This window comes from Peromyscus californicus, unplaced genomic scaffold, assembly GCF_007827085.1.
Source record: "Peromyscus californicus insignis strain IS unplaced genomic scaffold, ASM782708v3 Scaffold_10__1_contigs__length_136768540, whole genome shotgun sequence".
Classification (NCBI taxonomy): Eukaryota; Metazoa; Chordata; class Mammalia; order Rodentia; family Cricetidae; genus Peromyscus; species Peromyscus californicus.
Genome location: NW_026294391.1, coordinates 121,329,793 through 121,618,150, shown reverse-complemented (window position 1 = coordinate 121,618,150; position 288,358 = coordinate 121,329,793). Strand labels below are relative to the sequence as shown.

At 37.1% G+C, this 288,358-nt stretch overlaps 1 protein-coding gene and 1 pseudogene across 1 annotated transcript; both read right to left on the bottom strand.

The window, feature by feature from the left end:
- Positions 1-14,057: 14,057 nt before the first annotated feature.
- LOC128117754 (melanoma-associated antigen 10-like) lies at positions 14,058-15,170 on the bottom strand. The gene is made up of 2 exons (XM_052750013.1): positions 15,111-15,170; positions 14,058-14,996 (listed from the first exon to the last, which is right to left on the bottom strand). Exons 1-2 carry the CDS (start codon positions 15,168-15,170, stop codon positions 14,058-14,060), a joined length of 999 nt encoding a protein of 332 aa, XP_052605973.1.
- A 123,402-nt stretch (positions 15,171-138,572) lies between these two features.
- LOC128117749 (TGF-beta receptor type-1-like) lies at positions 138,573-250,402 on the bottom strand (annotated as a pseudogene).
- Positions 250,403-288,358: the final 37,956 nt, after the last annotated feature.

Sequence of the window (288,358 nt, the reverse complement as noted above, 5' to 3'; positions counted from 1 at the left end):
CTTGGGGCATTGTATCCCCCATTAGTACATAAAATGTTATTTATTTGTACATGATCTCAGGGTTGAACACTTAATATTGGTTAACTATTTTTTTTTGGTGGGGGGAGGGCTAGTTCTTGAGGAAGACCATTTCTCCCATTCTCAGCATTACCTAGTCTCGCATAGTTCTTTGTCTAAAGTTCATGCCCTTCCATGTGCATGAGTGTCATCCTTGCTCAGGTCTTGTTTAGCATCCATGTTGATGATACTTTGTAAGTATAGCCTCTATGTCATTTGTAGGTGACACAATCTCACAGGAAACCTCCTCTTCCTCTGCCTATGGCAATCTTTCTACCCCATTCTGCAATGATCCTTGAGCCGTAGGTACAGGAACTAAGTTGTAGGTATATCAGTTGGGACTGGGAAACACATTCTCTTGTTCTCGCATTTTCATAGATTGAGGTTTTCTGCAATTGTCTCTGTCTGTTACAAAGAGAAGTTTCTTTGATGTGGGAAGAAAAATATACTTATTTCTGAGTAGAAAGTTAAATATTTAGAATGCAGCTGGAAATTATGTTGGTTTAGTAAATTGGTAGTTGTAAATTCTTCTCCAAGAGCCATGACTACACTAGCCCCAGGTAATTGGTGGGGTTTCTAGAACTAGGCCCAGTTTAACACCAGTTGAGTGTGCCTGAAGTCCTTTTAGAGAGCTGATGGTTTCTGCAAAAGTGTATGGGTCACTATTGTACATTTAGGCTTATTGTGCCATGCTGGTTGCCATTGTGGTTCATGGGCATCATAGCTGGGTTGGACTATTGTTTGGTTCTTTCCCTTGGAAGCTTTCATGGTGCCTTTTGGTACATGAAAGCTAGTCTTCAAGGAGGAGGCTTTCAGGTCAGATACAGATCAGGAACCTGACATTCCTGCATCTGAAGTTCATGGTGTCTTCAGCAATAAGGACTTACTTCTTAACCTCTGTGAGATAAACAAGGGCACCAGAAATTATCTATAATGTTTTAGGAATCTTTGAGCAACCCTTATCAATAACTCAAAAGTGGGCATCTCATGCCTGGTATTAGGGTTTTCATTATATAGTTTGTTGATGTTTAGGGAAGCATTGTCAGACCAAATGGGAAAATTTCATTTAAACTATGCATATGTATATGAATGTGTATTTGTATGTATATGTGTATGCGTATACACAGACTTATATGTGTTATATGTACATGTAATTTTATGTAGTTAGATAATTTGATGCATCATACTTTTTCATGTATCATTACTGTAATTTTACCCTCATCTCTCCTTCTTCTTTTATACTTATCTCAGTGTCCCTTCCTAATTAATGTGCTCCCTGTTTCTCCCATTTCCCTGTCAAATCATTTATATCCTGTTATTCCATGTTTTATGGCACCTCCACATGGTTCCCTTTTATTCTCCTGGTTTCTGCAGTCACTCTAGGTTACATAGTTACATCTGAAGACATGTAGCTAAGAACCACAGACAGGAGATAGCATGTGATATTTATCTTTCTGGGTCGTGATTATCTCACTCAATATGATTTTTACAGATTTCACCCATGTACCTGAATTTTTCATGATTTTATTTTTCTTTATAGTTTGAATAGTATTCCATACTGTGTATTTTCATTAACCATCCATCAGTTGTGGAACTTTGTTTTGTTTTTATTTATATCTGTTTTGAAAATAGTGGCCATGAACATTGCTTAACAAGTATCTGTGGAGCAAGTTGAGTCCTTTGTGTATATGAGGAGAAATAGGGTCATATTATAAATCTGCATAGGCACTGAAGGTTCCTCTAAATCTATCTTTGTTGTACTTCTTTTGTACTCTAACCAGACATGGGTCAGCTTTGTGAATTGAGCCTGGAACCCTGAAAATAAGATCATTGACAGAGCCCAGGGGGAAGTTACAAACAATTATATTTTTCATATGGAGCTCAGTCTGCCTAAGCTTCCCAAGCTCAAAACAAGGTAGGCAGAATTCTGTAGCTGTCCATCTCTTTCATGATATTTATTTGCTACTGCTACCCCCTCAAGGACTAAGTTCCTTTTCTTCTTGTGAACTGTGAATTCCTTAAGCTAGGGATTCCATCTCCATGACATACATAATGAGTGAACAAATTAGTCTATTTTTGGTATACTTGACCAAAAACTCTGTGGTGATAGTTTTGTTTTGTTTTGTTTAAACATCACTTTTAATCCTGGCTTTATGTGGACCACCTCAGTTTAGTTACTTCTGGCTTTTCATCCTGACATAAATGTATACTTTTCTAGTGTACTACAAAAGGAGAAGCAATACATGCAGTCACCCTTGCCTTGGGTGTACCAAGGCTGAGGAAATGGCAAGGGAGAACTAAGGTTTTCTCTGTCTGGTCTAGTGTAGCCTCTCATAATTTCTTTAATGCCTTCAACTTGATGATTAATGCATCTTGGTATTCCACTCACTGTTGACCAGAGGATATATCCCTTGTCACCTTATGACTTACAAAACGGAAGTCACAAAACAAAATTCCCTAGTCTTTGCTTACTGACAAGAGTAATTTGGGTTCAATCATGTGCAACACTTTTATTTTGAATTACTAGCCCCATTGAAATCCTGGCAACTGTTATTCATCTTCTGCATCTCTCTTTTGAGGTTTTACAAAACATGAGATGAACAAGATAACATACTATTCTGTAAAGTGGCTATATGTTTTTATTAAATCATCAATGAAAAAGAGTACTTTTTATCATGCATGGGCTATTACATTAAAATTTTTTAGTCTTATCCTTTCCAATTAATGTGCCATAGAATTCAATCAAGGGTTTTTTGTTTGTTTGTTTGTTTGCATTTAGCTACTGCCAGGTGATTTTGAGCATCTTTTACTGTGTTTTTGAGTCTTCTATGGTAATGTGAATTTTTTAAAGGAACTTTAATATTTTAATTAATAGTTTACCCTTTATAGCATTGTCATGTTAATCTAAAAAACTGATCAGAAAATAGAGTTCCCACCAGTGGGCCAAGTGACATATGCCTATAATCTAAGTACCTGGGAGGCTGATACAGAAGGATAATGATATTGACGTCAGCCTGTGCTACATACTGTACTCTAAATGAGCTTGGATATATAATGAAAACTTTTTTCAGAAAATTTATAAAGAAAATATAGTTTCCATATATCACTTCCACTCCTCACAGTATCCTTGATTATTTTATCTGGAAATGTAGTACCTATGTTTAAACTAAAGAGAAAATATTAAAACTTTTCTTTGAATTTGACTTCTCAATGTAGTGAGAGTGTTCTCTTTGTATTACAGATTCTGTAGATATTAACAGCTGATGCCATATATTAGCTTTCCACATTATACAGTATAATTTATTAAATCCCCTTTGACTTGCCTTTATTCATCCTTACCTTTTTCTCTTTAACTCTCAGAAACTACTCATTTTTGTACTATAACCATATTTTCCATGGGTCAGAATATCACAGACTTGAAATAACAATGTATATAGAACTTTTATCATTTGAAACCCCTTCTTATAAGAGAAAGCATTAAACATTTGTCTTTTGGGATTTGAGTTAACTCAGGATGATTGTTTCTAGCTCCATCCATTTACCCACAAAGTTAATAATTCCATTTTTTTAGCAACTGAATAATATTCCTTTGTGTAAATGTACCACATTTTTGTTATCCATTCATCAGTTGATAGATATCTAGGCTGTTTCTTTTATGACTAGAGCAGCAATGAACATGGATGAACAAGTGTCCATTTAGTAGAATGAAGCATCTGTGAGTATGTGACCAATAGTGGTATAGCTGAATCTGGTAGATCTATCTTCATCTATTTGAGGAAACTCCAGACTGATTTCTATATGGACCATACCAGTTTGCACTCCCACCAGCAATGAATATATTTCCCATATCCTTATCAGCATCTATGGCTATTTGTTTTATTGATCTTGGTCATTTTGATTGGGTAAAATGAAATCTCAGTGTGGTTTTAATCTGCATTTTCCTCATGGCTAAGGATGTTAAACACTTTAAAAGTGTTTCTTGCCTATTGTGTTCCATCTTTTAAGAATTCTCTGTTTAATTCTGTGTTCCATTTTTGATTGGGTCACTTGTTCTTGTTTTTGTTTTGTTTTCTGTTGTTTTTAAAGATTTTAGTTCTCTACTAATTATATATATATAATATATATATTCATCATTTATTAAGTGTACAACCAGTAATGATGTCTAACCATTTGTAGATTGCTACATTGTTCAAATGATAGTGTCCTTGACTATAAAGAAACTATTTAGCTTCTTGAAGTCAGTCTTGGTTAATTTCCTATTGCTATGAAGAGATACCAAGACAAGTTATATTAGAAAGATTTTATTTGGGGTTCCAGGAGGTCAAAGTCCATGACCATCATGGTAGGGAGTATGGCAGCAATCAGGCAGGCATAGTGCTTGAGCAATAGTTGAGAGCTTACACCTTTATCCATGAGTAGGAGACAGAGACAGCTACGTGAGAATGGTGTGGATTTTGAAACCTCAAAGCCAATGCTCAGTGACACACCTACTCCAACAAAGCTACACCTCCTAATCCTTCCAAACTTCCACCAACTTGGAATGAAGTATTCAAATATAAGAGCCTTTGGTGACCATTCTCATTCAAACCACCACAATATTCTATTTATTAATTGTTGGCCTATGCTGTTAGCATCTTCTTAAGAAAGTCCTTTCCTGTGCAAATGAGTTCAAGCCTATTCCCAACTTCCTTTTCTGTCAAACTGAGAGTATTTGATCTTACATTGAGGCCCTTAATTAATTTGGAATTACGCTTTGTAAAGAGTGATACAGATTTATTTGCATTCTTCTACATGCTGATATCTGGTTTGATCAGCATTATTTATAAACTCTGGCTTTTCTCTCATGTGCATTTTGGCTTCTTTGGAAAAAACAAGGTGTCTGTAGGTGTGTGTGCCTGGATCTTCAATTCACTTCCATTGTCCAATGTGCCTTTTTTGGTTTGGTTTGGTTTGGTTTTGACCACAACTTGCAGTGAGTTTATTTCATTATTACTCCCATATAATTTTGTCACCCTTTTATTTCTTTGATGCACATTCTGGACACTGTAACATTTAACACATAAGTTATTTAAAATGAAAAATCCTAAATATATATGTATATTTATGTATATATTATATATACCCATATATATATGTATCAGTAGGTTCACACTTACAAATTAACAACAGCCAGGTTTGAAGATACACCCCTGGAGGTACAGTCTGAGACTGTTACAAGTATGAGGCCAGCTTGGGCTACAGAGACAGGAGGTTATCTTTAAGAAAGAACCCCCCCCCCAAGTCTGCTTCTATTCATACATCCATCAGTCCTTCAATATTTGTTTACTTGAGTTATTTGAATTGGGATCCAAAGAAGGTCCACACAATGTGACAGAACCCTTAGAATTTTTTTTTACTTCTAGGTTTCTTTTGTATCTCCATTTCTTTTCATGAGGCCTGTTCTTTCTAATTCTTTCAAATAAGCTTTTTTTTTTTTATATATATAACTCGGGATAGACAACGTGTCTGTTTTAATGTCAAGGGCATGCTGTTTTTGTTAGCATAGTTCTTTAATACAACATGAAATCTGGGATGGGGATAATTTCAGAAGTTTCTTTCTTATTATTCAGAATTATTTTTAGCAATCTTGATTTTTTTGTATTTCCATATGAAACTGAAGATTGTGTTTTCAATTTCTTTGAAGAATTGTGTTGCAATGTTGATGAGGATTGCACTGCATGTGTAAATTGCTTTTGTTACGATAGCTATTTTCACAATATCAATCCTACTGATTCATGAGCATGGACGATCTTTCCATCTTCTGGTATCTTCTTCAATTTCTTTCTTCAATGACTTAAAGTTGTTATTGTACAATTCTTTCACTTGCTTGGTTAGTGTTTTCCCAAAATATTTTTAAGGCTGTTGTGAAAGGTACTGTTTTATAATACCTAATGTGAAGGCAATATTTATTGCATGATTTCTTTTTCAGTCTATTTGTCATTTATATATAGGAAGGCTACTGATTTGGGGGTGTTAGTTTTGTACCCTGATGCTTTGCTGGAAGTGTTTATCAACTGTCAAAGATTTCTGGTAGAGCCTTTAGGAGATATATATATATATATATATATATATATATATATATATATATATGTGTGTGTGTGTGTGTGTGTGTGTGTGTGTGTGTGTGTGTGTGTGTGTGTGTGTATGTGAGTGCGTGTGTGCGTGTGTGTGTGTGTGTGTGTGTGTGTGTGTGTGTGTGTGTGTGTGTATGTATGTATGTAAGAAAAACAAACAGAAAAAAAACAGGGAAATCACTCATATTTTTTCTCACGTTCCAAAATCTCTGGCCAGTATACTTTTATCATTGCATCTTCTCTTCTAAAATTTCTTTAAAACAAGAAAGCACTTAGAACTGATAAAAGATAACCAGACTACAATCCTCAGCCCTAGAGAAGCTAGGAAACAAAGAGGACCCTAAGATGGACACATGGATCTCCTTAGGAAGAGGAAGTAAATTAGATGTCTTGGGTAAACTGGGGGCGGATTGAGGGGAGGGAATGGGGAAATGGAAACCTGGGGGGCCAGGATGGTCGAGTTGGGGGTTGGACAGAGGGGGAGAGTAATAAGAGATATCTTGAGAGAGGGGGCCATGAAGGGGTTGGAGATAAACCTGTTGCCAGCAAAACTCCCAGGAAACCACAAAGATGACTCCAGCTAAGAACCCTAGCAATAGTGGAAGGGGTGCCTGAACTGGGCAGCTATTGTAATCAGATTGGTGAACACCCTAATTGTCATCATAGAGCCTACATCCAGTAACTGATGGAAGCAGATACAGAGATCCATAGCCAAGCACTGAGCAAGCTCCAGGAGTCCAGTTGAAGAGAGGATAAAGAGAATATATAAGCAAGGGGGCATCAAGATCATGACAGGAAAACCCACAGAGACAGCTGACCTGAACTTGTGGGAGCTCATGGACTCTGGATGGACAGCTATAGAGCCGGCATGGGACCGACTTAGGCCCTCTGCATCTGGGTGACAGTTGTGTAGCTTGGTCTTTTGTGGAGCCTCTAGCAGTGGGACCAGGACCTGTCCCTGATGCATGAGCTGGCTCTTTGGAACCTGTCCCCTATGGTGGGATGCCTTGTTCAGCCTTGATGAAGGGGGAGGAGCTTGGTCCTGAGGCAACTTGATATGCCATGCTTTGTGGATTCCCAAGGGAGACCTTACCCCATCTGTATGGAGAGGGAGGAAGAGTGGATGGGGGGCATGGGTAGAAGGGAGGTGGGAGGAAGGAGCAGGAGGAGAGGGGGGAGGGGAAACTGTGGTTGGTATATAAAATACAATAAAGAAAAAAGGATTGATAAGTGCTTTCAAAAGAGGCAGGGTACAAAATTATGTGAAAATTAGTAGTCATTCTATATGTCAATAACAAACACACCTGGAAAGAAATTAGGGAAATCACCACATTAAAAATTACTTCCAAAATATATTAGAATAAATTTAAACAAGGAAGCAAAAGAACTCCACAATGAAAATATTAAAATACTGGAGAAATAAATTAAAGAAGATACTAAAGTATGAAAAGGCCTTCCATTTACATGGATTGGAAGAATTAGTATTGGGAAGATGACTGTCCTACCAGATGTGATCTGTAGATGCAATGCAATCCTCATCAAAACTCTAGTAACTTTCTTCACAGAGCTAGAAAAAAAAGAAACAATCTTAGAATTCATATGGAAGGCCAAATTAATTTAGAGCAAAAAGAACTATGCTGGTGGTCTCTGCCTGCCTGATATGCACAGCTATAAAAAATGTAGGGTGGGATAGAGAGTTGAATCAATAGTTAAGAGAACTTGTGGCTTATACAAAGATCTAAGGTTCAGTTTCCAGCACTGACATGTTGAAGGAGTTTTCTTCTGTTTACATATCCTGATCACAGTCTATCATGAAGGGAAATAGTGGCAGAAACATAAAACAGGAAGTGTAGCAGAAACCATGAAGGAACAATGCTTACTGATTTATTCTCCACGGTTTGTTCAGCCTGCTTCTTAATCTAGGACCACCTACCCATGGATGGCACCACACACAGTAGGTTGGACCCTTCTACATCAATCATTATTCAAGAAAATATCCAACAGGCTTGCCTACAGGCCAGTCTCATGGAGGCGTGCTTTTTCAGTTGAAGTTTCCTCTTCTCAGGTGACCCTAGTTTGTGGCAAGCTGACAAAAAAACTAACAAGGAAAACATGAGAATGAATTGAAATGTAAAACAATACATGTTTTCAAGGAGCTTGAGTGGCACACTTATGTGGATTTGTATTTCACAATGATCTTCACAAACAACACGTATGATAATGTAAGTTACTGGACAGGTAGTGACTGAATTGGGGAAATTAGAAACCAACTAACAACATAAGGAAGTGTGATAAGACTGAAAAGATGACAGTTGAATATGACCTCAGATAATGAAAATGCGTAAAGTACATTTTAAATTATTTTTAATAAACATTTATAAAATATAAGACAGATTATTGGGAATAAATGAGATTTTAGACACTGTCACCATATGATGAGGTCACCCACAGAAAATAGTTGTTTCATTTCTATTAGAAGTGAAACAAAATCTGCTTTCCCATGACTTTCATTTATAATTCTATTTGCACCACAGCAAACAATTGGTCTCTGAATTAGTATAAACTAAGGTTTTCAACCTGAGATAGTACTGAGCCTGTTTCTGCTGAACAAAATTGGGCAATTTTCAACAATAGTATTTATTGCCATTTTTACTGTTTTCACTTCTAATGAACCACGCAGGCTAATATTTTACCTCCAAGGCTGAAACAGCTAAAACTATCACTCAGCATATATAATTAATACACTGGTTAGAATTAATCAATTCATATTACTAGTGCTCTCATGATAGTAGCAATGTGCATGCCTTCATTAACCAATCATTTATTTTTGAAATGTGCATATTTAAAAACGATGTCTTTAGCAAAGACTGATGAAACCCCTAACTACCCTTTTAAGTTGTATATTAAAAAAAGAATGAGACATTTATCTAGTTACAAAAGTATTAAAATGAAAACCATAAAACTGGAAACAGTGGCAGAGTTGAGCTCTTCTGGGTTGTTGGCATTGTAAGAGGGACTTAAAGGACAGGAGAGCAAAGAGCATTGTAGGCTGGAGGAGGAGGGATAGAAGTAGAGATCAGCAAGCACAAAACCCTAAGAAAGAGAGAATCTGACATATCCAAAGAGATTGATATATTCAAAGAAGTGTTTGTGACCATAGCGGAAGAGAGAGGATCAGAGTCTAATATTCAGGACTTAAGTTGTAAAAGGCAAGCAGGGGCTGCTCTCAGAGTAGAAACAGTCCATATAGTACTCCATAGATGAAAGAAAGTTACCAAAACTCCAGAGAAGGAAAATGCACTAGAAAAATTTGTATTACAAAAGGTTATGTATGCCAAAGACAGGATTGATAAATTTGTTACAAATTTTTCCACATTAAATTATGTATCACATTCATAAATTCCTAAAAATATTTTTTGAAATGGTTTGAAGGTGGATAGCATTTTGTGGAAACATATGCTAAATCAAATGCCCAGGTTTTGGATATTTGTTTGTCTCTGTTTCTGGAAAAGGAATGAAGAAATCCAGAAATTAATTAAAATGACACTTTTCTATACTATGTAAATTTCAGAAGTAATTTACATTGTAAAGGCAAAACTATATTCAAATCACAACAAAACCTCTCCTACTGATCCCCAGTCTCAGCTCAGAGGAATGAAATTATACTGGTTAGTTTTTTTTTTAACTTGCCCCAAGCTAGGGTCATTTGGAAAGACAGAACCACAACTGAGAAAATACTCCCATGAGATCAGCCTGACGTAAGTCTATGCAGCATTTTCTTAATAAATAATTGATGTGGTGAGCCTAGGCTATTGAGTGCTGTACTACTCATTGGTAGGTGGTCTCGGGTACATAACAATGCAAATAGAGAAAGCCATGGAAGCAAACCAGTAAGCATTGCTCCTTCTTGGCCTGTGCTGCAATTCCTGCTTCCAGGTTCTGCCTTGAGTTCTTGACCTGACTTCCCAAAAAATGGACTAATATATGGAAGTGTAAGCAAAGGAAACCCTTTCATCCTCGAGTTGATTTTGGTCATGGCCTATATGACAGTGATATAAAGTGAACTAGGACAATATTCTGTCTCACAGCAACCTTCAGAACTCAGAATGTGTGTGCACTCCTCTATTATTTCATAAAACTTTCCTGAAGGTTCCAGGATCCTTTCTCCCCCTCTGTTCTCTCACATAGTACCCAAAATTAAATGCCTTGTGATTTAGTTCTGCTTTGCCTATTTACTATTCTTATTGTATTATATGTTCAGTAAATGTTTGATGGAGAAACAAGGAAACAAAAGTATGAATCACTAAATCAAAACAGTGGATAGTCATATTCAAGGATTTGAAATGTAGAACATGTCCTTTGCCTGTCCTATATATCTACATGGAAGAACACTAATGTATATAATTATTCATATAACTTCAGAATTCCCATGGGAAAATATCATGGCTAACATTAACATGGACATCTTGTCTTTAGGTACAAACACCATCTTCAAGGAAGTAGTGTTCTCAACCATGATATACCATGCTTCAATTTTGAATCCATCAGTCTCCATTAGTTTCACAGAGAAGTATGCCATCTTCATCTTCCTGCAAAAGTTTGCATACTGGAACTAACTCCTACCCCAAATAGAATCTAGTGTAAATGGAGGCCCACCATTACAGCATTATGTTATCCACTTCTTAGTGTGCTGATACCTTAAAATCCAAAAGAAACATCTGAGTTGAGTATACCCATATGAATCTGTTTATTTGTTTTAGAAATGACCATCACTTCCTTTATTTGCAATGTCATTTTGATACCGGGCCCCAAGAAATTCCCACTTCTGTTTAACACTACTTGACTTCTTCATACTGCCTTCATTGTTCCCTGTCTGCCTGCCTCAACTGAAGTCATCTGATATTCACCCTGGACACTAACATAATTCCAGTCTATGGAGGAATTCCACCAATGAAGGAAAACAAACACCCTTCAGTAGGCATCAAGGATGTTTCAGACCTGGAACACAGGGCAAGGTAAACTGGACCACTGGAGTGGTCAAAAGAAATGGATCAACCAAACAGATGCAGGAGACATTGTTGTTTCCTTGTGAATGAACACAGGGGTGGCTTACTGCTCCAATCCATTATTAGACCTGATTAGACCACACTGAATGTCTGACTGTGATGACTCAGTATTCCCAGAGCCTGTTTACAAAGGTCTGCTTTTCCAGCACTATCCTTCCCTGTATTCTCCGCTTTTTTTATTTACATTTGAATCCTTTCCTACCCTATATTGAATTTGGTGTTCAGGGTTGAGGAGCAGCTGCCATTCAGCTCTCTCAGTTGCATTCTCATTTAGTCTTTTCATCATTTCTGTAAACTTACTTTCCTTTGGTTCTACTCACTAGGAGATAATGTCCTGATTGGACATTCCCCCTAGCTCCTAAAAACCTTACCAAATCCTTAATTCTTCCAGTAGGGTGAAAATGTTTTATCAGTGTTTTAGTATCTTAAATCATGTCCACAGGAGTCTCATTATTCTGGGGATCATGGCCTCAATCCTGCTCTCTATAGAAGGGGTTATTGATCTTTTCCTTAAGAAAATACAAAAAATATTTTGAAGTTAGAGCAGTGCAAGACTACGAAACTGGCAGGATTGGTGTCATGTTTGAGCTGCTCTCTGCTTCTAAGCCCCAAAGCTGTAAAATCATTCTCTAGGGAGGATAAATGGTGTTTGCTTCCATTCCAGAAAGCACAAAAGAACAAAAATTTCCCTTGAGTGTCATGCCTTTTATAAAAGTGCTAATCTAGCTATGAGAGAGGGCCCTTCATAACAAACTCACCTTTCATTAAGCTTCCCTGTGAGTTTTTGAAGAAAAAACAATCGTCAAACCAAAGCAAAGGTAATACAAAATTAAAGACAGCATAGTTTGAGAACTTTTACAAGGAATTGGAATGCTCTATGTCAAGGGAAGAACAAAGAATGCTGTAACAAATAATATCACTAGAAGAGAGACAAAGCTTGCAGTATTGATTAGGTCACAACATTAGATTCCTGCTTTTGGAAGGAGTAAACAATGGAAAACAGCAATGGAAGGTTGCTTTGATTCAGAAAGAAGAGGTAATAGTAATGAACTTCCAGCATCTAGGGAAAGTGAGCAATGAAATTTCCTAAGAGGTGGAGCACGACAGTCCTCATACAATGAAGGCAAATCTCACATTGTGTTTTATTTTCATCTCTAATTCCTTCTGTTTCCAGTATGTGGACACGGTGTTCTTCTTTTTTTTTTTTTTTTTTTTTTAAGTTAAGACATTTTGGAATAGTAGGAAATGAACTAAGAAACTGAAGGTGCCTCAAGCTAAGCAGAGCTGGACCAATATGTACGTTAGATAAATTCTTGTTGAGTACTGGCATGTACCAGCTACATGACCTTGGAGGTAATTTTCAAGCACTAGGAACTTTAAATTGTTCTGCTGATAATCAGGTTTGAGAGATGTGGCATCACAGTGAAAATTCATTGACTGTGAATAAAACACCTGGTACACTGCCCAAAGATATTGATAGTTTAGTGAATGGTGGGGTGAATAATCATTAGACCCTGGACGTCGGCATCCTCTCCCATGGGTTTTGATACTGTTGTCTATAACATCTGAGAAAACAGGCAGTTCAACATGGTAAAGAATATCAAAACAACCAAAAATTCAGCATTCCAAATATAAGTCATGATATTTTCACTCTTAGTTGACATATTATTTTGGAGTTAAAGCATAATTTCTAGGGTAAAATAACTGTGTTCTCAGAACTCAGTCAAATACCAACTTTGTCCTCCCTTCTAGCTGCTCATTTTCTGTCTATACTTTTAAATTAAATCTACTACCACAAACTCCTTGGCCTGGATTAGATTTAGGTAAATAGCAATCAACATGCAATAACAATGGAATGGGTTCTGTCTATTCCAGACCAGAAGAAGGAATGGCAGCGTGATGGTTTCTGGGTCGCAACCCAAGAAGTTACCACATTACTCCTCAGAAAACTCTTTCAGCTCTTGTGAGTACAAAATTACTGCATGCACTGAGTCTATTACTGCATGCATTGAGTCTAGCTGGTTAAGAACAGAACAGCGAAGCACTCTACATACAGGGACCAGATGTAGAACCCTCTTTATTTACCCCGAATTCCAAGAGAACGGCTCAGAGCAATTTTCATTCAAGGGTTTTCTCTCTCCTACAAGACTCATTGTGCATAGGTTCCCTGAAACTTTCCATGACTTAATATAAAACTGGCCCAAAAAGAGTTAGAGTTTCCCAAGTCCCCAATCAAATTGCACTGACTCTAGGCTTTTGCTCCTGATGAGTAGCTCTTTTTTCTTGTTTTCAATTGTTCTTATGTTTTCCTTGTTTTCACATGTCTTATAAGACATTTCACCCTGTTCTTGATACACTAGCTCTCCCTAGATTCTATAATTCTCTGAGCAGGGGTGTGTCTAACTTATCCACGTGTCCTGTGTCAATAAAGTAGTATCTTCCAAAGATAAAATATTCAACTAATGTTCAGTAAATGAATGAGTCAGTGAGCAGAAACTTTGCTAAGATTTTCCTGTTTTCGTGTTTTATAAGCTACACAAATATAGAAGCACAGCATTTAATTTTACAGAATAGAACAGAATATCAATCTAAAAATAAAACATCACATAGCTTTTTCTCTGTATTTTTAAAAAACATAATAAACAGTAAGAAATGTATGATCAAGGTCATTCATAACTTAGATTGCAAAGCTAGTAAATCTGTTACTACAAGAAATAAGATTTGATAGTCTATCTCAAATGAAAAATAACAACCCCCCAAATAGCATATATAGCAATATTGTGCTCCACTATTTTCTACTCAAGCTAACTTTCACCTTCCATTACTTAGAATTTTGACTGCTTTTTTCAAACTCAGAGTGAATACATCCAAAAACAACTCTATCACTCTGGGTATTAGCTGGAAACGCATGCTCTGCAGTCAATGTGACTGGCCTTCTATTTGGGCAGATACTTCTGGCACAGGCCCTCTCTTCCTCATCTCTTAAAGCCTCTTCATACAAAAATAAAAAAGAAAGTGGGTCACATTCATTGATCTTTGCCAAAAATTCCAGAACTTTCATCTTGGTTGTTTCAGCATGGGCTCTTGGACCCCACAAGAACTCAAAGCATGGAGGATAACTGTTAGACACTTGCTGATAGGTCAAATAATTTTGTTGCACCAAATCTCTGGTCAGAAATGCCCTGGGCTCTCCATAGATGGGGTGTTCCTCCCCATCATATAATCCCATTGTATTCAGGAATTCCCAGACACTTTCTTCAGAAGCACAATTCCCTTCTATGAATATCAAGCCCAGAATAACTATCAGGAAGCCATTTCTAGGCATTCTTTGCTCTCCACTCAGCTTTTCTTCATAGGTAAGGTTCAGTGAATTGACAAGGGTATAGGAGTTTCTTATGGTATAGTCTTCCTTTATGTCAATGCCAAAAAGCATGTACAGGCACATAGAAGCATCCATAAAGATCATGTGGAATTGTTTCTTGTATTCTTTGCTGACAATCTCTAACATTTCTACTTTTGTGATAGATTCTTTCACTTGATACTTGAAGATCATAGCATAGACCAAATCAGTCATCTTTTCCTTTAGTTGTCTATTCAACAAAGATTGAGAATCTTTTGAAGACTGAATAACACCTAGACTCTCCTCTTCCTCCATGTAGTTGATTTCTTCACCTAAATTTCTTTGAAATGTGGCTGTAAAGGAGCTCTGAGCTTTCTGAGGAGTCATTTTTCCTGAAGCACATCTCTCTTCTTCAGTATCCTGAAACAGAAGAGAGATGGAGAATGGGGTGGAGAAAGTAGGACTCAAAGTAGGCCAAGAGACATTTAAAAAGGAAAAAGGTATGGAAGATGTGTAATAATATTCTCTTGTTACCTCTTCACTTTCCTCCTCCTCCTCTTCTTCTTCTTTTTCATACTCTTCCCACTCTTCCATTTCTTCCTCCTCCCTTTCATTCTCTTTCTCTTCCTCATTATCTTCTCCTGCCTCTTCATTTTCTTCCTCTTCTATCTCTTCTTCTCCTTCCTCTTCTCCTTCTTCTTCTTCTTCCTCTGCATCATTCTCCTCTCTCTCCTCCTCCTTTTCAGGTATGGGAACCAATACAAATGTGGAGTCCTCCATTTCATTTGGATCCTCAGAGTCACCCTCCAGATGGAGATATATATACTTTTGATAGCGACTCATGCTGATTCTTACAGGAGCCAGTGGGAAGAAGTATGAACTGTTGTGTGGGTGATGAGCTGCCACAGGCCTGAAAGGAAAAAAAATAGTGTGGTGATATTTTATTTGTGCTGAAATATGGTGATATTTTATTTGTATGTTTATAAATAAAGTTTTCCTGGAGATCAGAGGAAATAGCAAGCCATTTTAAGTAAACACACAAGTCAGGCAGTGGTAGCACATGCCCTTAATCAAATACTTGGCAGGCAGGATCTCTGTGTATTCAAGGCCATACTAGGGAACAGAACACATGCCTTTAATCCCAGTACAAACCATGGAGACCTGGAGGTCTGTAGAGACAGGCAGTGACAAGGAAGTGAGGTAGCTGAGCTAAGAGCCAATGAGAGGGCAGAACAGCAAGGCAATAAAGGCGTAGGTAGACAGGAAGTAACATACTTGGAAGCTGCAGCATGGTGAGGTAAGGTTAGCTGGTGGCTATTCCTATTTCCCTGATCTCTAAGGCTTTCACCCCTATATTTGGCTCCATGTTTTTAATTTAATAAGACCGTATAAAAATTCATCTACATTTGGTGCCCAACATGGGGCTCAAACCCACAACCCTGAGATTAAGAGTCTCATGCTCTACCGACTGAGTTGGGCGCCAGAGGTAATATGAATCTTAAAAGGCTTATTAATAAAAACAAACCCGGGAGCCAGGTATTGGGGTGAATGCTGAAAGATCAGAGAAATAGAATAAGCCACACCTCAGCTGATCTTGTTTCCTGAAACAGGAAGCCTCTGTGTCCTCATCCAAATGGATCTCAATTGAACTGCTGCTAAAAGCCTAAAAGCTTAACAAAACTAGTTCCTGGTCCTCACACCTTACATACCTTTCTTCTTCCTCCCATCATTTCCTGAGAGGAAAGGTGTGTGTCACCATGCCTGGCAGTTTCCAGTGTGGCCTTGAACTCAAAGAGATCTAGGAGGATCTCTGCCTCCCAGGTGATAGGATTAAAGGTGTGTATATGCCACCATTTTCTGACCTCTATGTCTGTCTAGTGGCTGTTCTGTTCTCTGACCTCAGATAAGTTTATTAGGGTATACAATATATTGGGGGACACAATATCATCACAAAATAGTAAATAGACTCAGCTAAAATTCTCAACCCTTGTGGCTCTGAAAAGAAAAGCCAACTTACAGATCTTCTTGTTAGGATATATCCCATAGCTTCACTTCTCAGCTTTCTTTCTAGTTGGACTTCCCTCTAGGAACTGGTAGAAACATGAGAGAGAGAGAGAGAGAGAGAGAGAGAGAGAGAGAGAGAGAGAGAGAGAAGTACACAAATCGCTGACAGTTGGCAAGGTCTTGGGTACCACGACCCTCAGTGGGGTATGTGGAATGGCGTGCATTAGGGTCCCTTCTACTGTAGTTGGTTTGTGACCTTGAGGCCTAGTCAGCATGTGTACCTCACCTTGACTCCTGACACTTCCATAGAATCTTCTGCACTGCTATCTGAGAGCTCATGACTGACATCAATATACTAACCACAGTTCCTGATGGCTCCGTTAAGAACAATTGAAAGGCAGCTTGTGCTGAGGGATTTTAGCACAGATTTGAGTTCCTCTGACCTGACAGGTAGAGCCAGGTTCTGGGATCACCATAGTCTGTGTGGGCAGTCCTTTTTTATGACCACCTTTCTATTAGCATGATCTGGATTCAATGCATCTGATGGGCTGAGGCCAAATTCTTTGCCGAATACCCCACATTCCTAAGATAAAAAACGATCAAGATGTGATGGAATACCATCTTTAAACACATCTGCTCTGCAACTCCTGGGTAATGGGAAATATTGGCATAACTTTGTAAGTAATGTAGCTCTCCTTGGTGAAAGGTACCCTCATTGTTCACACTAATGCCTAGCAGACCTGAGACTCAGTTCTTTTAGTGGGAAGACTGAAGGTAGAGGCTGAGAAATTAGGGATTCTCTCATTCTTTACTAGTAATACTAATCTTTACTGTATACAGAGTCTTAGTCATTCCCTGTTAACCAGATATTGTCTCATGAGAAAAGAAACTGAACTTCTTGAGTCAACCCCCTACCCTTAGAGGAAGTGAGCATGAGGATGTCAGGGTTCTCTAGAGCCACAGAGTTTATAGAATTGGTGTATATATATATTTATACACACACGTATGTGTGTGTGTGTGTGTGTGTTTGTGTGTGTGTGTGTGTGTGTGTGTGTGTGTGTGTGTGTGTGTGTGTGTGTGTTTTATTGGCATGGCTTACAAGCTGCAGTCCAACAATGGTTAGCTGTGAATGGAAAGAATCTAGTAGTTAGTTGCTCAGACCCATGAGGCCATGAGGCTGGGTGTCTCTGCTGGTCTTCTATATATGCTGGAATCCCAGAGAAGTAGGCTCCAATGCCAGTGAAGTGATGGATGTGCTGACAAGGTGAGGGCAAGCAGGCCAGAAAAAAAAATGATCTTCCTTCTTCCATGTCCTTATATAGGCTTCCAGCAAAAGGTATGGCCCATATTAAAGGTGTGCTTTCCAGCCTCAAGATCTGGATTATAGGCATGTGTTTTCCAGTGTCATGACCCAGATCACAACTGTGCCCTCCATTTCTAGATTGTAGTTCATTCCAGATATAGTCAACTTGACAACCAAAAATAGCCATTATAATCCACCTCTTGTCAACTTGATGCACAATCATATCTCCTTATGTCATGAGTAATTTCCAAATGAAAACAATACCAACTAATCATAATATAACTATTCCACATACAATCACAAATGCATTATATATATTTAACTAGGTCCTAGTTATGACTAACATGATCTAACTATCCCCCGTACAACCACAAGTGCATTATAAATTTAGAATACGTGACACTGTCCCTTGGGGGACATCCTTCTAGTATCTCAAACTTACATGTGATAACCATTGATATTCTCTTAATTGACATTACAGCATATGATAAGGAAATTGAAAGAAAACACAAATATCTGTACAAATACATTCTTAACAAAATACAATAGAAGCACTCATGTTACTTATAATCCTCATTTTTGCAGCTGGTCATGTGGCCATAGATGCTCTACTACCCATTCTGTATTTCCTCCACCCTTTGCAAGAACTTCAGAAGGCCCTGGCTCGTTTCCTGGAGGAGTGACCTATACCTTCATTCCTAATGAGTCTGTGCCCTTTGTCATCCTGTCTGGATTAGGCTGTTGTAGTTTCCCATTAACTTTAATCAGAGGGCACAGTAGCACCCTAAAGGATCTCCTGAAACACCTAAAGGATCTCCTGAACTCCAGACATAATCCTTCTTAACTCCATTGTAGAGAGACAATCTAATTCCCCATGGTAATCTGGAGCTATCTCCCCTCTTCAAACTGTTATTCCTTTCCTAGCCTGTTGGTTTAAGGGCATTAGAAGCCCAAAGTGACCAGAAGGATGTCTGGGTTTCCAGTTCAGTGGAATGTTTTTTGTGGCTGCTGGCAGGATCATTACCCACTCTGGAACCAAAACTTCTAGGAGAGTGGAACTTAGAGTTGTGGGAACAGGAAGCACTGTGGGTCACTAGGGGTGATAGTGAGTGAAACTATTCCCCTTTACACCCCTTGATTCCTGGACCCGTGGATTCTGGCTATGGGAAAAACAGTACTGTATTTTGGATGCTGATTCAGAACATATACTGCTTTCTGGAGAACCTTGTCCCAGCCCTGCATGCTGTTGCCACCTAATTGGCACTGTAACTGCATTTTAAAAAGGCCATTCCATCTTTCTATGAGGCAGCTGCCTCAGGATGGTGGTAACATAGTAAGACCAGTGCATTTCATGATTGTGGGTTCACTGTTACATTTTTCTGGCTGTGAAGTGAGTTCCTTGGTCAGAAGCAATATTGTGTGGAATACCATGTCAGTAGATAAGGCATTCTGTAAGTCCATGGATGGTGATTTTGACAAAAGCATTATGTGCATGAAAGGCAAATCCATAATCAGATTAAGTGTCTACTCCAGTAAGGACTAAGTGCTGCCCTTTCCACATAGGAAGTGGTCCAATGTAGTCAACCTACCACCAGGTGCTGGCTGGTCACCCCAGGTAATGGTTCATATATGGGGCTCAGTGTTGGTCTCCACTGTTGGAAGATCTGGCACTCAGCAGCATCTTTAGCTAGGTCAGCCTTGGTGAGTGGAAGCTCATGCTGTTAAGCCCACACATAACCCCCATCTCTGCCACCATGGGCATTTTGTTCATGGGTCCATTGGGCAATGACAGGAATGTCTGGGAAAGGAGGCTGACTGTACACAGAACAGGTCATCCTATCTACTTGATTATTGAAATCCTCATCTAGTCATCTTTATGGTAAACATTTACATGGGACATGAGTATCTTCATGTAGCTTGCTTGTGTCTTCAGGACCTGCTCAGGCCTGATCTCTAATATACCACTCCCATTTGACAGATTGCTGCTATGCATGTCCTACTTTATGACTCAGTGGGTCTGATAACACTCAGCTTTATAATGGTTAATTCAGATCTCATGGTAACTTGATGGCCTGTTGTCAAGCATTCAGTTTCTACTAAGGCCCAATAGCAGGCCATGAACTGTCTTTCAAAGGGAGAATAGTTGTCCGCAGATGATGGTAGAGCCTTGCTCCAAAATCCTAAAGGTCTCTTCTGTAATTCACCTATAGGAGCCTGCCAAAGGTTCCAAACAGCATCCCTATCTGCCACTGACACCTCAAGTACCACAGGTCTACTGGCTTATATGATCCAAGTGGTAGAGCAGCTTGCACAGCAGCCTGAAACTGTTGCAGAGCCCTCTCCTGTTCCAGGATCCACATAAAGCTAGTAGCTTTCCGAGTCAGTGTGTTAGCTGGAGTAACACACCCAAGCGAGGAATGTGCTGTCTCCAGAATCCAAATAGGCTCACTAAATGTTGTGCTTCTTTCTTGGAAATGGGAGAGAACAGGTACAATAGCATCCTTCATGTTTGAAGAAATGTCTCTCCATGTCCCACACCATTGGACTCCTAAGAATTTCACTGAAGTAGAAAGACCTTGAATTTTGGTTGTATTTATATCCTATCCTCTGATACAGATATGCGTTACCAATGAGTTGAAAGTGGTTGCTACCTCCTGCTCAATTGGTCCAATCAGCATAATGTCATCAATATAGTGCACCAGTGTGATATTTTGTGGAAGAGACAGACGATCAAGATCCACTCAAGTTATGACACAGGCCGGGAGAGTTAATATTTCCCTCAGGCAAAACAGTGAATGTATACTGCTAGCATTGCCAACTGAAAGTAAGTGGCTTCGGGTGGTCCTTATGGACACCAGAAGGTACTAAGAAAAAAACATTTGCTGTCAATAGCTGCATATCATGTACCTGGAGATGTGTTAATTTGCTCAAGTTAGGACACTATATCTGGTACAGTAGCTGCATTTGGAGTCCCTACCTGACTGAAATTTTCAATTGTCAACTATCATTCTCCATGATCCATCTGTCTTCTTCACTGGCTAATAGGAGAGTTAAAGGGAGATGTGGTGGAATCACCACCCTGCATCTTTCAAGTCCTTGATGGTGTCATGAATTTCTGCAATTCCTCCAGGGATGCAATACTGTTTTTGATTCACTATTTTCCTTGTCAGAGGCCACTCCAACGGCTTCCATTTAACCTTTCCAACCATAATAGCCCTCACTCCACAAGTCAGGGAACCAGTGTGAAAAGTCTGCCAACTTCTAAGTATATTTATCCCAATTATACATTCAGGAACTGGGGAAATGACCATAGGATGAGTATAGGGACCTACTAGACTTACTTTGAGTCAGACATCAGTCAAAACTCCATTAATCATCTGACTTCCATAAGCTGCTGCTTTAACTGGAGAGCCACAATATTTCTTGGGATCTCCCAGAATCAGTGTCAATTCAGAACCAGTATCCAACAGACCCTGGAAAGTCTGATTGTTTCCTTTCCCCCAGTGTATAGTTACCCTTGTAAAAGGCCTCAGGTCCCTCTGGGGAAGAACTGTAGAAAGTCTAGCTGTAAACTTTTAGATGTCTTATCAGGATCCTTCCTCAGGGGAAATTGGCCACCCCTTCATTCAAGTGGTTCTGGGTCTGCAAACTAGCTCAAGTCTGGAAATTGATTCATGTGCCTAGATTGCCTTTTGCCATGATCCAATGTAGCCATTCTTTCATTTGTTTGAGAATTTTTTCTGCTTATACAAATTAAACAGAAATGTAGTAGGCTTCTTATCTGTGTCATGCTTGGAAACACCATGATTGATAAGCCAGTACCAAAGGTCCATAGAAGTCATTCTACTATAAAATTCACATGCCTGTGCTGAACATTATGGGTTAGGCTATTATGAATATTATTTTGTCCACTATGACAGCTATGATCACCTTGTCTCTGGTAATTCAGTGCTGCCACCTGTCCCCTGCTACCTTGGGGCCCAATTGAACGCATTGCAATGAATCCATCCCATTGAGCAGCAGCATCTCCAACCCTAACCTAAGGTCTGGCACAACAAAACTCTTCAAATGTGCTGGTGTTCCCTCTCACCGTTTTGCATCTTATAGGATTTGTGAAGGGCCTGTGTTCTGGGCCTCCCCATTGTGGAGGGTTAGTTTTTCCCCAGCATATCCACTCTAGCATTGCAATTTCCTGAGCCTTAAAAATCCTCTTATCTACACTAAACCAAGGGATATCAGGCATCTCCAACTCCTTTTCTGTAGGCCATATTTAATAAACGCTTCAGCCAACCATTCAAACAAACTTTTCACAACTATTATAACTGTGTAAGCTTCCATATAAAACATAGGATCCCAGAGGGCCCACATCAATAAATTCAGCCTGATCTAGTTTTATGTTCCTCCCACCATTATCCAACACCCTTAAAATCCATTCCCACACACATTCCCCAGATTTCTGCTTGAATGACTTAGCAAATTCATTAAGCTCCTTAGTAGTGTAGTGCACTTCCTCATGGACTGCACTTTCTACCTCCCCTCTAGGACCTGCTTTGCCTTGAGTCTGGTTATAGGTCTAGAGGCAACTATTAGTGGGCCTTGAGGGACATCAGTATTGCCTTGCCTGACATTTCCTTCAGAGAAAGTCACTGCTGGTTTAGCAGACATTGAAGAATTAATTTCCTCAGTGAAAGGTAAAAAGAGCAATATTTCAAGGGATGGGGCCAAGTGTACTACTCCCTCAGGTGAGATAAACCCTTGGGAATCTGAAGGTTCAGATTTCTCAGCTTTAATATGGTCCTCCTACACATCTGCATTCCAGGTTATAGGATCCCATTGTTTACCAATTAAGGCCCTTACTTTAACTACTGAAACCTTCTGAGGCTGAGACCTGAATGTTTGTTATAATTCAGCCAACTGTATAATTAGGGCTTTGGTTTGATTTTCTGCAATTCAAGCTTTGTGACTTCTGAAGAGAAGACTCTCTTCCAGGCACACTTAGAAACCTTTAGACACTTTATTCAAATCTGGGATCTGGAGCCGTTCAACTTTATCACTAAATTCATTGTTGTAATTTATCTTATTCTGAAGTTGCTAATTTTATCATGGAGCTCATTCCTATCCTTTATCAATTTCTCCAGAAACATTAAGAACAGCCAACCAGCAGCATCATTTTCCTTATTTTTCCCAAATTGTCACAGGTTTCATATATAGAGTCACTAAATCCACTGCCATTCACTATTAGTGAACCAAGATATTCAAAGGCATGTATCTCTAAGTTTGAGGTATAGTTTACACCATGGACTTTCAGCACTTCCCAAGCTCTCAGGAGACAGAGTTACTGTCTGGATAATTAAAAAGCCTGTTCCAGATACTTAAAAGATTGATCCTTATGCCTCTGTTTTTCTAGAGTCACTCTGGTACCAAAATAGATGCTATTCAGGGTTCTCTAGAGTCACAGAACTTATGGAATATATATATGTGTGTGTGTGTGTGTGTGTGTGTGTGTGTGTGTGTGTGTGTGTGTGTGTAATTTATTAGAATGACTTACAGGCTGCAGTCCAACAATGGTTAGCTGTGAATGGAAAGTCCAAGAATCTAGTAGTTGCTCAGTCCTGTGAGGCTGGGTGTCTCAGCTGGTCTTCTGTATAGGCTGGAATCCTGAAGAAGGAGGCTCCAATGACAGTGAAGGAATGGATGTCTGACAAGGCAAGGGCAAGCAAGCAAAGAAAGAATGAACGACCCTTCCTTCATCCATTGACCTTATATAAGATTTCAGCAGAAGGTGTGGCCCAGATTAAAGGTGTGCTTCCAGCCACAAGATCTGGATTAAAGGTATGTGTCACTCCATATGGTGGTATTGTGTTCCCCAAAATATTGTTCACCCTAATAAACTTATCTGGGGTCAGAGACAGAACAGCCACTAGATACAAAGACTAGAAAATGGTGGCACTCACACCTTTAATCCTTGCACTCCAGAGGTAGAAATCCCTCTGGATCTCTGTGAGTTCAAGGCCATGTTGGAAACAGCCAGGCATGGTGACACATGCCTTTAATCCCAGAAAGCAAGCCTTTAATCCCAGGGAGTGTTGGTAGAAGGCAGAAAGATGTATAAGGCGTGAAGACCAGAAACTAGAAGCATTTGGCTGGTTAAGCTTTCAGGCTTTTGAGCAGCAGTTCAGCTGAGATTCATTCTGTACGAGGACTCAGAGGCATCCAGTCTGAAGAAACAGGATCACCTGAGGAATTGGTGAGGCGAGGAAGCTGTAGCCTGCTCTGTCTCTCTGATCTTCCAGTGTTCAACCCAATACTTGGCTCCGGGTTTCTTTTATTAATAAGACTCTTTAACATTCATGCTACAACCTCACTTCAAGATCTGGATCACAACTGTGCCCTCCATTTCTGGATTGCAGTTCATTCCAGACAACAAAGAACAGCCACCACAGACAATATCCATTTAGTCCTTGTGAGAGCTTATGGCTGTAGAGAGAGAGCTTGTCCCATTTGGATACCACAACCTGTAACCTCCCAGGTCTCTCTGGTGATCTTAGAACAAGATCCTCCATTCCTTGACCTCCTTCCAAATAATAGTTATACTTGACCAGCTGTGTTAGTCTCTCAGGATGTCCAATATGGCATCAATAGGTCTGGGACTTCTCTTCTCAAAACTGAGTCATGCTGAGGCTGGCTTTGGGATTCATATATCCAGCGTGGGGGAGTACGTTTAGTCGATGTAAGACTTGGTAATGCTTCCTCTGTCCACGTGGGATGGATATACATACCTCATAAAAGGTTCATTCCCCGTTGATTTACAAAGTAGAATTTAAACACTATATTTGCACATTTGATCCCCAATGGCTGGTAATAATGCAAAGAATTCCAAAAGCTCCTTGAAATATTCACAAATCTCCCTCAAATCTCTCTTGAGTATTTCATAGATTTAGGAATCATCTTTTGCCTGCCTACCCTGTAAATATCTCACCTTCCTTGGAGTCTTACTTGACTAAGGCTGCATATAATGGTTAATGCTATGAAATTTCATGGACCTTCCCAGAACAACTGACTATGGAATCAGGACTGGCACCCCACTGTTCTATGGGCAAGGGCAAGGATCAGTCTTTACTTTGGGTCCTGCCCTTCAAGGATGGACCTTAGCTTTGTTAAGCAAATAAGTCCACCTCCCTTTGAAATAGTCTTACCTCCCTCTGATTCCAAGATAGAGCCTTGAAGATGCCCGTCACTCAGCCTGACTACATTGTAACAAAGTAGCTGCTGCAGAACACAGTGCAGCCCTCTCCACTCAAACCTGAGTATCAGGGAGACAAAGAAAACTTGACTACTTTCCATCGTACTCTTCAGAGTTCATCAAGAAAATCTTCTGAATATGTTTTCCAGGCTGGTAAACATATACTACTCTTTGGAATGCAGTCAAATCCCCAAAAGATTCTCCTTACTCAGACTAAGGACACAGAGACCAATAGTTATAACTGGGATCTGAAAAGGGAGAGGGGAAAGTGATATAATTCTATTTCATTTAAAACCATGTTTTAGTGGTTTGAATGAGAATGCCCCCATGGGCTCATATATGTGCATACTTTGTCCATATTTCATAGAGTGGGTTTGGGGCTTCAAAAGCCCATGTCAGGTCCAGTCTTTTTATCTCTCTCTGCCTCCAACTGTGAATAAGGATATAAGTGCTCAGCTACTGACCCAGCACCATGCCTTCCTGTTCCCATGCTCTCCACCACGATGGTTGTGGACACACCCAGTAAAACTCCAAGCAATCTCCCAATACAGTGTTTTTTTCCATAAGTTGTCTTGGTCATGGTGTCTCCTCACAGCAATAGAGCAGTGACTAAGTCACATTAAAGATAAAAAATGTAAAAACTGTACCATATTCCAATTTTAAAGAAAGGAGCACAAAGAGATCAACAATTCTAAACCTGTCTTTTACTTTACCAAATATGATTTCTAATAATAGGCATAAAAGAGGAAAAGGCTCACAAACTCTCCCAAGTGTCTGCCTCATCCTTCCTTGTGGACCTCCTCTTAATAAATCTCCAGTTTATGAATCCTCTCTAGAAAAGACCAGTGCATCCCATTCCACAACGTCTCAAAAATCTAGAATTCCTGACATGCAACTCTAGGACACAAAGAAAGCCCTGACTATGAATGGTACCTGTTGAGGAACTTACATCTATGTGTCAATGATGCACCCTATTTCCATGTGTGAATGATTAGACCTATTCATCTCCATGAGAATCTAAATCTTTAAGACCAAGATTCCTTTCCTCATGTAAGAACTCTAGAACATTTCCCCAAAGCCACAACTCCCTCAGCTTCCCAAAATGGAGAACAGGAAACCACACACTGTTCAGACTGTATGCAGCCTCTCAAGGATGACTGCCAGGGAGGGCAGTATATGTGGCATATGTGTATGGTACAGGGGAAGTTCTCAAATCCTTTCAACTATCCTTCTTAGTCACTTCCTTCATGTCTCTCTATGATTTGAATTCTCCCCTGATGACCTGCATACAGCTTACTCCTGGAAAACTTAACTATCACTGAAAACAGGCAATTAATTTGCTTCATTAGAATAAATCTGCATTAATAATGTTCCCATAATGATGACTACTTAATGCATATTCCATCATTATTAATACATTTATTTTTGAATAGTTTTCAGATGTATTTATTTTATTTTATGTGTATGAGTATTTCACCTATTTATCTGTGTGTATAACAAGTGTGTACCTATTACCCACAGATGTTGAAAGAGGACATCTAATTCCCTGTAATTGGAGTTACGGACATTTTTGAGCAACCATGTGGTAGATAGGACATGAACTTGGGTCCTCTTCAAGAGCCATAAATTTTTCATAACTGCTGAACCTCTCACCTGTCCCCAAACACATTTATTTTTGAAGATGTATGTGCATAAAACCTGCTATGTACTCAGTATGCGTCAGTAAAAAGCACCTACTTATCCTTTTAAAGTAATATTATAATGAATAGTGACATGACACATCAGCTAGATGATTTTTAACGCTGTGATAAGATGAAAAGCAAGAAGTGGGAGATAGTGACAGAATTGGGCAAAGATGTCAAGGCAAGCTTTTCTGAGTTAGTGACATTGCAGCAGACACTTAAGATCAGTGGAGGAAAGACCATTGTGGAACTGGAGAAAGATGTTCCAGGCACAGAACAGCAACCACAATGCCTTGAGACAGGAAGAGCTTGACATATTCAAGGAACTGTAGGGTGTGTGTGTGTGTGTGTGTGTGTGTGTGTGTGTGTGTGTGTGTGTGTGTTCAGATTGTCTTCTGAGGAAGAGGAGAAATTACTCAGATTCCATGGAGGGGAAATGTACTTGGAGACATTTATATTACATAAGGTTGTAGGTGCCAACATGGAACTGAGAATTCCTTACAATGGATTCCATTTGGCTCTTACGTTATATACACTCAAGAGACAGTCTTTTCATAAACAAATTTGTCTCTGAGATTTGTTCAGAGACTTCCAAAAGAAATTATATTAGGTGCCTCATACTTAGGAAGTGCAAAATGTTGTTGCTATTCATTTTCTTCATTGATTGCACTAGAGAAGTCATGCCCAATTGTTCCAGGATATCTTCAAACTAACATGAGATGTGTACGTATGTTGCTGTTCATCTGCCATTGTCCTGAATTCTTAATCAGAATGTAGTTTGTTTTTTTTAAGTAATTGCTTAAATTTTTGGTGTAACAAGTCTAAAATCCCAGCTGCGCAAGAAATAGAACCAGGAGATTACAAAGCCAAAGCCTAGTTTAGAGAGTGAGTCCAAGGCCAGCATGAGCATTGTACTGAGATCCTGTTTCAACATAAATATAATAAAGAGTCTGGAAGTATATCCTAGCATTTGACTACCAAGGGCACTGGGTTTAATCTAGGGTAGCCAAAAAAATGATAAAAAATAATTGCTTTACTTTACTCCAATTTGTGATGTTGGATAAACATCCTCTTTTTTGATGTTCTCAGAAAACACTGCCTAATTACCACTTTAAATGTTACTATGGGCTCATTTTCCTTGTATGTAGAAATACTGTTGAGTTAGGCTCTTGAAATTCCAAGTGTTTTCTAGATTTCTAGCAAAAGGAGGCAGAGGTTGATTGATGAAAGGGGGAAATTTGTATGAAGAGTTTTAGCATACTAGGTACTCCATTGGATTATTCTAAAGGCAATCTATGTTTTAAAAGCAGATATATTTAGCTCATACACTATTACCTGTGGGCAGGCCCTTCAGTAATTGTCAAATTGTTTGTAGATGAACAGATCTACTTCTGGAGCCCAATTTCCTTATAAATTCCAAGTTTTCAAAGCCTGGACTCTTCATAGCCACCTGCATTCTAGTGAGTTAATTTTTTTTCAAGGGTTTTTAATCTGTGAGACTTGGGCTCACTTGAACATACATTAAGGTTCTTACATGTTTAATTTGTACCATCTTTTTATTATTTTAATTATTTCCAACACAATACAATACAATAATTCATCATAATATTTTATGTAGGAACTACCATTATGTCCATTTGAAATTTGCTTATAACCTTTGAAGTTGTAATCACTATTCACTGAATAAATTGTTTGACTAAAGCGTCAGGCATTCTGAGAGGAGAGTCTTCTGAAGCTTTCTAGTAGACTTCTGAGCCAAAATATTCAAGAATGCAAGTTATGTCTCCTGAAGATTTTTCATAGTCACTGTCTTTATATTTGTAGTCTGTTATCTTCACTCTGGTACAGAACTAACATAAATTGTAACATGATTTTATTTTAAAACTACTTCTATGTAGTCTGCTATCTTCACTCTGGCACAGAAATAACATAAATTGTAACACAGTTTTATTTTAAAACTACTTCTACATTGGTGATATTCATTTGATCCTGAATCAAAGTATGAAAAGGGCTCCATTCTTTCATCAAGTACACTAAAATTTCTCTCTGTTAAGAAAATATTTAATGCATTGGTGGGAACACAGAAATATTGTAGAAAGGGCTTATGAAATATGAGAGACTGCAGTCATGCTCAGGTTTCTTCAGGCAATTTACTTACCTTAAAATATGTTCCAATACCTAGTAGTATACTGAATATATTTTTAGGGATCACTTTGTTCCTTTTAATATCTTGAGAACAACTAATAAAAGTGGGCCCATCTTGCAAAAAGCTCACAAGGTACATCTCTCAGAAAAATCCGAACTAAAGACTTACTAGACTCCTTGAGCTTCTCTAAGGTGGCATGTTGAGTAATGTTCAGGACTGTTATTGATGCACAGTATCTCAGGAGTTTGAAAGCTATCAATTCATATTCCGGTAGCTGACATGGTGTTTTGTCTGTCTTTTCTAGTTATAAACAGGACACTTGAGAAAAGGATAAGGGTTAAGTTTTCTCTTCCCAACATGTGGTGTTCAGAGAATAAATTAGCCACTTGCAGTTTATTTACTGTTCCAGCACATGGTTCATAAAATTGATATTGGACTTAAAAGCAGCAGTTTCATGTTCATTGCATGACATTAAAAACTTAATCTCCTTGAAATTTTCAGTTGCAGAATATATGAGTAATCAGACATTTTATGACTTTTTTATGAAAGAGATTTTTCAAGCTTTCATTAAACAAAATCTGCTATTTATCTAATGTCACTTCACAAGTATTGGTGATATCTGCTCTAATCACAGTACCTTGCACATATGCTTAGTCTAACAAAACACTATTAAATGCCCAGTATGACTGTTCTGAATTAACCCATTAAACATAGATTTTAGTCAGATTCATTCCTCCTCCTGCAAAAAAAAAAAATCTTTCCTATCTCCCATCAGTGATGTTTGCTCATGTTTTAATGAAGATAGGTTAATTTGTCATTATAGTTAATACCCTATTTTCTTTGTAAGTCATATTATGATTACATTATAACTGTGAAAGCTAAGAAAATCCATAGATACTTCTAAGTATAGCCACACTTTTTAAGTAATTTTCACCAACTAAACATGTAATTGATATAAGAAATTAATTGTATATAGGAGGGCTACTGAGTTTTTTGAGTTAATCTTGTATCCTGCTATGTTGCTGAAGAGGTTTATAAGCTGTATGAGTTCCTTGGTCGAATTTTTGGGGTCACTCAAGTATACTATCATGTCATCTGCAGATAGCGAAAGCTTGACTTCTTCCTTTCCAATTTGTATCCCCTTGATCTCCTTATGTTGTCTTATTGCTCTAGCTAGAACTTCAAGTACTATATTGAATAAGTATGGGGGAGAGCAGACAGCCTTGCCTTGTTTCTGATTTTAGTGGAATCACTTTGAGTCTCTCTCCATTTAATTTGATATTAGCTGTTGGCTTGCTGTAAATTGCCTTTATTATGTTTAGGTATGTTCCCTGTATTCCTGATCTCTCTAAGAACTTTATCATGAAGGGGTGTTGGATTTTGTCAAATGCCTTTTCAGCATCTAGTGAGATGATCGTGGGTTTTTTTTTTTTCTTTCAGTTTGTTTATATGGTGTATTACATTGACGGACTTTCATATGTTGAACCACCCTTACATCCCTGGGATGAAGCCTACTTGATCATGGTGGATAATTGTTTTGATGTGTTCTTGGAGTCTGTTTGCCAGTATGTTATTGAGTATTTTTGCATCAATGTTCATGAGGGAGATCGGTCTGTAGTTCTCTTTCTTTGTTGCATCTTTGTTTGGCTTAGGAATCAGGGTAATTGTAGCCTCATAGAAGGAGTTTGGTAATGTTCCTTCTGTTTCTATTGTGTGGAATAATTTAAAGAGTATTGGTATTAACTCTTCTTTGAAGATCTGGTAGAATTCTGGGCTGAAACCATCTGGTCCTGGGCTTTTTTTGCTTGGGAAACTTTTAATGACTGATTCTATTTCCTTAGGGATTATTGGACTATTTAAATAGTTTATTTGGTCTTGATTTAACTTAGGTATGTGGTACCTATCCAGAAAATTATCCATTTCTTTTAGATTTTCCAGTTTTGTGGAGTAGAGGTTTTTGAAGTATGACCTGATAATTTTCTGGATTTCCTCAGTTTTAGTTGTTATGTCTCCCTTTTTATTTCTGATTTTGTTAATTTGGATGCTCTCTCTCTGCCTTTTGGTAAGTTTGGATAAGGGCTTGTCTATCTTGTTGATTTTCTCAAAGAACCAACTCTTTATTTCATTAATTTTTTGTATTGTTCTCTTTGTTTCTATTTTATTGATTTGGACATATTCCCAAGGAATGCTCAATCATACCACAAGGGCACATGCTCAGCTATGCTCATAGCAGCATTATTTGTAATAGCCAGAACCTGGAAACAACCTAGATGCCCTTCAACTGAAGAATGGATAAATAAAATGTGGTACATATACACAATGGAGTACTATTCAGCAGAGAAAAACAATGACATCATGAGGTTTGCAGGCAAATGGATGGATCTAGAAAAAATCATCCTGAGTGAGGTAACCCAGACTCAGAAAGACAAACATGGTATGTACTCACTCATAGGTGGATACTAAATGTAAAACAAAGGATGACTAGACTGCTACTCACAACTCCAGGGAGGCTACCTAGAAAAGAGGACCCTAAGAAAGACGCAGGTATCGCCCAACGACAGAGAAATGGATGAGATCTACATGAGCGAAATGGACATGGGGGGGGGTAATGAAGGGCAAGGGTCGAGGGAAGGAGAGCTTGGGGGAGCAGGAGATCCCAGCTGGATCAAGAACAGAGAGGGAGAATGAGGAAAAAGTCCATGATAAATGAAGACCCCATGGGAATAGAAAGAAGCAAAGTGCTAGAGAGGTCCCCAGAAATCCACAAAGATACCTTCACAATAGACCACTGGCAATGGTCGAGAGAAAGCCCAAACTGACCTACTCTGGTGATAGGATGGCCAAACACCCTAATGTCGTGGTAGAACTCTCATCCAATGACTAATGGAAGCAGATGCAGAGATCCACGGCCAGGCCCCAGGTGGAGCTCCAGGAGTCCAGTTGGCGAGAAAGAGGAGGGATTGTATGAGCGAGAGATGTTGAGACCATGATTGGAAAAAGCATAGGGACAAACAGCCAAACTAGTGGAAACATATGAAGTATGAACCAATAGCTGAGGAGCCCCCAACTGGATCAGGCCCTCTGGATAAGTGAGACAGTTGATTAGCTTGAACTGTTTGGGAGGCCCCCAGGGAGTGGGACCAGGACTGGTCCTTAGTGCATGAGCTGGCTGTTTGGAACCTGGGGCCAATGCTGGGACACTTTGATCAGCCTGGGTGAAGGGAGGAGGGGACTGGACCTGCCTGGTCTGAATCTACCAGGCTGAGCTGAATCCCCAGGGGAGTCCTTGCCCTGGAGGAGATGGGAATGGGAGTTGGGCTGGCGGGAGGGTGGGGGGGGCAGGAGGAGGGAGGACAGGGGAATCTGTGGCTGATATGTAAAATGAAAATAAATTATAAAATAAAATAAAAAAATTAATTGATCAATTTTGAATGAATATTTATATTTGATCATCAGGATATAATAAAGAGTCTCAACTGAAAAGCATTTGAATATCCCATAAGCATTACAAAATTATTTTGTTAATTGGGCTTGGGCACTCCATGCCTCAAATTCTTTGTCCCTTATTCTTTAATTATGGCAATATACATATATAGGTATACATATATATTTATAAATACAACCTGCTGAGGCATTTAGTATTGATCATATACACATATGCTTAGGGCTGACTACTTGAGATTGGATAACCTGTCTAGGGGGCTCATCTCTAGAGAAGACTGATTGTTTCTCTCTCAGCAGTCATTAATTGCTTGTAACTCTCCATGGGGGGGAATTTGTGATAGTTCCCCCATCCATGCTGGCATGTCAAATGATATTATTGTGAAAGGTAGCCACATAGCTATAAGATTTCATGGGAATAGCACTACTGTCATATCTATAAGGCACAACCTTGCAGTAGAAGTCCTAGTTCTCTGGCTTTTACACTATCCACCAATACTCCCAAGCCCCAGTGTAGGGGTTATGTTGTAGATATCAATTGGAGCTGATCATCTCACAGTCAATTGTTCCTTGTATTTTGACCAGTTGCAGATTTTTGTAATGGTCTCTGATACAAAGGTAAGGTTCTTTGATGAGGGGTGCAAACTACACTTGTCTGTGGGCATAAGGATACATATTTAGAAAGCAGTTAGAAACTACACTGGTCTAGGAAGATGGCAGCAGTAGGATCTCCTCTAGGGTCAATGAACATCAACTTTTGCATCTTGAAATGAAACAAAGAGTGTGTTTCTTGCCAAAGGACGAAAATGCACAGAACATAGAAACAGACAGTACTGACTAAGAAAAGGAAAATAAAAACTGTCTTAAGCCATAGATGTTTCACTCAATTGAGCTGGTGTCACTATTCATTTTACAGTGACACCTATCTTGTCACTTAGCAAAACTGTAGAAGAACTCTCAAAGTTAGATTTCCTTTCCACAAAATGTTTTTGTAATAGTGACATTGCTCTCAAATATATGAAAAGTCTAATTGGAAGGAGAGAAAATATGTTGATAAATATCCCTTATATGGACAAGAAGATATTTTCATAAGTTTTAACATAGTCTATTGCTTCATTTGCATACCATTCTCACTTGCCATGATCTGAATTTTGGTGTTACTGGAAAGAAATGAACTCTTTCCTGATTTAGACAATATAAGCTAAATGCATTTACCCCTCCACCTATGAACTCTCCAATCAACACATCACCAAAAAACAGCTACTAAAGCTGTATGTATGAACTTTTCCTCTTCTTTTTTTTCTACACTTATATTGTGTTTCTTAATCTTCTTATTTTTCAAAGCAAGGGCCTACAAATCTATATTTAAAAAGAAGACTCTTAGAGGGAATATAATAGATTTGAAAGGACAAAACAATTCTTTAGGAGCAGAAACCCACAGACTTCTCCTAACATAGAAAATCAGTAAATAAATGGTAAAATTAAAACATTACAAAACATGGCTTCCAGAATTACCCTGAGAACAAAATCAGTCATAATTATCATATGAAAACAATAATATAAACCAAAATTTTACATGAATATATAGATTCCTCAAATATACTAGAAAACAATATACTAACTAGAAACAGGTGTTAGTTATGCTAACAATTTAAAGCTTGCTCAGCATTCTGTGATGGTTAATGTGATTGTCAACTTGATTGAATCTCAGGTACACTAAAAGATACACAACTGGTTCACTTATGAGGGTATTTCTAGGGAGAATTAACTGACAGGCAGAAGACCCTACCATAGAGTGATGAACACCTTCCAGAAACCCAGACACAGATAAGCCTTGGGGGAGGGGATAGTGCTTCTTCATGCCTGCCTGCCATCTCTTCCTGCTTGTAAGTGCATCTATTTTGTTATTACAATAGCTACTGACAGCCTATGAGGCTTTCAGCACCAGACTGGCACTTCTAAAACATCCAGCATTGTGGACTATACAGGTACCAGGTTTTCATACTTCTTAGTGTACAGATAAGCATTGTTGGACAAACAAGCCCAAATCAAACAAGTCAATCAAATAAGTTCCCTTCTATGCATGTGCTGTTCCTGAAGCAAATACTAAAATACCTATCAAGACATTATTGTAACACAAAAAATATAGTAATTGATATATATTTTTCCTACAAATGGAGAATCCTTTCATGGTGACAAAAACTACTAAGAAAAAGTAACTTCCCGGGCAGTGGTGGTGCATGCCTTTAATCCCAGCACTCAGGAGGCAGAGCCAGGTGAATCTCTGTGAGTTCAAGGCTAGCCTGGTCTACAAAGTGAGTTTCAGGACAGGCTCCAAAGCTACACAGAGAAACCCTGTCTCGAAAAAAAAAAGTAACTTCCTTAACAAAGGAATTTCTACAGTTAACATCATGCTCTATGTTGAAAGATTGAAATCTGACTCCCTAAGTTCAAAGCAAGGCCATTTCTATTCAAACTAATGCTTAAAGTTCAACTCAGTGTGATTAGTGAAGAAAAACTCATGAAAATACAACTGTATTAGAAATATAGAAAACCATCACTATTTCTAGACTGCATTTTAACATCACATATAGAAAATTCTTAAGAATGAACACAAAAAGCAATTTATTACATAAGACAAAAGTTTTTACATGAAGTAAAATTCATGGCCATAATGAGTGTACCTGTACAAATTAAGACTGACAATGCTCCAGCATATGTCTCCAGTAAAATTAAAGTTTTTTTTGCTTATTACAATATAAAGCATATTACAGGCATACCACATAACCCTACAGGTCAAGCAGTTGTAGAAAGATCTAATCTCACTTAAAAGAAATGCTTAATAAACAGAAAGGGGAAACTAAAACCCCCAAAGATAGATTGCATAATGCCTTATTAACCTTGAACTTTCTTAATGCTAATGAAAAAGGAACAATAGCTGTGGAGAGACATTGAACTACAAAAAAAAATTACTGAGCTAAATCAGCCTGTATACTTCAAAGATGTGTTGACCTAAGAATGGAAACCATGATATGTGCTACATTGGGGAAGGGGCTTTGTTTTTATTATCACAGGAGAAGAAAAGCTATGAATACCATCAAAAAGAATAAAGATTTGATTCGAACAGGAGAAAGCTCTTGAAGGGGGGAAATGATGGCTTATCCACCAATGTGACACTTCTACAAGTTGTAAGAAAAACTCACCAAACAAGTATCAGGGTGGGGTTTTGTTTCTGTCTTTACAGGAAAATAGAAATACCCATCCTCAAGAAATCAAAAGACCTTGGACCTCTTGGCTTTCTTCTCTGAATCGGCTCTGTGTTTCTTATTTAATAAGACGGTTGGTTACATCTACAGTAGACATCTAAAGAAGACTGGAAAACTTTCAGAAAAAATTACCAAGAAAAGAAAAATCTGACCTAATGGTACCTATATTTTCTACAGAGTAAAATCTCACTACCTAAACATCTATATCTCTTTACTTCTAAGAAAAGTTGTAGTCCCGATTCAATTATAATCAAAGCTGGCTTTGGAGTTGGAGCATGATTCTCTTCTTCTCTAAATCCAAGCATGTTGTTAAAAAATTCAGAGTCTCTGTCTCATTTCAGAAGAGCCACCTGGTGTGGGACATAAGAAAACCAAAAATCTAGGGACTATTGTCAAAATTCTATTTCTCCCCATACTTATTCTTGAATCTTTAGAACCTTCCTTTAGATATGGTGTTATCCTAAAAAATTTAAACTTTCTGTTTTGATATTAATAATGTTTAAGTTTTCCACAGTGAACAATAAATTTTCTGAAGTCTCCAGATAAAAAGAGGAGGCCCCACAATGATTCTACCTGGTTCATAATGATGCCACTCAGTTGATAAACACCACTCAAAGATCAGCTCTGGACTACAAACTGTTCAGGACAATTCCAAGGTGGCTAACTAAGATAACTCATCTTCTTACACCTCTAGCCAGAACTTTAGATAAGCTTTACCCATTACTCTGAGACTGGCTACAGACGTTACAGCTATTCCTTATGAGAACTAAACACTGTTTTAGTTTTCTTACAGGATCCCACAGAGATACTGTCATCCTCTAGACAGCAGGAAGCAATTTTAAGAAAATGATGCTACCTCTCCCAAAAGGTTTTGTGTTCTCAGGGTTGTGGATAACTATCATCTGTTAGGGGTTGGTTATAATTTGCGATAGGGTTGGGGGTGGAACAATAAAGTTTAGACTCAGAATTCTCTTTTGAAAAGAAAAAAGGAGAAAAGATAGGATAGGATAATAAGGTAGATTATTGTATCTACTTGTAAACTAAATCAGTAACTATCAGCTTTAGATAATTTGCATTCGTATGGATTCTTGTATATTGATGTAAATGTAAAATTATTTTTCTATTTCTGTTTAAGATAATTTGTATATTGATACAAATATAAAACTATATTTGTCATATTGTACATACGTTCCTACTCCTGTGTGAAATACTTAGTATTTTGATACAAATGTAAAATTATATTTGTCACACTGTATTTATGTTCTAACTCTGTTTAGGATATTTTGTATATTGATACATATTAAGTATATTGTTCTTACATAGCACTAAACATTTCTACCTCTGATTAAGACATTTTTGTATATTGTCACAACTTCGAGGTCATTGTCCCTACACTATACATCTGCTTACAGATTTTATAATGTGAAGCTTTAGTCTTTAAGTTATCTAGGTTGATAAGAATTACAGGTTAATAGTCAATCACCCATGCTTGTAATACTTATAGTCATGTTAGTTAGGTTTTATAGATATACAGAAATACATGCCAGATGGATAGGTAATCTTCAAACATTTCATAGACCTAGATAATATGGCATTTAAATGTTTTAATAACTTAGAATTCTGTTGATGTGAGACATGATTGCTCCTGGCAGCACCGATCTACTCCCAAGAGGATGTTGGGCACCGAAGACACTCCATATGGAGTTTGTCTTCTTCTTGGCACAAAATGGCCTATTGGGCAAAAAACGGCCCTTGCCTTGGCTGCTAACAGTAAGTGTGCTGTCCATTCCAGACAAGCAGGACACAAGGAAAAGTGACTCCTGAACCTGGAAAAGACAGGATAAGATGTTCTTTCAAAATATCCTGCTTCTGAAGATGGTCTGTCAGATATTCTAGACTATAGCCAAAGTGGATGCCCCAGTGTTGCAGAGAAAAGTGTCTGGCTACATATAGCACCCAAACATTCAGCAGGAATTCCACATAAAACCTGAGAAAGCTTAAAAAAGGGTTCTAGAACACATGGTCGGAGTAAAAAACAGCTTCCTAGTTCTCATGCCAGCCATGGTAGAGACACCCTGGCATGTGGGCTTAAGGTACAGCATGGTGGGTTCCTGCTGCAGTACATAGAGGTGTCTCCAAGCTGCTCAGAATGCTGCATGGAGGATTTAGCTTTTGCTCATACAGGCAAAAAAGACTAAAAGATGCACACTAAAAAGAGGTCAAGACAGAAAAACCTCTAAACAGGTGCCAATGTGCTTTTTACAATGTGCGTAGGATTAAGAAAGAAATAAAAAGGGTATGGACAGTTCTAGGAAAATAGAAATAGTTTGAAAATAAAGTCTTGAAAGGGAGAAGTAAAGTAATATAAGAAAAATAATAAGCAATGTAGAGCTGGGAAATGCACAGTTAGTCTGGATCTTGTATAGTGTTGAAGAGATGAAATACACAAGTCTAGACATTTTAAGAATGCTTTAACTTGAAAACATAAGTAAACAAATATATTTGTAAAATGGAACTTAAAAGACGCATTGCTTTGGAAAAGCGGTTTTGCTTCTTTTTCCACAGGAAACAAGAGACTGTGCATTCGTCTCAGGTTAATATGGATCAGGTGTGATCAAGTGAGACCTCCTGAATCTTGACAGGTGATATCTGTCAACAAAGGTTATAGTTGGTCTTCCCCGGACATGATAATTATCTCAAAATTTTCATAGGGACCCCTGGGGATGCCTTCACCACAGACAGAAGGAAGCAGTATGGAAAAAGCTATGTCCATATTCCCAAGAGTTGAGGAATGTGGATGGTCTTTGGTTATTTGGTGGGTTATGGATGCTTGTAATAATTTAGGAGAATATAAGAATATAGGATAAAAAGACAACTATTCATCTCAGATACTTTCCATTGACATGGATTTTGGTATAGTGATAAAAATTTAAAGTTAATTTTGTTACTATATATATATATATATATATATATATATATATATATATATATATGTTTCTATTCTTGTATACTGATACAAAATTAAGGTTATTTTTGTTACAATATATTGTATATATGTTTCTATTCTTGTTTAAGGTATTGTACCTATGCAGTTCATTTAAAATATAAGGTAAAGTTTTAATTTTTGAAAGCTATTATTATAAACTATTTAGGATAATCAAAAACATAGGTTAGTAGTTACTCATCTATAACAATCAAATTTGTAGATATATTAGGTATATTTCCAGGATCATATAGAGATATATTTTAGATAGATGGTCTTCAAATACTTCGAAGACCTATAGAATATGATATTTAAACTATTTTGTTAAGATAGTTTTCCATGAAAATGAGACACATCTGCTCCTGGAAGCACCAATTTACTTCAGAGATGATGGGCATCAAGGAAACTCCTTATGGAGTTTGCTTTCACTGTGGCAAGGTTAGCCACTGTGCAAGAAACTGTTTTTGCCTGGACTGCTTGACAGTATGTTATATAAACTGGACATTCAGGACCCATGGGAAAATGACCACTGAACTTTGCCAAAACAGGGCCAGTTGGTCCTTCAGGTTCCTGCTTCACAGAAGAAACTGCCAGACATTTTGCAGGACACAGAGAAAAGCAATTGATGAACCTTGCCAAAATAGGTGAAATGGTCCTTCAAATTTCCTGCTTCAGTGAAAAGTATGCCAGAGACTCTAAGCCTGTAAGCTGAAGATGGATGCCCCAATGTTATAGAGGAACTTTGGGTAACTGTCCAGGCAGCCAGCTGTCTCTGTCATTTTTAAAATTTTGGAAGTTGCTTACAATGTGCTTCCTGTTTACTTAGGTAGTATTATATCCTTCTGGGGTCTTTGATGGAGTTGAAAACTAGATTATTATAATTATAGTTTTCCTTGGTTATGATAAAAAGTAAATTAGATATAAAACTTTAGACTCACAAAAATAGGATAGATGATAGAATATTTTTTAATTTTGCCAAATACAAATAGACTAGATATTGTAACTGTAATTCTTGCTTGATAACTGCTTTGTTATTTGTAATTTTACTATGTTAAAATTTTTGATTAGACAGAAAAGGGGAAGTCCTGTGGATGGTCTTTCTGTACTTGTGAATATGTGTTGCTACCATTGGTTAATAAAGAAACTGCTATGGCCTATGGCAAGGCAGAATAGAACCAGGCAGGAAATCCAAGCAAAGATACAGGGAGAAGGAAGTCAGAGTGAGGAGAGATGCTGAGCACTGCCCTGGAAGCAAGATGTAATGGAACACAGGTAATGCCACGGACATGTGGCAAAACATAGATTAATAGAAATGGGTTAATTTAAAGATGAAACCACTAGCTAACAAGAAGCCTGAGCCATAGACCAAACAGTTTATAATTAATATTAAGCCTCTGAGTGATTATTTTAGAAGCAGCTGGAGGACTATAGGACCAGGGCAGGATAGAGAAAAGTGTCTGTCTTCAGTAGACTGCATGATAAAATCACATATAGAAAATTCTGAAGAGTGCACAAAAAAGCAAGTCACTACATAAAACAAAAGATTTTACAAGTAATCAAGGATACAAACTCAACACACAAAAATCTGTTGTAGTTTCACATGCTAACAAAAATGCACAAACCAAAAATTACCTCCTAAATAAAATACAAAAGCAATTTAATTTACAACAACATCCAAATAATAACTTAAAATGCTGCCCTCACATAAAGTCAAAAGCAAATGTGTACCTCTGATCTTGAAATAGAACTTCCCAAAACGTGAAACAAAATAAGCCTTTAATCTTTATAACTGTCTCAGTTAGCTCTTTGTAGTGATGTGAAAATGGACAATGTAGGACTATCGAAGTGTTGAATGCCTTATGAGAATTTAGGCAGCCTAGCTGAATATTTATCAAGTATTTTCTTGTGAGGAACCCATAAAAAGGTATAAAAATTTGTGGTTCTTAAAGTAGAGGAAGAATAATTATAGAGTATCATATATCACCATGGAGATTTTCAGATAGTTAACAACTCACCTGTTGCTCAACCTAATGAGTCAGTTTTCCTCTTTTTGGCCACTGAGTGTAAATTCATAATGAAGCATGACAGATAGCCACTGTAAATCGCTGAATCAACGAATACTTTATCAGTTGGAAAAATATGGAAAGTGATTGGAATACATTCATTAAAACACTAACAAGAAAGCAGCAAAAATTTAAAAATACATGACAAATTTCTGTTGATTAAACAGTGTAAATTTAAATTTCAAATGGAATAACTGCCAAGAATCATCAAATAATAGATAAAAATGGCCTTTCCTATTGTGTGCTAGAGTAACTTGTTCTCTATGTCTCAGCATCAAATATATCCTGTGTAATGTCTGGAGCATAATATATTTTCAAAATATAATGTCAGACATTGTCATAGATGTGCTACAGTGATCAAATTTAATTTTTCCTAAATCCCTATTATTTACATATTATCATATATACTTTACTTACAAGAAAATTTAATTTTTAAAAAAAAGATTTTAGTCATGCCATTAGTTAATGGCAGAGACTTATTAGGTCATAATTACAGTTAGTAAAAAAGCTTTTTAATTAAATACTTTTGTAATCTAGAGCTTTCATTTCATTAAAAAACATACAATAACAAAACTCAGTAGCTTTGACATAGGAATATTGTGGAACATAATGTGACAATTATAGCACATCAAAGTTTTTTAAATTATTTTTATTTTCGGTATATGGGTGCTTACCTGCATGTATGCATGTGAACAACATTTGTATTTGATGCCCAAGATGGTTGGAAGAAGTGGGCATCAGATCTTGTGGAACTAGAGGTTACAGACAGGTGTGCATTGCAACCCTGAGTGCTTGGATCTGAATCAGGGTCTTCTGTGAGAGTAGCAAGTGCTCTTAACTACTGAGCTATCTCTCCAGCCCCATATAATTATCTTAACATGATTTATGAAATTTCAAAATTTTTTAACATCATAAGACTATTCTCATTTATCAACATAAACACAGTTCTATACAATAAAACTATGCATGCAAATTTTGTATTCCAAAGAAATAACCTTTTCAATTCCAGTCCAATTTAGTCTTTCATTAGTGTCTAAATCATATCATAAGTTCATTTGCAAAATGTCCTTGACATTCAGTGCAAAAGTTGAGATGACTGTTTTTTTTTTAAAGATTTTCTACCTAACACTACTTTCCATTATTCATAGTTTAATTGAAATAAGTATGAAAAGGTACCTCCAACTACTTCTGTGTGTTACTCATAATGCTATTGCAGCAGAACTTCCAGTGAAAATATATAACACCAGAAAATGCATATTATGACCTAGCATCCTTTAAAATGTTGCCACTTAAACAGATCACCAACTAATATTGATAAAGTAACATTTGGAAAATGAAAATAATCCATTATCCAGGAGTGGGGCATTTCCAAACTTTCCTGGAAGGTTAAATATTATGTTAGAAAATGCTGGTATTGATTTATGTTACTTCTAAATTGAAATTTTTAGTTCATTAAAATACCATACAGTTACGTAAAATAGAAAGAATGAAATATTATACTGAATGGTAACTAATAAAAAAGAAATTGAAAACATAATATGTTGGATAAGAAAACTGGTGATGCACGTAACTGAAATCACAATAGATGATAGGAGTCAAGAAAAAATTCAAAGAGATAGTGACATAAGTTTTTCACAGTTTTTGAAGACACCAAACATCAAATAACAAGACACCAAGTCTTGAATGGAATGAATTAAGAGAAGCATGCACCAAGACATATCACAGTGAAAAAGCAGAATCTGAAGCTTATACAAAGGACATTAAAGAGATACAGAGGAAATAATTCATGTGTAGAAATTAGATTGAAAGCTGGCTTTTCTACAAGTGAGCAAGAAAGTAGTAGAATTGCCAACCTAAAATCCTATGCCCTAATTAAATACTTTTCTTGAGATAAGCTGAAATAATGACCTATTCTGTCAATAAAAACAAGAAATGATTGTCAAACAATTTTTAAAAATACCCAACATAGAGATTTGATATATTCATAAAATTAGACATTATAGTGTAGTAAAAATAAATGTTTAAATTTCAAAAACACACTGTAATGAAATAAAATCAGAAAAGGCACATAGGTTATGATTCAATCCAACTATTTTCTAAATTTCTAAATACAAAATGGTGATGAGAAAGACATCTCAGGCCTATGATTCCAACCATTTAATAGTCTGAGGAAGGAACGTCTATAGAATTCATAAGTTGGAGAATAGTCTGAATCAAATATACAGATGACTTCTCAAAACACATAAAATGATTCAGATAAAACTAAGGAAGTTTTTTTTCCCAAATTAGCTGAGGATAGCTGATCATTGTGTACAGAGCTGAACAATTTTGTCTATAGATTCTACATTCCAGGTTGATAGCACATCTTCTACTGAGTATTAAATAGTCTGTAGCATTCCTGAATCCATATTTCTAATTAAGATCACCCTTTTGTGCATATTTGTTCTAATCATGAAACTTTTTATGACTGCTGTGTGTATAAAGCTGAGAAGTGGGTGATAGCTCTTATTCTAGTCAGCTTGTGAATTAAACTGAGACTCACCATCACCTATTTACACAATAAAGCCCATTCATGAACCAACTGCTATAAGACCAATAAATTTCAAGAACATAGATTTATTCTCAAAATTATAAATGAAACAAAATGAGCAATAGCATAATAAACTTCAGAACATGTATATTTTTCAAATATGACTCTTAAAGGTGAAATTAAAATGACTTGTTAACCTAGAACAAGAGCAATCAAAGAAAAATTGAAGCAGAAGAACTCCTTTATATAGGTATCATTTTAGGAGAGAAAAACCATTTTAGAAATGTTTATGAAGTCTAAGAGTATAAACTGAGGGTTTCCATTCCCAGATCACCCAATGATTCACTGTTTGAACTGGAAAAATGTCACTTTCATCTGTATAGCGTAAGTTTCTATTTATATTTACAAAATGTGATGCTTTGAAAGAGAAATCTAGATGCAAAATATATTTAAACACAAGGGGATTCTTAGAAGCCATGAATAAAAAAGAACACAGTTTTTCCTCAAAGAAAATGGCAATGCTGCCAACATATCTTCTAAAATTTCTATCATGACAGTATGAGTCAGTGGAACAGCACTTTTGAAGTGTATTTGGATTTTGTTGGAGCATATGTAGAGTATGTGTGCATATGCATGCTTCAGAGAGGTCTTGCAACAGGAAAACAAATGAGTGCCAGTAGTGAACAGTGACTTATTGGACAGTTAAATTACAAATGCTAGGTATAGTTTAGAAGGTGGATCCATAAGAAGAGCAAATGCTAGTCCCTTTACTCATAGTTTTCATATTCTAATGTGAACATATAGAAAATAAATCTAATGCCCTAAACCTGTAGTAATGGCCATCAAGAAAACATGGTAGTATGTGTGAGTCTATCTTAAAATATTGTTCAGATGGTCAGAAAAGTCTTTTCTAAGAAAATGTGACCTGTTTTGAGATCTGAAAGACCTCACAAAGGAGATATTGAATTTGATAATTAGATCATCCTTAGAAATCTTGCAAAATGTAGCTGCAGATGAGTAATGAAAACTGAAGTCGGAGAGCATTAGGTAAAGAATGATTAGTAATTCAGAAGAATCAAAAAGGAAACTGAATTCTAGATGTTTAACTAGAGTAAAAGGAAATAGAAAGGAAGAAGCTAGGAGGGAGACAGAAAAATGATCATCCTATTGTTTGCTAAAATTTAGCTTGTAAAAGGCTGCTACTATTTCTTTTGTTAAAATGTTATTTAATATTTAACATATTTAGAAGCCATGGTTAATTTGCCACTAGAAAGACAGATGTTAAAGAAAAATAAGAACTAAATAGCAAGGTTCATTCTCTAGTCCCTTAAATATAATCGTTTTTTAAATGTTTTGATCTATTCTGTGAGAAATAGATATATATAGAGAGAAGGTTTTTTGATCATATCCATTATCCCTCCAACTTTTCTCAGATACCCATCTTGTCCTCTCAATTTCAAGTACATGATTTTCTTCACTAAATATTCATTGACTATTTGTATCTGTTTTGCTTTTGTCCTTTTGGCTCTCATTAATGTGAAAAGTTAATTAAAGTGTTTTTACTCATTGATTCTCTTCACAGGCAGACTTCTGCTTACATATTTTACTGAAGGACAGCCAGGTCCAAATAGTTGAAGGAAAAAACATTTAATATGCCATTTCAACATGACGATATGTTACCAGAACATTGTGGCATATTCCAGTAATCCCAGTATTTGGGAGCTAGAGGCAAAAAGGGTAGAAGTTGAAGGCCAGCATTGATTGTATAAGCAGGTTGACATCTTCCTAGGCTACCTGACACTGTTTCAAATATTTCTCTGCATGATTTGTCGAGGGAATATAGTCTCTGCAATTTGGAAATATAAGAAAATATTACCTGTGTGAAAAAAACTGGGAGGGGAGGAGGGGGATCTTTGGTATGTAAAATGAATAAAATTTTTTCTTAAAAAAACTTCTTAAAATGAAGATGTTATCATGATGCCAAGTTTATTAAATGTTCTTAAAGATAACTGGAAATTATTCTATGTAGAACAAATGCCATGTAGCATGTAACTATATGTGTATATATTCTCATTTCACATTTTTTGGAAAGAAAAATTAAAAATCAAAATCCTATAACTGTAATTTTCTTCTGGAATCACTATTTATGGTGTTAGACTTACAACAAACCATTTTCTTGAAAACCTAAATGAGATCTTTTAACCTGAGTATTACTTTTTAATTTATCATTTGTTGAATCACAAACTAAAAGCTAATTAGGAAAGACTATTCTTTAGCTATTAGTTTCCTAACAGGTTAAAGATCATCTCCCTGTAGCAGTTTATGTTGCTAAAAATGAGTACTTTTGATACGGGGTATTTCTGTCTCTTAAACACCAAGGACATTTTTGGCAAATTCATCTCAAGGTTCCAAATTCCATACCAGTCATTTACTAGCTAGAGAATAGGTTTCTCAACACAAATGCCTCATATTGAACAGGTGAACACATACATGAAATTTTGAAAAACTAAAACTATTTTGAGTGTTACGACAGCTTAAAATTGAGGTTTTTCTATCTTTACATGATTCGTGTTTGTGGAAGGATAATTATTTGGTGTGCAACATTGTTCTTTATCCTTTGAATCATTCTGGATTCTACAGGAATGCCAAGAAAATCCACTGTTATCTGTCCTTATGACAATCAATGATTCAACCAAATGTTGTTAAATATTCCCTAGATAGCAAATTATCCCATAGTTAAGAACTATTAGGTTAAAAGCAGGTATTAATGTTGTAGGGGAGATAGTTATAAAGACATTGAGAAGCTAATATAGCCTTGATATATTAAACATATCACATAAAGCATTCATAGTTACAAAGTAAAATACACAGAAGATATAATGAAAAACCATTTGGTTTCCTTAGATAGTAGCCACGCTTAAATAGTCCCACAGACAAAAAAGAAACATGAATCCTACCTATAATTAGAGAAAAGATTCATTAAATTCTTCTCAAATTGGAAATGTTTTATAGAGCATGTATTTGTAAGGCCACTATATAAAGCATGTGAATATAAAATTCCCTATTCTCATTGTAAGCATCAAATGAATGTTCTAGCATATCAGCACCAATCAGGAGTAGAGTAAACAATCTAGGTATCATTAAACAATTCATAGGAGCTAGTCATCATGTTCTAGAAAGCTCAGAAAGGGGGTTATTAATATAGCTGCCAATACTCTCAAAATGATTAACCTATTACTAATTGTCAAAGGCCAGTGAGTATGCATGGTCTTGGAAGATGAATAATAAATTCCAGGTGCATAGCACCTAGTGCTTATTATGCATCCTACCCTGCAGAAATTTAATTAGCCTCACAACATAAGGGTTTACAGAGGGCTGCTTTAAAGAAGAAAACAGAGCTGTGATGATTCAGTGCAAACCATGCAGCCTACGAAAGGACTTATAATCACCTCATTTTCTGTCAGCTATTCCTGCCAGATAGTGACTGTGTCTAGCATCATCCCTTGTGACTATCAATATCCCCTCCGGATTTACCATCTGTATGAGAAAAGCTGAAATCTGGAGCTCTGAAGCTACCAAACTTCAGCCAACTCTTCTATGCATGCTGAGGACTTGTGTGGAGCTATTGAAATAAACGTTTCTAAAGTTGTGTTTTACCAGTTTCAAAAAACAAGGCCCCTATAAACCAGAGTCAGCATTTGAACTTTGTGCTAATGCACTTAAAATATTTGCACAGATACAATGGAATTCAAGTGTTAAGTCTGTGTAAATTACAACTCTAGGTCTCTAGTGCTTTTCAAATGCAATAACATTTGGCCTTTGAAGTTTGTTTAGCAAATAGTGGCTGCTTCAAAGCTTAGAGGCATGCTGAAGTCTATGTATATTGTATAATCTTCAACTTAGGAAACCAGAATACTCTTCTATTACTTTCATTGATGTTGCTCAAGTGTCCTTGTTCTGGGTTCCTACAACACTTTAAACATACTCTATAACAGAGCTTAATATCAAGAAGTATTGTCAATTATATGTACACTTGCCTGTGGACCCTGTAGAGGCAGAAGTTATGTCTTTTTTGGTGCCTTGCATAGGGCTTGCTACCTAGTAGGACCTACATAAGTCTTAGTTTAACTGACAAATCAAATTATGCTTTCATGTCTGGATCCTCTGGCACAACAATTACTTTCCATTTTACACATACCGATTGATATATCAGTTCACCTACTCAGGGGAACAAGAAATGTCACGTTCATTATTTTCTACAATTTTACTTTTAAGTACCATTTGCATAAGGTAGCAGAAGCCAATTCAGAAATATCTGCTACATCTCTGTGGCTTAAAGTCACAATTTCTGTGTTTGTTTGAGAAAGGGACTTATTAATAATTTTTCTGGCATTCTTTGTGCCTATCAACATAGTATCTCTCAACCACAATAAAGGTGATCCTTGTGCACATACTCATTCTCTCTCTCTCTCTCTCTCTCTCTCTCTCTCTCTCTCTCTCTCTCTCTCTCTCTCTCTCTCTCTCTCTCTCTCTTTCTCTCTCTCTCTCTCTCTCTCTCTCTCTCTCTCTCTCTCTCTCTCTCTCTCTCTCTCTCTCTCTCTCTCTCTCTCTCTCTCTCTCTCTCAGAGGAACTCTTCTTGCTTCTTCTGAGGCACACTGAAATCATACACCATTCCCCTTTACTTTAAAATACTGAAAACGATCTCAGGCATTTAAAGCATTTTTCCTAGAATCTGGCTGCTTCCAGAGTTCTACCAAGAAAATGAAGCATAGTGTTGGGCATTGCAACCCTCTTGTCCTACCTTTTTCCTAGGCTCAGAAGCTTCTTTCTAGTCTTGAGAACACAAGTTTTGCAGTTATCTGTAAGGGATCTTCTCAAAGTTTCTAAACAATTTCTGGGTGTTTCCCTTCCCTGATACGGAAAACACCTTCCTACTGACTCCTACTTTTGACTCTGATGACCCTTCAGTGAAACATAAGCATATTAGGCATAGAAAGGCCTGACTCAGTGAACAAAAGGCAGAACTGATACAGATTTCTTCGAAGCCTTAAGCAACACTTAGAGGTTTATGTCCCTATCTCATGTTACAAAGCAAAGTCCTTCTCATTTCCTTACTAAAGCAATGTTGCAAGGCAAGGGCTAGAGTAAGGGCACATTCTGCAATCCGGAGATATTTATGGTTGTCTATGGTGTGTGTAGCTACTGGCTTCTACTGAATGGAGTATGGGGATGTCCTTAAACATCCTAAATTGCACAGGACAGTCACTCCCTATAACACAAATTTTAAAAGGTCTTATTAATAAAAACAAATCTGAGGCCAGATATTGGGGTGAATGCTGAAAGATCAGAGAGACAGAACAAGCCACAGCTAATCTCACCTCATGAACTCCTCAGCCGATCCTGTTTCCTCAAACTGGAAGCCTCTGAATCCTCATCCAGAACGAATCTCAGCTGAACTGCTGCTAAAAGCCTAAAAGCTTAACCAGGCTCTAGTTCCTTGTCCTCACACCATATATACCTTTCTGTTTCCTGCTATCACTTTCTGGGATTAAAGGTGTGTGTCACCATGCCTGACTGTTTCCAGTGTGGCTTTGAACTCACCGAGATCCAGATGAATCTCTGCCTTTGGAATGCTAGGATTAAAGGTGTGTGTGTGTGTGTGTGCCACCATTTTCTGGCCTGTATATCTAGTGGCTGTTCTGTTCTCTGACCCCAGATAAGTTTATTAGGGTGCACAATATATTGGGGAACACAATATCACCACAACTCCCAAAACAAAGATTAGTCTGTATTCAAATGCATGAATCAAGAAAATTAAAATATTGTAGCTGATTCTTTAATAGGCATTCCAAATTATTTGGGATGTTTCCTGCTAGGAAAATTAAGTTGTTTTTACTATTTATGAATAATCAAGTGAGAGGACCAAATTAATTCACAAGTTATCTGTGCCATATTTTGTCATTTAACATTTTATATTAATTTATTGCATGTGTGCATGTACACGTGTGTACCCATGGGCACACACATGTGGAGTTCAGAAGACAATCTGCAAATATTGGTTCTCTCTTTCCACATATGGAAGCCGAGGGAGGATTGAACTCAGGTCATTAGACTTAGCTAGCAGTGAGCGCTTTTATTCACTGAGCCATCTTGTCAACCATTATCTTACTTTGTTTTAAAAATCATATCAATTAATTATCAAACTTAGCTCCATTTTGCAGAATTAAAAAAAGCATTCTCAGAAAAATTAGAAATTGGTCTAGATTGAAGCAACTTTAAATGTCACAGCAGAAAAAATTCCTCCTTAACTCTTTTACCAGGAGTGCTGCCATCTGAAACTCACAAAGAAAGTACTCTTATTTGTGCTTCTTTTACTTTCAAGGATTGTCTTTTATTTGTTTAGTAATTGATTAGTTGATTGATTGAGGTGTGGCCTCACTCTGTTGCCCAGGCTGACTGGACACTCACTGTGTTGTCCATACATGCCTTGAGCTAGTGAGCCTCCTTCTTCAGCCTTCCAGTCTAATCTGGGTTACAGGTAAGAGCCACCATGTTAAGCCTTCAAGCATTTTCTTTCACTGGATATTTTTCTTTATCTAACGGACTGTCAGGAATGAAAGTTTAGTATTCAAAAAGGAATACTATATGGTTTTGTTGTTAGTGTCATGTTCCCCCAAAAAATTCTTCAATATAATGAGTAGGTTGTGAAACATTCTAGGAAAACAAGCGAAACTAGTACAGGTTTCTGGAATAGCTCACACTATGACTTATCAAAATTAACTGGGATATTTTATCAATGCTTAAACTCCAAAATTTTATCCCACTCAACATAATTTTAGCAATATGAACCAGTCATCATGTAAGTTAGCAGTACTAGTTAGATACCACTCAAGTTTGGCTCAGAGAGAAAGCAGATTTGAAAATCAATGTGTGGTTTTTGTCATGGTCTCATTCTAGATCTCACAATATATAATAGCAAGATACTATGATTGAGAGACCTGAAATTATGCACACTGCACTGTGAAGCCCAGAAATGTTCTTTGATGCAATCCAACAGCCCTTCATGATAAAAATGCTGGAAATCTAGTCATATGGTAGATATATTTCTACATAAAAAGGGAAATTGACAAGCCCACAGTCAATATCATTCTAAATGGAGAGAAACTCAATGCACTAAAATCAAGAACAAGAGAAGTATGTTCACTCTTTCCATTCCTATTCAATGCAGTACTTAAAAGTTTCTGTATAGAAATGAACACTATTAGTCAAGTGAGATGGAAGCCTGCACAAGGTGAAAAAAATCTTTACTAGCTATTCTTTTGACTGTGAGTAAATTAAAAAACATGTGTTATTGGCCTTTTGTTTGTATATTATGGTTTCCAATTTTGTGTTTGGTGGGATTGTGTGTGTCTCTTGTGCTTTTTTGTTATGGTGATATTTTATTTGTATTAAAATGTTATTTGTATGTTAATAAATAAAGTTGCCCGGGGGTCAGAGCTATTAGCAAGCCATAGGAAAGCAGAGCAGTGGTGGCATATGCTTGTAATTCCAGCACTTGGTAGGCAGAGCTGGGTAAGTCTCTGTGTGTTCAGGGATACAGCCATTATTGGATACACATGCCTCTAATCTTAATACCAATCATGGAAAACCTGGAGGCCTATACAGACAGGCCGTGAGGAGGCAGTCGTGTGTGGTTGGGTTTACAACCAATGAGAAGGCAGGACAGGAACTCTATATAAAGACTTTAACACAGGGGTAGCTCTGGTTCAGAGAGGTAGGACCACCGAAGGAGGAAGGGTAAGGTTTTAGCTCTTAGCTCTGACCTCTTGGCTTTCTTCTTTGCATTGGTTCTGTGTTTCTTATTAATAAGAAGGTTGGATACATCTACAAATGGCGTCCAACGTGGTGGCAAGAGTTTCCACCTAAAACCTGAGAAAAGATTCTAAAACGGAGCTAAAAACAGCTTCCTAATTGTCTCTCTCAAATGAGCGGCAGCTGCCGGTTTGAGCTACTTGTGGGTTCCTAGCATGCTGGCTCAACCTGCAGTATGGCGGGAATGAGGCCTCTGCAAGTGGCACATTAAGCTGCGTGGTGGATTTAGCCTTTGCTAGTACAAAACAAAAAAAGAGGTTTCTGGGCTACACGCTGCTTGGATAAAAGCATAGACCCACGATAGCTCCCAGAGCTGGTGGTAAACTACCACCACCATGTTGGGATGATGAGGTGGGTGGAGCCAGCAGCCACAGCTGCTGCAGTTTAAGGCAATAGGTTCACAATAAGACAGATTCAGATGTAATAGTTTACAATGTGTGTAAAATATACATAGGCTTGAAAGAAACAACAAAGGTGATATATGATGATATATACAGTTATATAAACAAATACATAGTTTTAAAAAATAAAATCTTTAAAGAGACAGTAAAATTAATGTAAAAAATAAGCCACGTAAAGATGAGTATTACACAGAGAATCTGGATTGTGTTGTCTTTGGAATTTTTAACTGCAGAAAAACATTTGATTGTAAAAGCTGTTGAGTTATGCCAAAATGTATATTTTAAAGGTACCTTGACTTCAAAATTTGGATATAAGGATATGTTGCTTTGGAAAAGAGTCTCTGCTTTTGTTCCCACAGAAAGCCAGAGGCTATGGATTTGTTCCAGATTAAGATACATCAGGTTTGACCAGCCAAGACCCCTTGCAGGTCTCCGATGACACCATGGCCCAGATGATCCAACATCCAGAATGGTTTCAAGTCAACTGGCTCAGACGATACAGCCTCATGGACTACTCCATGATTCTAAAATTTTCTTTGTGTCCCCATAAGATACAGCGCCCCCCTCCAGCAGGAAGTAGTAAGAGAAGCTACGCCCAAATTCCCAAATTATATGTAATTTTACTTTGTTAAGGTTAAAACCTTCCTTTTTTAAAAAAAAAAAAAGGGGGGGAAGTGCTGTGGGATGTTCTGTATGGCAAATGTGTTGCTAATTAGTCAATAAATAAAACACTGATTGGCCATTGGCTAGGCAGGAAGTGTAGGCGGGACAAGGAGGAGAATAAAGCTGGGAAGTGGAAGGCTGAGTCAGAGAGACACTGCCAGCCGCCATGATGACAAACAGCATGTGAAGATGCCGGTAAGCCACGAGCCATGTGGCAAGGTATAGATTGATGGAAATGGATTAATTTAAGCTGTAAGAACAGTTAGCAAGAAGCCTGCCATGGCCATACAGTTTGTAAGCAATATAAGTCTCTGTGTTTACTTGGTCGGGTCTGAGCGGCTGTGGGACTGGCAGGTGAGAGAGATTTGCCCTGACTGTGGGCCAGGCAGGAAAACTTTAGCAACATTTTGTATTTTTAGGTTTCATTGTTTTTTGTTGCTTTTATTTGTCTACTTCTAAAGAGACATAAAGACAGAAATGGCATGGAGTTGAGTGGGTCTGGTGAGGTGGGGAGGATCTGGGAGATTTGGGGGGAGGGAAAACCATGATCTGGATATTTTGTATGAAAAGAAACTTATTTTCAATACACACACACACACACACACACACACACACACACACACACACACATAAACATTAAGGAAATAAAGAACCTAATTGAAAAATGGAGCATGAAACTAAACAGAGTCCTCAAAAGATAAAATAAATATGGCTGGGAAACTTTTTTAATATTTAACATTCTTAATTTAATATTTAACATCAGGGAAATGCAAATTAAAAGTACTTTAAGATTTCATGTTACTCTAGTCAGAAATAGTAGGGTGAAAACTACCACCACCAACAACAACAAAAACACACACACACACACACACACACACACACACACACACACACACACACACAAACACAAACAAAAAGCGACAAGAAATGCTGGGTTGGATGTATACAAAGGGGAAAATTTTTCCACTGCAAATCATCAGGCCTGTCAATATTATCACTGTACCAGGTACAAAGCAATATCAGCTCTGTGACTGACTGTTCACCTATCTACCTAACAGATTAGACTTGTTCTTTCTTTGAATAGGTACACTGTCAGAGAGAAAAGGAAGGAGAAAGTGCAGAAGATGGAAGATGACCACCAAGAAGATACTTGGAATCTCTAGAAAAAACACTGAGGACTTAGAAAGCAGCTAACCCTATGAGGTGAGTGAGGGCATGAAAACATTCATTTCAGTAGAAAAGAAAGAGAAACTTTGGGAAACAGAACAACAACAGTGTTCATTCCAAGGGGCTCTGCCACTTACTGGACTATGTTCTTCTCCCTGTGAATGAGTGTAGCAGAGGAGACCGGAATCATAGTTTCAGATTAATTTTCAGAAAATATGCACTATATATTCCAATGGATAATTTAGTTTTGTATATGTGTTCTGACAACCCTGGAGTCATTCCTCAGGATATACCATCTTGATTTTTGAGACAAGGTCTCTCACTGGCCTGCGGCTTGCCAAGTAGGCTAGTCTAGCTTCCTGGTACATGCCACCATGTCCTGCTTTTTTATATGTATTTTGGGGATCAAACTAGGATCCTGCACTTGCATGTCACAAGCTTTACAGACTAAGCTATCTCTCCAACCCCAACCCCAGTAATAGGTCACCCTCCTGTCTCACAGAAATAGTCACCTGCCTTACAGAAGGAGGGCACAGGGATCATATGTAACTTTCTAAACATTGTCATTCACCAGGGTGAGAACAAGGCTGATCTCCCGTCCCAGGACCAATTTACGACACTGAATTTGCCTACTTCTTGAAGTCATTCCTGAAAAGATGCAAAGAAGCATAAGGCTTTTTTTCTACATTCTGTTCCATCTTAGAGACACAGAAACTTATTATTAGGCTCTGCCTTAGAAGGAACAGGTATACACCCTGAGAAACCATGTCTGAGGGGCCCCCAACTGGATCAGGCCCTCTGAATAGGTGAGACAGATGATTGGCTTGATCTGTTTGGGAGGCAGTGGGACCGGGTCCTGTGCTCAGTGCATGAGTTGGCTGTTTGAAACCTGGGCCTTTATGCAGGGATGCTTGGCTCAGCCTGGGAGGAGGGGACTGGACCTGCCTCACTGAGTCTACCAGGTTGATCTCAATTCTCGGGGGAGTCTTTGCCCTGGAGGAGATAGAAATGAGGGGTGGGCTGGGGGGAAGGGGAGGGAGGCGGGAGGGGGGAGAACAAGGGAATCCATGGTTGATATGTAGAATTAAATTATATTGTAAAATTAAATTAAATTTTAAAAAAACAACAAAAATAAACCCCTAGATTTTCTCTATAAAAAAAGTGTATAAATCCTGATTTGAGTATTTAATCATTCATTAACACACTTATACATATTGACATAAAATGTAAACATATTTCATATTTTTTCACTGAAGTTACCCCTTTAATTTCCAAAAGAATATGTTTGTCATTGCTAAAACAAATTATGTACCCAGAATTGGATAATGACTGTTCAAATGGCACAATTGCTCTTTATGGGGCTGTAACCAAAAAGAACCTGAAAATGACTCTGAAGATCTGTGTAACAATAAGGAAATGGCAAGAAATATCTGACTCCCTGTCTTTCACAGATAGTAATAGACTTTGCCATTTATTTTCTTTAAATAAATTAGCTATTCTGAAAATTTATGGGTAATGAATACAGGTGTTTATCACTGTGCAAATTTATTCCAACTGACCAGAGCTCAAGGGTATCATACATTGGCATGTAGTGCTCTTATAGATAAAAGAAAAAGATATGTAACTTTCTAAACCAAAGAGTTTGGCCATATAATGGATACATGAAAAAATATGTAACTACTAGGATACATTTAAAAGAAAATACATAACTGAATTGCATCTGTAATACTAGGTCTCTGGACAGCTTGAGGCAGCAGGATCATGAGTTCAAGGTCAGTCTGCCAACAGAATGAGATCTTCCCTATTAAAAGGGCAAAGAGAAAGTCTTTGAATGAGTTCCATTTATCCTATTATTTTCATAGATTAAGTAGTTTTTTATTGTATTTAAACTACATACGGCATATTTAGAAAGGTCTACATTATAAATTAAGTTACACATATGCACATCTCTTTGACTTGAGGCTTTCCTTTCTGAATTAAAAAATAACTAGGACACATTGCCTGACAAATCATAATGTATTTGTAAAGCAGTAGGGAAAGAAATTCACTTGAGTCTTGGGGAATCTATGCTGTATATTCATCATGCTATTGTGACTGAGAAAACTATTAAGCAGAGTATGAGGATTTTGACAATTCATATAGATTTATGGCTTTCCCATAATAAGACTTTTGAAAAGGTTTCCATCACAGTGGTGATGAAGATGAAAAGCCAAGCAGAAGGAATACTGAGTTAAATTAGGTGGTTTAACTGGTTCTGAGGATGTGCTGTGCTAAAAGCCTACTTCCAGAAGTATGCTAATTTTTCTAAATTATGTTACTGAATATAGTCACAAGAGCTATTTTAAGGGAAAGGAGCTATGTTGTTAGGCACCATGTACTTTGTTTTACAGATTTACTTTCCCATTTCCCAGGTAAGACTCTCAGTATACGTAAAATCTTGCTGTATAACTACAGAGATTTGGGATGCTGTAAAAAAAAAGAATGAACCAGATGTCTCATCAAACATCCAGATATAAGCCGGGCAGTGGTGGCACATGCCTTTAATCCCAGCACTCGGGAGGTAGAGCCAGGCGGATCTCTGTGAGTTTGAGGCCAGCCTGGTTTACAGAGCGAGATCCAGGAAAGGCGCAAAGCTACACAGAGAAACCTTGTCTTGAAAAACAAAAACAAAAAACAACAACAACAAAATCCAGATATCCTTAGTAACTGTGAGTATTGCAACCATTTTCACATTAAATCACCTTTTTAAGTGCTTCATATGTCCATATTCTCTTCACTCTTATCAGAATCATAGTTAATTACATCTTGGTGTTCCTCTTCTCCATATACTTTAATCTATAAGCTCTGTACATACGAAAATCTCTATTGTCTTCTCTGTAAAGCTCTAGTATTTGGTATATAGTCTACCAAATTGTTGAAATCCAACAGTTCATCAATGGATGAATGAATGAATAAATAAATATAGTAGATCAATTGTCAAAATGATGTTCAAAGTGAAAGTAATTATGTAAACATTGAGCATTGTGTTTTGTTACAAAAAAATGATTCAGCAAATTCTTGCAGGGTCAGTGTACCATCATCACTACTAGATCCTAAATTCCTAAGTAATTAAATGACACCACTGCTTTCCCTGTCTCTCAGATTTGAATATTTGTACTCCTCTAGACTTTTCCCTTAAAGGCCAAATTGAGTAACTTGCCAAGACACATAAGTTCTATATACACTTCAATAAAAATTTCTATAGAATATTGCCCATTAGGCTTTCAATATGCAGAAAAAAAACAGAATAATTGAAATAATGTCTTTAGTTTTCAAGTTCACATTATAATATAACATCTTCTCAACATTATGCATTGTTATGTTTCTTATATGTCCAGTGTTAGATCTGACAGGAATTTCCAGTATTAGATTAAATGTTAGATTTGTAAGAAATTATCAAATAAATTTTTTGCTATTTATCTATCAAAGTGAAAGCATCTGTTGCAGAAAACTCATTTTTAGAGTCACAGAAAATATATAATATACTATTTAATCCCTCATTGCAACTAAAACAAAAAGTCATGCATAATTAATTGGTAAACATTTGTTGACTAACTTGCTTTGTATATTACTTAACAGTACTGTTAGCTTTGTACTTCTGCTTCATAGCTTAGCTCAATCAGGCCTTCAGAAGTTCCAGGCTTCGTATGTGACAAATTTTTCTTCATTATTCTGTTATTTTTGTTGCTTCAACATTTATCCTTAAATTTATGTTCTCAACTGTCAGCTAATTTTTTTTGTTATATCTTTTTCTTGGTGTTTTGGAGTATTTTTTTTTAAGTGCCAAAGGATTGGATTTTTATGAAAGCCTGCTGACTTGTGTTCTCCCAAAGATTGTATTGCTAGACCTCCTTTCCTAGCAGAAATTCCTTGCCAGTTCCTTTTGTAAATGTTCTGAATTTTAGTATGTAAAAGTCTATTCAGAATTTGGAGAGGAGGTTTATTTACATCACCTTTATTAGTTCAAAAAATATTTATTTATCACTTACCTTGCCATTTAGGAGTATTTGGATGGTTAAATAAACATTTAATTTAAATAACACAGAATAATCATTCACTACCTGGTGGCTTTTAACATCTTCATCACTGTCATCTTTACAGACATAGCCAGGAAACAGAAACCAGGGGTTAAGAAGATACCACAGTGGTAAAATGTGCATAGCATGTATAAGGACAAGGATTCTATTCCTAGCATCTCACTGAGAGAGGGAGGGAAAAAGAAGGACATAGAAGAAATACATACTTGTGTGTGTGTGTGTGTGTGTGTGTGTGTGTGTGTGTGTGTGTGTGTGTGTGTGTGTAGGAGGCAGGAAGTGCCTGAAAGGAAGCAGAGGAAGGGAAGAGAACAAGTTGAGGAGATTTCTGCTTAGAGAAGCATCTGTTTACATGGACAGTTATGGCTATATTGTCACTACAAACCACAACTAGATGGAATGGTTATCTTTAAAACCACATAAAGTATTCCTATGTATTTAAATGAAATATTATCAACTTAGTGGGATCCATACGTTAGTATTAGAAGCAATTGTTGACCTATATGTGTTATATGTTATATGTGATAACTAAGTTATATGTAATAACTATACCATAGTAAGTAATATCAAAAACTATCATTTGAATTACTCACAAAGTATCCATCAAAGCCCCAGGCACTATAAATTTACCCTCACTCTTGCTAGCTTTGTAATAACAGTAACTGTCCTGATAACATATTCATAGAATTATTCAAGTTCATTCACGTCCACGTGTTTCCATGTATTTTACAAAATTGTGGCACTATAAATGTATCATTGTAATTGTTTCTCCATGCCCTGGTGGCACATATTTGTCACTACAAATGTTACTCTTCAGGTGGTTAACAAAAACTAAGGATACATGAAAATGCCACATAGAAAGTTACTATGTTATATAAACTAAAAAGAAAATTATTTCACAACTGAATGAAAATAAAATAAAGCAAAGAGCACTTGAAACAGAGATACTCCCAATGTGCATATAGTACTGCTCCTCAGAAGTCATAGGCTTATAAACAAGAACCTTGGTACCAAGTACAGGACATCTACCCGTGAGTCATTGAACTGATTGTTCTCAGGAACCTCCAAAAGAATAGAGGCTGTTGCAGTTACCTTTAGTTTTTCCACCACGACTAGATAGTAAGATTCTATTGCTATAGACATTGTGGACTTGTGTTACAGGAAATGGAGAAGTCAAAACAGAACTGAGCCAGAAACTCCTGCCCTGCTCTCTAGGGTTCATAGCATTGGAAGGTGCTATGCAGGCAGTAGGGGATTAAACTCGTCCACAGTGTCACTAAGCTGTAGATCATGTGAGCTACAATATCAAAACAACAGGCAAGATAAACCCACTGGTTCAATAGTGACACAACTATTTTGGTGATGACCAGCAATTTTGTAATCATATTTGAGGCCCACTTCACAGTAGGGAATATGCACCTGCTACAATAAATCTGGTCCGAAGGCTATGGCTGGAGAAGGTATAAGCTCATGTGGGTAACATAACAACCGTTGCTTCCTTAAATGGACATGACAGACTATCTTCTAAATATTTGTGTTTATATACACAGGATAATATGGCTCACAGCCTGGGGTAGAAAAGCTCATCTACAGAAAGGGTGATAGTTAATGCAAATTATCATATCTAGTCAAAGGGCTAAGAATAAGTTACTTGATGAGTTCTCATCCTTCAACTATATCACTCTCCACCTTGTAAGGCATAGACAACAACACAAAGGAGCAGGCAGAAAGAATTTAAGAGCCCAAGAATGGGGAAGTGTAGCACGAAATGTTGTCGTCTAGATATGACATTACTTTTACAACCATGAACGCACAGCAGCTTTGGATACCTACGCAAGATTGGCCCTCTGACATTTCATCATGAATGGAGAAGGTGCTCATGAGGCCCCACCCCTTCCTGAGGAGCAAATTACTGTTAAGACTTGCTGGAGAAAAAGAAGTCACTTTCTCTAACAGAGAACTAGAGAGACGGAAGGAACACAAAGGGGAAGGAAGGGGATATCTGAAAGTAACAAGTGTGGATATAATCACAATAGATTATAAATATAAATGAAAATAAAAAATAAAGGAAAATATGCCATGAGACCTATTACTCTTTACAGTAAATATAAAAATTACTAAAAATAAAAAATAATATAAAATCAAAGAAACTTCTCTTGTCATAGTCTCTAAGGAGTTTGATTTTTCTTTTGTCTGTGTGCTTATGTTGTGTGTGTATGTGTGTATGTGTGTGTGAAAATGCTGATGCTTATGTCTGTGTTTGAGGAAGAGAACAAGAGAGTGTGCATGTGTTTTTGAGACAGAGAGAGAGGATGTGGAGAAAAGAAAAAGAAAAGAAAGAGAGGGCACTAGGGATAGTGTCTAAGATTCTGCAAATTCTGGGAAAAGTACACTATTACTGAGCTATGTTCAACAATGATTTTATATTTTATTTTGAGACAACACCTTGCCAAGTTGTCCAGATTTGCCGTGACCTCATCTTGATACCCATCCTTATCAAGCTATTAATTTATGGTTGTCTTGCGTCAGTTTTCCAAGTAGCTAGAATTACAACCTTGTACCACCAAGTAAAGTAGACTTTTACTTTTGATTATATTGTGTAGATGCTTAATAAGCAAACGAAACAATCTAAAAATATCTGGAGACTACACACACACACACACACACACACACACACACACACACACACACACACACACATATATATATGTAATAAAGATTTATTTCTGAATGTCCTTTCAGAATTATATGATAGCAACTGAATAATCACATACTTATCTCCCATTCAACAAAACACTTGAACAAAATCAGAGCATTAAAATAATAACATAATTTCTCATTCAGTGGGTTTTCAAGTTACTCCTTATAGATGTCTGGAAAAGAAAGAACAGCAATAGGAAAAATAAGTTTGGAAAAGTTTGAGGATGAAGATGAGAAGGCTGGGATGAGTGAGAAACTAATCAAAGAAAGAGAAGTTGACAAGGGAGGAGGTAAAGGTGAGTAGATTATTAAGTTAGTAAAATTCAATTCTCTATACTTACTAACTCATTAATACCTATTTCTATCTATATTCAATCTATCTATCCACCCAATACTAAATTTTCTGTTAATATGCAGGATAGCATACACATTTTAGTGATGACCCCTCCTTAAAAAGAAAATCAAATGCTTATAAATAGCATACAGTGAAGAACTTGAAAAACTTATGAGAGACTTAGGATGCATCTCTGAAGTTGTGATAATTCATATAAGCTGTAGGAATCAATAGTGGATTTTGAAACACAGCATTTGAGTTAAACCTTAAAGGATTAGATTTATACTGGGAGCTACTAAAGGGATACAGAGACTACTTCTAAGCAGCGAGTGTTATGGATCATTGGTACATAAACATACAAAGAGACTGTACTCAGCAAAGGGGATGATTAAAATTTTATAATGAGGGCTGGAAAGATTGCTAAATGATTGTTCTTGTAGACAACCTGTGTTCAGTTCTCAATAGCTGCACGTGGTCTCACAACCATGCACTACTCCAGTTTTAGGTGCTCTGATGCCATCTTCTGATCTCCACAGGTACCAGGTGCACGTATATACATGTGCATATGTACATGCACAAAATATTCATACACATGAAATAAATAAATCTAAAACTTAAAAAAACTGGACATGGGTGCTAACATTTTTAATTGCAATATGTAGAAGGCTGAGGCAAGAGGACTGCTATGACTCAGAAGCCAGTCTAGGCTACAAAATGATAGTCTATCTCAAATGAAGTTAAGGCGGGTAAATCACTTTGGGAGAATTGCAGTAGTTTCCAAACACTAAAACCTTTTCTTTTTCTTGAAAATTTGAGGGTGATTAAATTGCTGCTCATTGGAGAGGGTCTAGATTGTCAAATACAGATTAAAAAGACAAACTATGTCTGTTTGTTTTCTATTGTTACATAGCAAATTAACACAAAATTATTAGCTTAAAGCAGCACACATTTATCCCCTCACAGTTTCCAAAGATGCCTTGGCTGAATTCTATGATCAAGGTTTCACTAAGATTGAGATCAGTGTGTGCTCTGGTGCTGTGAGCCTTTCAAATTTATTCAGATTAAGGTAGAATTTAATGGTATCAGAAATGAGATCTGCCTTATCTTGCTGGTTGTCAAACAAGGCCACTCTCAGATCCTAGAAGACAACTAATATCTTTACCCCAGTACAGTATAAACTTTGTGTTTATTTCACTTGTTGATTCTCTGATTTCTTCTTTTATGACCGGTAGATACAGAATTAAATTCTCAACTAGTTGCTATAAACCTCACAGATATTTCCTATATCTCAAAGTTACCTAGCTTTCGTTTTTAATGCATTTATCACTCATATTTAAGGCACATCTATAAAGTTAAATGGTTACTACAATGAGACAAATTCACAAATGCATCATCTGAGAGGTATCCTTTCCACTTGTCACTTATACTTAGTAAGAAAGATCAGAGGCTTTAATTACATCTAAAAATATTTCCATAAAACTACCAAGTTCATGTATGTTTATACACTAAGGGCCAGAAATTTGGGAAGCATTTGAAAATTCTGCTTACTGTAGTACTCTTTGTATATTTATACACGAAGGGCTAGAAATCTAGGGAAGCATTTGAGAATTCTGCCTACTGTAGCACTCTTACATACATTTGATTTTGCCCAGTTAAATTGATCAATCCAGTTTGCACACACATATACATACACCCATCCACCCATGCACACTAAAATATTCATATATTGCAAGTATTTCAGATATAGTTGTAATAATAATAGAATGTAAGTAATTGTTAAAATTACAGTTTCTATTATGTTTAAAATAGGTATGAAGTACATTTTGAACATCTAAAATGAAGTTATTCACAATTTTCAGCCTTTTCAAATTAATCACACTGTGTTAAGCAACATCTTTGAAAGACTGAAAATAACAATATATGTAATGCAGACTAGAACAAGATTTGTCTTGACTTGAAAATCAAATATCGTATAATACAGGACAGCTAAATTGCATGAGGTCATTCTTGAGCTTGTCAGACTTGAAAAAATGTGATGGTCCTCAATAATAAGTATGGATGAGTATCATAAAAATGGGTGATTGCACAAAAGCAATAACTATAAGCACTTCCAATTTGTTCCTTCCAAAGCAATGCATAACCGTTTTCCATTCTATGTATTTATGGCATCATTTGTATTCATATTTATGTTCTAAATAATGTTCATTTCTTATAAAAATCAGTTGTTCTATATATTTATTTTCTTCTGAGTGGAAAACTAAGTCAGAAGCATATGTAAAGAGGTAAACCAAATCTCTGTGCCGAAAAGAAAAGAAAATGAGTGGCAGCATATGTCCCTCAGGAAATACACTCTTGTTTTGAAGACACTTTCTAGTCACCACTCATTCTTAATTTACTGATGAAAGGTTGATTTAAAACATTCATTTCATTTACAACACTGACTGTATATGTAATTACCACCTAAACCACTTACCTATGAGAAGCAAAAATAGCCACAATCATCAGTCTGTGTTTTTCTTTGCTATAGACCTTTGATTGTTGTGTCATCTCCTTTCTTAGTGTACTGAGAACAGATCGTGAACTCAATTTCTATTTAAGCTGACCTGACCCTTATCTTTCACAATAATTGGAAGAAGTCATTTTCTTTCATTTCAATGAGTTTGATGATCAGCAAGAGAGCCTCAGGGCATCTGCCCCCTCTAACCTGCTGTTCAGGGTTTAATACATCAGTAACTGCATGCACTCAGGCAAACTAATCAGTGACAAGAATGTCCTGAGGAAATACTGGTCTTTTTTTCTTGAGATTTGAAGATCTGAGAAACATCATGATCCCGAGTAGGTGATTTTGATCAGAGGTGCATTATTTCACCATAAAACCCTGCCTGTGAGAAGGTGCCCACTTGTCTAAGATCACTTGTCTTCTCCACAACCAGTCCCTGGGTCAGCCTCAAGGCAAGAAGGAACTTTAGAGACAGAATCTCCACCATTATTTGATCAAGTAGCTTATAATAAACTTATTTGTCTACCGCCACGCAAAAAAATAAATTGTTACAATGTCCTGACCCAGGCAAATTGACATCAGTAATAAAAAGTAACAATTAGGTATGTGGTAGTAAGTTATATATGTTTTACATGTATTTACATACCATCAAATAAATTTCAATATCAATTTGAAAATTGTAGGTACTTATGCTGATATATATCTTTACCTTAATAATAAAATACTAAAAATGTGAAGTGATTATTTAAACCCAACATAACAATGTAATGGTGCATTAAGCAGAAAGAAATATTTGTTCAGCTTAATATTTTTAAAAATGCCTATAATTGTTTCTGTGAATATTGATGCTGAGGTTCTGCATTCAGTGGTAAAAATACATCGTTTTGTATTCTTTTAACTTTTTGCCATTCTTATATTAACGGGACCATAAACATTGTATATAAATCAAAAGCACACACATACACACAAAAAATAAATAAAACACCAAATTTGGGTTTGAAAATAATTCTCTAGGTTTAAGTTATTGAGAATATTCATTATATAAAAACAAATAAGTCTTCGGATAAATCACTTAATCTGAGCTTCATATGAACATCTATCTTGTCTATTTGGCAGAAGGCAAGACTGAAAAACAACATGTACATAAAATTGCCTATAAGCATTTACAAGCTTCAAAGATGTATCATTGCCAAGAGACATACATCAAATCTGTTTTTCTTAATTCAAAAATGCAATTGGCTATGATTCAACAATTAATGGAAATGGATATGCTGTGTTTAGCTACATTTGAATTGAGGAGTATGAGCCAAATGGGAACCACAGGCACGCAAAAATACATAGAAAAAGTTAAAGGAGCATATTTGACACAGTTAATCATCATTTCCCAGAAGTTAGAGAAGATATATGACTAAAAAAGCTATATCTTATTTTTTTCTGATTTTAATGCTTTGTTATAACAATAGTTTTCTCATTCCCCTTCATTTACTTCATGAAAAAGTTCATATTCATAGTTCAAGATTAACTGTTGCCTCAGGAACTTTAATATGTCAATGATGAATGGTCCTGCAGGTCACTTCACCAGTTCTATAAGAATTTCTGAAAATATTCACTTCTGAAGTAGTTATAAAAATTCTACACACAATTCCACCTCTTGAATTCTTCAACATTAAATTTACATAGCAAAATACTAATTAAAGATAGAAAAGGAACATGATGTTGGGGGAGTAGGGAAATGGGGAGGATCTGGGAAGAATTGGAGGAGAGAAAGCATGATCAAAATGTATTATATGAAAAAGATTTAATTACAAAAAGAAATAAAACTGTAAAAATATACTGATTTATGAAAAACATTTATAAAAGCATCTATTTTATTTCTAAGTTAGTGAAATTTGGGCTTATATACTATTATATTTAATATAGATTTATCCATTGAATTTCTTAAATGTTTAGACACATTTTGAGGAAAAACAAATTTTATCTGTTATACAAAGTGCTGATTTGTTAGATATTTAATTCAATCTCAACAGCTTATTCTACATTTTACAAATTTATTTGTTACAGCCCACAAAACTGACATTGAAAATTGCAAGGCTTTTTCGTAAAATTCTAATGAGGGTAATGATGCTCCCCTCACTTCATATTATACCACACAAGTAGCAGACAAGATTACGTTAATCATCCTGAACCAAGTCTGGTATGAATAAGTTATCTGCAAGTGTTTATGAATTATGAATCTATATTTAAAGCACTTTGATTATATGTTGTAAATAGAAACATTTCAAGTGTATGCTTAATGATTTCTATAAAATGGAAAAACTATGTTAAATATTAATACTTCTTTATTTTTCATCATTTACATATTTTACTCATTATCATCCTATATTTTTAGAACACTGTAAAATTTATATTGTCCTGAATGTGCTGTGTCAGAGAAACATAGGCAAACACATTTGGGCTTTACACAGTTTCAAAATTTACTGAATAACAATCAGTTCACAAAGTACAGCAGTTTTAATGACAACAATTTGTCAGACACTCATACTTTCCTTAATAATCCTGACTGAGACAAATACAAATTATTTTATTTAAATTTTATTTACCAGTATTAACTCCTTGAGCACACATCGTGTGTGTGTGTGTGTGTGTGTGTGTGTGTGTGTGTGTGTGTGTGTGTGTGCCACAGAGGCCACAGAAGAGTTCTAGAGGTTGTGGGAGCCTGAGAAGCAAAGACACTGATAGAAATGCATATCTGTGAAGTGAGACAACCTACCACCTGGGGGCCTCTTAAGAGAAATAATTTTCTTCTTGCTGGTCCTCAACTTGCCCACTGAATAGTCAGATGACAGGTCTGTGGGACCATCACCATTGTAGCACTAGTTACATACATCTTTATGGGGTTCAGGTGAGAGAATTATACCTTTCCTTGGCTCAATGGGTCCAATTAGTTCTCAGATCTGGTTTATCTGACACGATTTTAATACACACATATGACCCAATATGTCATTTCATCCTAATAAATTTATACAGTGGCACTCTCTCCACTTCAAGGAATCAGTCATTTATTACCCTGTGCTTTGTTGATGGTGCCAGATAGTGTCATCCATATGTCCACCTATGTTCTGAGTCATTTTCCATCCACAAAATGAAATCAAAAGCTCCTTGTAATATGGAAGCTGTGGTGGCAAGGCCCAATCTGAAATACCACTGTTTTTTTTATGGAGTAACTTAGGGCAGAGTGATCTAAACATATATCATCGACTAGTTATTGTTTTCTTTTCTTTATTTATTTATCCCTACCCATGCCAAGAACATTTGTCTAAGGTGCACCAGAAAATCTCCACAGTATCATTGGTACTGTCTGAGAGATACACACAGTCATCCTAACTGCTAATATGATGCTGAAGCATATTTAGATTGAAGGTTAATGCAGCCTTAAGTATATTTCTACATTTCACATTTACTTTGGTGGTCTTGCAGTATTCTAAACTATAAAATATGAAATCTGACTTATATAACAAAAACAAGCCACATATTTTTCAAGGATCTAAGTACTGCTTCAAGAGGGAGCAAGTTCTTCATTGCTATAAATATTTCAATAGACTATACATAATATCACTTATGTAAATGATTAATTTGTTATGCTAGGTAAGATTAATTTACATAAATGAAAATAATCATAAATATTATGTAACTTATAAATGCATGTATTTATAGGCATATGCTTACATATATACTATCCTATGTTATACCCAGTTTTCCTCAGAACTTCTTACCTATAAATACAAATAATGAGAGGGTAGCCATTTATACATCAAAATATGGGTATAAAGTTTGATCCTGCCTAGGTAACCAAACCAAGACGAGGCCTTTGTGTGCAAATATGACTTGAAAGGTAAAGAACAAAGTTAGTCTCTCTTGAGGAAAGTCCTAGAAAATTCAAGAACTACAAACAGACATTTGGTCAATCATGTGGAGACAGAACAAAGCCTATAAACAAGGGAAAAGGAGAGATAAAAGTTAACAAATCCTGGCAGTATTTGTGTCTGTTTTTCCCTTAAGCCCAGTTGGATTCCTGTTTTTGAGTCTCATGAAATTCCTCACTATCATGTGTTTCCCTAATTTCTTATTACTGTTTTATTTCTATGCCTTTTACTTGAAATCCAGTGATTAAATAAATATCAGTGACAATACAGAAAGTGTTTAGATGTAGAAGAAAAGCAGAAGTTAAGTTCTATAAACTATGATTCTTTGGCTATAAATTTGCCATACAGTATCTTTTTTACAAGCAAGTATTTAAGTGCTTATTTTAATTTGTCACACAAGAGCATTATTTTTTATAAATGAGAATGAATAATGAATTTTTAAAACTATCTACGATTAACATTGATTGATCAGCAGATGTGGGATATGGTGAACTAATGGGTGTCAGAGAGGATAGGATGGTTGGGTGTACACCTACGTCTAGCACTATCAGTTATGTGAAGATGAATTGTAAGGTGACTTAGACGTAGCATCATGTAAGCTTAGATAACAAGACAAAACAATTTGTGGAGGCAAATTATTTTGAATTCAAAATCAACATATGAGTTAGGACTACAGATATTAAGTGAAACTTTTTTAAAGTAAGATCTAGAGAATAGTTGGAGGTTTCAAGACTCAGAAGAGAAAATCAGAGAATGTGTGGTTAAGGTGTATGGGCAATGGTTCAAAACAAGTAGATGCACTCCAAGGAGCAGAGTCTTTATTGTCAATATTGGGATGATAGAAAAACTTTAGGAATCAAACAGAAAAGGGATGATGAACCAGGAGTCTGGAGACAGCAGTCTTCAGACCAGAAGAGGCAGATAGTTTTCCACTCAAAAAGACAATGATTGAGCAGAGTCATTAGTTCAAAGTGTCGCCCATGTTGTCAGTTGTGCGTGTTTTACATACATATAATATATACTTTACTTGCCTGAAAGCAGTCTGCAATTTGCTGGGAAATTTAGTTTGATATGACCATATATATTTTTCTTTACCACTTTGGCCTCACATGGTGGCCCCCTGGAACTTATTGTACAGAATACATTTGGCTAAAAATATTGGACAGAAAAATAAGTGTGTGCCTTCAATATCTGTCTATTTAAAAAAGAAAAGCTAAAGATACATCATGGATTGTACAGGAACTACACAGCAATAAAGTGAACCAACTTGATGATTTTGCAGGTACTTTTTAAAGTTTTCAAGAGAGAGGCCTCTGAGGATTCATTTGTTCTACAGACTTTCTCTTTAGGCATGTACACTTCTGACATATCTGTGAGAGGGAGATTCAGAGGGAAATAGACGGAATTTGTTTTGGATTTCCAAACACTTTTTCAAATGCATGTGCCTTAGTTTTCATAAACACTTAAATATGAACAAACCCCTCTTCCTACTTAAGATACAATTAGCTTTAATTTACTCATATTCAGTGGATTTAAAATTGAAAAGCTTAATTAATATCCTTTCATCTCTAAAACTAGTCAAGAACCAAATGTTCTGCTGTTGTTTTATAGGTAACTAAATAAGATGAGATTTCTTTTCTCCATTTTTGGCTTCTAAATGAAAACAGGGCAAAAATATCAAACTACAGTAACAACAATAGTTCAAACGAAACCAAAAGTAGTTAGTTCTATGAGTATGTATGTACAGAAACACTTTGGGGAGACAAGAACTAAGGATCCATGTTCAGTGATTTTCCATATTGTTATGTTTATTTCGATGAAAATTACTGCTTCTTGAGGAGATCGTGCCTTTTTTTTTCAATTGGGGGATTTTAAGACTACATGCAGAAAGAGAGTACTATGTAGGTTATTGGTTAAAAGCATTGATTCAAAAACTAGATCCCAGCGGTGAGTCTGTTTCACCTCTATAAAGTGAGGAATGACAGATGGTGTATATTACAGATGGGATTGGATTGAAGAAGAAATCAGCCCAAGATGCGAAAGTCTGTTATGAAAATAGAAAAAGGATATAAAAGATGACGGGGCACAATAGGTTTAAAGCACTATGTCACAGAGCAGACTTTAGGGTTTGGTTAACTACCAGTGTGACTTTAAGAATGCCCAAATGGAATCAAAACCAGTAAGACAACTCTCTCCCACACTCCCTCCCTTCCTTCTCACCTTTTCTAATCTTTCTTCTTCCAAACAGAGTAAGCAACAAAGATTTCTAGCTCAAGGGAAAAAAACAACAGTAAATGGTTTCTTTTACTTATGATGTATGTAAATTGGGCTGAGGAGGTATCTCAGTGGGAAAGACATTACCTTGCAAGCATGAGAACCTGAGTTCAGATTTCTGACACCAAATAAAAGGATAACAGAGGCCACATACTAGTGCAATCATAGAGATGGGGAAGCAAAGACAGGATGATATCTGGGACTCTGGCCATATAGTCTAGCCAATGCCAATCTGTGAGTTCCAGGTTCAGGAAGAGTGCCCATCTGAAAGAATAAAGTGTGGACAAATGATTGAGAAGACTCTCAATCTCAACCTACAAACTATTGCCTCCCAACCATCATACAAAGGAATACACACCTGAACACACACATAAACCACATGTGCACACAGTCAGTTTGCATTAATTTGCATGTGTAGGGAGGGGTTTACTTCTCTAATTGCACATGTAGAAGTCAGAGAACAAGTTGAATAAGTCTGTTCTCACAATCTAGCATGGAGGATCCAAGAACTAAATTCAGGTACTCAAGTTTGGTGGCATTGCTTTTGACTGCTGAGCTGTGTTGCTGACATCACAATAAAAATAAACATAAATGAACAGTAATATGAAGGACAAGGCATACTGCCAAATCCAACATACTCATGTGTTCAGCATCCCCTTATACAATAATCACTTAGTAATGGTGACTGTGGCAAACATGTAAAGACAAGCTTCCAGGGATTCTGAAACACAAAGATTAAGTGTTAATATAAGAATCATCAAAAGTAGGGAAGTAAACTACCCAGGTGCTTGTGATAATGGGAAGAGGAACATATTAACTAAATCTGGGCAATAGGAAAACATGTTTAGATATATTTATTAAAATATTAGGTGAATATTTGAAGAATATAAATGCAGTTATTTCTAAGTCACAGGAGTAAAGAGAATCTTCAAGAAAAAAAATAAGAAACTAAGTAAAGGCTTTTAAGGGAAAAAACTAAATACAAATTAAATGTTTAATGTGTTACTTATTTGTTAATTTTCATAGTTTTGAGTCTGTTTTGTATTTTTCCAACATACTGATCACTCTGAAAAATGTAATTATCTTTTTTATATTCATTATACTTATAATAACCGAGTCCTGTTTGTTTATTTCTCAAACTGAAAAATCTGTGATCAGCTGCCATCCAAGGTTTTTACTCTCAGGAGCACTGTGTCTTCACAAAATACACAGGCACATCATAAAAGTGAGAAATTGCAAATAAAATCCCTAAATGTACAGAAATTGGTAGATGACTGATATAGATTACAAAATTTGTAGACCTTAAAGTTAAGGTTATGAACACAGCAATATGCATATTACAAATCCATTATGAATCAATAAAACCTGGGGTTAATATTTTAAAATAAATTAATATGCTGATGATCTTTGAAATAAGACTAGTGAAATGTATTCTTTATTGTTTCATGCTTTCAACTAACAACAAAGTACATATATTATTTTATTCTGAAAACTAATTGTGGCATAGGGACAACATGGATACTTTAAAAAACAATTATATTAAATGAAAAATACTCAGCACAAAATCTACAGGTTTAAAGAGGCCAAACTCATAAAAACAAGGTGGACTAAATATAGCCCATTTGCTGGTTGCCAATAACTTGGTGTGGGAAGAGAGAATTATCTACAAAGGGACATGAAGGAACTTTTTGATATGATGAAAATGTTCTAAAAGTGTACTGTACATGTCTTATAATTCATGAAATGTAACAGTCCAAGTGGGGGAAATTGGCTGGATATGAATTAGTCCTCAGCGAAGCCAACTTTAGCTGAACATTATTTTGCTTTGCATTAGTTGCCCCACTGCAGCTTCCTTAGATGCCAAAGTATAACAGTACCATAGCTTCAAAAATTCTGGTCATTTAATTCTTTCTTCAAGTCTATGAAATCATTTTAGAACCTTCCAAGCAACCAACCAAACATAGAGACAAGAGAACAAACACTGGCTTAGAGGAAAAGCATTGCTCCAGTTCAAAGACTTCACATTTTTACATCAGCTTTAGTTTCTTTCTCATCTTGGCTTTTGATCATACCTAGCCAATGTCTCCTTAACACATCATCCATTCCATTTTCTTTTCTTGTTTGGGGAGTGACAGGTTTCCATTTTTTTAACTTTTTTCTCTTTTATTAGAAATAGATTTTTTTTCTCACATAATATATCCTGATTACTGTTTCCCCTCCCTCTAATCCTCCCAGGTCTTCCTCACCTCTCTTCCCATTTGGATCTACTATCTTTCTGTCTCTCATTAGAAAACAAACAGGCTTCTAGGGGATAATAATAAAATAAGACAAAATAAAATATGAGAAGATAGAAAAAAACCACATTGGAATTGGACAAGATAAACCAACAGAAGGAAAAGAACCCAAGAGAAGGAACAATAATTCAAGATTTACTCATTAAAACATTAAACTGGAAGCCATAATATATACCCAGAGTACCTGGTGCAGACCTGTGTAGGCCTGGACCATGTTGAAAAGCTGAATTGGGCAGAGCCAGCAGCCAAAGCTTCTGCTTCAGTACCAGTCATTCTACAGTTTAAAGCATTCACAATAAGTCAGATTCAGATTAAATAAACCTCTAAAGGGTTACAATGTGTATAAAAATATGTGTACGCTTAAAAGAGAAGAAAATAAATATAGACAGTTATATAAAGAAATAGTTTTAAAAAATAAAATCTTTAAAGAGACAGTAAAGGTAATATAAAAAATAAGCCACGTAAAGATGGATATCACACAGAGAATCTGGATTGTGTTGTCTTTGGGATTTTTAACTACAGAGAGACATTTGATTGTAAAGGCTGCTCAGTTAAACCAATATGTATATTTTAAAGGTACCTTGGATTCAAAATTTGGATCTAAGGATATGTTGCTTTGGAAAGGAGGCTCTGCTTTTGTTTCCACAGGAAGCAAGAGGCTACGGATTTGTTCCAGGTTAAGATACATCAGGTTCGACCAGCCAAGACCACCTGAAAGGTCTCTGATGACACCATGCCCAGATGATCCAACATCCAGAACAGTTTCAAGGCAACTGGCTCAGAAAATGCAGCCTCACAGGACTTGACCGTAATTCTTAATTTTCTCAGGATCTCCATAAGAATACAGTGTCCTGGGAAGCTTTTAAAGAAATTCATAGAAAATGTAATTGTCATCAAATTATCTATACAACAGTACATAATTACACATAAGAGATAACCTGTTTACATGTGACTTTTTAATTTATAAAAAGGTAGGGGAAGAGAATGAGATGATTCTCATATTAGGAAGCAAATTAAAATCTCAAATTTGATTATCAAGTTTGCATTTTACAATTCATTTTCAACATATAAGCCAATATATTTCTGATTTCCTACATTTATCTTAATGATAAATTTCATGTTAGGCATTTAGGTTGAAAGTCTATATATAGATCTTGTTGGTTTTTTTCAATCATTTAACTCAATTTAAATGCTTGACTGAGAATATAATTAAGGAGTTTAACAAAGCCAGGACCTATAAAAAAAGCTCATGATGAATGCATCCATTTGTATTTCTCTACGCACAATTCACTGAACTTCAAGGGAAAACGTTGGTGATCAATATTCTTCAAATGCTTCTGTTAAATAGATGATAACCATAGCAACACTGTATTGTTTGATTTTATCTATATTTCTAGACTTGTTTATTAAAACAAACTGATACTAAAACTATGGTTACAAATCAGAAATAATTACATGCTTTTTAGTTCCTACTTATATAGGAATAAAAAAAGATGTTATGTGCTTCCCAGTACATTATATTTAGTGATACCTATTGCAACAAAAGTTTTTACCATCGCATTTTTATTGTAACATATTCTAATTTGGTACACCTATCTTCTCATGTGAGAACTTAGGAGCAGAAATCTCTTCTAAAAAGGCAAAATATCATGTGTCTCTCAGTTAAAAATCTATATCAAAAAAGATAGATAAAATAAATTAGCATCTTTCCATATTCTAATTGCATGTCATTGAATTAGGGCAAGAAAAGGGTCAATATTACAACATTCAAACTGTGAATTTATTTCTGACATGAAAGTGACAGAAAACTGTAGCAGTAACATTATGAGCACTTGGCAATTACCTCACCTTTTAGATTAATGATATGGAGTAGACAAGCAGGAAAGAGGCAAAAAATAATAAGGGAGAGGGATTCAAGAAAGATGGAGCAGAATATGATGTTTATGGGATGTACTCTTTTCAAAATAGGTATTGCTGAGCAATACCTTTATAAAACAGCTGGTCTCCTTAATTATAACGTGTAAAAGCTATTAAAGCCCCTTATCAACTTCCAGATGAGATAATTAACATATGTGGGGAAGATTTTAAGTAAGGTGAAATATTTTTCCTCTTTATCTCTCATCCTGTTATGTACCTAAATCGTTGTCAGGAGTAAAACCTGAGAATTCAAAAGGCAAGCATTTAATTTGCAGAAATATCAAATGAAGCTTCAAAATCCTCAAAGAATTGGCTCTGTAAGAGCATTTTATAAGGTAAGATAAGATGTAGAACACATGGGAAGGACTACAAGAACTGGCAGTTCTAACAGAGAAAGGCACACAGTTCCCAGTTGCAAAATTATTCTCATTTAAGAGAATGGAAACAAAGCCACCTGATAGAGAATCATTGTTCTGAGGAGACAACCAATTACCTATAAACTATTTTTTCTGAAAAAAATGCACCACATGTTGGCATTCAAAAAGCTTTAATTTTTCAGTGCTTGAAGTTCTCATTTGTTCATAGGCAAAATCATTTAAAGAGTTTTCAATAAGGAGGCCTTGTTTCTCCTAGAGATTGGCTGGAGAATACAGAAAGTCTTTATTGAGGGTTGCAAAATGATGTATCTCTTCAAATGACAAGCGTTACTTGAGTTATGGCATAATGGAAAGAAAAAATAATCATTTGGATTTTCAAGGCAATTTAACACTTACTTCTGGAGCTGTTCCTGTGAGCAGTGTCTAGAATGTTCTCATTTTCATTAAACCTGTGCCAACTGAGAAGAATACATATAACAGATGCCATAACATTTAGGGTGAGGGCATACAAAATGAGCAAGAGTTTTTATCTACTAGTGAACTCAAGATGTTTGGTTTCTCAGAATTTTCTATAAAACAATTTCAATTGCACAGATTTTTACATAAATTTAGAACCTGAATTGAGACCACATTACATACTTAGGGTTTTTGTTTTTCTTAATGTTTTCTGTGTATACACATTCTACATTGAGGCTACATTCCCACTTACATAGATCTCTGAAATTAGACACTATTGTTACAAGCATACAATAAACAAACACATTAATAAGTCACAAGAATTTGTGCCTTGAGAGAATATTTCTAAATTTCTTCCTCCTGAAAACTTTATGATACATATATACAGGTTTGGGGATATATAACTATTGGTGAAATTATTAAGGCTACTCCACGTAGTTAAAAGGAGATTTATTTAATGGCGTAGCTTACAAATTAAGGGATAGGTAGGTCGCGGGGTCTGGGGAAGGTGTACCGCAGTCCAGCAGTGTTTTCTGGAGCTCTGCTCGGTCCACCTCCACCATCCAGGGTCCCGGAACAGAGAGAGAACGCTGGCCCATCCAGATCTCTGGTCTCCACGTGCCTCCCTTGGCCCCGCCTTGTAGGCGTGACAGTTGCTGAAGTCTCAATGGGGGTTGGAACTTCCAGATCAAAGCTGGAATGGTTACCCACTACAATAACCATTACTATACTACCAAAAACAAACAAACAATCAAAAATCCCGGTCTGATATCTCAGAAGCTTGAGAAGTCAATAGTCCTTTATAATTGTGGAAGAAAATCTGCTTCCCATGTTTGAACTGCAAATTATTTGTTTAAGAAATGATGGGGTAAGACTGTTGTCAAAACTAGCTATTGTCAAATATTGAGATATATGAAAACACTTGTTAGAAAAATAAGTATCTGTATTCCATCCTTCCACACAGATCCAGTCAGAATGGACTACGCTGCCAGGACATCTGAGATAGGTGTTCTCAGACAACCCTCTGATAAACATTATACATAAAAAAATAATTCCTTGCTCAGAAATTCCACAATTATAAGAGGGACCGTCAAGAAATAAGGACACCCTAAGAAGAGGAATAAAATTATGTGAATTTACTAAGCTCTGTCAAAATAGCAGGGGAGAAGCAAGTTTATAATGTGCATTAATAACATTTATCAGAAAAATTAAATTTCAATGGCATGAATTGCATAACAGTGTCTTGATTAATTAAATGAGTTTTTACAACTGCAAAAAGCCAAAAATAAACTAATTGACTTAGATTGTCACAGAATTGACCTATGTCATGACATATCCTTAAATATAATGTCCTTATTTAAGTATGGAAGTACACTGCACATGTACAGCTCACACATTCAAGGTACTCGATTTGATTGAGTAGAAGGAATTGTTTGCTTCTTCTCTTCGCAAGATCCTCTGCAATTAGGGGGATAAGTTCAAAAAGTTTTTGGATAGTGTTCATGTTATGTAGCATGACCAAAAGGAAAATAAAACCAAGTAAATCCATCTGAGATTTTAGAGTCAATACCATTAAACATCTGGGTGACAATAATGACTTGGCCAATGACAATCTCTGTGGAAAATATTCCACTAATCTATTAAAATGATCAAGGTAATTTTTTATTGTCTACATATCTAAATGAAGGAGGACTTACATCATGTTTCACACTATGAACTTGAATGGGATCAAAACAAATTGCATCTTTTTACAGTTAAGCATTTGTTATCTTCTTTACTGAGACTATCACTTTTCTATATTTTTATTTATTCTTCTCTCATATATTTCATCCTGACCACAGTTTCCCTTCCCCTCCCTCTTCTCCTCTCAGTTCCCCACAACTTCCTTCTCCCCCTAATCCACACTTCTCCTTCTTTCCCTTCAGAAAATGTCAGGTCTCCCAGGGATATCATCCAAACATAGCTTATGAAGTTATAATAAAACTAGGCACATCCCCTCATATTAAGACTGGACGAGCCAACCTAGTAGGAGGAATGGGGACCCAAAAGCAGGCAAAAACGTCAGAGAAAGCCCCCTCCCACTGTTAGTAGTCCCACAAGAACACCAAGCTACACAACCAGTAACATACATGCAGGGGACCTACGTCAGACCCATACAGGCTCCCTGGTTGTGACTTCAGTCTCTGTGAGATCCTATGAGCCCTGCTCAGTTGATTCTGTGGTCAATTGCCTTATGGACCCCTCTGGCTCCTACAATTCTGCCTCCCCCCTCTTCAGCAGGATTCTCCAAGCTCTACCTAATGTTTAGCTGTGGGTTTCTGCGTCTGCTCTCATCAGTTGCTGGATAAAACCTCTCTGATGATGATTATGTTAGGCTCTGGTCTAAAAGTATAGCAGAGTATCATTAGGAATTATTTCATTGTTTTTGTTTGCTTGTTCTGTCTGCCATGTTTGGTTCTATCTTAGGTCTCTGGACTATACAGTCTCTGGTTCCTGGCCCTCCAGACAGTGTCATGTGTGAGATCCCTCTAATAGCATGGGTCTCAAGTTGGACCAGTCATGGATTGGCCACCCCCATATGTTTTGCACCAACTTTATTCCAGTATATGTTGTAGGCAGGACAAATTGTAGATCAAAGGTTTTGTAGCTGGGTTGGTTCCCAATCCCTCCACTGAAAATTTTTCCTGGTTACAGAAGATGGTGGGTTCAGACTCCCTAACCCCCATTACTAGGATTCTTCTCTAGAGTCACCCTCATGGATTCTTGGGAGTTTCCATTGCACCAGGTTTCTACCTTGACCCTGAAATGTGCCCCTTTCCAGACTCTTTCCCAGTAATCTCTCCCCTGTGCCCCTACCTGATCTTGTCCCCACCCACCCCGAGTCCATCTGAAAAAATCTATTCTATTTCACCTTTCCAGGGAGATCCATGTATCCCCCCACCTTGAGTCCTTCTTGTTACGTAGGCTTTCTGGGTATGTTGATTTTAGCATGATTATACTTTATTTAACAGCTAATGTCCACTTATAAGTGAGTACACACATACCATGTTTGTCTTTCTGGGCCTGAGTTACCTCACTCAGGATGATTTTTTTTCTAGGATGATTTTTTTTCTAGTTCTATCCATCTGCCTACAAATATCATGATGACATTGTTTTTAAGAGCTAATAGTCCATTGTGTAAATGCACCACGTTTTCTTTATCTGTTGTTCAGTTGAGAAACATCTGAATTGTTTCCAGTTTCTGGCTATTATGAATAAAGTTGTTGTGAGCATAGTCGAGCAAGTGTTCTTGTGATAGGATGGAGCATCCTTTGGGTATATGCACAAGAGTGGTATAGCTGGGTCTTAAGGTAGATTGATTCCTAATTTTCTTAAAAACTACCATATTGATTTCCAAGGTGGCTGTACAAGTTCACACTCCAACCAGAAATGGAGGAGTGTTCTTGCTCCACATCCTCACTAGCATGAGTTGTCAGTTGTGTTTTTTATCTTAACCATTCTGACTGGTGTAAAATGGAATCTGGGTCATTTTTATTTGCATTTCCCTGATGGCTAAAGATGTTGAACATTTATTTAAAATGTTTCTGGGCCATTTGAGATTGCTTTGTTGAGAATTATCTGTTCAGATCTGTACCCCATTTTTAATTGCATTATTTGGTTTGTTGAAGTCTAGTCTCTTGAGCTCTTTATATATTTTGGATATTAACCCTGTGCCAGATGTGAGGTTAGTGAAAATGTTTCCCCATTCTGTAGGCTGTCATTTTTGTCCTACTGACAATGTCCTTTGCCTTATAGAAAATTTTCAGTTTCATGAGGTCCCATTTATTAATTATCAATCTTAGTGTCTGCACTACTGGTGTTCTATTCAGGAAATGGTCTCTCGTGCCAATGTGTTCAAGGCTATTTCCCTACTTTCTCTTTAACAGTTCCAATGTATCTGATTTTATGTTGAGATCTTTGAACCACTTGGACTTGAGCTTTGTGTGGAGATATATATATATATATATATATATATATATATATATATATTAATTATTCTACATGCTTACATACTCTTCTATCAAAATCTTTTCCCTCATGGAATCATCACATCTTTGAACAAGGAAGGTAGGACCTATCTAACTAGTCTTCAGACTTCCATTGCCCAAAGTTTACTCTTAAAAGAAGCAACACAAACCTTTACAGGTCTCAGCTTATTTGTCTGTGAGAAGGAGATCCACTTTGAGTAGCTGTTGTTATAAGTGAGAATTCTTAAATGACACTATAGCCGTTTTCTCCTCTAGATTCTGGGCTCATTAAGGACAGCATTCACTCTGCATTCTTTGTCATGTTTCCCATGTATCTCTTGCAATCTGGATGGTTGTAGGTTATTCTGTTTACTTAACTGATGGTAATTTTTGAAGGAAATCAAGGAAGTAAAATAAATGAATGATGGTTGAAGACATTCCAAGCAACCAAAGTAAAATTTTCCCCGGGATTTGTTGTTGTGGTGGTGGTTGTTAAAAGCTATTATATTGAAATGTGGTTTCATATTTCATATTCAGCCACCTTGTGATGAAAATTCTGTTCAGAGTTGGAACTATCATGATGAAGTCAGCATGCCCTCAGCAAGAAAAAAAAAAAAGATGAGGGTGAATGACTTTCCCTCAGGACTGAATGCTGAGGATGAGCTACAATGCCAAGCAAAAATATGAGAATATTCTCAAGAGTTAACTGAACAAGTCTAGAGTAAAGTGATTTAACTTTCCTTTGAATGCTCTTCAATCTCACTGTAGAGTGACAGCTAGGCTATACTGAGGTATTGTGGCGCATATTGTGAGACCTGCCGAGAAAATTTCTACAATTGCTCTGCTTCTGGAGAGGGTAAAAGTTAATTCAGCTGAGACCTATTTAAATGCCACACAGGTAAACATTTAGCAGCATGGCTCTGGCAAAGCTCTTTAACTATACTACTCATTTTTCCCAAACTGAGAAAAGAACTACTTTGATGCCCAGGGGTGTTCTTATGGTTGCTAAATAATGAATTATTCAAGTAATATTTTTATATATTAAAGTGTAATCTCACCCAGGAGTGATGCATTTAGTTGTCTTTGCCAAGTAATAGATAAAAATATTATGAAGAAACAAAGCCATAAAAGAAAATAATCCAACCCCTAACTCATAATTTTCCATGTATAGGATTTTCAGTTAGTAGAATAAAACATTGGCTAGTGTACCCTCTCCCTCCCTCCCTCCCTTCCTCTTTTTTGCTTTCCTTCTCTCCCTTTCTTGCCTTCTGTCCATCTGCCTTCCCTTCTTCTAAGTACAAACACACACACACACACACACACACACACACACACACACACACACACACACACACACAGAGAAAGAGAGAGAGAGAAACAGAGAGAGAGAGAGAGAGAGAGAGAGAGAGAGAGAGAGAGAGAGAGAGAGAGAGAGAGAGAGAGAGAAACAGAGAGACAGAGAGAGGAGTTTAAGAAAAATGAAACAAAAAAGAAGTTTAGGGATGTTGGCTTATAATTTACCATTGAAACTGTCAGATTTAGAAAGATTAAAAAAGAAATGTCAATCATCTAACATTTAAAATAAATTCATGAGCATATATTTTGGAAGTTATGTAAAAGTATTCCCTGTAGGTGTTCAGGATTTGATGTTTTTCATGTGTATGTGGCAACATTTTCCATAATTGTGCTATTTTGCAAAAAGAGTTAAAGCAGAGATCAACTACAATTTATTGGTTCTCTAATTTAGAAGGTGTAAATGCAAACACATATTTATTAAGCAAACTAAACTAGGTCCATTTATTTTATGCTATTTTACTCCAAGTACTGAATTCATTTTCCTCTTTTAACACTAAATAGAACAAATAAATATATTTTAACTCAATTGTGGACCTAGCACATTGGTAGAGACTAGGAAAATCATTCCCTGAAGTTAGTCATTAGTAGAAAATAGTTTTGGAATAAATTCAACACAACTTCAATTTCATGAGTTTTTCGTTCAATATTTAAGACTATTTCGGTCTAAGAGACTGGGATAAAAATTAGAAAAAATTATCAGAAGATCCAGTGATAAGAACCAGCCTGATGATATAGAGTATAATCTTTAAGGAATTCAAATAAGCATCCATCTCTGGCTAGAATATTACATCAAAATGTTAATTGTTGCTTTCATATTCAACTCTTGATTGGTGACTTTAGTGGATGAAGAAATAAATTTACATGCATATACTTAAACATTATTGATGACAATATTCTTTTTATACAATGTACTATATATAAATGTGCAATAAGTAAAAGCATTTGAGGTTATTATAAATCAATTCTGACTTCCCATTGAAGAAACACAAAGCCATATTATGAAGAAAAAAAGCCATAAAAGAAAATAATCCTACCCCTAACTGAAAAAACACAAAGAACTTACAGTTTATAATGAACCTAACAATTATCTGCAAGTGTATTAGGAAATAGAAGCAAGATGATGGGGATTACTGAGTCCATAAGTATAAAGTTAATATATATCATCTATATGTATAAAAATATGGTATGTATATAGTTATGATAATAATTGGCTACTTGGTGTTTCTCAAAGATTATACTAGAATGTATAAAGTCAGTAGTGAGCAAAATGGACATATTTTGCCCTCATAGAATTTGCAATAGATCAGAGAAAATAGATATTAAGTCTTACAGAAGAGAATGTCAAAAAACATAGATGCTTTCAAGAAGGAAGATTTATGAATATCACCTATACTTTTAATTTTGTAGCTATCAATACAACATGCTGTTCTTTATAGAAAATCCTACTCAGTTCTCAAGCATGTATAGAGTATGCAGGATTGCATTCCTGCAGCTGAGATAGATCCTCATTGAACAATAATTAGAATTAATCTCTTTTATAGATGCACATATTTACATTGTCAGTGCTGATTAGGCTATCACACACTGTCAACACAATTATGGTAGCCCAAACATAGATAAGAAGTATGTTCACCTTTTGTTTAACCAAAGTTTTATTGAGCCAATTACAAATTAGCTGAGCATGTGACCAAACTGGACACCTGTGATTCTCTATAAATTATCCTTCAAATCTATAAACAAATCTTAAATATAATAATAATAATAATACAAACAACCCATATTCTATTGGTATAATTTTATGGATGAAATAGTTATATTGTATAGTCAATCCAAGGCAACAGAAAAACCATGATTTAAGAAGCTTCCTCAGTATTAAGTTTCTATATGACCACTCAAATGGCCCTTAGTGTTAGTTGTCCTTCCCTGTATTCCTTCCCTTCCCCTCCACTTCCTTTCCCCTCCTCTTCCATTCCCCTCCCCATTTGATTCTCCTGCTCCAGCTTTCCTCCTGTCTCTCTGTAACTATATATTCTATTACTTCTACTGGCCCAGTATCCTCCTGTCTATAATTATATATTCTGTCTCCCCTTCCTTGGGATATCCTCCTCTCTCCCCTAGTTCTTCGTTCTATACATAACCTATGTGGTTATATGGATTGTATAATGTCTATCAAAGACTTAAAAGCTAATATTCACATATAAGAGAATACATACAATATGTGTCTGTATGAAATAAATCTAAATGGAATCACCAAATAGCATAAGACAATGCACCAACTAGACATATTTTACCACCAAGTTAAAACTCCAGTGCCAGAAATGGGTTAGATCTAATTGAGTCATTGGCCATAAGGACATGACAGAAACCTCCAAATATCTCAGGCTATTTTCAAGGCTATTAGTTGTTTTCCACAAACTGATTGCAAAGCTCTATTGCTGATGACAACACTTACATACCTGACTGACACAAGGAAGTTGAACTAGTACCTAACTAGAGCTTTCATCCCTACTGACTAGTGTTCCTGAGACTGGAAAGTGCTCTGCACACTATCACAGGAGAAAGGCAGCTACAATTCCAGCTACAAATCTTGCAATGTACAATGTAGACTTCTCTGGATGATACATTGCTGCAATCATAGCACATATACTGTGAGAGTAATCAGCCAATATCTGATTGGATATAAGGTCCACTCCATACCTAACACTGTTCAGGTAGCCAAGAACCTGAGACTAGAAAGGCTAAATGCCTAGGGCCAAACCAAATACTACTGTTCTGCTAAATCACCGTAGCAATAAAATGACTCCTAATGATGTACTTTATACCCATAGATCAGTGTCTTGCTTAATTTTATCAGACAACTTTCTTCTTGAGTAGATGGGAATTAATAAAGAGACCCACTACTGGACAATGTACAGAGTGTGAAACTTCAAAGGGTAATGTCGTCCTAAATGGTATGTCTTCATAAAACTCCTCCCCTCAGGGTTCAGTGAAGAGGAGGCAGAAAGCTTGTAAGAGCCAGAGGGGATGGATGACACCAAGGAAGCAGTGTCTTCTGGACACAACAGAATTGATGCACATATGTACACAGAGACTGTGGCAGTATGCACAGGGCTACATAACTTCAAGCCAGACGGGGTCCCAGCACTGAGCAGGTGAAGTAGACATGGGCTTCCAACCAAGAAGCTATCTCCAAAAGATGTTTATTTGCAAAGAAAAAAAATAGTTTTCTCCAGTGGAGTCTCACTGGGTATATTAACCACACTTAAGAGTAGGCCCTTTGCCCATCAGTAGATGATCAACATAAAATGAATTAAATGGTATTTATTTTTCAAGATTTTTTTTCTGACTCATATTGCTTTGTGTGGGTACTTTTTTGTCCTAATGTTCTTGTGCTTATATGTTATGGTTTCTAATTTCATGATTGTATGGGTTTTGTGTGTGCATGTGTGTGTTTCTTGTGCTTTCTCTTTGTTTTTTTAATTTTTTTATTCTTTTTGTTGTTGTTGCCTGTTTGTTTTCTAAAGAGAGAAAAAAAAGAGTGTGGAGGTAGAAAGGTGAGGAGGATCTCAGAGAAGTTTGGGGAGGGGAAAGCATGATCAGAACATATGGTATAAAATTTTTTATTTTCTTTTGGGGGGGCGTTAATATAGATTTGTAGGTTTTATTTTATTTTTTATTGAAAATAGATTCTTCTCTCATACAATACATCTCCACCACGGTTTCCCCTCCCTCCACTCTTCCCAGCTCCTTCTCCCACTTCCCCTCTCCCCAGATATATATACTCCACTTTGTTTCCTCTTCAGAAAAGAGCAGGCCTCCGAGAGACGTCAGCCAGACAGGACAAAACAAGATACATTAAGACAAGGCAAAAGCCCTCATATGGAGGCTGGACAAGGCAACCCAATAGGAGGAATAGAGGTCCAAGAGCAGGCAAAAGAATCAGAGATACACCTACTCCCACTGTTCGGAGTCCCACAAAAGCACCAAGCTAACAACTATAACATATACATGTATGCAAAGGACCTGGTGCAGACCCATGCAGATCTGGTGCTTACTGCTTTGTCTCGGTGAGCCCTTTAAGCCCTGCTTAGCTGATTCAGTGGGGCACATTCTTCTGGTGTCCTCCATCCCCTGGGACTCCTACAATCTTCCTCCCCCTCTTTTGCGGGGTTCCAAGAGCTCTAAGAGGAGGGATCAGATGGAGACCTCCAATTTAGACAATTTCTCTGCATATCTATCTGGCTATGGGTTCCTGCACAAGTTCCCATCTCCTGCTGGAGGAAGCCTCTCTGATGACAGGTCAAGGCACCAATCTATGAGTATTGCAGAATAATTTCGCTGATTTTTTTCCAGTCATATTTGGTTCTACCCTAGGTCCCTGAGCTATCCAGTCTCCGGTTCTTGGACATCCAGACATTATAGGGCATGGGCTCCCTCTTGTGGCATGGGCTTCAAGTTAAGCCAGAGATTGCTTGGCCACACCCACAAGTTTTGCACCATCATTGTCCCAGCACATCTTGAAGGCAAGACAGATTGTAGGTGAAGGGTTTTGTGGCTGGGTTGGTGTCCAGGTTCTTCCTTTGGCAGTCGACATAGTACCTTCCTACGCCAAAGAAACGAGACCATAAGGGTGAAGGCTCCATGCAGGAACTAGCTCAACCTCTCTATGTTCAATGAGCTGCCTGGATGTTGTCCTTAGCAATGGGGCCTGCTGTGAGTTTTCAGAGAGCCCCTTCTGTCTTAGCATCAGCCTGTGTTGTTTAGCTATCTCCAAGGTACTCTCTCAGCCAAAAATTCAACTCAATGTAACCTAACCCGTCCACTGGAAACCTTTCCTGGCTACAAAAGATGGCCAGTTTAGACTCCATATCATTTATTACTAGGAGTCCTCACTAGGATCACTTCATAGATTCCACTATACTGGATTTCCACAGCACTGCCCAAATGCTCCCCCAATTCCAACTATCTCTTCACAGCCTCTCCCTCCATCCCTCACCCCTATTACTGCTCCCATCCCCATCTGACCCCAGTTCACCCGGCAAAGTCTATTCTATTTCCCCTTCCCAAGGAGATTCATGTGCACCCCCGCCCCCTGAGAGCCCTCTTCTTTACCTAGCCTCTCTGGGTCTGTGGACTGTAGCTTGATTATCATTTACTTAACAGCAAATATGCACTTATAAGTGAGTACATACAATGTTTGTCTTTATTGGTTTGGGTTACCTCACTCAGGATGATATTTTCTAGTTGCATCCATTTGCCTGCAGATTTCACAATGTCATTGTTTTTAACAACTGGGTAATACTCCATTGTGTAAATGTACCACATTTTTTTATCCATTCTTCAATTGAAGGACATCTATGTTGTCTCCAGGTTCTGGCTATGATTATTTAAGCCACAATGAACATAGTTGAAAAAGTGTCTCTGTGGTAGGATGGATATATATATATATATTTATTTATTTATTTATATATATATAATGATTTGTTTCTAAGTCTTGTACATATGTTTTATCAAATTCATGAGACTGCATTTAAATATATAATCTAGAGACTTTCCCTTACAAGTAGTTATGACTCACCAAATGTTCATGGCTACATGTTTGTTAGAGATAGTATTCAAATGAAAATAAAATAATGGTTTCCTAGTTCTACTTTTGGGTCTATAGAGCAAATACTAGTTTAAATGTACTTTCTTTCTTACTATTATAGAACGAAAAGTAGTCTGGTACATCTCAACAACATTATCACCTTCTTATTAAGAAAGTTTATGTCTCAAGCCGGGCGGTGGTGGCGCACGCCTTTAATCCCAGCACTCGGGAGGCAGAGCCAGGCGGATCTCTGTGAGTTCGAGGCCAGCCTGGGCTACCAAGTGAGTCCCAGGAAAAGGCGCAAAGCTACACAGAGAAACCCTGTCTCGAAAAACCAAAAAAAAAAAAAGAAAGTTTGTCTCAAATGATACTGCAGTTAGACAAACTAAAAAAATTCTCCAATATTGATATTGATAATATCTACTACCCATAAAACAAAAGATAAAACAAACAAGAGATTCATATAGCAAAAGATAAGCAAACTACAAGCATAGTTCCAACTCAATAGAGAATGCTGCTTTCATTTGGGGTAGATTAAGCTTTTAACATAATAGTAATAAGTAGTTTGAGATGATTCTTATGCACACATGAATAAATAGATACATGCATATTCTTTTTTATTTTTATCTTTTCTGAGAACAATGATAATTACTGGTGTAAGATTAATCTTAAATGGTCTTATTAATAGAAAAAAACTTGGAGCCAGATATTGGGGTGAAATCTGAAAGCTCAGAGAAGCAGAACAAGCCACAGTCAACCTTACCTCACCAACTCCTCAGCTGATTCTGTTTCCTCGCACTGAATGCCTCTGAGTCCTCACCCGGAAGGGATCTCACCTGAACTATTTAAAAGCCTAAAAGCTTAAAAGCCTCTAGTTCCTGGTCCTCATGCCTTATATACCTTTCTGCTTCCTGCCATCACTTCCTGGGATTAAAGGCATGTGTCACCATGCCTGACTTTGTTCCCCAGTGTGGCCTTGAACTCACAGAGATCTACCTCCCGAATGCTAGGATTAAAGGCCTGTGCTACCATTGCCTGACTTCTATGTTTAATATAGTAGCTGTTCAGTTCTCTGACCCCAGATAAGTTTTATTAGGGTAGATATATATTGGGGGACACAATATATCACCACACACTGCAGGAAATTTAGAAACTAAAATTTAAAAATAAAAAATCATCTGGGCATGATGGTCCACAACTTTAATTCTAGAATTTAGAAGGCAGAGGTAAGTAGATCGCTATAAGTTCTAAGTCATCCTGGTCTACATAGCAAATTCCAGGGTTATATAGAGAGACATTTTCAAAAAAGTAAAAGAAAAGAAACATATCAAAAAATTTTAAATCATGTAAGCATGGGACTGGAGAGATGGCTCATTAAGAATACTTGCTGATCTTCCACCAGCATCCACATCAAGTAGAACACAATTTCCTGTAACTTCAGCTGCACTCCAGGGAAACTGTTAGGGAACTAACAACTTCTGGTCTCCATAGGAACCCACACACATGTGGCACACACACACACACACACACACACACACAGACATATAAATAGAAACTACAAATATGGCTTCAAAAATATGCATCATTCAAATGTATTTGTTGTGGCTGAGTTTTCAAACTATGTATTTATCATTTCTCATGTGTTTTACATTGTCTTTATCAACTATTCCATCGTTATAGTATAATTTAGTTAATAATTTTAATAGTAAGAAGTATTATGATTTTGCAATGTTAGCCTTTTATATATTTTTCAATTTGATAAGTTAAAACTATAGATCAATGATCTAAGGTTTATTTCATTATTAGTGAGAATGAACATTTTAAACAAATTTTGAACACTTTCCAATTGTAAATTGGTAATTTAAGCCTGCTTTTTTATTATTAAAGGCAATATAATCTCTATTCAAAAACAACATTGTAACAAAATCAATGGAAGTATGCTAAGGAAAAATATTCATAATGTATTTGATGAATAAAATATATGATGGTATTACTATAGTCTGCTGACTTTGATTAGTTAGAAATGTTCACTTCTGCAGGGGTCTTGAGGAACAAATGTGACTTTAACTAACTCTGCCTCAGAGAAATGATAATATAAATGCAAGGAAGGCTGTCATATTCAGATCCCATAAACAGGAAAAAAATCAGCCACTGAAATTGTATTGATGCCAAAATTTCAAAAAATCATAAAATAAAAAAACTAGATATTTTTTCAGACCAGTGATGATTCAACCTGTTGCCCTTTCATGTTCTTATTAACAGCTGAACATCTCTAAACCTCCTATGAAGGATTTATGAATTAGAATGTGATCTTTATATTAGTGACTCATAAGATTATTTCTAACAGCACAAGATTGACATTTCAGAAAGGAACAAAACAAATTCCTCATTGGGAAAAAGAAACCAAGGAAACTACTACCCTTATAAATAAAGAAAATAAAATCTCAAGCTATTGAATAAGAGCCCACCATCATACACAATTAATTAGTAGCAAAGAGGAGGATGAACTCCTGCTCCCATCTTTCTCAAAATTTTATTCACTTTTCCTCAACATTTTTGTTCAACATTTTGCATTATTCTGGCATAGCTAAGGCTCTTTGGTAGTATCCTGTTTGGTTTAAAAGTAATGTTCAGATATGTGTTCCTATTATCACCAATCTATGAAGACCACAACTTGTTCTTAATACACATTAATACTTAAAGAAGAAAGGTGTTTTCATTTGAATACTTCTTAGAGGATCTGAGAAGATAGTAATATCTTTTCAAACACAGTAATCCAAAGGGAAGTGTGCTACATGTGGTGGTGGTTTGAATGAGAATGGTTCCCATAGGCTCACTTATTTAAAAGTCTAGTTCCCAGTTGGTGGACTATTTAAGAGGGATTAGGAGAGGTGTGGCCTTGTTCTAGGAGGAATGGCCTTATTATAGGAGGTATGCAACTTGGGGTAGACATGGAGGTTTCGAAAGTCCACACTAGGCCCACTATCACTCTCTCTGCTATGTGCTTGTGTATGGAATGTAAGCTCTAAACTACTGTTCCAGTGTCCTGCCTACCTGCTATCCTGCTTTCACTATCATGGCCCTGGACCAACTCTATGAAACTGTAAGCAAGCCCCCAATTAAATGCTTTCTTTCATAAGTTGCCTTAGTCATGGTGTCTCATCACAGCAATAGAAGAGGAAGAAAGACACATGTCACATTCTAATGTAGCCATATCATTATTTAAATAGGTTCCTGTGCCTGGATTGAATGTGAACGTTCATTCTTTTCTTGTCCTTGCACTACCTTCTACAACTCATTCTCCAAGGCCTACCCTATATCTACACTATATGCTATCCTTTTTTCTCCAATATCAACTAAAAATTGAAAGTGATAGTTCTTTCCTTTCAACAAATATAGCATTTTGTGATTTATATTATATTTCAAACTTATACAAGTTGTTTTACTTTCTTAACTGACTATAAAATGCTGTACCTAATATTAAAGGAAATAATGTGCAGATTTAAATCTAAGAAGGTACTGGCAGAGACACTGATGTAGTTATAAGCCCCTAAAATATATTAATATTATAGTCCCCAAAATGACCATAAATATTAAGCAAAGCAAAACATCTAGTCTTAAAACTAGTAGTTACTGAAAGCAATCTCTCATGACACAAATGGGACCGCTGATTTGGCTCAAAGGTAAAGCTTTACCTTAGGCATGCTTGGCAACCTGAGTATGATCCACAGACTTACTGTAAAGGTGAAAGGTAAAAAGCAACTTCTCAAAGTTGTTCTCTGAATATAAATAAATGTGTGTGTGTGTGTGTGTGTGTGTGTGTGTGTGTGTGTGTGTGTGTGTGTTGTGTGTGTGTATGTATATATCATATCATACAATCAATATGAATATATTAAATAGAGAGAGAGTTTGTAGCACAGCATTCCAGAAACTGACTTTGGCTTAAAGACCTTTGAATTCTATAAATGCACTGAAAGCAATGTATTCTACTCTTCTAATCAGAACTTTCTGCTTGTTTGAATATATACAGCAGAATAAGTTATGTAGGCGACAGCAATAGACTCATAGACTACTACACACTTGTACTGAAATGGCATTTGGGACATACCACATTATTTTCAAGAATTTAATATGTTGAGCCTTTCTGGAATTATCTCAGAATCTTCCATATACCTAGACTTGAAAAGTGTATCCAATATATATATATATAGATAGATAGATAAATAGATAGATAGATAGATATAGATATAGATATACACATATATGTATATGTAGAGAGAGAGAGAGATAAGTAGATAGGTAGATAGATAGATATTTGGTGATATGTATGACAAGACTGAATCTGAGACAACTTATAACATTCTATATGCTAAAATGAATATTGAACACAATTAAATGTGTCTCTGGTAACAAAGAATGTTGAAGTGTATTTATGCACTATGCCATTAAATTCCAGCAGCCACATATAGCAATTCAAAAGCAATAGTTGTCAAGAATGAATATAATTCAAAGAGAGAACTCAATTTGAAGTTAAGTAAAATTTGAATATAAAAGTTAATTAGAGAGAGCCCTCACTGCCTAAAAATGGCATAATTTGAGTGATGTTGATTTTGATGGATCAAAATGGAAAAATGCATAAATTCTTGATGATTAAACCTCATTAGGTAACATCAAAAGTTACTAACACATTAAAACATTGATCTGAAAGCATAACAAATGAGAGGAAAAATTTAAGCATTTACCGTCTAATCCCTTATAAACTATATTCTAAGGTAATCAGATAAAATTCTTTATAAATGTCTCAAAGTTTAATAATTTAGTAAGAGCTATACAAGACATCTACTATCTTTAATGGCATAATATAAAATGGTAAAATAATCAATAGGAAAACATTTGGAGAAACATTGATTATAAGCATAATAGTAGAAGAATCAGATAGCTAGCACTTGAGTCCACAATAATGGTTTACATTATTGAAAGTAAGATGATCTATAATTAGACATTATGTGCCTCTAGATGGGATGCAATAAGGAGTGTACCCTATCACTCACAAATTATTTTTGCTAAGACTTGAACAAAAATACAAGTAAGCCTCTAACACCACCTACAAGCATATTATAAACACAAATAATAGAGATACAAGGGATTTGGTATGTTAAATAACGTCATAAGAATGACATCTGTCAAATCTATAATGTGGGATGGACTCTTGGACAAATGAACTGGTTGTTCTCTCAATGAATTGCATAATTTGAGTTATGATCAGTGAAAAACACAGTAAAAGAAAGAGGAAATATGATAGTCAAGTGTAATGACTAGATCTTGTTTGGGTTTTAACTAATATAAATGAAGGTTTTGTTTGTGTTTTAAGTATATTTGAGAGAATCCATAAAATTTAAGCATATACGGTATCAGTCTTAAAGTATTTAGTTTTACAAGGTTAATTAGGTATAGTTGTTAGGTGTAATGATGGTATGGCAATTAAACAAAACTATTACAATGTTTTGTTTTTGTTTTATTTTTTACTTTTATTTTTCTCTCATACATTACATCCTAATTACAGTTTCCCCTCCTCCCACTTCTTTCAGTCCCTCCCCCCACCTTCCCTCTCCCCAAGATCAACTCCTCCGTTTCCCTTTAGAAAAAAAGAGCTGACTTCCCAGGGATATCAACTGAACACTGCCTAAAAAGTTACAGTAAGAGTAGGCACAAATTCTCCTATCAAGGCTGAGCAAGCCCAAAAAGCAGGTAAAAGAGTCAGAGATACCTTCCCCCACTTCCACGGTTGGAAGTCTCACAAGAACACCAGAGGACCTAGCTCATCCTCCTACAGGATGTGTGTTTGTCGCTTCCGTCTCTGTGATCCCCTATGATGCATAGGTTAGTTGATTCTGTGGGCTGTTTTCTCTCGGTGTTCCCTACCCCTCTGGCTCCTATGGTCTTCCCCTCACCTTCTGCAGGGCTTCTCTGGCTCCACCTAGTGTTTGGCTGTGAGTCTGCATCTGCTCCCATCAGTTGCAGGATGATGCCCCTCTGATGACTTTTGGTCTAGGCACTGATCTATGAGTATAGCAGAATATCATTAGGAATCCTTTCATTGAGTTTTTTTGCCAGTCGTATTTTGTTCAGAATTGCTAAGATGAAAAACACAAGAGACAGCTCATGCTGGCAAGGATATGGAGCAAAGGGAACACTTCTCCATTGCTGGTGAGAGTGCAAACTTGTACAGCCACTTTGGCAATCAATATGGGAATCGATCGACCTCAAGTTCCAGTTGTACCACTCCTGGGCATACACCCAAAGGCAGCTCTGTCCTATCACAAGGGCACTTGCTCAACCATGTTCATTGCGGCTTTATTCATAATAGCCAGAAGCTGGAAACAACTGGATGTCCCTTAACTGAAGAATGGATAAAGAAAATGTGATACATTTACACAATGCAGTATTACTCAGCTGTTAAAAAAATGGTGAAATTTGCAGATAAATAGAATTAGAAAATAGCGACCTGAGTGAGGTAACCCAGATCCAGAAAGATAAACATGATATGTATTCACTTATGAGTGGATATTAGCTGTAAAGTAAAAGATAATTATGCCCCAATCCACAGACCCAGAGAAGCTAAGTAACAAGGAGGGCTCAGGGGAAGAATGCATGGATCTCCCTGGGAAGTGGAAATAGCATTTTTTGGGGGGTGGACTGCAGGTAGGTGGAGATGGGAACAGAAGGGATAAGGCAGGGGTTGGAGGGACAGATGAAGTGGGTACTGGGAGATATGACTGGAATTTGGGGTATTTTGGGGTGATGTAAAAACCTAGTGCAGTAGAAGCTCCCTGGAATCTTTGAGGGTGACCCTAGCAAAATCTACTAGTAATGGGGTAATATGGAGCCTGAACCGGCTATGTTCTATAACCAGGCAGTTGTACTGAGACATAAACCTAGCCACAAAACCTTCCACCCATAATCTGTCCTGCCTGCAAGAGATGCTGGAGTAATGGTGGAGCAGAACTTGTGAGAGTGGCCAACGAATGACTGGTCCATATTGAGGCCCAAACCAGGAAAAGGAGATCATGCCTGGCACAGCCTAGATGGCCAGGAACTAGAATCAGAATATCCCAGAGACACTGGACAAACATTTTTATCAGATATACTTATGCACTTAAGTATTTTCTAGAAAAATAACATTAAGAGTCTGTTCTGAGCTACACTTTAAAAATAATAGGTATAACTAGAAGTGTCCAGATTCTTAAGTAGTAGTAGATAGTCAAAATAAATGATGTTTACATAGTAACTATAATATATTATTTATTTATTTATTTATTTTTGTTTTGCTTTCCCTTTTATTGAAAATAATTTTTTTTCTCATACAATATCCTGATTAGTTCCCCCTTCCTCTACTCCTCCTAGTTCCTCCCCATACCCCCTCTCATACAGATCCACTCCCTTTCTGTCTCTCATTAGAAAATAATGGGCTTCTATGAGAAAAAAACAAAACATATCAAAATAAAATATAACAAGATAAAACAAAATCCATCACCTTGAATTTGGACAAGGCCAACCTACAGAAAGAAAAGAACCCACAAGAAGTCCTAAGAGTCAGAGAATATTGGAATATTGCTATAGTGAAGTTATTAGATATGAATAGTGGTGTGGATATCAGTGTGCCTAAAATAGTTTGGTAATAGAGTCCTAGAGATGCTAATGAGCAGTAAACAAAATAGTTCCTTTTTAATTTTCTCTTCCATGACACACAGCATTCTCTAGCATAGTATTAATCACTCTAGATAATACTCAACCAGTATTATGCCAGTTCACAATTACTGAATGCTAGTTGTGCTCCATTTGTCTCTATAAATGGAATCTTTGTCTTTTTATTTCTTGTTTTATTTTCTCAGAAATCTGTATTGCTTGATCTTCCTTTACCAAAAGAAGATATTGACGAGATATGTGAAAACACAGAGAGACTGAAGTTTCAGTTATTTTGCATACCTGATTTATTTGTTGCAAATTGACCTAGAACGTTTCTCAGTATACAGCTTCCCTATTTAAAACTTTACTACAGATAGATTTTCCCCAAACACTGCCTTCCCTTGTCTCAGCAGGCATAGGACTAGCAACACTGTTTCCAATCTTGCAAGCCCAAAGATATTTTCACATCTTTTACTGGATTTTATTTCTCACCACATGATCTACTTGATGAACACTTTAAATGAAGATATAAGATCCAGAATTTGGTCCTGCATGACACCCTGCTTAAAGTCTATGATCTTAGCCACATTTTTGTAAATAAGCTGGTCATCAAAGTATCTTCAATTATTCCTTTTCAATATGCCATCTGTTTCTTGCTACGATGCCTAACTAATACAAATTATAAACTTCATTAAAGTTTTGAAATTCTCATGCTCCTTTTTGTTCATTTTGATACTTAAAATACAAGGGTGTCCTACAACTAGTAGATGTAAGATAATATTAGTTAAAGGAAAAACAAAGGTAGATTAAAAGGCATAATTAAAAATAACATTAAATGTGAGAAATGAAGTAAAGAAATTATAATAGGCTTTTTTAAAAGTTCCACTCATTTAAATGCAGACACCAGTGTGGTTGATATATTGTGCACCCCAATAAATTTATCTGGAGGTCAGAGAACAGAACAGCCACTATATTAAACATAGAGGTTAGGCAGTGGTAGCACATGACTTAAATCCTAGCATTCCGGAGGCAGAGATCTATCGGAATCTCTGGGAGTTCAAGGCCACACTGTAAACAGAGCCAGGCATGGTGGCATACACCTTTAATCCCAGCACTTGTGATCTCATGTCCTGCTTGGGGAAGACACATGCCTTTAATCCCAGGAAGTGATGGCAGGAAGCAGAAAGGTATATAAGGCATGAAAACCAGGAACTAGAGGGTTTTAAGTTTTTAGGTTTTTAGCAACAGTTCAGCTGAGATTCATTCTGGATGAGGACTTAGAGGCTTCCAGTCTGAGGAAACAGGATCAGCTGAGAAGTTGGCGAGGTGAGGTTAGCTGTGGCTTGTTCTGTTTCTCTGATCTTTCAGTGTTCACCCCAATACCTGGCTCCGAGTTTGTTTTTATTAATAAGACCTTTTAAGATTCCTGCTACACACCAGTGAAGTAAAAAGGCATCATTGCAGGGGTGCGGGGGGATAGAGAGGGAAGTAGCAGGGTACAAGTGATCTAAGGGAGAAATAGGGAAATTGGTGAGAGGCACTCATGGTATAGATAAAGGTATAGTACCGTAAACTACTATACAGGTTCCAAAGGAGGAAAGCAACCAGTAGTCCTACCCAGTTAAGATGTGTACAAACTACAATAATGACCAGCATGGCACCATAACCCTAAGGGTGCAGTAACAGCATGTGATAAGCAACATCTCTCTTATTGGACTTAAGATCTGCTCACCAAGAGGGAAACCATGACTGGTGCTAGAAACCTAGCCAATCACCCAGGGCTAATGAAGTTGTGTATCTTGTAGGAGAACCTACAAACCCAACCTTACTAAACCACAGAATCCTTAACTACATTCTAATTATTTGTTCCTACACCTACAGGTAAGTGTAGTCTTCACCCCCTCTGTCTTAGTTAGGGTTTCTATTACTTTGAAGAGATACCATGACCCCAGCAACTCTTATAAATGAAAACATTTAATCAGGGTGGCTAGCTTACAGGTCAGAGTTTCAGTCTATTATCATCATGGTGGGACATGTCAGTGTGCAGACAGACATGGTGCTAGAAAAGTGTCTGAGAGCCCTATATCTTGCAGGCAATAGGAAGTGGTCTGAGTGTCACATTGAGCAAAGCTTAAGCAAAAGAAACCTGAAAACCTGCCCCCACAGTAACGTACTTCCTTCAACAAAGCCCCACCTACTTCAACAATGCCATACCTCCCAATAGTGCCACTCCCTTTGGGGGCCATTTTCTTTCAAGCCACCACATCTCACTCCCTGGCTCCCAAAGGATTGTTGCCATAACATAATGCAAAAATGCACTCAGTTCAACTTCAAAAATCCCCATAGTCTATCACAAGCTCAATAATGTTTCAAAATCCAAAGTCTCTTCTGAGATTCATGCAATCTCTTAACTGTAATCCCCTATAAAATCAAAATCAAAAGCATATCACATATTTCCAACATACAATGGTACAGGATATACATTACCATTCCAAAATGTATGGAAGAGAGCATAGTGAGGAAATACTGGACCAAACAAGACCAAAAACCAGCTGGGCAAACTCCAAACTCTGCATCTCTGTGTCTGATGTCAAAGAATTCTTCAATTCTCCAGCTCTGTTCAGATTTGTTGATTGCAACCCACGTCTTTCTCTTTGGCTGGTTCAATTTACTGTTAGCAGTTCTCCTCAGCAGGTATCCCACAACTCTGTCATCTCCAACATGTTCGTGTCTCCAATGCAATCCAGGCTTCAACTTCACAGCTTCACACAATGGCCTCTCTAGGTTTCCATTCAGGGACACTACTGACACACACCTGACCTCAGCAGGTTTTATTAGTTGTGGGGGCAAATTCCATAGCACCTTCCTTCTATCCTTAATTCCAGAACCATGTGGCTGAAGCTGCCAAGCTGTGCTGCCTGCTGGAGTTGGAATACGACCCCCTTGTTCAATTACATCTTCACTAACTTTCTGATTTTCATAGTTTTCTTCACTGCCTAGGCTTGGCTGTTCTTGAATTTGCTCTATAGACTAGGCTGGCCTCAAACTCAGAGATCTGCCAGCCTCTGCTTCCTGAGTGCTGGGATTAAAGCCATGTACTACCACACTCCACTCTAAGCTTTTCTTTAATTCCTTTTCACAAGTTGGGAACTTAGCTGTCTGAGATTTTGCCCTGAGGTCACTACTCCCTTTATTACATTCTTAATCCATTTATCTCCTTAAACACAGAACTTAAGTCCATTCCACTTCCTGGTGCCCCATTTCTCAATATGTACATTTTGTATTTTTATTTACTCAGATTGTTCCTTTTCATTATAAATCTTCATTAGAGTTAATAATAATAATGACACAACAGAGTCTATACCAGGCTGTTTTAAGCTTTTTCTCTGCCAACAGAATTAATCTAAAACTTTTCACTTTAGTTTCAGGCAGATTTTTCTCTGACGGAAAAAAGCAGCCACTTTCTTCACCAAAATATCACAAGACTGGTCTCTAGGCTACATACTAATATTCTTTCTCCTCTGAACCCTCTTGATCCCCACAGTTCAAGTCATTCTCATCACCATTGTCTTCCATGCTCCTACTAGTATGGCCCATTAAGCAGTTCTTAAAGCATTCCAGTGCTTTCCTAACCTAAACTATATAAGTCCAAATTCCTCCAAACAAAAACATGGTCAGGACTATCAAAGCAATACCCAACTCCTGGTACCAACTTCTGTCTTAGTTAGGGTTTCTATTACTATGAATAGATACTGTGACCACAGCAACTCTTATAAATAAAAACTTTTAATTGGGGTGGCTCGCTTACAGGTCAGAGTTTCGGTCCATTATCATCATGGTGGTACATGTCAGTGTGCAGACAGATATGGTACTGGAGAAGTAGAGGAGAATCCCACATCTTGCAGACAGCAGGAATTGATCTGAGTGTCACACTGAGCAAAGCTTGAATAAAAGAGACCTCAAAGCCCACCCCTACAGGTCACTGTGGATTGGAGGATTCTCCTCTACTTCTCCAGTACCGTATCTGTCTGCACACTGACATGTACCACCATGATGACACACTTCCTCCAATAAGGCCACATCTACTTCAACAGGCCACAGCTCCTAATAGTACCACTCCCTTTTGTGGGTCATTTTCTTTCAAACCACCACACTCATCAAGGAAACTTCTCCTTACAAAAGATGGAAACCATTACTTAAAACACAACCAATCAAAATTCAGAGTTATAATTTTGCCCAGTCCCAAAAGGTACATTTATAGAACAACTCCCACACCTAAGACTTAAGGATCATTGTGGAAGAAGAGGGAAAGATTATAAGAACCAGAGAATTTGGAAAATTGCTGTAAAATTGTGTCTCCTAGAAATGTCAGAAGCTACACCCATAAAGCCTCACCAAATTGACTGCCTAAGCATGACCTGACCTGAACAAGGACAACACCAATGGATTTTGCTAACATGGAATGAAGAATGCTCATAATTCCTCAACCCTACACAAAGAACAATAAGCAACTAAGGAATGCTGAGAGTGAGAGAAAGAATCTTTTTCAGGTAATAACACACCAACTGGTTATCGAATATTAAATAGTCAATCCTAAAAACATAAATACAAGTAATATTATCTAGAATGTCCAGGTTATATTTAGGAATATATGTATGCACATATACATGTATGTAAAAATAATTAATGAAAAAGGCTTTAGATTTGAAAGAGAACAAGGAAGAGACTACATGGTAAGATTTGCAGAGAGGAAAAGGAAGGGAGAAATGATAAAATCATATTATAATCTCAAAAGTAAAAATGTTATTTTAAAACAGATTTAGAGAATACATATCCAATAGTTCAAATACAACAAAATAAAACTCCCTTGAGAAAAAAAATTCTATTCATTAGCCAGCTTGATACTTGAAATAAACAGTTAGATATAAAATCTCATGAAGTAAAAAAAAAAAAAGATATGAGAATTGGAAACAGAGGCAAATTAGAAATCTTAGTAAAATAATATTGACTACTCATAATAAATCAATAAACACAATACAATTAAATTTCATATAAATTTTTTCCTTTAATTCATGTGGAGCAATCAATATATAATTATGGAATTAACAAAATAACAAAAAAGTGTGAAATTCTTTTACAAAATAATAAATTTTAATTAAAGCATAATTTCACTCTTCATAAAGATAAAAATAAACTTAACTGTCAAAATACTTCCACAGTTCCTTTCTAAAATAAGCCACCAGGCCCAAGGACAGATTCTGGCTATTGTGGTCCAGGGGCCCAACCTACATCAAATAAAGGCCTCTAACTTTCCTTGTTTAAACTCATATATGTTGCCCAAAAACTTCCTGCACCAGATCCATAAAAGAAAATGGCACCTTAACCCTAATAAAACCTAGCCCTGTCCTAAACATTACAAATATCTCCACTAAAAGAGGAAAGATGACTTGTACAAAAAAGAAAAGAAAAAGAAGATGGACAGCCAGACAACTATCAATAGACAAAACATAAACATAAATACAGAGTAATAAAGGTAGGAAAGCACCGTGTAGCAAGCACTTACTTTCTTGTGCTGAACACTGTGCTGAATGCTCATTTAATCCTCAATACCTTACGTAATAGGCACCATTCTTTAGCAGTGTGAAAAGGGGCTCACATTGTCAAAGTATTTTATTTCTGGGCTCATACTTTGTATGTGATAAATGTTGTGCTTGAATCCATCTGTCTCTGTTATTTAATTAGTTATATTGATTAAATCTCATCTGAAGAAATGCTTGTAACAATAGACAATATTTTTTTAGATTCTGGTGCCCTGTCTGGAATGCTCATGACTATATCTGAATTTAGCTAAACATTATTCCACTTTCTGTTTACCAGGAAGCCAGGGAACAGAACTGATAAGCAGAAAGCTGTCAGTTGTTCATAATAACTTAAAAAATAGAAAACCAGCAAAGAAGTTGCATAATTTTAGCTATGTTAGAGAACATTTCACACAATTGTCTTTTACAACATGGAATCTATCTAGCAAAATAGGCAGGCTCTCTACAAAATGACTCCTGTTTCATCTAGATCAGGGAATCTTTCTGCTCCTCTATGTCAAATCCTATTTGTGGATTCTCAGATAAGAATGCTTTACACTCTGAAATGATTAAAAACTCAAAACATGAACAGTATTTTTGTAGCATGTTGAAAATTACATGAAATTCAGATATTGCTACCCATAAATAAAGGTGTGCTAGACCACAGTGACTTTAATACATTTCCATACTGCCTGTGGAGGCTTCTGTGCTATTTATCAGCACAGTTGGGTAGTTGAGGAAATGATGATGTGTGTTTTTCCACAACATCTTTACAGAACAACACAGCTAGCATGTGGTCCACATAGTACTTATAATATCTGCTGTGAGCAGAGCGCCAAGGGGAGAAGTGGCAGGTAATGTTTGATTCTGCTCTGACAGCTTTCCTAGATAGTTCAGCGCTGTAATGTATGAGAAGATACATAAGACATTTGTAAACATTTTTCTTTTCCTACTCACCCTTGCTTTGCTCATTATCCCCTAAAATGTATATATAACCAGAGAAAAGAACGAGTGAGTAAATAACTGGATACTATATTACTGATGACATTTGATTTGTGGCAAATCTCTAATCAGTCTTAAGTATAAAGTTTTAGCAGGTAAATTAATGAAGATACTGTAAGAACACTATGTCTCTTCAAAGTATTTTGATAGTCATTTTTCAGTTATGCTATTTATAAAACATTTGTTTTTTAATATACCAATGCACAAAGAAAAAAATCCTCATGAGATGCCATAGTACATGAGGAGTGGTTAACAGTATCTTAATGCTAAAGCAATATTCACCCAGGGAAAGCACTCACCAAAGCACTATCTGACGATCACTAGAATCAAAGAAAATAGAAATCCAAACAACATGGTTCATTTATTCTTTAGGAGGAACTATGAAGATTTTAAAATTATGGTTGTTAATGCATAATCTCTAACATCTGGCAAAATGGCTAGTGTATAAACCAGCTATTTGACCTTTGACAGGTTATCTCTTCTTTCAAATCTTGTGTTTCTCATTTCAAAAATATAAACTACTAAGAATTACTATTATGAATAAATTACATATCTGTAATGTATTTAAATGAGTTAATGGAACATTGTGGGGAAATACCACAAATTAACTCAGTATCATTAGAATTATTACTTAGAGTAAGAGTGAAAGGAATCATTCAGAGCTGGTGCAATTGCTCATGGGTAAGCCCACACATGTTTTTACAAACACAGGTGCTGCACAAGATCTATGACTTCTGCTAAATTCCAGGAACCCATGGTAGAAAGAGGACTGATACCCCAAACACATGCTGTGGCACAAGCATCTACACTCACACACACATACACACATATAAACATAAATAAATGAATAATAATGAGCTGGGGAGATGATGGCTTGGAGGTTAAGAGTTCATGCTGCTCTTGCTGAGAACCTGGGTTTAGTTCTGAGCACAGGGTGGCTTTACAACTTTGGTTACAGCTCCCAGTCATCCAATGCCCTCTTCTGGCGGCTATGAGTACTGCAAACACTTGGTGACAATAAATGCAAGCAGGCAAAACACTCATAGCATAAAAATAAATACATATTTAAAAATAAAACATTTGAGAGTAAAATATAATTGACTCCAGATGCAAAGAAAGTGTTTTATATAAATAAAGAATTATTACCAGGCGGTGGTGGCACATGCCTTTAATCCCAGCACTCAGAAGGCAGAGCCAGGTGGATCTCTGTGAATTCGAGGCCAGCCTGGGCTACCAAGTGAGTTCCAGAAAAGGCGCAAAGCTACACAGGGAAACCCTGTCTTGAAAAACCAAAAAAAAAAAAAAAAAGATTTATTGATTATTTGAAAATGATGAAGCAAGGGAAATAAAAGTGAAAAAAGAAAAAGTAAAACATATAGTGTCACTGAAGAAATGCTTAACTGAGTTAAAAAAAAATAAGTCTATTCTTAGAGTCAACCAGTCTAAACATGTCTGCAATAAGAAACTCGATTTAAGTATTAATAGAATGAACATGTTTCATTTATGTAATTCAGAATACACACATACAAGAATGAACAAAAACTGAGGCCACACATTTAAAAGTGAGAAAGGAGTGCTATATGGGAAGGTTAGGAGAGAAGAAGGAGAAGGGGGAAATGATGTTAATGTATTATAGTCTCAAAAAATTAAGGAAATATTTTTAAATTATTCAGTGATCTCAGCAAACACAGAAATTCAGTATGTCTATTGAAAGGCATATTCCAGCTATGGAATAGTTTCAAGTTACATCTAAACCAAATAACAAAGTAATTATAATACCAAGTAAAATGCTAAGAAATCGAATCAGGCACTATAAATATTTATCAAAATAGAATGGAAAGGAAAAAGCATTAATGAGAACAAAGGCCAACATATTACTTTGATAAAGAAACAAAACACCAAGAAGAGGATTATCATGAGCTAGTGTGGACTAAATGTCAGAAATCTGAAATATCTTTTACAAAAACAGAGAGAATTAAAGAAAAATAATTTTAGTGTACTGTCTTTTCTGCTTTTAATTCATATTATATTTGCATTTTAGGTAAAATCTAGAAGTCCTTTAACTTCTTTGTGATATTTTGGCACAAGGATATATTTAGATAAATAGATGTAAGAGAAATTGTAACAATACAATGGGTAGGGTAACTGATAGGTAAGCTGAAGAAATGCATCTGTGGTACATTCATGGAGTTCCAGGTCAGGCTCCACATGGTGCCAGTCAGTGCAGTAGGAATGATGATTACTAGGAGGATGGGCAGAATAGGTCCTGCATCAAGGTTTATAAATTGATTTTGAAACTGAAATATTGAAATTATGCTAACAAAAGTATTGAAAACTAGAGGATAAAGCAAAATGGAACAATTTGATCTTTTTTTTTACAGTCTTCTGCTCAATATGGAATTTTACAATATTCTCCAAATATTACATTAAATATTTGAATCTTCTATTCAGAGCAAGTACCTCACCTCTCCTAATAGTGTCAACAGCCTTTGATTTGTTTATTCTATATTTGGACAGTGAATTTAACTAGAAAATGTGAAATAAGAAAAATTTCTTCTAAAAATAAATCTTAATTATAGTGTTATATGAGTAAAGGAGTCAAAAATAAAACAATCACATGAAAAAGATGGGGCAGTTACAGGTATCTTTTATTATAGCTAGTGAGATAGCTCAGTGTATGAAAGCACTTGATGTGTAAGCCCAACTACCTGAGTTCAATCCGCAGAGCCCACATAAAGGTTGAAACTGACTCCATAAAATTGTCTTTGAACTTCAACATATGTGCCCACACCTTTACAATTCATACATACAAAATAATGAGATAAAAACTTTAAAAATATTTTCAAATTGGACCAATATATATTCATAATAAAAAAAATCCTTGGAGGTATTTAGAACATGGGACTATAAAAGCTGGAGGTTTATGGGGATGAGTGCATGAAATCTACCTAGAGAACATTTTAAATAAAACATTTAAAGAAACATGAGGTTTATATGATTCTCAAGGTAGGGACATGATATTCACACATTTAAATATCTGTGCAGAAGTTTCTTTAGCTAGCCTGAAATTAGATATCTGGGAACCATTATTTAGTGTAAGGTTCAATCAGACTTTAGAGAAACTTGTATGTATGAGAAGTTAAAACAACTCTTACCTTATAAATGAGAAAACAAAATCCCAGAGTGATCCAGTCTAGTCCTAGAAGGCAAAACCAAAACCACAATCCAAGTCTGTCTGTGTGCTCTCTACTAGCCCTGCCTGGATTTTCCTTAAAATGAAGTTAGTCTCTTGTAGATGTAACCAACCATCTTATTAAATAAGAAACACAGAACCAATGCAAAGAAGAAAGCCAAGAGATCAGAACTAAGAGCCTTACCTGTCTGCTGCAGCTAGCCTCTTCAGCCAAGAGACCTACTTCCTGTGTTTTTGTCTTTATATAGACTTTATGTTATGCCTTCTCATTGGTTGTAAACCAAACCACATGACTGCCTCGTCACTGCCTGTCTGTACAGACCTCCAGGTCTTCTATGGTTAGTATTGAGATTAAAGGCGTGTGTCTCCAATGCTGGCTGTATCCTTGAACACACAGAGATCTACCTAGCTCTGCCTACAAAGTGCTGGGATTAAAGGCGTGCACCACCACCACCAAGCTTTTGCTATGGCTCTAATAGCTCTGACCCCCAGGGAACTTCATTTATTAACATACAAATCACATTTTAGTTCCAATAAAATATCACTATAGTCTCTAGAGAGAAAATACAACAGAGTTTTTAAATTCCCATTTTTGTAAACTGGACATCAGAGACACAGGCACACCAATATTCATTTAAATCTACATTCCCATTTGAGAAACAATGCACAACATGGCCCAGTTTTCTAGGAGAATTTCAATGGAAACCATTTCTTTTCAAAATGTATATATTGAATAGCATTTGATAGCACACAGCTTTCTTTAAAACTTTGATAATGAAAACGTTTTTAAATGATTAGAATGATCTCTTAATTCACATGCTAAAAATGAAAATGCAGGATGCTTTCCAGAACATCTGCAAAACAGTGAACACACAAATGGAATACTTAAAATGGCTCTTCCAATATTGGTAAATGTATCCACCATATGTTAACATTCTGTCTGCTATCTCCATTCATTCCAGCTGACCCTACATGACTGCCTACGAACTTTTCTTTGCCAAATCTGCTGGCAAACTAAGTAGACACACTCTATTGGATGAAGGGCAAAGGATCATCATAATGAGAAAATATTCTCAGACATGCAAGGTTACACTTAAAACTATGAGAGAAATTGTTCAATTAAAAAATAACTCTTGGAGAAAATGAAAACTGACTTGTACTGGGTATGGTATGGTTTAATTTTCAATCATCAAGGGGACTTTTATGAACTACAACTCCTGCACCATATATATTATGGGAGCAGCTAGACATTGATACAAAAGAGCAAGATACTGTATATTTTCCCTGATAAGATGAAATTACTATGTATTACTGAATGCTGAGAAATGAGTGTCCATTCATTCATTGGTCCAGGAAATATTTATTGTCTGTTCACTGTTAGGTAATACAACAAAAAAGAAAAAAAAAACTTGAGTATAGCCATGAACAAACAGAGAAATGTTTTACCCTCATGTTCATTTGGCTACTAATATGTCTCATCATAAGTAACTAGAGTACAGTGATATTGACTTTTACTGGATACAAGCATACTTATACAACTCCAAATTCACAATATGCTAGCTAGTTGCAAGTTCTATGAAAATGATCTTTAATTTTGAAAAATTCAAACCTCAAAATCTATCATTTCAAGCAGGTCAGTCTCCATTATTTAGTCATGTTTGTAATGAATTCTATTTCATGCCTCATCTCTAAATTAAATTAGACTGTGCTTATTCACAACAGAGGAATGAATGATTCTGAACAATCCTGAAATGCTATTTTGTTTCATATATTCTTATATCAGTATAGTTTGGAAAGATTTTATTTTGAAATTTCATAACTTTTTGATAATGAATTATTGTGACAACCAACAAAATAATGTATAGAAAACACATTGCACAAATACTACCACCTATAAATTATTCTTAACTGTTAACTATTAGTATGGGCTATTAAGTTTACCTCTAAACAAGTTTAAGAAATGACACTTAGTACTAGTGAACGTTAGAAAAATGACAAGAGTATCTGCCAAAAGTGAGTTGGTTAAGTAATAATTTATGTAAGAAAATAAACACTATGTTTCAAAATGAAGTGAGAAGAAAAATATTTAATATTATTTAATAAAATACTTTATTCTTTTTCTGTCCAAATAGAATATGAAACATTCACATAAAATCAGAGTAAACCTAAAATACTGAAAAACACTAATATTCAACATTTGGAAAATATTTATATATTAATATATTAGTTTACCCTACATATTTAGTTTAAATAAAGTTAGGTCACTGGGGGTGATAATGCTCTTCACAAAAGCTATAAATTAACAAAAACCCCAGTACCAGGCATAGGAAACATCCTTCAAGCTGTTGGTCAGTGTCATTTAAGAGACTCTCAAAACAACATAGACTCCTGTCATTTCTCTGAGTTGCCTCCTAGAATTTGAAGACAAGACTCTATTGTTCAAAACACTACACCCTTTCATCACAGGAGTTGGAAGAATCAAGACAGGACTCACCTGCAAGCCTGCTCACTGAGAACTGCACCTCATAGCATCTAAAGGGCCCTTACAAGCTGCCAAGGAGAAAAACAATCATTAGTCCCACCCAGCTGCAAAGCCTAGAAACCACAACTATGGCTGTTCTGGCAAGATAGTCCTAATGGTGCAACATTAGCACTATCTTCCTTTCAACAACCAAGGTTCACTCAACGGGAAGAATATCATACTTGGTACTGTAAACTTAGCTAACTATACATGGTTAGTGAGATCATGTATCTTAGAGGTGAACCTACTGCTGCCACTTTCCTAAAACAGTAGAATTCAAAATTGCATTCAAAGTACATACATGCTCATACCCACAGATAACTGAAGCTTTTGCCATACATCAAGGAAGCTTCTTTTTGCAGTAGATAGAAAACATACAGAAATGCACAACCAATCAAAATATAGAGAGCAACTGACCATTGTGTGCCCAACTCCAGATAATATATCTACAATATAACTCTCACACCTAAGGCTCAGGAAACATCACAGAAGAAGAGGTGGGAAGATTGTTAAGAACCAAAGAACCAGGACATCTGCTGTGATATATTTTATGTATATGGCATGGAAGAGGCACACATGAACTCTCAGCAATATGGTTGATTAAAGAAAACCTCCTCAGTGAAAACGCCAGTTGACATGTCAGTGTAGATGTGAGGAATCTCACAAGGCTCCACCCTAGATGAAAAGCTACAGGCAACTGATGGCTTCTGAGAGAGAGAAGCAGTCTCTTTCAGAAATGAGTATCCTAAGAGATTGTCCAATCCCCAGTGATCATACTTAAACATATATTCATAGGAGCAAATGGACTCTAAATGGACTAAGCAGTTCCATTTATATACATGTGTGCATGTGCATGCAGGCGTGTGTGTGTGTGTGTGTGTGTGTGTGTGTGTGTGTGTGTGTGTAGAAGGAACAGTAGACCATATGGTGAGGTGGCAGCTGTCTACTAACCAAAAGAAAAAAGGCTTGGGAATTAAGTTAAATTTTCTGGCACTTTGAACTTGGATTTCCAAACGTCTGTATGATAGTTTGTTACAACAGCTGGAACAATTTATATTCCCTACATTAGGAGTAAAGCTTTACTCCTTGAAAACCATATAATATTGAATGTGTATTATTATTGTAAAATAACTAAATGCTACAGAGGAATAAACTATACATAAAAGACAAGTTCTACTTTGAATGTGACACAACAAAAAAGTCAAAGAAAAATGAAAACTCTCAATGAGACTTGTAGACAGTGTGTGTGTATGTCTATATATGAATTTTAAGTTTTAACCATATATTCAGATCAATATGTATATGGTTTATTTTTTACTTTGTTTTGGCAGCCTCCTTCCCATCCCTGCTAACTCTTACCTACATGAGCTCTTCCTTGCTCCATTGGGTCCTGTGTCCAAGCAAACAGGCTTCAGAAATACAATTAATTTAGAAAAATGTGCTGTGACATCCTGATTTTTTTTCCACGTAACAGGAGCACTCTTCCACACTGATGAGCAACCTCAGTTATGTTCCCTGGTTCATTGTCTCATGAACATGCATTCCCTGGCATGGCACATAAAACTAAATCTATATATGAACATATGAGAACATACATTTCTAGTCCTACAGGCCTACATACTAGAGCAGCACAGTCTCCATAATGATTCTTTCTCATTCAGTTTTTTTCTCTCACCTAATTCTGCTGTTTAAGAACCTGTATCATTTGTACTGTCAGTTTATATAGATTGCTCTTCCAGATCTCCTGATGCATATTTCTTAAATCTGCCTAAGAATTTTAATGTTCTCAGTTTCTAGACTTGATTACTTTACACTTTATCAGAAAAATTGATTTTAAATACTATGTCCACATATTTTTAATCTTTTTTTGTATTTTAGATTATAATAGAATTACATTTCTCCTTCCCTTTCATCCCTCTAATCTCTTCCATATACTCCTCCCTGCTCTCCTTCAAATTAATGGCCTATTTATTCACTAATTGTTATTGCATGCACTTATGCAAAGCGATTCTTAGTCATACAGTATCCATAGAAGCTGTAGAACAAGGAGACTGAGTATAAACTAGAGGCCATTTGCTTAAATTAAAATGCTTTCTCCTCTTCCTACCTCTAAGATCTTGAATGAAGTTACTTAGCCTCTTGCTATGCTTTATTTTTCCTCTATACAATGTGATGATAATGAAGTGACCTTGCCAAAATGCTGTAAGACGCAAATGTGATGAACCATGTAAATCATTTATGTACATTGTATAAAGTAAATGATGAATAATTCTCACTACTTATAACCAATGCTTTACTATCTCTATGCTACAGTGCTAGGTGATGTAAGGCAAATGTATTATTTCAAGGTACTGCACAGTTAGGTTATAACAATTTTGAAACACACTGTAATCTTTTTCCCCAATGGAATTAATTTCAAGCAATCTTTACTAAATTTAAATAAGTAACTCCCAGTCACATTTATGAAAACAATAAAAAACTGAACTATTAGACATTTTAATCCTGCTCTTTAAATAATAGTAAGAGTTGAGTTCTCCCTCTGCCCTCTTTCCTCCTCTTCTGTCTCTATCTTTTTCTTTTCCCTTTCCACTCTGCTTTCTGTTTGTTTGGTTTTGGGTTTTGCTTGTTTGCTTTTTTGCCAGAGGTTAAAGTAAAGAGGAGAGCCTAGGTCATATTTTGGCAGCACCATGCCTTGCTTTCCGACTCTTTTACATTTACTTGGTCTCTTTTGGAGGCAGATCCCACCTAGTCAGCACCAGCTTTAGTTTGGTCCTTGGTACACTAGACATGAAACCAGTCTCTAGGTTTTCTTCGAATTGTCAAGGTTCTGTGGTTTTATTCTTTCCTTGCCAGTGTAGCAACAGTGGCAACAGTCAAGTTACTTCCTCTCTATAGAGTGTGTTTGCCATGTAAGTGCAGAGGAATGTCAAAGAGTGCTGTGGAATAATGCTCTTGTACACTGGTTTAATAAAACACTGATTGGCCAGTAGCCAGACAGGAAGTATAGGTAGGGACAGCAGACTAGGAGAGTGTTGGGAAGAGGAAGGGTGGAGTCAGGAGTTGCCAGCCAGACACAGAGGAAGCAAGATGAAAAGGCAGAACTGAGAAAAGGTACCAACCCATGTGGCTAAACACAGATAAGAATTATGGATTAATTTAAGTGTCAGAGCTAGTCAGTAATACACCTGAGCTAATGGCCAAGCAGTTATAATTAATATAAGCTTCTCTGTGGTAATTTGGGAAGCAGCTGCTGGGTATTTGGGAGTTGTTGGCAAAACAGAAACTTCTGTCTACAATAGAGGAACACGTGTGACCCCATGACATGATGGAGAACAGAGCACCATGCCAACTAGACTCAGCAAAAGTGCCTCTTCCTCTAGTATCCATCTTCAGGTCCCTCATAAGTACACCAGCTGTGTGCAGTGCACTCAGAGGCCAGAATAAGGCATCAGATTTTCTAAGACTGGAGTTCCAGATAGTTGTTTGTGGTAATATTTTATTTGTGCTTTAATAAATAAAGCTTGCCTGGAGATCAAAGTTATAGGAACAGCCATTATAAGTGAACAAAGAAGTCAGGCAATGGTAGCACACACCGTTAATTCTATCACTTGGCAGGCAGGAATCTGTCTGAATATCTGTGAGTTCAAGGCCACACTGGAAACAGAGACAGGTGTGGTGGCACATACCTTAAATTCCAACACTAGTTAACCATGAAGGTCTGGAGGTCTGTACAAACAGACAGGAAGTGACAGAGCTGGGCAGGAAGAGGAAGTGATGAAGCTGGACAGAGAGAGCAAATCTGATGGCAGAACAGCAAGGCATATAGGCATGGGTAGACAGGAAGTAACTCACATTTGGAAGCTGCCAAGTTGGTGAGGTAAGGTTAGCTGTGGCTTTCCCTAATTCCCTGATCTCTCTCAGGCTTTCATCCCTATATCTGGCTCCGTGTTTTTTATTTAATAAGACCATTTAGAAATTCATCTACAGTTGTAAGCTGCCATGTGGGTGCAGGGAAATTTAACCCGTGTCCTCTGGAAAAGCATCCAGGGATCTTAGCCACTGAGCTATCTCTCCAGCCCCAAGTTGTGTTCCAATAACATGACCATAGCCAGTCACTTAGAAGCATTGAATTGTAATAAATACTTGTTGAGCACCCAGAATATGTCTATGTTTATAACAAATTATTTACATAAATCATATTACTCTCCTGTATAGTAATGATATTGAATAAGTACATATTCTCATTATATAACAAAAATATTGAAGCTCTGTCTGTATCTCTGGATTAATACAACCACATGGATAGAAAAATAAAATCACTTTTTATAAAGCTTGAATGCAGTTCCAGCATAGTTCTAATATACTAATATTAAGAAAGCACATCCTTTCAGCATATTTCTGCTTATTTTTGCTTTTTCATGGGCAATCTAAATCATAAGAACACTTCATAGTTGTTTGTATATTTAAATATGATAAATTTAAATCTTTGAAAGACAATTATTATAATATTAAAAGGAGTGTTTAAAAAGAAGAATATATGTTAGGTGGGAGAAATATTAATATTCTAGGAATATGGATCCAATTAAGTCTCATGACTCAAATTCAAAGAGTTCATGTATTCATACTTTCAAATATTGAGAATTCTACATTTTTATAAAGATATTGATAAAACAAGGATATTTGAAGTTTATGAATTAAATTTAACCATATTTGAAAGCAGAAGGTATCAGGAAAGATCCATGCAAAAATTATTTTACCTGTGATAAAGCCTCCCTTCCATTACTTGCCATCTGGGAATTTCTTTCTGAAGTTAGTGATATAGACAGTAATCCAAAAGTACTTTGCCAAAGTTATCCACCTATTTTTATTGGACAAGTATCAGATTAAACTTGATCAATTGCAAATGGGGAAAAGCAATGTCTAATGCTGAAAAATAAAACCACCCAAAGAGCAAGATATGACAGATAATTTTCTGTTTTTTCATATTATAAAAAGTATATAAATGAAGGGTATTTTTTTATTATGCCCCAGTATTGATTTGTGCCCTGTATCTCCAGGACACCATTTTAGAATGACCTTTCTTTACAGAAGAAATGAAAATAAAACATTTCATTTCCACCAGAAAATAACCAATATGGCTTTATAAATATGTATTTGTGGGCAACTGAAAAATGTTCCCTACTAGTATTTCATAACACTCTGCATGAAGCCACTGAGACCTGGGATTTGGCCTGCAGAAATTTGTAATAGTGATTTTAAGCACTTGCAGGATAATGAGAACATGTAGGCATTCTCAGTAATGTCACTCAATACAGTGTATGTTCATTTCTTTAATAAAAAAAAAGGAAATTCCTGCTGATCAAGTCGTTACATAGCTTAAGGCTCATTTGGGGAAAGTTATGGCAATGCCTAATTTATGTTCTAAGGGTTGATCTCAATATTAACCTTTTATGATTCCAGTGGGTGTAGAGTCTTAATAGAATGAGATGAAGTTATTAAAACATATAACTCTATAATATACATATTTTCCCTGTTCTCTCTAGAGTGCACATGTTTCTTTCAATCTGAAGAAGGCAGGAAATGACTTACCCGTGTGATCTTCCCAGTTAGCATTTATCTTTAATGAGAACTTAGTATGTTTATGGAATTAACTATAATTTTCTTGAGAAAAAATGGATTTCAATTAATAAAAAAAGGAATCGGTATTCACAATTGTGTGTGTGTGTGTGTGTACGCGCGTGCATGAGCGCTTTAGAATCATAAGTTCTTTTTCCAATGTGACTTACTAAAAAACCTTTGCTAAAACGCTGTCCAATGCTTTCTGAAGGTCAATTGAAAGTCTATGGCATGGTCAGATAAGAGAAAGCTGACTAGAGTTGTGTTATTCACATCATTAATCAGAAAAGGGAAGAACTTAGAAGAAAGCAGTCTGGAAATATGAGTTATGTGGGCCAGAGAAGAATGTATAATCCCGTTCAGTAGAGTGTGAAAGTTTCCATATATCTGCTACTCCTAAATCAGTAATAGTTGAGGATGAAGCTTTATGAGCTTTTTAAATAAAATGGTATTCTTCCTAATAATATATGCCAAACCTTTGTGAAGCAGGCTCCAAGGCCACAGAAAGTCAGCACTCCAAATTGTTTTAGTAAGGCATTGTTCAGATTTTGAGAGAACTTTATAGGTTGCTCTGTAAATTTCTTTGAATTTGGGTCAATCATGAAAAAAAGTAAACTATTCCTTGTTCCTCTGAAGTCTTCCATAGCTCTTACTATTTAGATTGATATGTCTGGTTTGGGGCAGTAGGCTAAATAAAAATATAGTTCCTATTATGTACCAAATTGTTTTCACATATTAAACACAAAAAGATATACAATTATCAAGAAACAAGTTGTAATCATTTCCACTTTATAGAGAAGGAAATTGAAACTTGAAAATAACTTGTTTAAGAATTAAAAATATTAGGACATAATCTGAGGTCCATAGTAGTAAAAAAAAATTAACATTCTTTATTCCCTAAACCTTGTTGCTTCATATTGACTAAACATAAGGAATGTTTATTATGATTTTTTCTCAGGAATAATGTATCTTGATCTCAGTGACAAGTTTGGGGCCCAAAGAGCAGTACTTTCACGCAGTTCACTGTGGGTCAGCCAACCCAGAGCATGCTGTGTAGGGCAGAAACAACTGTGACCCGGTCTCAAGAAGAAAGGCTAGAAGTGACTCCACATGTGCTCTGTGGCATGCCTACAGTTTTACACACACACACACACACACACACACACACACACACACACACAAACACACATACACATACACATACACACACATACACAAAGAAATAAAAATGAAAGTGTTCTATAAGCATAAAAGTGCAAGCTGAGAGAAAGTGGGACTCTAAGATATTTTTACAAGCTAATAATTAAACTGATTAAACATGTACCCCAGGCTGAACTAGAGCTCCCCACATAGCCCGAGATGGGCTTAAACTCATGATCTTCCTGATTTTAATTGCTGGGATTGTAGATATTAATAACTATAGTAGTAATTATATTTTAATAGTATGTTATATTATTATATAATTATATATGCATATGTAATAGATATATTACTATATTATAATAATCTAATTTCACCTTTACAAATAAAATACTAAATTCATTTTTCTAAAAGAACCAGAAAACAGGAGTGGAGATCTGATACGTACCAGCTCTAAGCACATACTTTAACAGTTCCTTTTATCTTCACCACAATTACCCTAATCTTGTCTTCTGTAGAAGCTTATGACTTAAAACCTGAGTATTTGTGTTTCTGTATGGCACTTCACCTTAGCTCTTTTTGTGTGTGTCAAATACTGGTATTTTTTATATTATTACTACCTCTACATTGTTAAGTCAGTCATCATGCATCTATAACTTCTAGACTTCTTTTGAAAATATACTCTGTATCCTTGGCTCACTGATTTATCCTTGGTGCTGTGTACCTAGTCTAACAAATAACAGACGCTCAAGATACCTTTGTTCTCAACATTCTTTACCTGCCTCTAGTTCTTTGTGTAGGGAAGAGGCCTCTTTTTATCTCCCCTATCCACTTTGGCATGTCTACTAGTGCTGTCCTTGGTAACCTATGAAGATATACATACAAAGTAACATTACACAGGCTAAGCAGGTTGAATTTAGGAATTATGGGGGACTATGGGTGTCCAGCCCCTCGATAGTCCCCTCCCAGGGTCTGGGAAGAATCTACAACCAGCTGATAATTAATCTTTGAAGAAAGGCTATGAATCTATGTACACGAAATTCCTTCATCCATACACTTTATTTTTCTGTCAGTTCTCTCTCTACAACCTTATACTTTTAGCTCCTTTCTTACCCAATTTCTCCTTACATTTATCTGTTGTCCCCTCCAGGTTCTATCTTAATTCCTTCATCTAGTTCTGCCCCTTCTAGGTTCTCATCCATCTAGTTCTTTCCCCTATCAGCTCCTCTCCCATCTTCTCTCTCCTCATCTCGTTCTTCCTCATCTTGTTCTTCCCCATCTGGCTCTTCCTCATCTTCAGTGTAGTTCTTCCCTGTCTCAATTTGCTCCTCTCGAGTTCTTATCCATCTAGTTCTTCCATTCTCTTTTCTCTTCTCCCTGCTGCTCTCTCCTTGTCTACAGAAAAATACCTGCCTTTTCTTTCCCTGGGCATGTGGTTCCCTGCCTCCTCAGGAATGTTGTTTTATCTCTCACCTTGATATGTAAAAACCTGTTTTGTTCTCAAAGTGCTCTGGAGAACCACTAGGCCTCCTCAAGGCAGGTGGGGGTCTGAGCTTCATTAGCACAGGAAACAAAGCTAGGCATCTCCCACCAGCTTGTCTCCTAAGCTCAGCAAGGCAGTTAGTAACTTAGTAGGTTCAGCAGGTCTGGGGAGCTGAACTGTTTACAAATTGGTCTGGGCATGCAAGGATTTCATAGCAGAAGACAGCTGAAATATTAAAGGCTGGGTAACACCAAATATTCATAATAAATGGCTTTGCCTTTTGACAGACCCTTGGCCGGTCAAAGTTCAGCTTTAATACACAGCTGAATCTCTATGATGTATTTTTGCGGTCTGCAAGAAGGAATATATATGTGTAGACATACATATATATGAATTTAACAGCAGTTAATAAAAAATGAGGACATGAATTTGAAAGAGAGCAAGGAGGTATATATGGGAAGGTTTGAAGGTGGCAAAGGTAAGAGGGAATCATGTAGTTATAATCTCAAAATTGAAAGAAATAAGAAAATAAAACAGATATCACTAACAGTGAAATCAAACATTCTGAGTGATCATTATCAGTTACTTACTAACTCATGAACGAACATCATGTTTTTTTTTTCCTTTAGTAGTTCATTATTTCTGGAAAAATGGAAAATAATTTGAAGCTAGAAAAACATAGCTTCTTTCTTTTAGGTAAATCCTATTTACTTCAGTGTAATCACATTGTTGTTTCACTGGTTTTCTGTGGAGTTTAAAATGAGATAATACAAATAGAGTCGACAGCAATGTATATTTTAAGTGACTATATATATGCATAATCATAACATAATGCATATGCATAATCTGACACAATCAATCTGAGATTATAATTCTAAATATGACTGCATGCATAAGGCCTGCATAAGTTCAAGTCAGTCAAAATCCCAGCATGGATATGGGAGGAGCTGTAAAGGTCCCACCTCTAGCTGAGGAACTACTGACAATTGATAGCTGCTGGGGAAGGAAGGGCCAGTTTCCTTCAAGGGTGTGATCACTGGTAGGTTAACCATGTTCCAGTAGATGGGTTCAAATTATGCATATGTGTTTTCCTGGTTAGTTTTTTGTCAACTTGACACAAGCTAGAGTCATTTAAGAAGAGAGGGCCTTGGTTGGGCAAATGCCTCTACTAGATTGGCCTGTGGTGCAAGCCTGAAGGGCATTTTCTTAATTAGTGATTGATGTGTGTGTTGCCACCCCTAAGCTGGTGGCCCTAGCTAGGTACTGTAAGAAAGAAGGCTGAACAATCCAATAAGTAGTACTCCTCCATGCTCTCTGCATCAACTGCAGCCTCCAAGTTCCTGACCTGTTTTGAGTTTCTCCTCTGACTCCTCTCAAAATGGAGTGTGACCTGGTAGTTGTAAGTGTAAATAAACCCTTTCCTCCCTGAGTTGTTTTTAATCTTGGGGTTTTCTCACAGCAATAGAAACCCAAACTAAGACACATGGGCAGCACTAATAGGACTGTTGGGTTATTAAAAACAAAAGAACATGAATTTGGAAGTGAGATGTGTTGGAAGGAGATCTGGGGGAGTTGGAGAAGGAAAGTTGGAGTAAGCATGGAAGTATTTCATTTATACATGTTATTAAATTCTCAAAAAAAATGTTTTAGGAAAGGAGTCAAGAGTAAGAAAAGCAGGTAAAAAATACTAAGTAAAAGTATGCTCCGTCATATGTCTTTGGTAAAATGAAAAAGTTTTTTGCTTATTACAATATAAAGCATATTACAGGTATACCACATAATCCTACAGGCCAAACAGTTATAGAAAGATCAAACAGAACTCTAAAGGATATGCTAAATAAACAGAAAGAGGTAACAAACCCCCCAAGAAACAGATTATATAATGCTCTATTAACTTTGAATTTTCTCAACGCTAATGAGAAAGGAACAACAGTTGTGGAGAGACATTGGATAATAGAAAAAACTACAAAATTAAATCAGCCTATATACTTTAAGGATATGCTGACCTCAGAATGGAAACCAGGATATGTGTTACATTGGGGACAAGGTTTTGCTTTTGTTTCTACAGGAGAAGAAAAGCTGTGGATACCATCAAAATTGATAAAGGTTAGATTTGAACAAGAGAGACTTCTTAATTGGAAGAGGTGATAGTTCATCGACCAGAATGACCATCCAATTTAAATTAATTTATAGGGACTGGTGGGTGAGGGAGATTTGTCCTGACTGTGGGCCAGGCGGGACACAGAAAAACTTCCAGCTACATTGCACTCCATTTATGGGATAACTGCTAATAAATTCTTCAGGAGACCTAAGTTATATTCCCACCCTCATCATTTTGACTTCCATAATATTATCCTGAGTTATCCCCTTGCCTCTCTGAATATTACATATTGGGAGGATCTGTGTACAAAGATTACACCACAGTGCTGTTGGGAATCACTTGCTTCTGAGATGATATCTTGCTATAGTGGATTAAGCCATAGTCTCTTAAGGCTTCAAAACATTCCTTTTATCCCTAAAATATAGATAATAATAGAAACTGCCACTGAGTTTATGGAAGAATTAATTAAATTCATTAAATCATATTAAATGCTTTGGATTTATTCTAGTATATACTGCTTAGACACTCTCCTTATAATACTTCTCAACTGTCTAATAAGGAAATATATTTTTTAAAATGATGCTACATAGATTATTATACTGATAAGATTATTCTTATTAAAATTGAGCTAATTTTTATATATTTTATTCATTAGTGTAGTTCTTTTTTATAGTGCCTTCTAAAGGGTGTTCTCATGTATTATGGTATTTGATTGGTACATTAGGAGCCTTAGCATCCCAATTTCTACATGCAATAAATTATTAAACACAAATGTTCTAACTCAAATGTTTCATTACAAAGATATAGTAGATATTTTCACATGTTCTTTTCTGTACATTTTGAGACTAAGCAATATTGATGAATATGGAACACACATACCCTTGAAAATGGATCACAATAGTTTATTGATACCTATAAATTCAATGAGGTCTGTATCCAGAATAATTGAAAAACAAAGGAAATGGGAATGACTACAAATGAACACACACACACACACACACACACACACACACACACACACACACACACACATATATATATATATGAATATATTCTTTCCTCATTTTTCCTGGCTCTGCTAGAGGCCTGCCTCTCTTCAGAATGTGCTGATTATTTTTTCATTTTCTACCTTCTAAGAGAATTTAGTTTTATAATACCACTCTTTTTATCTTCATAAAATCATTAACTAATCTTACTGAATATAAATATGTTACATCCTTACTATGATAAACTTTGCTTCCCTCCAAGTCCCACTAGCTACCGCCCTTATCTCTCAGTTGTAAATCAATCCACAGGCAATTTCCCATGATAGGAGAATTCTGTTCCTGCCAGTAGTTGAAACTATTGTTATAAATTAATAAATAATATTTTACTGTTTCTCAGTTATCTGATATGTAGCCACTTTTTATTTTGCCTCAAGAATTCTATGTAACTCCAGTGGATTCAGTTATCATTGGTGAAGTAACTTCTCAATAAAGGGTACCTAGAAAATACTATCAGAATTTCCAGAAATACATGGAGGGTAGAGAATGATTACTTGAAAAGAAATCCTGGAAATCACAAATGTTTGCTATAGAATAAAGGAACTGAAAGAATAAGGCCAACTAGACTATAGAGGCGAGCAAATATTAAGGTCAGAGTATGAGTTGAAAACATAGTAGGAACACCAATGTCTGGGGGTAGGGTGTGGCAAGAGACCCACTGGGAGGTCAGGAGGCTATGGATAAGCATGAAGTGTGGGCAGTAGGAAAGAAGGATAGGAAACTTAGGTTGAGGTGAGGAGGCTGCAGAAGGTCTTGAGAGACATATGTAGGATAATAGACTGTGGAGGATATCAAGAGGATTGGAGGCTGGGCTTCAAGATTGTGGCTGAGATGTCCCAACCTCAAAAATTACTCCAGCCAAAACCTAACAATTATCCTGATTTTCTCAAGGTTTCCCCAAAATGCCAACACCCCCACACAACAAGAAGCAGTCTAGAGAAAACAATGCCCACATTCTTAAAAGATAGGTTATGGATGTTTACTATCACTTAAGGGGGTTTGGTTACAAGTTGTTATTGGTAAATAGTCAGAAAAAAAACTAAACAAAGGAAATTAGATTCAGGGATTTCATTCTGAAAACAAAAAGGGAGATATCAAATGATAGGATAAAAGGTTATATTACTGAATCTACTTTTAAACTAAAAAAGCAACTACTATTCTTAAATATTTTACATTGGTATGAATTTTGGTTCATTAATACAAATTTAAAGTTATTTTTGCTGTACTATATGTATGTTTCTACTCTTGTTTGGGGTATTGTGTTTATGCAGCTTATTTGAAAATGTAATGTATAATTAAGAAATACAGATTAGTAGTTAGTCATCTATAGTAATCAAACTGTAGTCATATTAGGTATATTAAGCTTAAATAGATATATTTAGATAGATGGTTTTCAAACACATCAAAGACCTACAAAATATGGCATTTAAAATGTTTTGACAACATAAGACTTTTCTTGACAGTGAGACACATCTGCTCCTGGCAGCACCAATTTACTTAAGAGAAGATAATGGGCATCAAAGAAACTCCATATGGAGTTTGCTTTTCTTATAGCAAAAGCTAGCTATTTGGGCAAGAAATTGCCCTTGCCTCAATTGGTGACAGCATACTGTCCAAACTAGACCAGCAGGATGCAAAAGAAAGTGACTGCCAAACTTTGCCAAGACAAAGTAGGACAGTCCTTCAAACTTCCCTGCTTATTAGAAAAGTCTGTCAGATATACCAGGTCTGTAGGCCAAAGATGAATGCCCCAACATTACAGAAGAACCAAGGGTGACTGCCCAGACATCCAGATGTCCCTGTCATTAGGTAACATTTCACCCTTCTGGGTCTTTGATGGAGCTGAAGACTAGATAGTCATAGTTAAAGTTTTCCTTAGTTATGATAAAAGGTAAATTAGGTATAAAGCTTTAAACTCACAAAGATAGGTAATAGAGTATTTTCTCTAAATTTGCCTAATACAAACTGACTGAATATTGTAACTGTAATTCTTACTTAATAACTGTTTTTGTTGTATATAATTTTACTATGTTAAAGTTAAAACTTTTCTTTTTAATTTGACAAAAAAGAGGGAAATGTGGAACATTCCTTTGGACTTTGTGAATGTATGTTGCTGTGGTTGGTTTAATAAAGAAGCTGACTGGTCAATAGCTGGACAGGATATGGTCAGGTGGGAGAACCAGACTAAGGAGACTGGGAAGAAGGAGGGCAGAGACAGAAGTAGCCAGACAGACACTGAGAGGAAACAGGAGGTTCAAGATAAAAGAGAGATAACACCACATGGCAAAATGTAGATTAATATAAATAGGTTAATTTAAATTGTAAGAGTTAGTGACAAGCATGAGCTATTGGCCGAGTATTTATAATTTATAATTGTTAATAATTTTAATTAATAATAATTTTAATAATTATTATAAATAATAATTTTGGAGGTGATGTACCAACAAAAACTCTGCCTACAATCCATGGGCACAATGCTGCTGATAGGGCAAGACACTTATCTGGAAGACAAATCTGTAGCTGGAGAGCTTCTGTCCAGCTCCCGCAAAGCCCCAGCAGTCCCACAGCCCACTTATAAAATAAACACACAGACTCTTAAATTATTTAAACTGTTTGGCCTAATGGCTCAGGCTTCTAGCTATCTAGTTCTTACATCTTAAATTAACCCCTTTCTATAAATCTGTACCTTGCCACATGGCTCGTGGCTTACCAGTATCTTACATGTTGGTACTCTCTCTCACTCATTCTTCCTGTTCCCAGAATTCTCTTCTCTGCTTGTCCCACCTATACTTCCTGCCTGGCTACTGGCCAATCAGAATTTTATTTATACAGAGTGATATCCACAGCACAAATCATTGGCGAATAAGGCAGGAGGTCCAGGGAGTAAGTAGAAGGCTGGGAAGGCAGAAGGGCAGGGAAGAGGGCAGGGGATAGGGAAGAGAAAAGAAGGCTAAGGAAGTGCAGAGTACTCAGAGGAGAGCAGTATTCTTGTCAGGATAGTGATAGAACAAGGAAGCAGCAGTGAGGAAGATAAATAGGAAACCAGGGAAGAAGACAAGATTGTATGCTTCAGGGGGAATCACGAACCAGGGAGGATAGGCAGTAGGCCGAGCTAGACAAGAAAGGTGAGGATGAGGTATGCAGAAGAGGGTTCCAATCTGGGAAGACATTCAAAACCTGGGATGGGCAGGAAGCGTGGGAAGAGGCCAGCTTGCTGTCTTCAGGAGGGGACATGGCTCATATATATGGTAAGATGGCTGAAAGTAACAGAAAGCAAAGCAGAAGAATAGGAGCATGTGGAGATGGGCAGGAAGCAATGTGTGCGGGAAGGGGGTTGATGATGTAGGCAGGAAAATGAGGGATATGATAGGAGGCTCTGGGTTTGGCAAAACACTGAGAGAATCAGGGTGAACAGTGGAGAAGACATGTCCAGGAGGCCAGAAGGCTCACAGAAAATGGTAGACTGCTACAGGAAAGTGGGCTGGAGAATAGAGACACAAGTTCAGTTAGACCAGGAGGGTCTGGGGCTAGAAATCTGGTTCAGCACTCAGGACAATTGTCTGCTCTTCCATTGGCCCTAAGTTCCATTCTTAGCAACCACATGGGGTGCACAACAATCTGCTACTCCAGTTCCAAAATAAATGACACCTTTTTTCTGACCACCGTGGTCACCAAGCACACACAAATTGCACTTACATACATGTAGGCAAAATACTGAGACACTTAAAATTAAAATAAATATTTTAAAGAGCTAGAAAAATAAAGTATAATATCAAGATAGAAAAGACAGTTCAAGAAATCATTTCAAGAGTTATACTGTGTTTTAAAAGGGTGACAAGTTGGGGCTGGAGAGATGGCTCAGAGGTTAAGAGCACCAACTGCTCTTCCAGAGGTCCTGAGTTCGATTCCCAGCAACCACATGGCGGCTCACAACCATCTGTAATGAGATCTGGCGCCCTATTCTGTATACATAATAAATAAATAAATCTTAAAAAAAAAAAAGGGTGACAAGTTCTAATGTTAACAAAAGAGAAATAGCCTAAGTGTAGATTACCATTTATACAATTTTCCTAACTTTCAACTTTTATGCTTTACTGCCTAGCAGTTGAAAATCTCAATAACATTTTCAACTCAACCTGAGAACATACATTTTTATTCTCTCTTGTGTGGTGGTATTTTACTTATACTGAAATGTGATTTTAATTGTATGTTAATAAATAAAGTTGCCTGGGGGTCAGAGCTATTAGAGCCATAGCAAGTGCGTGGCAGCGGTGGTGCATGCCTTTAAGGACCTGGAGGGCGGTACATTCAGGCAGTGACGAGGCAGTCACGTGTTTGGGTTTACAACCAATGAGAATGCAGCTAGACTATATAAAGACATACAGACAGGAAGTAGGTCCTTTTTCGGAGAGCTCTCTTGGCTGAAGAGGATCGCTGAATCAGGAAGGGTGAGACTCTTAGCTCTGACCTCTTGGCTTTCTTCTCTGAATCGGCTCTGTGTTTCTTATTTAATAAGACGGTTGGTTACATCTACACTTTTGAATCTGGTTTCTCTAACATGCTCATCAGTCAGTGAATTTCAGCAATACCACTAGATTATTCTAGACCGAACCCAGGGTTCTTTCCTATCCTTTCCTATCATTGTCTATCTTCTGTTTGTGTGCCTGTCTGTCTTTTTTTTCTGTATTTAAACTGTTTTCTATAATCATATAATCATCAACAACTAAGTCATATTAATATATTGTATATACACTAATTAGCACATGATAAAAGTCACCAAATTTTAAATTTACAATTAAATGACAGCAAATTTAATTTAAACACTTGTGCAGTGATCATAATATTATAAATGTAGAATGTTTTCATTAAAACAAAATTATTATTTTGATATTTTGCAGTTAATATATGATATTCCTTCTCCCAGTCTCGGATTAAAAACTAACCTGCTTCTACTCATAAATTTTCCCTTTCTGAGGATTTCAATGAATGAAATCATATAATGTTCATGATTCATGGTCTAGTTGCTTACAACTGGCAAGGTGTTTTGAAAGTACTCTTATAGTATATCCTATGTAAATGCAGTTACTGTTTTTTCCTCAGTTTTGTTTATTGTTTATCTTTTCAAATAAATAACCTTTGATTCACTTATCTTCTCTATTTTTTCCTGTTTTCCATTTTTATTAATTTCTGCTCTGATCTTGATTGGTTCTTTTCATTGCTACCTTGAGTTCAATATTCTTTCCTTAACTCTAGGTTTACTCCTATGAAAACTTTATTTTTGAAAGCTTCCCATTTTTCCAATGTAGTCTTCCATAGCTATAAAAATATCCTTCTAAGTAATTCTTTTCTTCAAGGTAACTGTTTTATTTTTCTTTGAATTTGAATCTATTAAAAATGTGTTCTATTTTTGTTTGTAATATAGTATTTGACCACATGCATTATTCAGTAGACTTTTCAATTTGTGAGTTTTTAAGTTTTCCATTTTTTGCTATTAACTTTTGAATTAATTCTATTGTGGCTCGTAAGTATATTTTGAATAATTTGTATTCTTTTTAATTTATAAAGATTTGTTATAGGGCCTAGCAAAGAATGGTATTCTCATGTGATCCACTACTCTCAAATCCATTAAGAGTATTCTACTGTTCTTAAATTAAAAGCTGAGTCATTTTATATTGCTATAAAAGCCCCTGATATTCTGGCTCCCATTATCAGCTATCAGCTATCCTATTTCTTTCTTATTTCCATGCTCATTCCCTAGCAGGTATTGATCACTATTTTAAACATTATTTCTGGATTACGTTTTTGCTAATATTATTTACCTAACCTTTTATTTCTTTCTTCCATCTCATATTAAAATCAGTTCATATTAATACCTTCTTAGCCCTTTTAAGTTAAAGCTCTGTTTGTGAGCAAAGCACGCTGTTCTTCACCCAAGATATCTGTCTATACCAAGCATTAATTTTTTTTTTTTTGCAATACAGTTCAGTTCTACATATCAGCCACGGATTCCCTTGTTCTCCCCCCTCCCGCCCCCCCTCACATTCCCTCCAACCCACCCCCTATTCCAACCTCCTCCAGGGCAAAGCCTCCCCCGCGGACTGAAATCAACCTGGTAAACTCAGTCCAGGCAGGTCCAGTCCCCTCCTCCCAGGCTGAGCCAAGCGATCCTGCATAGGCCCCAGGTTTCAAACAGCCAACTCATGCAATGAGCACAGGACCCGGTCCCACTGCCTGGATGCCTCCCAAACAGATCAAGCCAATCAACTGTCTCACCCATTCAGAGGGCCTGATCCAGTTGGGGACCCCTCAGCCATTGGTTCATAGTTCATGTGTTTCCATTCATTTGGCTATTTGTCCCTGTGTTTTATCCAACCTTGGTCTCAATAATTCTTGCTCATATAAATCCTCCATTTTCTCACTAATTAGACTCCCAGAGCTCCACACAGGGCCTAGCCATGGATCTCTGCATCCAGATTCCTCAGTCGTTGGATGGGGTTTCTAGCACAACAATTAGGGTGTTTGGCCATCCAATCACCAGAGTAGGTCAGTTCGGGCTGTCTCTCAACCATTGCCAGCAGTCTGTTGTGGGGGTATCTTTGTGGATTTCTGTGGGCCTCTCTAGCACTTTGCTTCTTCCTATTCTCATGTGGGTCTTCATTTACCATGGTCTCCTATTACTTGATCTCCCTCTCTGTTGTTGATCCAGCTGGGATCTCCCGCTCCCCAAAGCTCTCTTTCTCTCAACCCTCGCCCTTCACTCCCCCCACTCATGTCCAGGCTGTTCATGTAGATCTCTTCCATTTCTCTGTCATTGGGCAATCCCTGTGTCTTTCTTGGGGTCCTGTTTTGAAGGTAGCCTCCCTGGTGATGTGAGTAGCAGTCCAGTCATCCTTGTTCCACATCTAGTATCCTCCTATGAGTGAGTACATACCATGTTTGTCTTTCTGAGTCTGGGTTACCTCACTCAGGATGATTTTTTCTAGATCCATCCATTTGCCTGCAAACCTCATGATGTCATTGTTTTTCTCTGCTGAGTAGTATTCCATTGTGTATATGTACCACATTTTGTTTATCCATTCTTCAGTTGAAGGGCATCTAGGTTATTTCCAGGTTCTGGCTATTACAAACAATGCTGATATGAACATAGCTGAACAAGTGCTCTTATGGTGTGGTTGAGCATTTCTTGGGTATATGCCCAAGAGTGGTATAGCTGGATCTTGGGGGAGATTGATTCCCAATTTTCTAAGAAAGCGCCATATTGATTTCCAAAGTGGTTGTACAAGCTTGCATTCCCACCAGCAGTGGAGGAGAGTTCCCCTAGCTCCACATCCTCTCCAGCATAAGGTGTCTTCAGTGTTTTTGATCTTAGCCATTCTAACAGGCATAAGGTGGTATCTCAGAGTTGTTTTGATTTGCATTTCCCTGATGATTAGGGATGTTGAGCAATTCCTTAAATGTCTTTCAGCCATTTGAGTTTCCTCTGTTGAGAATTTTTGTGTAGTTCTATAGCCCATTTCTTAATTGGACTGTTGGGCATTTTGATGTCTAATTTCTTGAGTTCCTTATATATTTTGGATATCAGTTCTCTGTCAGACGTGGGGTTGGTGAAGACCTTTTCCCATTCTGTAGGCTGTTGCTTTGCCTTGTTGATTGTATCCTTTGCTCTACAAAAGCTTCTCAGTTTCAAGAGGTCCCATTGATTGATTGTTTCTCTCAGTGTCTGAGCTACTGGTGTTCTATTTAGGAAGTGATCTCCTATGCCAATGAGTTCAAGACTACTTCCTACTTTCTCTTCTAGCAGGTTCAGAGTAGCTGGATTTAGGTTGAGGTCCTTGATCCACTTGGACTTAAGTTTTGTGCAAGGTGATAGATATGGATCTATTTGCAGCCTTCTACATGTTGATATCCAGTTATGCCAGCACCATTTGTTGAAGATGCTTTCTTTTTTCCATTGTACACTTTTGGCTTCTTTGTCAAAAATCATATGTTCATAGGTGTGCGGATTAATGTCAGGGTCTTCAATTCGATTCCATTGATCCACATGTTGGTTTTTATGCCAGTACCAAGCTGTTTTTATGACTGTAGCTCTATAGTAGAGCTTGAAGTCAGGGATCGTGATACCTCCAGAGGTTGTGTTATTGTACAGGATTATTTTGGCTATCCTGGGTTTTTTGTTTTTCCATATGAAGTTGAGTATTATTTTTTCCAGGTCTGTGAAGAATTGTGTTGGGATTTTCATGGGGATTGCATTGAATCTGTAGATTGCTTTTGGTAAGATTGCCATTTTTACTATGTTAGTCCTGCCTATACATGAGCATGGGAGATCTTTCCATTTTCTGACATCTTCTTGATTTTCTTTTTTCAGGGACTTGAATTTCTTGTCATAAAGGTCCTTCACTTGCTTGGTTAGTGTTACCCCAAGGTATTTTATGTCATTTGTGGCTATTGTAAAGGGTGTTGTATCTCTGATTTCCTTCTCAGCTTCTTTGTCCATTGTATATAGGAGGGCTACTGATTTTTTTGAGTTGCTCTTGTATCCTGCTATGTTGCTGAAGGTGTTTATAAACTGTATCAGTTCCTTGGTGGAATCTTTGGGGTCACTCAAGTATACTATCATGTCATCTGCAAATAGGGAAAGCTTGACTTCTTCCTTTCTAATTTGTATCCCCTTAATCTCCTTATGTTGTCTTATTGCTCTGGCTAGAACTTCAAGTACTATATTGAATAAGTATGGGGAGAGTGGACAGCCTTGCCTCGTTCCTGATTTTAGTGGGATTGCTTTGAGTTTCTCTCCATTTAATTTGATGTTGGCTGTTGGCTTGCTATAAATTGCCTTTATTATGTTTAGGTATGTTCCCTGTATTCCTGATCGCTCCAAGACTTTTATCATGAAGGGGTGTTGGATTTTGTCAAATGCCTTTTCTGCATCTAGTGAGATGATCATGTGGTTTTTTCCTTTGAGTTTGTTTATATGGTGTATTACATTGACGGACTTTCGTATGTTGAACCACCCTTGCATCCCTGGGATGAAGCCTACTTGATCATGGTGGATAATTGTTTTGATGTGTTCTTGGAGTCTGTTTGCCAGTATTTTATTGAGTATTTTTGCATCAATGTTCATGAGGGAGATCGGTTGCTGTGGGATGGTCTGTATGTCAAATGTGTTGCTGATTGGTCAATGAATAAATCACTGATTGGCAGTGGCCAGGCAGGAAGTATAGGTGGAACTAACAGAGAGGAAAATTGAGAGAACAGGAAGCTGGGGAGGGAGACACTGCCAGCCGCCATCAGGACAAGGAAGATGTAAAGTACTGGTAAGCCACAAGCCACGTGGCAAGGTATAGATTAATAGAAATGGATTAATTTAAGCTGTAAGAACAGTTAGTAAGAAGCCTGCCATGGCCATACAGTTTGTAACCAAAATAAGTCTCTGTGTTTACTTGATCGGGTTTGAGCGGCTTGGGACTGGCGGGTGAGAGAGATTTGCCCTGACTGTGGGCCAGGCAGAAAAACTCTAGCAACAATCGGTCTGTAGTTCTCTTTCTTTGTTGTATCCTTGTTTGGTTTAGGAATCAGGGTAATTGTAGCCTCATAGAAGGAGTTTGGTAATGTTCCTTCTGTTTCTATTGTGTGGAAGAATTTAGAGAGTATTGGTATTAACTCGTCTTTGAAGATCTGGTAGAATTCTGCACTGAAACCATCTGGTCCTGGGCTTTTTTTTTTTGCTTGGGAGACTTTTAATGACTGATTCTATTTCCTTAGGTGTTATTGGACTATTTAAATAGTTTATCTGGTCTTGATTTAACTTAGGTATGTGGTACCTATCCAGAAAGTTATCCATTTCTTTTAGGTTTTCCAGTTTTGTGGAGTAGAGGTTTTTGAAGTATGACCTGATGATTCTCTGGATTTCCTCAATGTCTGTTGTTATGTCCCCCTTTTCATTTCTGATTTTGTTGATTTGGATGCTCTCTCTCTGTCTTTTGGTTAGTTTGGATAAGGGCTTGTCTATCTTGTTGATTTTCTCGAAGAACCAACTCTTTGTTTCATTAATTTTTTTTGTATTCTCTTTGTTTCTATTTTATTGATTTCAGCTCTCACTTTGATAATTTTCTGGCATCTATTTTTCCTGGAATACTTTGTTTCTACTTGTTCTAGAGCTTTCAGGTGTGCTGATAAGTCACTAGTGTGAGATTTCTCCAACTTATTTATGTGGGCATTTAGTGCTATGAATTTCCCTCTTAGTACAGCTTTCATAGTGTCCAATAGGTTTGGGTATGTGGTGTCTTCATTTTCGTTTATCTCTAGGAAGTCTTTGATTTCTTTCTTTATTTCTTCCTTAACCTATTTGTGATTCAGTTGAGTGTTATTCAGTTTCCATGAGATTGTAGGTTTTCTGTAGTTTTTGTTGTTATTGAAGTCTTACTTTAGACCATGGTGGTCTGATAGAACACAGGAGGTTATTTCAATTGTTTTGTATCTGTTTAGATTTGTTTTGTGGCCAAGTATGTGGTCGGTTTTAGAGAAGGTTCCATGGGGTGCTGAGAAGAAGGTATATTCTTTTTTGTTAGGATGGAATGTTCTGTAGATATCGATTAAGTCCATTTGAGTCATGACATCAGTTAAGTCCTTTATTTCTCTGTTATGGTTTGATTTGGGAGATCTGTCCAGTGGTGAAAGTGGGGTGTTGAAGTCTCCCACTATTAATGTGTGGGGTTTTATATGTGATTTAAGCTCTAGTAATGATCTTTTACATATGTGGGTGCCCTTGTGTTTGGGGCATAAATGTTCAGAATTGAAACTTCATTTTGGTGGATCTTTCCTGTGATGAGTATGTAATGCCCTTCTTGATCTCTTTTGATTGATTTTAGTTTGAAGTCTATTTTGCTGGATATCTGGATGGCTATACCCGCTTGTTTCTTAAGACCATTTGATTGGAAAGTCTTTTCCCAGCCTTTTATTCTTAGGTAGTGTCTATCTTTGAATTTGAGATGTGTTTCTTGTATGCAGAAGAAAGATGGGTTCTGCTTTTGTATCCATTCTGTAAGACTATGTCTTTTTATAGGTGAATTAAGTCCATTGATATTGAGGGACATTAATGACCAGTGATTGTTCATTCCTGTTATTTTTTGGTGGTGATGTGTGTGTACTTCTCTTCTTTGGGGTTTACTGCTATGGCTTTATCTATCGCCTGTGTTTTCGAGGGTGTATCTGACTTCCTTAGGTTGGAATTTTCCTTCTAGTGCTTTCTGTAGGGCTGGGTTTGTGGATAAGTATTGCTTAAATCTGACTTTGTCTTGGAATGTCTTGTTCACTCCATCTATGATGATTGAAAGTTTTGCTGGGTATATTATTCTAGGCTGGCATCCATGGTCTCTTAGTGTCTGCATTATATCTGTCCAGGTCCTTCTGGCTTTCTAAGTCTCCATTGAGAAATCGAGTGTTATTCTGATGGGTTTGCCTTTATAAGTCACTTGGCCTTTTTCCTTTGCTGCTCTTAATATTCTTTCTTTATTCTGTACACTTAGTTGTTTAATTATTATGTGACGAGGGGACTTTTTTGGGGGGTCTAGTCTGTTTGGTGTTCTATAGGCTTCTTGTTTCTTCATAGGCATTTCCTTCTTTAAGTTGGGAAAGTTTTCTTCTATGATCTTGTTGAATATATTTTCTGTGCCCTTGAGTTGGTATTCTTCTCCTTCTTCTACCCCTATTATTCGTAGGTTTGGTCTTTTCATGGTGTCCCAAATTTCTTGGACATTTTAGTTCATGACTTTGTTGGCTTTAGTGTTTTCTTTGACTGATGAATCTATTTCTTCTACTGTATCTTCAACGCCAGAGATCCTCTCTTCCATCTCTTGCATTCTGTTGGTTATACTTGCATCTGAAGTTCCTGAATATTTACTCAGATTTTCTATTTCCATCATTCCCTCTGTTTGTGTCTTCTTGATTTTTTCTATTTCCCTTTTCAGGTCTTGGACTGTTTCCTTCATTTGTTTCATTGTTTTTTCTTGATTTTCTTTCAGTACCTTTTTGCTTTCTTCCAGGACTTTATTGTTTTCTTCTAATTTGTTTGCCCTTTTCTCTAGTTGTTTACAGTGTTCTTCCCATTTTTTTTGTCTTTTCCTCTACACAAGCCTCTACCTTCTTCATGATGTCATTCATAAGGCTGTTTTCTTCTGCTTCTTCCAATTTTTGATGTTCAGGTCTAGATGTTGGAGGAGGGCTAGGTTCTGGTGATACTGTATTGCTCTTCATTTTGTTGTATATATTTCTGCCTTGACATCTGCCCATCTCCTTGTGGTTCGTTCTTGGTCTTATCAGCGCCCTTGGTTCAGACAGAGCTGATAGATTCAGGAAGTCTCTCTCTCTTGTCCAGATGGGAGCTCTCTTGTCCTAATGGGAACTCCAGGGCAGGATGGGAGCTCTTGTCTAGACAGGAAGTCTGGGGCAGGATGGGCACTCTTGTCCAGAAGGGAAGTCTGGGGCAGGATGGGAGCTCTTCTCTCTCTCTCTCTCTCTCTCTCTCTCTCTCTCTCTCTCTCTCTCTCTCTCTTGTCTCTCTGGTCCAGAAGGGAATTCCAGGGCAAGATGGGAGCTGGGGGCTGGTCTCTAAGTCTCAGGAAGTGGCTGGGGTCTTGGGCGGATGTGCATGGGGGCAGGGTGTGGAGATTGCAGGGTCTGCAGGGGGTCTTAGAGAATGGGATCCTTCCCGGTGGGGTTAGAAGGGAACCTGCCCAGTGGCCAGAACCTGGGGCCAAGTTGGGCAGGTCTTCCCCGGAGTGGCTGGTGCCCAGGGATGGGTTCTGGGCTGAGCCAGGGCACTCACCTGTGCTCCAGAAGGGAAGTCCGGGGCAGGATAGGAGCTGGGGGCCGGCCTCTAAGTCTCAGGAAGTGGCTGGGTTCTCAGGCGGATGGGCGTGGGGGCAGGGCGTGGAGATTGCAGGGTCTGCCGGGGGTCTTGGAGAAGGGCATCCTTCCCGGTGGGGCTAGAAGGGAACCTCTGTCCAGAAGGGAAGTCCAGGCCCAAGCATTAATTTTAAAGCATGTTCAGGAAAGAAATTCATCTTGCTTTTGCTGTTGCTGTGCATTCAGCACAGGGTACAGTAGCTGGAGAACTAATGAATTAGGATATGAACAAAGAGATGTGGTGATATTTTATCTGTGTCCCCCAATAAAATTTATCTGAGGATCAGAGAAAGAAGTCAGCCACTATAGTATATAGAAGTCAAGCAATAGTAGCACACACCTTTAATCCTATCACTGGGAGGCAGGGATCTGTCTGGATCTCTGTGAGTTCAAGGCCACACTAGGAACACAGCCAGGCGTGGTGGTACATACCTTAAATTCCAACACTAGTTAACCTTAAAGGTCTGGAGGTCTGTACAGACAGTCAGGAAGTGACAGAGCTGGGCAGAAAGAGGAAGTAACGTAGCTGGGCAGAGAGAGGAAATGAGATGCAGAACAGAAAAGCATATAGGCATAGGTATACAGGAAGTAGGTCTCTTTGGCAAAGGATCTCCAAGTGGGAAGAACGTGACTTGCTTCTTTCTGCTTTTCTGACCTCTCAGCTTTTCACCCCAATATTTGGCTCTGGATTTTTATTTAATAAGACCATTTAGCACTTTGTCCTACAACGAGACAATTAGAAAACTTTGACCTAGTCATAAAGAAAGCAATATAAGAATTGAGCTCTGTAGCATGAATCTTAAAGAGTCTTATTAATAAAAACAAACCCAAGGCCAGTTATTGGGTTGAATGCTGGAAGATCAGAGAGACAGAACAAGCCACAGCTAACCTCACCTGGCCAAATTCTCAGCTGATCTTGTTTCCTCAGACTGGAAGCCTCTGTGTCCTCATATCCAAATGGCTCTCAGCTGAACTGTGCTACCCAAAACCTAAAAGCTTAACCAGCCAAATGCTTCTGGTTTCTGGTCCTCACACCGTATATACCTTTCTGCTTTCTACCACCACTCCCTGGAATTAAAGGCTCACTTTCTGGGATTAAAGGCGTGAGTCACCATGCTTGACTGTATCCTTGAACAGATGGATTTCTGCCTCTGGAATGCTAGGATTAAAGGTGTGTGCTACCACTGCCTATCCTAAGTATCTAGTGGCTTTTCTGTTTTCTGACCCCAGATAAGTTTATTAGGGTACACAATATTTTGGGGAACACGATACTACCACAGAGCTCAAACTGATTAAGTCAAGTGAATATGAGAGACATTAAAATTTATAAAAATTAGACTGGGCAGTGGTGGCACATGTCTTTAATCCCAGCACTCTGGAGGCCAATTGATTCAAATAATATATTAGAATTATATGCACTATAACAGAAAATATATCCCCAATCTTCCACATTAATACATAAAACTGTAGAGAGCTGTGCACGGCTGTGCCTCAAAGATGGCGCCGGCATCCAGCTTCTGCCTTCCCGATGCAGGTGCTCCTTATTTGGCTAAGGCTAGGATCTGGCTTGCTTCCGCACACCTGGACCTAATCTGGCTTGCTTGCGTATGTCTGACCCTATCGGCATTATCCAAGTGGCACTACGGGGTTGATTGCCCAGTGGCTATAAAGGGCGTGGGCTGGCTTTCCCTGGGAGGAGATAGAAGATCGGAGTGAGAGAGAGAGAGAGAGAGAGTGAGTGAGAGAGAGAGAGAGAGAGAGAGAGAGAGAGAGAGAGAGAGAGAGTGAGAGAGTGAGAATGAGTGAGAGTGAGAGTGAGAGAGAAGAAGAAGATGGCTTTCCCCGGGGTCAGAAGATTGTTCAAGGTTCCTGAATAAACTGCTTGGAGAAGAGCCTGGGTCGCGTCTTCCTTGCTGGTCGAGGCAGACACGACATAAAACATTTAAAAATCAGAATGTTTGAGCTTACAAGTAATGATAAAAAGCCTTTCTCAAAACTGTAATAAAACCATATTATATGCCTGCAATGTGATAAAATAGAAACAAAAAATGAAAAATGGTAAAACAAGAATCCTTGGAACTGTTTTCTTACCAATAACCACATAATTTATATTTTTGAGTAAAATCTAGAAATTAACAGAGAAGCTATTATGAGTCTATCTTGTATGAAAACCATATTAACTAAGGCAGATATATATCAGGCTTCAGAACACAATCTTACTAGTAACCCTAACCTGGCATAGCCCCTATAAAATCCAGAAGAGACCCTTTAGCATCCAGCTTCTCCAATGAAAGGAAAGCTGTTGTTTCATTCACTAGTCCTTCAAGATTTCTGAGAAGAAACCCTAGAAGCATTAAATTGGGGAATGATCTCATTGAAACACACAAAAGTACAAATCATGGCACCATGGAACTTGAAAATGGTCTGCTGTTTTAAAAAAATCCATTCAAAGAAGGCCATATATATGATTGTGGAGTGATCAGATAGGGTGATCTATAGAAACAGAAAGTAGATTCATAATTGAGGGATAGGAAAGTGGTTCAATAGATCAAGTGTTTGTTGCACAAGCATGAGGACCTCAATTCAGATCCTCTGCACTCATATGGAAAGTCAAAGCCAAGCACAGCAATACACATTTGTAACCCCAACACTCATAGGTAGAAGAATCGATGGGACTTGCTGGCCAGCTAGATTACCTAAACTGACGAGCTACTGCTTCAGTGAGACTGTCTGAAATGTTTAAGTGGAGAGCAGTAAACAAAGATGACAGATCTCATCCTCTGATCTCCATACATATATACACAGGCACATACACATACCAACATGTTCACATATTAACATACCACACACCCCCAAAGTAAAAATATATATATATAGTTCAAGATTGAGGAAATGTATATTTGGGGATTTAGTAGTCAATGTTATTAATGAAAATATTGTAAACTTAACTGCAAGTTTGTTAAAATCTGTAAAATTTTGCACAGTAACAAACAACTGTACAATGGTAATTTTACCTTAATAAAGCTGAAAATAAGGTCAAATGATAAAGGAATAGATAGATATATAGTACTTGACACTATTGAAGTTATAAAAGTTGTGTGGCAGGAAATACAATATAAATCAAATGGTATGACTCAGACACAAAGAAAATATTTATAATGCATGTGACTAACAAGGGCATTTTGAAGGAAGAGAAGACAAAGAATATTTAAAAAGGCCCAAATGGGGGCTGGAGAGATGGCTCAATGGTTAAGAGCATGGACTGCTCTTCCAGAGGACCCGGGTTCAATTCCCAGCACCCACATGGCAGCTCACAACTGCCTGTAACTCCTGTTCCAGGGGATCCGACACCCTCACACAGACATTCATGTGGGCAAAACATCAATGTACATAAAATACAAATAAACAAATTATTAAAAAAAAAAATTTAAAAAAAAGGCCCAAATGTGTAACAGGCCTATCAAATAATGCTCAATTATATTCAAAATCAAGAAAATGGAAATTAATACAATAAATAAGACTGACAAACTGGCAATGCCTAACAATACCAAGTGTTAGAAGTATGTGGAAATGGTAATTTTTAGTGTAGTAGTGGCAAAGTTATACAGTCCTATAATCACAAGGAGAGTACTCTGTGAAGTTATAACAAGTTCATAAATATATAATACCCTATTATAATCTAATAATTTAACTTCTATAAAATTTCTCATGTATGTTTACAAGGTACAAATCATCATACCATTATTATTAACAGTGTAAAATTAAAATAAAACAAGATTCCATTAAGGGAAGAATGGTTAAATGGGTCATGGTTTGCTTGGTGAGACAGTAAACAGAAGGAAATCAGTTAGAGGAACATATATCACATTAATAATGATAGTATATAACATTGCACAAGAATTACAAGTTGTAGAGAGTATAAAAGCTTCATAACAATCATGTAGAAATATTAAATATGCAAATTATACTATTTGCTATTTATGTATTCATTAGTGAGGATGGTCTAGCTTGTGCTGTGGTAAAATCAAGGACAACAAAATAATCTCAGAAACTATAAGCAGCAGAAAACCATTCCTTCCAAGTGCTGCATGTCAACTGTGAGTTCACAGGTTTCTTAGCCAAATCATCTTTATTCAAAGGCTCAGGAAACTAGAATAGCCACAATCTGTAAAGTTGTAGGTTGTCATGAATGATGGAATAGAGCTTTTGACAATACCAGATAAATATCCACAGAATTTGTCCTGTAAATGATTATGTTTCATCCCTAATATTAATTTAATCACTAGACATAATCACATATTCCCACTCAACCACAAGAGAGGTAGTAAATATAATACTGTTATATACACAGAACTGTAAGAGCTAAAAAAGATTTTGTGACTAGAATTAACTACCAACTTGGGAATATGGAGATATCTAGTTTAGTATATATATTTCTCAGTAGCAGAGAAAAATTAAGGACCCCCAGTAACCAATGGGAAAAAAGGTTATATACTATGCTTATTTTCATAAATTTATGGAAAACTGAGTGAAGCATAGTTAGATATTGGTATGTTTCAAAGCACTATGGTAGGTACATAGATTTTTGTTTTACTGGACTGTATAAATGGTAAGACTGCTTAGTAGCTTTAATATCTAAGAAAAAAACAAAATTATGTTAATAATAACATCATATTTAGGAAGGATGAAAATCAAATATTAGGAAAGAAAACAACAAACTATCCTCAGTACAACACTGAAAAGTTAAGAAATACATTCATTGTATAGTTCTACTGTTTTTGTTTGCTTCTCAGAGATAGAAGATAAGTCCATATTGCTGAAAACACCATGCACAAGGCCCAGAAGCCCCTAAGCTAGAACTAGTCTGATGCCTCCTACCTGAGAACTAGCCTTTATGATACCAGAAGGCACCATGCAAGCATCCAAAGGAAGGAAGCAACCAACATTCCTACCTGGGTAAGACACCTACAAACCATAATGAACACTACAACATGCTAACCCTAAGGGTGGAGAAGTGACACCCATACTTTGATGGTAACAAATCACTCTCTAATTAGGTGTAAGATCGGTGAAAGAAACCACACCTTGTAGCTAGAGTTTTCCTGCCTGGCCCACAGTCAGGACAAATCTCTCTCACCCGCCAGTCCCACAGCCACTCAGACCCGACCAAGTAAACACAGAGACTTATACTGGGTACAAACTGTATGGCCGTGGCAGGCTTCTTGCTAACTGTTCTTACAGCTTAAATTAATCCATTTCCATTAATCTATACCTTGCCACGTGGCTCGTGGCTTACCGGTATCTTCACATTCTGTTTCTCATCGTGGCGGCTGGCAGCGTCTCTCTGACTCAGCCTTCCACTTCCCAGCTTTATTCTCCTCCTTGTCCCGCCTACACTTCCTGCCTAGCCAATGGCCAATCAGTGTTTTAATTATTGACTAATCAGCAACACATTTGCCATACAGAACATTCCACAGTAACACCTGTTACTTGAAACTTAGACAACTACCCAGAGCAAATGAAGTCATGGATCTAGAAGAACTTAAAACTACCACTTTACTAAGCCAGCATAATTCCTAAATGCACTTTAAATATTATTCCTTATACACACAGGTAAGTGTAGTTTACAATCCTTATCAAAGAAACATTTTTGTAACAGAGACCATTAAAGAAGGGCACAACCAATCAAATGCACAGTTGTGGAGCTCAGAAACATCTACAAAGTAAGTGTTACACCTATAGCTAAGGGAACACTGAAGAGTGGAAAGATTGTAAAAATCAAAGGATCAGGGAACTCAATGTGAGATTGTGTCTCCTAGCAATATCAAAAGCTATGCTGCTGTGGGATGTTCTGTATGGCAAATGTGTTGCTGATTGGTCAATAAATAAAACACTGATTGGCCAGTGGCCAGGCAGGAAGTATAGGCGGGACAAGGAGGAGAATAAAGCTGGGAAGTGGAAGGCTGAGTCAGAGAGACACTGCCAGCTGCCATGATGAGAAACAGCATGTGAAGATACCTGGTAAGCCACGAGCCATGTGGCAAGGTATATATTAATGGAAATGGATTAATTTAAGCTGTAAGAACAGTTAGCAAGAAGCCTGCCACAGCCATACAGTTTGTAACCAATATAAGTCTCTGTGTTTACTTGGTCGGGTCTGAGAGGCTGTGGGACTGGCAGGTGAGAGAGATTTGTCCTGACTGTGGGCCAGGCAGGAAAACTCGAGCTACACTATGCCTATATAGTCTTATCAACAGGACTGCCTAAGCACAATCTGAACAAGGACAACAGTAGACTTGCCAACGTAGGCAGGGAAACCCATGAGGTCTCAACTATACACAAACAACTTAAGGAAACAAAGGAATGCTACAAGTGAAAGAAATAGTCTTCCCCAGGGAAGAGCACATCAATTTGGTATTCAATATCAAATGGCCAGCTTTGAAAATGTACATGAGTAATATTATACAGGCTGAGGAGGCTATATTTAGGAATGTCTGCATATAGTTTCAGAACTGGATAACATGACTGTCATTTACTAAAGACCTTTATAAAACATTTACTTTATTTTGAATGTCTTATATTTTTATTTTTCTCTCTATTCTGCCTTCCTACCTCATCTCTTCTTCCAACTTCTTTCAATTCCTTTCCAGAGAAGGTTTCTTTAACACTGTACCTGATCAATAATGACTATGCATATTAAACTATTTATGAACACAGTGTAAGATGAATTGCTAAACAGTCTTATTAATAAAAAACCTGGAGCCAGATATTGGTGTGAAAACTGAGAGGTCAGAGGAATAGAACAAACCACAGCCAACCTCACCTTACCAACTCCTCAGCCTGCAGAAAGAGTTACTTCCTGTATACCCATGCCTATATGCCTTTCTGTGTCCTGCCATCTTGCTTCCTCTCTCTGCCCAGCTACATCACTTTCCTCTTTCCATCCAGTTCTATCACTTCCTGACTGTCTGTACAGACCTCCAGACCTCTATGGTTAACTAGTGCTGGGAATAAAGGCATGTGCCACCTCGCCTGGTTCTGTTCCCAGTATGACCTTGAACTCACAGAAATCCAGATGAATCTCTGCCTCCCTAATGCTAGGATTAAAAGGCATGTGCTACCATTGTCTGACTTCTATGTTTAATATAGTGGCTGGCTTTTTCCTCTGATCCTCAGATAAGCTTTATTTGGGTACACAAATAAAACGTCACCACATTTCCCCTTTTTTGTCTAAAATAAAAAAATGGTTATAACTAATATAAGAAAAACTATATACAGTAAGTATAATATATACAGGCAATAAATACATCAACAATGTCTGTAGCTGGAGTAGTCTCCAGTACTGTCTGGGCCTGCAGCCGCTCAGACACAAATAAACCACAGACGCTTATATTAATTAAAATTGTATGGCCTAATGGCTCAGGCTTCTTTCTAGCTAGATCTTACATCTTAAATTAACCTATTTCTATAAATCTATACCTTGCCATGTGGCTTGTGGCTTACTGGTATCTTTATATTTTCTTCCTCTGTGTCTGGCTGGCGACCCCTGACTCAGCCTTCCTGTTCCCAGAATTCTCCTCTCTCTTTGTCCCACCTATACTTCCTGCCTGTCTACTGGCCAATTAGCACTTTATTTATTAACCAATCAGAGCAACACATTCACAGCATACAGAGCGATATCTACAGCAAATTTCTAGTCTATTTGCATTTGACAAATTCAGAGAAAATATTCCATTATCTATCCTATCTTTGTGAATCCAAAGGATTGTATCTAATTTATCTTTTATCCTAATCTGCATTACCAAAACTATCATTTAATGTCTTTCAAACTTATACACTTTACACCTCTTTAGTGAGTTTCTTTCCTGAAATTGTTAACAAGGAAAACTACATCTATAACTATCTAATCTTCAACTCCCTCAGAGACCTGAGAAAGAAATAAAATTAACTAAGTAAGGGAGAAGTGCAAATAAGTCAATTCCAAAAAATGTGAGAAATGACAGAAACAGCTGGCTTCCTGGACAGTCACCCTAGGTTCCTCTGCAATGTTGGGGCTTCCATTCTTTGGCCTACAGGGTTAGCATATCTGACAGACTCATCTGTGAAGCAGGATTTTCTAAAGAGCCTTCCTACTTTGTCTCGGCAAGAATTGGCAGTCCTTTTTTTGTGTGTGTGTCCTGCTTGTCCATTTTGGACAGCATAATGTCAGCAGTTGATACAAGGGCATTTTCCTACCCGGTGGCTAACTTTTGCCACAATAAAAGTACACTCCTTATGGAGTTTCTTTAATGCTCATCATCTTCTTTGAACTAGATTGGTGCTGCTAGGAACAGACATATCTCATAGTCATAAAAAAGAAAAAAATATGCTATTAAAACATCTCAAATGCCATATTCTGCAGATCTCTGAAGTGTTTGAAGATGACCTCTCTATCTAAAGTATATTTCTTCTTGACCTTGAAAACATACCTAATATGACAAGTTTGAATGCAATGACTAACTACTAACCTGATTTTCTTTATATCCTAATAGTCAATAATAATAACTTTCAAGGATTAGCAATTTGCATTACATTGTTAAATAAACTATATAGGTACAATACCTTGAACAAGATTAGAAATACATGTACAGTATATTCTAACAAAATTAATCTCAAATTTGTATCAATATACAAAATTTGTATACAATATACAGAAATCCAATCCAATGTACAATATTTAAAGCTAGTAGTTGCCTTCGATGACAATTATCCATAACCCACTGAATGACAAAAAAACCACCCACCCTACCTCTTGGGAATGTGGGTGTCCTGTTCTGAAAAATACTTCCTACTGTCTGGGGGCAAAGGCATCTTTAGGGAAACCTGAAAAGAAAAATTTTGGGTTAATTGTCAAGTCCTGGGAAAGGTAGCTGTATCACTTGTTTTCTAGTCTCTGCATAATATGAAAGTGTAGGGCTTTTCTCAAGTCCTTGCTCCAGTAGTCTGTCAGGCTGTATCATATGAGCTAGCCATCTCAAAATTGTCCTGAGCAGTTTGTAGTCCAAAGCTGATCTTCGGGTGGTATTTATCAGCTTAGTGGTATTATCATCGTTCTGATGGAATCATCATTGTGGTGTCTCATCATCTTTTTGGAGACTTCAAACTTGCTGTTAGGCATGGTCATGGTTCACTGCAGAAAACTTTTAGTGTCTACTCTGTGGTTTGGAGCAATATCAATTTTATCTGTGGCAGAATCGTGTCTCACAACCAGTCCCAAGTTTGTAATACAACGTTCCATTCTTCTTCACAAGATATTCTTGGATTTCAAATCTCTGTGAGCAATGGCTAGCTTTCCTTGGGTACCAACAATCTCCATGTGAAGATGGGCAAGACCGCTTGCCGTGGACAGAGTGAGTGTGATCATCGCTTCCACTGTAACAGTGTATCTATTCAAGTAATCAAAAAGAGATCCATGCTCACAGGATTCCCACACCAGCCACAGCTGAGTCCATATGCCATTGTCTTTGTTGTCTGCTGCTATAAATCCTAGGATTTTCATGGCATAACATCACAGTCCAATAAATCTCTGCCTCTGGGAACCACGAACGTTCTTCCCTAGGAGAGAATATCTTCACCGCAACTTCTTCTCCCTGCCACTTGCCTCGCCAAACTTCTCCAAACTGACCTTTGCCAATGCTTTCTTGTAACATGATGGTCCAGGCAATTGTTCTCTGAACAAAGAATTAACCCTTTGTCCCCAGTAGCAGTGTCACTGCCACCAACAACAACATGATGAGAAGCAGCTGGCAACTCGGAGCAGGAACTGCCTCTGTTTCTACCACCACAATTTGTGGCCTGGCCCGCCGCAGCTTCTTCTCCCAGGCTAGTCTGGAACTCAGAATCCTCCTGCCTCAGCTTCCTTCAGAAATCCTACCAGTGTGTGCCACCACAACCAGCCGTGTGCAGCTCAGGCATCAGCTGGGGACTGCAAGGCCACAGGCAAGTGGCTTTTTCATGAATTTGTGCCACAAACATTGGGTGCCAGATGCAACATGAATTGCTAAATGGTCTTATTAATAAAACACCCTAAGGCAGACATTGGGGTGAGAGCCACAAGTGCTTACCTCTATGAAATCCTCAGTCTTAAGACAGTAAGTTCCTGTTTCCTCACATCTTATATACCTTTTTCTGCCCTGTCATCTTACTTCCTGGGATTAAAGGCGTGTGTGCTTCCCGTGCAAAGGCATGAGATCTCAAGTGTTGGGATTAAAGGTATGTGCCACCAAGCCTGGCTCTGTTCCCTTGAACTGACAGAGATCCAGACAGATCTCTGTCTCCCAAATGATAAGATTAAGGGTATGTGCCACCACTGTCTAATGTCTAATCTAGTGGCTGGCTCTGTCCTCTGATCTCCAGATAGGTTTTATTGGGGTACATAATATATCACCACAGTAAACCAGACCCAAAAGACAAATATGGTATGCTTTCTCCATGTGGATGTTAGTTTTTAAAACTTTGATAGGCAAACTATAATCCATATAACTGCAGAGGTTAATTACACAGTGAGGGATTAGGAGAACAGGATTATCTCCCAAGGAAGGGAAAATAGTATATATAGTTATGAAGAGACAGGGAGAAGACTGAAATGGTAGAATTAAATGGGGACAGCGGGAGAAGAGGAGGGTAAGAAAGGGAATATGGGGCAGGACAACTAACACAAAAGTCCATTGGAAGGGTCAAATGGACACCTACTGTTGTAGAAGCTTCTTAAAATATATACATATATGAAAGAAGTCTAAATAAAGTCACCTAATAATGGGGGAGACAGAGCTCCAACTAGATATCTCTCATCACCAAGTAAAACCTTCAGTGCCAGAGATAAGTTATATCTGAGTTCTTGGCCAAAGGAGCCTCATGGAAACTCCCAAACAATTCAGTCTATTGGCAAGGCTATTAGTTGAACTCTACAAACTTTTGGTAGGGGCCTATTGATGAAGACAACACTTACATATCTCACTGAACATGAAGAAGTCAAGCTAGTGCCTAACTAGAACCTTCACCCCTACTGACTAGTGTTAATGGTAGTGGATGATACTCTGACCACTACCAAAAGAGAAAGGTAACCATCAGCTCAGTTATAAACCATGTGATCTACAAAGGTGACCAGACTGCATGATAGACTGGTACATTAGTGTCACAAATGTTTTGTGGTAACTAAACACATTCTGATTGGATTATAGGCCTATTACCTAAAATAGACTCCATACCTGACAGTGCTCAGGAGGCCAAGAACCTGGACAACATAGGTCATGGGCCTCTACGAAAACCAAATACTATTGTTCTGCAAAAAGAACATAGAAATAAAATGACTTCTAATAACATTGGGCTAAAGCCATAGATCAGTGTCTGTCTCTGCCATCATCAGAGAAGCTTCCCTTTGCAGTAGATGGAAACTAATAGAGAGACACACAACTGGGCAAAGTGCAGAGTGAGAGATTTTGGAACACTCATTTATAATGGATGTCTTTATAAAATCTCAACTCACTACCTAGAGCTCATATAGCTATGAAGAAGAGGAGGAAGCAAGATTTAAGAGCCAGAGAGAATATATGACACCAAGGCAACAGTGTCTTCCAGACACAAGAGTATTGATATGCATATAAGCTCACAGAAACTGTGACAGCATGCACAGGGCCTACCCAGATTCAAGCCACATGAAGTCCCAGCACTGAGTTATTGCCAATTATCATCTGTCTGAAAAGGAAAAATTTGTTTTCCCAATAGAATTTCACTGTGTATATTAACCACACTTCAGGGTAGGCCCCATGGCCAGGAATAGATGCCAACACAAAACAAACTCAGTGGTCTTTTCGTAATTTTTTTTTTGTCTCAGATTGCTTTGTTTGGGAAGTTTATCATACTGATCTTTTGCTTATATATTATGGTTTTCATATTTGTCTTTCTATGAGTGTGTGTGTATGTGTATTGCGTTTTTTTCACTTTTCTTCTTTATTTTATTCTGTTTTGTTTTGTTTGCCTGTTTTCTAAAGAAAGAGAGAAAGAAGGTATGGTAATTATATGGGTAGGGAGGATCTGGGAGGAGATGAAAAGGGGAAACCATAATCAGAAATATTTCATGAATTTTCAATTAAAAATAATAAAATAAAAAACCCTTATGTTTTTATAAAAAGAAGGGAAGACCTTGAAGGAGCAAGAAAGAAGACAAGCAGGAGGAAGAAAGAAGAAAAGAGGTCAAGAGTAGGGAAAAAGGATCAATAGAATCAGCAGTGCATGAAAACACCATAATGAACCCATTATTTTGCCTGCATATTTTAAAAAGTTTAAAAGTAAATTTTAAATGTATAAATTATACATAAATAATTTAAAATATTATCATAAACAAAATTGTATGCCACTTTCTTCACTGTTGTAGGTATTTAGACAAAGGAACAAGATAAAATTTTATGTATTTAATATGCAAGTTATTACAAAATTAATATACAATGATTAAAATCTTTTTATATCAACAAAGTGCTAAATGTAATGAAAAAAGTCCATTTATGTAAGTAGTCAAAAATATGAAGAAAATTCCAAGGAATATATTTAATAAGCAATAAACAGTTTCTTCTAAATGAGGTAACCAACCTACTGTATAAAACTTTATTGAGAGTGATTTACCACAAATGACCTGAATAAAAGTAGAACTCAGGTCATTACAGAAATGTAATAGCATGCATATATCTCTTTTCTTTGTGTGTTTAAAATGAAGCTTAAAATGAACTACTAGTGTTCATATTTGTAGTTTGAGTGAGAAATGTCCCAAATAATCTTGGTCATGTAAGTACTTTGTCTCCAGTTTGTGGCACTGTTTGGTGAAGTTTAGGTGATATATACTTTTGCTGGTAGAAGTATGTCACTGATGATGAACTTTAAAAGCCTCCTTGTCCCTTTCTTTTGGCTGTCTCAGCTTTGTGCTTGTATATGAAAATGTGAGCTCTCAGCTTCCTGCTCCTGCTTCCATGCCTTCTGCTTGTTGCCATGCCTCATCGCCATGACAACCTACTTCATCCTTCTGGAATCATGAGCCCAAATAGACTCATTGTCCTATATGTTTCCTAGGTCTTGGTGTTTAATCACAGTCACAGAAAAAACAAACAAACAAATGAAAAAATCTACTAAGCCCTTCAAGTTCTTGACAAATGTATTAACAGAAAGGAAAAGACACTAGGAAAGCTGTTTTTAGGAAAAGTAAGAATGTGGCCTTTTTATGTAAAATGTTGCAAAAGCAATTTTTTTTCAGTTTTTGGCAGACAACTAATGATTTCTTAAAAAATAAAATATATGGCTCAAACTAAAAGCTCCATGCATGATTCTGAATGAAAACATTAAACATTAAATTAATTCTAGGAATAAGAAAAAAAGTATATTTAGTATTATCTAAAATTCCTTTGAGACTACCATACAAATGTTTTAGAAAAAATATTGAAATATTTATTACATATCAGAAATGATGGTAGTTAATTTCAAAATTCATATTCATTTAATACTTTTTGCTGTATAACCCAGTGACCTCGGACAGAACCAAACATGACTAGAGAAAAAAATGTCAGTGTAATGATATCTAAAGATATTCTGCCATAGTCACTGATTGGTGACTTCGCCAATTGTCATTGGAGAGTCTTTATCCAGCAACTGGTGGAAATAGATGCAGAGACCCACAGTCAAACATTAGGCCAAACTTGGGGAATCCTGCCTAATAGAGAGAGGATTGTAGGAGCCATAGGGTCAGGGGTACCACAAGAAAACCCACAGAACCAATGAACATGGGCTCATAGGAGCTCACAGAGACAGAACTGACAACCAGAGAGCCTGCATGGGACTGACCTAGGTCCTCTGCATATATGTGACAGTTGTATAGCTTTGTCCTCTTGTAGGATTTCTAACAATGGGAGCAGACACTGTCTCTGACTCTTCTGCTGGATTCTAGGAACCTATTCCTCATACTGGGTTTCCTTGTCCAGCCTTAATACATGAGGAGGTGCTGAGTCTTATTATAACTTGATATGCCATGTTTTGTTGATATCCATGGAAGGTCTGCCCTTTTCTGAATAGAAACAAGGAGGAGTGGACTGGGAGGTGGGCAGAGGGGAGGTAGGGGGAGGGACTGGGAGGAGAGGAGGGAGAGGAAACTGCAGTTTAGATGTAAAATAAATAAATAAATAATTGAAAATAATGTTGAGTGAGAACCTTTACATTTGCATATAAATCTTAATCCAGTAATTCAAAGTTTGTCTGGGCAGAAGACATGAAGGATTTGTTAGCAAATATTAGAGAAGAGGAATAATCATAGAGTCGTGACACAACAGATATGAAGAACTACTTTAATTCTTTTATCCTTGTAATTATGTCATGGATATGTACAGACAGAACAATTGAACTAATTAGAGAGTTTAGACATGCATCTAATTATATACTGCCATTAAGTTTTTAATGAAAACATCATTTTCAATCTTTGCTAAAAGAGAACAAATCAATAAATCATGTGGGAGGGTGGTTATCTACTTAGAATGATAATGGTTGTATGCTGAAGCTCAACTAATATAAATTACATACAAACTGCTTTGCACATTTTGTTCTAATTTCTTTGAACCAATTCTTTCATTTGAAACACAAATCTGTGAGCTAAAAGTATGATTCTCCATTTTCACAGATGAAGAAACAGGATCCAAGAGGTTAAGTTATTTTCTCAAGATCTTTTGGGAATTAAGTGGTGGAGCTTGACCTCAATCCATGTCTTTCTTACCAAAAAAGCCTAAGTATTCACTGCTAAGCTTGATTATGGCACTGCAATGCCCTCGGATAAATTCCATATCGATTGCATATTTAAATGTAAGAGATTGTATTATCTTAATGTGGGTCATACTTTACTAAGCTTTACATGCATATCAAGAAACCAATAAAAATCAATAAATGTGCTGACAGAAATGTGAAGCTTCTTTTTTAAATAAAAATTACATAATAGAAATTAAAAGATAGTTGGGAAGGAAGCATTTGCAATGCATCTGAAGATAACTTTCTTTAATATTCAAAGAGTATTTATAAATAAAACCTAAAACCATGAACAATGGTATTTTCAAAATGGGGTGGGTGAATAATGAATAATGCAAAAGTCAGTTAATAAATAGCAATTGAAAATAGCTATGAAAAATAAAATATTGTTCCTCTTCACTTGTTATTAAATGTGTAGATGAACATGTTTTACTTTTCCCATGACATTAATAATGAGAGGAAATGTTAACACTGAAAAAGAGCAGGGGAACTCCCAACTGATGTGAAAATATTTGTGCATGAATGAGAATTCATATTATACCAGGATTTTTAGAAGGGCAATTAGCATTGTGCTTCAACTACAAAAAATCATTGACACATATTCTATGATTATTTCCTAAGGTGACAGTGAAAAGGGCATACATACAATTATATGCACAAATATTGTCACTGCAGAATCCTTGTCAATAGGAAGCATTTGGTTAAACAAGACAAATAACTAAATGATCTAGAAAAGTGTGCACTTACTAAAGATCTGCAAAGTCGTGGGAGAGACTGTAGAGAATTTATGCAAATAGGGATGTGAAATGACATAAAATAGTTTACAATACATTGATGAATGAAAACAAAAATAATGACACCATGCCCTATATATACCATGATCTTATTTGTTTAAATGTAAATGTGTGTATGTGTTTGTGTGCATACATGTACTCATACATAAATGCTAAATGGATGATTTTAACCTTATTTTTCTGTTTCTCTCAGAAATATTTCTAGCTTTATTTGATTTAAAAATTTGATAGTATATGATCCCCAAATCTCAAAAAGCAATGCAGTAGTTTTTTTCTACTCTTCAAAAAGAACCATTGTGTAAAACACAGTCACAAAACACAAAAGTCTTACTTAAAAAACTATTCCTCCTAGTATGCCTCCTTCTAATTGTCTAATCCTTATTTAATTCATGTCAAAGGAAATCCATCTTTAGAAGTCTCTTGTGTGTCACATGTTACAGGTTTAGCAGCCATAGGCTTAATAAAGGAAGGGTATATTTTCATCCTTTTGTCTCTTCTCAAATCTCAAGTTTCAAGGGGCATGACAATTCTATCACCCAATTTCAGATGAATGGATAGACTATATCAATTTAACACACACACACACACAAATACACACACACACACACACACACACACACACACACACACACACATATATATATATATATGGATAATATAATATAAATTTAAAGATACACACACATAAACAATCTATATATGAATGACTAAAGCTTCTTGGCCTTCTCCCTAGAAGAATAACATATTAATCTGGGTATATTTACAGGTTCACTGTCCTATAATGTTCTTTATGAAAGAATCAATTCTATAACATTAAGCAAAAAGCTCCCAGCACTTTCCTGTATACATTTTCTCTCAGGATTACTAACTTGCATTATTTTACAGACCTCTCATGTCATACAGAAATGCTTAAATCATGACCATTTTAGCACAAGGTCAAAATTTCTGAAACATGTGACTATTGACAATTTTTGCTAGATGACACTTTGTACATTCTGGCAGAGAGATGTGATTTGTAAATTGTAAAAAACTTAGCAGCATTCCTAGACTGCATTTGTTAGATGCCAATAGGGCATCCTCTATTCCCACTTCACTCAGGTTGTGACAGGGCAAAATATCTACAAAATTTGCCAAATGCACCATAGGTGGAAAAATATGTCTCATTTAAAGCCAGTGAGATTTACCCATATTGAGAGCTCCATATTGACTAGAAGATTTCATATAAATATGTACACACCTGTGCAAATCTAAGTATATATTTATACATATATAATAATTTGCATGCTAAATTTGTGCATCTAATTTGTGAAATAATCGAAGTAGATGATGTTAAAAGATGGGCAGGACTGGAGAGAGAGAGATACTGTTTCAAAAAAAGTAAGATGAAATTTGTTTTTAAAGTCTGGTATGTTGTCATATATCTGTAGCTTCAGCACTCAGTATGGAAATACAAGAAGATTGCTGCAAGTTTGAGGCCATCTCTGGATACTGGGCTATACAGCAAGTATCATACAAGCTAAGGCATAGCTACAGAGAAAGATCCTGTCTCCAAATGAAAAATAAAGATAACATTGAACTCCATACAATATATAGAGATTCATTCAAGAAAGGATGGCTAAATAATAAAAACCATGAGAATGACACAAGAAAATAGCACTCATAACCAAGTAAACAGAAATGAAAAAACACAACTATTAGGAGTAAAGAACTGATAAAATGTAGCTGAACCAAATTAGAACTATTCCACCAAGGTGGATAATTATTCAAATTCATGTTATTAGTCATTTTTCTTTCTTCAAGGCAGAATTGCTTAAGCTCATGCTGGGCTTATTTCTGCATAATTCTACACTGATGGACTGAATCAGAGCATTTTATAAACTCGCTGGTGAATTCACCATCTGTCTATGCCCTCTGACTCCTTTCTATGGGGGAAATCACTGAGCTACTGAAGTTGAATGTGTAACTGAATAAAAAGAAACAATAGAAATAGAAAAATGGAATGTAAACATTTTAACACTTCCTTATTTAGAAGCCTGTAGTATAAACTTGCTTTAGAAAAAATTATCATGTAAATCTTGCTTTATTTTCTTTTTCTTATTTCCCAATAAATTTATTTTGATGAAAATCTTTGGTAATATATTGGCATAAGATTCATCTTTAGTAATTCAAGGAGCTACTGGCATTAAACAGCCAAAAGGAACAAAAGAAAGAAAGAAGAATCCGAGAATAGCATTGTCATCTGTGGAGCTGAGCAGACTTCATTTAAGGAAAGCTTAGAGTAGACATACTCAAAGTTAAATCTTACACATGCTGTTACAGAATTAGGGTAATTTCTGTCCCTATATCTTAGAATTTAGAAAACAGTAGTTATTTATTAGGTAGTGGTACAATTTATGTACTTATGCTGATACCTATTTTTAAGAAAATCTCTCAATATAATCAAATATCCCTACCAGGCCATTTACCTACCTGTTATCTACAGATGTCCACATTCATTAACCTATGCTTATTGTCCTTTTTGAAATATTCTCTTGTAGATTAAATCTCATTGAACATCCATAAATTTCAGGAAAATGCACTTGATAACTTAAAATGTAGTTCAATATAGATTTTGATATATGTCAGTGTATTGGCTAAGATTTTATATAGGTATGTTTTAAATAATTATTCAACTAAATAGACAATAATGCAATCTAAGGTCTATCCTCTTACATAGCCTATTTATTTGGATATTCTATTTGTATCATGTGTAGCAGGAATCTTAAAGAATCTTATTAATAAAATCAAACCTGAGACCAGTTATTGGGGTGAAATGCTGGATGGTCAGAGAACCAGAACAAGCCACAGCTACCTCACCTCGCCGGATCCTCAGCTGGTCTTGTTTCCTCAGACTGGAGGCCTCTGAGTCCTCATCCAGAATGGGTCTCAGCTGAACTGCTGCTCAAAAACCTGAATGCTTAACCAGGCCAAATGCTTAACCAGGCCAAATGCTTCTTGTTCCTGGTTTTCATGCCTTATATATCTTTCTGCCTTCTACCATCCCTCCCTGGGATTAAAGGCTCACTTTCTGGGATTAAAGGTGTGAGTCACCATGCCTGGCTGTTTCCAATGTGGCCTTGAAATCACAGAGATCCAGAGGGATTTCTACCTCTAGAGTGCTAGGATTAAAGGTGTGAGTGCCACCATTTTCTAGCCTCTGTATCTAGTGGCTGTCTGTTCTCTGACCCCAGACAAATTTATTAGGGCGCACAATATTTTGGGGAATACAATACCACCACAATCATGTTCATGTTCAATAATTTATTTAAACAGCTATTGCAGTTCTTAAAAAGTTTCAACCAAAATTCAGTGCAATCATTTTTGTAAATTATCAAATTAAGAAATATTTTAAAAATAAAATTGACTATGTTCCAATATAGAAATATTTTTTTGTCTAGACATATACAAATTCTGTAATTGATGCATAAGGAAAAGGGTAAAGCACATAATCCACACATACACACACTTGCACACACATTTTTAAAAAACCAGAGGTATCAAACCATGTGTTCTTGTAGTGGGAAGATGACTTTATCCAACCACATGTCTTTATACATTCATATGCTGATGATTCCAAGAAAGAAAGAAGGATGGATAGATAGATAGATAGATAGATAGATAGATAGATAGATAGATAGATAGATAGAAGATAGATAGATAGATAGATAGATAGATAGATAGATAGATAGATAGATAGACAGATAATTCAAACTCTAAACTGAAATACACATCAGCATCATTACATGAAAGTATAACAAGGATCTTCAAATCAATACATACAAAACCAAAGTTGTGACAATCCCCTCAAATTTGTTCTTTTGGAAATAAAGCAAATCTATTATCTTGTTTCTCTTCCTAAAAAACTTAGAGTAATATTTTTATTACACTTTTTTCACAGTACATATTTCTCACATTAACTGTCCTGTGAATTATAACATTTTAAAATTGTATACTGTGTCTAACAAATCCTCATTATCCATACTCCTATTCAATGTTCCTAACTACCATAATCTGTGATCTACATCATTGCCTGAAACATCTTAAGTAAGGTTTGCTTGCTCCCATATTCTCCTCTATAGTCATTTTTCAGCATTAAAACCGTAGTGATCCCTTTAAATATCACAAAAAACACAACTTAAATCATGCTTTATTTTCTCTAAAATCATTATTGACAGAATCCAGAATGAAGTAACATAATTCTAATATAAGCGGTGTTTTGACAAATATTCAACCCACAGTTTTATATTTAAAACTGTATGTATACACATTTAAATGTAGTATAAAATTTAATTATTTTTGATAAATACTATACTGTCTCATTTTATAAATCCTAGCCCTCAGTATGCACAAGCAGGCAGATCTCTATGAATTTGAGGCTATCTTGGTCTACATAGAGAATTCTAGACCAGTCAAACTATTTGTATAGACAGACAGGGGAATTAAAATGGAGCTACCCTATAAAAGAATAACAATGTCCATAACAGATATCACAGCATATCCAGAAGCCCAGAAGTAAGTTATTTCATTTTGAGTTGCTAAGCAATGAGGTCTTATACAATGTATTGTAGCACTGAAAACCCAACAAAAATAAGGCTCTACATGGAAAAAGAACTTTGCCCCTTCCACACTTCCCACCTCATGAAATGCCTTTTGTTAATGAGGAGCTCACATCAAAATTAATTTTTGTGAAATGTCAGCATCAGGAAGTTTATATTTAACATTTTGTAAATCATTGGAAACTGTTAAATTAAAAACCACCTCAAATAATAAAATAGTAGAAATAATAAAAGAATACCTAATCCAACAAGTCTTACATAAGAACAGTGTGACCTATGGGGATTTATTTTAAACTCATGGACTAAAGTCTAAATGAAAATAAATTTGGTAAGAACAGACTGAAAAAATAAATTTTATTTATAATATACCATTGTGAAGTATCAAAAATGTTAATATTTTTATATGTGTTATCTCATTGTTAACTCTTCACAATAAATTCTTGATCCAAATATTATCATCCTCACAGAATAGACACAGATAAAAGTACTGGGATTCTCAGAGGTTTTCTGTTCAAGAACACTGAGATTAAAAGAAAATGAAGACTTCAGTATTACCACCAAAGTTTGTGTGATTTCAAAGTCTGGAGTGTGATGCTCAGTGTCACCTGTCAGGAAATTGTGTTTTGTTTCATTTCCCTTTGAGATCTCAGGTCGTCTGATTTTGATCCACTGTTTGATTAGCCCAGGGAACACCGAGCAGCAACAGTGCACTGATTGCTGATCTCAAAGATGTCTCATTGTATCTTGCTTGTTTTACTTCTCTCATCAAGATATATATTCACTATCTATTCATTAATACTTACAATAATTTCTTGAACTGTCTGGACACAATGAAAACTAAATGCATTGCATTTATGGAGAGTTGTGAGCAACAACATTCAAAATTATGTCAGGAAACATTAAAACATTATTTCATCACAACCCCCCCAAAAAACATTTGCATCATTTTAATGCACAATGAACAACAGATCTCATTACCTTTGTCTTGTTAGCTGGCTATCTGTCTTTAACAAATAGTCACCTAAGTATGAAGCAATTCTTGCCTGTCTAAAGCTGGTAAATCTTATTAGTGCAGTATGTCATCCAAACTCTGTATATCACCACTAGTAAAACACACCTGCCATCTATAAAATAACTACTGTTTATCTGTAATATAATGCCTATTACACTAATATGTAGCATGAATATTTTGTAAATATGAGACATTATAATATTTTTCTCTTTGACACATAATGCAAATAAAAATTTAAGCATTACCATGTAACATTTCAATGCATTTACAAAATATGAGAGATTTCATTTCTTTTTTGTAAGTTATATGACTAGCAATAAGTTGACAGGAATGGCCTCCAAATGGTTCATAGCTCACTCAGAAAATAAAATCAAATGTGTAGCCCAAGTGAGCACAAAGAAAATACTTCAAAAATAAAGCATAGGTTTTCAATGTTTGTTCCAGAATTACTGGTCATGCTGTCTAAACAGAGTTTTGACCTACAGAATTGAAAAATATATGTGAGACAATGGAATCTCTATGGGGAAAATGCCATTAAACCTACAGTAGGACAGACCACTTGCTGTGGTCCCTCCTTACTCTCTGCCCCCATTCCAAGGGTACTAAGCAGATCCTGGTGGAATATTCTACTTTCCTGCCTCCTGTGGACCCCCTCAGCCTATCCATCCTAGCCCATTCCCATTCCTAAGTGTCAGCTCCCAATACCTAGAAACACATTTTACCTGGAACACCCAGTAGCCCCACCTAGCAGGGTCCAAGGCTATCTTTCCAGGCAACATGCAGCCACCACACCCTCCTAAGAATTAGATAAGGCAACAGAAACCAAGGAACAAAACACCTACTCAACAAACACTAGACCATCTAGATATCAGCACCTAAAACTATAATCAGCCCAAACTCTGATGCCCAGACACCAGCGAAAAAGGCAATCAAAAACAGCCAGGACAATATGTTTCCATTAGAGCCCAGCAACCCTAGCACAGTAGGTCCTGAGAATTGCAATAGTAGCTGAAGCACAAGACAAAGACCTTAAAATAGCCTTTATAGATATGATGGAAGTCCTTAAAGAGGACAAACTGTGGTGGAAATGAATAAAACAGTTCAATACCTAAAAGTGGGAAGGAAATTTGAAAATGAAAAATTTAGAAACTTGAACAGGCAAGCTTCACCAACAGAATATGTGAGATGGAAGAGGAATACTAGGCATTGAAAACACAATAGAAATGGTGATCCCTCAGCCAAATAAAAGGTTAAATCTAAAAAATTCTGGCACAACAAGTCTCTTTCTTGTCATAGTGTATTCTGTGTCCTCACAGGGTGGAAGGCTGTCATGTCCCAAAGGTCCTCGTCTCCATACCATTACACTGGGAACTTAGAACAGCCTGATCAATCACAGCAGTGATTGGTTCCACAGCAGCTGTCAGGCTGGGGCCACTCTGCTGCAGGAGGGCAGTTGGGGTCTAATCCCAAAGGTGGTTTGCAGCAGGGCCTGGAGTCTGTTGCTGGAAAAGTGTGTGATGTGATATTCAGGCTCAGGCTCTGTAATTTCTGCAGGAATTACATACCCCTGCACCGCTGGGCCTATTTGTAGTAAAATGGTGTTGAGACCCCAGTGCAGTACCAGTGTCTAATTAGCATAACCTGGTCCTTTTCAGTGGTTTTGAGTCAGAGAACTCTCTCACAAACACCACACATCTATGGATATATTTGCCAAAATGTATAGTCAAGCATTATGATTTTGAGTTTCTGATTTTAACTTTGGCCCAGGATTAATTTATTTAAAACAATATTTTTAGTACTTTCCAGGAGTTGAGTATCTTTCAATTCTGTTTTGGTTGTTTGCAATCTTATTGCACATGGCCCAAAAGTATGATGTGTAAATTGTTTAGTATTTTATATTTACTAGGTATACACTTTTGTTCTGGGAATATGATCAAAGGTATTTCTATTTCTCTGCAAACCTCTTGGCTTGGGTTTATTAGTTTACTGCCACATTCTTTGGGGAATACAAATACAGAACAACTATACTTTCATGTATTTGAATGCTTTTAAAATTTTGGTTTATTTATATATCATTCTTATTTATTTGGGGGTGGGAGGATTAAGACAGCATTTTATTATGTAGCCAAACTGGTCTGGAACTCAGCCAACCAGGCTGTAACCCAGGTTGGCCCTGAATTCATAGTAATACCCCTGCTGCAGTCTATCAAATGCTGGGATTATAGACGTGAAGTCACTGTGCCTGATTATTTTAAATATTTTTTTAGGTCTAAACCAATAATTTTAAAAGTCAAATTTTAAAGTTAGCATACAAATTAACGGGTTCCATTATGGCATTTCTACGGCATTTGTCATGAAACTCCGTTTTTCATTCATTCCTTCCCTGACTGCAAAGCCCCCTGCCTCTCCCCCTCCCCCTCCCACTGGTCCCCTCCCCCACCCCCCACAGTCTCCCTCTGCATTCTTGTCACGTGTGTTCCATTCCTTTCTGATTCCACTGTAGTGGGTAGCCATTCCAGCTTTGATCTGGAAGTTCCAACCCCCATTGAGACTTTGGCAACTGTCACGCCTACAAGGCGGGGCCAAGGGAGGCGCCGGGGGACCCGAGATCTGGATCGGCGGGCGCTCTCTCTGTTGCGGGACCCTGGACTGGAGAGGTGGACCGAGCAGAGCTCCAGAGAACACCGCTGGACTGTGATACACCTTCCCCAGACTCCGCGACCTACCTATTCCTTAATTTGTAAGTTACGCCATTAAATAAATCTCTTTTTAACTAAAAAAAAAAAAAAAATTCTGGCACAAAACATCTAGAAAATATGGGACACCATGAAAAGAGCATATCTAAGAATAATAGAAGAAACACAAGTCAAAGGCACAGAATGTACTTTCAACAAAATAATAGAGGAAAATTCCCCTAACCTAAAGAAAGAGACACCTATCAAGGTACAAGAAGCATACAGAAAACCAAATATACTAGGCCAGAAAAGAAATTCCCCTCAGCACATAATAATTAAAACATTAATGTTCAGAACAAAGAAAGAATGTTAATGAATACAAGGGAAAAAGACCAAGTAACATATAAAGGCAAATGACCTGTTAGAATAACCCCTGACTTACCAAGAGAAACTCTCAAAACTGGAAGGGCCTGGACAGATGTTCTACAAACCCTAAGAGACCACAGCTTCCAGCTCAAACTACAGTACCCAGAAAAACTTTCAATCACTATAGTGTGTGTGAGAGAGAAAGAGAGAGAGATTACATCATTTTCCTAACATCAATTATTTTTACTCAAAATCCTTTGCTTTTTTTTCTTGAAATAGGTAGTGATCTCTGACTAGCTTGATTGGTATAGGGGAGTAAAACCTGTGAGCTCACATGTTAAAGGATGTCTACATTTTGACTCCCTGACTGAGTAGATGCTAGAAGCCTAACTTGTCCAACCTTAATCACAGTTGCAATAGATTTTTGTCATGTCATTACTAGTGATTTTTCCTTGTCCCCCATAACTCTTAAATCAGGCTGATTACAGCTTGCCTTTAGCAATGAAAATCAAGTCCAATATACTTCCCAGTGCTGAGCCAATAAGCATATTAATGGCTGTCATAGTGTACTACATTAGCCTTTCCAGAATTTGCGTCCACCCCAATATATTTATGTATGACTTGAGTTTCATTCTGTCTTATTTATGAGGAAGCATTTAAAACATTACTGCCCTTGTTTCTGTTAGGTAATTTTAATATGCCTGTATACCATGGAAGACTTGAATAACTATCATTAGGTGTTCATTGTTTGAATTTAAGATGTTACTATTAGTTTTCCCATGCTTCCACATAAGCTTGATATTCACAGTTCTGTCAGCTGAACACTTTACTGTCCAGACAAGGCCTTAATAAGCAGACTTTCCAATAGAGCAATCATTCATCTGAATTTAGAACCTTGTGTCTTGTCATCTAATGTTTCCAGCACCACGTGGGATTAGTTAGAAGTCTTGGTGGCAATATTCATATTTTTTCCTAAAAGGGCATCAGAAAATCTGACTTATAATAATGAGTTTGCTGTTGATGGCCTGTGAGACTTTGAATGATTCATGTCTGAGAATTTTTCTTCTTGTTAAAACTAGATTATGTCCATGAGTCTTGGCTATGTCAGGAGTTGGCAACCAATTGTGCAAAGGAGTAGATGATAAGGATCTAAGGCTCTAACAGGGAATACTATCTGTGTTATAACTACTTATCTCTCAGAACATTTGGCCCCCACAATCCTTGAGCTTGGAAAAACAAAAGACTTTCAAACTCAGTCTTCTTTGAGTTAGATGGAAAAACAAATGGAAAACCAATTTTGGAGAGAGAAAATTAGGAAAAAAGTAAAACTTAAGGCAGGTAACAGTAGTTGTTTTCTTTCCATGTAGAAAGAGATTAGAAAACTTGAAGCTACCCATAGAGAAGGGAGGTTTGTCATGTCTGTAGGAGATAATATTATAATCATTTTTCTCCATAGCAACTGATTCTCATTGGTTAGTATTGTAACTAAGTAACATTTACCACTCTGTATTTCCTTGGCCATAGCACACACGGACAGAGGATTCTTCTGAGCTATTTGGCTTCTCACCTTCTGATTCTTAGACCACTATCCCCAACTATTCAAAGTCTTTCAGCATTTTGTAATCCGTGAGGTGATCTGGTTTATTCAGCTCTATACTAAGCTTAAGATAAATTTGGGGCGTACACAATAGTTTTCAGCCTCCACACTATCAGTATTTGGTGACTGATAATGATTTGTTTGGAGCACTATCTAGTGAATTGCATAATACTTATCTCCAAGTTATAAGTACCAAAGTTATGTTCATACATTAGTCCATTTTCCCCTTAGTATGGGACAAGAGAAGCAAATCCCTACCAGACTCACTCACTGGCATATGCTAATGGGAAAATAACATGGATATAGTAGGAAAGCTTGGTGCAAGACAATCAACATTTTTCAGTTTATACTCAGGATACCAGATCTTCTTTCTGCCCAGATGCAAATATATATATGTGTATCCAGTATATATATATATATATATATATATATATATATATATATATATATATATATATATATATAATTGTGTATCCGGTATATACCGGATACACAATTTCCAGAGGAGATTAACAATACTCATAAAACATGTTAAAAGGATGTTGATCCAAAGTCAGAGCTGTCTTGAGTATGAACTACTGGGAAATACACATGATATAAAGGGGTAGGTGATAATATACACAGAGATAATATGGTGAATTTTCACTGATCCATCCATGTTTCTTTTTTTTTTTTTTTTTTTTGGTTTTTCGAGACAGGGTTTCTCTGTGTAGCTTTGCGCCTTTCCTGGAACTCACTTGGTAGCCCAGGCTGGCCTTGAACTCACAGAGATCCGCCTGGCTCTGCCTCCCGAGTGCTGGGATTAAAGGCGTGCGCCACCACCGCCCGGCCATCCATGTTTCTTAATTAATATCTACCCACTTACCAAAAGTATATATACTTATAATATAATAAAATTATATTAAAATGATATTATTTAGTTTTGATTTTGAGAGAGATAGAACATGAAGTTTTGTGAGTAGGAAGGTGGAAAATATCTGAGAGGAATTGGACAAGGGAAAAGAACAAGATTAACATGAAAAAGAAGAAAAATCCTTAAAAAATAAAAACCAGGCTGAGCAAGCTAGTTAGCAGCATTCTCCATAGCTTCTACATCAGCTCCTGCCTCCAAGTTTCTGCCCTGCTTGAGTTCTTGACTTTGTCTCATGATAGACTGTAACGTGGAAGTATAAGCAAAATAAACCTTTTCTTCCTCAAGCCACTTTTAGTTGCGGTATTTTATCACAGCAATGGAAACTCAACTAAGACTGCTATTTTTCAAAAAGATTGTTTATTTTCATTTTATGTATATGTGCTTTGCATGCATGTATTTTAGTGCACTATGTGCCTAGTACAAGAGGAGGCCAGAAGATGGCATCAGGTGCACTGAAGCTAGAGGAATAAAAAGTATGCCACCATGTGGGTGCTGGGAACCAAACCCAGACCCTCTGCGACAGCAGCAAGTGATCTTAATTGCTGAGGCATTACTCTGGCCCCATCCAAACTAGCCATGGCTTTCTAGCTCACTCAATACAAAATTCACGTTTGATACCATTTGGGCCCTGCTTCTTTGACTCTTCTACACACTATAATAACTTTCCGATCCTGTAAGTAAGCTAAGCCCACTTTTGCCTGACAACCATTGCACTTGTACTTTATTTATATTTTACTCTTTCCCCTGAATGCATGCTCCATGTCTGTCTCCATCCTCCCTCATAAATATTGATTTTTCAGTGAGATCATCTGTGAACTGCCTATGTAAAAACAGTATCTCTACAGAACTTCCTTAGTAGCTGTTCTCTACATTATTTCTCCTTCAAATTGTGTTACCACCTGATAGCATACATTTAGTTTATTTGTGCTCATTGACTGTTCCCACTACCTAATCTGTGGTGCATATGGGAGCAGAGATACACTATTGGTAGAAATATTAAAGCAACTCCGAGCAGTTAAAAGGGAGGTTTATTTTGTGGGGTAACTTACAAGTGAAGGGATAGGTTAAAGGGTCTGGGAAAAGTGAAGCACAGTCCAGCAGTGTTCTCTGGAGAACTCTGCTTGGTCTATCTCTAGCATCCAGGATCCAGGAACCAAGAGAGCCAGCCCATCCAAATCTCAGTTCTTCAGGGGTCCTGTTTCAGCTCCGCCTTGTAGGCATGAGAGTTACCAAAGCCTCAATGGTGGTAGTACTTGAGGTCAAAGCTGGAACAGCTACCCACTACATCTCCCTTTTTTGTCTAAATAAGAAGGTTCTAACATAATACAAGACTATATACAATAGGAATGATTATCAAATATTGTTCAGGAGTAATAAGGGATAATGACCTAGATAAGATGGAACTACAACCAACGTGAACAATATCAAACAAGAGACACATACTAAAATCCAGAGAAGTCTGGAGCATAGGTAAATGGCATGTTACAAAGATCATTCCAAAAGGTGTCCTATCCTAAAGAACCTAAATTTAATACTTAATATGTTCTATCTAAGATATTATATATATACTAAATTGTAACTATAACTTCTAGTCTTCAGTCCCACCAAAGACCTGAGAAGGAATATAATGATACCTGAGAAATGGAAGATGGATGCAAGCAACTTTCTGGAGTCTTGCAAGAGTAGACAGAGACAGGTGGCTGCCTGGACAGTCACCTAATGTTTCTCAGCATTGTTGGTACATTCAAATTGGCTATGGGCCTAGAGTATCTGACAGACCATTTTCAGAAGCAGGAATTCTGAAAGACCATCTTACCCTGTCTTAGAAGAGTTCAGAAGTCACTTTTCTTTGTGTCCCACTTGTCCAGAAAGGACAGCATTTATACTATCAGCAGTCAAAGGAAGGGTAGTTCTTTGCCCAGTAGGCCATTTTGTGCCAAAAAGACAAACTTCCAAATAGAAATGTCTTAGAAACCCAACGTTCTCTCCGGATCAAATTGGTGCTGCCGGAAGCAATTGTGTCTCACGTCAACAGAATTCTAAGTTATTTAAATGCCATATTCTCTAGGTCCATGAAGTGTTTGAAGATTACCTGTTGATCCGACCTATGTATCTATAAATCTGGATAACCTAACTAACATAAGTATATAGATGACAAGCACAGGTGACTATAAATCTAAACAACCTAAGGACTAAGGATTCATGTAAATAAGGTAAACAGTCTGTAAGCAAATGCACGGTAAAAGGACAATGACTTTTAAATTATGATGATACACAAAATATCTTTAACAGAAGTAGGAATGTATAGTGTAATATGCAATATGACAATAATCCTAAATATATATCAATATACAAAATATCCTAAACAGAGGTAGAACATACATATAGTATGACAGATATAAATTTACATTTGTATCAGTATACAAATATTTCAAATAAGAGTAGAAATATATGTACATTACAACAAATATAGTCCTATATTTGTATCAATATGTAGCTAGAGTTTTCCTGCCTGGCCCATGGTCAGAGCAAATCTCTCTCACCCATCAGTCCCACAGCCGCTCAGACTGGACCAAGTAAACACAGAGAGACGAATTGAGAGAACAGGAAGCTGGGTAAGGGAGACACTGCCAGCCGCCATCAGGACAAGGAAGATGTAAAGTACCGGTAAGCCACAAGCCACATGGCAAGGTATAGATTAATAGAAATGGATTAATTTAAGCTGTAAGAACAGTTAGCAAGAAGCCTGCCACGGCCATACAGTTTGAAACCAATATAAGTGTCTGTGTTTACTTGATCGGGTTTGAGTGTCTTGGGACTGGCGGGTGAGAGAGATTTGTCCTGACTGTGGGCCAGGCAGGAAAACTCAAGCAACACACCAGTAGCTCAAACCGGCAGCTGCCACTCATTTGAGAGAGACAATTAGGAACTGTTTTTAGCTCCGTTTTAGAATCTTTTTTCTCAGTTTTTAGGTGGAAACTCTTGTCACCATGTTGTACGCCATTTGTAGCTAGAGTTTTCCTGCCTGGCCCATAGTCAGAGCAAATCTCTCTCACCCATCAGTCCCACAGCTGCTCAGACCAGACCAAGTAAACACAGAGACTTATATTGGTTACAAACTGTATGGCCATGGCAGGCTTCTTGCTAACTGTTCTTACAGCTTAAATTAATCCATTTCTATAAATCTATACCTTGCCACATGGCTCGTGGCTTACCAGGCATCTTCACATGCTGTTTCTCATCATGGCGGCTGGCAGTGTCTCTCTGACTCAGCCTTCCACTTCCCAGCTTTATCAATATACAAATTATCTTAAACAGGAATATAAAAATAATTTACATTTATATCAATGTATAAGAATCCATAACAGTGCAAATTATCTAAGGCTGCTATTTTACTAAATTTGTTTACTAGTATATACAATAATCTACCATAATATCTTATATTTATCCATTCCACTGTTTCTTTTCTGTTCTTTGTTTGTTTGTTTGTTTTGTTTTGTTTTGTTTTTTGAGGCACTTTTTCTTTTCTTAAGGAGAATACTGAGTCTAATATTTTATTCCCCCCAACCCTATAACCATCATCCATAACCCTGAGAAATATGAAACCTTTGGGAGAAAGGGCGTTGTTTTCTTAGAATTGCTTCCTGCTGTTTAGGGGATGACGGTATCTCTGTCGGGTACTGTGAGAAAGCTCAGACAGTTAAGTCTCAGTTAGACTAATTGGAAATTCTTCAGCAAGTCTCAGAGTAATGGGTAAGACTGTCTGAAATTCTGGCTTGAAGTATAGTATGATGATGAGTACCATGGCATTATTCTGGTTTGGGTAGAGTTGTTGTTGTTGGGGACCCATCTTCTTTCTGGAGACTTCAGAGATTGCCATTGGAAAAACTTATTTTTTACCATGAAAAACTTAAACATTATTAATATATCAAAATGGAAAGTTTGGATTTAAAGATGACATGACATGTAAGAAAGGATTCTAAGAAATCAAGTGTAAGCATGGAGAGAATTAGAATCTTGAAGACAATGGTCCCTTTTATTGGTTTCCTTCTATCCCACACCAGAGGGCTCTTCTGATATGGGACTGAATAATCTCTCAATCTTTTCTTTTAGCAATATGCTTGGGTTTAGAGAAGGAGTGAGCCAATTCCATCTCCAAAGCCAGCTTGGTCTATAATTGAATTGGAACCATAACTTTTTTAGATTGAAAGAGATATAGATGTTAGGCAGTGAGATTTTACCCTATGTAGATTGTTACCAATAGATTCTTTCTTTCTGCTGTAGACATCTGGATATGCAAGGCCTTATGATTTCTGGAAGATGGGTATTTCCATTATCCTAGAAAGACAAACACAGAACCCTACCCCAACCTTTGATAGCAGCTATAAATGCTTGGGAAAAAATTCCAGAACCAGGAAAACCAACTGAGTTATACATGAAGATATTACAGGGACCACACAAACCTTTCACTGATTTTTTACAAAGGCTGAACAAAGCTATAACAAAAGCTGTGTCAGATAAAGAATTAAGAAAAGTACTAGCTGAGTCCTTGGCATTTGACAATGCTAATGCAGAATGCAAAAAAATACTTACACCATTAAAGGCCAGATCAGCTCCTTTGGAAGAATGGATTCAGTATACTAATGGTGTTGAGTCTCTTAACTACAGTAATGAGGCTTGGATAGGAGAGACAAATCCCAGAGGTGAAAGAAGGCTCCATTGTACCAAATGTTTTAAATGTGGTACACCAGGTCATATAAGTAAAAACTGTACATGGGGTGCTCCTAGAAGTAATACTCCTTCTAGAAATAGCCCAAACAGGAGACCCCAACGTCCTGGATTATGTAGAAGATGTGGCAAAGGCAGACATTGGACCAGTGAGTGCAGATCAAAAATAGATATACGAGGCAACCCTTTACTGGCAGAAAATGTGGGGGCCTCTTGCAGGCCCCCAAATCAAATGTGGTCCAAACATTTCCAGCCACTGTGGAGGAAATTCCTCTTCAGGACAACTGAATAAACCAATGCCTAATATAAAAACCAATACTGCAATGGATGATAGAACAGCTCTGATAGATGAATCGCAATTTCCAAAGAACATAATAAAACAAATATTTTGGCAGACTTCCATAAATGAACAAAGACCAAAGGTTAGAATTTGAATTAATGCCCTTGTTCTGGAGGGCCTCGTAGACACAGGTGTGGATGTGACTATAATTACACCAAAATCATGGCATCCGAATTGGCCTCTTCAAGAGGTAGATGTCCAACTTCTAGGGATTGGAACCCTATCTCAGATAAAACTGAGTTCGAGATGGGTTGAATGCATAGGGCCAGAAGGACAGAGAGGAAGGCTGAAGTCATATGTAGCAAATGTAGCAGTAAATCTTTGGGGCTGAGATCTGTTACAACAGTGGAATACCCAGATTAAAATTCCTACACTCCCAGAAAAGGAATACAGACCAATGCATGTTTCAAGGAATAATATCATAACATGCTATAAAAAACAGTCACCAATCATTCAGGCTGTACACAAACAGAGCACGACTGCTGTTGAACTCTCAGAAGTACCAACTGCCTTACCTTTAAAATGGCTAACTAATAAACCTGTCTGGGTTTTACAATGGCCATTGACAAAAAGAGAAGCTACAAGCTTTAGAACAGCTGGTTCAAGAGCAGTTAAATGCTCAACACATTGAAGAACCTACCAGCCCTTGGAATTCTCCTGCATTTGTTATTTTAAAAAAAGTCTGGTAATTGAAGAGTGCTGACAGATCTGAGAGCTATTAATAAAGTAATTCAGCTGATGAGCTCCCTACAGACTGGGATGCCCTTGCCCTCTCTGCTACCCAAAGAATGGCCTATAATAGTTATTGACTTAAAAGACTGTTTCTTTACCATACCCTTACAAGAAAATGATAGAGAAAAATTTGTCTTCACAGTATCTAATTATTACAATTCCCAGCCAGTCAAGAGATGTCAATGGAAGGTCCCCCCCCACAGGGAATGTTAAACAGCCCAACCTTATGCCAATACTTTATGCAAAAACCATTGGAGATAATTTGTGTAAAGTTTCCACAATCCATAATTTATCATTATATGGATGATATCCTATTAGCTGATCCAAAGTTAGACACATTAGAAAGCATGTTTGAAGAAGTAAAAAAAGTTTTACCTCTCTGGGACTGCAAAAATACAAAGAGGAGATTCTATTAATTACTTAGGATGTAAGATAGAGCTACAAATAAATTACACCCCAAAAGGTACAACTAAGGAGAGATCAATTGAAGACTCTTAATGATTTTCAAAAGTTGTTAGGAAGTATTTCCAGCTTACTGGGTATCATGTGAATATCCAAAGATGGACTTCAAAATTTGGCTAATACTCTAGAAGGGGACAAAGAATTAAATAGTCCAAGAGAATTATCAGCTGAAGATGAGAGGGAATTGCCGTTAGTAGAAAAGACAATTCGAGAAGCACATGTGGATCGTGTGGATCCAGAACTTAAAGGCATTCTTGTCATATTCCCCTCCAGACATTCCCTCACAGGTAATTTGATGCAGAGGGAAGATATATTGGAATGGATATTCCTACCACGTAAACCAAATAAGAAGTTAAAGACTTATATAGAAAAGATCTCTAATTTGATTCAAAAATGTAAATTAAGACTTCACCAGTTGACAGGAATGGACCCAGCAGAAACTGTAGTACCTTTAACTAATGAGGAAATTTCATCACTATGGAAAGATAATGAATACTGACAGAGAGCCTCCAGTAACTTTTTGGGAGAGATTAATAATCATTATCCCAAAATCACAAGATTAGAATTCATAAAGAATACTGAATGGGTTCTTCCTCATATTGTACGACAAAAGGCAATTTCTGGAGTCCTCACATTCTATACTGATGCTAATAAATCAGTGAAGGCAGGATATAGATCAGGAGACTTAAGTAAAGTGGTGCAAAGTCCATACAACTCTGTACAAAAGCCAGAACTATATGACATTCTTATGGTACTGATGGACTTCACAGAACCCCTCAATATAGTCACTGACCCTCAATATGCAGAGAGAGTTGTTTTACATATTGAAACTGCTGAATTTATTCCTGTTAATACAGAATTAACTTCATTATTATGAAACTGCAGGAAATCATCAGCAATAGGTAACATCCTAAATATATAACACATATCAGATCCCACACAGGTCTGCCAGGACCTCTAGCACAAGGTAATAATGAGATTGATCAGTTACTAATAGGTAATGTGCTAGAAGCCTCAGAATTTCACAAAAAACAACATGTAAATAGCAAAGGTTTTAAGAAGGATTTCTCCATCACTTGGCAAAAAGCTAAGTATATTGTAAAAAAAAAAAAAAAAAAAGTCCTACTTGTTCCTTCTATAACCAAACTCCATTACCTGCAGGGAGCAATTCAAAAGGTATACAAAGAAATGAAATTTGGCAGATGGATGTGTTTCATTTTACAGAATTTGGAAGATTAAATTATGTGCACCATATCATTGACACCTATTCAGGATTTCAGTTGGCAACTCCTATGAGTTCTGAAAAGGCTGATTCTGTGATTACACACCCATTAGAATTTATGGCCATCATGGGTATACCTATACAAATTAAGACAGACAATGCCCCAGCATATGTCTCCAATAAAATGAGACAGTTTTTTGTTTATTACAATATAAAACATGTTATAGGTATACCACACAGTCCCACAGGTCAAGCAGTCATAGGAAGATCCAATCGAACTTTAAAGGATATACTAAATAAACAGCAACGGGTAACAATGACTCCTAGAAATAGATTGCATAGTGCTTTATTAACCTTGAATTTTCTCAATGTTGATGAGAAAGGAACAACAGCTGCAGAAAGACATTGGATGACAGACAAAACTCCTGAGCTAAACCAACCAGTTTATTTCAAAGATGTGTTGACCTCAGAATGGAAACCTGGATATGTCCTATGTTGGGGAAGGGGTTTTGCCTTTGTTTCTGCAGGAGAAGAAAAGCTACGGATACCAACAAAATTAATAAAAATTCGATTCGAACAGGAAAAACCCCTTGATGAGGAGAAGTAAAAGATCATCCACCAATGTGACATCTCTACAAGTTGTAAGAAAAATTTAACAATCAAAGTTTGGGGTAGGGTTCTGCTCTTGTTTTCCAGTATTTTTTCAATAACATCTAGAACAAATGATTCAAAAAGAGCATCTATTAAATGAATAAAGGAATGAATAATTAATGCATACAGAACACTTAATCTTTGTCTTGAAAATACTAAATATATGTAAATAAATTATATTATTAGTAGCTGTTTGTTTAGAATGTGGGATGTATGTGTAGGAAAGACAGACAAACATTTTAAGTTAGAGACTAATATAATGAGACACTGTGCTGGTTCATTTTGTCAACTTGACACAAACTTAAACATTGGGAAGACAGCTTAATTGAGAAAATGTCATGATAAAACTGGCCTGTAGGCAAGTCTGTCAGATATTGTCTTGATTAATGACTGATATGGGAAGGTCCATCCCATAGGCAGTGATCGCACCCCTAAGCTGGTGGCCCTGTGTAGTATAAAAAAAGCAGACTGAGCAAGCAAGGAGAGCAAGCCAGTAAGTAGCATTCCTACATGACTTCTACATCAGTTCCTGACTCCAAGGTCCTGCCTTGAGCTCTGTGCTGACTTCCCTTCATTGTGGACTATAATTTGGAAATATAAGTTGAAATAAACCCTTCCTCCCCAAGTTGTTTATGGTCATGGTATTTTCTCACAGCAAAATAAAACCTCACTAAGACAGAAATGATGTTCAGAAATGAGATCTAGCACTTCCTGAATGTTTACTGTGATTTTTAGATTTGAAGAAAACATATAAAATACATAATTATATTAACAATTCATGTATACTATAAATGAGGCCCAGACAGTAATAGTTATAAAATGTCACAGTAAGTTGCTGAGATAAGCTTTTATTCCCAAGAATTTTACTGCAGATTCCTCCTGTTTAAACATGTTTTACTGCTTCTAAAATTAGTTTAGATACCAGTTTCAGATGTCATATATATATATATATATATATATATATATATATATATGAATATGATCAGGGGCAAGATAAGGTAAGGAAATTTATTTTAAAATAATACTTTATGGGAGAGTTATTTATTCATTTTCCAAGTGTTAACGTTGCCCAGGTTCTGTGGCAATAACTAAAAATATACAGAGGAACAGCACATTTAGAGTCCTCCTGGCCCACAATTAAGCAGGAAAAGCAGGTATATAAATCATTTCTGGCAAGCTATGGGGTAAACATTATTTTAGACACATGTATGAGAATCTGAAGAACTATAGAGAAATTATAGAGAAAGCAATATACAACCAGTCCCCAGGTAAGTAATTTGCAGGATCCGACATTTGCCTTTAGCATAATTGGAGTTCATATTCATAAAGATGGAAAGACCATTCCAAGAAAAGGTACTGATAACATGTGTGACTAGTGGAAATAATAAAGAGGACTGGCTACTCAAGACTTTAAAACTCACTGCCTGGGGTGCTGGAACAGTGTTCAGAATGTCCTTATGTACCTGTTAGTTGAATTGTACTGCCTACTGTTTTCTCCAGTAATCTCAGATTTGCAGTTTTATATTAAGGTCCTTGATTTGGTTGAAGCTGAGTTTTGTGCAAGATGAAAAATAATAATCTAGGTTCAATTTTTTTCATGTTGAAATCTAGTTTTCTCTTTAACATCTGTTGGGGATGCTGAATTTTCTGTATCTTTGTCAAAGATTGGGTAGCTATAGTTGCAGAAAATTATATATTGGTCTTCTAGTCTAGTTTTATACATCTGTTTTTGTGTCAGTACTAAAGAATTGCTATGTTCAATGTACAGGACACTTTTTCTACTGAAACACATGTACCCTCAAAGAATAACTGTTGGTTCTGGGGATAGAGCTCAATAGCAAGTACTTTCATACAATGATTGAACCCTGGGTTCTACCCCCAGAACTGAGAAAAATAAAATATCTGTCTGGGTATAGTAGTACACATTTGTAATCCTAGCAGTTCAGAGGCTGAGGCAAGATTATAACAAATTTGAGCTTCTGAAATAAACAACAACAAAAAGAAACAAATAAAATGCCATGAAGTTGGGAAAGGGCCATGCTGGCTAGAACATGAGAGAAGTTGGAGGGAAATAAGGGAGACATGATCATATTTCATTGTATACATGTGTGAAAATTAAAATTTGGAAAGAGAAAAGGGGAGAAAAGGAAAAAAGAAAATTAATACTCCAAAAGTCATATTAAATGGAAAAATATGTATGGACAATAAACACAAAGTTACTGTAAACCTAACCAGGTCTGGTAGCACATACCTGCCATTCAAGCACTCAGAAAACTGAGGCAAGATGAACTGCAATCCAAGGCCATCATGAAGCAGACAGTTAAATTTTGCCTCAAAAAAGTATCAAATTATAAAGAATCAATGATAATTCATTATCTATCCAGTAATTATTGATTACTATATTGTACATGCTTATTTTCTATATACAGTGTGTGTGTGTGTGTGTGTGTGTGTGTGTGTGTGTTCATTCGTGTGGCTGTGTGCACTTGTATGGAAGCCTGAGATCAACTTCTGGTATCATTCCTCTGGTATTGCCCACCTTATCTTATGAGACACAGTCTTTCATTGGCCTGATCTTTAAAATTAAACTAGGCTAACATAACTGGCCAATGAGCCCCAGTGATCTGCTTGTCTCTCCTCTATTGCATTGGAATTATAAGCATATGCTGCCATGCTGGGCTTTTTCACATGGGCTCTACGGGGTTAAAGTCTGTCCTTCATGGCTTTAAAATAAGCATTTTACCAACAGAACTTTCACCCAGCCCCAAATGCTTATTTTTATGTTCATATGAATGGAGTACCTTCAGACACAAAATGCACTGAGAATCTCTCAGCAAAACAAGTCTCTCCCCTCAAATAAGCAAAACATTAGAGAAAATGATATATTTCCAAATGACATGTTACCTTTGCTATATATAAATCCCCTTCTTCCATCTAATTTATCCAAATATTCATTATCTAAGCAATTCCAAACATTATTGTGGAAAGTTTAGCAACATCAAAAAAACAGACATTCTTGAAATATTTTGTTACATAAGTTTCCATGGGAGTATATAGCAACATTTTGCAATTTAAATAAAAAGAGTCTTGGTGATGAATAGACCCCTAGAGCCTTTTTCTGATGGAACCAGAATAAAGTATAGAAATCTTCCCTGGAAACCTTGGGGAATGGGGGCGGGGTGGGTGATCTCACTAAGTTAGCAAATGGAAATGTGCTGAAGTGATGACTAATGACGTTTTCTGTGTTCCTGGGAGATAACACAATGGCATTCCAGCAGCTTCTAATGAGTTTTCACTTGTGATACAGAGGATACATTTGCATGTCAACTAACAGAGACCAAAAATACATTTCATGCCATCCATATGCGAGGAGAAATTGTGCCTGCACTGTCTAAAGCAGAAGGAAAGTAGATTCCTGAACCAGCTCCTGTGATAAAGAGAGTTAATTGAATTCAGTTGCCCTGACTTCACACAGTCTGAGAATATAAACCTGACACCAGTGACTCACACTGTATATCAGTTCCCCCACCTCCAGGTCAATCTGAAGGAAATAATACAATGGGAGGTACAGATTTCATAAATGTGTTGGATGAAAAAATAACAATTTGAGTACAGTGCCCTGGCATGATATGTGTTTTCAAACACATGTAAATTTACTCATATTTTGTTCCAAATGATGGTTTGAAAGTCACTATGTACCTTTCCATTTAAAGTCTTGTCAGAGTTTTATTTGTCATTAACAGAAACTTTGCCTTTGGGTATAACAACTTAAAAGGAAGAGCTCTATGCCTGTGTTAGGAGTAAACACTTAAGAAGTTATTACTGTAAAGTCAATAATAAAAACTAAAAGTGCTATATGACATTCTCTTAGTTTTTGCATAGCTTCAGAATTGCAAGTTCCCAAACCACTTTTGGTAAACTTCATATGTTTGCCAAATAAAATTAATTTGATTATAAACTTGAATTTTATTAATACTGTTAAAGCATAGAATTCAGAATAAAATGAGTACTTGGATTGAATCTAAGAGGATTTACTGATTCAAGCACTGTAAGGTGTATTGGTTGCGTTTTATTCCACCTATCCTATGATCTTACAGCAAGGATTCCAAGGTCACTGGTAAAGGAAGACTCAGACATACTGTGAAAATATAGCTGCATTGTCCAAAACTTCCTCTACAAATATTAAATATGTTCATCAATGCACTGCAGTTCCCCAGTGAATTTACATCATATTTAGACAATTGGCCCAAATAAGCAAATTATTGTTGGATCAGACAATGGAAATAGTTCTGAAAATGTCTTATTATAATTATAATCATAATTATATTATATATTACCAAAAGAAATATAATACACACATAAAACATACATCTTATTGTGATAAATTATCTAACTTAACTTTGGTTTTAATTCATGTCCATTAGTATTTTCTAAAACACAGTTTCTAAAGAATATCACAAATACATTTCCTCTGTCTACCTTATAATTATGCATGATAATTAGGTTTAGTATTTACCAAGGCCAAAGCAACATCTAGAAAGAGAGAATTTTTGATTTAAGGCCCCAAAGGGATAAAAGTTCACCACTATGACAGTAGGGAATCATGACAGCTTGAAGGAATAGAGGCTGGAACCATGTTGAGATCTCACATCTTAGCCCATAATCAGTAAGCAAAGACTTCCGGTGGCATACTTCCTACATGGCAAACTTCCTACAAAAGGCCACACCTCCCAAGTCTCCCTAAACAATGACATCAACTACTGATGAAGTAATTCAAATGCTGGAGACAATGTGGGGCATTTCTATCACAAACTACCACATGTCTCAATCCGTAGCCTATCCTTGATAACTTGCATTGCTATCACCTGAGAAAGAAAGCTGTCTTAGGGTTTTATTTCTGTGAAGAGACAAAATGGCCATGGCAACTCTTATGAAGGAAAACATTTAATTGGAGCTGGCCAACAGTTCAGAGGTTTAATCCGTTATCATCATGGCAGAAAGCATGGTCGCATGCAGGGAGGCATGGTGCTGGAGAAGAAGCTGAGAGTTCTGCATCTAGATCAGCAGGCAGCAGGATGTGAGACTGAGATACTTGCCTGGCTTGAGCATATGTGAGACCTCAAAGCTCTTCCCTAGTGACACACTTCCTCCAACAAGACTATACCTTCTAATACTGCCTCTCTCTGAGTCTATGGGGCCATTTTCATTCAAACTGCCACAAAAGCCAAACCTGGAACACCTTTCTTGACCTGTTGCCAACACACACTTTTATGGTCCACCTCTTAACTATACTATTCCTTGACGCTGAATGCACACTAGATATATCTAGTTATTGTCCAATGGTATGTCACTCCCCAGATTGGTTCTTTTTTCACATCTCTGTTAATTTGCACAAACTCCTTTGGCTGTTTTAGATGACCATATTAGAAACTGACTCCTCAGTGAAACCTTTCTGATTATTCATCTGTACCTTGTACCAGACAGGACCAGTTATTTTTACTACTGATACATTTAAGTATTTCTAGCATGCCATTGGTACTACAATTCTCACACAGTTTTCAGTTGTTAAAATGCCTGCTTACCAACTAGACTATGACTTAACCATTTTTTCCCTAATGTAGCTGGCACATAATTAACACCTGATAAGATCCAAAGGATTGACACACTCACTTAATAAATATTTTTATGTAACACACATTAATCATAAGTATGGGACCTGGACTTAAATTTTATTTCACTATTGTGAGAGGTTGAATATTTTATCATGTATATGTAATCCATCCTTTGTGAATTTGGTTCATTACATTGGCAAATTTATAAAACAGTTTGTTTTCTTCTTCAGATTTTGAGTGCGTTTTATATGCTAGATAGTAATCTCTTACCAGATTTATAGCTGACAAAGATCTTCTACTCTGTAGACTATTTCTTTACTCAATTAACAGTTTCATTTACTATACAGAAGCATTTAAATTTCATGAGGTCCCATTTTTTATTGTTCATTGATGGACTATGATTCTAGGTAGAATTGTAGTCATCAAGGAAGTAAACAACCACAAATACTAATGAGGATATGAACAAAAGGAAAGAATCTCTTTGCTGCTAGGGATGCCACCTCTTCCATTATCTGCAGAAATCAGTACTGAGATTTCTTTAAAAAACTAGAAATAGTGCAACCATATGACTCATCAATATCTCACCTGAGAATTTATCCCACATCAACATATCACAGAAATAGTTTTAAATATATTATTGCAGCAATAGTCACAATAGCTAAGTTGTAGAATCCACTTAAGTGCTCAACAACAAAGGAATGGATAAATATAATGTGATATATGTGTGTGTGTGTATTTTTATATATATAAATGAATATATATATATACACATATATATAAATGAATGACGTGTCGTTTGTAGGAAAATGGAAGAAACTGGATACAAATATGTAATCATGTTAATCAGACTGTTAGTTCCTAGATTTTGTGTAGATCATGTGAAATCAAATTGCCTATGAAAATAAAGAGGAGTAATGAGAGGACTGTATGAGACAAAGGATGGTTGGCAGGGAATGGTCTAGGAGCTATGTGCTCAACACACGATATATACCTATATGAAACTTAAAAATAAAAGAATAAAGGGCCAGACACACTACACAGTGAAGCAGATCTGTATTTTGCTCTACCATCATCAGAGAAGATCCTCTTCAGCAGATGGGAACAAATACAGAGACCCACAGCCAGACAATATTCAGAGAGTCAGAGTCCTTTCCCCTGGGTCAAGGAATCCTGAGGAAGAGGAGGCAGAAAGGGTATAAGAGCCAGAGGAGATGAAGGAAACAAAGGAATCAAGGCCTGCTAGACATAACAGGGCTGGCACAGATATGAACTCATGTGGAAGCATACACAGGGCCTGTATAGGTCTGCATCAGATGGGGTCCTACAGCTGAGAGGAGCAGTGTACATTACCATCCATAACCCAAAAGCTATCTCCAATTGATATTCATTTGCAATGAAAAATTAGTTTGTACCAAGAGAATCTCACTGGGGAAACAAGCTACTCTTAAGTGTAGGCCCCATGCCTAGCACAAAACAATCTGAAAGGCATCTTTAGAGATTCTTTGTCTTATAATGTTAAGTCAGGATAATTTTTTTCTTTTACCTTACAAGTTCTTTGTGTATATATTATGACTTTGGGTTTGGAGTTTTTGTTGGATTCCTGCGTGTGTGAACATGTGTCCCTTGGTGTCTATATGTGTTTCTTGAGCTTCTTCTTTGGCTATTTTTCTTACTTTTCTGTTTTGTCATATTCTAATATGTTTGGTCTTTTACTTATTTTATTTTGTTGTATTTTATTATTTCTTAGATGTCTGTTTTCTAATGAGAGACAGAAAGGAGGTAGATTGGGTTGGTGTGGGATGTTGTGAGGAACTGAGAGTAGGTGAGGGAAAACTATAATCAAAATATATTCTATAAAATATCTATTTTCAATAAAAGAAAAAAAAGAAGTATTACTTGAAAAAAATGGGAGTAAGGTCCAGCAATATAGCTCAGGGTGTAAAGGCACTTACCATGAAGCCTGGCAACCTTAAGTTCATGGGACCCACATAGTAGGAGGAAATAACTGACTCCTGCAAATTGTCCCTTACCTCCTACACTTACACTGTGGTATATGCACATGCCCAGAATAAATAAAAATTAGGGGCTGGCCATATGGCTCTGCAGTTAATATTATTTGCTACTGTTGTAGAGGACCCAATATTGGTTCATAATACCCATTTCGGATAGTTCACAACTGCCTGTAACTTCTGCTCTAGGGTATCTGAGACCCTATCTAGCTTCCACAGGCACCTGCACACACATAGCACAAACACAGGCATCCAACACACATAAATAAAAAGTTAAATAAATCTTTAAAAAATAGTGAGTACTGGGAGTGAATTATTGCCTTTAGAAATTTCTAAGTGTGATGCATTTTATTTTGTAACTTAATTTAAAAAACAAAAACTACTAGTAAGAAACCGAAGCAGAAAAGCAAAGAGAATGTATCGGATAAAATCAAGGCATAACTCATTATTATGCAAATTATACACTCCCTAGGTCCAGAAGAATTTCTTTATTATATATCCAAATCTACTATGGAAAGCTACAACATCACCTTAAACCAAAAGTTTTCTATAACTGTCACCTACTTTTTATCCCAGTTTTTATCTCTCTTCATTCTTTTCATATCCATGATTGAAATTGTCTTTTGCGTTTCCAGGGCACTTTGTGGTTGGTCTACTATTTTACAGGCCACACCTAACCACTTACTAGAAAGAGCCTTCTCTCAGTTTTCCCATGAGTCTGAGATCTTGTATTTTGTTTATTTTCCAAAATACAGAGTATTGCTACACAGTCCAGGCTGACCTCAAACTCATTATTATCCTGCCTCAGCCTCCTACAAGCTGGAATTATAGATGGGTTCCAGTACACCCAGCTATGCTGTAAGAGTATTTTCTTATATGCAGCTGTCTTTGTTTTACTTTACTCTTCCCAAGGCAAGGTATTACAAACTGTAGGAACTTATCTCATAAATGTTTAATTACCATAAATAGTGTGATAAGGTATAGGTTAATTAACAGACTTGTTCAATTCCTTTGTCTCAAATTCCACTGTACTGTGGTATCAAACATGAAAATAGAGCCTGTATGAATGAAGGTGATCTGTGGTTAATCAACTACAACAGCAGAACCTAATTATGTATAGCAACAGCAAGAACTATCTTCTTTGAGAACAAATTTACATATACAAATTACTAGTGGCATAATGTCACTCAGTGCTAAGTCAACCTACACATCATATTTCACAGAGCACAGGGATCAGCACACAATGTAAGCTGATTGAATAAAATGATTCTTGGAACATTAAATAGGGACTATTTGGATGAATACTTTTCCTACTAAATACAAACTCTAGGGCATGTGAAAATAAGAACTTCTGAAAAGAAACTTGCAATCCCTTGATAATAAGGTTAATGCAGATAAATAGGGCCAGACAGACTCAGAAGATAGCACATACTACGCCTCACCTAGATATACCAGTGTCAGAATGCAGTCCAAGAATGGAATCATTGGAAGGAAATTCTGAGAGCTTGTGAGAAAACTCCATGTAAATAAGGGTCTTATTACCTCAGTTTCTTCAAAAACATAGAATTGCTCTTGGGATGTATTTTTGTGCTTTTCCAAGGGGTAGCAGACAGCAGTAAATTTACTTTAGATTATTCATTACAACTGGTAATTGTTATTTGTTTATATACCTCTATGGGAAAAAAAACACGTTTTTGCACATGCAGCGTGTCCTTGTGATTATACACTTTACTCTGTGACTCTCCTCAACCATCAGAGTATAAATTGTCTAATGCTCCAAATAAAGTTGGATGTTACATGAGACTGTAGTCGGCCTCATTTCTTAGGCTCCATTATCCAGGTTCCACCACTTTTAGAGTGGTGAACACACCAGAAGTGAGATTTTACTTTTAAATCATTCAGTTACATATATTTGAAGCAAGATTTTAGGCATTTTAAAGGGAGTACTAACACACAAATAAAAATAACCACAAGATTACCTACTGTGGTGGCTTAAATGAGAAATGTCCTCCATACGCTTGGATATTTGAATACTTGGTGCCAAGTTGGTACTATTCTTTACAGAGGCTATAGAATGAATACATGCTGGACAGGCTTTAGGAATCTATAGCCTCATCTCAGTTCCAGTTTGCTTTTTCTGTTTCACGTTTGCGTTTGAGGATGTGATCTCTCAGCTTCCTATTCCTGCCACCATTCCTGCTACTTGCTGTCATGTCTCCCATCCATGATGGACTTTTTGTCCCTCTGGAAACTTAGACCAAAAAAAAGTCTCTCTATAACTCACTTTTGGTCATGCTGTTTTAACACAGCAACAGAAAAGTAAATAATACAGAAATTTGTACCAAGGTTAGGTTGTTATTGTGAAGAATCTGACCATATATTTGTTTTGTTTTGTTTTGTTTTGTTTTTCTTAGGGGTGTGGGCTTGGAAGACTTCGGAATTTTGGACTACAAAAGAAACTGAACACTTTAAACCCAGTATAACAGGCCATTCTTATAGAAGCCTGGAAAATAATATAGATGAGAGCAATGTGAACTGTCACCCAGCTCAAGAGGATTCAGAAGGGACAATATTAACAAATGGGCTAGAAACCATTCTTGTGATATTTTGGAAAAGAATATGGTTGCCTTATGCCCTTGTCCTAAGAACTGGCCTGAGGGTAAATTAAAAACTAATGAGCTGCTAGGTGGTAATGGCACCAGCCTTTAATCCCAGTACTTGGGAGGCAGAGTCAGGTGTATTTCTGTGAGTTTGAAGCCAGCCTGCTCTACAGAGAGAGTGAGTTCCAGGACAGCCAGGGCTACACAGAGAACCTCTGTCTCAAAAAAAGAAATAATAAAAATAATAATAATAATAATAATAATAATAATAATAATATAATAATAAACTAATTTCTTGGAAGTAGGGGATTTCATGACATTAAATCTGTGGTATGGTTATTACTAATAATGCTTACATAGTCCTACAATGAAAACAAAATGGTGGAACAAAAATAAATATAAAGGACATGTTTTAGAGAGAAAATGAGCACAAGGGAGCTTAATTTTACAAACAAAACTTGTGCTAAAAGAGAAACTGTAAATATTCTGGAGATTACCACAGTTGAGGCAAGGGCTCCTGTTCTACAGTGAAATAAAAAGAGCTGTGCTCTGAGGGCAACACCCCACCCAGCTAGACTTCCAATTTGTGAAAAGAGAATGCCTAAAGAGTTTTGGGCTCCTGGAAAGCAACTGAATAATAAAATCTTCTGATGTTATTCAAATGGACCAGTGTCCACTTCAACCTGGCAGCCAAACTTGACATTATTGGTTACATAATGCTGAATTTAGAGGTATGAAAGATACAAGAGAGAGAGGTTTTTTTTAATTCCTCCATGATTTCAGAAAGTCTTTGAGGCCAGGCAACATCAGATGTTGGAGATGCTATAGCCATCAGACATCTGCCAAGAAGAGCTGCATAGCGAACCAAGCCAAGAGAGAGATGGATATTACAGACAGGAAATCTAGAGCAGCCAAGCCATCTAATTTCTTTGAAACTAAAGTCCCAGATATCATACCTGGAGCTACAGAGTTTGATATTCATCCTGCTGGTTTTTTGTTTTCAATTTTTCTTTTATCTAGTATTTCCTCACTGTACTCTCATTCCTCCCTTTTGGAATGATAATGTATATTTTGTATGTTATGTTATGTATGTTAGAACTATGAATTTTGCCTTTTTAATTTGTAGGGAGTTACAATTAAGAGATTGCCTTGAATTTCAATAAAGACTTTGTACTTTCTAACCGTATTGTGACTGAGAAACAGTCTGAAGATCTTCAAGCTTAACCAAAAGCATTTTGCATTATAATACGGCCAGGAGCCTAAAAGGGCCAGGGAGTGAAATGTGGTAGTTTAAATGAGAAATGTTCCCATAGACTAACATATTTGAATAGTTGGTCTTCATTTGGAGGCACTGTTTCAGGAGATGAAGGGAGGTCTAGCCTTGCCGGAGGAAGTGCATCAGTTGTTAAGGAGTTTGAGATGTCATAATCTCACCTCACTTACAGTTTGCTCTCTTTTCTTATGCTTGTAGTTGAAGAAGTGATCTTTTAGCTTCCTACCATCATGCCTATCACTTCCTATCATACCTCCTTGCCATAATGTACTCTTGTCCTTTTGAAACCATAAGCCAAAGTAAACTTTCTTCCGTAGTTTCTTTGGTCATTGTGTTTAACCACAGGAAAAAAAAAAACTAATTCAACTCATTAATTGTCTATATGCATAACAAATATGCTAGCTGTTTTGCTTTTACTATAATATGTAATAATGATTAAAAAGCAATGCATCAAGTTTAATGTACTGGATTTAAGGATGAATAAATAATAACTTCATCAATGTTGTTGCTCATAATAATGGTAACTATCACTTGTTAAATATATAGAGGTTTATTGTCATGATACTGGAATATATCACATAACATAAGAGAAATGCATTGTGAGGCAAATTCTTCTTCATACAAAAATCATAGTGTATACTTACTCAAAATGAGATATGACCCACTACATACCTAGACTATATGTTAAAAGAATGGACCTAGGCCACAAAAGCATATAGCATATTACTTTACTGGATACAATTATAACACAGTGGTTTTTTCATGTATGAACATATCTAACCATAAAAGTCACAGTGACATCTCATTTACAAGATAAAAATGAGATACCATGAATGGGATTTGCAGGACTAGAAGCTGTTTTTAAGTCATTGAGCAGTAGTTGAATGTATTGGACTGTACTTACACATAGCAGTATAATACACATAAACTTCATGAAATTCATAAAAATATCCTTAACTTTTTCAACAATAAATTAGTCTGACTTTACTGTGGTATTTTATTTTATGAGCTTTTAATATTTTTTAACATTTGCCTTTGAAGTATAGTACAAATCAAAAACACATATTTATACAAACATTTATTTTTTATATAAGCTTTTCTCTGTTTTAAGGTTTTTATTTTTAAACTATTGGTTAATATACGACACACACATTTGCCAGTTCCAACACAGGAACAGTATCATAAATTGATTTCCACCTCCATACCTTGTTCCATTAGAAAATCCTCAGAAGTGATAGCATACATGAAAGCAGTCATCTATGAAAGCATCACTGCCTTCACTGAAGCAAGTCCTTTAATAGGTGTCATCCTTTTTTCTTTATTAAGATGTAGCTTTGATGGAATGGGACATAACTAGTTAGCAACAACCCTTGCTTATTATTGACCTTCATAGTCACTAATTTATTTCTGTTTCCAGTTATTAGTGCTCCACAAGGCATGTTATTATCATCATTTGCAATAGATTCTGTATACTTTAGGGGCCATGCTGAAGATGATTTTAAAAAAAGAATATTAACATAGATCAAGCAGAAGAGAGAATCATGTGATTAAGAGAATCCTATCATCCTCCTCCCATCTCTCACTCATGGCCTATCATGCTGCTTGGCTTTACTATCTGCCTATATGAGCAAAAATAATACAGAATTCTCAATAGAGGGATAATGGACATGTACAATTTTCTGAACAAGATGGGGAACAGACTCCTGAGTCCCCACCCCTTTATGAGGACCTATTAGCAATTAATGGTTGAACCAGGGGTGTTGCGTTTTCTTCAGTGGTATAGGCACTGGTGGGTAATTGCTCATGCTCCAGGGAATAAACCTCCACTCATCTTCATGCAAGGGACCCTAATTGTACTTAATGAGTGACACATACACACAGAGAGAAGGGAAGAGAGAGAGAGAGAGGAAGGGAGAGAGAGAGAGAGAGAGAGAGAGAGAGAGAGAGAGAGAGAGAGAGAGAGAGAACACAAAAGTTAATTGAAAGGCAAGAATGTTGGACTAAATTCTTGTAGGGGTAAGGGGTTTATCAGGAAGGAGTTTGGCAAATTTGCAAGTGTAAAACAAAGATATAGGAGAGCAATGGGCAGTGAAATACTGTGGTGATGTTTTATTTGTGATGAAATGTGATATTTTATTTGTATGTTAATAAATAAAGTTGCCTGGAGATCAGAGGTCAAATAGCCATTTAGCAGAAGTCAAGCAGTGGTAGCACACACCCTTAATCCAATCACATGGAAGGCAGAGTCTCTGTGTGGTCAAGGACACAGCCAAGCGTGGTGACACATGCCTTTAATCCCAGTGCCAACCATAGAGACCTGGAGGTCTGTATAGACAGGTAGTGACGAGGAAGTCGTGTGGCTGGGCTTAGAGCCAATGAGAAGGCAGAACAGAATGACAATAAAAACACAAGTCAGGCAGGAAAAAAAACCACTCTCTCTGGGGAAGCTACTGCTGGTGGTAAACTAATGCTAGTCATGGCTATTGCTCTGATCTCTTTGGCTATTTCCTCTGTATTTGGCTCTGTGTTTCTTATTTACTTAGACTGTTTAGAATTTCGTCTACAAAATATAACCAAAATATATTATATACATGTGTGAAATACTCAAAGAATAAAAAAGAAAAAGAGTAAGAGACAGTTCTAGCTTGAGTATAGACCACAGCTGGCTTATCATAACTTTTCTCAAAATGTATGTATCCCAAGATGAGTATTGGGAGTTTTCTGTCCTTAGAATATTTCAACTAAGTCAGGATGTATAGAAAGTCCCCAGAGGAGATTCAGACGCTAGAACTTGAATCAGGAAGATGGCATTCCTTAGTCCCAAAGAGTTCTGGAATTGCATGAGATAATGAAAACCAGCAAAATGAAAAGTGTCACCAGCTGAACCAAAGTGAAATGATCATACTTCAAAGCTGAGCTCACTCAGTTAAGAAGAATGACTTCCAGCAGAATAGCTGGGATTTCCATTTCCTTAACAGCTTTTGGGTAGCTAATGGCCAGAAGGCAGGGTTCCTACAATGTCCACTTCATTGTGGAAGCAAAAGAAATTTCCTGAAAAATGAGCTCCTGCTCTATTTTTTTCTGGGGGCAGGGGTTGAGAGCAAAGCTGCTGCCTAACAATTTCCCTATTTATATTTCTTCAGGTTTTGGTCTTTATTCAAAACGAGAACTATAAAGTTAGTTTTAAAATGGCAGCATAGTAACTAACACACAAAAGCAAAAACATGCACAAGGAAAAACAGTCTTCATGAGGGAAAGAAGCATGGAACGGAGGCACAATTTTGTGGGGATGAACACTACTGTGCCTTTTAACAGCAGTTTCTATGCTAGTACCAGATCCAAGCTTCACTGCAACCTTGTGAGGTCAGCAAGCTTGACTCTATCCAACAGAAACATACTCTGTGGTGGAAATCACACAGCTCACAATTACTGTACTGTTAGTATTTTGTTTCAAGTACAATGTCTTGTGTGTGTAGCTCACTAGTAGAGTGCTTGACTAATAAGCACAAGGCCCTGTTTGGTCTCTGGAACCGTAAAAGTAAGTATTTCATGTGCTCTGTCATCTTTCATTCTTGTGACAATAGAGAAGAGGGACTTAAGGTAAATGGTTTTAATTATTCCATTTTCCAGATGTAGGCTCTGTGATCCAGAGAGACTTAGCAACTAGTTCATGATCATACACAACACAAGTAGTAGAATAAGATTTTAACTCAGATATTTCACTTCAAAATTTATTATTGGGCACCTAAAATTAATGAAATCAAAGGTTTCTGTGGTGGTATTGTGTTCCCTGAAATATTGTGCATGCTAATAAACTTATCTGGGGTCAGACAACAGAACAGCCACAATATTAAACATAGAGGATAGGCAGTGGTAGCACACGCCTTTAATCCTAGCATTCCAGAGGCAGAAATCCATCTGTTCAAGGATACAGCCAAGCATGGTGACTCACGCCTTTAATCCCAAAAAGTGAGCCTTTAATCCCAGGGAGTGATGACAGAAAGCAGAAAGGTATATAAGGTGTGAAGACCAGAAACTAGAAGCTTTTAGCTGGTTAAGTATTCAGGCTTTCGAGAAGCAGTTCAGCTGAGATTCATTCTGGATGAGGACTCAGAGGCTTCCAGTCTGAGGAAACGGGATCAGCTGAGGAACTGGCAAGGTGAGGTAGCTGTGGCTTGTTCTGCTTCTCTGATCTTCCAGCATTCACCCCAATAACTGGCCTCAGGTTTGATTTTATTAATAAGTACCTTTAAGATTCGTGTTACAGGTTTCAATACTGTTGTTTTAATATTAAGTATGTACTCGTGCATGTGAGCATGTGTGGGTATGATAATTTGTGGGGGTGATCAGAAAACGGTAGGATAGGCTAAATTAGTGGGTAGGTGCTAAATTATATGGTTCAGTGATGGAGGAAAAACATTTTCAGATACAGTGGGTGATTTCATCTAAAGGTAAAGAACAGAAATGTGTCTGGGTGTGAAAAAGTCTTACATCTAGATCCAAAATGAACTTGAAAAAGCATTTGTTAAGAGCTCCTGAGCAACTGCAGTTTCTATTTGATGCTAGTCTGAGAATCAGAGAAAAATCACTGAAGGATACAGAGGAAAGGGTATAGTTCAAGATGAAAAAGAGCCTGTGGTGAAGCTCAGGACTTTCTGCATCAGTATTGATTGAGATAGACGTGAGAAAAGTCCATGCTCTCTGATTTTGACAGTGCACAGAGTAGGAATTACGAGAATTTCAGAAATGTGATGCTTCATTTTTGTGATGCCCTCTTATAAATGGTCATAACAGGGGAAATTTCTCTAGTGATAATATATGATAACAAAAAGCACTGGCAGTATAGTTTGCGTTGATGCAGTCTATGAAAAAGTCTGTTCTATGCAGAGGAATCCTTACAATAACCACAGCTACAGATGGTCAGGCAGGGAAGGAACATTTAAAGAGCAGTGGTGGAGCATATCTATGCTCATTGGCTAGAAAGGTTCTCCCTCTAGGACACCATGGTCACATCCTTTGAGAGTATAAGCTATCTTCAGTTAAGCCACTTGAACCACATGAGGTTCCTGATCTGGTACTTTCTCCACCGAGAAGGAATGGGTCTTGACTATAGTTAAAGCTCCAAGTAGGGCAGTTAAAATGATAAAGGTTTCCATGGCTAAAGTGGCAGAATTCAAACTGAGCTTTGATGGCCCAGCTTTCAAACAGCAGGAACAGCTGGAGAAAGCAAATCGAAATTGCAGGAGCCTTGTTGAACTGCAAATAAGCAGGCTCCCAGGGAACAGAGGAGAGAAAGAAGGTTAAGGCAAGCCACAAAATTGAGTGAGCTACCTTGTCATTATAATAAGAAATAGAAGAAGATTGTGCCAGGTAGTTTGACCTCAAGCTATGCATTTCCATCTCCTGTCTGTGGGTCTTGGTTTCATTATCAGTTAAATGATAATAATACCTATCTTATTCAGGATTATTGTCAACACACAAGTGAAATTAAAACCCTGAAAAAGTTGTACTGTTACCATGCTAACGAAAACACTTGATACTTATGTTTTGTTTCTATTAATTTCCTTCCTTAGTAGGTATTATACTTTCTTCATTTTTATGTAGTAATATTAACATAGAAGCTAAAATGAATTGTATGCAAATTAAATACATGCATATACACATCTCTTTGGAATACTGTGTGGAATATTTGTACAAGTCTGTACTACCTAACACAGCAAAAGAAAGTTTAAGGTCTGGGAGGCCAAAGAAAGCATGAAATTTTCATCGATCAATACAAAAAGAGCAATAAATATGGAGTCATCAATCTATTCGCACCTAAGCCCAGGGTCAAGATACCCACAACAGATCTATACCAATAGTTCATCAGTGTGGTACACTCAGAATAAAATGCAGTAATCTGAAAAGCTTAAAAATCATTTTCCTGAAGAAGTTTATCCTGAATTGTCAATATCCCTGAATCATTCATTACCCCTATTAATATTGCTTTCAATTTTAATTAATTCATAATGGTTCTTTCATGAAATTATTAATTTAATACTTAATATCTAACCTCTTGGATCATTAACCTCTAAGTCCTTAAAAGAAGATATTATGCTTGTTGAATGAACAAATGGACTAAGCTTTTTAAATTAAAAACCAGGCCATTAACAAGAACTCATTAACTTATTTAATCTTTCACAATTATATACACATAATATTATATATATATATATATATATATATATATATATATATATATATAATGCACTTTGATCTTATTGTCCATAATTATCCTATCAGATCCTTTACTCTTCCCACCTGACATCTTCTTCCAAACAAGGATTACATCCTGTGAAGTCATAGCTTGTGGTGGGCTGTACGTGGAGTTTTCCTGTCTGGCAGCCATTCTCAAATGAACACACTGAGACTTATATTATTTACAAATGCTTGACCAATAGCTCAGGCTTATTACTAACTAGCTTTTACAACTTAAAATAACCCATTTTCATTATTTATGCTCTGCCACATGGCGGTACCTTTATTAGCATGGCACATTCACCTCCTGCTCCCTCTGTGTCTAGCTGGCAACTCCTCTGACTCTGCCCTTCTTCCTCCCAGCATTCTCAGTTTGGCTGTCCTGCCTATACTTCCTGCCTGGCTACTGGCCAATATATTAACCAATGAGTTTAATACATAGCCACAGTGTACAGAAGTATTATTCCACAGAGTGGACTGATTAATTTAATACAAAGCAGTCCAAGTTGAACAATATTTAGAGAAACTAATACAATTACAACAAATACTATTTTTTTTATTATAGGCATAGCCACTGTTCAGATGGATTAGATATTCAGTTCATGTTTTCCTAAAACTTTCTGGAAAATAGAATCATCTATGGATATTTTATCAAACATACACATTGTCAGGACCACAAGTGACTGAGTTGATCTCCAGATAAGGAATCTTAAAAATGCATATAATATATTCTAAGGATTATATATATTCTATGTATACATTCTGTGTGTAAGTATTATATATATATATATATATATATATATATATAAAATACATCTTTTCTAAGATACACACACACACACACACACACACACACACGTATCCTATCAAATACACCTTGGGGTATTTACATTTGGAAGGAAATCTGAACAACTCTGACTCACGCCAAAGTACCAGTACATTTGGTGCTTGAGGTCTCTGTGTGAGAATCACCTGGAGCAATTGTGAAGCATCCAGAGAACCAGCCTGCACAGCAGACTAACTGAATGAGTCTTTGGTATGGGTGCATACATATTATTAAAGAAAATTCTCTCCCAATAAAATATAACAGATATATGTTTGGACCAGAAACTGCCAAACTTTATCTCCATAGGGCCAGATACTTAATGTATATGTCTGTATTACCTCTTTCAATATAGCAAAGCAGCTACATATAGTGGAAATTAGTAGGTATTGTTGTATTCTAGTAAAACATTTTACTCATAAAAGTAGACATCAGCTTGTAAGTTCCCAGATTGTATTTTTCTGATCCTTGATCTAAGCCACTTTAAACTTATTTCATGAATGTAATGAGTAGCCATTCCAGCTTCGATCTGGAAGTTCCAACTCCCATTGAGGCTTCAGTAACTGGTACGCCTACAAGGCAGGGCTGAGAGAAGGCCCTGAAGATCTGAGATCCAGATGTGTGGGCTCTCTTGGTTCCTGGACCCTGGACGCTAGAGGTAGACTGAGCAGAGTTCTCCAGAGAACACCACCAGACTGTGCCACGCCTTTCCCAGTCCCTGCAATCTATCCCTTCACTTGTAAGTTACCCCACAAAATAAACCTCCCTTTTAACTACGTGGAGTGGCCTTAATAATTTCACCAATACAGGAATGATATTTTATTTGGGGAAACATTTTGAGACAGGGTCTCATTATGTAGCTCTTAGCTAATCTAGACTCACTATGTAGATCAGGCTGATGTCAAATTTGAGATCCACCTGCCTCTGCCTCCCAAATGCTAGAATTAAAGGTGTGTTTTTCCCTGCTTAGCCATGGATAATAATTTCTATTTTTCCTTTTTTAATAAATTTATTTTTAGTTATATATTTTACTATATTTACAACATTTTCTCCCCTCTCTCTTCTCTCTCCACTTGTTCCCATGTGCCTTTTCCACTAAATTCAAGGCCTAATTTTCTTGCATATATATATGTATATATATGCTATATATATGTACATATATATGCTATATATATATATATATATGAGTAAATATATAAATACAACCTGCTGAGTCTGCTTAGTGTTGCTTGTGTGTATAATTTTTTTCTTTATTCTGAGGTCCTACAGTGTTAAAAATCATGAGATTTCAAGAGCTTTTAGGAAACACTACAAAATGCATATAAGTGCTCATGGATTGTATCTTGAAATTTCCACCATAAACCCAGTCTTGGAATCTTCTTTCATCTTCAGACTGCACTCAGCTCAATCTTTTACTGTAAACCCTAATGTTCATAGTCTGACATAAGAAATACCTATTTTGTTCCAAATCTCACTGAATGTTCATTTTATCTATATGCTCAAAACCAAATTTACATAATACCCTAGGACTCTGATTCCCATTTATATCTATAAGTGAAAAATTGTTCTGATACTTATATTCCACATATCCATAGGATCAGAGATTCAAATAGATGTCCTTCTATTCCCCATTGTCTTTTGCAAAGCATGTCTCTCACTTCAGAATCCTCAAATTCTTTGACAATCCACCAAATTATACTACCCAATTCAAATGCTTATGTTAGATATAATGATTTCCTTCACCTTTCCTCTTATTGAAAAACTTCATCACTAAAATATTTCTATCCTTAGCTAATCTGAGTCACTTCAATATCCATATCTTAGATAATTCCTACAAAAATATGATTTCTGATTTCTTCAACTCAGATATCTTGTCATGAATCTCACTTCAATGATGTGTGCCTTTATTTGTTCCCTAAATGTGGTCATATACTGTGAGATGTCTTTCTGTATGCTGTGAATATGTGTTGCTCTGATTGGTTGATAAATAAAGCTGTATTGGCCTATGGCAGGGTAGGATGGAGCCAGGCAGGAAAATCCAAGAGAGATAGTAAAAGGAGAAAGGAGAAGAAGGGGAGAGGAAGGGGAGACTCCAAACCGCTGTCCAAGGAGCAACATGTAATGGGATGCAAGTAAAGCCACAGAACACATGGTGATAAATAAATTAATAGTTATGGGTTAAGTTGAATTGTGAGAGCTAGCTAGCAAAAAGCTTGAGCCAATAGACCATATAATTTGCAATTAACATTAAGCCACTGAGTAATTATTTTATAAGTGGCTGTAGGACCACAGGGCCGGGTAAGACTGGAGAAACACAGGACTACAGGGCTGGGTGGGACCAGAGAAACTTTGTGGATACATTTAGCACCCAACATGGGGCATGAATTTCCACCCGAAACCTGAAAACGTTTTAAAAAAAGATTCTAAAACAGAGCTAAAAACAGCTTCCTAGCTGTTTCTCTCAAGCAAGCCATGATTCAGAGGATGCCATGGCATGCAGGCTTGAGCTACAGCATGGCAGATTCCTGCCACTGTACACAGAGGTTTTCCAAGCCGTGTAGCACACTGCATAGTGGATTTAGCTTTTGTTAGTACAGACAAAAAAATGTTTCTTGGCTATATGCTGCTGGATAGAGGCATAGACCCACTGTTTCCCAGAGTCAGTGGTGAGCATGGTTCCCCCAGAACTGGTGGTAAACATACCTCTGCAATGTTGGGAAACTGAAGTGAGCAGAGCCAGTAGCCAGGGCTGCCGCATTGATCCTAGTCACACTGCAGTTTAAATCAATGATCAAAAAGTGATTACAGATTCACAATAAGACAGACTCAGATGGAATAAAACTCTAAATTCTTTACAGTGTATGTAAAAATGTACATTGGCTTGGAAGAGAGAAGGAAAGGAATATAAACAGTTATATAAAGAATATAAACAGTTATATGAAAAGTTATATAAAGACATGGTGGCACACAACTTTAATCCTAGCACTTGGGAGGCAGAAACAGGAGGATCTCTGTGAGTTCAAGGCCAGCCTGGTCTACAGAGTGAGATCCAGGACAGGCACCAAAACTACACAGAGAAACCCTGTCTCGGAAAATAAATAAATAAATAAATAAATAAATAAATAAATAAATAAATAAATAGAGGGTTTTAAAAAATAAAGTCTTTAAAGAGACAATAAGAATAATTTAAATGTTAAGCCACAGAGGAACAGAAGTTACACAAAGAAACTTGATACTACATATTATTTTATTGTTTTTGTGATTTTTCACTGTAAAAGGACATTTGATTGTAAAGGCTACTCAGTTAAATCAATATGTATATCTTAAAGTTATTTTAACTTCAAAATTTGTGCCTAAGGATACATTGTTTTGGAAAAGAGGTTTTTCTTTTGTTTCCACAGAAGATGAAAACTTATGGATTGCTTTTAGGTTAATATAGTTTGATCAACCAAAACCCCCTGAAAGGTCAATACAGCCTCATAGACTACCACAACAAAGATTTAACTATAATTCTTAATTTTCTCAGGATCCCCATAAGTTTGCCAGTGCCCCCAATCAGCAGGAAATAGCATGAAAAGCTATGCCCAAAATCCTAAAATATTGTTTGTAAATGTTTATTTTTATTTAAAGGAGATTGATTATAAATGTAATCTCTATCTAAATAAGAAAAGGGGATATAGACATGATAGGATAAAGGGGCAGATTATTGAATCTACTTTTATGGAGCAACATCTTGTTTGAAATGTTTTACATTGCTGTGGATTTTAGTTTATTGATACAAATTTAAAGTTAATTTTGTTATACTATATATACATATTTCTACTCTTGTTTAAGATATTATGTTTTTACAACTCATTTAAAATTGTAATGTATAATTAAGAAATACAGATTAATAATTAATCATTTATGATAATCAAACTTATATTAGTCAAGTTTTCTAGGTATACAAAGATATATTTCAATTAGGTAGGTAATCTTCAATCGCTTCAAAGACTTACAGAATATGGCATTTAAAATATTTTAAAAACTTAGACTTTTCTGGGCAGTGAGACATGTCTGCTCCTACCAGCACCAATTTACTTCAAAGAGAAAGATGGGCATCAAAGACACTCCATATGGAATTTATCTTCTTTGCAAAACTTGCCATTTGGGCAAGAAACTGTTCATGCCTGGACTGCTTAATAATACATTATATAAAATGGACATACAGGACCCGTAGGAAAATGACCATTAAATTTTGCCAAAACAAGGCAAAATGGTCCTTCAGGTTCCTGCTTTGCAGAGGAGACTACCAGACATTCTATAAGACACAGGGAAATGTGACTGAGAGACTCTAGGCCTATAAGCTGAAGATGGATGCCCCAACATTGCAGAGGAACTTTGGGTGGCTGTCCAGGCAGCCAACTGTCTCTATTAGTTCTAAAATTATGGAAGTTGCTTGAAATGTACTTCCAGTTTACTCAGGTAATATTATATCCTTCTGGGGTCTTTGATAGACTTGAAAACTAGATAGTTATAATTATAGCTTTCCTTAGTCATGATAAAAGATAAATTAGACATGAAACTTTAGACTCACAAATATAGGATAGATGATAGAATATTTTCTTTAATTTTGCTAAATATAAATTGACTAGATATTGTAACTGTAATTCTTGCTTGATAACTATTCTATGATATGTAATTTTACTATATTAAAGTTAAAACCTTAGTTTTTGATTAGACAGAAAAGGGGAAGTGCTGTGGGATGTCTTTCTATACTCTGTGAATATGTGTTGCTCTGATTGGTTGATAAATAAAGCTGCATTGGCTTATGGCAGGGCAGCATAGAGACAGGTGGGAAAATCCAAGAGAGATAGTGAAAGGAAAAAGGAGAGGAAGAGGAGATGCCAAATCACCATCCAAGGAGCAACATGTAATGGGACACAGGTAAAACCGTGCAACATGTGGTGATACATAGATTAATAGTTATGGGTTGAGTTAAGTTGTGAGAGCTAGCTAGCAAGAAGCCTGAGCCAATAGGCCATAGAATTCACAATTAATATTAAGCCTCTGTGTAATTATTTTATAAGTGGCTGTGGGACTGCAGGGCTTGATGGAACTGGAGAAACATGGGATCACAGGGCCAGGTGGGACTGGAGAAACTTTGAAGCTACAGTCATGACATGAATTTTTGTTCTTACCAAAATATCAAGTTGATCTAGCACTTTCTTGTGTAGTTACTCCTTCTAGTGCCCTAAAAATTGTAAGTATATAGTAACATTGGCACAAAGAATTCTTTGACAACCCTCTATTCATTGTCACTCATATTACCCCTTGCATTCAACTCCAACTCTTTTGTTACATTTTTTACTGTACTACCCCTTTATCATATTCTTGTTTAGACAAAAACTCTTCAAATTTGCTTTCTATATTTACAATCTCTAATTGTCTTTTTAGTAAATTAATTAAGGATTTAGTTCCCATATTTTCACTTGAACAATTCTTGCTAAGGAGACATGGTGATATACTGTGTATCAAATAAAGCTTGCCTGAGGATCAGAGGACAGAGCCAACCACTAAATTAAACATAGATGCCAGACAGTGGTGGCACACATCTTTAATCCTAGCACTCAGGAGGCAGAGATCCATCTGGATCTCTGTGAGTTCAAAGCCACCCTGGACTACATGAGATTGATTCAGTCTAGGAAAGAAAGAGCCAGGCAGTGGTGGCACCTTTAATTCCAGTACTTGGGAGTCACATGCCTTTAATCCCAGCACTTGGGATCTCATGCCTTTGCTCCCAGTACTTGGGAGGCATACATGCCTTTAATCCCAGCTCTAGGGAGGTTGAGACAGGAAGTGATATGGCTGGGTGGAGAAAGGCATAAAGGTGTGAGGAGACAGCAACTCCAGCTTTTCAGCTGAGGAGCCCTTTTCGGCTGGACTTCTTTTGGCTGAGGACTCAGAGACATTCAGAGTATTTGTGAAGGTGAGAAGTGGCTGTGGCTTGTTCCTTTGTCTCTCTTATCTTTCAGCATTTACCCCAATATCTAGTTTCAGGTTTTTTATTATAAGACCAATTTAAATTTCGTACAACAGGAGACCAAAATATTAATTTTGCTAAGTCCAACAGTCAAGTTTTATTCCTCACCTTATTCAAATGCTTGTCAAATATTTTTAAAGTTTTACCAATTGGTTTATTTTCACTCCATTTATCCTGGTTAGTCCTTCCCCTATTCCACATCTTCATCTCCCAAATCTACAATACTTTCCCTGTCTAAACATTACCACTCACAGTATTCTGTCTCTTTCCTTTCTTTCTTTACCTATTTTCTACAACAATCCCCTTATTTTCTGGCTTGCACAGATACTCCATGTTAGACACGCAATACTAAAGAGTTGAAACTAGGCCCTTAATATGAGAGAGAACATATGATATTTGTGAAAGGGTATAGGGTGGTGCTGGTATCTGGCATTGGATATCGCGGGTATACAGCACTGGTGGCTAGCACTGGATACTGCGGTGGTGGAAGAGTCACGAGCCATGGTAACTTTTAGAGCTTTATTAGGAGAAGGAGAGAGAATGAGAGAGAGAGAGAGAGAGAGAGAGACAGAGAGAGAGAGAGAGAGAGAGAGAGAGAGAGAGAGAGAAACAGAGACAGAGACAGACAGAGAGACAGACAGAAACAGAGAGACACAGAGACAGAGACACAGAGACCGAGAGAGCACACAGAGAGAGAGTGCAGAGAGAGGATGTAGGGGTGCATGTCAGGCTTTTAGGCTGGGACACAGTCATCCGCTGATGACGTATGAGGGCACCAGACAGACCCCTTACAATTTGTCCTCTTTGATCTGGGTTACCTCAATGTGATTTTTTTTTCTAACTCTATCCATTTTTCTGCAAATCTCATTATTTTTATATAGCTGGATAATATTCTATTGTGTAAATGTACCACATCTTCATTATTCACTCAATAGTTGTTGAGCATCTAAGCTGTCTCCATTTCTTAGCTATTGTAAATATGGCAGTAATGAACATTAATGTTCAGAAATCCCTGAAATAGGGTACAATTGGGTATATGAGAGCCCTTTGGGTATATGCTCAAGAGTAGAATGCTGGGAGATATACATGGTAGTTTTTTTGGGGGGAAAACTTCCAGACTGATTTCCAAGGTAGCTACACTGGCTTACATTTCTACCAACAATGTAATAGGGTCACCCTTTCAGCATATCCACACCTGTATTTGTTGTTATTGATATTCTTTGTGATAGCCATTCTAACTGAGGTGAGATGCAATCTTAAAGTAATTTTAACTTGCATTTTCCTAATGGCTAAGGATTGCAAATGTTCTTTAAAGTGTAGCCCAGAGACTTAGAATAGAACCAAATACAACTAGTGAAAAAAAATCAATGAAATGATTCCTAATGATATTCTGCTATATACTCACAGACTGGATTGGTGCCTAGCCTAATGGTCAGAGAGTCTTCATCCAGCAACTAATGGAAATAGATGCAGAGAACCACAGTTAAACATTTGGTAGAGCTAGGGGAATCGGTGGAGGATTGTAGGAGCCATAGGGATACCACATGAAAATCCACAGAATCAACTAACCTGGGCTCATAGGAGCTCACAGAGATTGAACTGACAACGAAGAATCCTGCATGGGACTGGCCTAGGCCCCTTGCATGTATTTTGCAGTTGTGTAGCTTGTTCTTCTTGTGGAACTCCTAACAGTGGGAGCAAGGGCTGTCTCTGATTCTTGTATCGGATTTTGGGACCCTATTCCTCTTACCGGTTTGCCTCATCCAGCCTTCAACTTGATATGTGATGTTTGATTGATATCCATTGGAGGCTTTCCTTTCTCTGAATAGAAATGGAGGAGTTGATGGGGAGCAGAGGGGAGATGAAGGGGAGGGACTAGAAGGAGAGAAAGGAGGGTAAACAGCAGTAGAGTTGAAATAAATAAATAATTTCTTAGACATTCATCTTTCTTTTTTCTTTCTTTCTTTCCTCCCTTCTTTCTTTCTTTTATGTACTTTCTGCTTAGTTCTGTAGTCTACTTGACTGATGAAGAGCTGACAACTGTTTTCTGAATGGATTCAAGAGGCTCTCTACTGCTCCTGGGGGAAGCAATGTTTAGCATTGTAAACTTGGCTAACAATCCAGGTCAGGGGAAGCAGGCGCATGTGAATAGTCTATTTCTTGTGGTAACTAAATTGATTTAGCAGCAAACTGCCTTCTAAATACATACATACATACACACACACACACACACACACACACACACACACACACACACACACATGTATACACACACACACACATCCCAAGGCCAAAGTAGTTCCCAAATTTAATCAGAGAAGCATCTTTTTTTTTTACTATAAACAATGAAAACTATTGTAATCATTAACTCACATCAACTGTACTTCACCTGAACTGAGCCTATGCAAGACCAGCCTAATCAATAGTCAGTGGAAGAAGGGAGAGGGGCTCAATGAAACCCATGCTTTACCACTGAAGTATGAGTTATAGACAGAGTCTAAGATTTGTGTATACTGCTGAGCCCAGCAGGCTCCAAACCCAGTCATACGGGTGATGAGAACAAGAGGAAGGAGCTCCGAACTTCATGCTACTCAGGAGAGAGAGAAGCAGGAGAGAAAGAGAAAGAGAGAGAGATTATAAAATGCTATGGATTTATAGATTTACTTGATAAATTAACATAAAGCATTGGAACACTCAAAAGGATTTCATGATTTTTTGTGAAAAGGGAGTGATTTTGAAGCTATTGGCTAATGATAAAAAATAGTCATCAGAAATGTAGAAATAATGCTACATTTGGTGGGGATTCTAAATTTTATCTACACAGCAAACAATGTCATGAAAGATAAATACATAGCTGAAGTGACATATTCATGAAGGAGGAATGCAATTTCTATGTGGGAAACCATACTGAATTAATCAGATTAAACTCATTCATTGCCAATAATATGAAGAAAATAGAACAAATTTTTATGTCATTTTCATTTCAAAGTACCTTTTTATAAACATTGCCATATATTACTTATGTTGAGAAGACTATTTTTTGTCATGAAAAGAAAGGTACATTACAGACAAGAAACACCGTGTAGGGAAAAAAATTGTTCTACACAAAAACTATAAATGGAGAAATCTCCCAGGGGCCAGTCGAATCTGACAGTTTTTTTTAAAAATAATTTGAAGGAACAAATTTAATTGACACTAAGCTCTTCTGGAGATAGTGAAATGTCAAACTGCCAGGGGTAAAATATAAGAAACTTACTAGAGCCTATATAAAAGGGAAGACAATGATAGATAAGTTTCACCATGGACAAAAGCAACGAAAGACTTCACACCACTTTATTTCAAGGTATTTATTTCAAGGTATGTGTTTAATGTGCTTTTACAGGAAATATGTAACATGTGTGCCTTTGGATCCTACTTATTAGAATGAAAAAAAGCATAAAAATATTAGACTTTATTAGAAAATATATAGAAATAGAATAAAATTTAGCATTTGACTGATATACAGAATTGTGGCATGTTCACACCAGGAGTGTAGTGCTTTCACATTACAAACAAGACATAAAATGGCTACTGAGAATCCAGAGGAAGATGACAGAATAATCAGTGAAAAGCAAGAACTTCCATGTAAGAGAAAAAGCATTTTTATTAAACCTGAAGGATGAAAATCCTAAAAGAATGCTGCTGAAGATTATGTAAGATCTTGAATGGGCATTGAAAGAGAAGATATGGTCCTGTTCACTATATTATAATATATTAAAACTAGCAAGTATTTAATTAAGCATAGAAAAGTCTACCTTAAAATTTAATGAGTGAACTCCATGCACCAGGTACTCCAAGTTATTAGAAAATGATTTTATTGAATAGGCTCACCTGGGAGTAAAGATTAATAAGACATCAATTCTTCATTCAATGGACTCCAGTCTTGGAATGGATAAAGAGAAGTAAGGGATTTAATATTACTTTATGAGCCATATCTACAAATATACCTTTAAGTCACTCACTTATATTTCTATAGCTACTGCTTTAAGCTACCTTTTCATTCATTGCTTTGATTCATTAAAAATGTTTTAAGAAAAAAGTCTTTTTATTTCCTCTCTCTAATTCATTATCCCTACAAAATTTCCAGAAGTATAATTAAATAACAATACAGTTTTGTATACAAGCATTCAATAGCCTCCCACCCCAAAGCACTGGTCTGTAGCAACCTGTCTCCCACATAGTCTATTTTCCCTTTTTGACACTGTCCCTTTTCTGTTCATATATTACATTAATCTTTTTTCCACTTTTGAGAATTTTCAAACCCTGTTTCCTTTGCTCAGAAATTCTTGTCTTTTATTTTTGAATGACTAAATCTTTATCTTTCTGATTTCAATGTAAGTCTCACTTATTAAAATAACACATTCTTCTTCACCTATCAGAGCGTGCTACTCTGCCTCTCCTTGGCAGTATCACATTACTGAATTTCCTTTCTTCACCAGTCCTAATACAATTTATATGTTCTATTTGTTATTCAGAAATTAAATTCAACTGGGGCAAAAAGATATTTACAGGAGTGTCTAAACAAGGCAAATTTTACTCTTAATTAAGAGGGTGTGCTCCAAAAAATGAACACACATCTATAGGAAGTGCACTTGGTTCTTTCCCAAATTATTTTTTTTGAGTAATACATTACTTCCTCTTCTCTTTCCTCCCTCCAAACCCTAGTATACCCACTCCTTGCTCTCTTTCTAATTCATAGCCTCTGTTTTCACTAATTGTTGTTACATGCATACACACATATAGTGTGTGTGTATATACGTGTGTGTGTGTGTGTGTGTGTGTGTGTGTGTGTATGTGTGTGTGTGTGTGTGTGTGTGTACATATAGGCATGCACACATATATTAAATTCCTAAATGTATAAGTACAATCTGCTCAGTCAGTATGTTGTTCCTATGTATGTCTCAGGGCTGGCCTTAACCTTACACAAAGAAATACAGACAAGAGATACATTTGGTTTGGTTTTATTCTACTCAGGTGATGACTGTCTTTTCTCAATTGCTGGAGTCCTACTTCACAGTCTTATTCAATTGGCTAGTGTTAAAAGAACTGGCACATAGGAAATGGCAGAGGAAGGGACAAAGGGGTCACTGCTCCAGGCCATCAAATTCCTAGAATGCAGCAGGGGACCTTTGTGTAAACAAAGACTTTACTCAGTGGGGAGGATTAAAATATTTGCATGAAAGTCTCACCCAGTAGGGGAGACAAAAAGATTGTATTCCTTGCCCCAACACAAATTTTATAGAGTTTGTTAGAAAAGACTCGTGTTTACTATTTGTTACAAATCTCTCCACTTATTTTTAAACATTTTCTTTAAACTCATTAGGATCTTGGCTCTCTTTTTCTGCCCTATCTCAGAATAATGAAATGCAAAATGGTGGAGATATTTGTTTAATAATAATTGACTCAAGAAGTCTGAATTAGGCCCCTAGTACAACATATTAATTATTCCATCTAAAAAGCATTTTTGTCTCATGAATATGAGTATCTACAACAGATAACTAACTCCAGTGGCTGGCCCACAGTCAAAACTTTAGAAATTGAAACTTTAAAATGAATAAATGAAAGTTGGCCATAGTGGCAAATTCTTGCAATCACAATTCTCAGAGTTCTCAGTTAGCCTAGGCTGCTGCATAGCAAAATCTTGTCTCTAAAACAACAAGTTAAAAATCAGTGAAAAGAAAAATAAGGGAGATGAAAGGGGAAAATATGAATGTTATTAGTTCTATAAAATTATGTAGGGCTCCTCAGCTACTTAGAAAAGTCAGTAAACTTATAGTATAATTTTTATGTATTCATACATTTTAAATATCATTTCATTTAAATTAACCTTGAAGATCAGGAAACAGATGGAAGAAATTGGCCATCTTAAACTACTTCATTACATTAAAAGGTGATGCTTAGCTAACTGCATGGATAAATAACTATGACAGCTTATTAATGGAACTGAGATGTTTGGGATGAGATCCTTGCCTTCTGAAGTCTGCATTAGGAAGATAGCTATACTCTTAAACATTCTTTTGGTTCCCCATGATTTGACCTCACCAGGAATATTTCACTTTATAGTCCTATACCCTTATTATATCTGCATATTTCTTTTTAATTTTGCATAATCATTGACATACTCTTAAGCATTTGAATCTAGAGCATAAGACAAATTTATCTCAAGATAATTATGACAGTAAGGGTCTCAAATTTAAAAGATATGTTTCATATTTCATATTGCAGGCTTTAAAGAATAGGTTAATATTAAAATGTTAAACATGTTTCAATACTGCACTAAAGCAGATGTAGTTTTCTCATAATTCAAGCTGTAGTGAAGCTCTTCTATGGCTTCTTAGGACATTTGTAAATTTCTCTATTGTGAAATATACTTTTTTATTTACTGAAGAGATATTTATTAAGTCCAAATTAGACTTAATGTGTCTACTATGTCCATGTCTTCATGGCCAGATCCATTGCAGAATCATATTGTGCAGTTTGAATGAGAATGTTCCCCATAGGCTCTGACATTTGGTGGTATAATTTGGGGAGTTCTATAAAATGTGGCCTTAGTAAAGGACATATGTCAAAGGGCAGGCTTTGAGGTTTCAATCCATTGCCCCATTCCCGATTAACACTTTTTGCTTTCTGCAAGCATTTTAAGATGTGAGTCTACATGTTGCTTGCTCTTATGCTTCCTCAGTGTAATGGACTCATAACCCTCTGTAACTATAAGCCCACATAAACCTTTCCTTCTAAAAGTTGCTTTGATTATGGCCTTTCATCACAGTAATTAAGAGGTTTTCTTTACCCAATAATACATTTCTCTGCTGATGCAGTAAGCCAGATCAAGCTGAATTGAAAAAGCGAAAAGAAAACAGGTTTATTTGAGCAAAGTGACTCCTGGGTGAGTGCTCCAGCCCCAGAGACCATTGAGACAGAAGTCACACTGAACTAAAGCAGGGAGCTTACATAGCCTGTAGGGGAGGGGTGATGACGTGTCTGCCACAAACTGGATTTGTGTCTCAGTATGGTCAAAAGCTGGAATGCTTGGGTGGGGACTTGGGATGCTGGTAACTTCAGGGGAGGAGCTATCATTGCCACCAAGAATGTGGAACTGGGCTTTTTGGTGCTTTCCATTTGTTCAGAGATTTTCTGAGAGGGCAGGGTATGGAGAGAGAGAGAGAGAGACAGGAATGGGGCTTTCTAGATCAAGCAGGAGTGAACTGGAGGTTCTAACTGAACAGTAAGATCACACCAGGGAATAGGCTATTTCCATGTAAAACCTGACCAAGCTGTTGTTTTTACTTTTCTTTCTGTTTTTAACTTTTCTTTTGTTCTTTCTTTTCTTTTTCTTTTCTTTTTTTTTTTTGGAGGAATTTAGAAGACATTGGACTTTAGACTAGAGAAATTACTGAACGATATAAGCAAAGCTTAATGGGTCATCCTAGTAGGAGATTGGGGGGCAGTGGTGCCAATGCAGATTATGGAGCTTAAGAGGTTTCAGAAAGGAACAAGAGTAGCATCTAGGCTAAAAACTGTAATTGGAAGTTTTTCTTCTGCTCTCCAGTTCTCAAGTAACTGTTCAGAGACTTAATATTAATTATAAATGTTTGGCCGATAGCTCAGACTTGTTACTAAATAGCTCTTACATTTAAATTAACCCATTTTTGTTGATCTATGTATTGCCACGTGGCCGTGGCATTACTGGTCTGCCGGTGTCTTGCTCCTTGGGTGGCTGGATCAAGTCTCCCAGACTCCACCCTTCTTCTCCCTGTATCTCTGCTTGGATTTTCCATCTGGCTCTTATCCTGCCTTGGCATAGGCCAAAGCAGCTTTATTTATTAACCAATGTGAACAACACATATTCACAGGATACAGAAAGACATCTCACATCAAGAAATCATGGTTGTCGTATTTTGAAAAAATGTGGCTGCTTTCTGCCCTTGACCTAAGAACTGGCAAAGGATAAATTTAAAAGTAATGTGCTAATTTCTTTGGCAGAGTTGATTTCAAGGCAGCCTAATAATGACTTTGTCTGTGGCTATTAATAACCATTCTTATGCAGCTCCACATTGGAAAAGATCAAATGGGGCAGAAAGAAATACAAAATGTACCATCTGGAGTGAGAAAAGTTGCTGGCAAAGTTAATGTTATAGCTAAGGTTTATGTTGGAAGAAGGCTACAATTGTTAAGCAGATTAGTACCATTAAGCAGTGGCCAGATTGGCACTAGAAAAAAGGAGAGTGTATTCTCAAGACAAAAAAACACACCCAGCTAAGCTTCCAACTTTTGAAAGGTAAGGCCTAAGGACTTTGACATTCCTAAATATCAAAAACTTCTATAAATGTGGTTCAGTGAGTGAGTTCCCATCCCAAGCTGTTCATCAAACTTGGTAGTGTTGTCCACATGGTGATGGTTTTTTGAGTCATGAAAGAAAAGGGGTCATATAATCTTCCTCTACAGTTTTGGAGATCCACTAAGGCCAGTCAATGCCTAGCAGGGGGTCCCTGCATGAAGGCACTGAATAAGACCATTGATGGTTCTTTTTTCTTCCCCAGAATCCTACATAGTACTTTCCAGCACTGTGAATGGTAGTCAGAGGGAAGAAGATTTCTGGTTGTGAGACTGATTTCTCTATATCCTGTAGTCAAAATGTATGGTGCTTTTAGTAATGTGATTCTGATGGGCAACCAAAGGCAATGGCAATAGCCCAATTTTGCCTTGGAGCTTGTGGGTCCTTCCTTATCTAAGCTCATAGGGAGGTATACCATGCCTTATCCTGTGAATTTTTGTTCAATTACTCATGCCTTCCGGTAGCAGCTTTATTCACCAATGCAAGATTATTATGTTCAAACTCCTTTGTTGTTATGTTTTGAAATTAGTTTACTAATTAATGAGTTTCTGAGTGACTTGTAGAGCTTTGGTATTGACCTGAATAGGGAGATGAGGGAATAAAAAATGACAGACATATGTGCAGAAAAGCTGGGATCTGGTAGGCCATGCACTCTAGTGGAAACATACCAACCGCAAGCCACAAATTCAGTGAGTCTATTATAGACAGCACGAATGAGAAGGATGCAGGTTAGCTAATTCCAGTAAAAGGTGTCTGGAAGGGAACACACTCAGGTGGCAGACATCCGGGAGGAGGAAGCTGCAGTTGATAGTTTCTGCACACATTGGTTTTAGCTAAAGGAAAATTATTCATTAACATCCATACTTGGACCAGAGAAGACTGCCATTCATCTGAGACTGACCCAAGAAAGGATTGGCATTCCCATGGATCTGAGGCACTGGGGTTCTTAACATGCCCATGCCATGCTCATGCCAATAATACACATTTACTCAGGACTTCTTCTGCTTCTCACATGTTCCCATAAGATTTTCATAAATTCTTAGTTATTGGTTAACCTAGCTACTACCCCATCCCTTTCCCCATTTGCCAGCCTCCATTCCCACGTAATCAAATATTCTTCAGTATCCCCCATCTTCTTTCATTTTACATGTGTCCTACTATCCTTCCACTTATTTTTTTCTTCTAGTTATATCCTGAGTTAGTAGGCTTCCATACGGTTTTTCATATGTTCTTTTTGTTAGTCCACCCCTTCACTACTTGACTTCCCCCAATAATCCCAGGCCTCTCCTTTTATAAGCCTTTCTGCCCCACAATACTGCAATTCACTACTTTTGCTCTACCCATAATCTACTCTCCCCCTCTCTTAACACATCCCACCACAGAAGGCCCCTTTCAAATTTCCTGCTTGGTCCCAGGGATCAAACTCAAGTCGTTAGACCTGGCATATTAACCTTCAAATGCTGAGCTATCTCATTAGTCCTTGGTCTATCTTTTCTTCTTTACCTCCCACTTCCCTCCAATCACTCCCTTTTCTCCAGTTGATTCTTTGGATATAGGACAGACATCGACAGTTTTTCAGGGGTATACAAAACAAATGCATTCTGAAATGCAATGAGGAAACATGTTCTTATACAATCTACTCATAATGTAAATAGTTTACACATGTGACCCAAACTAACTTCTTACTGCAACCACAAAGGCAATGGCATAACAGAAAATACCAAAAGACTCAGAAACTCTCACAAACATGGAAGCCAAAAGAAATCAATTCATTTAATGATGCATGAAATTTCTACAGAATCTGGACCAATTGTGAAAAGACTAAAAAGAAAAATGAACATCAGGGAACTTTGAGCAAATGAAAATGTGAAATGACTTTTAAAACATTGCACTCAGATACACTTTAGAATCATATATTATGAAACCTTAGGCTAATTGAACACTGAACTCCTATTCATTTTTGTCCTTTTGTAGATGTAGTTCAGAGAGTTGATTTCAATAGTGTTTGAGCAATGTAATCATGTAAGAAAAACTGCTTTGTCTCTTTAAGCCTTTGATCCTACATTCATAAGTAAGAATTGTTGGAAGAAATTAATGTGATTAACTCCCATGATTGTTAGGAGACATCATGGTGTCAATGGCTAAGTAACAATTCTAAAAACAGAAGGGGAATTTAATGATTTTAGTAAAATATTGCTTAGTAGGGGTCAGCAAGATTATTCAGTGAGGAATGTACATCCAGTGCATGCCTTATGAACTAAGCCGGATTTCTCAAACCCATATAAACATGGAAGGAGAGAATGGACTCCAAAAAGTTTTCCTCTGACCCTGACAACGTTTGCATGGTACATGTTCATCCATACACAAATTGTACATAAAAACAATAATAGTAAATAAAAATTTTTAAAGAAGTCTTTAAAATAACTTAGTATATTCAATGGAAAGATGGATGGATAGATAGATAGATAGATAGATAGATAGATAGATAGATAGATAGATAGATAGATAGATAGATAGGTAGATAGATAGATAGATAGATAGGTAGATAGATAGATAGATAGATAGATAGATAGATAGATAGATGATGGATAGGTGACTGAAAGATTCCCTCTTGTCTGTCACCTATTTCTTGTTAAGAAGCCTTTATTTTTTTTAAAATTTGATAAAATGAGGTCCAGTGTAAATAAATTAAAATATTTAACTCGTATGTGAACACTTAACCAAATAGAATGATTTTAGAGAACCATGATTATTCACAATTACAGCACAATATGATACATACTGCAGTTGAATGTGCCATGAAGTTTATAAAGGAAAATTAACTCATTTGGAATTAGGAATTCTTCACTGGAAACTTCCCTAAGGAGGTGACATTAGAATTAAGATGTGATGAATGAGTATGTATTTATCAGTGTGAGCTAGGCCTGATACCCACAGGAAACAAAAACAAAGGCAAGAACATACCCAGGGAATGAAGAATATGTACCTATGTCTAAAGCTTAAAAGAGCAAGACATTGAAGTCTGATGGCTGAGTCTGGGTAAGGGGTGGGGAACAGAATACAAAACAAAACCATTAATCACAGTAAGACACGCCACAGCTTTATGACAGTAAGCTAAAAGCCAGTTATCTTCCATCGTCATTAGGTATATTGCTGTGGTCTCCTTGTGTCCACCTGGAGCAGTATATGAAGAACATTCTCTATCAAACTAATTATCTAAAATTCCTGGATGAATTCAGAGAGTTTTCAATTGAAATATGTTCTTTGAGCTAAACAGATAAACTTTGTTTTATTGACCTTCAATGAGGATATATTTCAAATGTCTTGAAGAGTTAGAACACATTTCAATAAAAAACATGGGGTTTCATCTCAACACCCAGAATTAGGTAAAAGACTTTGATAGATGGTATGATAAAAAATGGTTGCTTGGTTACATAAATATCTACTTTTATTTAATCATATTGACCTTTCAATTTCTTAAATGTCCATGTCAAGGTCAATCACTGGAGCATGGCATATTTTTCCTTTCCTGTTTCCCTTAATAGTCCTCTAGTTCAAATTCTCCAGCAAAAGTCTTACAGTGATAAAGGGATTTTCATTGCCTACTCTTCAGTGTTAGGTTATCAGTGCCCTGCAATCTGACTACACAACCAAGAGGATAGCTCAGTTCTAATGGCTTAAATTTGAAATGAAATTCTCACTAACACTGGGACAATATGTAGTTCACCTGCTGCCTGCAGATATTGCTTGCCAAAATAACGGTCAGTATGGCATCTGTTCACTTGTGAGCACTAAATGGCCAGTGTTTCAGGACCAGTGTATTTTAGACTCCAATTGGGCTCCTCTTATATTGTGCCCATATGTGTATATGTATGTATGAACAAATGTGATTCTTTAGTGAATATTGGAATTTAGAATAATATAGTAATGCTATGTAACAGACAGCTAATAGAAATTTAGTTACTATCCATGTAAATTTATGTTGACTTAAACTGTCTATTGTATGGTTTCCTTATATATATTGAACCCACATGTGTATTTGTGGAAGGTTTCATAAAGGCACCAAGGAAAGTACTTAATACTATGTTTGACACTTTGTTCTGCCTCATGAGAAACCAATAATTAATATTTATATAGAATGACCATACAAAATAAACAGGAACAAGACAGAAATCTTCAAAAATTGTTGAGCCAAATTAAGCAAATATTTTGAATCTGATATGATCCAATAAGTATTTAATGTCAAGTTATAATGCACAGGTCATTCAGAAAATTTCTGTTCCCAAAGCACGAAACTGTATTCTGACAAGAAAGTTCACCCCTGGAATGAACACTAACGATTGTCCAAGGGTTAGGCTGTATATTAGGCACTGATTATATTAATCAAAGAACAAGATAGACAAGATTCATATACTCATGGGATTCTTGCTAAAGATAAAGAATACAGGGCTGGGAGATGGTTCTACAGGAAAAGCACTCAATGTTCTTGGTACACGATGCACAAGCATAAGGACCTGAATTAGGTCCTTAGCATCCATGGAAGATCACTGCAGCGTCATACATCTCTAATCCCATTGTTCCTATAGCAACATGGGAAGTGGCTGAAAATGGAAGTTTATGGGTTGTTAGGATAGCTAGCTTGACTTACACAGCAATGAACAAGAGAGACCCTATCTCAAAGGAGGCAAGTGAGGACTGACATAGGAGGTTCCTCTCTGATCTCTATATGCATACCTTCATTTACACATAGGAATACACAAACACAGTCAGTCACACACACACACACACATACACATACATATCATATATACAAAACAAATAATACATAAATAGTATGAGAAAATTTTGTTTGGAGTGGAAGGTGAATTCAGCATTATTTAGTTTGAATTTTCATGTAAAACATAGACTATTTAGACACACAAACCAACTTGACATTTAAAATGATGAAAGTGAAGCTCCAAAGAAAAATAAAGACTTCAATCTCCTAAGGAAGAATTGGTAAAATTCATCAAAAAAGGTTGAGGTATAGTAAGTACATGGTAAAATTTTGTGAAAAAAATTTTGATACAGAAGGCACTCATTATTAATAATCTATAGTGTCCCGAAAAGATCACCCAGAAACACAATTACTGTAATTAACCTTTGAAAAAAAAGATGTGCATGATGACAACAGCAGTTGACATGCTGATTCAGATAGGAGTATCTTCACAAGGACCTAGAAGAGCTACAGGCAGTCAATGGTTTTTGAGAAATGAGAATTGGTTTTCTCTAGTAACAAGTTCCCTATAGGTAGTGCAGTTCCATGGGCATCAACCCTGGATACATGTACATATGAATAATGGTAAATAGACTCTGTAAATTGTATATACATACATGCATATACATAGACACACGCATGCATATATGTATATATATGTGTGTGTGTATACATATATATGCAATAGTGACAAAGCAGAAGAGATTATGAATTTCAGAGGGAGTGAAGGGGGACAAGGGAGCATTGCCAAGCACATTCTCAGCACAAATTCACATCCCCAAAGCTTCTTTACTTGTTTAACCAACATTTCTTGAATACCATCCTTTAGCAAATACCTAGATCGATAACTACTAGGACCTGTTAAAGAAGTGTAAATTTCTTGAATGATTTTGCTGACATCGAGGACAAGAGGACATGGGAGCATAACAAACTATATAGAGAAAACAACAACAGATAGCTATGTATCATACAGGAGCTATTTGAATACTGTTTATTTCCAAACACTATGCTAGTGCTTTTTCTTTTGTTTTGTTTTGTTTTTTCGAAACAGGGTTTCTCTGTGTAGCCCCTAGCTGTCCTGGAACTCACTCTGTAGACAAGGCTGGCCTCAAACTCAGAGATCTACCTGCTTCTGCCTCCCAATTGCTGGGATTGAGGGCATGTGCCACCACTGACTGGCTTATACCAGTACATTTTAAAGTACTAAGCATGTAATCCCTCTTTTACTGTTATGCAGTTTCATACATTTTAAAGATTTTATTTGATGTGTATAAGTGTTTTGCCTGCATGTGTGTATGTGTACAACATACATATCTGGTGTTCATGGATGCCAGGAGACAGCATTAGATCAGATCTCCTGTAATCAGTTTACAGATGGTTATGAGCGGCCATGTGGGATTCTGGGAACTGAACACAGGTCCTCTACAAGAGCAGTTGACCCTTGTGTTTTTCCTCCTCTTCTCCCAGTCCTTCCCCCTCCCCTCCCCTCTGCACCTCCCCAGCCTCTACTTCTCTCTTCCATTTCTATTCAGAAAAGGACAGGACTCCCATGAATATCAACAAACCATGGCATATCAAGTTGCAATGAGACTAAGCACCTCCTCTTGTATTAGGGCTGGGCAAGGCAACTCAATATGAGAAATAAGGTCACAAAAGCCAGCAAACCAGTCAGAGACAGCCCCTGCTCCTACTGTTAGGAGTCCCACAAGAAGACAAGCTACACAACTGTAACATATATGCAGAGGGCCTAGGTCAGTCTCATGCAGTCTCCCTGGTTGTTGGTTCAGTCTCTGTGATCGCCTATGAGCCCAGGTTAGTTGATTCTGTGGGTTTTCTTGTAATGTCCTTGACCCCTCTGTCTCCTACAATCCTTTCTCCCTTTCTTCTGCAGTATTCCCCAAGCTCAGCCTAATGTTTGACTGTGGGTCTCACATCTGTTCCCATCAGTTGTTGAATGGAGCCTTTCTGATGATGACTGGGCTAGGCACCAATCTGTGAGTATTGCAGAATATTGTTAGGCATCACATTGACTTTTTTCCCCTCCAGTTGTGTTTGATTCTATCCTAGGTCTCTGGACCATTCAACCTCTGGGTCCTGGTGCTCTAGGCAATATCAGGGGTGGCCCTTGGGGCATGGGCCTCAGGCTAGACCGGTCATTGGTTAGTCACTCCTATAATCTCTGTGCCACCTTTACCCCAGCCCATCTCATAGGCAGAACAGACTGTAGGTCAAAGGTTATGTGGTTGGGTTGGTGTCCCAATCCCTCCACTGGAAGTCTTGCCTAGTTACAGGAAATGGCCAGTTCAGGCTAAATATCCCCTATTGCTTGGAGTTTTAGCTGGGGTTATCCTTGTAGATTCCTGGGAGTTTCCCTTCCACCAGGTTTCTACCTGACCCCTGAATGCCCCACCCCTTTCCAGTCATCTCTTTCAGTATTCTCCCCTTCTATCCCTCCCCCACCTGATTTCCCCCATGTTCCCATCACCACCTGCCCCCAGTCCACCCAGAAGATCTCTTCTGTTTTACTTTCCCAGGGAGATCCAAGTTTCCTCCATGTGCCCTCCTTGTTACCTAGCCTCTCCAGTCTTGTGGATTGTAGCATGGTTATTCTTTACTTTACAGCTAATAATCATACCACAAGGACACTTGCTCAGTTGATCCTTTCAACTACTAAGCCCTCACTCCAGGCCCTGTTTCAGACATGTACATGATGAATTTCATTCAGTCTTTTCACCCTCCATTTGCCTTTCTCACATCCCCTCCCACTGCTACTCCCATTCTCAATAAGTCCCCATCCTACTTTCATATCTTCATTTGTGAATGACCCACTGAGTTTCTGCCTGAGTATGGGTAAGAGACACTTATAATCTCTTTGAAAATTCTTCCAATGTACATTCCATTTTCACACAAGTCGGTATAATACAGAAGCATATTCAAACATGTTTTGGTAAAACTTCAGGGACTGTTGATTTTCTTATTGCAAAGTATAGCTTCATTCTTTTAGTAAGATTGAATATTCATCACAATGAACTAGAGTTAATGAACCAAGCATTTAAGTAAAGGTAACAGCATTGATTAATGATAATGATAAAATGGTCTTACTCTTCTCCACCAATGTGTCAAAGATGCACAAATCATTTAAATTAATAAAAATGCTCAACCTCCAACAAGACTATGTATGAAAATTATTCCATGATTTATACAATAACAAAAATAAATATTCTGCCTTATTTTAACAGCAAATTATTCATCAGTTAGTTGGGAACAGAGATAGAGAGAAGCAGGGCATTTGGTATATGAATTCCTACAAAATGGATTTATGCCTGCTCAAGAATTTAGGTACTCAGTCTTGGGAAATGAGATTCAAATATAATATGTAGATAGGGCAAAAAATAGCTCAAAGAAATTACTTTATACCTGTTTCTTGGAAATTTTCAAGAAAAGATGGTATTTACAACAGTCTGGAGACATAATGTATATATCATTAGATTTATCCCCTAATTCTTAGTCCAAATATGGCACCCAAATTAACACATCTATACATATGAACACATAAAACATATATGCTTATGGACCCTCATAGATATCATTATCACTATATCCTAGGTTGATTGTTGTCTCACTAATTCCTTCAGTACTGAGAAAAGTGGAGCATTTAGTCATTCTAGTAATGTAATACATCAATTAGGGAAACTACAAAGCTATATTAAGGTGAAAGAATGACATGCATTGAACTTAGAGCAGAACAAAACTTCAAGAAGTTAACATTACCATATTCAATCTTTGGGTATCCAACATTTCAGAATTACTGGGAAAGGATGGTCCATGTTGGCTCCAGCCAAGACCTTTGTTTAGAGACCACTTATAATTTCCAATGAAAATATGAAAAGAGAACGCAAAAAGAAATAGTTGTAGAACAGTCATTGTCACAAATTTGCTCCCTTTCTCCATACATAGTGTGTATATTGTATATATACATATGCACATATATAAATATACTCACATATATTGACAATAGTTACTTAATAATTTTACTTAAGAGGATTCCATTTGTGATAATAATAGTTTATTAGTTTACTACTTCATTTGCTATCTACATAATCTGATTTATGATAGAAATGCATTTTTCTCCTAGCTAGAATCAAGTTTTCAGTGCTTTGGTACTTAGCAATTAGGACAATATCCAAAATGATAACAATTTTCCTTACAAACAATATGATTGAACTTTTATATACATTTTGATCAATGTATCAAGTTACAGGATATGAGTTATTAATTATTCCATTTTACAAATGATGAAATTCAAGTTTAAAAAGGAAGCAATTAGTTTGAGTTCACTGGTTAAATTTATATTCATTATATTTACCTGACTGTAGTGGGTAGCCATTCCAGCTTTGATCTGTAAGTTCCAACCCCCATTGAGACTTCGGCAACTGTCACGCCTACAAGGCGGGGCGAAAGGAGGCGCCGGGGGACCCGAGATCTGGATCGGCTGGCGCTCTCTCTGTTGCGGGACCCTGGACTAGAGAGGTGTACCAAGCAGAGCTCCAGAGAACACCGCTGGACTGCGATACACCTTCCCCAGACTCCGCGACCTACCTATCCCTTAATTTGTAAGTTACGCCATTAAATAAATCTCCTTTTATCTACGTGGAGTGGCCTTAATAATTTCACCAATATCTGGCGCCCAACGTGGGGCTCGAACCCACGACCCTGAGATTAAGAGTCTCATGCTCTACCGACTGAGCTAGCCGTTCCAATTCAATTATAAGCCAAGCTGACTTTGGAGATGGAATTGGCTCACTCCTTCTCTAAACCCAAGCATATTGCTAAAAGGAAGTTTGAGAGATTCTTCAGTCCCATATCTGAAGAGCCCTCTGGTGTGGGACAGAAGGAAACCAATAAAAAAGAACCATTGTCTTCTAGAGTCTAACTCTCTCCATGCTTACTCTTGATTTCTCAGAATCCTTTCTTACATGCTATGTCCTCTTTAAATCCAAACCTTCCATTTTGATAACAAATAAGTTTTTCTAATAGCAATCTCAGAAGTCTCCAGAAGGAAGACGGGGCCCCAACAACAACTCTACCCAATCCAGAATGATGCCATGGTAATCATCATCATACGACACTTCTTACCAGAATTTCAGACAATCTTACCCATTACTCTAAGACTTGCTGCAGAACCTACAGTTAGTCTAACTGAGATTTAACTATCTGAGCTTTCTCACAGTACCCAACAGAGATAACATCACCCCCTAAACAGCAGGAACTAATTCTAAGAAAACGACGCCCCTTCTCCCTTAGGTTTCATAATTCTCAGGGTTATGGATGATGGTTATAGGGTTGGGGGTGGAAGGAAATATTAAACTCAGTATTCTAAAAAAAAAAAAAAAAAAAAAAAAAAATGAAAAGAAGAAATGGAATGGATAGGTATAAGGTATTATGGTAGATTATTATGTATACTAGTAAACAAATTTAGTAAAATAGCAGCCTTAAATAATTTGCACTGTAATTTGCACTGTTATGGATTCTTATATGTTGATACAAATGTAAACTATTTTTATATTCCTGTCTAAGATAATTTGTATATTGATACAAATACAGAACTATATTTGTTATAATGTACATATATTTCTACTCTTATTTGAAATACTTGTATATTGATACAAATGTAAATTTATATCTGTCATACTTTATGTAGGTTCTACTTCTGTTTAGGATATTCGGTATATTGATATGTATTTAAGATTATTGTCATATTGCATATCACACTACATACTCCTACCTCTGTTATAAATATCGATATATATTTAAGATTATTGTCATATTGCATATTGCACTATATACTCCTACCTCTGTTATAACATCTTGTGTATTGTCACAATTTTGAAGTCATCGTTCTTTACCATACACTTGCTTATAGACTGTTTACCTTGTTTACGTGAAGCCTTAGTCCTTAGGTTATTTCGGTAGATAAGACTTATAGATTTATAGTCACCTATGCTTGTCATCTCTATAGTTACGTTAGTTAGGTTATCCAGATTTACAGATACATAGGTCAGATGGACAGGTAGTCTTCAAACACTTCATAGACCTAGAGAATATGGCATTTAAATAACTTAGAATTCTGTTGATGTGAGACATAATTGCTCCTGGCTGCACTAATTTGATCCCGAGAGAATGTTGGGCTTCTAAGACATTTCCATTTGGAAGTTTGTCTTCTTGGCACAAAATGGCCTACTGGGCAAAGAACTGCCCTTGCCTCGACGGCTGACAGTACTAATGCAATGCTATCCTTTCTGGACAAGCGGGACACAAGGAAAGCGACCACTGTACTCTGCCAAGACAGGGTAAGATGGTCTTTCAGAATTCCTGCTTCTGAAAATGGTCTGTCAGATACTTTAGGCCTGTAGCCAATTTGAATGCACCAACAATGCTGAGAAACATTAGGTGACTGTCCAGGCTGCCAGCTGTCTCCGTCTACTCTCGCAAGATTCCCGAAAGTTGCTTGCATCCATCTACCATTTCTCAGGTACCATTATATTCCTTCTCAGGTCTTTGATGGGATTGAAGACTAGCAGTTATAGTTACAACCTAGTAGATAGAACATATTAAGTATTAGATTCAGGTTCTTTAGGATAGGACACCTTTTGGAATGATCTTTGTAACATGCCATTTACCTATGCTCTATACTTCTCTGGATAATAGTATGTGTTTCTTGCTTGATATTGTTTGCATTGGTTGTAGTTCCATCTTATCTAGGTCATTATCCCTCATTATTCCTGGACTATATTTGATAACCATTCCTTTGTATATAGTCTTGTATTAGGTTAGAACTTTCTTATTTAGACAAAAAGGGGGAGATGTAGTGGGTAGCCATTCCAGCTTTGATCTGTAAGTTCCAACCCCCATTGAGACTTCGGCAACTGTCACGCCTACAAGGCGGGGCGAAAGGAGGCGCCGGGGGACCCGAGATCTGGATCGGCTGGCGCTCTCTCTGTTGCGGGACCCTGGACTAGAGAGGTGTACCAAGCAGAGCTCCAGAGAACACCGCTGGACTGCGATACACCTTCCCCAGACTCCGCGACCTACCTATCCCTTAATTTGTAAGTTACGCCATTAAATAAATCTCCTTTTATCTACGTGGAGTGGCCTTAATAATTTCACCAATACCTGACCATGTAAATAGTCTAATTTTCTTAAAGGTGTGTGGTGATATTTTATTTGTGCTGAAATGTGGTGATATTTTATTTGTATGTTAATAAATAAAGTTTGGCTGGAGATCAGAGGAAATAGCAAGCCATTTTAAGGTAAACACAAAAGTCAGGCAGTGGTAGCACACGCCCTTAATCTTATCACTTAGCAGGCAGGGTCTCTGTGTATTCAAGGGCACACTAGGGAACAGAGCCAATCGTGGGGACACAAGCCTTTAATTCCAGTATCAACCATAGAGACCTGGAGGTCTGTACAGACAGGCAGTGACAAGGAAGTGAGGTAGCTGGGTTAAGAACCAATGAGAGGGCAGAACAGCAAGGCAATAAAGGCACAGGTAGACAGGAAGTAGCTGGTGAGGTAAGGTTGGTTGATGGCTCTCACTATTTCCCTGATCTCTAAGACTCTCACCCCTATATTTGGCTCCATGTTTTTTTGTTTAATAAGACCATTTAGAAATTCGTCTACAAAGGTGTCCATGTTTTGTTTTTGCATTACTATGTTTAGAACCCAGGTTCTTGCATATTACCATTAGGAAGCTCTACCATTGATTTCCATAAATAGCCCTTCTCCAAAGTATCTCTTAAATCTATTATTCATTGATTCAGTAAATATTAGTTGAGTATATACTATGTTACTGAAGTTGCGATATGCAATGGTATTATAATACCAGTCATAATGAAACGTCCTCATGATGCCAACCCTTTTGTGGAGGAAATCAATTATTTCACAATAATGAAGAAAAAATGAGCACATTAAAATGAGAGTGAATTTAGAAAAATAGGATGATATCGCACAGCAGGTGACTAAATAAGGCTGTCTGTGTAACACACGTAGAAGAGAAAGAGATGAACAAATGAAGTGAAATTATCCCAGGCACAGAAAGCACAAAGTATCCAGTCCCAAAGTTATGAACATTATTGGCAAACTAAAAGAGGGGTAAAACATAAATGTACCTAAACCACAGTGGGTAGAGAGCAAAGTGGTAAGCGACAAAGTCTTGAGAACCTCTTTCTTTTAGCACTGATGTTTTCTAGTACAGAATCCAGGTATACTTTACCCAGTAATATAGATTAATAGTAAGTAGTAAATTAATATTCTTATTTGAGCAGAATTATTAATGAAATGGCAAAAGGGGTATATATAAATGAAATTATGGGAGAAACACTGAAAATTTATCAAGATGTTAATATTGGAGTCTGAATGGGGAGGGGGCTTTTCAAGCTATGGTAGATTAGCAGTTTTGTTTGGGAGTCAGCAAACTTTTTGAAAAGAACCAGAAAGCAGGTTTTTTTTTTTCCTATTTATTCTTTGTATGCCTTACAGTCTCAATTCCAGCTAGTGAACTCCTGTATTGTAGTACAAATTATACAAATAATGTATATAAACTAATGGGTGTGTATTTTCCAAACAATATCATACTGACAAAGAGCTAGTGAGTTGGCTCAGATGGTAAAGTGCTTGCTGCAAAAGCATGAGAATTTAAGTTCATATTTCTAGAACTCACATAAAAGCCCATGTTTGATGACACATGCCTGGAATCACAGTGCTTGGTAGGGAACAAGACAGGAGGATAATGGGAGCTCAGGAGACATCTAATCAAGTCACATCAGTGAGCTCCAAGCGCAGTGAGATATTTTGTCTCAAAAACATAGGAGAGAGAACAATTAAGGAAAACAAGTGACATCAACTGCTGGCTTTCACTGTCATACACACATGGACACACAAGCATACACCAACACATACACACACAAAGTGTCTTGATACACCAGGCAACAGCCAGATTTAGGCAAAGAACTATTGTTTATATACCACTGTTAGAGCTGGTAAAAGTGTTTTAAATGCTCTCTATCTCCCATAGCGAATGTTACCTTTTTCTATCCCTTGAAAGAAAAGAAGTGTAATATGAAGATATCAAAAACATAAAGTGGAAGGGAGCCAAGGAAGTCTTTTATGTGGAAGTCTTTTATGACATGAAGACTTTTCATAAGCATTACATTCTGTGATCCTGAAGAGAGTTTCGAATTCAGCATGTGTTCAGTCAGTGGTAATGGAAGCCAACTGGGTAGCTTCCAATTTAATTTGTCACTTGGTGATATTTCATCTTTTCTGCACATGATCACCACTGTGAAAGAAGGATTTATTGAGCACATGTCACATGCTGTACCAAGAGAGGTAAACAGATACTTTTAGGCTCAACAAACTAATTATTTGTGAGATGACCAAGTCTTTGAATAAAGGTATTGTGGGTTTTCTAGAATCTCTACCATATGTATTTGTGATTCATTATGAAACTTTCAGATAGCCAATTTTGTTTTTACTACATTCTGCATACGAGGAAATCCTATATATTTACTGATTATTTAACTATTTCTTAGGCCACTAAGGCCTCCACATCATTGTAACTTACCTTCTTTAGAGCTTGATCAAGATATACTGTTCTTCACTGTCTTTCTACCTACTGAGCGTCAGTAGACCATCAAGAATCAACACAAATAGTGTGTCCCTCCATGCAAGTCTGTTATCTTCTACATCATAAAATAAAACTAACATATATGAGGAGTAAAAGAAGTAAACAAAAAATAGCATTCAAAATTTTTTCACATACTACAAAACATTATTGCTTTTTATATTAAAGAAACATTTTTAAACTGGAAATATTTTAGTTAAAGTTTTAATCTTTGAATACTTATTTAGCTTGAAGCTAGTCTATGTCCATTACTAGGGAATTGGCAATTTTAGAAAAAAATATAAGCAGAAGACCAAAACAAAAGAAAAAAAAAACAGTAATGAGACTGCATTACCATTCTTAAACTTCAAGACTGAGTTAGCACAAACAAGACCTGAACAGATCCAAGCCAGATAATCTCTCAGCACTGAGAAAGGTAAATACAAAGCCACACCCACAAGTAAGATATTTGCAACTGATACCTGATGGGAAAGTAGAAATCAGTTTTCTCCAGTGGAGTTTCAATAGGTATTTCAACCACACTCCAGGGTAGGTCCCAGGCCCAGGAGCAGTTGGTCAACAGAAAATGGACTCCAGTTTTTGTTTTGTTTGATTTGTTTGTTTTGGTATCTGTTTTTTCTTATCTATTTTCAGTTAGCTTGTTTATTTTTATTTTATTTTTGTTTATTGTTGTTATTCTTGGGTCTTGTTTTTGTGCACAAGAAAAGATGGGTGGGTAAGGAGATAGGGAGAATCTGGGAGGATTTGGGGAAAGGCAAAGAGGATGATTAAAATATATTGTATGAAAAAAACTTTAATTAATCATTCTTTACATATTTTCTGCACAGAGCATCACAAAATTATACAAACCAGAAGGATGTTTTTCTTAACATAGTTTAAAAAATCTATGAAATAAGAGGTAAAGATAAGACATATGGTAAATAAAAACAGAAGCAGTGGAAATCTGCAGTTGCTTAAATGAAAATTAAGCACTTGAGTAAAACAGGCACATAGGCAAATAATACAAATGTTTTTCTAAAAAAAATCACCAAGTTTCAATACTACAGTGGAATTCTTTACTTGAAGCAATAATGCACTGGACAGACTTAAGAAACCATATCACAATGTAGAAAGGTATAGTATATGATATCAAAAGAATGAAAATTTTAAATATAGACAGATACAGGCAAATGGTGTCCCAAGAGATGCAGGAAGTAATGGCACATAAGGAGTTTAATCAAGAGTAACCTTTTTTGAACTGCTAAAGTATTTTGGAAGATCTGAACACGTGAAAAAAATCAATGGGAAAAGAACCACATATAAACATACACAGGCAAATTCTTTGGTCTTTATTCTTTTTTGTTACAGACATAAAAATGCCTACAATTGCCTGAGTAAGAATGTAAGTTACATTAAAAAGGAAATAAGTGAAACCTTTCTTAGATGTCTTAATTGAAACACAAAATGGAGAAAAAAGATTGTGTGATATTTTCAGATATATGAAAATATTGCAAACCCAGAGTTGTATACATAACTAGAAATATAAAAAGAGCAGAATGTAGATAGTCTTACAGTCTTCTCGAAAGTTATTTGAATGATATTCAAATTGACTGATATGTCAAGCAAAGGTAAAATATACAGAAAGGGGAAAGATAAACTGAACTGATATTGGATACTTAATAAGTCATTACAGCTTCTAAAATTAATCACAAAACAGTCAAATTACTTCAGTATTCTTAACAAGTAGATGAACAGTGTAAACAGTGTCTTAATAACAATAATTTGGATCCAATTCTGAACTACATTAACAAAAATAGAGATTAATTTAGTGAAAGAAGAGTGGTTTAAATGTGGGCAATTTCTCTATTGAAATAGGAAAGATATGGGCTCACTTTGGTGTTTGATATATATATATATATGGAAAACAATGAAGTAAAGGTTTTGAAAAGAGTAAAGGCAACATCTGCTGGTATTTTAAAAGTATATAGTCCATTAAAATCTGGAAAGCACAGAGGAATAAAATCTAGCAGGTAAAATTCTGCCACTGATGGAAAAAGGGAAAAACGGGAAATAAAAACAAGAGATAGTAAAGTAATATAAAAGGAAAGACACACTATTTTGATTTCCTAACTTATTTTTAAAATTTTATTTTCCTCACTTATTTTAACTGTTCATTAATAATAATATGAATTTAAAATTCTAGATCACAATAACACATAGAAATGGAAATTAAAAGAATACAGATAGGGAAAGAAGAAATCAAACTCTCCCTATTTTCAGATGACATTGATATCATACATTTGAAATCCAAAAAATTCTACCAGAAAACTCAAAATTATATACAAATTTAGCACTGTGGAAGGATACAAAGTCAACTTGCCCAACCTCCACAAGCATACAGAGGAGACAATGGACTCATTACCATTTATAATAGCTTCAAAGTGTATAAAATATCTAAAAATAAACCTTACTAAGGAAGTGAGGGACCTCTCCAAAATTCTATTGAATAAAGGTTATTATTGCTGGTTGCATCTCTGATTTCTCTATTAGTTTATGCTATTACTTCCAGTTATTAAATTATGACTATTTCAAGACTTGTTCTTAGATTTCCTTTCTTTATCTTATGACCTTGTGCTATGGGATGGTCTGTATGTCAAATTGCTTTGATTGGTCAATAAATAAAACACTGATTGGCCAGTGGCCAGGCAGGAAGTATAGGCGGGACTAACAGAGAGAAGAATTAAGAGAACAGGAAGGCAGAGAGGGAGACACTGCCAGCCGCGGCCATGACAAGCTGCATGTGAAGATGCCGGTAAGCCATGAGCCACGTGGCAAGGTATAGATTTATAGAAATGGATTGATTTAAGATGTCAGAACTAGATAGCTAGAAGCCTGAGCCATTAGGCCAAACAGTTTAAACAATATAAGTCTCTGTGTTTATTTGGTTCGGTCTGAGCGGCTGTGGGACTGGCAGGTGACAGAGATTTGTCCTGACTGTGGGCCAGGCAGGAAAACTCTAGCTACAACCTTGTCTGTAAAGACAAATTCTATTCAATAAAATTTCAAAAGTAATTTCTAAAAGAAATTCACAATAATTTACATTTCTCACATTTCGGTACCTCTTTATGTTGAATGACATCATAAAGAAAATAGAACCGGGCGGTGGTGGCACACGCCTTTAATCCCAGCACTCGGGAGGCAGAGGCAGGTGGATCTCTGTGAGTTCGAGGCCAGCCTGGTCTACAAAGTGAGTTCCAGGAAAGGCGCAAAACTACAGAGAAACCCTGTCTCGAAAAACCAAAAAAAAAAAATAGAGAAGCAAGTGATGATCTGATAGAAAACATTTGCAATGTACAGATCAGATAAAGAATTAATACTCAGGATATAAAACAAATGTCAATTAAACCAATATTTACACAATAAATAAGTCAACGGAAGAGATTGGGAAGAAATTTTAAGAAGAGTAGAAATCGAATAGGGAAATGACTAACAAAATGAAGGATATCTATACATGGATGAAAATATGAAGTGGTTTATGAATGAAGTTACATATACTACAAAATGATTTGCTGTTTATATGTACACTATATACGTCCTCTCATATATTTTAAATCACCTTTAGATTACCTATAATGCCTAGTACAACTCAAAAGCTGGGTAAAAGCTGTTATACCATATTGTTCATGAAATAATATCCTTAGTGTAGATTTAGTTTTTAAGTGATTTTTATATAAATGCATAACTTGTAGAAATAAGAACTGACTGTATAAGTTTATGTGTGTGTGTCTTTATATATAATGTTTCTCTGCCTTCTACATAGGCATCAATCACATTTATATATATTTTAGTCTTTAAATAAACTAGTGTAAAATCATGTGTTATTCTTGTGGGCTTTACTTGCTGAAATAATTTTATTCCATCTATTTGCTCTCTTGCTCTTCACTCAAAATTCATCTCTACCTTTCAAGACCTTCTCTTCCAACACAAAATTAAAGTAACACACCACTTATTGCTACTCATTCTTTTTTGTTTTGTTTCTTTCCCGGCATTTATGTTTGATTTTTTTCTATGCATGCACGTATGTATGTATGTATGTATATATGTATGTATGTATGTATGTATTTGTAAGAGTATTGTGCTTGCATGTTCCACAAACATGCAGCACCAATGGAGGCCAGAAGAGGGCATCAGATTCCCTGGAACTGGAGTTCTGGATGGTTGTGAACTACCTTGTGGGTGCTAGAAATTTAAACCAAGTGGTCTCTAGAGGAGCCAGTAGTATTAAGAATCACTGAGCAGAGTCTCTTGCTGTATTTGGTTTAAATATTTACTTTTTCTTTTCTTTTCTATTTTCCTACTGTGTGGCAATTGAAAAAAAGGCAGAATATCATTCTTTCAATATAACTATCTAACAGCTTCATACCTCACCAAGTTTCAAAGGCAGGTGCCTTGGTCCCTCTCTACTCTCTCCAAGTTATATATCCACACTTCTCTCATCATCTTGAAAAATCATTCTGTTCTAAATAGACTGCATTGTTCATTCTTCTTAAATATACCCCCAAATTAGTAGACTGTTAATTGCTATTCTGAAATGTTTATTACTCTTGCTCTCATTTTAGTCACTGTACACTTATGTATGCAGCCAAAGATAGTATTTGTTCCTTGGGAAAATGGCACAAATTATACTGTGACTCATACAGACTTTACCATTGACATTAAACCAGATGTCTTCTACAATTGCTATTACTAAATGATGCTTCCCAAAATGGGTATGTGAATTAGGTTTTTTGATCCAGAAAGTGTAGGTTTAAGTCAATTTCACTTAAATTCATTTTGATGTGTTTTGCCCATCATTTAAGCCTGTCAATATGTATTTGGATTCTTATTCATTCATCTAAACTACTTGTTTTCCCTTAACCTTTGCCTCATCTATCAATAGATGAACTGATACTAATATGTTTTCTATAAATTTCTGAAAATACTAACAACCAGAGTATGGCTTGAAAATGATCAAATGATTAAAGAGTCAAAGGATAAAACTTCTGAAGATGCAGAAATACATGGGCTTGTCTGGTCCTGGAGGAAATATTATGTTATTTCTAAAATGCCATAAACTATTCACTGTCCAGTTACCTTGGGAATTCTGATGGGTAATCTATTGCCCATTCGCAAATATTCTCTTCCCATAAGACAGCAAGGTGAATCTTGCTAATTACTATTGGCAGCTCAAAAATGTATTAAAAGGCATCTTCTCATCAACCCTCAGAACTAAAAGATTTATCAAGCCAGGCGGTGGTGGCACATGTCCTTTATCCCAGCACTTGGGAGGCAAAGGCAAGTGGATCTCTGTGAGTTTGAGGCCAGTCTGGACTACAGGGTGAGTTCCAGGACAGCCCGGACAGTTACATAGAAAAACCTTGTCTGAAAAAAAATCAACCCATTCTCCCCACCACAAAAATAAACTATTATTGTATTTTTCAGATAATTAAGAAATGTAGAAACATTGTTTTCCTAAAAATGTGTTTTATTAACCTTTATCAAGTACAAGAAACTGGGACATAATGGAATTTTTGAACTTTTCCTATCAACAGCAAAAGGGTAATGCCTGTTGTGATTACTGCTTGAAAAAAAAAGCAGGCCTCTTCTCCCTAAAGGTCTCAAGTTAACCTCCTTCATTACTGACTAGAGAACACTAAGATTACAGAGTTTTACTCTTTTTGTCACTTCTATGTCATATGTCAGTGAGGATATTTTTTTGCTCAAGATACAGAATGATTTATTAATAATGTTGGTCAATAGCTGGCTCACTATTTCCTATCACTTAGCTAATGCAGAAAGTTTCCAGGAGGTCACTGAGAATGCATTAGAGCTGAAATACAAATGATGAACCTCTACATTGCCTCTGCTGAGTTTCAGAGAAATGAAAACCATTTAGTTGCTGACATTTTGCTAGAGAGGGATTATTCATTTTTTTATTCTTTAAATGAGTGCTCTTTTAAAATATCACTGATAACACATCTGTTGTACAATCCTTCAAGATGGAAACATTCTATCCCGCAGGAAGCTCCTTAAGCAGGAAGGTAAGTCAAAATAGTTCCAGGAAGTTCCTGAACCTGGCCAGATTCTCTAGGCCCCTCACTGCCAGAATAAGCAATAGAAGCTGAGAGTCCTTCTCTGACACAAGGTAGCTGAGCTGCAAAGAAGACTTTGAGTCAGAGCAGCTCCCTGGAAGAAGGAGAAACCAGCTGAGCTGCCTGGAAGAGGTTTAGACTAACTGAGGCACTTCTACGGGACAGTCTCAAACCTGTTGAGCTGTCTGCAAGGTATGCAGTGTGTTTCAGGTCCCCAGCTTTGTGAGCTGTCACACATGCTGGGGTGGACTTTGGTGACACAGTTGTCTTTGGGTCAGCTCTGCTCCTGCAAGTAACTCCTCCCCCCTATTCCTGAAAGTAACCTCAATGAAACTCATGGTTCACCAAGCTGGACTTTGTTGGTATCTCGTCTGTCATGGGCTCTCTATCTGGGGTGAGTAGAAGCATGTGCTGCATCCCCTGGGAAGTTTTGACACACAACAACATACCATTGTATGAAGCTGCATACCTGTTTATAAATATGTCTAGTGAAACTGTTTTTTAGTAAATCTGAGGTAAATTTCTAATTTACTTTGTGGTATTGTATTCTCCCAAATATTGTGCATGCTAATAAACTTATTTGGGGTCAGAGACAGAGCAGCCACAATATTAAACATAAAGGATAGGCAGTGGTAGAACACGCCTTTAATCCTAGCATTCCAGAGGGAGAAATCCATCTGGGATCTCTGTGAGTTCAAGGCCACATTGGAAAGGGCCAGGCATGGTGACACATGCCTTTAATCCCAGGGAGTGAGCTTTTAATCCCAGGGAGTGATGGTAGAAGGCAGAAAGATATATAAGGCGTGAGGACCAGGAACTAGAAGCATTTGGCTGGTTAAGCATTCAGGCTTTTGAGCAGCAGTTCAGCTGAGACCCATTCTGGATGAGGACTCAGAAGCCTCCAGTTGGAGGAAACAAGACCAGCTGAGGATCCGGCGAGGTGAGTTAGCTGTGGCTTGTTCTGGCTCTTTGATTTTCCAGTGTTCACCCCAATAACTGGCCTCAGGTTTGATTTTATTAATAAGAACTTTTAAGATTCCTGCTACATTACTTCATAACTAAAGCATCAGGATTTAGCATTTTGCACTCGTAGTTGGGTTATGGTTGTGGTATTTAGCATGGATCTATCAGATAGTGAATTTTACCCTGCAGACTGCCAGTTACAGATCCTTACCTGTATCTATTTTCTAATGGACAAAATGGAGGCAACAGTCATATTCTACACATCTTATAAGGCTGTTGTAGAATTAAATATATTATTTAATACCAAATATTTAGAGCAGTGCCAATTGCCTTGGAAGACAGCTTGCTATTGCTCCCATTAATAAGAAACCATAGAATTGAATTCTCAGGATTAAGGTTTTGGCTTTGCTTTACAATTTGAAAACAACATGACCATAAGAAAGTGTTTTACCTCAGTGGGTCCCAAGTGCCCCATATGTAAATTGAAGATAATGATGGAAATACATCACAATACTGTTTAATAATAACACTAAATAATTCAGGTAAAGTACTTTGTAAGATATCCACCACTAAATAAACCAAAGGACTGGCTTATCATTATTATTAATGTTTGCATTAGAATTATTTGTTTGGAAATATGAATGAGAAAAATGTTTTCATTTCCCAGATTAGAAATGAGAATAACCTCCATACATGCTTACACTTTGTACATGTTTTCTGAATTACCTTTTTATAAACATTGTCTGAAGTTACTTTTGGCCTTTCTTTTTTTATTGACCTGTAGTGTGTGGTGTGTGTGTTTAATAGTTTAGCTTCAGAATATTCTTATCCAAAGCCCTAATGCTTATGTGTTTGTATTTGCAGATAAGACTTTAAAAAAATCATTAAGGATAATTTTCCTCTTTTAAGGTTAGTATCTTTATGAGAGAACACAGAGAGCTTTCTCTATCTTTATTCCATAATAGGATACAAAAGGCTCCTATGTCTGCTGCCCATCAATCAGGATGTCAAATTCTCAACTATTACTCCAGCACCATGCCTGCCTCCATGTTGCCATGCTCCTCACCATAATGATGATGGACTAAACCTCTGAAACTCTAAGCAAGCCCCACATTGAATATTTTCTTTTATAAGAGTTGCCTTCGTCATGGTGTCTCTCACAGCTAATTAAGCATAGTTTCAGGCCCAGACATAAGTTTTAGAGTTTAGATGTATTTAAATCAAATAATGTTAGCCAGGCTTGCAGTAATAGACATTAGACTTCCCCTACCCCAGTGAGGAGGGTCCTGTATCCTTTCAGAGAGAAGTTGCTTATTCCTGCAATGCCAAGCCACTGTTGTATGGTAGGGCTATCTTTTTTTCGTTCTATTACATCTCAATTAAGCTTCCCCATCTGTACCCTTTCCATTCCCTCTTCTCCCTCCTTCTCTACAGTTTTACAACAACATTATTCCCTTTCTTTTTTCTTATTTCTTCTATTCCCTCTTTCTTAAGGTAACTCTTCTCACTTGTTACCATTCTTGTTTCCTCGATTGCAAAGTTACTCCATTAAAGGCACACTATATTAAAGAGTTGAATCTAGGATCCTGATATGATAAAGAATACTCACCATTTGTCCCTTGAAGCCTGGATTACCTCCTTTTAGAACTTTTTTTTCCAACAATTTCATCCACTTCCCTGCAAGCCATTCAGGGAACATATTTCTGGTACCTAGCTAAACTGACCTAACAAAATAGTACCTTTTAAATTATGCCTATACACATAGACAAAATGGTCCCAAACCTTCATCAGAGAAACATCTCCTTACAATGAATAGTGTTTAATGAAGCAACTCATGGCTGCAAAATTACAGAAAATAAGTGCTTAATACAAGCCCAGTTCTAAACAAGTCAATTACGGCACTCTAAGGCTCAGAAAAAGTTTCAGAAGAGGGACAAGATATATGTAATAGCTGGAATATAAGGTAAAAAGTCATGAAATGTCATCCTCTAGATTTGATATATAACTGCTGTAATCGTTAACCCACATGAAATGTAGTTACCTGCATTGGGCCCATGTATCATCAGTCCTATAAAGTCAGTCAAGGAAAGCAGGGGCATGGACTCCTATTTTTTTAATTCTGAACTATTGACTCTGGATTTATTCTTGGACAGTGTTGCTCGATTTTCTGAAGATTTTAGAATAAAATCCTGGGACCAGATATTAGGGTAAATGCTAAAAGATCAAAGAGACAAAGGAACAAGCGACTGCCAGGTCTCACCTTGCCAACTCCTCAGCCTGAAAAGGCCTCAGCCAATAGGCCTCTAGCTGAATGAGCTGGCTCAGCCGAAAAGCCTTCAGCCAAAAAAGCCTCTAGCTGAAAGGGACCATTCTACCGAAAAGCCTTAAGTTCCTGTCTCCTCAGGCCTTATATGCCTTTCTCTGTCCAGATGCTGGTGCTGGGATTAATGGCATGTGTGCTTCCCAAATACTGGGATTAAAGGTATGAGATCTTAAGTGCTGGGATTAAAGGTGTGTGCCACCACTGCCTGGCTCGAGGTTTCTTTCTTAGACTGAGTCAGTCTCATGCAGTCCAGGGTGGTTTTGAATTCACAGAGATCCAGACAGATCTCTGCCTCCCAAGTTCTAGGATTAAAGGTGTGTGCCACTACTGCCTGGCTTCTATATTTAGTCTAGCGACTTGTTCTGTTCTCTGATCTTTAGGCAAATTTATTAGGGTACACAGTTTGTCACCACAGGACAGGACGAATCATGGTCTTTACTGATATACCGTTTGATGATCTCACCTGGCACCAATAGATAGTTCCAACACCATGGTCACACAGATGTCCCTGGTTAAATTTGGTAGGTCACAAGACAGACATGAATGTGCAAGAGAGATTTGTGGGGAGTGGGAAGGTGGGTGGGTTGGTAGTGAGGTAGGGGATAAGAATAGTCAGTGTGCATGCAAAATGAACATGTGTAAAAATTAAGACAAAAAAGCAAATATAGTTTAAAAGGAAAATAATTGACAAGGGGATTAAAAGTTGGGAGAAACCAATTGGTAACACTGAAAACAGATGATTGTTCTCATACAACTCAAGAGTCTATAAACGTAATAACCAATGTTTTCAGACAGAATAGGTAGGCTTCCTGTGTACTCTCCTCCATTCTAATCTCTCTAGAGTACTCTTAGACCTTCTGGTGCTACACACTCAGCCCCCTTCTCTAGACTGTCTCCATCTCCTTGGGATTGTTGCCAGACCCAGAATCCTACTCTCTCTGGCTCTGCTGTCCTTCTTTGGAGTAGGATCCTGAGTCCTGCTTAAGGGACCTCCAGAGTCAATCCCTCTTTGTCTGCTAGCTCATGACTCATCCCACCCACTGCACTGATATAGAACTGTATATAATCTGAATTTCAAATCTGGGACCAGAGTCTGAACTCTAAAACCCAGAGTGGCCCCAAGACTGAAAACTAAATATCATTCTACTGGTCCATACCTGTCAGATTGTGGTAACAGCAACCAAGGATATCATGTTTACCAACCCAACAAAGGTGAGACCAGATATCCACACCATAGAGGATTGATATGTGTTCTACAAGTTCTGAGAAACCATATATACCAGCTCAGACTACTATATCTAGAAAAATTATCAATCACAATGAAGAAAGACAGACGAATATGGATTTATTCTCTTATATGTGGGTATTAGCTTCTATATTTTAGATATGTGTGTTTCATTCAGAATATATGTAGAGATCAGCTAGCTAGTAAGAAACACAAATGAGGAGGGGATCTCCTAAGGAAAGAGACACACATTATGGTGTTGTAAAGAGATAAATGGAAAAGCATAGGGAAGATAAAATTGGAAAGAATATGGAAGAGCAGGGTGAATTAGGGAATATGCAGAGGGTTACCTAACACTAAAGGCATTTTGAGAGAGTATATGGAAATGTATCACTGTAGAATATCCTAAAATATAAAATACATAAATAAATTTAATGGGGCTACTATATAACAGGAGGGACAATATCCAAATTATACATTATATGTTACCAAATAAAACCCACATTACCAGCAATGGGTCACATCTTTATGACTCATTAGTTAAAAAGGATCCTGTAGACCCCCTCAACCATTCCAAGTTATTGCCAATGATATTTGGTTACCTTCCACAATTCAAAAGTAAGACCTTGTTACCAAAGACATCATATACTTATGCCATCAAACATGGAGAAATCAAGCTGGTGCTCAACTAGAAGCTTCACCCTACTGACAGGTGTTGTTTGTTCAGGAAGGTACTATACATGCTGCCAGAAGAGAAAAGTAATTATCAGCATCACCCTGTGAGTTACAATAGCAAGCTGATGGCAAAAATACACCAAATGGTACAATAGTGGCACAAATGTAATGGGACCAACCAACCACCTTTTGATTAGAGTCAAGGCATACTCTAGGAGACGGAACTCTTATCTGACAAGATAAGGACCTGAGATTACTTTGGTCATAGGCTCTATGGGGAAACCTACTACAACAATTCTCCTAAAGTGAACAATATGGTGGTATTGTGTTCCCCAAAATATTGTGCACCCTAATAAACTTATCTGGGGCCAGAGAACAGGTCAGCCACAATATTAAACATAGAGGCTAGGCAGTGATAGCACACACCTTTAATCCTAGCATTCCAGAGGCAGAAATCCCTCTGGACCTCTGTGAGTTCAAGGCCACATTGGAAACAGCTAGGCATGGTGACACACGCCTTTAATCCCAAGAAGTGAGCCTTTAATCCCAGGGAGTGATGGCAGAAAACAAAAAGATATATAAGGCATGAAGACCAGAAACTAGCAGCATCTGGCTGGATAAGCTTTTAGGCTTTGAGCAGCACAGTTCAGCTGAGATTCATTCTGGATGAGGACTGAGAAACTTCCAGTCTGAGGAAACAAGATCAGCTGAGGAACTGGCAAGATGAGGTAGCTGTGGCTTGTTCTGCTTCTCTGATCTTCCAGCATTCACCCCAATAACTGGCTTCAGGTTTGATTTTATTAATAAGACTCTTTAAGATTCCTGCTACATACACAGCAATAAAATGACTCCTAATAACATAGTGCTATTTCCATAGATCAGTACATTCCTGAACCCTTATCAGAGAAGCTTCTTCTTTCAGTAGATTGCAATTAATACAAAGATCCAGTACCATACAACATACAGAGAGTGAGAATCTTTGGAGTACTCAGCCCTAAATTGGATATCTGCATCACACTCCTCACTTCAAGGTTTAGGGATCTATGTATAAGAGAAGGCAGAAAGATTGTGTCATAGGTGCTTGATGTCTCCAAAGGGAACAGAGTCTTCCAAACACAGTAGGACTGAGACATATATGAACTCAAAGTGTGTAGCTAGAGTTTTCCTGCCTGGCCCATAGTCAGGACAAATCTCTCTCACCTGCCAGTCCCACAGCCGCTCAGACCCGACCAAGTAAACACAGAGACTTATATTGGTTACAAACTGTATGGCCATGGCAGGCTTCTTGCTAACTGTTCTTACAGCTTAAATTAATCCATTTCTATAAATCTATACCTTACCACGTGGCTCATGGCTTACCGGCATCTTCACATGCTGTTTGTCATCATGGCGGCTGGCAGTGTCTCCCCGACTCAGCCTTCCACTTCCCAGCTTTATTCTCCTCCTTGTCCTGCCTATACTTCCTGCCTGGCCACTGGCCAATCAGTGATTTATTTATTGACCAATCAGCAGCACATTTGCCATACAGAACATCCCACAGCAAAAGTGACTGTGGCAGAAGATCTCCACAGGTTCAAACCATATGAAACCTCAGAACTGAGAAGGTTGAAGTGCAAACAAAATTCCATCTCTAAACTAGTAGCTATTTTCAGTCAATACCTGTTTGAATAATTGACAAATACAAAATTACTTCTATGGATTTTTTTGTTCATTTTGGTTTGTTAGTGTGTGTGCTTTTGTGTGTGTGGGGGGTGTGCTCTCTCTCTCTCTCTCTCTCTCTCTCTCTCTCTCTCTCTCTCTCTCTCTCTCTCTCTCTCTCTCTATGTGTTTCAAGAAAAGAGAAATAATATGAAAGAGGTGGGTGGTTAGATAGAGGAGATTTGGGAGGCTTTGTGAGAGGGGAAAAATATTACCAAAATATATTGTATGAAAATTTAAAAAAGGAAAAAAATGTAAAATTTAAAACAAAATCAATTAATTAATTAAAACATTAAAAAAGTAGCAGTACCAGATTATGGATACCCACTTTTGAGTTGTTAATCAAAGGGGTTCCAGGGACCTCAAAAACAATCCAGAGTATTGCTATTGCTCTTGGTGGTCAAACAAACCATACTGGTAAGACCATATTGTTGAAGAAACAATACACTTTGGATATAGGGTATGAAGACATTAAGTTGATACTTATCTGGTTAGTTTTCATAGTGCTGGTAGATGCTGTGAATGTTACTGGTAGATAAAAGTAATCATCAATTTTATGTAGCTTTTAACTCTGTGAGCTACAATAATGAATGGCCTAGAAAGATAAGTCCACTGGTTAAATAGTGGCTGGAATATTTAGGAGTAACAACTGTTTTATAATGAGATTTAAGGCCTACTTCAAAAGACTAAGCTCATAGCTGGTATTGTTAACTGAGCCAAGAATCCATGGGTGGTAGATCATATAGGCCCTAGGGGAGAACCTACTACTGTAGTATATATTGTTAAACTGCCTTCTGAATATTTATCCTTATATCTATAGACCAATGACATTCCACTTCTAACTGAGGAGCTATTGACAGTTGATGGTTATTAGGGGAGGGGAACATCAGTTCTCTACAGGGATGTGGCCCTGGGTAGGTTGCTTTTTCCCCAGTGAATGGTCCTATATCCATGTACATACTGGCAACACTACTTGGAATCAATGTTTAAAAAAAGAAAATTACTTAAAGTTTGGAAGGAGATGTGGTTGGGATCTGGAAGAAGTTGTCGGAGACATACTGGGGTGGATTTGATTAAAACAGTGTAAACATGAAATTCTCAGAAAATAAAAATATTTTTAAATTAAAAAATTCTAATGTTACATATTACTCCTAAAACAGTGAAAAGTCAATCTAGAAAGGGGAGAAAAATATTTTCAAGTCATTCATTGAGTGAAGGTCTAATATCTAGAATACACAGAAAATATAAAAATACTTTTGCTCTATAATAACAGTATGATAACCAAAAGGTTTGTTGGAGTTTGAAATTTATGTGACTCTATGAATCTTTAAAGTTTATTCTCCAGTTAATGGTCCTATTGGGAAAAGATGGACACACTAGGGGGGAGGACCTAGTTCAAGGATATAAGTTAAGGGAAAGAGGCATTATTGAAGGGTGTATTGGGTCCCTGTTTCTCTCTCTGTCTCTCTCTGTCTCTCTGTCTCTCTGTCTCTGTCTCTCTGTCTCTCTCTGTCTCTGTCTCTCTCTGTCTCTCTCTCTCTCTGTCTCTCTCTCTCTCTCTCTCTCTCTCTCTCTCTCTCTCTCTCTCTCTCTCTGTATGCAGCTCTACTCCACCACCTGCCCCTTTCCATAATGTTTTGCATCACCACAGGCCCAAGCTACTGAGGTCAAGGAAGCCACTAGCTATAGTCATATTTCCAAAAAGAAAATACTACGTTTGGAAGAATATAGACAAACTAGAACTCTTATTTGACTATGGTGGAAATATAAACAGTTTGGCATTTTTTCCAATAAATTAAACATATTCTTCCAAGTGATGTAACAATTTGGCCTCTAAGTATATAGTCAAAAGAGTTGAAGACAGAAAAGTACAGTGGAATAGAACATCAAAAACATTGAAGATAACATTACAAGAAGTAAAAATAGGTAAGCTTTTCAGAAGTGAAGTGGAAGTATATGAATGGCTATTAAAACTGGTGTAAGTGGAAAGGAAAATGAAAGAACAGAAATCATTTAATATAAAATTGAATAGTGACTGGGAGAAAATATGAATCAAGGAGTTGATACAGAATTTGTTAGAAGTTTGATAGTAGAAGGAAAATGTGGAGCAATAGCTAGAGGTGCATCTGGTTTGAAAAAATAATTCTTAAAGAAGATATGATCATAACATATTTGCATGCTGATGTGAATGATTCTATGAAATTTACTACATAAATGAGCAAGAAGACAGTTTCAAATGATAAAAACCCTTGAGGAATATTCAAAGCAATACAAATGAGATGTGTAGCTAACATAGAATGGATAAAGTTATCTGAGAACAAATAATGTTATAGATTAAATGTAGAGAATAAAATCATGATAGTATGGCTACAGACAGATGCAACACATGTCAATTTGGTGTCTAGGTCATGAGCATTAAAGTGAGTGACTTATGTGTGACACAGAGAAAAAAAATATCACTGATAAAGGGCCTAAAGACTGATAAACATTAAATGAATAGCTACAAATAGTTGAAGTTGCCAAAATGGTGTCAAGGGTAAAGTGAGAGAAAAGGGCAGTGATTCAGGACCTAAAAAGGTTTAATTAATGAAGAAAAGTGATTGGACTGGAAAGACAGAAGATGAAAAGTATGAGAGGGGTAGGCACATGGCAGCACATAACTCCAATGTTAAGAACTTGGGATGATACCTATATTGTAAAGTAGAAAGTGATAGAAATGATTTTTGAATGTCAATGAACATTAGGAAAGGTATCCAGCACACCTCTAACCTCTTCAATATGTATAGAAAAGTGCATCTAACTTAAGAAAGGTATGAGAGAGTTGATCTCCTTAGGGTGCTGCCAGTTTAGAATTAGAAAAGTGAGGCAAATGGAACATTAATAAATAAGTTTGAAGTCACCTGGAGTTTTCCAATGAGTCTCTTAGAAAGATCAGGAAAGGGCTTATGATGCTGCAGGAAGAAATTTGTCTAATTTTGCAATGTATAAGACAATATTGAAATAAAATCCAAGTAATGATGGATAATCTCCACTATGGTGACTTCAGTATAGGTGATGAGATAAGACGGGAAGAATGCAGAATCTTGATGTACACAAAAGACAGTTAATCTGCTCTAACTACACCTCACAGTACCCATCTAGATTATAAGAGATACTTGGAATTTTTTTCCAGTTTCTTGTAATTGTATGGTACACTGGGAAGTGACTACAGTTTTTCTGGTCAATTTAGAGTTTAGAAGAATATACAAACGTCAATTAAAAAAAAAAGTGGTGGTTGTGGTGCATGTCTTTAATCCCAGCACTTGGGAGGCAGAGCCAGGCGGATCTCTGTGAGTTCAAGGTCAGCCTGGTCTACAGAGCGAGCCCCAGGACAGGCACCAAAACTACACAGAGAAACCCTGTCTTGAAAAACAAAACAACAAAAAGTGTGTGTGTGTGTGTGTGTGTGTGTGTGTGTGTGTGTGTGTGTGTGAGTGTGTGCGTGCGCGCGCGCGTGTGTGTGTATTTAAAAGAATTCCAGTGCGTTACTATTACAGGCATATGAAACTTTGCACTGATCTTAGACATTCCAGCATGTGGCACACACATGGCTTAGATGCAGACATCAGCACATACTGAGCACATACAAAATCAATGCTCAGGAGGTGCTATTGGGAAGCAGTTTTGTCTGCCTGGTAAACATTTACTTAAACTTTCTAAATGTATAAAAAAAAATGGAAGAAATGTAAGTGGAACATTTTCCCCCTAACTTTTCTCCTCAGGAAGCATTTGGAGTTGTGTTCCCTAAATAAATTCACCTGCTAATATTCCAGGTTGCTCATCAGTGGGCAGATGTTCCCACCTAAGTATGGTTACTAGCAAAAATCTAATGAAAATCATGACTGTATCTGGCTCACAATAAAAAAGGTTTCTCTTTGTTATTGTCTTTTAAAAGAACTATTTCCCCATGCTTATAAATCCTGACTCAGAACATTAGTTGAACCTACCTCAGGGGCTTTGTGACTTATACCTTCTTTCTGGGAACCAGCACAGTCCTCAGATGACGAATATTAGTAGTATTGTGAAAGTCGTTTTGCTATCACAGTTATCCACTAAACTGTCTGAAGGTGGAATACAGGCAAGTCAATGCAATCCTAAGATTAGATTTTATTTACCAAATGCTCACAGTATATATTATCACCAGGGCAAAAGACTGGAAGATCTAATTGAATTGCCAGTGGAGATCTGGGCTCTCAAGTTCTGGAAACATACAGAAACAGACTTCGGATCTACCATCACTAACACATGAGCCTAATCTTAAAGTATTTTTCATCTTTAAGGTAGAGGTAATAATAGCAGCAGCCCACATGATTATTACTAGTAATAAATGGCGTGAAGTGTGTGATAAGATTCAAACAGTGAGTAGAACACAATCATCTCAGCAAGCTTATTTCATCCTGCCTTGTGACAACTTCACATGCATTTCAATTCTCCCAAAAGATCATTGCAATTTCTATAGGTCAATAATTTTCACTTTATGCATCAAACTCCTCCTGTGATTTGCAATAGTTCAGCAGCTGCAAAAACATCAAATATTCCAAAGTGGACTCCTTTTTGTTCCTATCATTTTGATAGGCAGATTGTTGATGAATACAAGGCACTGATGCTACTTCAGCTAGCTTTTCTTTATTCTAATCAGTAACGGGTGGATCATTGCTGCACCTTTTAGCTAGCAGAATGAAAGCCCTTATTTGGTAATAGTGAAGTAGTGAATATGATCATCAGCTGTTAAACCCATATATAAAAGTCACAATGATAACCATTACTCTGTAATTTGATATACACCAATAAAACATTTGAAAAAACAGTCAAGAGAATAAATACAATTTAATGACTATGGCTGCCAACATCAAAAGTGGAAACAGCTACCAGCTAATTTAAGAGTATGCTATTGCAAAACCTTCCATTCCCAAGACTTTCCTTTTTGGGCTTACCTAAAATCAGCAACTTTAAATTAACTAAGGAAACAATAATAAAATGAAATGTTAAGAAACATATCAAGATATGCTTGGAAATCAATATAGAGTTACTTTTAGCACAAAGAAATGAAGATGAAAATGCCACAAAAATCTCTCCTGGAACAAATCATGTTCTTCGCTCTAGGGGCTGGAGAGAAAAGTAATTTTGTCACAACTATATATCATTCATCCAGATGTGTGATTTTTTTTTCAAATCTTTGAAACCTGGCAGTCTATAAACTACGAATCCTATTCATTGAATTTAAAGATAACCATATGTGCTTTTATAATCAAGCCTAAATTATTCCACAGTGGAATAAAATGAATTTTATACCTTACAACTTTATTCAGAAATTCAGCATAGGAATTGGCTATAAAAGCTCAGAATTCATATATAGCTTCCAAATCTATGCTTTAGTTCTGGAATTTTCAATGTTTTAAACTAACTTAACAAAGACATTAAGAAAAGCAATGTATTTCAGGAAAAGCTCTGTCTAACAGCGAGTCTCTACACAGGGAATGGTCCATGTCGGACACATTGCCTCTCTTTCCAAGGCATGACTTTGAGACAGGCCAATGAAAAGATTTTAATCCTCAGAAGAAATGTCATGCTGCTGTTTCTGAGAACAAATTGGCCTGAGAGTCTTTTAAATTCATTTTGTGTTGTTAGCATTAGATCTGTCCTATTTTCCTGTCTCCCATTTTAATTGACAGGACTCAGTCATGGGCTCAGATCCACCTTACTTTCTTCAGCTGTGCTGCCTTTGACCTGCCTATTTCCCATTTGTTTCCTTGGCCATGCTACTGCCATGCTGATAGCTACTCTCTCAGAATTCTCAAGGCCACCTAATATTTCCCTACCACCATGCCATCACCTTGTTCATACGATTTAGTATTAAGGACATATATAACAACATTTAGCAAACCAGACACTGGCCTAAGTACTTTACATGTATTGTCATCACTAATTCTCCCAATAACCCTAAGAAGTAGAATTTATTAGTTCTACACCATTAATAAGGACACTGAGGCTCAGATAACCTATAATTGGTGGCATTAGGATTGATATTTCAGGAAGAATTTATAACCTAAAATGGTGTACACTAAAGCCTCACTGATTGTTATCTCTTTTGCTAAATATTTTTATGAAAAAAATCTTATCTTTTATTTAGTAATTTCTACTACTGTTTCAGGACACTTGGTGCACATGCATACTATATTACACGTATTTGTTTTGACATGCCATTTAAAAATAACATTAAATCAGAATGCTATGAATTATTTTTCAAGAAAAACAAGAGTTGTTATTAAATAATGAGGCTGATCTGTCTAAATAGCATGACATTTCCTGTTCCCCAGAGGCACTATTGAATTGTGAACCTCTGTGAATTTTTGGAAACTTTGGCTATGTTTGTCTCATTTTTATTAACATATTTTACTTATTTTTATTAGTATTTATTAATTATACATAATTGTTTTCTTTATGACATTTTCATATATGTATGTAATGCATTTTGATCATATCTACTTTCTGTTACCCTCATTATCCCCTTCTTACTCCCACAGATTCTCTTGATCTTACCAACTAGTCCTAATTTCTTCTCTTCTTAGTTTTTAGTGACCCAATGAGCTTAACTGAGGTTATTTATAGGTGCATAGTCAACTTTCCAATGGCTAAACTACTAAAGACAATGTCACTCCCTTCCCAACAATCATTAACTAACTACCTATAGAGCTCTCCTTGCAACAGTTAACTATGAATAAATCGTCTGGGAGGGGTAGGACCTTATGAGTGCCCCCCCATGGTGGTATGTTAATGGGATTAATCGTGTTCAGAAATTACAACTGCAATGAATTCATATGTTTAGTGGCCATGCCATGCCTGTAAGAAAAGATGCCACAACATGTTACTCCTTCCTCTGGCTTTTAAATTCTTTCTGATCCCTTTCTACAGTGTTCTCTAATCTTCATTCAGAAAGGGTGATATTTAGAGCTTAGCTTTGAACTTACTCTCCACCCATTGCCAAATTCTCTGTCTTTGCAATAACTGCTAACAACTGTTATAAGAATCTTCTCTGACCAAATGTGACAGCAGCAGTAATATCTTGGCATAAATATAAATATTTATATGTTATTTTGACAACTTTACCTGTCAATTTAGAAACAAACAAATAGTAGTAGCTTCCCCACTAGTTCCTATCACCTACTCAGCCTGAAAATTTTAACCAGGTTGACAGTATCAGATGTGAATTCTATCCTATGGAGCAGGCTTCAAACCAAATGAGAAGAGTTTGGTAATTTCCTTAACAGTCATGACACTATTGTACCAGAGGGCATATGTTGTCTTACAGGTTGGCAGTGTAGTTCATTGCATCCACAGCACTGATGTTTTTCTCCCTCAACACCCTGCATAGCATCATCCAGCGCTGTGAAAACTAGCTAACAGGATGGAAGGTGTTGAATTCAGTTCCAGTTTAATTTTTCTATGACCATCAACCAAAGTGTGTTATGTCTTCAACAAAAAGAGTCTTATAATCTCCTTTGGTTGGACATGCTTATCGTGTTTTGGCATATTTCCAGTAACACTTCTCAGGAACTCAACTGTTAAGGCTTTACCACCATTGTTCTCCAAACCACACCACTACATGTCTGCATCCTCCATCCAAAGATTTTACCATCTTGAGGCACAGTTTGTGATGCTTCAGTGCTAGTGATCACATTATAGCTTTTAGAGCTCTTCAAACCATACAACTTCCAAATTACCACTTCCAAGTGTTAGTCAGGTCATCTTCATTTCTTATTAACCCTAGAGTATTAATTCCAAATTTTTCTTCTGATAAATGAAGGCCTATAGGGATATCTTAAGTTCTAGAAGACAGAGGAAGATGCTCTTATGAAAGACATTACCATTGTTGTTTTAACGTATTAAATTCTGATGAGCCAAATTAAAAGGTTTTGTTGTTTTGTTCTCATTTCTTTTAAAATACATGTATATTTTCTACCCCTGCCCCCAAGGATCTGACATTTGAACACCTTGTTTTCGTGGTAATAATCTTTGGAGACAGAAAAAACTATTACCTTAGATAGGTCATTCATATTTCAAGTTAACACCTGCCTACTTTATATCCTTAGAGATCTGGAATAACCTCTACAGGTATCAGTGACGTTGAATTTGGGGCTTTCAACCAAAAATCTATACAAAAGTGACTCTACATCACCTGGGACTTCAACTTGCTAGTTTGCTTTTTGAAGGATGAAAAATTGTTGAATCATTAAATGGCAGTTAATACGTCCCTCATGAAGTACAAGTCCAAATATTACAAAGTCTTGGGTAATATAATTATGGGTTACTTCTGTTTAATATCTCACATAAAGTAGGCATCCTGCATGTGTTTAGTGCACTGATATTTTTATTTCATTAGAGTCAAATGCAATGAGTCCAAATAATCTGCATTTTATCCCTGTAAAATTAGAACATTCTTCTTTTGTTAACTGGCCACATATCCTTTTGAACATCTCAATCCCTGACCCATTTTCTTATTTGGATATTTATATTTTAGTTTGTTTTCTAAAAGGTCTTTAAGGGTTGATGAATGATTTTTTTTTTAAAAAAAATCATATCTTCTTGTCATTTACCATTTGATTTTATCTAGGGCTGCAAATAGAGAAGTTTTAATTATCTTTATATGTGAAGAGTCTTAGAGTTTTAAACCACAGGTATTCAATAACAGCAAAGATAATGATGATAACAATAGATTTTTTACTGTCATCAGGAATCCTGCAGAAGAGGGGAAGAAAGGGTTGTAGGAGCCAGAAAGATCAAGGACACCAGAAGAAAACTCAGAATCAACTAACCTGGGCTCATAGGGGCTCAGAGAGACTGAACTGACAACCAGGAAGCCTGCATGAGACTGGCCTAGGCCTCTGCATATGCATGACAGCTGTGTAGCTTGATCTTCTTGTGAGGACCCTAACAGTAAGAACAGGGGAGATTTCTGACTCTTTTACTGGCTTTTGAGACCCTGTCCTGCTGTGGGATGTTCTGTATGGCAAATGTGTTGCTCTGATTGGTCAATAAATAAAACAGTTATTGAACAGTGGCTAGGCAGGAAGTATAGGCAGGACAAGGAGGAGAATAAAGCTGGGAAGTGGAAGGCTGAGTCAGAGACACTGCCAGCCGCCATGAGGACAAACAGCATGTGAAGATGCCGGTAAGCCATGAGCCACATGGCAAGGTATAGATTTATAGAAATGGATTAATTTAAGCTGTAAGAACAGTTAGCAAGAAGTCTGCCATGGCCATACAGTTTGTAACCAATATAAGTCTCTGTGTTTACTTGGTCGGGTCTGAGCGGCTGTGGGACTGGCAGGTGAGAGAGATTTACCCTGACTGTGGGCCAGGCAGGAAAACTCTAGCTACAAATGGCGCCCAACGTGTTGGCAAGAGTTTCCACCTAAAACCTGAGTAAAAAGATTCTAAAACGGAGCTAAAAACAGTTCCTAGTTGTCTCTCTCAAATGAGCGGCAGCTGCCGGTTTGAGCTACTTGTGGGTTCCTAGCTTGTGCGCTCGACCTGCAGTATGGCGGGAATGAGGCCTCTGCAAGTGACACATTAAGCTGCATGTTGGTTTTAGCCTTTGCTAGTACAAAACAAAAAAAGAGGTTTCTGGGCTACACGCTGCTTGGATAAAAGCATAGACCCAAGATAGCTCCCAGAGCTGGTGGTAAATGTACCACTGCCATATTGGGAAGCTGAGGTGGGCAGAGCCAGCAGCCATAGCGCCATTTCAGTCTTACAAATGCTGCAGTTTAAAGCAATAGATTCACAATAAGACAGATTCAGATATAATAGTTTACAGTGTGTGTAAAATATACGTTGACTTAAAAGAGACAAAAAAGGTGATATATACAGTTATATAAACAAATACATAGTTTTAAAAAATAAAGTCTTTAAAGAGACAGTAAAATTAATATAAAAAATAAGCCACATAAAGATGAATATTACACAGAGAATCTGGATTGTGTTGTCTTTGGGATTTTTAACTTCAGAAAAACATTTGATCATAAAAGATGTTGAGTTAAACCAATATGTATATATATATTTTTTCTTGGGTTTCTCTGTGTAGCTTTGCGCCTTTCCTGGAACTCACTTGGTAGCCCAGACTGGCCTTGAACTCACGGAGATCTGCCTGGCTCTGCCTCCCGAGTGCTGGGATTAAAGGCGTGCGCCACGACCGCCCGGCAATATTTTAAAGATACCTTGACTTCAAAATTTGGATGTAAGGATGTGTTGCCTTGGAAAGGAGACTCTGCTTTTGTTCCCACAGAAAGCCAGAGGCTATGGATTTGTTCCAGATTAAGATACATCAGGTTTGACCAGCCAAGACCCCCAAAAGGTCTCCAATGACACCAAGGCCCAGATGATCCAACACCCAGAATGGTTTGAAGGCAACTGGCTCAGACAATACACCCTCATGGACTATTCCATAATCCTAAAATTTTCTTTGTGTCCCCATAAGATACAGCGCCCCCCTCCAGCAGGAAGTAGTAAGAGAAGCTATGCCCAAATTCCCAAATTATATGTAATTTTACTTTGTTAAGGTTAAAACCTTCCTTTTTGAGAAAAAAAGGGGGGGGGAAGTGCTGTGGGATATTCTGTATGGCAAATGTGTTGCTCTGATTGGTTAATAAATAAATCACTGATTGAACAGTGGCTAGGCAGGAAGTATAGGCAGGACAAGGAGGAGAATAAAGCTGGGAAGTGGAAGGCTGAGTCAGAGACACTGCCAGCTGCCATGATGACAAACAGCATGTGAAGATGCCGGTAAGCCATGAGCCATGTGGCAAGGTATAGATTTATAGAAATGGATTAATTTAAGCTGTAAGAACAGTTAGCAAGAAGCCTGCCATGGCCATACAGTTTGTAACCAATATAAGTCTCTGTGTTTACTTGGTCGGGTCTGAGCGGCTGTGGGACTGGCAGGTGATAGAGATTTGGCCTGACTGTGGGCCAGGCAGGAAAACTCTAGCTACATACTCCTCATACTAAGTTGCCTTGCCAAGCCTTAATACATGGGGAGGTGTTTAGTCTTACTGCAACTTGATATGCCATGTTTTGTTTATATCCATGGGAGACCTGTCCTTTTCTGGAAAGAAATGGAGGAGTGGATTGGGGCAGGGGGAGGGGGAGGGGAACATAAGGGGCAGAGGGGAGGGCCTGGAAGGAGAGGAGGGAGAGGAAACAGCAGCTGGGATGTAAAATAAATAAATTTATTTTTAAAAAAGTAAATGTTGAGTGCAGGCTTCCATACAATTTATACAAGGAACTAAGAGTCAATTTCTGTCCCTTTTCAGTTCAAAAATCCTTAGAGTGACTTGATGTCAAAAGATGGAGTAGATGAAATAACATTTATTTCAAACCATAAAACTTCTTTGACTCTTTAAACTTAAGTCAGTGGAAGAAAAATGTGACACATAATGATCAGAATCTGCCTTTATAATCTGCACACTTAAGTGAATACTTGTGTACGCAACTCAAATTTTGCTCCTGTTATCAGCGGTACATATCCTACCTGCAAAGTTATGCCAAACATCTTTTTACTCAATTGAGTTAACTTGACCAGTTATTGCTCTTTTAATTATATTACTTCTAAGGTTGAAACATTTTTTCCATCCAGGAATGTAAATAATTTATCTTTAAAAGTAATGGGATTTTTTTCACTCTACCCTTCCTATCTTGTTCTCATTTTACCCTCTCTCTTCCTCACTTCATGCCCCTCCTTCTCTTTCTTTTAATTATTCTCTTCATTGTCCTCCATATCTTTCTCCTCCTGCATCTCTTCTTCCTCCTTCTTATTTACAGTACATTGAAACCTTTTAAAAATATATTCTGAGCTCAATGGCAATACAAAAACAAACTACAGGCTATAGATTTTCAACCTCTTTATTTAATTTCCTTGTGCTTTTCACATGATCATATGATCTTAAGACAGTCAAATATGAGCCAAAGCATAAACATTATTTTAATATTTTATCATATTTATCTCATGATCACCTCAGTTACTGTTTTTATAGGTACCCTAGACTGGGTGTGATATCCTGATCACACAAATCAGCTTGAGAGTTGAACAGATGTGTCTCCTTATATCGAATTTCATCTTTATGTGTCTATTTTTTTTCACATGAGTTTCTTTTTATAAGAACATTATGAATATTGAAATAGGGGCCCATCTTACATTAGTACAATTCATTTTAACCTAGTAAATACATCTATGACTATTTCCAAATAATATCATATCCTGGAGTACTGTGGGTTATAACTTTTAACACATGAATTGTTGGTTGATGCAGTTCACCCAATAAAATCAGAGCTTTTATTTATTCATAAGACCAGTTTTGAAACATTATGAGCATTTTGCTTACCATAAGCTGGAGACCTCTTACTTATTCAATTAGAAATTCATAATGAAATGAAATGAAACTTCAAGCTGAAAGACAAACACTTGATTATAAGTAGCTAGTGAGAACTAACAGTACCACAAATTCAGTGTTTTCCCTAATCTAAGGTACTACATAAAATGTACAGCTAATAGAACTCTTCCACATATCTAGAAATTCTTTTTGTGTGTTTCATCTTAAGGCACCAGAAAGATGATTATTTTGTGAGATAAAGTAGTTTTTGCCCCTTCAAACACAACTGACTATAGTTTATAAAGGAAAACAGTTTAATATTATTCAAGAGTCATTACAATTTTGTTTTTGCCATATGTTATTTTACTAAGTAGCCAATAATAACATCACTATCCTTATCCACCAGACTCTAAACTAGATCACTCTATCATTGAAATTGTATTACTTTTTTTTTAGTATATATAGTGAAGTATCTCCAGCTGGGTAACTTTATAAAGAAATACATCATCTATTTAGTGCATAGTCTTGGAAGCTGAAAATCTAAACAATGTGACACAAACCTGATGAATACCCTCTTGGCTGTGTCATCATATGGGAGAAGGCATAACAATGAAAAAAAAATTGCAAGACATGGAAATCCCGGGGGAGAAAGAGAGAGACTATGAATGAGGTTATTCCCCAACTGACTATGAATGAGCATATTCCTCAACTGACTTTCCACTAGGCCCAACTTCTTACATGTTTCGCACTACTTCCTAACACTGCCATACTGAAAACCAGGCCTCTAATACCTGAATTCTCTTGGAGAATACTCTTAAACCATGTGGTGGTTTGAAAGAAAATGGCCCTTAAACAACGTGGCACTATTCGGAGTTGTGGCCTTGTTAGAGGAAGCATGTTACTGTGGGGGAGGACTTTGAGGTCTTTTTTGCTCAAGCTTTCCTCAGCATGACAGTCAGTCGACTTCTTGTTGCCTTTTGGTCAAGATGTAGCCAGCAACCACATCTGCCTGTACGCTGCCCTGCTCTCTGTCATGATGATAATGGAATGAACCTCTGATACTGTAAGTAGCCACCTCAATTAAATGTTTTCTTTATAAGAGTTGCCATGGTTATGGTGTCTCTTCACAGCAATAGTAACCCTAACTAAGACAAATCATATCTAAATTACAGCAGAAACTATTTAATTTGTGAAAATGACAAATTAATGCCTAATGACCAGCAGTGCATACCTAGCATCCCCTTTACTTAAGGAGTCTGTCCTAATTTCCTTCCATGTTGTGATAAAACACTAACCAAAAAGCAACTTGAGAAGAAAAGGGTTTATTTTAGCTTACAGGGTATAGCTCATCACAGAGGGGAGGAAAGGCATCAAGTCAGGGCAGGGACATGAAGCACAAACCAGGGAGGAATACTGATTATTGGCTTGGTTCTTCTGGCTTGCCCATCTACCCTTCTTATACAGTCCAAGCTCATTTACCCAGGAATGGCAAAGCCTGCAGTGGGCTAAATCACTCCTCTGTCGATTAGTAACCATGAAAATGTTCTACAGATATGCTCATGTGTCAATTCCTCAACTGAGGTTCCCTCTTCTCTAGAGTGGTTGACAACTGAAGCTAACCATGACAAAAGCTGAAGAAAGAGGATCACAAATTTTCACAACTAAAGGACATTGTATCTCAGAAGATTTTGTAAATGGTCAAGAATGTGGCTGATAGGTACAATCTTGGCTAGCATGCACAAAACCGTATGTTCAATCCCTATTACCATACATACATAGACATTATTAACTATGAATGGAATTTTCTACTTTATAAAGGATTACTCTTGGTATCACATTGACATCAAGACTTGCATAAAAATAAGCCAACCAAATGTCCAACGTGGATAGTAGGGTCTAATGAAGTCTCCTATCTGAGGAGCTATTGGCAGTCAATGGCTGCTAGAGGAGGGAGAGTCAGTTTAATTCAAGGAACTAAAAAATTATCCATGTTCCAACAGATGGTCCTATACCTATTTACATATAGGCAGCAATAAACAGACTCAGTGGATATTTAAAAAATGATAACGCATGAAGTTGGAAAGATGGGAGATTAGAGGAAGAATTGGGGGGAAAAGAATGGGGGAATCTGGTCTAAACATATATGAGTGAGTGAATATTAAATAAAACATTTAAAAATTAGCCCAACAATGGTCAGTGTATTTTCTATTCTTTTCAATGAATATTTAGTGAAAATAAAATCAAATTGCCTTGTCAATTAGACATTTCATTTATTAGTAATATCACCAAGAAAATTTCTACAATCTCTTTCTTGGGGGACTACTAGCCTTATATAAGAGCAAAGAGAAATTTTGACCATGTATTTCTTCTCTCTATTTCTCTTATTCACATAGTTCTTGGCAATAAGTTGATAATCCATTAATTTTTTTTCTTAAATAAGTTTAATGTACTATATTTTATTTATGTATATATGCTTTTGCCTGATTATCTATATGTATGACTGTGCATTCAGGTTCTAGAAGAGGCCAGAAATAGTGAGCCCCTGAAACTGAAATTACTGGTGGTTGTGAGCTAGCTGACTGATGTGGATGCTGCAAACCAAACTTGAGTCCTCTGCAAGAGCAGCAGGTACTCTAATCTTCTGAGCCACCTCTCTAGCCTTCAATATAATTTCCAAATAAATTAATCATTCAGTTAATCAAGCAGTCATAATCACTAACAATGCTGACTTGGTGCTTTCATAATGAGAAAGCTTCTGTCAAGCCTTGAATCATCTCTATGCTCTAAGTCCCTTTTATTATGTAGGAGACAATAACCAAATAATAACTCAATGCCAAAGAGAAGCATTTCTCTTATCATATAGTATTATGGTTACTGAAATTACGGACATGGCAATTCAGAAAATCTGTTTCATTTTGTAATCAGGAAACTAATTGTTACATGACAAAGCATTTAGAGATGAGTTTAACTGTCATTTCTCTCTACCATAGTGTGTTTTCCCCCTAAAAGTTTGTTCATTCAGGATAATTGAAAACAAATTACAAATTCAATCTCCAAAAATATTAATCACATTTAATTTGTTCACTAGCACAATGACATTTCTAAAACAAGTAGTCAGGAACTGATTTTGCCATTGTCATTGTCATATTCATGTTTTGGACAACATCCTGAATATTTCTAAATAGCAGTGATAAAAGAGATTATATGTATGTTTCAGTTTCAGAAATTTCCCCACTGAACTGAAAATAATTCAAATAAGTGTGTTTCATTATGTATATATTTAGGTACATTGCTAGAAATTTTATGCCAATCCAGAAACAAACTATGGTTGGATCACACGTTGTTTTCAGTGTTGGGAAAATAGCTATGAGATGTCATAAGTACAGTATGTTAACCCCCTAATTATTCACTATAGTAGACAAAGTAAAATAACCAGAAAGAGTATAAATTACCAGAAAGAGTATTTTTACCTTACATGACAAAATGGGTATTATAAGTATGATTAAGTTAGGAATCACATGCATGAGCATACCACACAAAGAAGCTTGAGACGAAGAGTTCCATATCCCTTGCTATGGATAATAAGACAGGCAACTGAGGCTTAGTCATTTGAAGTAGGAATATCCACAGGGGGAATATTAGTATGACTATCCTTCTCCATGTGGTGTAGCATGAGTCTTAAAAGTTCTTATAATAAGATCAAACCTGAGGCCAGTTATTGGGGTCAATGCTGGTAGATCAGAGAGACAGAACAAGCCACAGGCTATCTCACCTTGCCAATTCCCCAGCTGGCCCTGTTTCCTCAGACTGGAAGCTTCTGTGTCCTCATCCCAATGGCTCTCAGCTGAACTGCTGCTAGAAGCCTGAATGCTTAACCAGCCAAATGCTTAACCAGGCAAATGCTGCTAGCCAAATGCTTCTAGTTTCTGGTCCTCACGCCTTATAAACCTTTCTGCTTTCTACCACCACTCCCTGGGATTAAAGGCTGCTTTCTGGGATTAAAGGCGTGAGTCACCATGCCTGGTTGTTTCCAATGTGGCCTTGAACTCACAGAGATCCAGATGGATTTCTGTCTCTGCAATGCTAGGATTAAAGGCGTGTGCTAACATTTTCTAGCCTAAGTATCTTGTGGCTTTTCTGTTCTCTGACCCCAGATAAGTTTATTAAGGTACACAATATTTTGGGGAACACAATACCACCACATTTCCTCTCTTTTTGTCTAAAATTAAAAAAGGCTTATAACTAATACAAGAAAAACTATCCAATAAGTATATACAGTATATATAGCCAAAATTACATTAATGATGTCTAGTCCATTAACATTTGACAGATTCAGATAAAAACTCCATTATATATATATATTAACAATGTCCAGTCCAGTAACATCTGATAAATTCAGACAAAAAATTTTCATTACTTATCATATTTAAAACAAGTAGTTCCTTTTTAAAAGTAGATCCATAATCTCCCTTTTATCTTATCATATCCATATTCTCTCTTTTTTCTTTTCATAATACATTCAGTAGTTTACCTTTTGTCATTTTTATATCTTCCCCCTTTTTCTTCAGTGTAGATTCAGTGATCTACCTATTTATCCTATTATTTCTTTACCTTTTTTCTCAGAGTAGATTCAATGATCTCATATTTTATTCTCTTTTTCTTTTTTGCTTTCTAGGGGTGAAGATATATTTAGGGAATCTTGAAAAGAAAATTTTTGGGTTAATTGTCAAGTCCTGTATCATTTGTCCAGTCTGTGCATAAAAGGAAAGTCTAGGGCTTGTCATAAGTCTTTGCTCGAGTAGTCAGTCAGGCTGGATCATCTCAGGTAGTCATCTCGAAATTGTCCTGACCAGTTTGTAGTCCAACGTAGATCTTTCCTTGGTGTTAACCAGCTTAATGGCTTTATCATAGTCCATGTGGAATCATCTTTGTGGTATATATAGAACATGACTTTTCTGTAGTTGTAGTTGTGTGGTCCCTGATATAAGTGATAAAATATATAAATCAGGTGGAATTATTTTTCCCACGGGGAAAGTCATGGTGAATCATCTAGAGAGGAAATCCTCATGGGGTTGTTTTCATCTATGTGTAATGAGATAATACACATCTTTAGTGAACTGGGTCCCACCACACTGTTACATGGATGACCACTGAAACAGCTGAACAGCAGAGGATATATTGAAATCTCTTAAAGGAAATCATATGGAAGAGGATTGTAATAATGCTGTAATAGTTGTTGGGTGGGTGATAATATCAAAATTAAGCCAAACTGTCTACCTGGAAAGAACTTGCAAAAAGATGGGAGGAATTTCAACTTCAAATAGATTTGTGGGAGGTATCTTCCACATTTACCTATGATTTAACAGTATATGTAAATGGACATTTTCCTGTCCCAATCACTTGCTCGCAAATAACTGACACAAAGGCTTAATATTATTTATAAATGCTTGGCCAATAGCTCAGGCTTGTTACTAGCTAACCCTTACACTTAAACTACACCATCATTTTTATCTATGTTTAGCCACGTGGCTTGGTACTTTTACTCAGGACGACATTCTCATCTTGCTTCCCTGCATTTGCCAGCAACTCTCTGACTCCACCCTTCTTCCCATCATCCTTAGTTTGGTCACCCCACCTATACTTCCTGCCTGGCTACTGACCAATCTGCATTTAATTAAACCAATACCAGTGATAAATCTTTACGGTGTACAAGAGGATTTTTCCACAGCAAGTATAGGTGTATAAAGTGGGAGGATGAAATAAAGTATTAGCTTACTATTTCTTACAGCAAAGAGAACATAAAAGAAAGTAGACAAAGAGACCTGTCCATGACACTAGAAAGTAAATTTGAATCTGGGCACCATTGTGCATGCCTATAATCATAGTACTGAGGAGGATAAGGAAGGTTTATTTCCATAAGTCTGAGACCAGTCTAAGATACATAATTAGTATCAGGTGAGTCAAAGATACATAGCAAGAGCTTGTATAAACAAACAACAAAAAGTACAAATGTGATGACATTTGTATTGAGCAAGATTTCAAAAAAGAGGAAAATAAATGTCAGAAAGCAAAATTCTGCACTAGTGAGCCTCTGTAATTTTTCAAAGACTGCTCAACAGTTTGCAAATTGATAACTATTATAGAGGTGCAATTAACTACCACTGTAAATTGCTGGGGATGTTGTGAATGTGTTGCTCTGATTGGTAGATGAATAAAATGCTGATTGGCCAGTATCCAGGCAGGAAGTATAGTGTAGGTGGGATAAGGAGAGATGAGAATTCTGGGAAGTGGAAGGCTGAGTCAGGAGATGCTGCCAGCCACTGGCATGAGGAGCAGGATGTAAAGTATCGGTAAGCCATGAACCACTTGGCAAGGTATAGATTTATAAAAATGGGTTAATTTAAGATGTAAGAGCTAGTCAACAGTTAGCCTGAGCTAATGGCTGAGCAATTTTAATTAATATGAGCTTCTGAATGATTATTTTATAAGTGGGCTGCAGAACTGTGGGGCCTGAGAGGGACTGGAGAAAACTCCAGCTACAGTAAATCTTCACTCCTGTGGAGGAAGGAGATCTCATAAGTAGGAAACCGTCCAAGCCTCTTTCCTAAGAGGATAGCCAAGGTTTCATGAAGGTTAGAGTCACACAAGATTATCAGATGCCCAACATGAACAGGGCTTTAATTCATCCTCCTACCAATGTACAAAATATGTCTGGGTTTGGGAAGATGCTGAGTCCAGGTTTGCATTGATTCCTGGAGGCTTCCAAGAGCATCATGAACAATGGGCATCAGAGGATAAACATAGAGATAGAAAAGTTAAGGTGAAAAGGAGAATGATTAAGCTTGTACTAGGGAAATTATCCCCTTAAAATATACTATATACCTTTCATACTTACAGAGGTGTACAGAACATGTATATACTGCTAGGAGTAGCCAGAAGTTTCTCTGGTCCTGCCTGGTCTTGTGGTCGGGACAAATCTCTCCCACTCATGGTCCCGCAGCTGCTTATAAAATAATTACACAGAGGCTTATATTATTTACCAACTTGATGGCCTATGGCTCAGGCTTCTGGCTAGATAGCTCTTACATCTTTAACCCATTTCTATTAATCCATGTATTGCCACATGGCCATGGTATTACCAGTCTGCTGGCATGTTGCTCCTTGGGCAGTAGGCTTTGCATCTTTCCTGACTCTCCTTTATTCTTCCTATCTCTCTCTTGGATTTCCTGCCTGGCTATAACCTGACTTACCATAGGCCAGAGTAGCTTCTTTACTAACCAATCATAGCAACACATATTCACAGCATACAGAAAGACCATCCCACAGCATCTAGGACATGCCCTATATAGCAATGTTGGTAAGTTATATCTGAAGATGTGAACCATAAACTCAGTTTGTGTGGTTGAAGGAAAAGAGAGCTTATGAGAATGGAGATAGTTGATCCAGCTCCATGTTAATAGCCACGTATGTCTGGGAAAGAGACCAGATGTTTCATGGAGAATGACAGTAAATTACAGAGAGATAAATATTATAATGCCCCTAATCCATACATGTGCATCCAGCATTACTTTTTTGATGAAACAAATGATATAATTTTAAGACCATTTCAGGCCTTGTTTTTTATTACCCCTGTAGCTGCTGAATCCCAAGAACAACTTTTACTTGCCAGGAATGATGTTAAGAGTTTTTATAGAGCCTCTGCAGAGGGCTTTATTACATAATGCAACCCTCTAAGTACCTTAAAGATATATAAAACCATTAAAAAGATATGTAAGTGCAGTTAAAGGAGCAAGGATGAGAAATTACTCTACACAGGAAGAAGATGTGAGATACAACTATGACATTCTTGGAAGTTTTATACTTGAATAAACACAATTTTCTGTGAAGTGATTATGAAAATCATGCAACACCCTATGCCTATACATGTAAAATTGGTAGTTGAATGCAGGAGACACCCTTCATTAGTAGAAAAGGTGATCCACTGAAGAAATACGTTTACTAATTGAAAATATCAATGCCAATTTTGAGTTGTTGGACACGTACTCTCTCTAAGGCTTTCACACACAATTCTGGTTATTACTATTTATTGGGTGTATACCAGACTCAATGGTAAATCATTACCACTGAAGATTCCATATATTCTGGCTGCAGGATATTGAGAAATCAAGCTGGCCCTAGCTGAAGGTTTTTTACTTGATAGATAGCATTTGTGTTACTAGAAGCTGGTTTTGCAGGCTTCTGAGGAGAATGACTAATAATCTTCCCTAGTTATGGGCCCTGTATATTAAGGCCCCCAGCATTCCAAGTAATATGTGTTCACTGATTAAATAGTGGCACAATTATTATAGGTGCAGCCATCTACTTTCTTATTTGATTTAAAGCCTACTTCACTGGAGCAAATCCATGTTTGTTATTGTAAGCTAGGAAAGAAAACATGTGGCTGGAGAAATGTGGTCGCTGCTCCATGTCCAGTCCAACCCTCGGAGAGTGTTCTTTGCCATGCTGGACCCAGCCTGCCTCAGCATCTGGTACAGCCCACCTAGTGTGTTAATCGTAATGTATAAGGAACCAGCTAAATCATGTACCCAGTTTGGATCTTACAAACAAGCTTAATGGAGGCCAGATAGTACCATGATAGCAGTGTCAACAGCAAATAGCTACATCTTGTTTTTACATATTGCTTCTTCAAGAGGGGCAAATACCTTTGTGAACCAGTATATCCCAAAGGAAGTCCACAAATGAAGGGGATACCTCATTTTAAGGAAGAATATTGTGCCCTATTGCCTGAATAGCTGGCCCAAGAGGCTGCTCTGTGTGCAGCAGAGCCCGGCTAGCTCAGTCGGTAGAGCATGAGACTCTTAATCTCAGGGTCATGGGTTCATGCCCCACATTGGGCACCACTTGTCGGAGCCTGCCCACAGTCAGCTGGGTAGCTGGGTAGAGACGTGGGGATTGAAGAGACAATGAAGAAGACAGAAAAGAGTCAAGAGGTCTGCCGGTCATTGCCGGACAACCCCGAGTGTTGTTAGAGTTTTCCTGCCTGGCCCACAGTCAGGACAAATCTCTCTCACCCGCCAGTCCCACGCCGCTCAAACCCGATCAAGTAAACACAGACACTTATATTGGTTACAAACTGTATGGCCGTGGCAGGCTTCTTGTTAACTGTTCTTACAGCTTAAATTAATCTATTTCTATTAATCTATACCTTGCCACGTGGCTTGTGGCTTACCGGTACTTTACATCTTCCTTGTCCTGATGGCAGCTGGCAGTGTCTCCCTCACTCAGCCTTCCACTTCCCAGCTCTATTCTCCTCCTTGTCCCGCCTACACTTCCTGCCTGGCCACGGGCCAATCAGTGATTTATTCATTGACCAATCAGCAACACATTTGACATACAGACCATCCCACAGCACCTCCCCTTTTTTTTTCTTAAAAAGGAAAGTTTTAACCTTTATATATCTCTAAAGTCAGCTTGGTATAGTTGGGAATTTGGGTGTAGCTTTTTTTACTACTTTCTGTTGGAGGGGGGCGCTGTATCTTCTGGGGAAACAAAGAAAATTTTAGGATCATGGAGTAGTCCGTGAGGCTGTATCATCTGAGCCAGTTGTCTTGAAACGGTTTTGGATGTTGGATCATCTGGGCCATGGTGTCATCGGAGACCTTTTAGGTGGTCTTGGCTGGTCAAACCTGATGTGTCTTAATCTGGAACAGATCCATAGCCTCTGACTTTTTGTGGAAACAAAAGCAGAATCTCCTTTCTAAAGCAACATATCCTTATATCCAAATTTTGAAGTCAAGGTATCTTTAAAATATACATTTTGGCATAACTCAACAGCTTTTGTAATCAAATGTTTTTTTTTAGTTACGAATATCAAAGAGAACATAATCCAGATTTTCTGTGTGGTAGCCATCTTTACGTGGCTTATTTTTTTATACTAGCTTGAACCTATTGTTTTAAACTGTAGCCTTCTAAGCCTGAAACGGCGCTGGTGTTGTGGCTGCTGGCTCTGCCCACTTTAGCTTTCCAAAATGGCGGTGATACATTTTTTGCCAGCTCTGGGAGCCATCAACTCTCAGAAATAGTGGGTCTATGTTTTTATCAAAGCAGCGTGTAGCCCAGAAACCTTTTTTTTGTTTTGTTTTGTACTAGCAAAGGCTAAATCCATCACATAGCTTAACGTGTCATTTGTAGAGGCCTCATTTTCACCATACTGTAGGTCGAGTGCGCACACCAGCAACCCGCCAGTAGCTCAAATCGGCAGCTGCCGCTCATTTGAGAGAGACAATTAGGAACTGTTTTTAGTTCCCTTTTAGAATCTTTTTTTTTCAGTTTTTAGGTGGAAACTCTTGCCCCACGTTGGGCGCCATTTGTTGTTAGAGTTTTCCTGCCTGGCCCACAGTCAGGACAAATCTCTCTCACCCGCCAGTCCCACGCCGCTCAAACCCGATCAAGTAAACACAGACACTTATATTGGTTACAAACTGTATGGCCGTGGCAGGCTTCTTGTTAACTGTTCTTACAGCTTAAATTAATCTATTTCTATTAATCTATACCTTGCCACGTGGCTTGTGGCTTACCGGTACTTTACATCTTCCTTGTCCTGATGGCAGCTGGCAGTGTCTCCCTCACTCAGCCTTCCACTTCCCAGCTCTATTCTCCTCCTTGTCCCGCCTACACTTCCTGCCTGGCCACGGGCCAATCAGTGATTTATTCATTGACCAATCAGCAACACATTTGACATACAGACCATCCCACAGCACCCGAGTTTATTTCACAGCCAGCTTATATACAGTGTTCAAGGACAGACATAGAACAATGCACAGCACAGGCATTCAACCACTATCTATCCTGCCTTGCGTCAAGGAGCAGGCAGTTTCATTTTCTATCTCAATGTACCTCTGGCTTTCATTTGCATGCATCTACTTATATAGTGTTTTACTTCCTGTGGTTAATCAAGACTTTCTCACAGCCCTTCAAGGAGGCTCTGCAGGCTAATCAGGATTTTCTCACAGCCCTGGAGCAAGCAAGCTTGAACACTATTGACTCAGAATAGACTTCAGATTCAAACTGGGAAACTGAGGCAGTTGTGGGCTCCCACAATAGGCCCCTGGAGAAATGTTACTGTTATAGTCTTTGTTAAATGATGTGTACATGGTACTTCTTCTTAAACAAATTGCTGTAAAAATATTTGTACCTGCTACCACAAATTACTGGTACTTCTAAATGTATTGAAAGCAAACATATTTTTAGAATTGTTGGTAGTTATTGGCAAAAATGCTATAAATAAGTGTCTGTTGTGATAAATTTCTGTGGCATTGCTTCACAATATTCAGAATATATGGAGGTCACTCCATCCAGAACCAGGGATCATCATTGAACCAGGAAAGAAAGAATACAAAATTTAGAGAAAGGTGTAGAGAGCAGTAGAACTCTGTCAGTTGGTCATGGTATAGCCTTAATCATCTTAAAATCAGAAAAGGTTGATTATCCATGTGGATGCTCACAAGATGGGGGCCTATTAGTTCCAGTAATCTACAATAGCATATTCCTTTCTTACAGGTGTTGAAAAATGTGGCTTATTAGTAGAGAAAATAACAATCCTTCGTCCATTTAACTCTCATATATAGTAATTGAAGGTCCTGTTTTTACTTCCATTGGGGGGGATGTTGTCTTTAATAGAGAAATAATTTATTTCATGGGGAACCATGCTTTAAAATTATTTTATAGTTATTTGATATTAATTTTGTTATTTTCTGGGTCATATTACTCTCAATCCACAGGAGATATTTCAGAAAATAACTACTATATGTGCAGGGAACTAAAAGAAATTAGTTTGATCCTGTATTTAAGACTAAGCATACCTGCTTATTTCTACTTTATGATGAGCAACTCTGTTCATATAAGCCTTCACAGATGTAGGGAGGAAAGGAAGAAGCAATGATGAAGATAAAGAGCTGTTAGTACTTGTGACACTCAGAAAATTTCTACCAAAACATATGTTGAAAACTTTCACTATATTGTGGTATTATTGGGTGAGTTTAAATAGAAATTTTAATTGGTGATTAGTTCCTGAATAAATAAATCACAAATTAATAGATTAATGAGTGATGGGTTATCTGTTATAACAGCAGGTATGCTGCTGTTCTTCCTACATGCTCCTCTCACTATTTGATGCATTGCTCTGGACCACTGGACTCTGCAGTGTCCACACCAACAAGAAGATACCCATCAAATCTTGACTGCTGACCTCCAAGCCTCAAGATCTTTTATTCTAATATATCTTTGTCCTTACATCTCTTGTGTTGAGGTATATTAATAGGAAATAGGTCAAGGTAGCAATTAAATGAAAAATACGAGCAATTCCTGCATGTCCCTTTTCCACGAACATCATGCCTCTCCCCATCTACCCTTGCCGCCCAACCCCACTGAAGCACCAAACATCCTTTTCAAACATCCTTGTGGAAGAAAGCATTGATGAACTTCCTCTTCAGCAACCAGCCTCCCTCCTGTTCTTATTCATTGCCACCCAGTATGCCCACCACCCCACAACCAAGAGTGATTCCACGTTTCTCCTGCCTCAAATAGTTTCCTATTTCCTTTTCTTCTTTCCCCACCAATCAAACACACCACACACTGAAACAAAACCAGTTTTCACAGGATATTTTATTGTATTTTAGTCAACAGTGTCCACACATTCTTATGTATGGGTGTAATATTTGGTCTCTACCGAAAGAACTTCTTCCGTGCTCGTTTTGGTGGATAACATGGAGAGGATTGTGGGTACTGGCGTTGCTCAGGTTGAGCTACAGTATTATTTGAAAGTTGAGATTCCTCTGGGACCTCTTCTTTTTCTTTTACTTGCTTTTGTTTCTTTTTTTCCTTCCGTTGGTGGTAAAAGATCAAGATGGTGCATTTTCTTCCTTTCTTGTCTTCTGAATTCTCATCAATCACAGATTGTACTTTCTTCATGATTTGGGGGAGCTGATAAGAGAACAGCACAGGTTAAAACACAGTTTCAAGCAAAGCATAAAGTCTATATCCATGATGATGGTTTTGGATTGAAGAATTTTGTAGCAGATAATGACTGGGAAAGAGTAATAGGTGAGGAATTGTGAGCGAAAGAGAAGAAACTTAAGAGAGATTATCTGACCTTTCTAATTAAGGTAGTCTTCACTGGACTGCAAAGCCTTTCCTTCAGGCTTGGAGGGCTTTCTTCTTCCATATTTGAGCTAGAGGTTGACTCATCATCAGAGTCAAGTTCAGAGAGTGTGTCTGTACTAGAATCCTCTTGCTCCTCACTAACATCCAACATCTTAGAGTTGTATTGGCTACAGTTAACTTCAGGAGGCCTGATGTCTCATATATATCCACTCAGGACAATGAGAAGCCACACCCTTCAGTTTTGATTGGTTGGCAAAAAACTCCTCCAGCCAATGGTATGTCTAAGATGACTCAGGTGTCACAATGCTACCTCTCCTACCAATTCCATGAAGTGGGGAGGGGAGCAGTTTCAATGAGGAAGAGTTGAAATGATCTGGCTAGATGAAGGGATCTTATGTAACTATAATCCCCCTTAAAATAATTTCAGAGTCATCTTTTTTTATTAAAATGTTTTCAGTTTCTCCTCCCTCCTCTTCTTCTCTTCCCTCCCTACCTCCCTTCTATCCCCCTTCATCCATTCCTCCTCCATCTCCATTTTGAAAGTGGCAGGCCTCCCATGGGAGTCGACGAAGCATAAACCAAGCTCCTCTCCCTTCATCAAGGTTGGGCAAGGCAACCCAGCATGGGGAATGGGTTTCCAAAAGCCTGCATAAGCACCAGGGGCAAGTCCTGATCCCATTGCTAGGAGCCCCACAAATAGACCAAGGCACATAACTGTCACAGACATGAAAAGGGCCTAGGTCAATCCCATGCAGCCTTCAGTGTATCACGAATCTTAAAGAGTCTTATTAACAAAAACAAACCTAGAGCCAGGTATTGGGGTGAACGCTGAATGATCAGAGAGACAGAACCAGCTACAGCCACCTCACCTTGCCAATTCCTCAGCTGATCCTGTTTCCTCAGACTGGATGTCTCTGAGTCCTTACCCAGAATGAATCTCAGCTGAACTGCTGCTAGAAGCCTGAAAGCTTAACCAGCCAAATGCTTCTACTTTCTGGTCCTCACGCCTTATATACCTTTCTGCTTTCTGCCATCACTCCCTGGGATTAAAGGCTCACTTTCTGGGATTAAAGGCGTGAGTCACCATGCCTGGCTGTTTCCAATGTGGCCTTGAACTCACAGAGATCCAGAGGGATTTCTGTCTCTGGAATGCTAGGATTAAAGGCATGTGCTACCACTGCCTATCCTCTATGTTTAATATTGTGGCTATTCTGTTCTCTGACCCCAGATAAGTTTATCAATGTGCACAATATTTTGGAGAACACAATACCACCACACTTCAGTGTGATCTTTAACCCTGCTCCATCTCCTTTGGTTCAAGTATGGTGGGCTGAATGGTAGAGTAAATTCTCCTAAGTGATTCTCCATAGTCACTCCACTCACTGTTTGATAATACAGGTTTTTGTTTTGTTTTGTTTTGTTTTAGTCCTAGCAAATTTCTAGCATTTTGGAACTCAATCTATAGCGTTCTAAACTTCAAAACAGAACAGATGTGGGTTATCTCACTTCTCTCTAATATTTGACTATAACCACCAACTATTTGGAGTGTACATTGTGAAACACACTTTGGGGAGATTTCTATTTACCCAAATAATATGAGTGTGCTCTTTCAGAGAACCTCATCAAATCAACCTCCTAAGATTCATTCACCAGTCCTTTGACAATTAATTCCTTGGCTTTGCTGTAAAGATTCCATGGATATTTCTCTATAATGCTCCCATTACAAAAAAAATATGCTGAGACAGGTGCATAGATATTATCAGTGTACAGTTAAAAAAACCTTATGGAAAAAAAAATGTGGTTGGTTTGCGCTGGAGAAAGTGAGAGGTGGTGCTGTGGTTGGGAACGGAAAGCTGAAAGTGTGTTGTTTTTAGATGGCTGATGGAACGGCTTGTTTTATTATAAAACACTAAGCATGAAAAAAAAAACCTTATGGAGGTCTTATAGTGGTGTGGTGTAAGAATTTTATATAGTACACAGTCTTCCTCAACTGGTTAGTTATGAGTGCCTAAACAGTGTGCCTCTATACTAACCACATTCCTTGGTTTTCTCTTGAACTATCTTTTTTGTTTGTTTGTTTTTTGAGACAGAGTTTTTCTGTGTAGCCCTGGATGTCCTAGAATTCACTCTGTAGACCAGGCTGGCCTCAAACTTACAGAGACCCTCTTGCCTCTGCTACCAGAGTGCTGAAATTAAAAGTGTGTGCCACTACTGCCTGGCCTCTTGAACTATCTAGAGAAAGGAAAAACACCTGCTTTACTACTATCAGTGGTAACAAAGTTGATCTCATTATCAGATATATCTTGTGTTAGAATTCACTCATATGAGTCAATTCTAGCTGCATAAATGATTTTAGGCCAGACACAAGATTCTGCACTGTTTTAAGTCTCCAATCTAATACTCTTCACACCAAATTCCAATTTGCTTATTTTGCAATTTAGATCCCATAGAGATACAATGAACCTTATTATCTTTCATATCAAAGAAGATTTTTACAGATATGGTTAAGTAACCAATTTTGAGATAGAGACATTATTCTATATTGTTCAGTTAGAATCAAGGAAATCATAAATCCTACACATTAGGTTGAAGAAGACAGAAGAGCCAGTATCAAAGCCATGATATACTAAATTAGAATAATACTATGCATTGTTTGGCTTTGGATATGAAAGAGAGCCACATAAAAGAACGTGGGGCATTCTAGAAACTGTAAAAGTAAAAGGAAACAATTTATCAGTTATGGCATTCAGAAAGAAGCATAGACTGTCTTGACACCTTCATATTGCCTGGATGGTAGTAGTAGTAGTGATCATGGTGGTGGATGTAGTTGCAGTAGTAGTAGTAGTAACTCTTAGTATTACTATCATTGTTGTTATTTTGGACTTCTTACATTTAGTTACCAGTATTGTTGTAGCTGTTTAGAAAAACCATGAGACAAATGAAACAGTACTCCCCACTACCTCAAGAACATAGGTAGAGAAAAGGAGGAAGATATCCCCAAACATGATTTGGGTCACATATGCTAGATAATGCAATTATTGATAAGCCAGTAATGCTATTCAGAAGAATTAAAGATAAAAGACAATGAAGATATGAAAATCTTCTCATCAGGAATGGAAAACATCAAAGTAATTATTTATGTGTAGGACTTGGAAATAAACTAGTTTGAAATACAGAAGGCTGAGCCCTTAACTTATCTATACATAGATAATGGATTTGATGCAGCTTTTCCTAGCAAATAGAAAAGAGTATCTTTGTAGAAAACAGCATTTGCAAAGATAATAAATAATATGTTATGCACTTAACATCTCAGAGTAGCTAAACTCAGTCCAAATTTCACAAAAATCGCATGAAAAATTAAACATAATGCAATTCTAAGTTGCTATATTCCTTTTTCATTGTGATGATATGTGAGAAATGAAAGCATATATGTATATGCTGAGAACACACACAGAAGAAATAATCTTCTCTCTATACCTATCAAAAAAGCTTTCAAGGAAGAGACAATGAGCTCATAGCCATTGCAAGTGTGACTTGAAGCAACTGAAAGGGAATGAAAGAAGTGCTTATAACCAAAAAGGAGGAGATATCAATTCACAAATGCAAGTCCATTCAATTTTTGTTTCACGGATGAAATGAAGACATTATCCTTGCATAACAATAAGGTTTTCCTTTAGCATACATGAAGGCCTGGGTTCAATTCCAATCACTCACCACTCCCCTAGAAATAAGATAAGATCATATGTTAAGAAATACTATACTATTATAAATTATGTGCATGCATACTGATCCCTACAAACTGAAATGATACTGTGTCTCAATCCCTGAAAAATATATTTATACTCGTTTTGTTAAATTAACACATAATCAGTGTTGTCACTGAGGAAACAAATCTCCTCTACTCTAGGGAATATAAAAAACTTTAACAGATTAGGGGGTTATGAATTCCTTTTTCTCCAACTGTAAGAGAGCCCAGTCATACTGAACATATTCAAAATGCCTAAGAAATAATGTAGTATGTTAATTAATGTTCAGAGTAATAATGATCCTGATTTGAGGCAGGGAAGTCTACTGGAATTGTTAACATCTTTCCATGAAGCAATGTGAGGCCTTAAAATCCTCAACTCAGACATCTAAGCAGCTACTATCAGATCCTAGTCAACACATCAAAGTGAAAATTATTCCTCTTTTTTAGAAATGATGGCTTAAAAGACTTAATTCCAAGAACTTGTGTTTCTGTGATTGTTTGATTTAGAAAATAGACATATCCGGGCCTATGGCCTTTACCTATAGCACCAGACACTTGGAAGGCTGAAGCAGAAGTATAGCTTGAGCTAGTTCAGGATCAGTTTAGACTACACAGCCAGCTAAATACTTAAACAATAAAGTTCAACTTGTTGAGAATCTATTCTCCTCTCTAATTTCATTAGCTCATTTCTCTGAAAAGAAATGTTTTCTAAATTGGGCCCACAGAAAGATTTTTCAATATAATTAACACGATTAGAGTTGTATTTTAGACTAAGAAAAAAGAATACAAGCTATAGAGAAGAGAAGAATGTTGCAGATATATGCACCTAGTCTTATGGTCTTAATCCATCTTCATTGTTTAAATAAAATCAGATAGCAATTTAACAGTAAGAATAATGACTGAGAAACAACTTGAGTCTGAAAGGCTAACTTTTAGTAAAGCTATAAAATTAACTATGGGCAAGAAAAACACTGCCAGGAAACTAAGAGGAATAGCTATGCTGTGGAAAGAGTATAGGCTCTGTAAATAGATGGACCTAGATGTAAAACTTAACCACTCTGAGCTTGTATGATCTTAGAGAAGTCATTGAACTTTTTAAGAGCCCATTCTCTTATCTGTGAAAATGAGGCATAATAAGTAATACAAGGGTCTGTTATCAAAACTATAGAAGATCAGGTTATGAGGGTCAGTGAAAATAGCCAGCTGTAAGTGTTCAACACATGTCAGTTTCTTTTCTTCCCTTCCTTCTTTCTAAAGTCAAAGTGTTATATGAAGAATCTATCCTTATGTAAAAGCCTATCTACAAAGGCTGCTGCATTTGTATTTCCTGAGGTGAATTTTTGAATTTAGAAATATTTTTTAGAAACTATTTTTTATTCAAAAAATCACTGTCAGATTAACTGCTGCCTATAGAGCCTTTCTGCATATTTCTCTCAAAGTGGAGATTAAAATTTAGAATAGGAGAACATTTTTTAGCTCAGCTCTGAGAAACTCTGATTGAACTAGGATTTTCTGATTAGGTTGGTAACATAAAAAAATGTTATTTGGTAGAAGTAAAATCTTTGGTAGTAATTTTACATTGAGTTAAATTTAAAAGGCAAATAATTGTGTATGCTAACTGACTGAACTAGGGCAGAAGTCTGAAACTGTGGGCAGGTAGGCCTTCTGGATCCCATCATCAGAAGAGGAAGAGGGGAGCATAGCCATTCCCAGAAAAGTAGCCTTGTCACAGGACCCAGTGCTGTGCTAGCCAATAGACTTGCTAAGAACTTCTAACATACACCAAGCTGACCTAAATGCTACTGTAGAAATACAGGAACAGAAGTAACAACAGAAAGTAATGATAAACTATGAAATCCCAGACTCTTGGGGCAAAAGAAGAAGGAAATTTGCATTACTGAGGTCTTTTGAACTCCATGAGCATGTAGTCCTAAGCATACAATATGCTCAATATGGAATAAAATTTGTAGGGTGCCTAGAGAAGCGTGATTGCTGTTTTCATCCCTGCTCCCATCTCAGTCAGCTTTGTCCTTGGTATCCGTATTTCCACAGTCAAATATTGTAGTGCAATTTGAAGAACTGACTATATTTTCTGGAAAGTTAATAGGAGTTTTAGTCTATTAGAAAATGAGTTAGTTTTGTGAAGAAAATATTTCTGTCTCTGCAAAGGAACACAGAATTGTCATTTGAAGGATGTTATAAGTGTAATTGTAAAGTTCAACAATGCTGTGAAAAGTCAATTTCAGCAAATCCTAACAGCATGTGCCACAACCCATGGTAAGATTTGCTGAAGGAAATGGAGGCAGGAGGATCAGGACCTCAGGGTCATCCTGGGCTGCATAAGACCCTGTCTCAAAACAAAATTTTAAGAAAGGAAAGAGTTTTGAGCTAGCAATAGTAGAAGACACCTATAATTCCAGCACTCAAGAGGCAGAGACAGGTGGATATCTGTGAGCTGAAGGCCAGCCTGGTGTACAAAGTGAGTTCCAGGACAGCCAGAGCTGTTACACAGAGAAACCCTGTCTTGAAAAAAACAAAAATAAATAAACAAAACCTTCCTTTTGATTAGACAGAAAAGGGGAAGTGATGTGGAATGTTGTTCTGTATGTTGTAAATATGTGTTGCTCTGATTGGTTGATAAATAAAATGCTGATTGGCCAGTAGCCAGGCAAGAAGTATTGGTGGGCAAGCAGATGAGGAGAATTCTGGGAAGAGGAAGGCTGGGTCAGGAGTCACCAGACAGACACAGAGGAGGCAAGATGACAAGGCAAAAAGGAGAAAAGGTACCAAGCCACATGGTAAACATAGATAAGAATTATGGGTTAATTTAAGTGTAAGAGCTAGTCAGTAATAAGCCTGAGCTAATGGCCAAGGAGTTATAATTAATATTAAGCCTCTGTGATTATTTTATAAAAGTCTGCAGGACTGTGGGTGAGAGATTTGTCCTGACCACCAGCCAGCCAGGACACAGGAAAACTCTTCTGACTACACAACAAGGGTTATTAAATTCTGCAATGCTATTCAAAAGATACAACAGGCACTCCCAAAGTTACAAATGCACAACTTGAAAAGAACTGCACTGAGAAAAGAACAGATGAACAATGTAGAAGCAGTAGCACTCTTCCCAGGAGCATGTCTTTTAAACCGGTATCCGATGCAAGATACTTATTTGGAATCGTTACATTTTCATCAAACTGCTTTAAGTTTAACTGTGTCTATGGACAGGAGAAATGATTCTGAGCTATAAGTCAGATGTATAGCATCAAGTGACCAAAATATTTTTTTGCTACGATACTGTGGTCCTACATTATACTAGGTCACAGAACATGAAATCCACTTGAAGGAGATTCTGTTTAACAGTAGATTACATTCAAAGAAAAACACAGTAAATTAATCAAAACTACAATACACTAAAATAATTAATTACAGTTACCTTTCCTGTCTCCTTGCCTTCTAAATAAGAATCGGGCCGCTCAGTTTCCTTATCCTATCTTCCAATTGGCCTAATCCAGTAAAAACTAGGTGGGCAAAGCTAAAAACATGCTTGAAGTCAACAAGGAAGAGTGAACAATAGGTTACAGAATCAGGGATAAAAAGGAGGCTAAGGCAAGAGGAAGCAGATACTAAAGAAACAGATGAGTTAGCAGTTCATGTTGAAGAAAAGGAAATTACTTTGGAACTTGGAAGGTAAGATATAGAATGCAGTCAGGGCATGGGAAGGTGTTTGAGCTGGTAAAGCTGGGGCTGAGATGTCAAATGGACTCTCCTTGGCCACTATTGTAGTTTGAATACAATTTCTCCCTATAAAAGTTCATGTTAAAATTCAATATCAGGGACTTCCTTTCTGGAGCACAGGTGAGTGCCCTAGCTCAGCCTGGACCCCATCCCTGGGCACCAGCCACTCCGGGGAAGACTTGCCCAACTTGGCCCCAGGTTCTGGCCACCTGGCAGGTTCCCTTCTAGCCCCACTGGGAAGGATCCCCTTCTCCAAGAGCCCCGGCAGAACCTGCAATCTCCACGCCCTGCCCCCACGCCCATCTGCCTGAGACCCCAGCCTCTTCCTGAGACTTAGAGGCCGGCCCCCAGCTCCCATCCTGCCCTGGACTTCCCTTCTGGAGGAGACAGACAGAGAGAGAGAGAGAGAGAGAGAGAGAGAGAGAGAGAGAGAGAGAGAAAGAGAAGAGCTCCCATCCTGCCCCGGACTTCCAATTTGGACAAGAGAGCTCCCATCTGGACAAGAGAGAGAGACTTCCTGAATCTGTCAGCTCTGTCTGAAACAAGTGTGCGGATAAGGCCAAGAATGAACCACAAGGAGATGGGCAGACATCAAGACAGAAACACAAACAAAATGGATAGCAATACAGCATCACCAGGACCTAGCCCTCTTCCAACACCTAGACCTGAACATCAGAAATTGGAAGAAGCAGAAGAAAACAGCCTTATGAATGACATCATGAAGAAGCTAGAAGCCTGTGTAGAGGAAAAGACAAACAAAATGGAAAGAACGCTGTAAACAACTGGAGGAAAGAGCAAACAAATTAGAAGAAATCAATAAAGTCCTGGAAGAAAAAAATAAAGAACTGAAAGAAAATCAAGAAAAATCAATGAAACAAATAAAGGAAAGAGTCCAAGACCTGAAAAGGGAAATAGAAAAAATGAAGAAGACACAAACAGAGGGAATGCTGGAAATAGAAAATCTGAGTAAACAATCAGGAACTTCAGATGCAAGTATAATCAACAGAATGCAAGAGATGGAAGAGAGGATCTCTGGCGTTGAAGATACAGTAGAAGAAATAGATTCATCCGTCAAAGAAAACACTAAAGCCAACAAAGTCATGAACCAAAATGTCCAAGAAATTTGGGACACCATGAAATGAATAAACCTACAAATAATAGGGGTAGAAGAAGGAGAAGAATACCAACTCAAGGGCACAGAAAATATATTCAACAAGATCATAGAAGAAAACTTTCCCAACTTAAAGAAGGAAATGCCTATGAAGATACAAGAAGCCTATAGAACACCAAACAGACTAGACCCCCCAAAAAAGTTCCCTCGCCACATAACAATTAAACAACTAAATGTACAGAATAAAGAAAGAATATTAAGAGCAGCAAAGGAAAAAGGCCAAGTGACTTATAAAGGCAAAACCATCAGAATAACACCCGATTTCTCAATGGAGACTTTGAAAGCCAGAAGGTCCTGGACAGATGTAATGCAGACACTAAGAGACCATGGATGCCAGCCTAGACTAATATACCCAGCAAAACTTTCAATCATCATAGATGGAGTGAACAAGACATTCCATGACAAAGCCAGATTTAAACAATACTTATCCACAAACCCAGCCCTACAGAAAGCACTAGAAGGAAAATTCCAACCTAAGGAAGTCAGATACACCCTCGAAAACACAGGCAATAGATAAAGCCACAGCAGTAAACCCCAATGAAGAGAAGTACACACATATCACCACCAAAAAGTAACAGGAATGAACAATCACTGGTCATTAATATCCCTCAATATCAATGGACTTAATTCACCTATAAAAAGACATAGGCTTACAAAATGGATACGAATGCAAGACCCATCTTTCTGCTGCATACAAGAAATACATCTCAAATTCAAAGATAGACACTACCTAAAAATAAAAGGCTGGGAAAAGACTTTCCAATCAAACGGTCTTAAGAAACAAGCGGGTGTAGCCATCCTGATATCAAGCAAAATAGACTTCAAACTAAAATCAATCAAAAGAGATCAAGAAGGGCATTACATACAGGAAAGATCCACCAAGATGAAGTCTCAATTCTGAACATTTATGCCCCAAACACAAGGGCACCCACATATGTAAAATAAACATTACTAAAGCTTAAATCACATATAAAACCCCACACATTAATAGTGGGAGTCCTCAACACCCCACTTTCACCACTGGACAGATCTCCCAAATCCAAACTTAACAGAGAAATAAAGGACTTAACTGATGTCATGACTCAAATGGACTTAATCGATATCTACAGAACATTCCATCCTAACAAAAAAGAATATACCTTCTTCTCAGCACCCCATGGAACCTTCTCTAAAATCGACCACATACTTGGCCACAAAACAAATCTAAACAGATACAAAACAATTGGAATAACCTCCTGTGTTCTATCAGACCACCATGGTCTAAAGTTGGATTTCAACAACAACAGAAACTACAGAAAACCTACAATCTCATGGAAACTGAATAATACCCAACTGAATCACCAATGGGTTAAGGAAGAAATAAAGAAAGAAATTAAAGACTTCCTAGAGATAAACAAAAATGAAGACACCACATATCCAAACCTATGGGACACTATGAAAGCAATACTAAGAGGGAAATTCATAGCACTAAATGCCCACATAAATAAGTTGGAGAAATCTCACACTAGTGACTTAACAGCACACCTGAAAGCTCTAGAACAAGAAGAAGCAAAGTCTCCCAGGAAAAATAGACTCCAGGAAATTATCTAAGTGAGAGCTGAAATCAATAAAATAGAAACAAAGAGAACAATACAAAAAATTAATGAAACAAAGAGTTGGTTCTTTGAGAAAATCAACAAAATAGACAAGCCCTTATCCAAACTAACCAAAAGACAGAGAGAGAGCATCCAAATCAACAAAATCAGAAATGAAAAGGGGGATATAACAACAGACAATGAGGAAATCCAGAGAATCATCAGGTCATACTTCAAAAACCTCTACTCCACAAAACTGGAAAACCTAAAAGAAATGGATAACTTTCTAGATAGGTAACACATACCTAAGTTAAATCAAGACCAGATAAACCATTTAAATAGTCCAATAACCCCTAACGAAATAGAAACAGTCATTAAAAATTTCCCAACCAAAAAAAGCCCAGGACCAGATGGTTTCAGCGCAGAATTCTACCAGATCTTCAAAGAGTTAATACCGATACTCTCTAAATTGTTCCACACAATAGAAACAGAAGGAACATTACCAAACTCCTTCTATGAGGCTACAATTACCCTGATTCTTAAACCAAACAAGGATAAAACAAAGAAAGAGAACTACAGACCGATCTCCCTCATGAACATTGATGCAAAAATACTCAATAAAATACTGGCAAACAGACTCCAAGAACACATCAAAACAATTATCCACCATGATCAAGTAGGCTCCATCGCAGGGATGCAAGGGTGTTACAACATACGAAAGTCCGTCAATGTAATACACCATATAAACAAACTCAAAGAAAAAAACCACATGATCATCTCACTAGATGCAGAAAAGGCATTTGACAAAATCCAACACACCTTCATGATAAAGGTCTTGGAGCGATCAGGAATACAGGGAACATACCTAAACATAATAAAGGCAATTTATAGCAAGCCAACAGCCAACATCAAATTAAATGGACAGAAACTCAAAGCAATTCCACTAAAATCAGGAACAAGGCAAGACTGTCCACTCTCCCCATACTTATTCAATATAGTACTTGAAATTCTAGCCAGAGCAATAAGACAACATAAGGAGATTAAGGGGATACAAATTGGAAAGGAAGAAGTCAAGCTTTCCCTATTTGCAGATGACATGATAGTATACTTGAGCGACCCCTATGATTCCACCAAGGAACTGATACAGCTTATAAACACCTTCAGCAACATAGCAGGATACAAGATCAACTCAAAAAAAATCAGTAGACCTCCTATATACAATGGACAAAGATGTGGAGAAGGAAATCAGAGATATATCACCCTTTACTATAGCCACAAATGACATAAAATACCTTGGGGTAACACTAACCAAGCAAGTGAAGGACCTATATGACAAGAACTTTAAGTCCCTGAAAAAAGAAATTGAAGAAGCTGTCAAAAAGTGGAAAGATCTCCCATGCTCATGGATAGGCAGGACTAACATAGTAAAAATGGCAATCTTACCAAAAGCAATCTACAGATTCAATGCAATCCCCATGAAAATATCAACACAATTCTTTACAGACCTGGAAAGAATAATACTCAACTTCATATGGAAAAACAAAAAACCCAGGATAGCCAAAAGAATCCTGTACAATAACACAACCTCTGGAGGTATCACGATCCCTGACTTCAAGCTCTACTATAGAGCTACAGTAATGAAAACAGCTTGGTACTGGCATAAAATTGACATGTGGACCAATGGAATCGAATTGAAGACCCTGACATTAATCCGCACACCTATGAACATATAATTTTTGACAAAGAAGCCAAAAGTGCACAATGGAAAAAAGAAAGCATCTTCAACAAATGGTGCTGGTAATACTGAATATCAACATGTAGAAGGCTGCAAATAGATCCATATCTATCACCTTGCACAAAACTTAAGTCCAAGTGGATCAAGGACCTCAACCTAAATCCAGCTACTCTGAACCTGCTAGAAGAGAAAGTAGGAAGTAGTCTTGAACACATTGGCATAGGAGATCACTTCCTAAATAGAACACCAGTAGCACAGACACTGAGAGAAACAATCAATCAATGGGACCTCTTGAAACTGAGAAGCTTTTGTAGAGCAAAGGATACGGTGCTGTGGGATGGTCTGTATGGCAAATGTGTTGCTGATTGGCCAATAAATAAATCGCTGATTGGCCAGTGGCTAGGCAGGAAGTATAGGTGGGACAAGGCGGAGAATAAAGCTGGGAAGTGGAAGGCTGAGTCCGAGAGCCAGCCGCCATGATGAGAAACAGCATGTGAAGATGTCGGTAAGCCATTAGCCATGTGGCAAGGTATAGATTTATAGAAATGAATTTATTTAAGCTGTAAGAACAGTTAGCAAGAAGCCTGCCATGGCCATACAGTTTGTAACCAATATAAGTCTCTGTGTTTACTTGGTTGGGTCTGAGCAGCTGTGGGACTAACAGGTGAGAGAGATTTGTCCTGACTGTGGGCCAGGCAGGAAAACTCTAGCTATAATACGGTCAACAAGGCAAAGCAACAGCCTACAGAATGGAAAAAGATCTTCACCAACCCCACATCTGACAGAGGACTGATATCCAGAATATATAAGGAACTCAAGAAATTAGACATCAAAATGTCCAACAGTCCAATTAAGAAATGGGCTATAGAACTAAACAGAGAATTCTCAACAGAGGAAACTCAAATGGCTGAAAGACATTTAAGGAATTGCTCAACATCCCTAATCATCAGGGAAATGCAAATCAAAACAACTTTGAGATACCACCTTATGCCTGTCAGAATGGCTAAGATCAAAAACACTGAAGACACCTTATGCTGGAGAGGATGTGGAGCTAGGGGAACTCTCCTCCACTACTGGTGGGAATGCAAGCTTGTACAACCACTTTGGAAATCAATATGGTGCTTTCTTAGAAAATTGGGAATCCATCTCCCCCAAGATCCAGCTATACCACTCTTGGGCATATACCCAAGGAATGCTGAACCACACCACAAGAGCACTTGTTCAGCTATGTTCATATCAGCATTGTTTGTAATAGGCAGAACCTGGAAATAACCTAGATGCCCTTCAACTGAAGAATGGATAAACAAAATGTGGTACATATACACAATGGAATACTACTCAGCAGAGAAAAACAATGACATCATGAGGTTTGCAGACAAATGGATGGATCTAGAAAAAATCATCCTGAGTGAGGTAACCCAGACTCAGAAAGACAAACATGGTATGTACTCACTCATAGGGGGATACTAGATGTGGAACAAGGATGACTGGACTGCTACTCACATCACCAGGGAGGCTACCCTGAAAACAGGACCCCAAGAAAGACACGGGGATCGCCCAATGACAGAGAAATGGAATGAGATCTACATGAACAGCCTGGACATGAGTGGGGGTAGTGAAGGGCGAGGGTCGAGGGAAAGAGAACTTGGGGGAGCAGGAGATTCCAGCTGGATCAACAACAGAGAGGGAGAACAAGGAACAGGAGACCATGGTAAATGAAGACCACATGAGAATAGGAAGAAGCAAAGTGCTAGAGAGGCCCACAGAAATCCACAAAGATACCCCCACAACAGACTGCTGGCAATGGTCGAGAGACAGCCCGAACTGACCTACTCTGGTGATGGGATGGCCAAACACCCTAATTGTCATGCTAGAAACCTCATCCAACTACTGAGGGATCTGGATGCAGAGATCCATGGCTAGGCCCTGGGTGGATCTCTGGGAGTCCAATTAGCTAGAATGAGGAGGGTTTATATGAGTGAGAATTGTTGAGCCTAAGGTTGGATAAAGCACAGGGACAAATAGCCAAACAAATGGAAACACATGATCTATGAACCAATGGCTGAGGGGCCCCCAACTGGCTCAGGCCCTCTGAATGGGTGAGACAGTTGATTGGCTTGATCTGTTTGGGAGGCATCCAGGCAGTGGGATCGGGTCCTGTGCTCATTGCATGAGTAGGCTGTTTGAAACCTGGGGCCTATGCAGAATCGCTTTGCTCCGCCTGGGAGGAGGGACTGGACCTACCTGGACTGAGTCTACCAGGTTGATCTCAGTCCGCGGGTGGGAGGCTTTGCCCTGGAGGAGTTGGGAATGGGGGGTGGGCTGGGGGGACGGTGAGGGGGGCGGGAGTGGGGAGAACAAGGGAATCCGTGGCTGATATGTAGAACTGAATTGTATTGCAAAATATAAATAAATTAAAAAAAATTCAATATCAATTTTTAGGTGTGAATGGGATATAGAGTTTTGCTTTCATTTATGTATTAAATCTGTTCATAAATTAAGAGGTTAATGTTTTATCTCAAGAGTAGATCTGTTGGGTCTGGATACAGGAGGTAGAGTACTCCCCTGTGTGGTGGTTTGAATGATAATAGTCCCCATAGGCTCATATGCTTGAATGCTTAGTCCCAAGTTGGTGGAAGGATTAAGAATTGTGGCCCTGTTTGAAGAGGTGTGTCATTGAATGTAGGCTTTGAGGTTTGAAAAGCTCAAACCATTTCCATTTAGCTCTCTCTCTCTCTCTCTCTCTCTCTCTCTCTCTCTCTCTCTCTCTCTCTCTCTCTCTCTCTCTCTCCTTCATGGTGGTTGTCTCAATATGTAAGCTCTCAGTTACTTCTCTAGTGCCATGCCTGCTGGCCTGATGCTGTGCTCCCTACCGTGATCGTTATGGACTCTACCCCTCTGAAACTGATTTTTCAATAAACTCTGTTTTCTTTCTTTCTTTCTTCCTTCCTTCCTTCCTTCCTTCCTTCCTTCCTTCCTTCCTTCCTTCCTTTCTTTCTTTCTTTCTTTCTTTCTTTCTTTCTTTCTTTCTTTCTTTCTTTTTTGTTTTTCGAGACAAGGTTTCTCTGTGTAGTTTTGGTGCCTGTCCTGGTTCTCTCTCTGTAGACCAGGCTGGCCTCGAACTCACAGAGATCTGTCTGGCTCTGCTTCCTGAGTGCAGAGATTAAAGGCATGCACCACTACTGTCCAGCAATGAATTCTGTTTTCTATAAGCTTCCTTGGTCATGGTGTCTTATCCCAGCAATTGAAAAGTAAGATATTTGTATAGGCTCTAGGTCTAAGTCCAATCTCAATCACCATAAAAATAAAAATGAGTGAGCCTGATATAAATGTCACTATGGCTGTATCTACTGGAAATAGACTTGTTTCTATCTGATGATCTTTGCTGACTTCAGACTCTGTACAGAGTATCCACAATCAAAAATGATCTTACTAAATACTGACTCTTAACTTTAGACTTTCTAGCATCCAGAAATATGAACTGCATAGTTTGATTTAAAAGTCATCCACTTGGTGGTGTTTAGTTCTATTAACAGAAACCAGACCATGATACTGTACTATAAAATTCCACACATGAAGGTTTTACACAGATTCACTGGCCCTAACAGAAACACAAGAGAGTGGCTACACTTAGTTCTCCTACAGCCAAGATATCTATGCCTTCTAATTTCAGGCAAAGAGTACGAACTACAGTTCATTTTGATTTCTCTGCAGTTTACATATCATTACTAGTCCTGTTTCTACCCATCAAATCTTTGGAGTCAGTGACTGAATCTATATATGATCACAAGGGGTGGCACAAATCTCCTCTGTCTTCCCCATTCAGGGAACCAGATGCCCTCCTTATTCAGATGTTTACACCACAGAACTTACCCTTGGATTCATGTCAAGCAAGCTGAAGAGGAGGTTGAGTCATGGCCAAGGCTTGTTGAGAATTTATCCATCACATAACACATGGATGTTAAAGGAAAGGTTCTTATAAACCCAGAAGATAAACTAAACAAATTTCTGTGGTCTTTTCACTTTTCCTAATTAATTTCTGCCACTTACCACAGAAAAGTAACATTCCTACTTAATGTTTATGTATACCAACAAATGTAACAGATCAACTTTATTATTTAAGGCTCACTTAATGAGATGGAACCCATCATCAAATACTTACTGTTCAGGTGGCCAAGAACCTGAGACAAGGTTGGCCAGGAAAATAGGGGAAACCCAAATACAACACTGAAAGAATATAGCAATAAAATGACTCTTAATGACATTATACTATACTCATAGATTAGTGCCTTGCTCAGCCATCACCAGAGACGTTTTCTCCTCCAGTAGATGGGAAAAATTACAGAGACTCACAACCAGACAAGATTCAGAGAATTGGAGATGCCAACCCCAAATGGGATATCTCCATCAAATCCAGGGCTCCAGGAACTGTAGAATAGGAGGCAAAAAGAATGTAAGAGTCAAAGGAGACAGAGAACACCAAGGAATCAAGGCCTTCTAGACACAAGAAGGCTAGCACATACATGAACTCACAGAGACTGGAAACATGCACAGATCCTACACAGGTCTGCACCAGATGGAGTCCTAGAGCTGAGAGGAAAAGTCAACAAACACCCCTATCCCTAATCCAGAAGATGTCTCTAATTGCAAACTACTTTCAAAAGAAAAATTAGTTTTTTCCAAGAGAGTCTCCCTGGGGAAAGAAACCATTCTTAAGGGGAGTCTCCATACCCAACAGTAGATGGCTATCACAAAACAAACTCAAGGGCATCTCTGGAGGTTCTTTGTCTCATAGTATTGAGTCAGTGCATTGTTTTTAAAACTTATAGGTCTCTTGAATATATATTATGGCTTCTGATTTTGTGTTTTTATGGGATGTCTATATGTGTGAATGGTTGTGTCTCTACATTTATGTGTTTCTAGTGCTTTTTCTTTGGTTCTTTCCTTTATGTTTGTTTTGTCCCATTTCAATTTGCTTGTTTTTGTTTTATCTTATTTTATTTTATTATTATTCTTCCTTAGTCTCTGTCTCCTTTGGTTCTTGCATTCTTTTTGCCTCCTTTTCTAGAGTTTCTGGAGCTCTGAGGGAGGGATTTGATGGAGACATCCCATTTAGGATTGGCATCTCTGACTCTCTGAATCTTGTCTGGTTGTGAGTCTCTGTATTTTTTCCCATCTATTGAAGGAGGAAACTTCTCTGGTGACGGCTGAGCAAGGCACTTCCTAATTATTCCATATTCCTTTTCTAATGAGAAACAGAAAGGATGTGGCTTTCTTCCACACTCAACAGAATTGGGAATAGGAGGAGGAGGAGAAACTGTAACCAGAATATATTGTATGAAAAAATCTATTTTAATGAAAAAATTGTATGGATCTTAGTGGAATCTAAAAGACTTTAATATAAGTCAGTTAAAGCATATGTTTTAAAAGGCCTGTATGGATAGCACAATAAATATACAAAGATTAAAGTACAGCCAAAATAAAAAAGAAAATTCCAATCTCAAGTACTACAAATCTACCAATAGTTATTCTTAAACTGAAATATTTGCATCTAGTTGTTAGTTAGAGATTATGACAAACAAACACTATGAAATATTCTCAGTATATTCTAGGACATAGTTAAGGTATCAAAGTTTCTGTCCAGGCATATAATTATACATCCTATAGGAAAGAAGATACCAAAGATGGTACATAAAGCGAAATATCTCCCATATTAACACCTGTTGTAAACTGATAACCTATTTTGTTCTATCTCCAGGAAACATACCATTCAGAAGGCAATAGGCAATTTTACCACAAAGTTTTCCAACTTTTCTGTGTACCCACAGTTACCGCCCAATTTGATTCTTGTTCTTATGGTACATTATACATATATGCTACATATAAATAATATAGCCAAAAGTTATTTCTTATTACATCTTTTAAGATCAAGTCTCATGTATCCTGGCCTTGAACTCCTGACAATCTTAATTCAGCCTTCTGAAGCAATGATCTTAGTTGTTTTTTTTTAAAGTATCTACTCTATTAGATATTAAACTCAATAGAGACTGAAAACGAGTTTGATTTGCCATTGGATCTCTATTGACTAGCTTAATGCATTGTTCTTAGTAGAGAACTTGTTAAGAAAATTCCTATTTTTTGTAATAGTAAATGTATGTTACACACACACACAGATGCACACACACACACACATATATATATATGTATATATATATATATATATGTATATGTATATGTGTGTGTGTGTGTGTGTGTGTGTATGTATATATGAAGAGAAGAATAGAGAGTAAGAAGAAAAATAGGAAACCAGGAATGAAAAAATAAAATGGAGGAAATGGAGGAAAGCAGTGGCCGAAAATTCCCTTAATGGTATATCAATTATACATGAATGAATTGATTGACAACAGTTTGATCATTTAGTCTACAGCCCAAAGCCATTCATGTGGCTTTGCATGAATCTGTAAGTTCTATTTTAGATTTAATATGTGGAGCGACTTATAACCTATAAATGGTTTGCAAAAATTTGAAGTGGTTTTGATGTCCTTATATTGCAACCCCTGTTGCAAAATAAACTGTGTTCATATTCTATCAGAAATCTTTAGGGTACCTATACTGTATGCACTTAGTAGTGCTACCTAAACCTTCAGAGCCGTTCTGAACACTTTTCATAAATTTACAACTCATTGCCAAGTCCTGTCAATGCTGTTCCTTTGAACTGCCTCCTTCTAAGCCTCTGCTATCAAGAGTCTTGCCTAACCTTCAGTGGTTTCCCCATGACACATTTTAAATACCCTCTTTACAGATCTCCTGACTTATATGAACCATTCAATCCAATTTTCCCAACAGTACTTCAAAATATGACATTGGGCAAGGTAACTAACTACATGTTTATATTTGCTTAAAATTCCTCAGTGTTTCATCCATCTTGGACAGATGAAAGGTCTTCACACGACCTGCATATAGTATGACTTGAGCTTACCTTTCTAGACTCCCTTTAAACCCTCCCTTCTGCACTCCAATCATTTTGGTTTGATTTCAGTTCCATTCTTTCTTGCCATGAGAATACTGTGCACACTGGTTGTTTCCTCTAAAATGTTATATATCTATGCTTTCCCTCCCACTAAATTAGAGCCTACTAATGTTGTAGACCTGAGTTCACCTAATATTCCTTCAACAAACTTTCCTGAACCAGCATTCTGCTGTAGATTTGATCAGGCTTCTTTCTGACATGCACCATGAGACCATGGTCTTTATCTTAATAAATGTAATCCTAGATTGAAATTGAATACTTGCTATTGAAATTGGTTTGTTAATGGTTATTAGCCTATTAAATCGAAGGAAAGGTCCTTGAGATCTATATTTGTTTTTGTGTAACATTGCATGAGCCATTTTAGTATAATGTGTACTAGAGAGTTGATCAATAGTGTTGAAAGACTAAAATTGAAAAATATGCTCAAAGACGTATGCTTTTTTATGTTCTCACAGCCATAAAGGATTTTTCCAGAAATGTATTCATAAGCCAAAGTGACTTCACATTTTATTTAACTTCTCTACACTTACATGTAGCATCAGTACTGAACTTGGTGACAATTTACTTTATGAAAATATACTGAAACACTAGGCTATATTATAACTTTGTAATAAAAGCAAATTAATATACTGCAAACTTTAATCACATCATTAAATCACCTTTCATTTGAATAATGAAATGTCTCCATCAAGGAAAAGCCTAATTCTGGTTACAAATATCTGTCTATAAAAGAATGGTTCAAGAATCTATTCAAATGATCAAAAAGTTAGGTGATATACTCTGTATGAAGAAATGTATTTACTAATCCTTTTTATAGAAAATGTCCTTGGGGACGATTTCCACATTTAAAATCATTTGGTCAGTCTTGAGAGGAACAAATCATTTGAATTTCTGTTATTTAAAAATCCTGATCTCTCAGGTTTTTATTTTCAAAAATCATTTACTTTATTTAGTTACATATAATGTAACTTATTCTTAAATAGTTGGGAACAAGATTGGTTAATGGTAAGTATACTACTAGTGCTGAGTGATTAGAGATCCAGGCTGGACCAAAGAGGAGCTGATGCAAGTCAAATTGTGAGGGAGGATGTACAGTTTATAAAAGTTATATTACTCATTAAAAGGGAAAATAAATTATATAAAATAAAACTATAAAAAAATGGAAAATCAGAAGGCTCTGTCCAGATTAAAGCATGTATGTTCTGTCACTACTCAAGTACTCATTTTGTGACAAGATTCAGACTTTGATTCATTTGACTTTGAAACAGTCCTTTTTATCTTGAAAGGCTTTACTTTAAAGGATAAAACTTACTTATAACAACCTCTTTCTCTTTCCTCATATATCCCCTGACCCATCTTTCAAAAAAGTGTTCATATACCTTTCTATTAAAAATCTTTAAAGGCTTTCCTATAACCTTTCAGGTTAATTTGAAAACTTTAGGCAGGAATTTGTTTTCAAAATGTTCCAAGACCTAGCCCTAGCTAAGTTCTTGCTACCTTACACTCAAATGTGTATGTATAAAGAGGTCTGTGGTGCTTAAAAACACTTTTTTTTCATTTCTCATTGCTATGCCCCTATGCATATGCTGGGAATATTGTCTCTCTGGCTAATGATCCACAAAGGACTAGTTTAAGCAATAAAATTTTTGTTCCCTCTAGAAAGCCTTCTATGGCCTTCCCTTCTGGGTAAAGAACTCCCTAGGTACTTTGGGGTCAAAAATAAAAATAAAAACACTTTAAGTATTTCTTTAAGTGCAAGGAGAAATAATTGACATAGTGGGTGAAAATAAAACCCATTTATAAAATTAGAGAACATGACTTTACAGTAGAGACAAAAGGGATACCTATGCCATCTACACAGTCAGATTGTCCCCAACATGATACTCCCACAGGTAAGATGGCCATGCTGACAGTGTTGAAAACTTTTGGAAAGCCACTCCATAGAGTAAATTATAGGTCATCTCAGCAGGGAACCAGAATACCAATTTCCTCCATAGTAACAAGGAACTAGTCACTCAATCAGACTAACGATAGTGAAAGTTTTTGTTATACACACTATTGTAAACATACTACATGTATATTTAGTTTATTATTGAACTGATAGAAATATTCTAATATCCTTTCCCCAGAGACTTCACATTGAATTTGAAGGTTTGCTCATCCTTTCTACAATCCACTCCTACCATTTACAGGAATAAATGACATGTAACTCACGCTCCAGCTATGGCGTCAATTACCCACTCTTAAAAATGTAGTAGTGTTTTATTGCTTGTCAGTTTTCTGAGGATGTATTTTCTGTGTGTGATAGAGTACATGGCATAGGAAGAAGAATGGCAGCCTCCCAAGCTAATGCAATAAGGGCTTCAATGGCCGAAGAAAGTGGGTCTGTGTAGGAAAGCTCTACTACTACTTATGGGCAGAGAGTTGCAGAGATCAACCCTCAGTCCCCCTTAAATGAAACTATGTCTCCTACTCTGGAAAACAACGGAAAAATTCATTTGTGATCCTGCAAAGTGAATGAAGCTCAGGACTATATGGGACAGGTAGCAGGTTTTAGAGCACTTTGGACTATGACAGATGAAACTGTCAGCCAGCCATGGGGCAGTTGAACCATGGTAAATGGAACCACTGAGAGTGATAATCTGGTGTTTGGGCTATACAGATGGAGCAGTTAGTGGAGCCCAGGCAGTTGGACTATATTTAGCAAATGGAACTCTTAGCAGACCAATGCCAGTTGACGCATGGTGAATGCAGCCATTGAAAATCAGTATGGTGATTGAGCTATGGCAGGTGGAACAGTTGGTGGATCCCAGACAGTTGGACTATATTTAGCAAGTGTAACTGTTAGCAGACCATGGGCAGTTGAACTACAGTGAATGGAACCACTGAAATTCTACATGGTGGTTGAGCTATGGTGGGTGGAACTGTTAGTGGGTCCCAGGCAGTTGAGCTCTTTTTCGTAAGAGACTGTTAACCAGCCAGGAGCAGTTGAACTAAGGAGAGTTGAACTGTCAGCACTTCATCCAGTGGTTGAGCTACAGTGGGTGAAACAGTTAGACCACATTGGATTATGGTGGACAGAACTCCAGGAACATCTGGTGGTTAGGCTAGAGCTGGCAGAATGGTTTCTTTATCACTATGCATGTGGATTTTGTTTGCAGGGTGTTAAATTGTTAAAAACCCATCAGAGGTTGAAGGATATGAGGTGGCAGGCATAACAATTCAAATCCAGTGGATCTTAAGCTTTCTACCCTTGAGTAAAATGTCACATTTTGCCACTGAGATATGCTCACTGAACATTTAGACAAGGCCTATGCATAAAGTAAGAAAAAAAGCTGTGCTCAACTTTCCCCTTAATTATCTTAAAAGAACTATTGATATTAAAAAATAAACATTCTATCACAACCAAAAATGGCACCACTTTTGTTACACCTGGACATTCTAGATGGAAAGACATTACCAAGTTATAATACAACAAAGGGAAAAACCCACACACCTTATAAATGTGTATTTGTTTAAAACAATGCAGAAGTGTCTTCTGAATGTGACTTTTTGAAACGGAGTTGTTAGACCACCTCTAGAAGTGACTTGAGGAATGACAATTATTGATACTTGTTCCCATAGATTGGAAAAGAGGGATAAGAAGAACCAAAAAGAAGAGAGGGAGGTCCAGTCCCACACTAGTCACATGGAGAAGGCATTTTTTTTTTAAAGTACTGGCTTCTCTTTTTTTTAGTTTTAGTTTTGTTTTTGTTTTTGTTTTTTTGTTTTTTTGAGACAGAGTTTCTCAGTGTAAGAGCTCTGGCTGTCCTGGAACTCACTTTGTAGATCAGTCTGGCCTCGAACTGACAGAGATCCGCCTGCTCTGCCTCCCAAGTGCTGGGATCAAAGGCATGCTCCACCACACCTGGCTTCATTTTTTTTATTGTAACCATTGTTGTATGCATGTATTACTTCTCATTACTGTACATAAAGTTGACAAATGTTAAGTTCTTTTGGAAATATTTAACCTTTCCATATATTCTTAAGGGCTTGGTACACTTTAAATTTGAGTAATAAAACCATATTTATCATGTAAATTGGCTAAAATTCAAAGACATTTTATTTTGGGGGGAAATAACAAAACATCTCTTAAGTTGCATCATTTTATGTGTGCCCCCGTTCTTAGAAGGAAATGGAAATAGTGCCAAGCCAGTCAGTGTGCTTGTGTTAAGGAAGAGGAACTACTGTCCTATTTTTTTAAGTGCTACTGTGTACACACTGTATATAAAGGATAAGGAATCTTAATTTAAAACATGTAGTCTTTCCAGATGTCAAAATTAATGCCAGTGAATGATAAAGCTGAAATAGTAATTGAACACATTTATATAGCCTGTGTTAAAATTCCTAGGAAAGATTGTCTACTGGAATGTTGAGCACTATAGCTGACTGGATTGGTGGAGAGTGAAGAATTTTAGACCAGAATGCTCATATTTTGTAGACATTGTAACATTACAACTTTTGTTATTTGTATGTTCTATTGAAGATTTGTATCAAGTGGAAAAACTATGTCATTACTTGAATAATCTAGCAATATACAATACACATTAAATGTAGAGATGGTAAAATATTTTTGTTTAAATTTATGTAAAATACTGACTTTGGGGAACAGAATTATAAAACTCCATTTGTGGTCAGTATGGTGATGTCTGTATTTGTTCAGAAATTTGGAGGAGGTAGTAAAGAAGCTATTACAAAAGAGAATACATGAGCGCACTTGCAGTTGGACATCTTCAGATAATGTTTATTTAAATGACTTTTGTATTCTGTTCGCATGTGTGTATAGTGTACATAATGGTTCAAAATCATTAAAAGGTTACCAATACCTACTCTGTAGATGTTAAAGAGGTTGCAAATGTATGACAAAGTAGGAAGTCTAGCACATCTTGCATATGTCACATTGAAATTGATAGAAAACTTACTGTGTGCAAGTGAATTTTGATATGAATCTCTTCAATCATTACTAAGCATTACATGTACTTCTATTTTTCCACTGCTTTGAAGGCAGAGACAAGAAAATGCAGAAAGGATGGCTCATGGTTAAAATACTTATACTTAGAAGATAACCTCAGATTATAATCAGTGCTGCATCTGAAATTTTACTTGCAAGTCCCATCTACATAGCAGACAAGTTCATGTATGAAATACCTAGTCCTGGATATTTAGTTGTGATTGATGTATTTAAAAACAGAACTAGTAAAATAAGATTTTACACAAGTAGCTTTTTAAAAACTATAAAGGAGCTAGGAATGGTGGTACATACATTTCATCCAAACACTCAAGTGAAAGAGGTAGGTGGATCTGTGAGTTCAAAGCCTGCCTGGTCTAAATAGCATGTTCCAGGACAGGCAGAGCTATATAGTAAGCTCTTGTCTCAAAAAATAAACAAAAAAAACAAGCTATAGGTAATTACTCTGTTTAGAAATGGAATTGTTAAAACAGCAAACACTGTATTCTGTACTTGTCAGTTGTGTTAAGAGAGGTGGGAAGAAAAAAGTTCAATAGGTGTTTTCTTGTATGTGGTAGAAAATTTTAGTTTATCCATTGCCTTACATTTGTGTGAATGCCATTTGAATTAGCATACACACACACACACACACACACACACACACACACACACACACACACACACACACACACACGATATACCCCATTTGGTGCCATTTGGCTTATTCACTCTATAGTTAAGTAGAATTTGGGTAATTTCTACATTCTGCTTGCTATGAATACTGCTGCTATGGTAGAAACATGCACACATTTATATCTTAAACTGTTTTACAAATACCTCTATAGTCTATATATTTACAAAATATCTCTAATTTATTCATTTTTCACTAGTTTGGTTACCAGCATCCAGATGAAATCATGTCTTTTCTCTTTGAATTCACCTTAAAAGTTGAAGTCAACAACAAAGATTTCTTATAGTCTTTCCACCATTTACTCCTTTATCCACAATTATGTTTGAAAAAACATTCTTTTATTACTTTGCTCTTCCTTTCAGTTGCACTGACCTTTTACATTTATTTTAGTACTCCAGGTCTTTGATGTTGTTTTCTACCTCCTATATTTTCCTTCCACCAGTATGTTTCTATTTTCCAAAACTTTGCTTTTGAAGCCACTGTCTCAATTAAAACAATTGTTTTATGATCCCAGAAACAGTCACTTAATAGTATTATGTAGAAAACTGAGTATAAAAAATAAAAATAAGGAAAATTGACAATATTTTAACCATGGTACAAAATACCTATGATTAACAGATCTGAGATTTATATTATTCTTCTTCCATTTGAATGGAAAGAGAACGCTATGTGTAGGGGCAGTTTTCTTTCATGGATAGGGTTTCATGCCTTGCCTGGGCAGAAGAATTGTAGAGAGGCAATTTTATCTTGTTAAAGTTTTTGATAGTCTATTGACAGATTGATTGGCAAAGTTAGTTAGTGATGTGGGTTTCCTTTGTATTTGAATTAAAATGCAACTTAATTTAAATGTCATCCAAAATAAATTCTTAAAAAGAGAACAATTTTGATCTTATTTTGGAACATCATAATTATATCTTTTGTATTACTCCTTCCTTTCAATCTTACCAGTAGAAAAGTGTAATTTATAAGTTTTCCATCTTTTTAATAAGAATGCAGTAATCACAGAGAAAGTAAAAAGTTGAGTCAAACATGTAGCCAACATATATTCCCAACAAAACTTATCCCTAGTTTATTATAACAATATCTCACTGTTCCTTTCACAGGATCATGACAGCATTGATGGAAATGGAAAATAAACTGTTTGATCATGCTTAGAATAACATACACAACAGGCACACCATTATCTCATGGCACAATCTTGCAGAGAAAATTGTTACAACCTACTCCTAAAACATACATCTTTTATAGCTCAAACTAAGAGAATATATCAAATAAGTTGCCTAGTTTGTAGTGGCTAAAGGGAAAATTTTGGAGCTAGTCTTAGAATAACATGTCTTCAGCATTGGATAGTGGTTAATTTTAATTCATAAAATGCAATTTATATTGACTAACTTTCTTCCATAAAACAAGTAATATACAACTAGGTTTGCAATAGCACTGACAAAGACAAAGTGGGGTAGGATATGGCAGTAGTTATCAGAAGACATTTACCTAGCAAGAGTTATGAGACTTGTATTTTAATATGTTTGTCTATTATATTCCAAGCTGTGTGATAAACCAAATTTTCAGAATAATCATCAAGTAGTGACTGCTGTCCACATTATATTAGTGAAGACTGAGACTAAAGTAGCTGAAGTTTGTTTCCAACTGTCACAGACATAGTAAATAAGAGAACTGGAATAAAATGAGTCCTAGATGTTATCTCCTGCATTTAAATGTTATGCAAGGTCCCAAAACATTTCATGGATTTGGTGCATAGGGCCTTGGGGAGATTATAGCACCCACAATTGTAAGGGGGAAATCCAACATAAAAGGGCTTGGGCCACTTAGTATTGCCCAAGACCACAGAAAACCTAATGAACTTGTTGCTACTGTCATTTTAAAAATGCATGCATATTGACATTTTAACAATTATAGATCATGTGTTCATTGTGACAACAAAAATTTAGATTATTTTCCTCACCCCAAATCTTTCTCATGTTTCTTTGTTTTTTTGTTTTGTTTTGTTTTTTGTTTTTTTGGTTTTTCGAGACAGGGTTTCTCTGTGTAGCTTTGTGCCTTTCCTGGAACTCACTTGGTAGCCCAGGCTGGCCTCGAACTCACAGAGATCCACCTGGCTCTGCCTCCCGAGTGCTGGGATTAAAGGCGTGCACCACCACCGCCCAGCTCTCATGTTTCTTTGCAATAAAAACCCAATCCTCCCACCCATAGGTAATCATTGCTCTACTTTGATCTAACAGATTCTTTTTAATTTCCAGGAAATCTTAGATAGGGCCACACATTCCAGCTTCTTTTACTTATCTGCTGTGGGATGTTCTGTATGGCAAATGTGTTGCTAATTAGTCAATAAATAAAACACTGATTGGCCATTGGCTAGGCAGGAAGTGTAGGCGGGACAAGGAGGAGAATAAAGCTGGGAAGTGGAAGGCTGAGTCAGAGAGACACTGCCAGCCGCCACAATGACAAACAGCATGTGAAGATGCCGGTAAGCCATGAACCATGTGTCAAGGTATAGATTAATGGAAATGGATTAATTTAAGCTGTAAGAAAAGTTAGCAAGAAGCCTGCCACGGCCATACAGTTTATAACCAATATAAGTCTTTGTGTTTACTTGATCAGGTCTGAGCGGCTGTAGGACTGGCAGGTGAGAGAGATTTACCCTGACTGTGGGCCAGGCAGGAAAACTTTAGCTACACTTATCTTCTGTTTACTATTATCCAAATGTTGACTATCGCAGTGCTTTTTATCTATAAGCACCACATTCTCTTGATTACCGTAGCATCATTTAATGTATCTTTTAGTACTGAATATTATCTGGCTAGGAAAATTATGCACTTTCTAGCCATCATTCCTCAGCTTGTAAGTATGAAATTATTACATCTACTTTTGGATTGTATTGTGTTAGACTGTTTGAGTTTTAAAAATTAGTTTTGAGTTTCATTTAAAAAATGAGTTTCGCCGGGCGGTGGTGGCGCATGCCTTTAATCCCAGCACTCGGGAGGCAGAGCCAGGCGGATCTCTGTGAGTTCGAGGCCAGCCTGGACTACCAAGTGAGTTCCAGGAAAGGCGCAAAGCTACACAGAGAAACCCTGTCTCGAAAAACCAAAAAAAAAAAAAAAATGAGTTTCATTAATTTTTTTATAAGTTTAAGTTTTATTTTAAAAATACTTTAATGAATCTTGGCTTGAGATCAAGACAGAATTTCTAATAACTTCTGAAATGACTTGAAACATGCTTCTGATATTTAGTGCTATGTATTTATTTGAAGTGATACTCTCAGCATTGATGATAAAATCAAAATATCCATCACCTTTGAAAAAATATTGGATATGCTCTCCATTTTCAACATTGAAGTCACTATCAAATGTTGAACAAGTATTATATACTTTTTCTAACAAAAAGCAGCCAATCCATCTCATTGTATGCAATCTTTCTTTAATAAATGGTAAAGTTTTATGTATACCTGAGAGTTCTTTTAAAATAAATTTCCTTATGAATGTATGTGCATGTTTTTCAAGTAAGCATGCATGTGAATACTCAGAAGACGAATTCAATTACTTCCCAGGTGCTCCCCACATTTCTTTCTTTCTTTTGAGACAAAAGTCCCTTACTGGCCTGGTACTTAACAAGTAGGCTAGGTTGGGTAGCCAGTGAGCCACAGGATTTGTTTGTGTCCTGTTCCCCAGTGCTGTGACTACAAGCACATGACACCACATTCTGGTTTTTTGTTTTTTGTTTTGTTGTTGTTGTTGTTGTTTTTAATGTAAACTCTAGAAACCAAAACATAAACCTATTTATGGTTTATTATCAATAGTTGTTTGATTTGTATACCTTTTTTATAGTCCTAAGTACCCACAGTCACAGAAAAAGTCTTGCATGGAATGGAGCTATGGATGGAAAAGTTTTAAAAGCCCTGTTGTCCAGCTATATTAACCTTACAGTCTGTACTGCCTATGGGATGTGCTGGGGTAAGGGTGGCCTAGAGATTGAGGGAGTGGATAACAAATGACTGGTCTAACTTAAAACTCATGCTGAGAGAGTAAGCCCACCTGTGACACTGCCTGGAGCACCAGGACCCACAGTCTGGATGAACCAGAGACCAAGGATAGAACCAAACACAACTGGAGGAAAAAATGTTAATGTAATGATGCTTAAATGATATTCTGCTATACTCTTATCTTGGAGCCTAGACAAATTGTCATCAGAGAGGATTCATCCAGCAACTGATGGGCACAAATACAGGTCCACAGCCAAACATTAGGTAGAGCTCAGAGACTCATGAAGAATATGGGCAGAAAGAATTGTAGGAGACGGAGGGGTCAAAGACATTAAAAAAAAAAAAAAAACAGTCTACAGAATCAACTAACCTGGACTTATAGATGCTCACAGAGACTGAACCAACAACCAGAGAGACTGGATTGGACTGGCCTAGGCCCTCTGCATATATGTTATATGTAGCTTGGTCTTCTTGTGGGACTCCTAACAGTGGGAGCAGGGACTGTCCCTAATGCTTTGGCAGGCTTTTGGGACCCTATTCCTCATACTAGGTTGCCTTGTCCAGCCTTAATACAAGGGAATGTACTTAGTCTTACTGCAACTTGACATGCTATGTTTTGTTGATATCCATGGAAGACACCTTCCCTTTCCTGAACAGAGAGAGTAGGAGGGAATTGGGGGTTCGGAACAGGTTGGGAGTTGGGGAGGGACTAGGAGGAAAAAGGGAGGGAAAACTGCAGCCTGGATGTAAAACATACACATTAGTTTATTTTTAAAAAGCCCTGTTGTGAAAGAAACTATTCTTGACTCTCACACATCCAGAGGTTGTCTGTCTTTCTTGATTCGCAGCTTTTTCCCCCAAAAAATGAAATCAACTTGACTTCTGCTACAGGTGTCCCACGTCCCTTGCTTACTTGCTTCTATACCTTTGTGATTACCTAGGCTTGTAGTCCAGGACAGTTTTCCCATCTCAATATACTTAAACCACATGTTTAAAAGTCGTAGATCCTGAAGGTTAGGATTTACATATTTTGGAGGTAATTACCATGCTCCATAAGTCTAGCTTCATGAAATGAATTTCACACCTTTTACTTCTTAGGAAATGAACATAAAATTCTGCATTATTTCCACTTCAACTTTGGTTTAAAAAATCACCAATAAAACTGTCTTGGCCCAGAGTTTCCTTTCTCACAAGATAAAATATTAATTCCATTTAAAATATGTATGTATATGTACATATGAGTCAGGTTGGAGTTTACTCACTTGATTCTATTTGTTTGGAAAATTGTGCATTTCAAGATAATTAGTCATTGCATCTATATTACAAATATTTTACAAATGTTTCTCATGAGATGTTTGAAATGTATATTTTTTGAAGGCTATAGGAGATATAGTGACATTTACCCTTTCATCCATAATATTTGCATGCCTTGCCATTTCTCCCAATGGAACAGTCTTTAAAATTTAACACACATATTTGTCACTTCAAGCCCCTTTAATTTGTGTAGATTTAAAATTCTGAGAGAAATGTATCCTTTTCCTTCAGATGAAGAAATCTCTTTTGTATTTCATCTTACAGTTCAGGATTCCCAATTCAAATACTCAACATGGTTTTGATTTTTGTCCCAGAAAATGTTTGTGTTTCAACAGCAAAGTGACCATTTTTCTAAACATAAATGTGCATTTACCGTTTTATGTTTGCTTTAGCACTTTCTATGTTTTCTTGAAATAGCTCTTTCTTTCATATTTCTTGATAAGAAATCTGTAAAAATGCTTCCTTTTATTATTATATACATATTTTTGTTTTACTGTTTTTGACTTTATTTTTCCTCAGTTGTATTTTATTTCATGATCGTACATTTGATTATCACTGAATTCCTAGATTTAATAAATTTCAGTTTTTGAATTAATTTTTAAGATATTATTCATCAGTTCCTCCATCATTTTCCTAATCCCATTCCTTTTCTTTCTTCTTTTTCATCATTTATTATGTTGTGCAATATTACTCTAATGATCATTGAAGTTTACTTGATTTTAAGGCATATTTTTAAAGATTTAGATTAACTGCAAGGATATGAATATAGTATAGTAAGGTCTCAGATTAGAAAAAATTACCTTACACTTACTTTTCTCTACTGTTAACATCCTGCACTGTAATGTTGCTGTTTTAACAATAAAAGTGCCAATAGCAATATAGTCCATACATTGTTCAGTAGTTCCTATAGTTTACTTGGTATTAATTTTTATGTGAAAACATCTTATGTAGGATATCTATTACAATAGTCCTTGTGTTTCCTTAATTCCTTTAAGCCACGTTAGTGTCCATGTTTTTGCAGATTTTGATAGATCTGAATGGTATGGATGTGACGTTTTGTGGAATATTCTTCGACTGGGTGAGTTTGATGCTATTCTGGTTATTAAACTAAAGTTATAGTACAGGGGATGTTGCTTAATTGGTAATGTGCTTGACTAACATGTACAAAGTCCTGAGTTTGGTCTCCAGTAGCACATAAACTGTGCATGATAGCATACACCTATAGTCACAGTATGATGAGGCTTAGGCAAGAGGATCAGAGGTTCAAGTCATTCTCAGCTATTATGCATATTATAGGCCAGGTTGGACTACATGGGATGCTGTCTCAAAAAAGAGAAACAAGAACAGGAAGAAGAAGAAGAAGAAGAAGAAGAAGAGGAGGAGGAGGAGGAGGAGGAGGAGGAGGAGGAGGAGGAGAAGGAGGAGGAGGAGGAGGAGGAATCTATAGGCAAAAAATATGACTTTCTTAGAAGTATGCCTGGGCTACACTATTTCTCATCATATTATATCCACATGACATATCAAGAATGTCTTAATCCTCTAACCAAAGTTGGGTGTGCCCCCCTCAAGTTACTTCCTCTGTTTTCCTTACTTTTTCAATACAAATCATTAAGTGGAATTAACACTCAAAGGTGAAGGGTGTTGAAACAAAATTTTAATTACATAGTTCCAACAAAAGTATTTGGAATTCTTTTGTGTGTGTGTGTGTGTGTGTGTGTGTGGTGTGTGTGTGTGTGTGTATTCTCCTTTGTTTATTTAATAATTTATTGATATAACTTTGTCCTTAAAGATGTTAACTGTAAACTTAGTACTAATTTATTAATTCTGTAGCTAAAAAATGTTACAGTTTTAATCACTTGGCCTCTTTCTGTTGACTCCTATATGCTTCACTTTGTACATACTCCCATCATTTTGTTTTACAGATTTTTTTACCCTCTAGTTCTGTAGAATACATTATGCTTCTTCCAAATATTTGTTTTGCATCCTAGAAGAAGCCACCTTAGTACACTCTTGATTCTTTTAATAGGGATGTGTCAAAAGGACCCAGAATCAACTGAAAGAACTTACAACAGTAAAACTTTGGGGAAAATTATAAAAAAAATCTTAATAAAATTTTATTAAATTTACAATAAATATTTGAGGAGCCACAGATATATATATATATATACTGTTTTATATATATATATATATATATATATATATATATATATATATATATTTATATTTATATAAACACTCCTGGATAAATATCACACAACAAGGATAAATGGGTCCTTTTATTAGAAAAATAATATTGGAAAGCAATATCTAGGATGCTAGATTGCTCTTTGGGTGGCACAGTGTATGGATCCTCTCAGTTGAAACAGACAGAAAGTATGCATGTTACACTAAATTGCACCTTTAATACTATCTGTGAATATTTATGCATATAACCATTGTTATAGCTTGAATAGGTATGGCCCCTAACTTAGACAGAAGTTGGTACCTGGAACTGGGCATTGCTATGATAGGCCTGACTATATTTTTGTTTGGAGGAATTTTGACTTTGGGACATTGTGTTAGGAAAGCAGTGGAATGCTTTAAAGCACTGCTTAGTGGGTTGTACTAGTAAAAGCATGGAAGACAGTGGTGCTGAGGATGATTTGAATGGTGGGGGCCTGACTCAAGAAGTTTCAAAGGAGAAGAATGTTAGTATGCTGTTTAGAGATCATTCTTGTGATATTTTGGTGAAGAAAGTGGCTGCTTTTTGCCCTTGTCAGAAGAGCCTTCCTGAGGCAAAAGGGAAGAGATTTGGATTAATTCTGTTGGTAGAGGAAATCTCAAAACAACCTAGTATTAACTCTGTCATGTGGTCATTAGTGAAATCTTCACTCTAATGAAGATTTATAAAGGAAAGGAGCAAGCTGAGTAAGGAAAAACACAAATTGTAAAATTTGAGAAAAGGAACATCAGGAAGTGGAATGAAGCTAAATCCTGTGTTCAAGGAGATAAATTAAGAAATAGAATAAGGGAGCGGTAAACTCAGGGCAAGCTTCCACACAGCTAAGCTTCCAACTTGTGAAATGGGATTAAAGAAAAGCTCATAGCTTTGTGTGGTAGTGCACAGCTATAATTGCAGCACTGGGAGGGCAGAAGCTAGTGGATCTCACAGTTTGAGGCCAGCCTGGTCTATAGATCCTGTTTCAGGACAGCCAAGCTTAGGCAATGAAGGAAACCATGGAAAACAGAAAGCTGGTGAATGTGTAATTAAATGAGGGGGCCATGTCCCAATCCCACCAAGCAGCAGAACTTTACATCTTTTGCCACATGGTTCTGTCTTTAGAGTCAAGGATACAAGGAAAAGGTTGTGGAATCTCCCTCCAAAACTGAGGAAAGCTGCTGAGGCCAAGTGTGTGTCAGGGGTGTCCTTGAATGAAGGTTCAGAGAGGCCTTGTGTAAAGCTATGAAAGTGAAGCCTGGATTGCTTTGGAAAGCCCAAGATTTTGGAGAGGCTGGAGTCATTGGATACCTCCCAGGAAAGCTGCTAAAACAGAGTAGAACCAGCCCAAGAGAAAGAAGTGTGTCGCAGTCAAGAAAGCTGAAAGGAGTTAGAGATATGAAGAGTGTTTTGACATCAGACATGAAGATGCAGAGTTTGGAAACTGCCTAACTGGTTTTTGGTCTTCCTTTGGTCCAGTGTTTCCTCACTATGCTCTCTTTACTATGTTTCGGAGTGGTAGTATATATCCTTTGCCATTATGTGTTGAAGATTGTGATCTGTTTCTTTGATTTTGACTTTATAGAGGATTGGAAAAAAAAAGGATTGTATGAATCTCTGGAGAGATTTTTGGACTTTGTGCTTCTACACATTGTTGAAACTGTGATAGACTATCGGGATATTTGAAGTTGGACTAAATGCAGTTTGCATTATTTTATGGCTAAAAGCCTATGGTGACCAAGGAGCAGAATGCAGTGGTTTAAATAGGTATAGCCTCCCATAACCTCATGTGTTTGAATACTTGGTCCATAGGTAATGGCACTATTAGGAGGTGTGGCTTCGTAGGAGGAAGTGTGTCACTGTGGATGTGGCCTTATATGCTCAAGCTAGGCCTAGTGTGGCAGTCTTCCTCTGCTGCCTGAGGATCAAGGCATAGAAATCTCAGCTCTTTCTCCAGCACTACATCTTCCTGCATGGCACCTGTTTCTTGCCATGATGATAATGGACTGAACCTCTGAAACTGTAAGCCAGCCCCAATTAAATGTTTTCCTGTATCAGATATGGTGTGGTCATGGTGTCTCTTTCACAGCAATAGAAACCCTAACTAAGACAACAGTCATTATCCATGTTGACTAAAACATGAGCTATACTTAAAGTGTTTAAGTCAAATTATTTTAGCCTTCTGCATTTTTGTGTCTACAAACTCCCATACCAGTAGTGAAACACATACCTCCTTTGATAGATCATCTATTTGCATATTTGTTCAGTTCAAGTGTGGATATTTACAGTTTCAGAATTATTAAATCATATCTCCTTAGGTTGGATACAATGCTAATCAATAAAGTGTAGCATTGTTACAAACTCCCTTTATGTTTAGTTTTAAAGTCTTCATTTATTCCTACCAGTCTTTTTGTTCTTGTCAGTATGGTAATTGATTGTGTCTATGATAGACTTAGATAATATTACAATCTATATTTTCTATGTTTGCTTCAATCTAAATAGATTCTATGTTTTCTTCAGCAGTTTGATGCCAGTTTTTTTTTTTTGAATTTTATATTTCTATTTACCCATGAGCTTTCTTGGTACTTTAATAGAACCATTGTTTTGTCAACTATTCGCTATGCCTTGAACCATTTTTTTTTTAATTTTACTCTATTTTATTTTACAATACAATTCAGTTCTACATATCAGCCACAGATTCCCTCGTTCTCCCCCCTCCCACCCCCTCCCCCTCCCCCCAGCCCACCCCACAGCTAGGCCCCAGGTGGAGCTCCTGGAGTCCAATTAGCGAGAAAGAGGAGGGTTTATATGAGTGAGAATTGTTGAGATCAAGGTTGGATAAAGCACAGGGACAAATAGTCAAACAAATGGAAACACATGAACTATGAACCAATGGCTGAGGGGCCCCCAACTGGATCAGACCCTCTGAATAGGTGAGACAGTTGATTGGCTTGATCTGTTGGGAAGGCATCCAAGCAGTGGGACCGGGTCCTGTGCTCAGTGCATGAGTTGGCTGTTTGAAACCTGGGGCTTATGCAGGGTCGCTTGGCTCGGCCTGGGAGGAGGGGACTGGACCTGCCTGGACTGAGTCTACCAGGTTGATCTCAGTCCTCAGGGGAGGCTTTGCCCTGGAGGAGGTGATGCCAGTTTTATCCACCCACTTTTCATTTAAAATAATATATCATTTATCTCCGTAATCCCATGTTCTGTCTTCCATTCCTCTCTTTCAAATGTATTTGCTTTCCTTTTAAATGTAGAATAATTTAACATTATGTTAAATAACAATGTTGACGTACTTATGAGCTCATTTCCTCATCTCTGATTTTTCTGCTTCTTCTTGATCACAATTCCCTGTTCATTTTTGTTTTGCAAATCATTTGCAAATTTATTAGTAGTCAGGAAAAGATTCAAATTGTTCACACACTTTCATAGCTACTTTTGTACATGCCTCCCTCCTATTACCTGTTAGTTGAATTGCAATCATTTCAAATATATGGATTCTATTTTCTATCTCTTCAGCAGAATGAAATAACAGTACTTTACTTGGTGTTTGTTCCTGCTGTGCTACAGTGTAAAACTGCTTCCTGGTAGTAAAGCTGGGATGACTACAGAACTCACCTACTGTGCTTTCTGTCTCTTAGTCAACGTCATCTTTCCTTGCATAGTCTTGCCCTATCCATTGTTCTGATTAATCAAAAATGACTGTTTCCAATGTTTTTTCTACTTTTTTGGTGATTTTTATTAGAGGAGAAAGTTCTGTATTGGTTACTCCATTATGGGCAAAACTGGAAGTGCGTCTGTGGAAGTGTTTTTTAAAACTGAATCATACCATTTGTACGTTTTTAGCATCTGCTTCCCCAATTTCATCCTTTGAAAACATATCAAGGATTATTATGGATGAAATTATATTTACTTTTATAACATGTAATAACTAATATATACATATATATTAATATATATGGAGAGAGAATTTAATTATTATTAATATTTGTTTCCTGTATATATGTAGAATAGTTCATATATTTTTACCTCTGTACCTTATGTTGCATTAGTCTGTTAATTCAGTCCTTCATGGTTTCCATGATACGTTACTGTGTGCCAAGTACTCATATTTCTGTACTGGAGAAAACAAAGAAAATTAATGACATTCTTAGATTTTTCAATTCATTCTGAAAATAAAATTAACTTTACAGAGTCGAATCTCTGTAACTATGGATGCATTTTTCTAATGTGGTAGATTTATTTTATATTTCAGCAAAATACTTCTGTTATAAATAATTTTTTAACTATACATTTAAACACAACCTGTGATTTTTCTAATTTCAAATGACTTTGATGATAGTTTATAGTAGAGGACTGAGTTTTAGTTGCTCCATGCAGTTCATTTCTTATTACCCTAATTAGAGGATGGTGCTGATGAGTGTGCAATGGGCTACAGGTACTGTTAGGTGGTACTGATTAAATAAAGACAATGAACAACAACAAAAGCAAAAACTTTCAAAACTTCTGATTGGAGAAATGAAATTATACACATTCACTCTACTCAACAGCTTTGCACTTTGGAATATAAACAACCTGGAAAAAGACTTACAGCTTTGTTGTCATTCTTGGCAATTTCTTCTCTGTGTTCCTAAGTTAGTCAAGTGGCAGGCTTAAAAAATTGAAAGCTAGCACCTTTAATGAGTGGGAAATATATAGTTTTTTCTTGCTATAGAATGAAAAAGAAAAACAGAAATAAAGCTATTTAATGTGAAGATGCCTTAGAAGCCTGAATCACAAACATAATTCAGTGTTGATTATGTTTAAAATTCTACTCCTTAGTGTAGCTAGAGTTTTCCTGCCTGGCCCACAGTCAGGACAAATCTCTGTCACCCGCCAGTCCCACAGCCACTCAGACCCGACCAAGTAAACACAGAGACTTATATTGGTTACAAACTGTATGGCCGTGGCAGGCTTCTTGCTAACTGTTCTTACAGCTTAAATTAATCCATTTCTATTAATCTATACCTTGTCACATGGCTCGTGGCTTACCGGTACTTTACATCTTCCTTGTCCTGATGGCGGCTGGCAGTGTCTCCCTCACCCAGCTTCTTGTTCTCTTTCTTCTCCTCTCTTAGTCCCGCCTATACTTCCTGCCTAGCCACTGCCAATCAGTGATTTATTCATTGACCAATCAGCAACACATTTGACATATAGACCATCCCACATCACTTCCCCTTTTCTTTTCTTAAAAAGGAAGGTTTTATTTAACCTTTACACATCTCCAAAGTCAGCTTGGTATATTTGGGAATTTGGGCGTAGCTTCTCTTACTACTTCCTGCTGGAGGGGGGCGCTGTATCTTCTGGGGAAACAAAGAAAATTTTAGGATCATGGAGTAGTCCGTGAGGCTGTATCATCTGAGCCAGTTGCCTTGAAACGGTTCTGGATGTTGGATCATCTGGGCCATGGTGTCATCGGAGACCTTTCAGGTGGTCTTGGCTGGTCAAACCTGATGTGTCTTAATCTGGGACAAATCCATAGCCTCTTGCTTTCTGTGGAAACAAAAGAGACTCTTTTCCAAAGCAACATATCCTTACATCCAAATTTTGAAGTCAAAGTATCTTTAAAATATACATACTGGTTTAACTCAGCTTCCTTTACAATCAAATATCTCTCTGTAGTTAAGAATCCCAAAGACAACACAATCCAGACTCTCTGTGTAATAGTCATCTCTACGTGGCTTATTTTTTATATTAATTTTACTGTCTCTTTAAAGACTTTATTTTTTAAAACCATGTATTTGTTTCTATACTGTATATATCACCTTTTTTTTCTTTCAAGCCTACGTATATTTTACACACATTTTAAACTATTACATCTGAATCTGTCTTATTGTGAATCTATTGTTTTAAGCTGCAGCCTTCTAAGCCTGAAACGGTGCTGGTGCT

Excerpts from the sequence above, each read along its gene's own strand:
- LOC128117754 (XM_052750013.1), bottom strand. The coding sequence starts at position 15,170 with ATGGAAGAGTGGGAAGAGTATGAAAAAGAAGAAGAAGAGGAGGAGGAG. Across the intron at positions 14,997-15,110 it reads AGGAGGAGGAAAGTGAAGAG|GATACTGAAGAAGAGAGATG; the intron begins GTAACAAGAGAA and ends CTTCTGTTTCAG.